The sequence below is a fragment of the Ranitomeya imitator genome, chromosome 4 (genome assembly GCF_032444005.1).
Source record: "Ranitomeya imitator isolate aRanImi1 chromosome 4, aRanImi1.pri, whole genome shotgun sequence".
NCBI lineage: Eukaryota > Metazoa > Chordata > Amphibia > Anura > Dendrobatidae > Ranitomeya > Ranitomeya imitator.
Window position 1 is genome coordinate 411,187,755 of NC_091285.1, and position 288,358 is coordinate 411,476,112.

The 288,358-nt window shown below is 45.2% G+C and overlaps 6 protein-coding genes across 11 annotated transcripts in view; 1 reads left to right on the plus strand and 5 right to left on the minus strand.

The window, feature by feature from the left end:
- The window catches only part of NRF1 (nuclear respiratory factor 1), a 135,501-nt gene extending 124,868 nt beyond the window's left edge, over nucleotides 1-10,633 (minus strand). The window contains exon 1 of one of the 2 annotated variants that reach the window (XM_069765397.1): nucleotides 10,537-10,633. The gene's annotated coding sequence lies outside the window, so the exon portion shown is untranslated. The remainder of the gene's footprint in view (nucleotides 1-10,536) is intronic. The other variant, XM_069765396.1, reaches the window with a different exon arrangement.
- A 23,061-nt stretch (nucleotides 10,634-33,694) lies between these two features.
- Nucleotides 33,695-44,448, minus strand: SMKR1 (small lysine rich protein 1). Of its 3 annotated transcripts, none has more exons than XM_069765400.1 (3): nucleotides 44,364-44,448; nucleotides 41,346-41,391; nucleotides 33,695-35,519 (listed from the first exon to the last, which is right to left on the minus strand). In XM_069765400.1, the coding sequence occupies exons 2-3, from the start codon at nucleotides 41,346-41,348 to the stop codon at nucleotides 35,283-35,285; spliced, it is 240 nt and encodes a 79-aa protein (XP_069621501.1). In that variant the 5' UTR covers nucleotides 41,349-41,391; nucleotides 44,364-44,448; the 3' UTR covers nucleotides 33,695-35,282. The 3 variants fall into 3 exon arrangements, with proteins under 3 accessions (XP_069621501.1, XP_069621499.1, XP_069621500.1); XM_069765398.1 differs by having other exon boundaries at nucleotides 44,285-44,415; XM_069765399.1 differs by lacking the exon at nucleotides 44,364-44,448 and adding an exon at nucleotides 44,267-44,355.
- Nucleotides 44,449-49,541: 5,093 nt separating this feature from the next.
- Nucleotides 49,542-54,266, minus strand: LOC138676271 (uncharacterized). 2 transcript variants are annotated; one of them, XM_069765402.1, is made up of 3 exons: nucleotides 53,897-54,266; nucleotides 50,972-51,129; nucleotides 49,542-50,856 (listed from the first exon to the last, which is right to left on the minus strand). In XM_069765402.1, the coding sequence occupies exons 1-3, from the start codon at nucleotides 54,009-54,011 to the stop codon at nucleotides 50,770-50,772; spliced, it is 360 nt and encodes a 119-aa protein (XP_069621503.1). In that variant the 5' UTR covers nucleotides 54,012-54,266; the 3' UTR covers nucleotides 49,542-50,769. The 2 variants fall into 2 exon arrangements, with proteins under 2 accessions (XP_069621503.1, XP_069621502.1); XM_069765401.1 differs by having other exon boundaries at nucleotides 50,972-54,266.
- Nucleotides 54,267-65,732: 11,466 nt separating this feature from the next.
- On the minus strand, nucleotides 65,733-231,745 carry STRIP2 (striatin interacting protein 2). 2 transcript variants are annotated; one of them, XM_069765403.1, is made up of 21 exons: nucleotides 231,651-231,745; nucleotides 216,326-216,395; nucleotides 211,899-211,973; nucleotides 211,526-211,660; nucleotides 204,288-204,408; nucleotides 172,905-172,973; nucleotides 158,055-158,161; nucleotides 157,704-157,831; nucleotides 157,443-157,622; nucleotides 157,053-157,264; nucleotides 136,484-136,549; nucleotides 134,392-134,455; nucleotides 131,794-131,865; nucleotides 123,094-123,168; nucleotides 122,033-122,130; nucleotides 120,868-120,994; nucleotides 118,284-118,384; nucleotides 79,764-79,830; nucleotides 77,937-78,041; nucleotides 72,046-72,250; nucleotides 65,733-67,621 (listed from the first exon to the last, which is right to left on the minus strand). In XM_069765403.1, the coding sequence occupies exons 1-21, from the start codon at nucleotides 231,687-231,689 to the stop codon at nucleotides 67,371-67,373; spliced, it is 2,367 nt and encodes a 788-aa protein (XP_069621504.1). In that variant the 5' UTR covers nucleotides 231,690-231,745; the 3' UTR covers nucleotides 65,733-67,370. The 2 variants fall into 2 exon arrangements, with proteins under 2 accessions (XP_069621504.1, XP_069621505.1); XM_069765404.1 differs by lacking the exon at nucleotides 123,094-123,168 and having other exon boundaries at nucleotides 67,237-67,621.
- Nucleotides 188,515-190,026, minus strand: LOC138676273 (uncharacterized). The gene is made up of 2 exons (XM_069765406.1): nucleotides 189,639-190,026; nucleotides 188,515-189,477 (listed from the first exon to the last, which is right to left on the minus strand). The coding sequence occupies exons 1-2, from the start codon at nucleotides 189,986-189,988 to the stop codon at nucleotides 188,601-188,603; spliced, it is 1,227 nt and encodes a 408-aa protein (XP_069621507.1). The 5' UTR covers nucleotides 189,989-190,026; the 3' UTR covers nucleotides 188,515-188,600.
- A 49,018-nt stretch (nucleotides 231,746-280,763) lies between the features above and the next one.
- Nucleotides 280,764-285,597, plus strand: LOC138674531 (uncharacterized). Its single transcript, XM_069762356.1, has 3 exons — nucleotides 280,764-280,915; nucleotides 281,012-281,367; nucleotides 284,666-285,597. Exons 1-3 carry the CDS (start codon nucleotides 280,764-280,766, stop codon nucleotides 285,244-285,246), a joined length of 1,089 nt encoding a protein of 362 aa, XP_069618457.1. The 3' UTR covers nucleotides 285,247-285,597.
- Nucleotides 285,598-288,358: the final 2,761 nt, after the last annotated feature.

A 288,358-nucleotide genomic window follows, 5' to 3' on the forward strand; every position in this document is an offset into this window, starting at 1 on the left:
AGAAGGGAGCCACTATTATGGGCTCCTACTACGCAGAACAAATAAGAAGATTGCGGGAGGCTATTAAGGAGAAAAGGCGCGGCAAACTGCGGGCTGGAGTGCTGTTTCACTAAGATAACGTGCCGGCTCACAAAGCTGCAGTTGCCATGGCTACCATTCAAGAAGCGGGCTTTGAACTGGTGGAACACCCCCCCCCCTATTCACCAGATCTAGCCCCCAGTGACTTTTCTTTTTCCTCGGCTCAAGGAACACCTATGGGGCAAGAAATTTGACGACAATAGCGACGTGATAACCGCTGTTGGGGATTTTTTTGAGGGTCAAGATCAAGAATTTTTTTCGAAGGGAATTCTAAGTTTAGAAAAGAGATGGATTAAATGTATAGACTTGTTAGGAGACCATGTAGAAAAATAAATTTATTTTTTGACTATATTCATTGTGTTTAGTATTGATTATCATTACTTTTGGATCGCCACTCGTATGTTCAAAGAAAAAGATATTCTCACATTTATTGGGAGACTAAATGAAAACTAAATTTACCTTAGTGAACCGGATAAACCGGCACTTTTCATACACTACTTATATTTATCATGGAATTCATGAAAATGGGCTATATACCTATATCGCAAAAACGTGATGTGATAGAGAAATTAAAAGATCAGATTTGAATTCAGCACCCTCAAATTAGTCTAAAACTGTTCTTAAAGTCCATGCCAGAATTTTTTTTTTTGTAGACCAGTGTTATATATTGAACTAGCTATTGAACCCGTTCTATGCCTGGGTGGCGAGCATCTATATTGGTATATGGTCTCCATCCTGGTATGTGCTGCTCGATCCTGCGTCCCCATCCTGTCATGAGCTGCTCCATCCTGCGTCCCCATCCTGTCATGTGCTGCACCCATCCTGCACCCCATTCTGACATGTGCTACTCCCATCCTGCACCCCCATTCTGACATGTGCTGCTCCATCCTGCGTCCCCATCCTGTCATGAGCTGCTCCATCCTGCGTCCCCATCCTGTCATGTGCTGCACCCATCCTGCACCCCATTCTGACATGTGCTACTCCCATCCTGCACCCCCATTCTGACATGTGCTGCTCCATCCTGCGTCCCCATCCTGTCATGTGCTGCACCCATCCTGCGCCCCCATCCTGCCATGTGTTGCACCCATCCTGCGCCCCCATTCTGTCATGTGCTGCTCCCATCCTGCGCCCCCATTCTGACATGTGCTTCACCCATCCTGCGCCTGCATTCTGTCATGTGCTGCTCCCATCCTGCGCTCCCTTTGTGACATGTGCTGCTCCCATCCTGCGCCCCCATTCTGACATGTGCTGCACCCATCCTGCGCCTCCATTCTGTCATTTGCTGCTCCCATCCTGTGCCCCCGTTCTGTCATGTGCTGCTCCCATCCTGCGCCCCTGTTCTGTCATGTGGTGCTCCCATTGTGTGCCCCTGTTCTGTCATGTGCTGCTCCCATCCTGTGCCCCTGTTCTGTCATGTGCTGCTTCCATCCTGCGCCCCCGTTCTGTCATGTGCTGCTCCCATCCTGCGCCACCATTCTTTAATTTGCTTCTCCCATCCATATGCCCCATACGCTGCTCCATTATGGTTGATGGCCCCATAAGATGCTCCATAGTATATGCCCCCGTACACTGCTCCATTATGGTTTATGGCCCCCATAAGTTGCTCCATAGTGTATGCCCCCCGTACACTGCTCCATAAAGGTTTATGGCCCCCATAAGATGCTCCATAGTGTATGCCCCCGTACACTGCTCCATAAAGGTTTATGGCCCCCATAAGACGCTCCAGTGTGTATGCCCCCCCCATACACTGCTCCATAAAGGTTTATGGCCCCCATAAGATGCTCCATAATATATGCCCCCGTACACTGCTCCATTATGGTTGATGGCCCCATAAGATGCTCCACTGTATTATATGCCCCCCATAAGATGCTCCATTATGGTTGATGGCCCCATAAGATGCTCCAGTCAGAGGGTGGCGCCGGCGCGCATTAAGCGCGTCATCGCGCCCTCTGAACTGTGAACGTCACAGCAGAGGACCCGGGAGACGGAGCCGCACGCAGCGCTGGAACGGGGGACAAGTGAATATACTTACCCTTCTGGCGGTCCCTGACTCTCCGGTGGAGATCGCGGTGTGCGTTCAGTGTTTATGCATACCGCGATCTCCTGGGAGCGTCACTCTGTGGGGGCCAGACTGCGCCGGCGCTTGCGCAGTCTATAATGGCTTCGGACAGAGTGACGCTCCCAGCGTTATATTATAGATGAGTAGGAGTAAGCCCATTTTATAATGCCTCCAACTCCACTGCCCTGGTGACAATTCACACCCTTGAAGTCTCTGGTGAGAAGTGACGAGCCAACAAGAGAGCACACTGTCCGTGCGCATTGTAAGGTTGGAAGCACACCAGCGTATGGCATCGGATGTGAGAGCATCGGATGCGATATGCTAATGACCCTCGGCTCCTGCTCCGCTGTGAGCATCAGCCAAGTGTCAGTGCTCTGATCCTCCTGCACAGAGAGCATCGGAGAACAGCTGCCAGCGTATATCGCACTGCACTCGGAAGATATTAGAATGCTGTGCGTTGTGTCACTGGCCCCCATAGACTAATATGGGTGTGAGTGAGCCGAGACTCGTCCGAGTCTCCGTGCCAATCGCAGCATGCTGCCATTGATCTCTTATGCCAATCCGGCATGAGAAAATAATCGCAGATGTGAGCTGCCCTGTTGTGAGTTCTGTTTTTGGGCTCCCTCTGGTGGTTACTGATGGTACTGGGTGACTTGTGTTCTCTGCGGTCTCTGGTGTCCACCTGTTCCATCAGGTTATGGGAGTTTCCTATTTAACCTGGCTTTTTTGTCATTTCCTCGCCGGCTATCAATGTAATCAGCGTGTCTTTTTACCTCTGCTCCCTGCGTTTGTTATCTTCAGGACAAGCTAAGTTTTGATTTTCCTGTTCCACGTTTTGCTTAATTTTTGTCTTAGTCCAGCTTGCAGATATGTGATTCCTTGCTGCTGGTTGCTCTAGTGGGCTGAAATTACTCCTCATGTTCCATGAGTTGGCACATGAGTTCAAGTAATTTCAGGATGGTTTTTTGAAGGGTTTTTCGCTGACCGCGCAGTTCACTTTTGTATCCTCTGCTATCTAGCTTTAGCGGGCCTCATTTTTGCTGATTCTATTTTCATAACTACGTATGTGCTTTCCTCTCATTTCACCGTTATTACATGTGGGGGGCTGCTATTTCTGTGGGGTGTTTCTCTGGAGGCAAGTGAGGTCTGTGTTTCTTCTTATAGGGGAAGTTAATCCTTCGGCTGGCGCGAGACGTCTAGGAATCATCGTAGGCACGTTCCCCGGCTACTGCTAGTTGTGTGTTTAGGTTCAGGATCGCGGTCAGCTCAGGTTCCATCACCCTAGAGCTTGTTTTGTTTTTGTGCTTGTCCTTTTGTGATCCCCTGCCATTGGGATCATGACACTGCCCACAGAGTAACACTGGGCCGAGTGCTATGCCAGGTTTGATCAAATTGCACTCAGCCGTATTGTACGATAGTGTAAGATGAAAACTCGGCGAGCAGGAAAAGCAGAAAACAGTCCTGTAACTGGAAGAGAGGTAACCTTTTGTGAAGTCAGATTGTTTTAAGTGTTTATTTGTTGTTTTGGAGTGTTAGGGAACAAATGCAATATTGTATTTGACTCAATGACTTTTCTTTGTTTAGTGATGTATACTATATTCTGAAAATCAATAAATCTTTAATTTGAAAGACAAATCAATACTTTCAAGTAAGAAGTTTTATGACTTATTCGTATGAGCAAAATGTGAGCTGCATTTTACAAAATAACTGATCTTTAATCACTTTGGCTACTTTCACACTAGCGTCGGAATCTCCCCGTCGCAATGCGTCGGGCAGAGATTCCGACGCTAGCGTTTAACGTACTGCACAACGGAGGCAGCGGATGCATTTCTCCAGCGCATCCGCTGCCCCATTGTGAGGTGCGGGGAGGTGGGGGCGGAAAAAGCGGTCCGTCAGGAGCAAAAAACGTTACATGTAGCGTTTTTTGCTCCCGACGGTCCGCCAAAGCACGACGGATGCGACGTGTGGCAATCCGTCTCAATGCGTCGTCAATACAAGTCTATGGGGAAAAAACGCATCCTGGGTCAGAATGGAAGTCTGGCTGTCATGTTCCTAACACCAGACAGAACTTTGTTTCCTCACAAATAGACACAGATCATACTAGATTAAGGGTACGTTGCCACGATCGGGAACTGCTGCAGGTTGGACGCTGCCTATTTATGCATCGCTGAACCCACAACGGCCAGATGTTACAGAATAGTGGATGGGATATCAAGAAATCCCATCTCCACTATGCGGGCACCGGCACCTGCGGAGACGGACATGCAGCGTGTCTTTCCAGACCACAGCGTGTCCTATTTATCTTGTGCAGATGCTAGCCTCTGCAAGATAAAGTTCACCCAGCCAATGTAGAGGGCAATGTCAGTGAACAGTGAGAGGATCCTGTGGATGCACACTGTATTTCAGCCTTCACAATGCAGCAATTGATGAAAACATTTGTAGTGAAAACATCCCATGTGGAATCTAAAGTTTTCTGCATATTCTACAGAGGTGCAGGGACCCTCGCTGTACATTTGTGTGTAAATGGTATACAGAGGTGCAGGGACCCTCGCTGTATATTTATGTGTAAATGGTATACAGAGGTGCAGGGCCCCTCGCTGTACATTTATGTGTAAATGGTATACAGAGGTGCAGGGACCCTCGCTGTATATTTATGTGTAAATGGTATACAGAGGTGCAGGGCCCCTCGCTGTACATTTATGTGTAAATGGTATACAGAGGTGCAGGGCCCCTCGCTGTACATTTATGTGTAAATGGTATACAGAGGTGCAGGGCCCCTCGCTGTACATTTATGTGTAAATGGTATACAGAGGTGCAGGGCCCCTCGCTGTACATTTATGTGTAAATGGTATACAGAGGTGCAGGGCCCCTCGCTGTACATTTATATGTAAATGGTATACAGAGGTGCAGGGACCCTCGTTGTATATTTATGTGTAAATGGTATACAGAGGTGCAGGACCCCTCGCTGTACATTTATGTGTAAATGGTATACAGAGGTGCAGGGCCCCTCGCTGTACATTTATGTGTAAATGGTATACAGAGGTGCAGGGCCCCTCGCTGTACATTTATGTGTAAATGGTATACAGAGGTGCAGGGACCCTCGTTGTATATTTATGTGTAAATGGTATACAGAGGTGCAGGACCCCTCGCTGTACATTTATGTGTAAATGGTATACAGAGGTGCAGGGCCCCTCGCTGTACATTTATGTGTAAATGGTATACAGAGGTGCAGGGACCCTCGTTGTATATTTATGTGTAAATGGTATACAGAGGTGCAGGGCCCCTCGCTGTACATTTATGTGTAAATGGTATACAGAGGTGCAGGGACCCTCGTATATTTATGTGTAAATGGTATACAGAGGTGCAGGGCCCCTCGCTGTACATTTATGTGTAAATGGTATACAGAGGTGCAGGGCCCCTCGCTGTACATTTATGTGTAAATGGTATACAGAGGTGCAGGGCCCCTCGCTGTACATTTATGTGTAAATGGTATACAGAGGTGCAGGGCCCCTCGCTGTACATTTATGTGTAAATGGTATACAGAGGTGCAGGGCCCCTCGCTGTACATTTATGTGTAAATGGTATACAGAGGTGCAGGGGCCCTCGCTGTACATTAATGTGTACATGGAATACAGAGGTGCAGGGACCCTCGCTGTACATTTATGTGTACATGGAATACAGAGGTGCAGGGCCCCTCGCTGTACATTTATGTGTAAATGGTATACAGAGGTGCAGGGCCCCTCGCTGTACATTTATGTGTAAATGGTATACAGAGGTGCAGGGCCCCTCGCTGTACATTTATGTGTAAATGGTATACAGAGGTGCAGGGGCCCTCGCTGTACATTAATGTGTACATGGTATACAGAGGTGCAGGGACCCTCGCTGTACATTTATGTGTACATGGAATACAGAGGTGCAGGGACCCTCGCTGTACATTAATGTGTACATGGTATACAGAGGTGCAGGGACCCTCGCTGTACATTTATGTGTACATGGTATACAGAGGTGCAGGGACCCTTGCTATACAGTGTTGTACAAGAATGTCCAGACCTCAATGACAAAGATCAGATCTTTTGAATACTACCTTTATGTGGTTTATGTGCTCCGAGTTCATTTGTTATGTCTAGAGGGAGCACCACAGGGCTACAGCCCATATTGGTCTGGGTATACCACCTTAAGACCATTTATTAATTATAGATGAATCTTTTAAATACTACTTTTATGAGGTTTATGTGCTCCAAGTTGCTTTGTTTATCTCAATGACAAAGACGTCTGATGATGGTGCAGCCCAGCACTCAGCCAGACCAAACTTTACACTTCTGTCAACTGACTGGAACAGACAATACAAAGGTGACATCAAACCCACAAATATGAACCCCACTTGTCACCGCCACAGGGTAATTGGAAAGAGCCAAGCAAAGCGCCACAAATTGGCGCATCTAATAGATGTGCCTTTTCTGGGTGGCTGTAGACTGCTATTTTTAGGCTGGGGGTCCAATATCCATGGCCCCTCTTACCAGACTGAGAACACCAGCCCCTAGCTGTCTGCTTTTGCAAGCCTAGTTGTTAAAGGGAACCTGTCACCCCCGTTTTTTCAGATTGAGATAAAAATACTGTTAAATAGGGCCTGCGCTGTGCGTTACAATAGTGTATGTAGTGTACCCTGATTCCCCACCTATGCTGCGAAATACATTACCAAAGTCGCCGTTTTCGCCTGTCAATCAGGCTGGTCAGGTCAGGTGGGCGTGGTGACATCGCTGTTTCTTCCCCAGCTTTCCGTTGGTGGCGTACGCATGTCCAAGTGCCAAATCCACTGCGCGCAGGTGAAGAAAAAGCGCGCGATCTGCGCTATTACCCTTGTCATCGGTGGGGGCGGCCATCTTCCTGAGGCCGCGCGTGCGCAGATGGAGTGCTCTGCTGCACGGGGCTTCAGGAAAATGGCCGCGGGATGCCACGTGTGCGCAGATGGAGATCGCGGTGGCCATTTTCCCAAAGCCGAGTTTGCATCTTGGCTTCAGGAAAATGGCCGCCGCGATCTCCATCTGCGCACACGCGGCGTCCCGCGGCCATTTTCCTGAAGCCCCGTGCAGCAGAGCACTCCATCTGCGCACGCGCGGCCTCAGGAAGATGGCCGCCCCCACCGATGACAAGGGTAATAGCGCAGATCGCGCGCTTTTTCTTCACCTGCGCACAGAGGATTCGGCACTTGGACATGCGCACACCACTACGCCACCAACGGAAAGCTGGGGAAGAAAAGAGCGATGTCACCACGCCCACCTGACCTGACCAGCCTGATTGACAGGCGAAAACGGCGACTTTGGTAATGTATTTCGCAGCATAGGTGGGGAATCAGGGTACACTACATACACTATTGTAACGCACAGCGCAGGCCATATTTAACAGTATTTTTATCTCAATCTGAAAAAACGGGGTGACAGGTTCCCTTTAAAATTGGGGGGGGGGACCCCACGCCGTTTTTTTTAATTATTTCATTAAAACATACAGAGTAAGGACCCCTCTATTCTTGATAACTAGCCTTGCTAAAGCTAACAGTTGAGGGCTGCAGTCCGCAGCTGTCAGTTTTGCCTGACTGGTTATCAAAAACATAAGGGAGCCCACGGCAGCTTATTTATTGCGCAGGCAGTTGATGAATACTCCAGCCACCTGCTCTCGCTGTTATCACTTGAATATAACTCTCAACCTTATCCCTTGCTAGGGCTGATCACAGCGCGAGCAGGGGAGAATGATAGTGGTCTTCAGCACCTGGCGATGGGGAACAGCGCAAACAGCACTGCTGCTTCTCAGGCGCCGGTAAGTGTCAAACTGATGTCATCCATGTGTCATCAGTGTGCATGTGTGAAGGACATTTTGCGGCCCGTCCTGCTGTTAAAAAACAAACATGTCAGTGTATTTTGCCGATGGACACAGGGTCCGTGGAAGCATGCTGACATGTTCACAAACCCATGCACTTGAATTGGTCTACGTAAGTGTCTTCGGTATGTGTGAAAACTGTCACCAAACGTATTGGACACACGGATGTCTGAAAGAGCCCCAATGATGAGGCATAGATGTTATCTGTTAGAAAGCCTTTTATAAAATGTCAGCACCAGGATAAAGGCTATTACATGTATTTCTATTACAACTCTCCCACACCATACACAATTGTGTCAGTCAAGCATTTGCATGTGGGGAGATTCAGAAGACACTTGTAAACTATTAGATGGTTGGTAAACCTTGTCAATTTAAGGCTGGGGCTAAAAGATGTCGTTGGCAACGGCACGGATCATACAGAAAAGGATTACTCTGTGCTGCAGCATAATGCAGGTGAATGGGGTCACAATGCAACCCCTAGAGTACCACGACACGCAGGTCGTACACAGTCAGAACTAGACTGCAGTAACCTAGAGATTACAATACAATCCCCTTCCCCGGCATTATGCTGCAAAGTAGCAGAGGCGCATAGCGATAGTGTCGCTGTCAGGGTCGTCATGTAACCATTGGTTTACTTTATGTGCGGCGGAGACTTTAATGCGTGTGTCACACAAAGCAAAACTTATCCCCTACACATAAAATAGGTCAGAAGTTGCTCATCTCCGGATAAGCCACCTAAATGGATCAGTGGATGAGGATGCGCACCACCGCTCCATGCAAAGTCTTGTAGTGACATAATGGAGTACAACGTTCAGCTATCTTTATCAGTCCCGTAGACAATGACTGGAGTGGTAGCATGCATGTACACCCACCACTCCATTAAAGCATGGGCTACAGGATACTCCCAAGAAATTAGTAACAGGTCATTTTGGATAGATGATCCTAATTGTGCAACAGCCCTTAAAAATGACTGATTATGATAATAGAGGAAAACAATCATCCTGCATGAGCAGTTCATTTCTTTGTGGTCAGCAGTTTTCTATGAATTAGAGTCAGCAATGTGGATGCTGATATCTAAGCGTTTTCCTTCTTCCCATATTTGTGTGGGATTCCAATGGACACTGCCAGAAAAGCAGATTTATGGCTTAAATAATCTTTATTTTTATATAGCGCTAACATATTCCGCAGCGCTTTACAGTTTGCACACATTATTATCGATGTCTCACAATCAACATTCCCTAGCATTATGTTTTTGGAATCTGGCATCATATTTGACCTAAACTATTAATATAGGCATAAAGGATATAGACTGCGGAGGAGAGTCCTCCCTGTATGCCTCGGATCAGATGTGGTGTTGTTGCCAAGTCATCTTTTATCACTTTATATAAATCAGCTCCTCCAGGATATGGGGAGGATGTTGTCTGAAGAGAACTCTGCCTCCAGAGCTTATTTTACATGAAGGGGAGTTACTAGTGTCAGACATGTAACCAGCACCGAAAAGAAGAACTCTAGGCCCATATTAATAGTTTAGATGGTCACCATATTTGACCTGGTTCCCTTTAGGAAGAATTTACGCTGCAAGATAATTGTAAAAAAAGCGTTGCAAAAAATGCTCAATTCACGATTATCTTGCTACATAAACAGCAAAATGCTCATCAATCGGGTGAAATAGTCTTTTGTGCTGCACAGAATATCGCTGGCGGTGTATCGTCCTGTGTACGCAGGATTCACGCTACGGAGAACCATGGCAGCCTATGTGCGCCGCGCAATCTACCATAGATCACACCGCGCTTTATTCTGATCTGCATCCAAACGACAATCAGCGGCCATATTGTGTCGCCATGGATCCGTGTAAACAAGCCTCCCATCAAACGTCCCTCATTTGTCTGCGATAGTGAGGTCAGATTGTGCGCTCCACCGGGGACCGGACCAGGAGTGTCCAGTGATGAGATCTGTACAGCGCAGCAGCATATGTTGGCGCCCTGCAGTGCACAGATTGCTAATATTGCAGTCACACATCAGTAGACACGGTCCATACACAATACAGCTGCCCAATGAGAGGCACTGGACTGTGCCAATGGGGCAGATTTCATAGGGCTGATAACCACAAACTATTGATGCTCGTGGTACAGTGAATGGGCTCTAGCTGCGACTTGTGGTGCCACACACAAAAGAGCACGACTGAGATATAGCAGGATACCCTGCTGGCTGGAGAGAGTTGTGGAGCCTGATAAAGGGTTAATACGATGTGCTGAGCCGCCATTCACACAATGCGGTACCAGCAGTGTGCAGCAGCCAGGTCACACCGGCCTTCTATGTCACATCCGCAGGGGCCTAGTCAGGCCTGCAGCCTCCTCCCCGCCTTTTCCTAGCTCGCTAGCCGTTTCCCAGCACCCAACTTCCCGCAGTTATCCCCGGCTAGCGCAGCGCGGGGCGGAGCTGCCGGCTGAGCCCCGGAGCCCGAGCTCCGTGTTGCGGCTGCGCCAGCAGGGCTGAGATAGCTGGAGATTGCGCGGTAGGGCACTCACCTCAGAGCGGCTGCGCTACAGCGAGCCTGCGCCGTGACACTCAAGCGAGGACCTCTCTGAGCTGCAATGGCTGCGGGAGCCCACGCTACACACGGCCAGAGCTGGTGCTGCGTCACCGGCGTCATGACGTCACGGCCCAGCTGAGTGGACGCAGCGGCCTGTTCAGACGGCCATTGAGAGAAGGTCGCATGCTGCATGGAGGAATTTACACGAGAGGATTGGGCTTGTGCTCCCATTGGAACCTCTGCTCTTTATGGCTTTATTAGAGCAGTTACCGGCAGGCGGAGGGCACTGCAGGCTGCAAACGGCGACCGACAACCGCTACTATTACTGCACAGCTTACTGGCAGTGGCCAGTCTCTAAGGCTGTGTGCACACGTAGCGGATTGGGGTGCACACTTTTCCGCACAAAATCTGCATCTCCTGGCAGAAAACGCAGGTGCGTTTTTGTAGTGGATTTTCTGCGTTTTTTACCCCTGCGGATTTCTATAATGGAAGGGGTGAGAAACGCTGCAGCTCCGCACAAAAGAAGTAGCATGCTGCTTCTTTTGATCCGCAGGGGATTCCATGCGGAATTTTCCGCACCATTAGCACAGCTTTTTTTTTTCTGTTGATTTACATTGTACTGTAAATCACTTTGCGGAACTGCGTTTCTGCATGGAAAAATCTGCTGCGGATCCGCACTAATTCCGCATCGTGCACACAGCCTTAGGGTACCTTCACATTTAGCGACGCTGCAGCGATCCAGACAACGATCCCGATCGCTGCAGCATCGCTGTTTGGTCGCTGGAGAGCTGTCACACAGACAGCTCTCCAGCGACCAACGATGCCGGTAACCAGGGTAAAGATCGGGTTACTAAGCGCAGGGCCGCGCTTAGTAACCCGATGTTTACCCTGCTTACCAGCGTAAAAGTAAAAAAAAAAAAACACTACATACTTACCTTCCGCTGTCTGTCCTCCGGCGCTCTGCTTCTCTGCACTGTGTAAGCACAGCGGCCACGTCACCGCTGTGCTCTGCTTTCTGGCCGCTGTGCTTACACAGTGCAGAGAAGCACAGCGGAGGACAGACAGCGGAAGGTAAGTATCTAGTGTTTTTTTTTTTTTACTTTTGCGCTTAGTAACCCAATGTTTACCCTGGTTACCAGTGAAGACATCGCTGAATCGGCGTCACACACGCCGATTCAGCGATGTCTACGGGAGTCCAGCGACGAAATAAAGTTCTGGACTTTCTGCACCGACCAACGATGGCACAGCAGGATCCTGATCGCTGCTGCGTGTCAAACTGAACGATATCGCTAGCCAGGACGCTGCAACGTCACGGATCGCTAGCGATATCGTTCAGTGTGAAGGTACCTTTAGTGCAGGAGCATGTGGCCAGACCAGTCCTTCAGCCTTCAAGAGAACAGCTGTCTCATATGCTACACAGGGTTAAAAATCATCGGGGTCTATTACATCCCACCTTTCTCCACCAATTCTACATGCTGAGGAAATCGTCCAGCCCTTGTATAAAAGCTGTTCTAGTATCTGCCATTGCTACCTCTGGTGCTAGGGCCTACCACAGTCTGACTGCTCTAACTGTAAAGAACCCTTTCGTGTTTAGCTGCTGGAATCGCCTTTCTTCCACCCATAATGAATGCCCCTGGTCCTTAGTGGACCTCTGAACTGACCGCACATATATTTATACATATGAATGAGATCCCCTCTGAGGCGTCATTTTTCTAAGCCAAACAAGCCTAACTTTTCCAACCTCTCCTCATACGAGAGGCCTTCCATCCCTTGTAATAATCTAGCTGCCCACCATTGAACGACTCTAACTTCTGAATGTCCTTTTTAAAATGTGGAGGCCAGAACTGGATCCCATATTCTAGATGTGGCCTCACCAGTGATTTATAAAGGGGTAATAATATGCTGGGATATAAGTATTTTATCTCTTTTTATACACCCTAAAGTCTTGTTTGCTTTTGCAGCTGTATTTTACAATTGGAGGAGACTGATGGAACGGTCTGGTCACATGTTCCTTGGAGCCATTGTATGGGCAGAAGAGCTGGGCAGTTTGTGAGGAAAGCTTCACTAACAAGAGAAAGCTGCCTGCCTTATTTTTCCGACCCCAGGGACCATTACTGACTGCTCAATCACCTCCTCACACCCCACAAACATAGACATCGGTGGTAGACAACGGCACTCGGCATTTTTCATCTTGTGCCCTCTGAAGTGCTAGCGCTAGCAACCATCTGTAAACTCAAGGACTGTCTGTACAAATAGGAACTTATGTCCTGTGCCAAAAAAAGTGTATGAATGTGGAGAAACGTGCTTGACATTCTAGATATCACCGTAGTTTACATGGTTATTATATTATTCCAAGCTATAGACATACCATCAGCCATAATAGTAACACTACCCAATAGAATTAGGCCCCTTCGTGCCCCTGACCATGCATGTACTCCACAAGACCCCTGAAGATGTCCTGTAGTATCGTCCAGCAGGATGTTAGCAGCAGATCCTCTGAAGGCATTTCCTACTTTCAGGAAGGTAGACCCTAAATGTTCTAAAATACCTGAAATAAGAAACAGATCAGGTACTCACCCTCGCCTGGACCAGCGCTGGCTCCTCAATGTAGACAGCTTGAGAAGATGAGCTCAGAGATTGACTACAGCAATGACACGCTGCCAATGTGAGGTCACTCCTGCAGTCAAAACAACGGGGAGACAACACTGGACCCAGGGAGGGCAAGTACCTGATCTGTTACTTTAGAGTGTTTGGGATCCACTTTTATGAAAGTAGATAACTCTTTTAAGTCCAGTAATGTATCAAGAGGAGGTCCTTTGATTGGGCTTGTTGTTTCAACCCCCTATGTCATGTCCTTCAATTCAGTATGGTAGGATGCGTTATTCTGCTGAAGAAGTCACTGTTGCTATGAAGACATGTACTTGGTCTGCAAACAAAAAGTAAATGACTGACAGCACATCTGACAAAAAAAAGCAGGAAAAGGCGGATGCCCGTCCTATATCCACTGGACCCAAGTGGAAGAGTCCATACCATAGGTTGAAGTGAAGGACAGCATCCAATCAAGGTGAAGGTGAAAAAATTCTTCTTTATTGTGCCATAAATGCGACGTTTCAACCTCAAGGGTCTTTCTCAAGCATACCAAACAGTCAAACGGACGGCCTTAAATAGGAAGTTGGTCATCACCAACCAATCAACCCATTCAAGACCGCCCACATCATTTACATAACAAAGTTCAGTAATCTCAATATCAGTTTAAAACTTACATTCTATAAAACCTATATACTTAAAAACCGTGCATCTTATTTTATACAACCCATAAAACACATAATACAGCCCAAAATAGAAATAATTAGCACATGTAGGGAACCAAACATATTTAAACAATGCTGCCTACCAATCACCAGAACCGTAAAGGCAAGTTTGTGTATAATCCACCAATGTGACAGCTTGGTTCTCACATCACAGCGACCGCAAATCAGTGTTTGCATAGAGGGCCCAATCATCGAGGACAAAATATATCAGCCTGCTTAATCAGAACCAATCCAGGTTCACCATATAGAACCACATACCAAACACTCGCACGTAGTATCACCTGACCAAAGTCACGCTAGCCTCCATTCAAAGAGCTCACTCACTCCATAGCCTGCTGTCTCGTCTGTTCACCAATGAGCATATCCCCCAATCCCACATGACAGTCACAAGACCAAGCCTGCGACGACGCCATGGTTACCGGGAGGACACGCCCACCAATCCCCAAACGCCGTCACATGCAACCAAACAACGCAATTTCCACAATAGTGGCGCGGCACCAATAATGCACAATGCGGGTGTCTACGGCTGTAACCCGACTCATATCATACATACGAGATCCCTGTTCTCCGTGCGCCTGTCCCCCGGCCCCATAACACAATGACACAAGACACAGCATGCAGCGCCGTCATGGTGACCGAGAATACACGCCCACCTGTCACAGGGGGCGTCACTTATGATGCAGGACAACGCCTACCATTGCGGTCCGGTACCTTAAACTCAAGCACACACTACGCATGTCAGCAGCTGCAGCCAGGCTCGCACTGTCCAAATACAAGTGTCGATCACCTCCACCATCAGTGCCACAATAAATGCAGCACCAATAAGGGGGCAAAGGTTACAAAACCCAAAATACTGCAGACGTACATCCTCTAAGAGAGACCCACAACCTCATTTGTCACATAGGAGGGTATCCGCAAAATCCATAACACATCCAGTGCCATATCCATGGCTACTGTTGTCATTATGCTAAACAGGTTATACGGGCTGAATTGATTCCACATACAAAGGATCAAGAAAAATCCATATATCTGGAAACTTAGTCCATATACTTGGCTCAATGCCAAGATTTTTCACAAACCGTATTATGTGCAAAAAAATTCCCCACTGAATAAGTGAAAAGAATACCAAACCCCCATTAAAAACACTTTAACACGAAGAGCTCCTCACAGAAATATAGCGCGATCTATCAGCGCGCACATAACTGTAAATTATAGTCAACATTTAGACCCCCAGGGTGATGAGAGCCCAGCTTTGAGATCCACCTAAGTTCCTTCTGTTTTTACAATTTAACCCTGTCTCCACCCCTACGTGGGGGGGGGGGGGGGAGGGGTACACCATCAATGACCCTGAACCTTAGTTGACTAATTGCATGTCCACTCTCAATAAAGTGCTTAGGTATCGGTAAATCCATCATTTTTGTCCTACTAGTACTTTTGTGTTTACTGATGCGTGCCTTAATTTGCATCGTGGTTTCACCCACATACGTCAATCCACATGGACATACAATCAGGTATATCACATAACTCGAGGTACACGTGTACCTTCCCTTGATATAAATCTTTTTACCTGTGTGAGGATGATTGAAGAATTCCTCTTTAACCAAATTACCGCAGCACGCACAACCTAAACAGGGAAAATTCCCAAATTTCAGGGGACACAAGGTACACTCATCAGGAGGGCGTTAAACTAGAAGAAGAGGGGACGGGAAGAAAAACATTAGACTTGAACAAAGAAGATCCAGGAAAACATACTCAGAAGGGAGGTAAGAACATTTCTAAAACAATCCACAGCGAGGAGATTGGAACAAAACAAAATCCTCTAAACTGCATGCTCGCAAACGCCAGAAGCCTGACAAACAAGATGGAAGAACTAGAAGCAGAAATATCTACAGGTAACTTTGACATAGTGGGAATAACCGAGACATGGTTAGATGAAAGCTATGACTGGGCAGTTAACTTACAGGGTTACAGTCTGTTTAGAAAGGATCGTAAAAATCGGAGAGGAGGAGGGGTTTGTCTCTATGTAAAGTCTTGTCTAAAGTCCACTTTAAGGGAGGATATTAGCGAAGGAAATGAGGATGTCGAGTCCATATGGGTCGAAATTCATGGAGGGAAAAATGGTAACAAAATTCTCATTGGGGTCTGTTACAAACCCCCAAATATAACAGAAACCATGGAAAGTCTACTTCTAAAGCAGATAGATGAAGCTGCAACCCATAATGAGGTCCTGGTTATGGGGGACTTTAACTACCCGGATATTAACTGGGAAACAGAAACCTGTGAAACCCATAAAGGCAACAGGTTTCTGCTAATAACCAAGAAAAATTATCTTTCACAATTGGTGCAGAATCCAACCAGAGGAGCAGCACTTTTAGACCTAATACTATCTAATAGACCTGACAGAATAACAAATCTGCAGGTGGTCGGGCATCTAGGAAATAGCGACCACAATATTGTACAGTTTCACCTGTCTTTCACTAGAGGGACTTGTCAGGGAGTCACAAAAACACTGAACTTTAGGAAGGCAAAGTTTGACCAGCTTAGAGATGCCCTTAATCTGGTAGACTGGGACAATATCCTCAGAAATAAGAATACAGATAATAAATGGGAAATGTTTAAGAACATCCTAAATAGGCAGTGTAAACGGTTTATACCTTGTGGGAATAAAAGGACTAGAAATAGGAAAAACCCAATGTGGCTAAACAAAGAAGTAAGACAGGCAATTAACAGTAAAAAGAAAGCATTTGCACTACTAAAGCAGGATGGCACCATTGAAGCTCTAAAAAACTATAGGGAGAAAAATACTTTATCTAAAAAACTAATTAAAGCTGCCAAAAAGGAAACAGAGAAGCACATTGCTAAGGAGAGTAAAACTAATCCCAAACTGTTCTTCAACTATATCAATAGTAAAAGAATAAAAACTGAAAATGTAGGCCCCTTAAAAAATAGTGAGGAAAGAATGGTTGTAGATGACGAGGAAAAAGCTAACATATTAAACACCTTCTTCTCCACGGTATTCACGGTGGAAAATGAAATGCTAGGTGAAATCCCAAGAAACAATGAAAACCCTATATTAAGGGTCACCAATCTAACCCAAGAAGAGGTGCGAAACCAGCTAAATAAGATTAAAATAGATAAATCTCCGGGTCCGGATGGCATACACCCACGAGTACTAAGAGAACTAAGTAATGTAATAGATAAACCATTATTTCTTATTTTTAGGGACTCTATAGCGACAGGGTCTGTTCCGCAGGATTGGCGCATAGCAAATGTGGTGCCAATATTCAAAAAGGGCTCTAAAAGTGAACCTGGAAATTATAAGCCAGTAAGTCTAACCTCTATTGTTGGTAAAATATTTGAAGGGTTTCTGAGGGATGTTATTCTGGATTATCTCAATGAGAATAACTGTTTAACTCCATATCAGCATGGGTTTATGAGAAATCGCTCCTGTCAAACCAATCTAATCAGTTTTTATGAAGAGGTAAGCTATAGGCTGGACCACGGTGAGTCATTGGACGTGGTATATCTCGATTTTTCCAAAGCGTTTGATACCGTGCCGCACAAGAGATCAAAATAAAAAAAATAGTAAATGACCTCCCCCCTTTGTCACCCCCATAGGTAGGGACAATAAAAAAAATAAAGAATTTTTTTTTTTTTCACTAAGGTTGGAGTTAGAACTAGGGGTAGGGTTAGGGGTAGGGTTAGGGTTAGTGGTAGGGTTAGGGTTAGGGGTAGGGTTAGGGGTAGGGTTAGGGGTAGGGTTAGGGTTCGGGATATTCACACGTATTCTGGTCCTCTGCGGATTTTTCCGCAGAGGATTTGATAAATCCGCAGTGCTAAACCGCTGTGGATTTACCGCGGTTTTTCTGCGCATTTCACTGCGGTTTTACAACTGCGATTCTCTATTGGAGCAGTTGTAAAACCGCTGCGGAATCCGCAGAAAGAAGTGACATGCTGCAGAATGTAAACCGCTGCGTTTCCGTGCTGTTTTTCTGCAGCATGTGTACAGCGATTTTTGTTTCCCATAGGTTTACATTGAACTGTAAACTCATGGGAAACTGCTGCGGATCCGCAGCGTTTTCCGCAGCGTGTGCACATACCTTTAGAATTAGGCTATGTGCACATGGTGCGGATTTGGCTGAGGATTCACAGCGGATTGGCCGCTGCGGATTCGCAGCAGTGTTCCATCAGGTTTACAGTACCATGTAAACATATGGAAAACCAAATCCGCTGTGCCCATGGTGCGGAAAATACCACGCGAAAACGCTGCGTTGTATTTTCCGCAGCATGTCAATTCTTTGTGCGGATTCCGCAGCGTTTTACACCTGTTCCTCAATAGGAATCCACAGGTGAAATCCGCACAAAAAACACTGGAAATCCGCGGTAAATCCGCAGGTAAAACGCAGTGCCTTTTACCCGCGCATTTTTCAAAAATGGTGCTGAAAAATCTCATACGAATCCGCAACGTTGGCACATAGCCTTAGGGTTGGGTTGGAATTAGGGTTGTGGTTAGGGGTGTGTTGGGGTTAGGGTTGTGATTAGGGTTACGGCTACAGTTGGGATAAGGTTTAGGGGTGTGTTGGAGTTAGAATTGAGGGGTTTCCACTGTTTAGGCACATCAGGGGGTCTCCAAACGCAACATGGCGCCACCATTGATTCCAGCCAATCTTGTATTCAAAAAGTCAAATGGTGCTCCCTCACTTCCGAGCCCCGACGTGTGCCCAAACAGTGGTTTACCCACACATATGGGGTACCAGCATACTCAGGACAAACTGCGCAACAATTACTGGGGTCCAATTTCTCCTGTTACCCTTGAGAAAATAAAAAATTGCTTGCTAAAACATAATTTTTGAGGAAAGAAAAATGATTTTTTATTTTCACGGCTCTGCGTTGTAAACGTCTGTGAAGCACTTGGGGGTTCAAAGTGCTCAGCACATATCTAGATAAGTTCCTTGGGGGGTCTAGTTTCCAAAATGGGGTCACTTGTCACTTTGGGTTTCTACTGTTTAGGCACACCAGGGGCTCTGCAAACGCAACGTGACGTCCGCAGACCATTCCATCAAAGTCTGCATTTCAAAAGTCACTACTTCCCTTCTGAGCCCCGACGTGTGCCCAAACAGTGGTTTACCCCCACACAAGGGGTATCGGCGTACTCAGGAGAAACTGGACAACAACTTTTGTGGTCCAATTTCTCCTGTAACCCTTGGGAAAATAAAAAATTCTGGGCTAAAAAATTATTTTTGAGGAGAGAAAACGTATTTATTATTTTCACGGCTCTGTGTTATGAACTTCTGTGAAGCACTTGGGGGTTGAAAGTGCTCACCACATATCTAGATAATTTCATTTCGGGGTCTAGTTTCCGAAATGGGGTGACTTGTGGGGGGTTTCTACTGTTTAGTCACATCAGGGGCTCTGCAAACGCAACGTGACGCCCGTAGAGCATTCCATCAAAGTCTGTATTTCAAAACGTCACTACTTCACTTCCAAGCCCCGGCAAGTGCCCAAATAGTAGTTTACCCCCACATGTGGGGTATCACCGTACTCAGGAGAAACTGGACAACAAATATTGGGGTCAAATTTCTCCTGTTACCCTTGGGAAAATTAAAAAATTCTGGGCTAAAAAATTATTTTTGAGGAAAGAAAACGTATTTATTATTTTCACTGCTCTGTGTTATGAACTTCTGTGAAGCACTTGGGGGTTCAAAGTGCTCACCTCACATCTAGATAAGTTCCTTTCGGGGTCTAGTTTCCAAAATGGGGTCACTTGTGGGGGGTTTCTACTGTTTAGCCACATCAGGGGCTCTGCAAACGCAACGTGACGCCCGCAGAGCATTCCATCAAAGTCTGCATTTCAAAACGTCACTACTTCACTTCCGAGCCCCAGCATGTGCCTAAACAGTGGTTTACCCCCACATATGGGGTATCAGCGTACTCAGGAGAAACTGGACAACAACTTTTGGGGTCAAATTTCTCCTGTTACGCTTGGGAAAATAAAAAATTGCGGGCTAAAAAATTATTTTTGAGAAAAGAATTTTTTTTTATTTTTATTTTCATGGCTCTGCGTTATAAACTTCTGTGAAGCACTTGAGGGTTCAAAGTGCTCACCACACATATAGATTAGTTCCTTTGGGGGTCTAGTATCCAAAATGGGGTCATTTGTGGGGGATCTCCAATGTTTAGGCACATAGGGGCTCTCCAAACGCGACATGGTGTCCGCTAATGATTGGAGCTAAATTTCCATTTAAAAAGCCAAATGGCGTGCCTTCCCTTCTGAGCCCTGCCGTGCGCCCAAACAGTGGTTTACCCCCACATATGGGGTGTCTGCGTACTCAGGACAAACTGGACAACAACATTTGTGGTCCAATTTCTCCTATTACCATTGGCAAAATAGGAAATTCCAGGCTAAAAAATCATTTTTGAGAAAAGAAAAATTATTTTTTATTTTCATGGCTCTGCATTATAAACTTCTGTGAAGCACCTGGGGGTTCAAAGTGCTCAGTATGCATCTAGATAAGTTCCTTGGGGGGTCTAGTTTCCAAAATGGGGTCACGTGTGGGGGAGCTTCAATGCATAGGCACACAGGGGCTCTCCAAATGCGACATGGTGTCCGCTAACAATTGGAGCTAATTTTCCATTCAAAAAGTCAAAAGGGGCGCCTTCCCTTCCGAGCCCTGGCGTGTGCCCAAACAGTGGTTTACCCCCACATATGAGGTATCGGCGTACTCGGGAGAAATTGCTCAACAAATTTTAGGATCCATTTTATCCTATTGCCCATGTGAAAATAAAAAAATTGAGGCGAAAAGAAATTTTTTGTGAAAAAAAAGTACTTTTTCATTTTTACGGATCAATTTGTGAAGCACCTGAGGGTTTAAAGTGCTCACTAGGCATCTAGATAAGTTCCTTGGGGGGTCCAGTTTCCAAAATGGGGTCACTTGTGGGGGAGCTCCAATGTTTAGGCACACAGGGTCTCTCCAAACGCGACATGGTGTCCGCTAACGATGGAGATAATTTTTCATTCAAAAAGTCAAATGGCGCTCCTTCCCCTCCGAGCCTTACCATGTGCCCAAACAGTGGTTTACCCCCACATGTGAGGTATAGGTGTACTCAGGAGAAATTGCCCAACAAATTTTAGGATCCATTTTATCCTGTTGTCCATCTGAAAATGAAAAAATTGAGGCGAAAATAATTTTTTTGTGAAAAAAAAGTACTTTTTCATTTTTACAGATCAATTTGTGAAGCACCTGGGGGTTTAAAGGGCTCACTATGCATCTAGATAAGTTCTTTGGGGCGTCTAGTTTCCAAAATGGGGTCACTTGTGGGGGAGCTCCAATTTTTAGGCACACGGGGGCTCTCCAAACGTGACATGGTGTCCGCTAAAGAGTGCAGCCAATTTTTCATTCAAAAAGTCAAATGGCGCTCCTTCCCTTCCAAGCCCTGCCGTGCGCCCAAACAGTGGTTTACCCCCACATATGAGGTATCAGCGTACTCAGGACAAATTGGACAACAACTTTCGTTGTTCAATTTCTCCTTTTACCATTGGGAAAATAAAAAAATTGTTGCTGAAAAATCATTTTTGTGACTAAAAAGTTAAATGTTAATTTTTTCCTTCCATGTTGCTTCTGCTGCTGTGAAGCACCTGAAGGGTTAATAAACTTCTTGAATGTGGTTTTGTGCACCTTGAGGGGTGCAGTTTTTAGAATGGTGTCACTTTTGGGTATTTTCAGCCATATAGACCCCTCAAACTGACTTCAAATGTGAGGTGGTCCCTAAAAAATTTTGTTGTAAAAATGAGAAATCGCTGGTCAAATTTTAACCCTTATAACTTCCTAGCAAAAAAAAATTTTGTTTCCAAAATTGTGCTGATGTAAAGTGGACGTGTGGGAAATGTTATTTATTAACTATTTTGTGTCACATAACTCTCTGGTTTAACAGAATAAAATTTCAAAGTGTGAAAATTGCGAAATTTTCAAAATTTTTGCCAAATTTCCGTTTTTATCACAAATAAACGCAGAATTTATTGACCTAAATTTACCACTAACATGAAGCCCAATATGTCATGAAAAAACAGTCTCAGAACCGCTAGGATCCATTGAAGCGTTCCTGAGTTATTACCTCATAAAGGGACACTGGTCAGAATTGCAAAAAACGGCAAGGTCTTTAAGGTCAAAATAGGCTGGGTCATGAAGGGGTTAAAAGAGGTCTGGATACACATGATGAGAGCATTATACTGCCTCTGTACAAATCCCTAGTTAGACCGCACATGGAGTACTGTGTCCAGTTTTGTGCACCGGTGCTCAGGAAGGATATAATAGAACTAGAGAGAGTACAAAGGAGGGCAACAAAATTAATAAAGGGGATGGGAGAACTACAATACCCAGATAGATTAGCGAAATTAGGATTATTTAGTCTAGAAAAAAGATGATTGAGGGGCGATCTAATAACCATGTATAAGTATATAAGGGGACAATACAAATATCTCGCTGAGGATCTGTTTATACCAAGGAAGGTGACGGGCACAAGGGGGCATTCTTTGCGTCTGGAGGAAAGAAGGTTTTTCCACCAACATAGAAGAGGATTCTTTACTGTTAGGGCAGTGAGAATCTGGAATTGCTTGCCTGAGGAGGTGGTGATGGCGAACTCAGTCGAGGGGTTCAAGAGAGGCCTGGATGTCTTCCTGGAGCAGAACAATATTGTATCATACAATTAGGTTCTGTAGAAGGACGTAGATCTGGGGATTTATTATGATGGAATATAGGCTGAACTGGATGGACAAATGTCTTTTTTCGGCCTTACTATGTTACTATGAGTATTCTCATTTGTTGGACCAACATCTGATTTAACCAATTTGTCCTTCAAGTTACATCCTCTTTTGTAGGACAAAAGCAGAGGACGGGTAAACTCATCAATACCAGGCAATCCTTGCTGTAAAATATGCCAATGCTTTAATATAATATTTCTCATCAATCCACTAGCCGTATTATAGGTGGACACAAAAGGGATATGTTTTTCTCTTATCCTAATATTCTTTCTTCTCACATCAAGTCTCGATGTCTCCCTTGCCCTTTCTTCTGTTCCTTGACGCTAGCATAAGGATAGCCTCTATCAAGAAATTTATTGCACATCTCTTGAAAGTCTAGTGTCTAAGAGTGAGTAAATCATCCGTGATGATCTTACGCACTCTGAGCATCTGGCTCCAGGGCAAAGATTCAACCATCTTTTTTGGATGGTGACTGTTAAATTGAAGCAGGCTATTCCTATCCATGCTTTTCACAAAAAGGTCAGTTTTCAAAGTAGACCCATCCTTATATACCATCGTGTCCAAAAATTGGACACGTTCACTAGAGTATACCACTGTGATGTCAAGTTCTGGATAAATATTGTTCAATTCATGATGGAACTCTAAAAGCTCCCCAAGCTGTCCCTCCCACACTACAAATATATCGTCAATGTAGTGCCACCAAGCCCGGACATTTGGCCAGAACCGGGAGACATACACGTGCTGGTTCTCGAGTACCGCCATGTAGATGTTAGCATAAGTGCGGGCCACATTGGACCCCATAGCGGTACCCCTCAGCTGCAGGTAGTAATAATTCCTTCTGAGGATGAACTCCAACAGTTGGAGGACCAGACGTGCATACCCCGGACCCACATCCGAGCTCGATAGCACCACATCAACAGCCGCCAATACCTTCTCATGTTCTATAGAAGTATACAGGGAGACTATGTCGAAGGACACCAAAACAGTATCAGCCGTTACCTTTAAATTCTCAATTTTGTCCAAAAAATTATCAGTGTCACGGACATATGACCTAGCCCTAGAGGCGAACTGGGACAACACTTTGTCCAAAAAAATCGCTGCCTGGCTAAAGATAGAGCCCCTGCCCGAAACAATCGGGCGGCCCGGAGGATTCAAATAGTCCTTGTGTACTTTGGGCAAGACATATATCAATGGCTTAACAGGGCAATCTGTCACCAAATAATCAGACAGCTTAGAGTCAATCAGGCCCTCAGTCAAGGCCTCACTGACTATAAGCTGTAGTTCCTTCAGGAAACGCACAGTAGGGTCCCCAGTCAACTTACAATAGACACCATTATCCGCCAGCTGGCGTGATATCTCGGCTTTATATTTTACTGTGTCCATCACAACCACCGCCCCACCTTTATCGGCGGCTTTTATTGTAATTGATGTATTGTTGGACAAATTAATCAAAGCTCTTTTTTGTCAATAGTGAGGTTATGTTGACTACGATTCCTGTATGTCTTCCAAAGCATATCAAACTCTCTTTCCACCAACTGAATATATGCTTCAACAATATGATTTTTAATTGGGGGCTGGAAATCACTTTTACCGTACAGTCCGACACCCTGTAAAGAAAACACCTCATCGTCCACATCCCCAGTCTGTCTCATAGCTTCTTGTCTTTTATCTGAAAAAAAAAGTAGTTAGACGACATCTCCTGAAAAACGAAAATAAATCAGTCTCAAGTTCGAACCAATCAGGTAAGTTTGTAGGGCAAAAAGACAGGCCTCTCTCTAAAATGTTCAATTCAATTGCAGACAACTCGACTGAAGAGATGTTAACTACCAAGGTCTTCTCACTCAGTTGTTGGCCCTCCGTTTCTCCTCTCCATTCCTCAGTTTCGTTACAGTATTGCGTGTTATCCTCTGTCCTTGTGTTGTTTTTGTTCCTCTTGTGCTTCCTGCCACCCCTCCGATATTTCCTCCTGAAGCAATATCCACCGTCGTTTCCTTCTCTAAAAAATGTGTAGAGGTTGAGGCTCCCATGTTGGAATCATCCGTAGAGTCGGAGTCACTAGTGGTGAAACCAAACTGTTGTTTACCATCTGGGGCTCTTTTTCGTCTACGTGTTTGAAAAGTCTTGTTACTTCTATTAAAGGAGGATTGTTTCCCCATATGCCATGGGAAAACACGACCGTTCTTATAGTCCTCATTATCATGGAACCACTTGGTTCGCTTCGTGTTCGAAAGATTCACATTCAACCGAGTCATGTATGTACTCATGTCAGGTGCTGTCAATTGTGTGGTAAGCTGTTGTTCACATTCACCAATATTCTTTTTGAGAGTCTCAATTTCTCTACTTAGAAACTCAATGTTCAAAAGCATCAGATCAAAACAGTATTTGTTCGTTATACATTCAAATTTCGCACAAAATAAGGTATTCTCTGCCATTAACGTGGGCCGGAGGTGAGGACGAAGCCCTCATGGTATCCTATGCACCTTATAATACTCTGTCAGGGTGGAAACATGTAGCTCCAACGAAATCAACCTCCTTTTTTTGTTCTCATATTTCCTTTTCAACATGTCACTTGAGGGAACACTCAGGACAGTGTGAGGCAGTGACCGGTGTCATATGCGAGGGTCGCTATGTGTCCCCCAGGATGTGCTTAGAAGCATATTAGATCCGCTGGAGTGCCCTGTGCTCACAGCAGGTTGCCTGTGAGACACAGGGAAGAATAAAAGTAAGTGTGAACTGGGTCAAGTTATTTATCCGAATTTATTCAGGAAAACCTGGTATGGGCTTTTATTTTGAAACGGACTGCAGGATGGTAGTGGGGCCGGTCTGTTTCCTCCAGCCCAGATCTTATAGTGGCCCATGGCCATAGAATCTGGAGGATAGAAAAAAAAACCCCAGCAAGAGAGTTTGGGTGTGTCAGTCTGATCTGGGAGTCAGACCTTGCAGGAGGCTTGTGCAAAGCTCCTTCCGTGTGGAGAAACACGGGCCAGGCAGAGCCTGAAAAGCCAGACACCCCAGCGTACACGGGGGTGTAATACGCTCACGGCAGCGGACTATGGACTGTTGTTATTTTTTTTCCCGGCTGCATACTGAAGGACTTGTTTGCTTTCTTTTCCGGTTTGTGAGTATGCTGTGTAATAAACAAGACTTTGTTTGAACTTTATATGGGTCACTGCCTATTCACTGCACAGCAAGGACATCGCTACATCACATTTGGTGGAGAATGCGGGCAGTGTGAATTAAGGCATACCCCAACGCCATTTGCATGTCTGTTATTAAGCCTGCTACATTGCAACTCAGGCCTACAGACAAAATGGAGGCGATCCTGAGGCAGCTAGTCCTCACACAGCAACAACGGCAACAAACTAATAATCTGTTGCTGCAGCAAATTACAGCCCTGCGAGAGGCACCTCCAGCACCGACCCCGGAACGTCGCGATGCCCGTGACAAGGTCCGCTCTGCTTTGAGGAAATTGAGTCCGGAAGATGACATGGAAGCTTTCCTCACCATCTATGAGCGCACGGCAGAACGGGAGAATCTGCCAGCAGCACAGTGGGCTGAAGTTGTGGCTCCGTTCTTGAGGGGTGATGCGCTAAAGGCCTACTTTGACCTCAGTCGGGAGGATGCCCAGGACTATTCCAAGTTAAAAGGTGAGATCCTTGCCCGACTGGGGGTTAATACTTATGTGAGAGCTCAACGGGTGTTTTCTTGGACTTTTGTGGAAGCCCAGCCTGCCCGGTCTCAGATTTTTGACTTATTGCAGCTTGTGAAATGGTGGCTCCAACCTGAGACTTTATCCACAAGTCAGATAGTGGAGAGGGTGGTGGTCGACCGACTGGTGAGGGCTCTGCCAGCGGCCATTCAGCGTTGGGTGGGTCAAGGGGACCCGGGTACCCTAGACCAGGTTGTAGGCCTGGTAGAGCGATATAAGGCCACCCAGGACTTTATACGGGACACTGCTCCGCTTCGGCTGTCACGTAAGGCTCCGCCAGCTCAGGAGTCTGAGAAAAGTCCACGGCCCTCCACTGTGACAAGACTGGACCGAGTCCGTGCTGAGGGGTTGTCTCGGAAAGAGAGTGACCACAGACCTGTGTCCCCTAAACTGGCTCCAAGGTTACCTCATGCCACAGTCGTTACGTGTTGGCGGTGCCAAGAACCTGGACATGTGGTTGCTAATTGTCCCCTAACAACAGAACCCATGGACTGCGGGTATACCCGCCGCGTGTTTATGTATGCCCAGCCAGTCTGCATTGCCACTACAGACCCTGCCGGTACCGAACCTCAGCTGTGCAGAGTGCTCGTTAATGGGTACCAGACGGATGCTCTCTTGGACTCGGGGAGCTTGGTGACCCTGGTACACGGGTTCTTGGTTGCTGGGGACAGTCCTATTGGACGGAAAGTGGGGGTAGTGTGCATACATGGGGACCTCCGAGAGTACCCGACTGCGGAGGTCACGTTCTCCACCCCATGTGGAGAGATAAAACATGTGGTGGGAGTGGTAAAAACTCTTCCGTATGGGACTGTGATGGGTAGAGACTTACCGTTGTTCTGGTCCCTCTGGGAGACCAGAGTTAACCCTCTCAGGGTAAAAAGCATTCCGGGTGCAGAACCCGAAGATCCCGAGTCAGGGATACCTGCCATAGGGGTCGCCACGATAGGGACAGTGTGTAATCCCGATAGGTTTCCCCTAGAGGTATTGGCAGGGGAAGTGGAAGAGAATCCACCAATTCATGAGCTGCAGGTGTCACCTGGTAAGTTTGGGACTGCCCAGCTCCAGGATCCCACTCTGACCCGGGCAAGGGAAAGAGTAATCGAGGTAAATGGGGTGGCACAACAACCTGGTGCAGAAAAGGAGTTTCCCCGGATGGCGGTCATCCAGGAGTTACTGTACAGGGTTGATAAAATCCGGGATGAGGTGGTAGAACAACTGGTAGTGCCCCAACCCTATCGTCGGGCGGTGCTCGACATGGCTCACACTAACATGTTGGGGGGGCACTTGGGGGCCAAAAAGACGTTAGAGCGCATATTACAGAGGTTCTTTTGGCCTGGTGTCTACGCTGAGGTTACAAAGTACTGTGACACATGTCCTGAGTGTCAACTAACCTCACCCACCACGAACTACCGGAGTCCGTTAGTACCTCTGCCCATCATAGAAGTACCCTTTGAGCGGATAGCGATGGATCTGGTGGGACCAATAGTAAAATCCGCCCGGGGCCATCAGCACATATTAGTAGTCGTAGACTACGCCACCCGGTATCCAGAGGCGATACCGCTTCGGCACACTTCGGCTAAACTAATAGCCCGTGAACTGTTTGCCATGTTTTGTCATCTTGGGCTTCCCAAGGAGATCCTTACAGATCAGGGAACCCCTTTTATGTCTAAAGTGACTAGGGAGCTATGTAAATTGCTCCAAATTAAACAGTTGCGTACGTCAGTGTACCATCCACAAACCGATGGGTTGGTCGAGAGGTTTAATAAGACCCTCAAGGCCATGCTCAAAAAGGTGGTCGCCAAGGATGGGAAGGATTGGGATATGTTGTTGCCATATTTAATGTTCGCCATACGCGAGGTATCGCAGGCGTCCACGGGGTTCTCCCCATTTGAGCTATTGTATGGCAGGCACCCGAGGGGGCTGCTGGATGTAGCCAAAGAGACGTGGGAACAGGAGCCCACTCCACATAAGAGTGTTATCGAGTATGTGGCAAGTATGCAGGATCGGATTGCAGTCGTGCAACCCATCGTAAAGGAGCATCTGTTGGATGCCCAGGCCGCTCAGAGCCGTACCTATAATAAAAGGGCCACGGTCAGGTCCTTTAAAGAAGGAGACCGGGTGTTGGTACTAGTGCCCACCCCAGAGAGTAAACTCATGGCCAAGTGGCAAGAGCCGTATGAGATACGGGGAAAGGTGGGGGAAGTGAATTACAAAGTGTACCAACCCGGGAAAAGAAAACCCGAGCAGTTGTACCATGTAAACCTGCTAAAGGCCTGGAAGGACCGAGAATGTTTGGTCACAGATGCAACTACGGTCATACAATCGGAGGTCCCTCTGGCCCTGGCCAAGGACACAGCCAGGTGTGAGGTAAAGGTCAATGATGCCCTCACAAAACAGCAGCGGCGGGAGGCTCGAGCTTTGGTACAGCAGAATATGGATGTATTCTCAGAGCTGCCGGGGCGAACCTCAGTGATTCAGCATGACATTGTCACTGAGCCCCGGGTAAAGGTGCGGATGAAACCGTACCGAGTGCCAGAAGCCCGAAGGCAAGCCATCGCGGCCGAGGTAAAGCAGATGCTTCAGTTGGGAGTCATTGAGGAGTCCCGAAGTGAGTGGGCTAGCCCCATTGTGCTAATACCAAAACCTGATGGGTCATTACGCTTCTGTTTCACCGATCTCTCCCCACCGGAAAGACTGATGCGCCTCAGCGACATGGCGCCTGGCCCGAGAGCCCCCAAGGAGGAGGAAGCGGACCCGTCCCCAGGATCAGCGCTACACTGGGGCTGGCTGAGGGACCCCCCATCACAGGTATCGACCGCAAACTTCTTGCGGCGGGAAGGGAAAGGCTGGGCCCCTCAATCCTCACCATCTGCACAGCACCGTCCGAGGACATGCTCGCCGTTCCTATCTCCAGTGGGACAGGAAAAACACTAGTGGGTGGTAAGGGGAGGGTCTTTTTAACCGCTCGTTGTTCCTGTCCCACTGAGGGTAAGAAGGACGTCCTTTATGGTGCTGTCAGGTGGTGAACTGGAAAATGGTCCTATATTGGTTGGACGAACAGTTGTTTGTCACTGAGTAAAAACCCATCTCTGACTATATTGGCCGCACTGGATTTTTCTGGCCAATGATATAGCTGATGCTTATGGCTAGTTTCACATTTGCGTTAAAAATGCAGCATTTAAAACGCATCCGCAGGTGGTAAAAAAAAAACGCATGTAAACGCGTTAAAACACTGCGTTTTTTAGACGCATGCATTTTCGTATGCGGTAAAAAAATGCCGCGTTTTACGTGCTAACATGCGTTTTTCCTGCGTTTGCGTTTTTGATACGCATGATGAGAAATTTCACAAGAGAAAAATCAAGATCCAGACACCGCCAATGGGACTACAGAGGGCGTGTGACATGACTCTGTGGACCAAAATATGGACAAATTGTAGCTCTCAAAATGTGGTAACGCAAAAAATATTTTTTGGAATAAAAAGCGTCTTTAGTGTGTGACAGCTGCCAATCATAAAAATCAACTAGAAAACCCACTATAAATAGAAATGTCTAGGGTTAGGGTTTGGATCCCTAGGGTTAGGGTTAGGATCCCTAGGGTTAGGGTTTGGATCTCTAGGGTTAGGGTTAGGATCCCTAGGGTTAGGGGTTAGGGCTAGGGTTTGGATCCCTAGGGTTAGGGTTTGGATCCCTAGAGTTAGGGTTTGGATTAGGGTTTGGATCCCTTTATCACCATGATGGTGGGGGGTGGCTTATCAGTGTGTAGACTTGTTTTTTTCTATTGAAACGCATGCGTTTAAAAACGCAACCAAACGCATGTGCTTAAAAACGCATGTGTTTACATAGACAGCAATACGTTTTTTTGCGGCAAAAAAACACCTCTAGAAATTACTACATGTTGCATTTCCGCAAAAAAATGCAAGCATATAGACGACGCATGCGTCGTCAAACGCGGCCAAACAGATACAAAAAAAACCGCATGCATTTTTAATGTTAAATATAGGAAAAAAAAACGCATGCGTTTATATGCGTTTAAACGCAGCGGCAAAAAACGCAAATGTGAAACCAGCCTATGATCGGCCAAAAATGATCTAACATGCCAGCTCTGTTTTTTGAACTATAACAAACATTAGTCAGTAGGCCAGGGGTGAGGAACCTTTCTTCTGCCAAGGGCCACTTTGATATTTATAACATCAGTGTAAGGGAAGGCATAAAACATTTGTTTACGTCTGCCATCCATATAACTCATACAACACAAAGGGCATAAAATCTATCCTTCTATAACATTTCAAAACACTCTTTTTCAGTGATTACTTTGTATTTCCGTTCATACTGCACCCACACACAAATGATACACCATTTGAAAGGTAAATTTGCCCCCTTCAGCAAGAAAATAGCCAAACAAACCACACATCCACGATGTGATCACAAAATACACTTAAAACATTAATTTTCATAAACCTGCAATAAGGAAAAATGACCTGTAGATGGCTCCACACTACCCCAAAGCACACTACCCCAAAGATGAAACAAATCCTAACATTTGTCTTGGGGGCTTTCCAGCTTGCCGAACTCCTTGCCCAGCCGATTTCAGGCAGGTACATATAAAATATTTGCTACATATGTGGAAGTAGAATAAAAGTAAAACTTTACCCTAAGACTTCTGATTTAAAACTGAAGATATAAATGAATGCAGCCTAAAAGGGACCTGACAGGTTCTGAACCATCAGATTTTCCGTATTATTGGACAGTCATATAAAAGTCTCTCTTCCTTCTAAGGTTGCAGCTTATTGGTGACCTGGAGTCACCTCTGGTTCCAAGTAAAAAACTGCAGCTTGACATAATTCAGACTGTACATTGTTTCCTGATGGGAGAGATTGGTGGAAACAACCTTGCAAAAAGTGGAAAAAAAAATCCAACCGTAGTGAAAAAAAAGGTAAAATAATCTGCAGATATTACTTTTCTTTTTAAAGAGATAGTCCCAATTATTATATAATGGTGTAAATACACTCAGTCATGGGGTCAATTCTCCTTTATCATTTTTACTGTCAAAGTGGCACTGCTGTACAGGGAGCTGCTCTGTTCACATACAAAGGGCTGTGTTGCACTTCTCTACACTGCAGATAGATGGCAGTGCTGCTGTGGAGGGGAAAAGATGCTGCTGCCCCTGTTCTTTTGCAAGGTCCTGGCAATCAGACCCCTTCTGATCAGTAAGTAAAATACCATTATGTTTAATGTTGGGGGATCTCCTTTAGGCTGACGTCACACACAACTTATAAAATATTGGTCCGTTTTACAAGGACGAGAATCGCAGAAATGTTCTCTGAACAGTGATCCGTATGTCATCAGTGTGCTATGCGAATATTCGATTTTCTCGCATGTAAGCATCCGTGTGACATCCGTATGGCCAGATTTTCTCAGCGGCTTGCAAAATGGACATATAATGGATCCAGGGGCTTAAATATTCATGAAAACATACATATATATATATATGTGTCAGTGAGACACATACAGTACCTCTCTGTGTTCATCATCTCATTAACTACATTTACATTTGACCAGCTTAATTTTCCTGAAATTGCATGCGCCCCCGACAACTAATGTGCAAAAATTTTGCATGGGCCAACTAGTTTACTCTTATTTCAGGAACTCAGAACCAGGGGGGCGTTCCTTGAGACTAGGGTGTCATTTGTGATGCCTCATCTGGTGAGTGCGAGCTTCAAAGCTGGGCAAATGGTCTAGTGTGGCCAGGCTGGACATTCCGTATCTACTATAGAGAGTGGGTGGTTGGAAGAAACAAAGTGTTTAATATACAAGTGGCTCACACCTAATAAGTCCACGGTCCAGTTACAGGACAGATTTTAATGTGACAATCTAGGCTGACCTGGAAACCAGGCATATAAAAGAAGGAAAGGTGTTTGCATGTGGGGGTCAGCTTCAGCCGGATGTGAGCCATAATCCCTTTCTCCTACCCTCAAGGAAACAGAAGAATAACTTTAGGCGTAAATGTTTCTGTTATTTCTCCATTTTTATTTTATACTTGTTTTGCATATTTGTGTGTCACTATTTTTTTACCTTTTCTTGTAAACACTGTACTTTTTATATTGAAGCTTAAAACTTTAATATGTTTTGTGCTTGTTTGCTGTAAAGAATCCATAGCCTTTCAGAGAGTGTGAGGTCTTTTGACTGTTGGACAGTAATATTTATTTTGGGGACTCATCACTCCATGTGTTTGATGAGTGGTAGCAGCGTGCTGTGTATCTTGGGTGTGTTGCTTGTGTTGGAGTGTGATTTATGCTCAATATACAGCTTATAACAGAAGTTGAGTGCAAGATTGAGTGAGAGGAGAAATTAATCATTGTAGTCGCACCCCACTTCACATGCTTAGAAGTGTGTAGATGACATTCAGTTGTGGACCGCACAAAATTTTCAACTTGAAAATTATTTATTGTGGTCCAACCACAATAAAGTGCTGTTTTTTTCACTTACCAGTGGTGAGTGACGCCCTTAGGCCGGGGTCACACTAGCGTATTGCATCGGATGCGAGATCATCGGATGCGATATGCTAATGACACTCGGCTCCTGCTCGCAGCAGAGCAGGAGCCGAGTGTCATGCGTCTGTGCTCCGATTCTCTCGCTCAGGGAGGATCGGAGCACAGCTGCGGAGGAGGCGGAGAAATGAATTTCTCCATCTCCTCCATTGCTGGGGTCCGCTTAGGCTACGTTCACATTAGCGTTGCGCCGCCCTGCGTCGGCGACGCAACGCGCGACGCACGGAAAAACGCGCGCAAACGCGTGCAAAAACGCGCGCGTTTTGCGACGCGTGCGTCGTTTTTGACGAAAATCGGACGCACAGAAAATGCAACTTGTTGCATTTTCTTGCGTCCGACGCTAGCGTCGGAAACGACGCACGTGGCGAAAAACGCCACCCAAAAAACGCACGCGTCCCCTATGTTAAACATAGGGGCGCGTCGCCGCTGCGTCGCCGCTGCGTCGCCGACGCAACAGCGGCGCAACGCTAATGTGAACGTAGCCTTATAGCGCACATCACTCGGATGTTATCCGAGTGGTGTACGCTGTCTCACTCGCACCCATAGGCTTATATGGGTGCGAGTGAGCCGAGAGTTTTCCTCAGTCCGAGACAATGCAGCATGCTGAGATTGTCTCTGACCGAGGAAAACGGCCGACAAAAAGTCGGCTGGTGGGAGCTGCCCCATATGGTAACATTGGTCCGAGTGCAATGCGATTTTTTATCGCATTGCACTCGGCCGTATTACGGTCTAGTGTGACCCCGGCCTTATTCACATCTTCATGCTTTTGCTCAGAATTTGCTAAGGCTTTATCTTAAAGCAAGCACCACTACGTCTGGTAATCCACGATTAATGTTTGCCAATATTTCTGCCTTTTATTTAGCATATATATTACATAGTTGACACTGGGGCTGGAACATATACATCACGGAGGAGATACTGGGCTGGAGCATACACATCACATAAGAGACACTGGGACTGGTGTATATACAACACATAGGAGACACTGAAACAGATGTACATAGTGGGATTAGAACCCAGGATCCCAGCGCTGCAAGGCTGCAGTGCTATCCACTGAGCCACCATGCTCAGGATGTTCATTCAGTTGTTTAATTTTATACAAAAAAAGCAGATCACAGATATGGCACACAACTAAAATCATTTCAAATGGCAACTTTCTGGCTTTAAGAAACACTAAAAGAAATCACGAACAAAAAATGTGGTAGTCAGTAATGGTTACTTTTTGTAACTTTTGTGTCTGTGATCTGCTTTTTTTCTACAAAATTAAACAACTGAATGAATATCTTCCAAGGACGGTGATTCCATAATTTTTGCCAGGGGTTGTACAACACATAGGAAACACAGGGACAGATGTATATACATCACATAGGAGACACTGGGGCTGGAACATATAAATCACATACCAGACACTGTGACTGCTGCCTGGAAAGGGACAGAAGTGCAGAGCGCAATAACTCTGCCTGCAAAAAAAGGTCCTGAAACTGGCTCTGGCCAGCATCAAGACGTCATCCTTGATTACATGAGCTACAGTGTTCTGATGACTGGAAACGAGTGGCCGCAGAGAGAGTAAACCTTCATTTTCTCACTGTGAATGATGCTCCAGTACACCAGCCAGCTTTAATTGAAATGCTATTTACCGGCAAATTACCACTATGGCTCGAGGTGGACAGAGTTTCTGTTGCTGACAAATTCCCTTTTATTCATCTCACTATTTCACTACTATTTGTATTGTTAATTCATCGTTTTAAATGCATAAAAAATCCAGAAAAGGTGAAAAGAAACCAAGAGTCCTCAGGTAGTACAATTTGTTGTTTGCAGTGTAATTTCTGGGCTGGGCAAATCAATACAGAATAAAAATACAAAAGGGACGATTTGAGGTGTCAAATTTACAGTTGGTTCCTGTTAAAATCTCAGATGCGTGGCATCATAAAAGATTAGGAAAAAAGGGTAGGAGGATAATAATGCCATTGAAACATCAAGTATTTTACCACTCTGTCATCGTTCCATGTTTAACTTTAATGCTGATGTCAAGACCGGGTGGTTGCCTACGTTTTACTTATGGACTGAAAGTCTATATTTTATGCTACCTCGTTTTATTCCCAATTTACCCAAACAATACATTTTTAGTCTCTGTGTGGTAGATTGCCTTTAGGAGATTTTACGATGTCATTACAGCAATGCTAGGTTATACATTTTGAGCTATTCACATTTTTGGCAATTCTTCACAATGTACTCAAGGAGATCCAGTTACAACCAAAGAAATGCATATTCTATTCCTAAAAAATACCTTTAAATTCAATTGTTTCCAATGTTTCTGATCTAACTTACAACATAAAATATGCATTAATATTAACAGTTCATTTCTAGAACATTTTAGTATATGGCACCAAGTGATCATTGTAGATTTTGGTTGAAATTATTTCTTTTTCTTTCCTTTTCCCTTCTTCCCTTTCTTTTTTGGAGCCGCAGACCAACTAAATCCACGAAATTCCAAGCAGTCCACCGCATTATGGGAGATGTAGTAAGCATTCAGCATGGCGGCTGGACTAAGGATGTCCACTTCAGGTTTAGGTTGCTTACTCTTCTTTGACTTTTTTGACTTCTTTCCTTTGCGGGACTTTGCTGAGCCCTTGGATTTGGCACTTTTTGTCGGCTGAAAGCATAAAATTAATTCAGTATAATATGAACGCTAACATTACCTACAGTACTGTAGCATTTTGGGAAATGACAGGACACACAGCTTATCTCCACTTATAACATAGGGGCAGATGTTAAGATTTAACATGCTGATCCTCTCCCACCCCCGAAAGACTAATGTGTACGGAAGTAGCGTAGCTACCAGGGGGGCAGAGGGTGCGGTCGCCCCGGGCCCGGAGCTCAGAGGGGGCCCACCTGGAGCTACGCTACCCTCAACTATATTAGCCTGCTGTGCACGCCACATAGTTAAGCTCTGCGGTAAAGCAGGGACATAATCTGCCTGCACTGCCGCGGTCTGTTCTGTAGAGGAGCATGTGCCGGGGGATGCTGGGTGCCGGCACTGTAACTGCTGCCTCCAGCATACTGCAGACCACATTGCTGGCTGTGTGGTGTCTGCTGAAGAGACTTCAGGAAGCTGCTTCTTCCCTGAGCCCTGCATAGAGGAGCAGGACAGGAGACCGGACGGAGTAGGAGCTCAGGCTGCAGGTGGCTGTATCCGGGCCGGGGGTGACTGCACTGTGCAGTGAGGAGGAGGCAGGACACTGTTCCCCTCCGGACGAGTCCTAGGATTCTTGCATCCGTTTTGCTCTCTCAGTCTCTCTCTCTGTCTCTCAGTCTCTCTGTCAGTCTCGCTCTCTCTCTCTCTCTGTATCTCTCAGTTTCTCAGTCTCTGTCAGTCTCAGTCTCTCTCTATCTCTCTCAGTCTCTCTCTGTCTCTCTCTCTCAGTCTGTCTGTCTCTGTCAGTCTCTGTCACTCTCTCTGTCTATCTCAGTCTCTCTCTCTCTGTCTCGCTCTCTCTGTCTCGCTCTCTCTCAGTCTTTCTCTCGCTCTCTCTCAGTCTCTGTCTCTGTCAGTCTCTGTCACTCTCTCTGTCTATCTCAGTCTCTCTCTGTCTTGCTCTCTCTGTCTCGCTCTCTCTCAGTCTCGCTCTCTCTCAGTCTCGCTCTCTCTCAGTCTTTCTCTCGCTCTCTCTCAGTCTCTGTCTCTGTCAGTCTCTGTCACTCTCTCTGTCTATCTCAGTCTCTCTCTCTGTCTTGCTCTCTCTGTCTCGCTCTCTCTCAGTCTCGCTCTCTCTCAGTCTCTGTCTCTGTCAGTCTCTGTCACTCTCTCTGTCTATCTCAGTCTCTCTCAGTCTCTCTCTCTCTCTTGTAATGTGGTCCTGTAGCCGGGGTCCGGGTCCTATCAGTCCAGTGTCTGTGTCATCACATATCAGTAAATACAAGATGACAAGCATGAAAATGCCATTTATATAAACAATAAAAATTACCATAAAGTTAAGGATAAACATAAATATGATAAAGAGCCAAATAGAGTAAAAATGGGAGCAGCGAGTAGGTGAATATAGGCAATCAGGTAAAGATGCCTATGTATACTCAGTCTGAATAACATGGCCCGCAAAGGGGGAGAAGGGAAAAAAGAAGAAATGACGTACAGGGGGGCGCACTTTCTTCTTTACATGTGTAATATTTTACCTCCCCCTCTTTCTTCTGCTTCCCTCTTTCTTTCCATTCCCCTCTTTAGGGTCTTGTCCAGACAAGAGTATTCCTTTTAGGCCATGTTCATTCACACCAGCAGTATTTGGTCAGTATTTTACCTCAGTATTTGTAGCCAAAACCAGGAGTGAGTGATAAATGCAGAAGTGGTGCATATGTTTCTCTTATACTTTTCCTCTAATTGTTCCACTCCTCATTTTGGCTACAAATACGGATGTAAAATACTGACCAAATACTGATAGTGTGATCGTAGCCTTAGGGTTACCTGGATGCATTCAGGGACCTATTCCCATATGATGGACTCCATACGCATTTACTGGTTGTTTTTATTTTCTGCAATTTGCAGCCCACAGAAAGGGACAGAGACAACAATCCAAGGGAGATAAAGTGGATGCCATTACACAACTTGGGAGCTAATTCGGGGCCCATTATACAACGTGGGGGCTAATGCAGGGGCCATTATACATTTTCGATTACAGCAGGATCATCTGCTGAGGTTCCCCTATACCCATGATTAAAGTGTGCCACCATAGTTGTAATCAAGGATTAGGGGCCCACTTAGATGGTTTGCCCCCCATGAGCTGAACCCCTAGCTACGCCTCTGGTGTACGGGGTCCTCAAGGCTTAATTCACATGTCCAAAAATCATCCGTTAGAACAGATCCATCAGCAATCTGATGACAAAAAACTTGTACAGACACAACTTTTTTGTCCGGGTGAAAAAAATTGATTTCAACTGGATCAGTTTTTTAAAAAAAAACATTCAAATCTATGGAAAACGGATCCGTGAAATAGCCATCCATTGTTCTTTCATTTGAAAAGGATCTGTTTTTTGCTTACTGGATGAGTTCAAGTAGATGATTACTTGAAAGTTCACATGCCCAGTAGCATATGTTAAATGTTTATTTTCTAATATGGTGTCATCTGGGGGGTTTCCGCTGATCTGTCATCTCAGGGGCTCAGCTAATGGAGCCCACAATCTATTAAAACGAATTCTACATTCTATGAGCCAAATAGCGCTCCTTCCCATCCGATCCCTGCCATGTACTCAAACAGTAGTGTACAACCACATATGGGGTATTGCCACATTCAGGAGAAATTACATAAATTGTTGGGTCCAATTTCTCCTATTACCCCTCTTGTAAAATATAAATTTGGCGCTAAAACAGTATTTTAGTGGAAAAAAATATTTTTTTCGTTCTCACATCTAAATGTTATAAAGGTTGGTGAATCACCTGTAGGTTAATATTGCACAGTACATCCTTAGATGAATTCATTGAGGGGGTCTAGTGTCCAAAATGGGTTCACTTGTAGGGGGTTTCTGCTATTTTCACCTGTCAGGGGCTCTCCAAATGCGACATGGCATTCACAATCTATTCCAGGCAAATAGCACTCTTTCCTTTCAAAGCCCTACATATGCCCAAACAGAAGTTTTTGACCAAATATGGGGTATCATTGCATTTGGGAAAAAGTGCGTAACAAATTATGACGTACGTTTTCTCCTGTTATCCATCGTAAAAAGTACAAATTTGGGGCTAAAACAAAATTTTTGTGTAAAAAAAAATGAAAATGTTCAATATGACGACCTAATGTTCTCAAATTCTGTGTAGTACCTGTGGGTTCAAAATGCTCATTAAACCCGCTGGATAAAATCCTTGAGGGATGGAGTTTCCAAAATGCCACTTGTGGGGGATTTCCTCTGTTTAGGCATATCAGAGGCTCTCCTAACGCAACGTGGGGCCTGCAGACCATTCCGTCAAAAGGTCCCCGTCATGCGCCCAAATAATGGTTTTCCTCCACATATGGGGTAGCGGAATAGTCAGGAGAAATGGCACAACAAATCTTGAGGTCCATTTTCTCCTGCTACCCTTGCTAAAATAAAAAAATGAGGCCTAAAAGTACATTTTTTGTGGGACTTTTTTATTTTTTATTTTGAAGTTTCTATGTTAAAACTTCTGTGGAGCCCCTGGGGGAGGGGGGTTAAGGTGCTCACCACACATCTAGATACAGTCCTTGATGGGTCTAGTTTCCAAAATGGGGTCACTTGTGTTTTTTTTTTTTCACTCTTTAAGCACAACAGGGGTTCTCAAAAAGTGACTTTGCATATGCTCTCGATTCCATCCATTTTTGCATTCAAAAAGTCAAACGGTGCTCCTTCCCTTCCAAGCCCTGTCGTGCGCCCAAACAGTAGTTTTCCCCCCACATATGTGGTATTGGCGTACTCGGGAGAAATCACACAACAAATTTTAGAGTCCAATTTTTCATGTTACCCTTGTGAAAATAAAACATTTGGGGCTAAAGTAAAGTTTTTGTGAAAAAAAAAGTTAAATGCTGTGTTTTTTTCTTGTGAAGCACTTGAAGGGTTAATACACTTCTTGAATGTGGTTTTGAGGGCATTGAGGGGTGCAAGTTTTAAGAAAGGTGTCACTTTTGGATATTTTCTGTCATATAAGCCCCCAAAAGGCACTTCTAATGTGATATGGTCTCTAATACTATAAAAAATGGTTTTGAAAATGTTGTTTAAAAATTAGAAATTATTGATTAACTTTTAACTTTTCTAACTTCCTAAAAAAAAAATTATGTTTGAAAAATAACACAGATGTAAAGTAGACGTGTGGGAAATGTTATTTATTAACTATTTTGTGTGACATAACTCTCTGGTTTAAAGGGACTCTGTCACCTGAATTTGGAGCGAACAATCTTCAGCCATTGGGGGGGGGGGGGGTTTCGGGTGTTTGATTCTCCCTTTCCTTACCCGCTGGCTGCAATATTGGATTGAAGTTCATTCTCTGTCCTCCGTAGTACATGCCTGCGCCGGCTGAAGATTACCTTGTGCAGGCATGTACTACGGAGGACAGAGAATGAACTTCAATCCAATATTGCAGCCAGCATGCAGCCAGCGGGTAAGGAAAGGGTGAATCAAACATCCGAAAACCCCGCCCCTATGGCTGAAGATTGTTCCCTCCAAATTCAGGTGACAGAGTCCCTTTAAGGGCATAAGAATTAAAAGTTTGAAAATTGCGACATTTTCACCAAATTCCTTATGTTTTTCACAAATAATCCCAAGTCATATTGGACAGATTTTACCATTATTATGCAGTACAATATGTCAAGTTCAGAATCAGTGGGATATGTTGAAGTGTTCCAGAGTTATTACTACATAAAGTGACACTGGTCAGATTTAAAAAATTTGGCCTGGTCACTAAGGGGTAAAAGGAGTTATCCACTACTGGTAAACTTTTTGAAAATAGGCCTCTTGTGGATCTGATATAGACAATGGTACCTGCCGTACCCCTGCTGATCCTTCATACCGCTGCAGGTGTCCACTACCAATTTCCAGGTTACCGCTCTGGTGAAAGCTGTCAGACGTCTACTGTGGCCAATCAATGGCCGCTGTTTAGCTGCAGATGTCATGTTCCATCCAAGCTGAGAAAGACAGCTAGGAGACTGTTTCTTCTGGCACAGACAGAACATGACCGATGTCAGCTGATTTTTTTAACACAATTATGGGCCAATTTTTTAGATGTTTAATAAAAGTGGACAACCCCAATAAAATAAAATATCTTAAAAGAGCTATCTGGCACTTTAAATTAAATTGACGGTCTGTCAGTGGGAAGTCTGGCTCTGGTGACCCCCTGCAATCAGCTCTTGAAGAGCCACATTTACTAGGCACAGCTCTGTACTTTTAGTACTTGCTGTGCCCAATATTACAACTCGCTACAGCACTATGCCATTTAAAGGGAATCCATCAGCAGGTTTTTGCTACCTCGTATGAGAGCAGCTTAATGTTGGGAAAGAAAAACTGAATTCAACAATGTATCACTTGGTTTACTGGGTGCAGCAGTTATGACACCATCAGAGATTTTAGATTTAGGATGAAGCAGAGCTGAGGAAGCTAACCACGCCCACACCACAGATAACCCCGCCCACACCAGGCTCTCTGTGTACAAAGTCCATAGATAGTGAGGTGCTTGTCACAAGAGGGGGTGCCTCCGGACTAATATAGTACGGCAATGTTAGTCTCTTAGTGATAAATCCTTCATAGTTAGTAAACAGCAGCGTGCACTTTGACAAGTGTCAAAGTGTCAATCCCCTGCTGTCCTCAGATTACATAGCAAAAAATCTGCTGACAGATTCCCTATAAGTAACCAGGTGTCACTGCTGCTTCAAACAGTTGATTGGCGGGAGTACTGGAAGTTGTACCCCCACAGAGGTGGCACTGGTGAGCTCTCGTAAGGAGCAACTTGGTATGGGGACATTAGTAAATAAGGAAAAACTTGTCTTATTACCATTCTTCTTAGTCCAGAGGTGGCTATCTTTCCATAATATCACCACCTATAAAAAATGCAGAAAAAACAAACAAACTGTTGTAAAACTGTTCCAAGACACGAGTAATTCTATATTAAAGAGGACCTGTCACTTCCCATAAATGTGTATATATGTAAATATGCTTATATATTTATACTTGGTGTACATGCTGCTGATGTCCTGGTCCTAAGACATTGTCCCCTATTCCTTGTACATAAATCTAGTCTTGTTAGCCAAGTGGGTGTGGTTCCACCTTTTGTGTATCTACAGGAGGACCACGCATTTTTGGCTAGAAAGTCTAGATTTATTGGCAGAAACTAGAGGGTCAGATCTCAGGAACAGAGCGGCACAGAAACAAATAATGACCAGCTCCAGATTCAGGAGAACTGCCGCATTTACACCGGGTAAAACACCAGGGATTTATGGCAAGTGGGTAACAGAAGCAGGGATATTGGGCATGGAAATCTCCTGAGCCCTGCGCTGTAGAGACAAATGACGAGTGCGGCATGGTCAGTAGGGTCACAATCCTACAGCGAATCACACAGGGGAGTGAGAGAAGGCGATTTTCTGTACTTGAATCCACCTCTTCCATATGTACATGGACAGAGACACCATCTTTTCAATTTTTTTTTAATAAAAAAATATGTACTCCCTGGGAATGTTGCCTAGTAACAGCCCATGTGACAGCCCCATAATCCCCATGTCTATACTTAGATGGAATTACAGGCACATTTTTTCTCCCAGTCTGACAACCTATGCTCCTGCTATTTGTAGAATGGTGACATTGGCGCTACATGACATTAGCAGATTAGCTGCTCCTCCGTCACTGGCCCTCCTAGTGACACAGCATCCGTGGCAGCGGCCTCATGTGACTATGGCGACCACCAAGTCATGATCGGCTATCACGTCACACTATCGTGGGCGTTAGGTCACACTATCGTGGGCGTTAGGTCACACTATCGTGGGCGTTAGGTCACACTATCGTGGGCGTTAGGTCACACTATCGTGGGCGTGGTGCAGGGCTGGACTGAGCATCGGGTGCTTCTGGCAAATGTCAGAAGGGCCCGTGCCTGTAGTGGGCCGCTCGATCCGCGCATGCTGGCAAGTACCAGCGTCAGAGACTGGAGAGAGCCAGCAGCACGCAAGATGAAAGGTAAGGCTAGTTTCACACTAGCGTTTTCAGGAGCTGCGGAGGGCTGCAGACTTTCTCCGTGAAGCCCTGCCCTCGGCCGCTCCTCTGCCGCTAGCTCCGCCTATTTCTGCATGAGACCTGCGTACCCATCTTTAACATTAGTTACGCAGGTCGTGCGGCTGTATGCGGATGCTTCCGCCACGTCGTTTTGTTGATGATGCGGAGAAAAAAAGAAATTGCTACCAGCTGCGTCCTATGCTGGTCGCCGCATACAGAGGCAAGACCTGCGTACCTAATGTTAAAGATAGGTACGCAGGCCGCATGCAGAAGTAGGTGGAGCTAGCGGTGGAGGTGCGTACAAGGGCGGGGCTTCACAGAGGAAGTCCGCAGCCCTCCAGGGAACTGCTGCCCTAGCTCTCCCTGGAAGCACAGTCAGCGCGGTGACATTATCAAATGCTCTGATCTGCTTTTATTCCCTTTCCCGGCAAAGAAAGAGAGACCGGGGGAGGTGGCGGGACAGAGCTGCTGTGAGCAGGAGAACCTGAAGAGCTGAACGTGGACATCAGCCTCCCCTGCACCACAGAAGTGTGTGTGTGTGTAGTCTGTGAGTGTGTAATACATGAGCATATGGTATCTGTAGTGTGTGTGTGTGTAATATGTGTGTGTTATCTGTAGTCTGAGTGTAATCCATGTGTGTATGGTGTGTGTAATACTTGTGTGTGAAGTATCTGTAGTGTGTGTGTGCAATTTGTGTGCGGTATCTGTAGTGTGTGTTACTTGTGTGTGCGGTATCTGTAGTGTGTTATCTGTATTCTGAGTGTAATCCATGTGTGTATGGTGTGTATAATACTTGTGTGTGCGATATCTGTAGTGTAATACTTGTGTATGAGGTATCTGTAGAGTGTAATGTGCATGCGGTATCTGTAGTGTGTGTGTGTGTAATGTGTGTGCGGTATCTGTAGTGTGTGTAATACTTGTGTGTGTTATCTGTAGTGTGTGTAATTTTTGTGTATGCAGTATCTGTAGTATGTGAGTGTGTAATGTGTGTGTAGTATCTGTAGTGTGTGTGTGTAATGTGTGTGCGGTATTTGTAGTGTTTCCGTGTGTGTAATACTTGTGTGTGTGTGTAAGGCCGGAGTCACACATGCGAGAAACACGTCCGTGTCTCGCATGTGAAATCCAAGCTCTGGCGCCGGCACTTGGGAGCGGAGCATGCAGCTCCATGTGTTGCTATGCGGCCGCACGCTCCGCTCTGGAGTGCGGGCGCCAGAGCTTGGGTTTCACATGTGAGACACGGACGTGTTTCTCGCATGTGTGACTCCGGCCTAATAACGAGTAATGTGTACGTAACGAGCCTGTGTTGTCCACCATGTGTGCGGTGTACATGTATGATGTGTGTGACTATATGACGTGTATGTAATTCATTGTATGTGGGCTGGTGAATTTTTTTTTGTGCCAGGGCTGCTTTTTGGTCCCATTCCGGCCCTGGCGTGGTGTCACAATATCATCACGTTATAACAGAAAGATTTTGTCTTTTCCTATAAACTAGTAATAGACAGTCACTTCCATCTTGGACGCTTATGGGAGCCCCAATAACATGTCCCCTACTAATCCCTGCAGTCACCATCAGCCATTACCGAGGCTTCTGCGGGGTTGTATCTAATGGGAATAGTGCAGGCGCTGCCGATCAACATGTCCCTGCCAGGAGGCTCCGGGCTCCGCACTGCCGGCGGGCACACACGGATACCCAGCCGGCTGCCTGTAACGTACTGTGTGCGATGTGCTCACCAGGCGGCGCCGTCCCCGGGGCTCGGGCTCTCCGGTGGTTTGATGACTGCACGGTCTGCTTATACTATAGCATCGTTACCTTGACTACGAAGGGTGCTCAGCGTGGAGCGGTTGCCGTGGTGACGAGTGTTCCCGCCCACACGTCATGCATTAGCCGGATACAGGCATCACGTGTTAGTGGCCGTCGGGTGGGCGGGGCTTTTATAGTAGGCGGGCTCAGGCTGTGCTGGATGAAGGAAGGAGCAGTGATCGGGCGCATGCTCCACACACGGACGATGGCAGCAGCCGCTCCTGTTGTGTGGATGGAGCCACCGCCCGATGATTTAGGTTTCGCTCACACTGAGGCTTTCAAGGAATTGTCCACTTTTTAAGTCAATTTAATTTTTTTTTTCTTAGCTGCATTTGTAGTAGTTTAAAAAATCATTACTAGGTTTAGGTTTTATTAGAACCGTTGTGGTTTTCCAGGCTCATTGTTTCCCTGCACCGTCAGCTTTGTTGTCCTAAATTCAGAAAAGACCAAAAAAAAAAAAGGAGTCCACATCCTGTCCCTATCAAACCACCACAGTGAGCTGCCAGACGTGTCCTCGGATAACTCACGCCGTGTGCCTAAAACAATAAGTGCCCACTTCACATTTAATAATGGCCCGAGTCTCCCCCAGTATGAATCTCTTCTATACACAGCATACTGACCCCTTAGTAGCCCCCAAACTGGTGGCCCCAACACTACAAAGGCCACATCATCTCCCACACTGCATGATGGCCCCCTAAATATTCTCCATATAGTATAATGCCCTCCCCATAGGCCTCAATCAGTAGAGTAGCTACCGAGAGGGTGGTGGCCCCAGGCTCTGCGGGGGCCCACCCGGAGCTATGCTACTGTAACTGTATCAGCGTGCACATCGCGCTGATAGTTACATTCGGCGACAGAGCAGGGAGAATTGATCTCCCTGCACTGCCGTTATGCGGCCTCTGAGCAGCAGTGGGCCCCCCACCCGTCATCGCAAGGTCCGCTGTGTGGGAAGGATGCTGATACAGCTGACCGCAGTGATGAGAGGAGCTTTACGCTCCCTCTCCCATCATCCCCGTCAGCGTCTGACATCACTGACACGGACAGCGGGTGCAATGGCATCAGTACTTGGCCCCTGCAGTCGGAGATGAGCGGGAGCAGCACGGGAACCAGGAGGAGGTGCATACTAAAACCCTATGTGCCAAATTAACCTATACCTATGGTAGATATTTTAGTCGTATTAATCTATACCTATTTTAGATTTTTTTTTTACCGTTTCATTTTCTTAATTTAGTTTTCCTTTCCACTTCACTCCATTTGAAGCAGAGTAACCAATTCATTTACTTATGTATTTATTTGACATAAAGTTGCAATACATGAATGTAGGGATTACATTTTTTGGAAACGGAATAAGGTTTTGAGCTCTGTTTTTTTTTATTGGAATATGTTCATATTAGTACAACAACGTTATCTTCCAAGTTTCATTAGGATCTTTTTAGGGATTCAGTCTTTATGCGCCATATTCTGCCATACCTATGCCTAGTGTGTTATCATGGTTGGAAACGGAAAAACGGTTTTAAGCTCCGTTTTTTTTTATTGGAATTAGTTCATATTAGTACAACAACGTTATCTTCCAAGTTTCATTAGGATCTTTTTAGGGATTCAGTCTTTATGCGCCATATTCTGCCATACCTATGCCTAGTGTGCTATCATGGTTGGAAACGGAAAAACGGTTTTGATCTCCATTTTTTTTATTGGAATAAGTTCATATTAGTACAGCAACGTTATCTTCCAAGTTTCATTAGGATCTTTTTAGGGATTCAGTCTTTATGCGCCATATTCTGCCATACCTATGCCTAGTGTGCTATCATGGTTGGAAACGGAAAAACGGTTTTGATCTCCATTTTTTTTATTGGAATAAGTTCATATTAGTACAACAACGTTATCTTCCAAGTTTCATTAGGATCTTTTTAGGGATTCAGTCTTTATGCGCCATATTCTGCCATACCTATGCCTAGTGTGCTATCATGGTTGGAAACGGAAAAACGGTTTTGAGCTCCGTTTTTTTTATTGGAATAAGTTCATATTAGTACAACAACGTTATCTTCCAAGTTTCATTAAGATCTTTTTAGGGATTTAGTCTTTATGCGCCATATTCTTCCATACCTATGCCTAGTGTGTTATCACGGTTGGAAACGGAATAAAGGTTTTGAGCTCCGTTTTTTTAATTGGAATTAGTTCATATTAGTACAACAACGTTATCTTCCAAGTTTCATTAGGATCTTTTTAGGGATTCAGTCTTTATGCGCCATATTCTGCCATACCTATGCCTAGTGTGGTATCATGGTTGGAAACGGAAAAACGGTTTTGAGCTCCGTTTTTTTTATTGGAATAAGTTCATATTAGTACAACAACGTTATCTTCCAAGTTTCATTAGGATCTTTTTAGGGATTCAGTCTTTATGCGCCATATTCTGCCATACCTATGCCTACAGTGTTATCATGGTTGGAAACGGAAAAACGGTTTTGAGCTCCGTTTTTTTTATTGGAATAAGTTCATATTAGTACAACAACGTTATCTTCCAAGTTTCATTAGGATCTTTTTTGGGATTCAGTCTTTATGCGCCATATTCTGCCATACCTATGCCTATGGTAGTTTTTTTTTCTAAAGTTGAATTTTTTGAATCTATTTTTCCTTTCCACTTCACTCTATTTAAAAATAAATTAGCGGAGGTTAAACTTTAATTGCGTTTTCAACAAGGCAAACCCATACATTTCTATAGAGTAACTTTAAATTTGAAATAAACACTGAATCCCTAAGAAGATCTTGATGAAACTTTGAAAATAATTTTGTCGTTAATATGAACTTTTTCCAGCAAGAAAAACAGAGCTTTAGGCTGGTGTCACACTCAGCTTAAGATAATACGGTCCGTATATTACGGCCGTAATACGCTGAAAAGTCCCCAAAATAGTGGTCCGTAGCTCCTCCGTAGGCAGGGTGTTTCAGGTGTTTTTTGCGCATGGCATCCTCCGTTTGTAATCCGTATGGCATCCGTACTGCATGTTTTTCTCGCAGGCTTGCAAGACCAACATACGGCTATACAAGGTATCCATGTGTAAAAAAAAAAAAAAAAAATATATACTGTGTATATATGTCAGTAGACACATATATGTATATTTATTAATCTTTCATACAGCGCGAGATAGCTTTAAAGCCGGTAATTCAATTACCGGCTTTTGCTATCTCCTTCCTAAACCCGACATGATATGAGACATGGTTTACATACAGTAAACCATCTCATATCCCCATTTTTTTTGCATATTCCACACTACTAATGTTAGTAGTGTGTATATGCAAAATTTGGGTGTTCTAGCTATTAAAGGGTTAAGTGGCGGAAAAAATTGGCGTGGGCTCCCGCGCAATTTTCTCCGCCTGAGTAGTAAAGCCAGTGACTGAGGGCAGATATTAATAGCCTGGAGAGGGTCCATGGTTATTGGCCCCTCCCCCTGGCTAAAAACACCTGCCCCCAGCCACCCCAGAAAAGGGGTGAGGGCGCCCTCTGCTGGTTGTTCTCATATGAACTCGAGCCTGGGAGCTTTCTAGGAAAGTTCCCACGCTCGAGGAACAACCAGCAGAGGGCGCCTCACCGCAGAACAACGTGGATTTCATCACAGAGGCGAATCGATTAAAAGCTATTGTGATTGAGAAAGAGGAAGATAGACAGCGTGTCATGCGTCTGCGACGATGCCGTTTGTGGATCCACCCCATCACGGCACAGAGAATGACCCGGGGAGTCTTTTCAACGTTGTATATGGAGCTTCGAGGTGACCCTGAAAAGTTTTTCAGCTATGTTCGGATGAAAGCGGAGAACTTTGATATATTGGTGGAGCGGGTTCAACATCTGATAAGAAGGAGTGATACCTATTGCCGATTCTCCATTACCCCGGCTGAGCGTCTGATGGTCACTCTTCGGTAAGCATTCTTTTGAATCAACTTTTGTTGTGGACTCTTTATTTGATATTTTGAATTTGTAGTAATTTCAGTCTTCCTTTTCTTCACAGATTCCTAGCAACTGGTGAATCCCTGTCTTCCCTACATTTTCAATTTAGACTGAGCATTTCCACAATATCAGGAATAGTGAGGCACACTTGCCGTGCACTGTGGGACTGTCTGCATGAAGAATACATTCCACATCCCACAATGCAGACATGGTTGGAAGTAGCTGACAGATTCCTGGAAGTGTGCCAGTTTCCCAATTGCTTGGGTGCCGTGGACGGGAAACACATCTGTATCGTGAAACCGGCTGGATCTGGATCTCCGTATTTCAACTACAAGAAGTACTTTTCCATCGTGCTGATGGCCATCGCCGATGCAGATTACAAATTAGTAGCTGTGGACATTGGGGCGTATGGCCGTTCTAATGATTCGCAAGTTTTCAAACTGTCTTCTATGGGGCGGCATTTATATGGACAAACCTTTCAATTCCCCCCCCCCCCCAAGACCACTGCCTCAAACCTCTGTGCCACCAATGCCATTTGTATGTGTTGGGGATGAAGCTTTTCAGCTTTCAGAGCATCTTTTGAAACCCTACTCCAGCCGTGGTTTAACCAATACTAAAAGAATTTTCAACTACAGACTCACACGTGCAAGGAGAATGGTGGAGTGTGCGCTTGGGATCCTAACCGCCAAATGGAGAGTTCTCTTGACATCCATAAACTTGAAGACAGACACTGTGGATGAGGTAGTGAAAGCGTGTGTTGTCCTACACAGTTATGTTATATCCAAGGAACAGCTTTCCATTGAGGACCACTCTGCCGAAACCACCTTGATGGATTATAGCAACCAGACATACAGAAGTTCTGCCACAGTTTCCAGAATACGGGATCACTTTGCAGAATATTTTATTTCACCCCAAGGAAGAATACACTGGCAGGATGATAGAGTTTAAACACTTTGTATGTACATAGTAATAACTTTAACCTTTACCCATGTTGTGTACCTGTTGTTTTTACCTTACCCATGTTGTGTACCAGTTTGGTTTTTACCCTCATGTTGCGTACCTGTTTGGGTTTACCTTTTACCCATGTTGCGTACCTGTTTGGGTTTACCTTTTATCAATGTTGGGTACCTGTTTGAGTTTATTTTTAAACCAAGATGTGCATCTGTTTGGGTTTTACCCAAAGTACTACTGTTACCAATAAACCTTGTTTAACAAAAGTGTTATTTGTCCCTAATGAATAAATACAAGAGTTTTCAACCAAAAAGTTTTATTAACATAATTAAACAACACGCTAAAAAAAGGGGTAACTAAATGTTTTCATACGTCGGGGTGGAGATACTATCGGAGGCACTGTCTGATAGGGACACTTCGACACTGGACGTGTGGAGAGAGGAATGTGATGGTGGTGGAGAATGTTCAACGGTTAGGGGTGAAGGAGTGGAGAAAGCTATTGAGCAGGTGGACAAGAAAGTGGGATTGGGGTTAGAAATTTGGTAGGATGGAGGGGTGTAGGAAATGTTTTGTGAGGATTGGGTGGCAGAATGAGTGATGTGTGTAGAAGATGTTTGGGAAGAGGGTGATAGAGTCTGTTGGAAGTGGGCAAGGAGAGGAGGCGAGGATGAAGTAGATGTGAAGTTGTATGGGTCGGGATCATCATATGGGTGGGAAGTGGCACGGGCGGGAGGCTGGTAGTGTGGATGGTGGGAAGGGGCACGGGGCTGGTGGTGTGGCTGGTGGGAAGGGGCACGGGAACACTGAAAGTGTTGTGGCTGTTGGGATGGGGCACGATGTGGATGATGGCGAGTTGGGCGGGATGGGGCAAGGTCAGTTTGGCGATACGGGTCAGGAGGATGGTACTGGCTGTAGTGGTGGACAGTGGAGGAAGGGGGGCCAGTTGGAGGATGGTTGGAAAGACTATCTGCTCTAGACGCAATTAGCGCTAGAGTAGACTGGCAGGATTCCATTACTTGCATCTGCTGAGAAGTAGATAGCGTCTCCATTTGCCCAAGCACCGACTGAAAAAAAGTGTTGTTCGGTGACTGTTTTGCCTCTGAACGCATCGTTACCAGAAGTGTATGCATCTCGAGCGTACTTTTATTTATGAAATTGAATCCTGCAGCCATTTGCTCAGACAAAACTTTCAGACAGTTCTGGAACGATGCGTTCAGGTGCAAGAACTCGGGAGCATAACTATGTACCTGACCCCTCTGGCGAAACCGCCCCGATGCTACATGTGTACTAGAGGTGGCTGCAGCAGAGGGGTGGGGTACAGGAAACGCTATGTTCTCACCAGCATCTACATGCAATGGAACCGGCCAGTATGCTCCAGCGCTCGTGGATGGGAAAGAGGGATCAGTAGAGTGGGAAGGTGCAGAGTGGGAAGGTGCAGAGTGGGAAGGTGCAGAGTGGGAAGGTGCAGAGTGGGAAGGTGCAGAGTGGGAAGGTGCAGAGTGGGAAGGTGCAGAGGGTTCCTCACTGTCAAAGTGTCCCTCGGTGGCGGCCTCCTGAGGGATCGCCCCAGAAGTGTTCAATTGTGCTGCAGGCTCCCGAGTGCTCCCAACGGTACTGTGGAAAAAGAGAGAAACAAACAATTAATATACTGTTATTGCATGGCCCTGGCTGAAAGAGCAAAAGAGGTTAGACATGTAAAACATTAGTGCATGTGGTGGGTAATATTTACCTTCGGGTGACCATCGTTGACCTGAGGAATGACAGGGCCCTTGCGTATTTGTACGTGCTCCTGCGTCCTCCAGATCCAGTCGGGGGCCCGCATCTCTTTATTGAACTCCTTCTTAAAGCGATCCCTGATCGACCGCCACCTTTTCACAATCCGCTCACCTGTTAAAAAAGGAGAAAGACAACTTGGTTAGAAACAGCATTTTAGAAATCGCTGTTTGGCGAACTAATATGGGGGGGGGAAAAACCCAAGGTTTAAACAAGAAACTTTGCAGAGGCCAAAGGCGGAAGGGGACTTGGCGCTCCCTAACCCTTGGGTATATTTTTTATCAGCACAATGCCAGCATATTGGAGGATGGGGGGAGGAGATGGGAAAGGGGCAATCGCCCAGTAGTTTGAGTTATTTGATGGGAAAATGGCCTCTGGGTGAGAGTTTGGAAGGGGGGCAATTTTTGAAACTGGGTTCTCGGTTTCCTACTGTTCTCCTAATTCATAAGGTATGGGAAAAAGTTAAACAGATTAGGGGTGTCACAGGCCTTACCAAATACTCACCTATATGGGATAATATAAACTTACAAGAATTTAAGCAAATGGAAGGATATGTGCCATGGAGAGAGGCAGGAATTAGAAGGATGGATCAGCTAATGGGTCAAGGGAGACTTAAGTCATTCGTGGAGTTACAAACAGAATTCCAGTTATCACATTTAAATTTATATCATTATAAAAGAATTCAGCATGCGTATCGGTCGCAATGTCGGAGAAAACTTATTGAGATCCAGATTGATATCACGCTGGCTTCCATTTTGGAGAACAGCGGGACAAGGGGGGCAATTTCAGAAGTGTATAGAGATTTATTATTCACCTTTCTAGCCAAACATCCCATCAAGTCTAGAGTGAAATGGGAAGCTGAATTGGGAGAGATAAATGATGATAGATGGGAATCTATTTTAGAATATGTGACTAAGATCTCTATGAGCGAACCTGGTAGGATGTCTCAATTATCTGTGATTCATAGAGCTTACAGAACTCCCGATAGACTGTTCAAGATGGGTTTGAGGTCTGATTCCGAGTGTCCACGATGTTCGCAGGAACAGGCAGACATGTTACACATGCTGTGGCATTGCCCTAGATTGTCTGCCTTCTGGACAGTTGTATTGAATCGGATTGAATTGATATATAGGTGCGTTATTCCCAGAGACCCTTTGGTCTGTATATTAGGCTATGTGGAAGAAATAACAGTGGTATCTATGGTTAAACTGGCGATTGCTAGACTGTTATTCATAGCAAGGAAATTGATAGCTCGGTTCTGGATCAGGGAGGAGCCTCCGACTAGACGAGACTTTCTTACGCAGGCGGACCATATAATTTTATTGGAAAAAAGTATCTATACTAAGAGAAATAAAGAAAACCATATAGAGGAAATGCGTATTAAGAACAAATTCTTTATTTGAAATAAATATAAACAGAATATATACTGAAGACCATAGAAAAGCATAAAAAATTAAAAAAGTCTGGTAGCCAACAAAGTGCTCAAAATATGAGCCAAGTAAATATATGCGGCACCCCTCCTGGACAAACAGCATTACTAGTACCTGATAATCCACATAACAATGTGTTCGTACCCCTGGCACACATCCATATAGTAATTTTAAAGAGCAATCCTTAGAGTAACCTATCGGCCAAAATGGCACATCTAAATGCTCCTACTCAATAATGTCCATAATTATAAGGGTAGTATATGCCAGTATACTCACACGGAGATGTTAGTTCTTGCTGATGTCCAGGAGATGGTGCCACAGCCCCTACGCGCGTTTCGGCGGCGTGCCTTCGTCAGGGGAAGTCAAGAGAAATAAACTAGATGTATTTCAAAAGATTTGGCAGCCATGGATAGAATGGAATTAGAATTGTGGGGAGGATGCATAATGGTATAGATGATGTTCATACTATACAATTGTATTTGAATTGGGGAAGGAATATCGGATGGGAATTTGGGAAAGCATTTAAGGGGTCTCGAAGGGGGGGGGATAGGGAGGCAAAAGGGTGGGGGAGTTATGTTCATAATGAAACGGAAACACACCGGCGCTCCCAGGGGGGTATACTAGAAAGCCGCAGGTGCCTAGACAGCTACTGTGCTGACTCTGTCATATAGCAAAAAGAATAGTAAATAGATTAGGACACCGCGCTAACTAGATGAAAAAGCACACAATGAGTATAAAAAGAACAAGTAAATGTCTAGCTAAACAAGACCTATAACACAATGAGAGTATAGCTGATATTAGTGGACAGCTGACCGAGTGTTAAGGCAAAATGAAAGGCAAGTGAAAGTCTGCAGAGAATGCCTGCACTATCACATAAAAAACTAGGAGGTGTGTGGCAAATGTATATATAAATAAAGAACGCACACTTACTACATGTAGCTGCTAAGGAGGTGCTGGCGTATGCCCAACACAAGCTGGCGCCGTCCCAGAGGGTATAGGAGCGGGATCACCAGTGGTCCGGGTGTCTCGTAGTGCAGAATCCAAAGCGGCAGCGGGGGGCGGCAAAAAACACCTGGTGGTATGGGGAGCGTCCTCCCTGGTGAGTGTGTGGCCGCCGCGCGCCAGGAGCGCCGCTGGCCGGCACACGTGGGCCAGAAAGATGCCGCTGCAAGGAGCGGTGAGAAAAGAGGGGCGTGGTTTGGGTGACGTCACCAAAACAAAGGAATAAGGAGCAGAGGACGGGTGCCGCACGGGACCACAATTGCCTACGCGTTTCGAAGGTCACCGGACCTTCTTCGTCAGGGAGTTATGTTCATAAAATATATGATTATCTGTGAATAACAGCTTGATGTCATTTGTTATCATTGATTTTCCTTAATAAAAATTTATCTGATTAAAAAAAGAAACAGCATTTTAGAATGCATCACCAAAACTGAACTGAGGATACTTACGTTCTTGAATCTGGGCCTGAACATCTAGGTCCTCCCACCTCGGTATCAGTTCACAGCAGATTTGCTCCCAGAGTCGACGGGTCACTGAGAGATCAGCATGGCGGCGGTCACCCATATTCCACAACGGCTCCCTGTCTCTGACAAGATCGATGAGGAGGTCAATATCAAGGCCGACCTCCTCACCGTCCGAATCTGGAGCACGCTGTGAAACCTGTTTGAAAAGGTGGAAAAAATTTAACACCAAATTTGAAACATTGCTAACCTCCACCCAAAAAATAACAAAAAACCTACACGACGACGGCCGCCACGTGAATGTCGCCGACGATCCTGGGAGCCACTGGAAGGACCTATTGCTTGGGCACCAGATTCCGAACTCTAGAAGAAAAAAAAAAAAATTATGTGCTTGTTGGTAGCCATTCTATGTGTTGTGTGCCATGTGATATATATGTTTTGTATGTGTTGTGTGAGGTTTGAAAGTATCAGTTTCTATGTATTTTGTTGTAAGAATCTAGTGTTATGTTTTGTGTGTAGTGTAGGGTGTGTTTCCGCAATACATCACAGATACATACCAATTGTGAGCCCTATCCGTGTGTTTCTCCACTCCTTCCCTCATCTTCGGGGACCACCTCTTCTCCTGGGGAGTCAGCCTCATCAGCTTCCTACGATGAAAGATAAAGAAATACATGATACACACACACGCACACACACCTTAGGTTCATACTAACCTCTGTGCATTGACGGCGAGGAGGAGGAGGGCTCCCCGAAGACATGGCTGCAAGCTCTCGGCTCTGTGACAGGCTCTGGGCTCTGTGGCAGGCTCGCGGCTCTGTGGCAGGCTCGCGGCTCTGTGGCAGGCTCTGGGCTCTGTGGCAGGCTCGCGGCTCTGTGGCAGGCTCGCGGCTCTGTGGCAGGCTCTCTGGCAGGTTTCTGGCTCCTTCCGTCGTGGCAGGGTGTTGGCTCTTCTGCTTTTGGGCTGGAAATGGCTGAAGGCCTCATGGCCCTGCTTTATATATAGTCCAGGGGGCTGATCAAAGTTTTTTGAGCATGCTCAGTGTAAAAAGCCGGATCCGGCTGCCGGATCCAACGCTTTCCGGCGTCCATAGACATGCATTGTTGTAAAAAGCCGGAAAGGCCGGATCCGGCCTTTCCGGCTTTTTCGCCGGAGACAAAAAACGTTACAGTAGACGTTTTTTCCAGACGCCGGAATAGACTTGACGCCGGATCCGGCATCAGACCGGAAGGAACGCTGGCCGGATCCGGTTTCTCCGGTTTTCTATTCCGTTTATCGGAAGAGCCGGAATTCGCCTGAAACAAAAAACCTGATGTGTGAAAGCAGCCTTATACTGATCAGTAAAATATGGCAGATAGGAGCTGGGGCATAGAGAATAATTGGGACGTTTGTTAGGCGTGTTTTACGGACGTATTTTATGCGCTCATACGTCCGTAAAACTCGCTAGTGTGACGCCGGCCTTACACCGCTGCGTATTTCTCGCAAGTCACACTGTTGGTCCGTGTGTAATCCGTATTTTTCTGGCCCCCATAGACTTTCATTGGCGTATTTTTTGCGCAATACGGTGACAAACGCAGCATGCTGCGATTTTCTACGGCCGTAGAAGACCGTATAATACGGATCAGTAAAATACGGCAGATAGGAGCTGGGCCACAGAGAATCATTGTACCGTATGCAATCCGTATTTTCTGCACCGCTCATACGTCCGTAAAAACACGCTAGTGTGACGCCGGCCTAAGGCAAAAATTTTCGATAAACATAAACTTAGGGATTCACTGTTTATTTGAAATGTAAAGTTATTATATAGGAATGTATGAATTAACATTGTTGAAAACAGAATTACATTTTTAGGCTTTGTTTTTCTTGCTGGAAAAAGTTCATATTAATGACAAACTTATTTTCAAAGTTGAATCAAGTTCTTCTTAGGGATTCAGTGTTTATTTCAAATTTAAAGTTACTATATAGAAATTTTACAACTAAGACACAGAATGAACAGTGGACGGCATTAGAGAAGCACAAATCAGTATGGACCTTGACTCTTTGAAGGATATCCGAAAAACACACAGGTGGCACGACTGCTCTGGGTGTGCGGTGCTCTGCACTGATAAGCAATCTACAGTAAATTAAATGAAACAAGAAAAGAACACAGTGCGGCACTCACCCTTTTGAAGCTGTGTAATCGTGCTCTTTATTGGAGAAAAATATATAAAACATCCGTTAGGACATCAGGTCTGCAGGAGGGTGCGGAGGTGGAGTGTGGACGACGGCCGTTTCGCACGGTATGTGCTTCAACGGGTCCAGTATGTATATAGAAATGTATGGGTTTGCCTTGTTGAAAACGCAATTAAAGTTTAACCTCCGCTAATTTATTTTTAAATAGAGTGAAGTGGAAAGGAAAAATAGATTAAAAAAACTCAACTTTAGAAAAAAAAACTACCATATGCATAGGTATGGCAGATTATGGCGCATAAAGACTCAATCCCTAAAAAGATCCTAATGAAACTTGGAAGATAACGTTGTTGTACTAATATGAACATATTCCAATAAAAAAAACGGAGCTCAAAACAGTTATTCCGTTTCCAACCATGATAACACTGTAGGCATAGGTATGGCAGAAAATGGCGCATAAAGACTCAATCCCTAAAAAGATCCTAATGAAACTTGGAAGATAACGTTGTTGTACTAATATGAACATATTCCAATAAAAAACACGCTCAAAACCGTTATTCCGTTTCCAACCATGATAACACTGTAGGCATAGGTATGGCAGAATATGGCGCATAAAGACTGAATCCCTAAAAAGATCCTAATGAAACTTGGAAGATAACGTTGTTGTACTAATATGAACATATTCCAATAAAAAAAACGGAGCTCAAAACCGTTATTCGTAATACTTACCAAAGTGATGATGGGAGAGCCTGGTGTTGCAGCTTGACTTCAGATATGCCCCAGCTAGCATGTCCACTTACTCTGCATTCTGTGGTTGCTAGGGTACTGGATGTGTGAGAGGAGGGTTTATAAACTATATCAAGGTAGACAATATTAGGCTAGGTTCTCATTGCGTTACGGCAATCCGTTTAGCGCTAAGCGCTAGCGGATTGCGCTAATGCAATGTCTTTTTAGGGGTCGTGTTAAACGTCCCCGCTAGCGCTAGCTGCAAGCAGCGTCCGACGCGCGCCACAAAAGAACGGCACATCGCTAGCGCGTGCCGAAAATGGCACGCGCTAGCAATGCGCTTTAACATTGCTGGCAATGGGAGCGCTAACGGACGCGTTGCACGGCGTTAATTTCGCCGTGCAACGCTGTCTGTTAGCGCTCACCCGAAAACGAAATGAGAACCTAGCCTTAATATTGTCTCATTCAAAACATCCCCCTCCCTCTCTCAGTTCAGGTACACAGAGAAGGGAGTTGTAAGGCTATGTGCACACGTTCAGTAAAAACGTGAAAAAAACGCTTACATATGGTTCCCAATCATTTCAATGTAAATCCGCAAAACTTGTGCAAATGTTGCGATTTTTTTCCGCAAAAAAAACCATGTTCATTAATTTTGTGGAATCGCTGATTTCCCGCACACTGTAAAAAATCTACCATTGGTATAGACAAATATGACTAAAAAAATCTACCATAGGTGTAGACAAATACATAGGCATAGTTACAGACAAATATGACTAAAAAAATCTACCATAGGCATAGGTACAATCTACCATAGGCATAGGTATAGACAAATATGTCACATAGGGTTTTAGTATTTTCCCCAGGGGGAAGAGAGGTATTTAGTTTATGGGGCTACATTATACTACAGAAGGTGGCTATGGGGAAGCATTATACTAGAGGGTGGCTATGGGGATGCATTACATTATAGAGGCTGCCTATAGGGGCGCATTACGCTATAGTCTGCCTATGGGGAGTTCAGTATACTATATGGATGCCTATAGGGAGTTCAGTATACTATATGGAGCCCTATGGGGAATGCATTATACTTTATATATATATATATATATATATATATATATATATATATATATATATATATATATATATATATATATATAGAGTCTGCCTATGGGGAGTGCATTATACTATATGGATGCCTATGGGGAGTGCATCATACTTTAGAATCTGCCTATGGGGAGTGCATTATACTATATGGATGCCTATGGGGAGTGCATCATACTATATGGATGCCTATGGGGAGTGCATCATACTTTAGAATCTGCCTATGGGGAGTGCATTATACTATATGGATGCCTATGGGAGTGCATCATACTTTAGAATCTGCCTATGGGGAGTGCATCATACTATATGGATGCCTATGGGGAGTGCATCATACTTTAGAATCTGCCTATGGGGAGTGCATTATACTATATGGATGCCTATAGGGAGTTCAGTATACTATATGGAGCCCTATGGGGGTGCATTATACTTTAGAATCTGCCTATGGGGAGTGCATTATACTATATGGATGCCTATGGGGAGTGCATTATACTATATTGAGGACTATCTAGTGTATTATGCTATATGGAGGCTATCTAGAGGCCATCATACAGTGTGGGGATTACAGTGAAGGGGCCATCATACAGCATTGGAGCAATTAAACAGTTTGGGGGATATTAAGGGGTCAGTATATATACAGCGAGGGGGCATTATACTGTGTATATGAGAGCATCATATTGTGTATAGGGGAGCTGTACAGGGGGGGAGACTCAGAACATTATTAACCCCTTAACGACCGCCGATACGCGTTTTAACGGCGGCCGCTAAGGGTACTTAAACCACAGCGCCGTTAATTAATGGCGCTGTGGAAAAAGTAAATAGCGCCCCCCAGAGTCGGATTTTCTCCGGGGTCTTGGCTGCCGGGGGTAGCCGAGACCCCAGAGAACATGATTCTGGGGGTTTTTTTTTTAACCAACCCCGAATTTGCAATCGCCGATAATTAACCGTTTACCCGCGATCGCAAAAAAAAAAAAACGCGATTTCTTTTTAATTTCTCTGTCCTCCGATGTGATCGCACATCAGAGGACAGAGAAATGGGGTCCCAGGTAGCCCCCCAATACTTTCCTGTCTCCCCCGGTGCTCCTCGTGGCTCCCGATGGGCGCCGCCATCTTCAAAATGGCGGGCGCATGCGCAGTGCGCCCGCCGGCCGGCACCGGGAGAATCTTTGGGGTCTCGGCTGCCGCGGGTAGCCGAGACCCCAAAGAACATGATCGGGGTCAGTTTTACCGACCCCTGTTTTGCGATCGCCGGTAATTAACTGTTTACCGGCGACCGCAAAAAAAAAAAAAGCGAAGTGTAATTCTCTGTCCTCTGATGTGATCGCACATCAGAGGACAGAGAAATAGGGGGATTCGGGGACCCTATTATACTTACCGGTGTCCCTGGGTCCTCCTGCTGCTCCTCCTGGCCGCCGGCATCTTCTTGGCAAAAGAAAATGGCGGGCGCATGCGCAGTGCGCCCGCCATCTGTCGGCTGGCAGGAGAAGAGCAGTTGGGGCTAAAATTAGGGTTAGGGTTCAAGCTAAATTTAGGGTTGGGGCTAAATTCAGGGTTAGGGTTTGGGCTAAGTTTAGGGTTAGGCTTCTTTCACACTTACGTCGGTACGGGGCCGTCGCAATGCGTCGGCCCGACATACCGACACGTGAAAATTGTGCACAACGTGGGCAGCGGATGTAGTTTTTCAACGCATCCGCTGCCCAATCAATGTCCTGGGGAGGAGGGGGCGGAGTTACGGCCACGCATGCGCGGTCAGAAATGGCGGACGCGACGTACAAAAAAAGTTACATTGAACGTTTTTTGTGCCGATGGTCCGCCAAAAGACAACTGATCCAGTGCACGACGGATGCGACGTGTGGCCATCCGTCACGATCCGTCGGCAATACAAGTCTATGGGCAAAAAACACATCCTGCGGGCACATTTGCAGGATCCGTTTTTTGTCCAAAACAACGGATTGCAACGGATACTAAACGACGCAAGTGTGAAAGTAGCCTTAGGGCTAGGGTTAGGGCTAAAGTTGGGGCTAAAGTTAGGGTTAGAGTTGGGATTAGGGTTAGGGTTTGGATTAGGGTTGGTATTAGGGTTAGGGTTGGGATTAGGGTTAAGGTTAGGGTTGTGATTAGGGGTGTATTGGGATTAGGGTTAGGTTTGAGGTTAGGGTTGAGATTAGGATTAGGGGTGTGTTGGATTTAGGGTTTTGATTAGGGTTATGGTTAGGGTTGACAGGGTTGTTTTGGGGTAAAGGTTGTGATTATCGTTAGGGTTAGTGATTAGGATTATGGATCGGGTTGGGATTAGGGTTAGGGGTGTGTTGGGGTAAGGGTTGGAGCTAGAATTGGGGGGTTTCCACTGTTTAGGTACATCAGGGGGTCTCCAAACACGACAGCCAATTTTGCGCTCAAAAAGTCAAATGGTGCTCCCTCCCTTCTGAGCTCTGCCGTGCGCCCAAACAGTGGGTTACCCCCACATATGGGGCATCAGCATACTCAGGAGAAATTGGACCCCAAAAGTTGTCCAATTTATCCCGTTACCCTTGTGAAAATAAAAACTTGGGGCTACAAAATCTTTTTTGTGGAAAAACAAAATATTTTTTATTTTCACGACTCTGCATTCTAAACTTCTGTGAAGCACTTGGGCATTCAAAGTTCTCACCACACATCTAGATAAGTTCCTTGGGGGGTCTAGTTTCCAAAATGGGGTCACTTGTCGGGGGTTACTACTGTTTAGGTACATCAGGGGCTCTGCAATCGCAACATAACGCCCGCAGACCATTCTATCAAAGTCTGCATTCCAAAACGGCGCTCCTTCCTTCCGAGCTCTGCCGTGCGCCCAAACAGTGGTTTACCCCCACATATGGGGTACCAGCATACTCAGGACAAATTGGACAACAACTTTTGAGGTCCGATTTCTCTTGTTACACTTGTGAAAATAAAAACTTGGGGCTAAAAAATCTTTTTTGTGGAAAAAATTTTTTATTTTATTTTCACGACTCTTCATTCTAAACTTCTGTGAAGCACTTGGGGATTCAAAGTTCTCACCACACATCTAGATAAGTTCCATGGGGGGTCTAGTTTCCAAAATGGGGTCACTTGTGGAGGGTTTCTACTGTTTAGGCACATCAGGGGCTCTCCAAACGCGACATGGCGTCTGATCTCAATTCCAGACAATTCTACATTGAAAAAGTAAAACGGCACTCCTTCTCTTCCAAGCTCTGCGGTGCGCCCAAACAGTGGTTTACCCCCACATATTGGGTATCGACGTACTCAGGAGAAATTGCACTACAACTTTTGTGGTCTAATTTCTCCTGTTACCCTTGTGAAAATAAACATTTGTGGGCGAAAAGATCATTTTTGTGTAAACAAATGCGATTTTTTATTTTCACGGCTCTACGTTATAAACTTCTGTGAAGCTCTTGGGGGTTCAAAGTGCTCACCACACATTTAGATAAGTCTCTTAAGGGGTCTAGTTTACAAAATGGTGTCACTTGTGGGGGGTTTCCACTGTTTAGGCACATCAGGGGCTCTCTAAACGTGACATGGCGTCCAATCTCAATTCCAGCCAAATCTGCATTGAAAAAGTCAAACGGCGCTCCTTCACTTCCAAGCTCTGCGGTGCGCCCAAACAGTGGTTTACCCCCACATATGGGGTATTGGCGTATTCAGGAGAAATTGCATAACAAAATTTATGGTTACATTTCTGTTTTTACACTTGTGAAAATAAAAAAAAAAATGGTTCTGAATTAAAATGTTTGCAAAAAAAAGTTAAATGTTAATTTTTTCCTTCCACATTGTTTCAGTTCCTGTGAAGCACATAAAGGGTTAATAAACTTCTTGAATGTGGTTTTGAGAACCTTGAGGGGTGTAGTTTTTAGAATGGTGTCACACTTCATTATTTTCTATCATATAGACCCCTCAAAATGACTTCAAATGTGATGTGGTCCCTAAAAAAAAAAAGGTGTTGTAAAAATGAGAAATTGCTGGCCAACTTTTAACCCTTGTAACACAAAAAAAAAATGGTTTCCAAAATTGTGCTGATGTAAAGTAGACATGTGGGAAATGTTATTTATTAACTATTTTTCGTGACATATCTCTCTGATTTAAGGGCATAAAAATACAAAGTTTGAAAATTGCAAAATTTTACAAATTTGCCATATTTCCGTTTTTTTCATAAATAATTGCAGGTAATATCGAAGAAATGTTACCACTAACATGAAGTACAATATGTCACGAAAAAACAATCTCAGAATCAGCGGGATCCGTTGAAGCGTTCCAGAGTTATAACCTCATAAAGTGACAGTGGTCAGAATTGCAAAAATTGGCTCGGTCATTAAGTACCAAATTGGCACTGTCACTAAGGTGTTAAATGTAAAGTGGGCACTTATTGTTATAGGGGAATTCAGGTAACTGTGACTATCAAAGGGGCACACAAGGCAATATTACTTTTTAGGGGACAAAATGTGGGCTCTGTTTTCTAGGGCACTTGCACCCGGCATTACTATATTATAGAGGGGTGCTTTATAATTTAGAGGGCACAGAGAACCACACAGTAGGTGCAGTAATATGGACACATACGGCAGCAGCGGCTCAGTATTGGGGTATCAGGTGCAGTAATATGGACACATACGGCAGCAGCGGCTCAGTATTGGGGTATCAGGGGAAGTAATAGGGACACATACGGCAGCAGCGGCTCAGTATTGGGGTATCGGCAGGATGAGGAGTTTGTACAGGTTGGGAATAGATGGTGATGGGGCTGGAATATTAGAAGTGAATCGTGTCTTTGTTGTGATCTCTACAGCCGAGTCCTGGCTGGAAGAAGTTGTTATGTCGTTTTGGGTCAGATGGAAAAGACAAGAAAACAAATGACTCCATCAGAAAGAACGTCAGCGGTAAGTCATTATCTGTAACTGTGCTGTGATCTCTTATATGTTCTGTAGGGCTGGTATTTACCACTGACCATATGGCGGTAATATCAATGTTGGTCTTTGTATAGAGATTATCTTCAGTAACAGCGCGGTCATCTGCTGAGGTTCTCCTCCACTATTGGGGTGCGTCACCCAGTTATAATCAAGCTTACCTGGTTAGGGGCCCACTCAGAAGTCCCCCCCCTGTTCTGCTAGCTGCTTGTAAGGGTACCGTCACACAGTGCAATTTTCATCGCTACGACGGCACGATTCGTTACGCTCCAGCATCGTAACAATATCGCTCCAGCGTCGTAGACTGCTGTCACACTTTGCAATGTACGACGCTGGAGCGATAATTTTATGACGTATGTGCGATGTAGAAGCCGTTGGTTACTATGCGCACATCGTATACAATATCTGTTACACCATGCGATCATGCCGCCACAGCGGGACACTAGACGACGAAAGTTTCAAACGATCTGCTACGACGTACGATTCTCAGCGGGGTCCCTGATCGCAGGAGCGTGTCAGACACTGCGATATCGTAACTATATCGTTCGAACGTCACGAATCGTGCCGTTGTAGCGATGAAAATTGCACTGTGTGACGGTACCCTAAGAAAGCTGCTTCTACAGCTTGTAAAACAAGATATCTTTCCCAATAATAATCACAATCCAAGAACCGGATGTAAAGCAATCGCATTAATTTAATATATTTTGTTATAAAAATCTCCACCAACATGTAAAATAGAGAAGCAGCAGATATTTGGGGTCTCCAGTGTATAAGTTGTATGTAAAACTTGAAATATTGTCTGGTGAAGAGAGACACGTTACCCCAGAGCTCCTTCACCACTCTCACACTGCACTAATGCCTTATGGATCAATTCTGACACGTTTTTCAACAATCTTATAAAAAGAGGCAATTTGTTCTACTAAAATACATGTATCTTGAGCTAAACATTATTTTTGTAAGTGGGTTTCATTAAAAATGTAGCACATTTTGCCTTCTATAGCCTCTGGGGCTGCAGAATGAGTTATCGGAGAATCCATCAGTAAGCTTACTCGGATGGTCTAACAGGGAGTCTAAGGGTATGTGCACACGTTGCGGATTCGCAGCAGTTTTCCCTGAGTTTACAGTACTATGTAAACCTATGGAAAACAAAATCCGCAGTGCACATGCTGTGGAAAAAAACGCACGGAAACACAGCATTGTTTATTCTGAAGAATGTCAATTGTTTGTGCGGATTCTGCAGCGTTTTACACCTGCTCCATAATAGGAATCCGCAGGTGTAAAACCGCAGGTGGAATCCGCACAAAAATCGCAGTATATCAGCGGTAATTCCGCAGTGCGGTTTACCTGCGGCTTTACCAAAATCAGTCCAGAAAATCCGCAAAACTTTCCGCAACTTGTGCACATACCCTAAGGGTATGTTCACACGTTCCTGATTTCCATCCTTTTTTTTTTCAGGACTGTTTTTTAAAAAACTGCAGCTCTTGGCAGAAAACGCAGGTCCTTTTTTTTGTCCTTTTTTGATGCGTTTTTTTAATCCTTTTTTTGATCCTTTTTTTTATGCAGTTTTCTATGCAGTTAAAATGGCTGAAAATACCCTACCCCTAACCCTAACCGTACCCCTACCCCTATTCTAACCTTAGTGGGAAAAAAAAAAAAAAAATTTCTTAATTTTTTTTTATTGTCCCTACCTATGGGGGTGACAAAGGGGGGGGGGGTCTCATTTATTATTTTTTTTTATTTTGATCACTGAGATATATATCTCAGTGATCAAAATGTACTTTGGAACGAATCTGCCGGCCGGCAGATTCGGCGGGCGCACTGCATTTTGCAAGATGGCGGCGCCCATGGAGAAGACGGCCGGACAGACACCGGGACGCCGGGTAAGTATAAGGGGGGGAGATTAGGGCACGGGGGGGGCATCGGAGCACTGGGGGGGGCATCGGAGCACGGGGCGGTGGGATTGGAGCACGGGGGAGCGGGATCGGAGCACGGGGGGGCGGCCACACTCCGCCCACGCACTTCCGCCCGCTTCCCCGCACTTCCTGCTGCAGCGGTTCGGCACCACAAACCGCAGTAAAACCCGCAGATATTTTTTTCATCTGCGGGTTTTACTGCGGGTTTGACCTCACAATGGAGGTCAATGGGTGCAGAACCGCTGCGGCTCCGAAAAAAGAAGTGACATGGTACTTCTTTTTTCCCGCAGCTATTCAGCGCGGTTTTTTTTTTTGATTTTCCGCATTGTGGGCACAGCAGTTCCTGTTTTCCATAGGGTACAATGTAATGTACCCTGCATGGAAAACAGCTGCGGACCCGCAGCGGGAAAATCGCGGCAAATCCGCATGAAAAAAAGGATCGTGTGAACATGGCCTAACTCTTCAGCCCCTTTCACACATCAGCTTTTTGCCATCAGTCGTAATCCGTCGAATTTTGAAAAAAACGGATCCGGCGACTGATGCCGTCAGATCTGTTTTTTTTCTAATAGACTTGTATTAGCGATGGATGGCCTCATGTTTCATCCGTCGTTCGCCGGATCCATCGAAAATTGTTTGTCCGGCAGCCGAAGACAACGGGCAAAGTAAATTTTTGTGTACGTCGAAAAAACAGACAGCGACAGATCTATCGCCGTCCGTCGTTTGCTAGAATGGAAGCCTATGGGTGCCGGATCCATTAAATGATGGAATCCGGCGACGGATTCCACTTTTTTTTTTAACTGAGCATGCTCCGATCCAATTGGCCAAAACCGCTAGTCAGATCCGTCCAAAAAATGGATCCGTCCCATCAGTTTTTCACAATCTGCAACGGATGCGTCGAACCAGCAGATTGTGACGGACAGCAAAAACTGATGTGTGAAAGGGGCCTAAGTGTCTCTCAATTTTGATTTGATCTTTAGTCCTAAATCAACTGAATGTACAGGAAAATAAAGTCTGTAGAAATAAAAGATTTTTATTAAAACCCAATTGGAGAAATAATTTTTAGTCCCCAATACTTGTATTAAGAAAAACAAAAAACAAAAGCACAAACAAAAATTGTCCACCGAGAGGTTGCATAGCCGTAAATTGGCCATATATTCTCATCTGTATTAATCCTAATCCAACCACAGATTTTGTGATCTTAATTAATAGTGTAATGAGAATATTTTATGTGGTTAGTTTGGGTCACAAGATCTGAGGTTGAGCGCAGTCAGACAGCCGTATAACCTGGACTATGATTTCACTGCAGTGCCCGGACTGGCCATCGGCCAAGTATGACACCTGCACAGCAATAAAAGCTGTCACGCATGAGTCTGGAGAGCCGACAGCCAGTCCGGGCACTGTGGTACGATCATCGATCAGGTTATATGGCCGTCTGACTGCATCCTTATAAGAATCCACAGATGTCCTGTGGCGTGTGAATTAGCCCTTTCTAGACCTAAGGCATATGGTTCAGGATTAGTGATGAGCGATTGCACTCGTTGCTTGGGTTTTCCCGAGCACGCTCGGGTGGTCTCCGAGTATTTGTGAGTGCTCGGAGTTTTTGTTTTTATTGATGCAGCTGCATGATTTACGGCTGCTAGCCAGCCTGAGTACATGTGGGGGTTGCCAGGTTGCTAGGGAATCCCCACATGCATACAAGCTGTCTATCAGCTGTAAATCATGCAGCTGAGGCAACGAAAACTAAATCTCCGAGCACTCACAAATACTCGGAGACCACCCGAGCGTGCTCAGGAAAACCCGAGGAACGAGTACACTCACTCATCACTATTCAGGATCCATCACTATGTTCCAGACAGGAGAGCAGATTTCTGGAGGACCCAGCCCATCTGTGCAATATTGATTTTATTGAATGCTTCATTTATACATTGCTTTCCCTGCAAACTAAAGCTGATGGCAAGATGGGGGTTGCCGCAATGAGTGTAATGTATTTGAAGGGGTTTTCCAGTTTAAACATTTTAACTTATTCACTTGATAAGTTTCTTGGCCACTTTGAGTATCAATTCTCTACAGGTTTTAGCCAATTTTGAACATTCATGAGGTTTTCATTCTACGAATAGAAACCTGTTGTGGCCACATGACGTACACACAGATGCAGTGCACAGCACCGGAAACACTCATCTGTATACTGTGACAGGCCGGACTGTTAGGTGACCATCACAAGACCCAGACAGAATGATAACCCTATTGGATCGCTTCCTGAAGCCATCATTCACTGACTACATGTAAGAGATCTTGAATATAGTAACAAATTGCTACTCAACATAGATCCCTAGATCACCATTTACAACAAATCAGCTTTACTTGCCATTATTGGGAAACTTCTGATATATGTCAGGATTATGTTAGTGATTGCTTGATGTGTAGAGGACGCAGCCTGAATAATGGGTAGACAAACCAATGTAGGCAGCTAGGTGTAGGATTACAGGAAAAAGCCATCTCAGCGTGGCTTCCAATTGAATCCTTGTAAAGTTGGGGGAAAGGGATAGGGTTACATTTATAGCTGCTTGGATCCATCATGGGCCATTTCGACAAGTGGTCCAAGACAGTGGACTAAAAAGAGGATGGACAGCAGGTGCTACATTCATCAGTCAGGAATGTTGGAGAAGTTCTTCCCACTGAATTGGATTGGAGAACACCTCCCTTTCCAGCCAGAGCTCATAAGTATAATGAAAATCTTCAGGGAGTTCAAGATTTTGTCCCACAACACTCTGTAAACAGTTATCCACTGGGGCAAACTCCCAGTTTGCATTCTTCTCATATCTCCGACTGTTGAAACTCTCGATGTTTCCCCGCAAGGTGCACTCTTCAGCCTGGAAGTCCCAGGGTCTGGCATCTATGTCTAATAAAATAAATAGGAAAAACATGTCAGCAAAAGGATATGCAACTACGCCATTACTAAGAAACATGTACTGTCATGGCCAAAAGTATTGACACCCCTGCAATTCTGTCAGATAATACTCAGTTTCTTCCTGAAAATGATTGCAAACACAAATTCTTTGTTATTAGTATCTTCATTTAATTTGTCCTAAATGAAAAAACACAAGAGAATGAAGCAAAAAGCAAAACATTGATCATTTCACACAAAACTCCAAAAATGGGCCAGACAAAAGTATTGGCACCCTCAGCCTAATACTTGGTTGCACAACCTTTAGCCAAAATAACTGCGACCAACCGCTTCCGGTAACCATCAATGAGTTTCTTACAATGCTCTGCTGGAATTTTAGACCATTCTTCTTTGGCAAACTGCTCCAGGTCCCTGATATTTGAAGGGTGCCTTCTCCAAACTGCCATTTTTAGATCTCTCCACAGGTGTTTATGGGATTCAGGTCTGGACTCATTGCTGGCCACCTTAGAAGTCTCCAGTGCTTTCTCTCAAACCATTTTCTAGTGCTTTTTGAAGTGTGTTTTGGGTCATTGTCCTGCTGAAAGGCCCATGACCTCTGAGGGAGACCCAGCTTTCTCACACTGGGCCCTACATAATGCTGCAAAATTTGTTGGTAGTCTTCAGACTTCATAATGCCATGCACATGGTCAAGCAGTCTAGTGCCAGAGGCAGCAAAGCAACCCCAAAACATCAGGGAACCTCCGCCATGTTTGACTGTAGGGACAGAGTTCTTTTCTTTGAATGCCTCTTTTTTTTTCTCCTGTAAACTCTATGTTGATGCCTTTGCCCAAAAAGCTCTTTATACTTTTGGCCATGACTGTATGGGTGTAAAAGGACCTCTGTATTCAGCTTAGTTATGTGTTGGCAGCCTGGGAAGTCCTGATGTTTGACCCAAAGTCTCACTTCATGTGTTCCCTATCACAAATTGTTCTGTGTGCTACAAGTTTTAGCGCCATCTTACAGCCAGCTATTCCCCCAAATGCTTAAATGATACTTCCACGCAGGACGGGTTTACTGAAGAAAATTTCCCCAGAAGGCAACAGGGGAGTCAGCACAAAGTCATGCTGATTTGGTGGAAACCTTACTCGAGCATTTGCTGCAATGAATCAACTAAAATAAAAAGAAAAGCGATAATTGACTAATTCCAAGTAAGGGTTAAAGCATAACAGTCATTTTAATTTTTCTTTCATAAATCACACAAGATATATTACAAAGTTGCTTACTTTCATATCAGACAAAGTAGATTATTTCTCTTACAGAAATGATCAGTCATTATCCAAATTCTCAACTCTGAGGTAATTTTTATTTACCGTATATACTCGAGTATAAGCCGACCCGAGTATAAGCCGACCCCCCTAATTTTGCCACAAAAAACTGGGAAAACTTATTGACTCGAGTATAAGCCTAGGGTGGAAATGCAGCATTTACCGGTGAATTTCAAAAATAAAAATAGATCATTATTTCCCCATAGCTGTGCCACATAGTGCTCTGCACCGTTCATATTGCCCCATAGATGCTGCACAGATGCCCCATATAGTGCTGTGTGCCGTTCATATTGCCCCATAGATGCTGCACAGATGCCCCATATAGTGCTGTGTGCCGTTCATACTGCCCCATAGATGCTGCACAGATGCCCCATATAGTGCTGTGTGCCGTTCATACTGCCCCATAGATGCTGCACAGATGCCCCATATAGTGCTGTGTGCCGTTCATACTGCCCCATAGATGCTGCACAGATGCCCCATATAGTGCTGTGTGCCGTTCATACTGCCCCATAGATGCTGCACAGATGCCCCATATAGTGCTGTGTGCCGTTCATACTGCCCCATAGATGCTGCACAGATGCCCCATATAGTGCTGTGTGCCGTTCATACTGCCCCATAGATGCTGCACAGATGCCCCATATAGTGCTGTGTGCCGTTCATACTGCCCCATAGATGCTGCACAGATGCCCCATATAGTGCTGTGTGCCGTTCATACTGCCCCATAGATGCTGCACAGATGCCCCATATAGTGCTGTGTGCCGTTCATACTGCCCCATAGATGCTGCACAGATGCCCCATATAGTGCTGTGTGCCGTTCATACTGCCCCATAGATGCTGCACAGATGCCCCATATAGTGCTGTGTGCCGTTCATACTGCCCCATAGATGCTGCACAGATGCCCCATATAGTGCTGTGTGCCGTTCATACTGCCCCATAGATGCTGCACAGATGCCCCATATAGTGCTGTGTGCCGTTCATACTGCCCCATAGATGCTGCACATCTGTGCTGCCGCTGCTGCTGCTGCAATAAAAAAAAACAAAACACACACTCACCTCTCTTGATTGCAGCTCCCAGCGTCCGGTCCCGGCGCCTCCATCTTCCCGGCGTCTCTGCTCTGACTGATCAGGCAGAGGGCGCCGCGCACACTATACGCGTCATCGTGCCCTCTGCCTGAACAGTCAGAGCGCAGACGCCGGGAAGATGGAGGCGCCGGGGAGATGGAGCGGCGCCCGGCGGCTGGAACGTGGACAGGTAAATATAACATACTCACCTAGTCCCAGCGATCCTCGCGCTGTCCCTGCCTTCCTCCCCGTCTTCTGTGCTGCAGCCTCTTCCTGTCAGCGGTCACCGACACCGCTGATTAGAGAAATGAATAGGCGGCTCCACCCCTATGGGAGGTGGAGCCGCCTATTCATTTCTGTAATGAGCGGTCCCACGTGACCGCTGAAGAGGGGAAGAAGCTGCAGCACAGAAGACGGGGAGGAAGGCAGGGACAGCGCGAGGATCGCTGGGACTAGGTAAGTATACCTCAGCGCCCTCACCCCCTCACCTGCCGACCCCACCGCTACCGTGACTCGAATATAAGCCGAGAGGGGCACTTTCAGCCCAAAAATTTGGGCTGAAAATCTCAGCTTATACTCGAGTATATACGGTAATCGTATGAACATATATTTTAACATCATACAAGAATGAATAAGGCTGGGTTCCCATTGCGTTATGGGAACGCGCTTAACGGACAGCGTTGCACGGCGAAATTAACGCCGTGCAACGCGTCCGTTAGCACGCCCATTCACGGCAATGGGAACGCGCAGCACTAGCGCGTGCCATGTTCAGCACGCGCTAGCGACGTGCCGGTGTTTCCTGGCACGCCGTGGACGCTGCTCGCAGCGTCCGAGGCGCGCCCGCGGTCCGTTCCCCGCTCTCGCAGATCTGCGAGAGCGGGGACGTTACCGCGACCCCAGGACGCGGCCCCATTAAAAACATTGCGTTAGCGCAACCCGCTAGCGCTAAACGGGTTGCACTAACGCAATGTGACCCTAGCCTTACAAACAATAAACAGCGGTTGAAAAGGAACAGAAATCAGAGTCGAATATTGAGATTTTCTATATATACAATAACATTGCCATTTCCAGTGTAGAAATCATTCTCGTCATCCGTGTAAGATCTGAGGGGACATTCCTCAACAGTGTGCTGAATTGTTTGACGGTCAGCTCCACAGTCACAGGCAGGAGAGTCACATTTTCCCCACTTATGCATAAGATCTGCACAGACATTAATGTTTGTTCTGATACGATTCAGAGTGACCCAGGTTTTCCTTGGTAGATTGAAGCCTCGTGGTGGATATTGTAAGTGAGGAAACGTTTGAAGCTCACCGTCTACTGCACTGACCCAAAGTTCTCGCTATTTCTCTTCTAAATTAAAGTCTGAGGTAAAATCTGTATTCAGTGAAGACATTTTCCCATTACTGAGATAGGAGATGGCGGCTGCTAGGAGGAGCTGGAGACAGAGCTTGTCCCCCTGCTATCTACATAGGAGATAGAATCTCATCAATAGTAACTGCTATCTCCTATGTAGATAGCAGGGGGATGAGCTCTGTCTCCAGCTCCTCCTAGCAGCCGCCATCTCCTATCTAAGTAATGGGAAAAGATACTGTAAAGAGAAAGAAGCAAAATTTGTCTGATAAGATATATTCCAAAGTTGCTTATTTTCATATTTATTTATGAAAGAAAAATTTAAAATGACGATTATTCTAAATGGTAAACGCTAAACTTCCATATTAACCCATGACCTCCATGTATCACTTTTAGCAGTACATTATTTTTTTCATACAAAAGCACCAGAAGCATGGAGTATTAAATTCGGTCACTAACCACACCACCAACCAGAGTACAAATCTATGATGTAATTTGTGCCGAATAATTGGGTTATTTTGCTGTTTTTGTAGGAGACACCAACACACTGAGAAAACGTATTTTAGAAATCCTGAGCTTGCGCCTGGGGTTATAGTACTGAATGGAAAAGACGGTCATGTGTGCTTTGCCTACAGAAACCAAGAATCTGAAAGGAATTAAATGAATGCTCAAGGGAAGTTTACACTGTTGCTAGTTCCTTACCATTGCCGTAAGCCCAGTCATCATTCATCCTGTGGCGCACCATTTGGTAGATAGCAGACATGGTTTTCATGTTGCTTTTTCTCCACTGTCGTCCGAGGTATTTTGTCTGGAGCTTCAGAAGTTTTAGCACATATAACTGCATCATTGCCTGCTTAACCTTCAGTGCACGTTTTAGAATGGGGGCAGATTTAAATACCACCAACATCTGACAACAGAAGATGACAAATGGTAAAGAGCATATAACCACCACTAATAATTACCGCATCTTTAATTACCAAGAAACTATTATTTCCACAGTGGAGGAGATCTTCCCTACATCTGTGTCCTAAAACACAATATCAAGAATACATCAAAATGGCTTAAATGTAGTTAAAACAGCTGTCCGGAATCTAAAGCGCCCCATACACAAGATTGCTGTTGGCTCAACGATTGTCTCTTAGATTTTGATCGCTACGACGGCACGATTCGTGACGTTCCAGCGATATACTTACGATCTCGCAGTGTCTGACACGCTCCTGCGATCAGGGACCCCGCTGAGAATCGTACGTCGTAGTAGATCGTTTGAAACTTTCTTTCGTCGTCTAGTGTCCCGCTGTGGCGGCATGATCGCATGGTGTAACAAAGGTGTGCACGATATTGTATACGATGTGCGCATAGTAACCAACAGCTTCTACATCGCAAATACGTCGTGAAGTTATCGCTCCAGCGTCGTGCATTGCAAAGTGTGACAGCAGTCTACGACGCTGGAGCGATATTGTTACGATGCTGGAGCGTCACGGATCGTGCCGTCGTAGTGATCAAAATGCCACTGTGTGACGGTACCCTTAATATATACTTACCTTGTAATGTCTTCACATCCTGTTCCGTCCAGATGTGTCTGGATCCCAGAATTCCAACAGGGGGAAGTTCACCGACCTCCAAATTGGGACACCCAAGTGATGGGTGTCTCAATATGGAAACTGCTGGTGGTACCAGCCTCTTGCACGGTACCACCAGAGGAACACCTTCGTACCACACACACACACACACTGTATAAGCCCTACGCGGCAACTTACGCGGTACCACCAGCAGATCACCGTCACGAGCACGCCGCAATCAGCCGAATGATTCACTGACAGCTGCCATCTTTGTACAGGAGGAGCGAATGCGCAGTTTTAATGTGACCACCGCTATCTGTCTGCACAAAGATGGTGGCGGTCTGATTTACTGCGCCTGCTCCTCAATAGGAATCCGTATAAAGACCGCAGGTAAAACGCAGTGCATTTTACCGGAGGATTTTGCAAAAAAACGGTGCGGAAAATCCTCACACGAATCCACGTGTGCACATAGCCTTAAGCTACTTTCACACTAGCGTCGGATTCGGCCCGTCGCATTGCGTCGGGCCGAGATTCCGACGCTAGCGTTTGATGCGCCGCACAACGGGTGCAGCGGATGCATTTCTCCGGCGCATCCGCTGCCCCATTGTGAGGTGCGGGGAGATGGGGGCGGAGTTCCGGCCGCGCATGCGCGGTCGGAAAAAGCGGTCCGTCGGTAGCAAAAAACGTTACATTTAACGTTTTTTGCTCCCGGCGGTCCGCCACAACACGGCGCAACCGTCGCACGGTGTGTCAATACGTCGCAATGCGTCGGTAATGTTACTCTATGGGGCAAAAACGCATCCTGCAAACAACTTTGCAGGAAGCGTTTTTTCCCCTAAACGACGCATTGTGACGTATTAAAAAAAACGCCAGTGTGAAAGTAGCCTTATATAGACAGATGTGTGCCTTTCCAAATCAAGTCCTATCAGTTTAGTTAAACACAGCTGGACTTCAATGAAGGAGTAGAACCATCTCAAGGAGGATCACAAGGAAATGGACAGCATGTAACAAATATGAGTGTCTGAGCAAAGGGTCTGAATACTTATGACCATGTGTTATCTCAGTTTTTCTTTTTTTATTAAAATTTGCAAACATTTCTACATTTGTTTTTTTTTTCAGTCAAGATTAGGTGCAGAGTGTACATTAATGTGAAAAAATAGCTTTTTTGAATTTACCAAATGACTGCAATGAAACAGAGTGAAAAGTTTAAAGGGGTCTGAATACTTTCTGTATATATATACATACAAAGAAAAAAAGAGGCAGCACTCCATAATAAAGTGAAAAAAAGTGGAAGGTTTTAATCGACCCACATAGCCGGGCGACGTGAGAAAGGCTCAGATGGAGCTGAAACGTCGCCCGGCTATGTGGGTCGATTAAAACCTTCCACTTTTTTTCACTTTATTATGGAGTGCTGCCTCTTTTTTTCTTTGTGAATTTGGTGCAATCGTTGGACTGGTTGCCTGGGGCCTTGCACCCGAAGATAAGTACTTAAGTTGTGCTGTTCCCTATATATATATATATTATATATATATATATATATATATATATATATACACACACACACAGTACAGACCAAAGTTTGGACACCTTGTCATTTAAAGATCTTTCTGTATTTTCATGACTATGAAAATTGTACAATATACAAAAAAGGTTGCACTCTATCTTGCTAAAGCATGTCTAATATGAATAGCAAAAATGGCTTTTGAACATTAGGAAAATATTTGAGAGACGCTTTGCACAGAATTAGATCAAAAAGTGTGAGCCCATCAACTATCGTCAAGGTGGTCAGGGACCCATCAGTTTAATGAGACCACCTTGATGATGGTTGATAGGCTCACACTATTTGATCAAATTCTGTGCAAAGCGTCTCTCAAATATTTTCCTAATGTTCAAAGCCATTTTGCTATTCATATTTCATATTAAGACATGCTTTGGCACGATAGAGTGCAACCTTTTTTGTATATGGTGTATGGAGGTAGCTGCTCCTGGTATGCACCTATTCACACTAATTTGGATGTGCCAGTCGCTTTTCTGTCATTCATATGAAAATTGTACATTTACACTGAAGGCATCAAAACTATGAATTAACACATGTGGAATTATATACTTAACAAAAAAGTGTGAAACAACTGAAATTATGTCTTATATTCCAGGTTCTTCTATGTAGCCACCTTTTGCTTTGATGACTGCTTTGCACACTCTTGGCATTCTCTTGATGAGCTTCAAGAGGTAGTCACCGGAAATGGTTTTCACTTCACAGGTGCGCCCTGTCAGGTTTAATAAGTGGGATTTCTTGCCTTATAAATGGGGTTGGGAACATCAGTTGTGTTGAGCAGAAGTCTGGTGGATACACAGCTGATAGTCCTACTGAATAGACTGTTAGCTGCTTTTTTTCTTGCCATAATACAAATTCTAAGTAAAGAAAAAAAAAAAAAAAGAGTGGCCATCATTACTTTAAGAAATGAAGGTCAGTCAGTCCTAAAAATTGGGAAAACTTTGAAAGTGTCCCCAAACCATCAAGCGCTACAAAGAAACTGGCTCACATGAGGACCGCCCCTGGAAAGGAAGACCAAGAGTCACCTCTGCTTCTGAGGATAAATTTATACTAGTCACCAGCCTCAGAAATCTCAGGTTAACAGCAGCTCAGATTAGAGACCAGGTCAATGTCACACAGAGTTCTAGCAGCAGACACATCTCTACAACAACTGTTAAGAGGAGACTTTGTGCAGCAGGCCTTCATGGTAAAATAGCTGCTAGGAAACCACTGCTAAGTTCAGGCAACAAGCAGAAGAGACTTGTTTGGGCTAAAGAACACAAGGAATGGACATTAGACCAGTGGAAATCTGTGCTTTGGTCTGATGAGTCCAAATTTGAGATCTTTGGTTCCAACCACCGGGTCTTTGTGCGACGCAGAAAAGGTGAACGGATGGACTCTACATGCCTGGTTCCCACCGTGAAGCATGGAGGAGGCGGTGTAATGGTGTGGGGGTGCTTTTCTGGTGACACGGTTGGGGATTTATTCAAAATTGAAGGCATACTGAACCAGCATGGCTACAACAGCATATTGCAGCAGCATGCTATTCCATCCTGTTTGCGTTTAGTTGGACCATCATTTATTTTTCAACAGGACAATGACCCCAAACACACCTCCAGCCTGTGTAAGGGCTATTTGACCAAGAAGGAGAGTGATGGGGTGCTACGCCAGATGACCTGGCCTCCACAGTCACCAGACCTGAACCCAATCGAGATGGTTTGGGGTGAGCTGGACCGCAGAGTGAAGGCAAAAGGGCCAACAAGTGCTAAGCATCTCTGGGAACTCCTTCAAGATTGTTGAAAGACCATTTCCGGTGACTACCTATTGAAGCTCATCAAGAGAATGCCAAGAGTGTGCAAAGCAGTCATCAAAGCAAAAGGTGGCTACTTTGAAGAACCTAGAATATAAGACATATTTTCAGTTGTTTCACACTTTTTTGTTAAGTATATAATTCCACATGTGTTAATTCATAGTTTTGATGCCTTCAATGTGAATTTACAATTTTCATAGTCATGAAAATACAGAAAAATCGTTAAATGAGAAGGTGTGTCCAAACTTTTGGTCTGAACTGTACACATAGAATAGATATAAAGATGTTAGTCACATATATGATTAGTGCAGTGAGTGTGCAGCTTACTGTACATGTATTTAATTAATAAATGATTATTTTGTGAAAAAAATAGCGTGGGCTCCTGTGTAATTTTACAAACCAGCAGAAGGAAACCCTAAGGCTGTGGAGGTGATGTTTATAGCCTGGGAAGGGGTTAATACTTATTTAGCTTCCCAGGCTTTTAATATCAACTCACAGCTGTATAAATAGCCATTAATGGCTATTAAAATGGGGGATCCCCCCCAAAAAAGCCATAGGGTCCCTCTATAATAACCAGCAAATGCAAGACAGACAGCTGCGGGCTGATATTATTAACCTAGGAAGGGGCCATGGATATTGCCCCCCAGGTAAAAAAACATCAGCTCTCAGCCGCCCCAGATATCCAAGATGTGCCAAGTCTGGCACGTAGCCTCAGTCTTCCGACTCTCCCTGATGTGATGGCAAATGCGGTAATAGTCGGGGGATTGATGTCACCTTTGTATTGTCAGGTGACATCAAGCCAACAGGTCAGTAATAGAGAGGCATCTATAAGACGCCCCCATTACTAACTCCATAGTCATATTGTATAAAAACACAGACATCCAGAATAAAGTCCTTTAGTTGAAAGAATGACACAGGCTCCTTTAATAAATCTTAATTATACCATACTTAATGCATCACCCATTCCAGTGACACCATTGTCTTCTACAAGGGAATTAAAATAACAAACCTTTCCGCTGAAAAGAAAATCCATTTGTCCCACAACAGGTCTAGCTCTGCTACACCTAGATGGCAGACTGTGTGGTTGCATGATGCGACTATACTGCCTGTCATCCAGCAGAGACACTGAGCAGCGTCTGCTACCGCTGCTCAGTGTCTGCTGGTGAACTCCTATGACGTCAACGCAAGCGTGGACATGTTCTGAAGCCCGCAGTGCCGTCAGAATGGTTCTAGAAGTTTACAGGTAATGAACTCACTTCACCTAACTGTTGTCAGCGCGAGTGTGGTGGGGGAAATTTCTAATGGAACTCGCGCTGTCGTCCCATCAAAAATACAATGGAACGTGGCGTTTATGGTGTACAAAAAAAAATTAACATATGAAACAACCCTTAGACTGATGGGAGGAGTGCTCAACCTACCAAGGATAAAGTCAATAGGTTTTTGAGGCAAGAGACGTATATTTGGCAGAGTAGGGTCCCAGCAAAGAAAGGGACGACTTGTCTTGGCTGGTGGGCACATGCAAATTGCCCAATTTATAAGCCAAGTAGCAGCAATGTGGATTAAAATTAATATATTCAATGTTTTCTTGTTATGTTATGCAACGTTTGCTGCTGCACTCTTCAGTGTGTATATAATGCACAGATTGCAGACAAGGGGCCGTGTGAACCTCCTGTGTCTGCAGTTCACTCACCATAGTACGGGAATGCTTCCATTTAGTGAGCTTGTTTAGGACCCTCAGCAAATTAATGCAGGAAAATAGATTTCTCCAGCAAAACTGATTATTGTCTCCAGACTCCTGTATGATGGAAACAAAGCAGAATACATTATTCTTATGTCCTTGTCACAGTTCTGCAATATTTTTTTTTTACTAGTACATAAAAAGTAAGTAACAACTAAGGTCTTTTTACATTTGCTTTTATTTTGGAGACTGAAAAGTAATTGTAATATCACAAACATTGCTTGCCCAAGCTACTAACAGTCTATATTTCTTAATATATCAAGTACAAAGAAACAATTAGACATTTTCTACAATTACAAATTATATATGCAATGGAGATTCTATCATAAAATGTGGCCCCATCACAGTGCATAAAAACAAAGGACACACCTAAACCAAATACACTGGCGTATTCCTAATGCATCCATTGCACCATCAGCAAATGGCCACTTGGTGGCAGCAAATTATCTTTTTTCTCGAAAGATATTTATATGCAGAGACAGAGATATCTCTATCTATACACAGCTTCTTAGGCTACGTTCACATTAGCGTTGCGTCGGGCGCAGCCGCGGCGACGCATGCATCATGCGCCCCTATATTTAACATGGGGGCGCATGGACATGCGTTGTCTTGCGTTTTGTGACGCATGCATCATTTTTGACTCAAGCGTCAGGGCGCAGAGGACGCAGCAAGTTGCTTTTTTTTTTTTTTTTTTTTTTTACATCCAAAAGCAAGCCAAAAATGGACGCATGCGTCACAAAACCATGCGTTTTTGCATGCGTTGCGTCACCGACGCAACACACAACAACGCAAATGTGCAACACACAACAACGCAAATGTGAACGTACCCTTAGTAAAGTAAATAGGAGGCCATCATCACAGAATGACTTATTGTTTCAAATTTTAAAATCTGTTTTTTTATTGCACATGTATTCTTTAATTTTGATGTTCTTTTCATTTCATGATCTTTATTTTAAAAAAAATAATAATGTATAGCAATCTTTTAATTTATGCAGTAGCCAATGGGGCTTTTTTAGATTACTAATTCCTGTAATTTCAAAATAACTTTTCAGCAGGATCCTTATTTTCAGGTGCAGGATTGTAATGACAGGTGACACCTCTATACACAGCTGATAATAGTTGATATCACAGCTGACCCTGCTCTCTCCCCCTTCACAATGACCTTTGCAAACGCTCATTATATGTTTCAATAGAAAAGATAGCAGCAATGGTCAAACCCTAACTATCCTATGTACATGTGTTGTTTCCTGAAAGAACAGGAAGTTAAAGTCTTAAAAAAGCCCCAGTGGCCAATGCAAATATTGCAAGATTACTTTTTTTTTTCTTACTAAAGATTGCGATATGAAAAAAAATTGGCACCCATAAAATAAAATACAATTTTCTTAGGACAGCTTTCCTTTAAGTAAGAAAACCATCAGACCAAGAGGGATAGAGGATACTGCCATTACAATTAGCAGAGGTTTAATTAAGCCATCATAGGCTAGGGCTATATTGCAACTTTGGTTGCTTGACTTTTAGTCCAAGCCAAATCACAGACAGATCGCAGTGAGACTGCAGTCACATTCAACCTGAATTTTGCGACCCTCAGGTCATTGTTGCATTAGGTGAAATGCGACCCCATTTACAGTCAGATGCAATGCTGCAGCGAATCATTGTGATCACCATGTAGCCCTAGCCTTACCCATAAAACATCAGAAAAATAAGTACAAAAGACAGTGCTCATCTTGCATAAGAAAATGGCTCTGGATATAAAGTTGCTGTCATCTACAGATCTCTTACCAGGCTTTCTGCTGTTAGTTCAGGCAACTCATGGACAACACATGATGGGAACTCCAAGATAGAAATACTAAGAAACCAAGGAAAAAACACAAAAAATAACATGTATTGTAATATTTGGGGATTACTACCGTATATAGATCTAGGACTGCTCACAGCTTTAATTTAATAATCTTTGAAAGAAAAGTGGTGCCGGCTTAATCACTGCTCACATTCACAGTTCTGCATTTCTGCTGCCTGCAAACACTAACAGCGCTCAAGTGTAAATGGTAGCTTTCCTGAATTAATAGGTCTACACATATAAGTACAGAATCTGCAGAGCTTAAGTATGAGAGATTAGGGCCTTAAGTAAAATCTAACTGATAGAAATGTAACCCATGTTCTCTGTGGTAAGGGTTGGGTGCATGTTTTGGTTTTCGGACCACCAATAATGGTCCAACCACAGATCCCCATAATCCGGTTAGGTCGGGTCCTTAGACCTGCAGTCAGTCCATGAATTGCATCTGTATTATGATCGTGTCAAACTAGTACAAGGCAAAGCACGACAATTTCATGCCAACTTTGCCCACACAAAAGCTTAAATCAAGTGAAACTTAAAAGGGAATCAGGCGCCATGTTTGTGCAATCTGATCTAATAGTATGGGCATAAAGGTTATCGACTGCTGAGGCGGGTCCTACCTGTATGTCTCATATCAGATGCCCTGTTGTGGAGACATCTTTTACCACTTTATATAAATGACCTCTTCCAGGCTCCGGGGAGGACGCGGTCCAGAAGAGAATGCTGCCGTCTCGCTTCATAAGCATAGATTTCTCCTCCCATCTCATCACTGGGTCTCTGACATCAGGTCTGCGTCCGGAAATGCCACCCCTGTGCATTCTGACTGCTGTCACTCCTCTTCAGTATTCTGCCCTTCCATGCGCAGGCGCCAGAGAGTCACTAACTTCCGCTCCCAGTGTTCTCCAGCACCCTACACAGTAAGTGTGTCATGTGCACCTCTTCTGTGTGCCGGAGAACACTGGGAGTAGAAGTTACAGGGACTCTCCGGTGTCTGCGCATGGAAGGGCGGAACACTGAAGAGGAGTGACCGCAGTCAGAATGCGCAGGGGCGGCATTTCCGGCCGCTCACCTGATGTCACAGATGAGAGGGGAGGAGACATCGAGGATAATGAAGCGAGGCAGCACCGTTACCTTCAGGGCAGCGTACGACCCATAGCCTGGAAGAGGTCATTTACATAGCGATAAAAGAGGATTTCTCCACAACAACACATCTGATATGAAACACACAGGGAGGACTTTTTTCAACCTATATTAAAAAGGTCAGATCGCTCAAATGTGACAAATCCAGTCAGCACATTATTACATATGAAAGTAATGATATGAATGTACAGACACTTTTACCACAATAAGAAGGATATCTCTCTTTATAGAGATCAGATATGCCAGTCACAAGAAATTTATGGTACAAGCCATCTGTAAAATCAGGCCAGAAGTGCACTGGTTAATGTACTTATGCCCAATAAAAAGAAGGTACATCACTACTTCCATAATGTAAAAGCCTTCTGACCGGTGGCCTTTCATAGTTTCTTTATATAGTTCCGTTTTGACAGCAGCTTCTCCCCAGGGAACACGATGTATGGTGAAAAGTAACACGATCTTTAAATAACACTTTGTAAAAGAAGAGGTAATGGACCATCCACAACGTGCTTTGTATTGGACCAAAAGAACAACACCATTTCATTTAGCTACATAAGTAACAGCAATCTAGTGGAGAGTTTATAATGAGAAGACAGAAGTACATCATGTACTGTACAGCGTCCCCAGGGATCACATCCGCCTACAATGGACTATTGCAACCGGAGATCTCATCCATTTACTGCCACACTGCGCCAGATACAACTGTCTGAAGGGCTCCATCTATCATAATCTGCAATCAGCAGGTGACCGTGACCAACAAACCAGTGCAAGCCAATAATGGGCTCTGTATTATGACTGGCAGGCTAGTAGCGCTATATGTCCTGTGCTGCCCTCTATCCATGTCTGGCAAGCTATTCTTTGGCTACGAAATGAGGATGGCTTTGTCATTTGTCACTGAGCTCTAAATATGTTTCTATATTGAGGATCCTGTACAATGCATAGTTTCCAGCAGCTATTTCTGATTTTAACCCCTTATCATGAAAGCCTATTTTTCAGTCGCTTCTTTGGGGAACACAGATTTCTATGCTGCCACCAAGAATACATCTTCGATATATACAAAAAAAAAAAAAAAAAGCTGACTCCTCACCAATAGGTTGTTCCCTGGGCAGCCAACACTCAGCTATTCAGTTGAGACTAGTGTCACTGCCCGAGTGGAGTGTGCTCTGATCCCAGCCGGAACGACCATGCCCTTGACGCAGTAGGCTTCCTGAATAGCCGATCGTATCCACCTGGCTATGGTCGATCTTGACGCAGCTAATCCCTTCCTGCGACCCTCAGGGAGGACGAACAGCGCATCCGTCTGCCGAAAAGGTGCCGTCCGTGAAATGTACCTTCTAAGCGCTCTCACTAGGTCTAGCGTAAGGAGAGCTTTTTCCACACGATGTGTTGGCGCCGGGCAAAAGGAACGCAAGAATGTCCTCGTTAATGTGAAACGAGGAGACCACCTTTGGCAAAAAAGAAGGAGCTGGCCTAAGCACCACCTTATCCTGATGGAACTGTAAATACGGAGCCTGGCATGATAGAGCCGCCAGTTCTGAGACCCGCCTAATGGAAGTTATGGCCACCAAGAACACGACTTTCCAGGAAAGGTAAGTTAAAGAGACATCCTGAAGAGGTTCAAAAGGAATTCCCTGCAAGGCACTTAAGACCATGTTAAGGTCCCAAGCATCCAGGGGGGCCTTGTAAGGTGGTACCATGTGAGCGACTCCCTGTAAGAAAGTCTTCACCTGTAGATTGGTAGCGATCTTGTGCTGAAAAAGAACTGACAAGGCAGATATTTGTCTTCTGAGGGTACTTGGTGCAAGCCCTGAATCCAGGCCAGCTTGGAGAAAAGCTAGAATGTTAGGGATAGAGAAACGTAGTGGGGGAAGCTCATGCTTTCTGCACCAAGAAAGGAAAACCTTCTAGGTGTGATGATAAATACGAGCGGAGACGGATTTCCGGGCACTAATCATAGCAGCGGCTACCTTCTGGGAAAACTCGGCCTGAGTTAGAATCCAAGATTCAATGGCCAGGCTGTTAAACACAGGGCCCGTAAGTTCTGGTGGTAGATCGGGCCCTGAGACAGGTGATCCGGGCGCTCTGGAAGCCGCCAGGGAATTTCGGCGAGCAGCTGCACTAGGTCTGCGTACCATGACCGACGAGGCCAATCTGGGGCGACCAGGATTACTGGGACTCCATCTGTCTTGACCTTCCTGACTACCTTCGGGAGAAGTGCCAGAGGGGGAAACCGATATGGGAGACAAACTGGTTCCAAGGTAGAACCAAAGCGTCCACGGCAATTGCCTGTGGGTCTCAATACAGGGCGACAAACCTGGGTACTTTGGCATTCATCCCGGAGAGCCATCAGTTCCACATCCGGGGTCACCCAGCGCTGATATATTTGCCGAAAAACCTTGGGATGGAGAGACCACTCCCTGGACGCAAGGCTCTGATGACTGAGAAAATCCGCAGCCCAGTTTTCCTCGCCCGAGATGTGGACTGCCGAAATCACCGAGTGATTCTTCCCGGCCCAGTAGAGGACCTGGTTTACCTCGTGCATGGCCGCTCTGCTACAGGTACCCCCTTGATGATTTATGTATGCCACCGCTGTGTTGTCTGACTGAATTCGGACAGGACGGCCTACCAGAAGATGATGAAAGTGCTGCACAGCCAGCCGAACCGCCCGAATCTCCAAAAGATTGATCGGGAGTGTAGACTCCCGCAAAGACCAGCATCCCTGGCCTGTGTGGTGGGAAAATACTGCTCCCCAACCGAGAAGACTGGCATCTGTCGTGACTACTAGCCAATGGGCTGGGGGAAAAGGCTTCCCCTGCTGCAGAGAAGGACTCATTGTCCACCATGCGAGAGCCTGTCTGACCTGAGGAGACAGACGGCACTGGAGGTTGAGGGACAACGGATTTTTGTCCCATGATGCCAAAAGTGCATGTTGGAGAGGACGAAGATGGAGTTGCGCAAACGGCACTGTTTCAATTGCCGCCATCATCCTTCCTAAGACCCTCATGCAAAACCGGATCGTATGAGACAGGCCGGCGAAGGACCCTCACTTCTTGCCAGAGGGTCAGGACTTTGTCCCGGGGAAGGACTGTCAAACCTTGTGAGGTGTCGAAGATCATCCCTAGATAAGAGATCTTCCGGGATGGTACTAGGGACGACTTTTTTAGATTCACCAGCCGCCCTAGACGAGAAAGAGTATCTAGAGTAATGCTGACATTTTCCTCGCAGGCCCCTTGATAAGGAGGTCGTCTAGATATAGCAAGACAAGTATGCCCCGGGAATGCAGGATGGCCACAACGGCTGCCATGACCTTTGTGAACACTCTGGGGGCGGAGGCCAGCTCGAAAGGTAAGGCCGTGAACTGGAAATGTAGGCTGCCTACGGCAAAACGTAGAAATTTTTTGATGCTAAGGAAATATGGGGATGTGAAGATAGGCGTCCTGAATTTCTATTTACGCTATGAATTTTCCCTTTTCCATTGCCACAATGACTGATCGGAGAGATTCCATTCGAAAGCGACGAATGTTGACAAACTTGTTTAAACCTTTCAGATCCAAAATGGGCCTTACAGCTCCGTCTTTTTTGGGAACTATGAACAGGTTGGAATAGAACCCCTGAAATCTCTCATCCTTTGGAGTCATCACTCCAGTTCCGCGGAGCCAAAGGGATTCAACAGTTTTGAACAGGGCTTGAAGCCGGGACTCTGAACTGGGAAGGCGGGAGGGAAAGAACCGGCTTGGGGGTTGGCTGATGAACTCTATCTTGTACCCTGAGGACACCAGTTCTCTTACCCACCTGTCGTGAACTATAGTGAGCCAGGACTGATTAAACAAGAGTGGACGGCCGCCTACTCTGTCGGTGGCGAACACAGGCCGCCTCCAGTCATTTGGCCAAAAACCTATGGGATCTAGATCCCCTTGATCTTGGCAGCTAGGACTGCATTCTTCGCAACGGGTTGGCCCTGTAGGAGATCTGATGATCTCTGTCCTGATTAGGTCGACCTGTGCCAACTGGGTTTGACGCTGAGGTCCACCTGGTATTACGAAAGGGCTTAAACCGAGCCTGAAACTGGCGACGAAAAGGCTGTTTAATCTTTTGCTGTGGGAGAAAATTGCTTTTCCCTCCTGTGGTATCAGCAATGAGCTGATCGAGTTTTTCTCCAAATAATCGACCACCCTGATATGGGAGAGTAGTAAGGGATTTTTTCGAGGTAGAATCCGCCCGCCATGTTCTCAACCAAAGAGCCCTTCTAAAGGCAATTGCCGCACAGTTCGCTGCATCCAAAGATGCATTAATCAGGTAGCTTCCAGCTAGAGCTATCTGATTTAACATCTCTGTCAACTCTGCTGGTATGTCTCTTCTGTAAAGCCTTGGTCAAAGATTCTGACCAAGATATCATAACCTTGGCTACCCAAGTCGCCGCAAAAGAGGGCGAGAGGGCTAAACGTGAAGCCTCAAAAACTGAACGAGCCAAACTCTCTATGAGTCGATCAGTTGGATCCCTAATAGAGGAACTGTTGGGAAAGGATAATAGCGTGTTAGAGGCCAAATGAGACACCGGGGGATCTACCGAAGGGGATTCTGCCCACTTCTCGCGCAGCTCAGGGGTGAAAGGGTATCTCGCATTTAGGGCCTTCTGTCCCGAGAAAGGCCTGTCCAGACGCTCCGTGTGACAATAGACTAAGTCCTCAAACTCAGGGTGAGTGGAAAACACCCTATGAGGCTGCTTGATCCTCTTAAACAATACCCTATGACCAGAGGTCAAGGTGGATTCGTCCTCTACTCCCAGGGTTTGGTTGACGGCCTCAATTAGGCTGTTTACGGACTCCTGGTAATCAGGCGTACTCCGAACCATGTTCACTCATCTCCGCAGGTGAGGGAGAACGAGAGGCAGAACTCAAAAGATGCAGATGTACCTGATGGCCCGGGAGACGCGGTGTGGGTTCGTTTCCCCCGCGTCTGCCTAGAGGGAGAGCAGCCCCTGCAGGCCGGAGGTTCCTGTGAGTCCGAGGACCTTTCCAAGGCAGGAGAACCACTGTCCCTGACCCCAGCTGGGGTCTGAAGGGACTCACTTTTCTCCTGAGTACAAAGATACCCTATATGTGGTTGAAAACTACTTTTGGGGCACACTGCAAAGCTCAGAAGAGAAGAAGTGTAGTTCAGATTTTGCTGGAATGGTTTGAGGGTGCCATGTCACATTGGCAGAGCCCCTGAGGAGCCAGAACTGCAGAAAACCCCCATAAGTGACGTCATTTCATTTTACAAATTACACCTCTCAATGAATTCATCTAGGGGTGCAATGATCATATTGATACATGTGCCTCACAGAAATTTATACCATTGGGTGGTGAAGAAAGAATAATTACATTTTTACAGCTAAAATGTGGTTTTAGACCCATTTTTTTATTTTTATGAGGGCTAATTGGAAAAAAACGGACCTCGGTTTGTTGTACAATTTCTCCTGAGTGCGCCAATACTCTACATGTAATCAGGAACTACTTTTGAGGCACAGTGCAAAATTCAGAAGAGAAGGAGCATCATAATTTATTGAAGATTTTACTGTTATCTTTTGCGGGTGCCATGACCCACTGGCAGTGGACTTTAAGGGGCAGATATACTGGAAACTTCACAAAAGAGATACCATTTTAAAAAACGCACACGTCAAATACTTCTTTAACCCCTTAATCCCATATGACGTATGGAAAAGGTCAGTGGCCCGGTGCCTGCGCACTGCATTACTTTGCTCTGCCCTAAACAGGGCAGACAAAGTACGCCTGCGCCAGAGCCTGAAGACAATAAGAGGAGGTCATCTGATGACATCTGGGGTCCAATTTCTCCGGTTACCCTTGGGAAAATACAAAACTGGGGGCTAAAATATAATTTGTGTGAAAAAAAAATAATTTTTATTTTCACGGCTCTGCGTTATAAACTGTAGTGAAACACTCGGGGGTTCAAAGCTCCCACAACACATCTAGATAAGTTCCTTAGGGGGTCTACTTTCCAAAATGGTGTCACTTGTGGGGTTTTAATGTTTAGGCACATCAGGGGCTCTCCAAACGCAACATGGTGTCCCATCTCAATTCCAGTCAGTTTTGCATTAAAAAGTCAAACTGACTCCTTTCCTTCCGAGCTCTGCCATGCGCCCAAACAGTGGTTTACCCCCACATACGGGGTATCAGCATACTCCGGGCAAATTGAACAACAACTTTTGGGGTCCAATTTCTTCTCTAACCCTTGGGAAAATAAAAAATTGGGGGCGAAAAAATAATTTGTGAAAAAATATGATTTTTAATTTTTACGGCTCTGCATTATAACCTTCTGTGATGCACTGAGTGGGTCAAAGTGCTCACCACACATTTAGATAAGTTCCTTAGGGGGTCTACTATCCAAAATGGTGTCACTTGAGGGGGTTTCAATGTTTAGGCACATCAGGGGCTCTCCAAATGCAACATGGCATCCAATCTCAATTCCAGTCAATTTTGCATTGAAGAGTCAAACGGACTCCTTTCCTTCCGAGCTCTCCCATGCGCCCAAACAGTGGTTTACCCCACATGTGGGGTATCGGCGTACTCAGGACAAATTGTACAACATTTGGGGTCCATTGTCTCCTGCTACCCTTGGTAAAATAAAAAAAAAATCATTTTTTTTTTCTTTAAACATTCCAAAAATTCCTGTGAAACACCTGAAGGGTTAATAAACTTCTTGAATGTGGTTTTGAGCACCTTGAGGGGTGCAGTGTTTAGAATGGTGTCACACTTGGTTATTTTCTATCATATAGACCCCTAAAAAATGACTTCAAATGTGATGTGGTCCCTAAAAAGAAAAAAAAAATGGTGTTGTAAAAACTGCTGGTCAACTTTTAACCCTTATAACTCCCCAACAAAAAAAAAAAAATGGGTTCCAAAATTGTGCTGATGTAAAGCAGACATGTGGGAAATGTTACTTATTAAGTATTTTGTGTGACATATCTCTGTGATTTAAGGGCATAAAAATTCAAATTTGGAAAATTGCTAAATTTTCGCCAAATTTCAGTTTTTTTCCAAATAAACGCAGGTTATATCAAAGCAATTTTACCAACATGAAGTACAATATGTCACGAGAAAACAATGTCAGAATCATCAGGATCCATTGAAGCGTTCCAGAGTTTGTAACCTCATAAAGGGACAGTGGTCAGAATTGTAAAAATTGGCCCGGTCATTAACGTGCAAACCCCTTTGGGGCTTAAGAGGTTAAATCAGTTCAATTAATGCAAAGTGGAATGAAAATTGTAAAAAAAAAAAAAAAAAAAAAAAGTAAATTTTTTTTTTTTACTCAAATCTTGCTTTAGCCCCAAATTTCTCTCTTTTGAAAGGGATAACATGAAAAAGTGGACCCCACAGTTTGTTACCCACTTTTTTTTTACAAGTGCGGTGATACCCCACATGTAGTCAAAAAGTTCTGTTGGGAGAAACAGCAGGGCACAGAACGGAAGGAGTAATTTTTTAATTTTGGAACACAAATGGGCTCAAATAGATTGCAGGCGACAGGTCACACTTGCAGGGCCCCTAAGGTACCAAAATAGCAGAAACCCCCCACAACGGTCCCCATTTTGGAAACTACATCCCTCCAGGATTTTATCCAGGGGTATAGTGAGGATTTTAAAGCCAAAAGGTACTACAGTCATGGCCAACATTTTTGAGAATAACACCAAAATTATATTTTCACATGATCCGCTGCCCTCTGGTTTTTATTAGTGTTTGTCTGATGTTTATATCACATGCAGAAATATAATTGCAATCATATTATGAGTACCAATAGGTTATATTGACAGTTAGAATGAGTTAATGAAGCAAGTCAATATTTGCAGTGTTGACCCTTCTACAAGACCTCTGTAATTCTCCCTGGCATGCTCTCAATCAACTTCTGGACCAAATCCTGACTGATAGCAGTCCATTCTTGCATAATCAATGCTTGCATTTTGCCAGAATTTGTTGGTTTTTGTTTGTCCACCCGTCTCTTGATGATTGACCACAAGTTCTCAATGTGATTAAGATCTGGGGAGTTTCCAGGCCATGGACCCAAAATCTCTGTGTTTTGTTCCATGAGCCATTTAGTTATCACCTTTGCTTTATGGCAAGGTGCTCCAACATGCTGGAAAAGGCATTGTTGGGCGCCAAACTGCTCTTGGACGGTTGGGAGAAGTTGGTCTTGGAGGACATTCTGGTACCATTCTTTATTCATGGCTGTGTTTTTAGGCAAGACTGAGTGATCCGATTCCCTTGGCTGAGAAGCAACCCCACACATGAACGGTTTCAGGATGCTTTACAGCTGGCATGAGACAAGACTGGTGGTAGCGCTCACCTCTTCTTCTCCGAATAAGCTGTTTTCCAGATGTCCCAAACAATCGAAAAGGGGATTCAACAGAGAAAATTACTTTGCCGCAGTCCTCAGCAGTCCACTCCCTGTACCTTTTGCAGAATATCAGTCGGTCCCTGATGTTTTTTCTGGAGAGAAGTGGCTTCTTTGCTGCCCTCCTTGAAACCAGGCCTTGCTCAAAGAGTCTCCGCCTCACAGTGTGTGCAGAAGCACTCACACCAGCCTGCTGCCATTCCTGAGCAAGCTCGGCACTGCTGGTAGTCCGATCCCGCAGCTGAAACCGTTTTAAGATACGGTCCTGGCGCTTGCTGGTCTTTCTTGGGCGCCCTGGAGCCTTTTTTACAACAATGGAAGCCCTCTCCTTGAAGTTCTTGATGATGCGATAGATTGTTGACTGAGGTGCAATCTTTGTAGCTGCGATACTCTTCCCTGTTAGGCCATTTTTGTGCAGTGCAATGATGGCTACACGTGTTTCTTTAGAGATAACCATGGTTAACTGAAGAGAAACAATGATACCAAGCACCAGCCTCCTTTTAAAGTGTCCAGTGATGTCATTCTTACTTAATCGTGACTGATCGCCAGCCCTGTCCTCATCAACACCCACACCTGTGTTAATGGATCAATCACTAAAACGATGTTAGCTGCTCCTTTTAAAGGCAGGACTCTCATTCTCAAAATTTTTGTCCATGACACTACACATAAAATTTGATAACATTAGGTCGTCATAATGAATATGTCATCAGTGTTGAGAGAAATTGTTTGCATACCCAAGCACCCAATGCAAACTCGAGTAGCAGAGTATCGCGGGTGCCTGAGTGACATGCTAGAGTCTCCGACCCGCATGTTTCGCGGGTGTTAGCCAAAAAACCCATGTGGGGATTGCCTGTCATACATGGGCAATTCCAACATGTTCTTTTTGGGTGTCTGTCTCACAGCTGAAAAACATGGAGAGGTGACTGAAGCATGTCACTCGAACACCCGCGATATTCGGTGCATACCAGAGTCACCAGATGCAAACTCGAGTAGTGAGGACTTGCGCTCAACTCTAGTAGTCATTTTTTTCTTCTTTTTTTTTTTTTTTTTTTTTTAACTTTTGAAAAAACCCTAACCCCAATGACAAAGAATGAAGGAAATAAAAATTATAAAATAAATGGCTTTTGATTAGAGTTGAGCGACTTTGACCTTTTTAGAGTCGAGCCGGGTTTCGCGAAACCCGACTATCTCAAAAGTCGGGTCGAGTGAAATCGGCCGATTATGACGTAAAGTCGGGATCGACCCAAACACGAAACCCAATGCAAGTCAATGGGGCAGCATAGTCGGCAGTGAGTGGGGGCCAGGAAAACACCTAGAGTGCCCATTTTAATGTCAAAACCATCCATTCTTCTTAATGAAGCTTGTCAAGCGTAATTTACCTTATAATAATTGGAAGGCATTTGAAATTGGGGTTCATTTGGCTAAAGTTGTGGTGGGTAGGGCTGGTTCAAGTAATTAGTGGGCCCAGGAAATCTGGACCACGTCACGGCAGTGGAGCAGGGAGAGGTAAGTATTTCAACTTTGCAAGTGCTGTGAACCTGAGCAAGCAGGGGGGGCCCACTCGTTGGCATTGGCACTGGCACAGGGCCCCTCAAAGTACAGCGGTGTGTTTGCACGGCGGGGGCGCCTCCCACCGGCAGCAACACTTTTGCGTACTATGAGAGGCCCTGTGCCAGTGACGTCGCCAACTAGTATTCCTCCCCCCACCTGATGAAGGAACCTGCACTTTCATCTGCACCTTCCTGTTTGTCCCCGTGTAAGGTGGTATGGTATGCGGGAAGGGGGACCTGACTTTCAGCAGGGTCACAATCTTGCAGTGTAGCGTGCACGGGAAATGTTGCGTTATGGGTCAATGTACCAGCAGACTCATCTATCACTGGCTGGGCAATGGGCAGGATGAGGAGGAAACACAGATATAGGCCCAAAGAATAAAGTGGGCTAAATGCAGTTCAAAATTGGTAACACAGGACTAATCAGGGGGCATTGCAGTGGAGGACAACTGGAATGAGAGGCTGACACAGAGAGTAGGCCCAAATCAGTAAGTAGTCGAAATGCAGTTCAAAATTGGCAACAGTAGTAAACAGGCGGCACAGCTTTGTTCAGTGGAGGAGAACAGCAAGGAGTGGCAGACACCGATAGTAGGCCCCAACCCAACTAGTAGGCCAAATGCAGTCTAACATTAACAACTACTTAACGAGCGCCTGAAAACGGAATTTCAGGACAGGAAACCAGCAGAACAGCAAGGAGTGGCAGACACCGATAGTAGGCCCCAAACCAACTAGTACGCCAAATGCAGTTGTTCCGTTTAACCACAATTTAATGAGAGCCTGAAGATAGAAGTTCAGGAAAGGCAACCTGGAGAACACCTTGGAGTGGAACACACCATCGCTCTACACCCCATACCCAATTTGTAGGTCTAATGCAGCGTAGTTTCCAACAACTACTAAACGAGAGCCGGAAGATCGAAGCTCAGGAAAGGCAACCTGGAGAACACCTTGGAGTGGAACACACCATCTCTCTACACCCCATACCCAATTTGTAGGCCTAATGCAGCGTAGTTTCCAAGAACTACTAAACGAGAGCCGGAAGATCGAAGCTCAGGAAAGGCAACCTGGAGAACACCTTGGAGTGGAACACACCATCTCTCTACACCCCATACCCAATTTGTAGGCCCAATGCAGCGTAGTTTCCAACAACTACTAAACGAGAGCATGATGATCGAAGCATTGGCGAGGAAACCTGGGGAACACCTTGGAGTGGAACACACCATCTCTCTACACCCCATACCCAATTTGTAGGCCTAATGCAGCGTAGTTTCCAACAACTACTAAACGAGAGCCGGAAGATCGAAGCTCAGGAAAGGCAACCTGGGGAACACCTTGGAGTGGAACACACCATCTCTCTACACCCCATACCCAATTTGTAGGCCTAATGCAGCGTAGTTTCCAACAACTACTAAATGAGAGCATGATGATCGAAGCATTGGTGAGGAAACCTGGGGAAACCTTGGAGTGGAACACACCATCTCTCTACACCCCATACCCAATTTGTAGGCCTAATGCAGCGTAGTTTCCAACAACTACTAAACGAGAGCCGGAAGATCGAAGCTCAGGAAAGGCAACCTGGGGAACACCTTGGAGTGGAACACACCATCTCTCTACACCCCATACCCAATTTGTAGGCCTAATGCAGCGTAGTTTCCAACAACTACTAAACGAGAGCCGGAAGATCGAAGCTCAGGAAAGGCAACCTGGAGAACACCTTGGAGTGGAACACATCATCTCTCTACACCCCATACCCAATTTGTAGGCCTAATGCAGCGTAGTTTCCAACAACTACTAAACGAGAGCATGATGATCGAAGCATTGGCGAGGCAACCTGGGGAACACCTTGGAGTGGAACACACCATCTCTCTACAGTGGAACACACCATCTCTCTACACCCCATACCCAATTTGCAGGCCCAATGCAGCGTAGTTTCCAACAACTACTAAACGAGAGCATGATGATCGAAGCATTGGCGAGGAAACCTGGGGAACACCTTGGAGTGGAACACACCATCTCTCTACACCCTATACCCAATTTGTAGGCCCAATGCAGCGTAGTTTCCAACAACTACTAAACGAGAGCATGATGATCGAAGCATTGGCGAGGAAACCTGGGGAACACCTTGGAGTGGAACACACCATCTCTCTACACCCCATACCCAATTTGTAGGCCCAATGCAGCGTAGTTTCCAACAACTACTAAACGAGAGCATGATGATCGAAGCATTGGCGAGGAAACCTGGGGAACACCTTGGAGTGTAACAAACCCTCTCTCTACACCACGGAAGGGCTGATTCTTAGGAAGGAAGGCTGTCGGAAAGAAGCAGGGCGCGTCCGAGGGTGATTATATTCTTATTAGGTATATACTCACCCTCGGACGCGCCCTGCTTCTTTATTTGTAATGAATGTTTATTTGCAATGTGGTTTTGACTTACTCTATTTTTTTGGTAAATAATGATTTTATTATTTTCATTGTTTTGCATCTTCTTGGCAATAATATAAAGAAGACGCGACAGGACAACACTCGGTGGATGCCATATCTGTGTTTAAAATTGAAAAAACCTTTCAGTTAACTACTTGCAGGAGAAAGTTATTGTAGCTGGTGGCCATTTTTAGTACTGTACCAGATTTTTGTTGTATGTGTTTGTTTTTAATGTTAAAATGTCTGCATTTGATATCTCTCCAGTATTTTCTTTTTTATAAGCAAAATACTTATTTTTATATTTTCTGATGTTGGTTTCAGGGGTACACGGGCAGCAGTGGTGTGGTCAGTGGAGGCCTAGTGGAAGGAGTGACCGCAGACAGGCATCGAAGGCCTAAAATAATAACACATGGCTGTAGGCAATTTTAAATTGGTTCCAGGGGTACACGGGCAGCAGTGGTGTGGTCAGTGGAGGCCTAGTGGAAGGAGTGACCGCAGACAGGCATCGAAGGCCTAAAATAATAACACATGGCTGTAGGCAATTTTAAATTGGTTCCAGGGGTACACGGACAGCAGTGGTGTGGTCAGTGGAGGCCTAGTGGAAGGAGTGACCACAGACAGGCATCGAAGGCCTAACATAACAAAAATGTCAATACAATGGTATTGTCAGTGGCAGGCATTGAAGGATGTCAGCGCATAGACTAAACATTGGTGGAGCTGTGAGATAATTTTGCAAGTGATAGAGCACTGTTTGAGCTGGGGGGGGGGGGGGGGGAACTGTCTTGTGGCCGGCGGTACAGGCCCAGGGCCCCTCATATTACAACGGTGTGTCTGACGTTGGGTGCGCACCACCACCGCCAGAGACACTTTATTGTACTAGGAGGGACCCAGTGGCAGTGCCGTCGACCAAAAGCGGGCACACCCACCTCTTCAGACAAACTGCACTCTCACGGGTGCTGTCGCCAAGTGTCGATACCACGGCCCCGTGTGGGGAGTTTGGCCATTTAGTGAGGTGTAAACATGTCGTATGCTGGACAATCAGGTGCAGAAAATTACGAGATTGGAAAAGGCATTCAGAATAGTCCACAGGCAAGACCTTTTCATAGGAAAGCTAGGTGTCAGCCGGGCAAGGTGGGGCAAAAGATTTCGAAATCCAGTTGTGGTTCATTTTAATGAAGGTTAGATCATCTACATTTTGGGTAGCCAGACGAGTCCTTCTTTCTGTTAGTATTGAACCTGCAGCACTGAATACTCTTTCTGATAGGACACTAGCTGCCGGGCAAGCAAGCTCCTGCAATGCATATTCTGCCAATTCTGGCCAGGTGTCTAATTTGGATGCCCAGTAATCAAATGGGAATGACGGTTGAGGGAGAACATCGATAAGGGATGAAAAATAGTTAGTAACCATACTGGACAAATGTTGTCTCCTGTCACTTTGAATTGATGCTGCAGTACCTGTCCTGTCTGCGGTCATAGCAAAATCACTCCACAACCTGGTCAGAAAACCCCTCTGGCCAACGCCACTTCTGATTTCTGCCCCTCTAACTCCTCTGGTCTGCTGGCCCCTGCAGCTCGTGTGAGAACGATCACGGGCGCTGTGTGCAGGGAATGCCAGAAGCAAACGGTCAACAAGAGTTGATTGTTTGGTTGCTAATATTAGTTCCAAGTTCTCATGTGGCATTATATTTTGCAATTTGCCTTCATAGCGAGGATCAAGGAGGCAGGCCAACCAGTAATCGTCATCATTCATCATTTTAGTTATGCGTGTGTCCCTTTTGAGGATACGTAAGGCATAATCCGCCATGTGGGCCAAAGTTCCAGTTCTCAAATCTGCGGTTGTGCTTGGTTGAGGGGCAGTTTCAGGCAAATCCACGTCACTTGTGTCCCTCCAAAAACCAGAACCCGGCCTTGCCGCGCCACCAATTTCCAGTGGCCCCGGAAAAGCTTCCTCATTAAAAATATAAACATCCCCATCATCCTCCTCCTCCTCTTCGCCCGCTAACTCGTCCTGTACACTGCCCTGGCCAGACAATGGCTGACTGTCATCAAGGCTTTCCTCTTCCTCAGCTGCAGACGCCTGATCCTTTATGTGCGTCAAACTTTGCATCAGCAGACGCATTAGGGGGATGCTCATGCTTATTATGGCATTGTCTGCACTAACCAGCCGTGTGCATTCCTCAAAACACTGAAGGACTTGACACGTCTTGAATCTTCGACCACTGCACACCTGACAACTCCATGTCTGCCTTCCTACTGCCTGCCCGTGTATGTGTATCCTCCCACAAAAACATAACAGCCCGCCTCTGTTCGCACAGTCTCTGAAGCATGTGCAGTGTTGAGTTCCACCTTGTTGCAACGTCTATGATTAGGCGATGCTGGGGAAGGTTCAAAGAACGCTGATAGGTCTGCATACGGCTGGAGTGTACGGGCGAACGGCGGATATGTGAGCAAAGTCCACGCACTTTGAGGAGCAGGTCGGATAACCCCGGATAACTTTTCCGGAAGCACTGCACCACCAGGTTTAAGGTGTGAGCCAGGCAAGGAATGTGTTTCAGTTGGGAAAGGGAGATGGCAGCCATGAAATTCCTTCCGTTATCGCTCACTACTTTGCCTGCCTCAAGATCTACAGTGCCCAGCCACGACTGCGTTTCTTTCTGCAAGAACTCGGACAGAACTTCCGCGGTGTGTCTGTTGTCGCCCAAACACTTCATAGCCAATACAGCCTGCTGACGTTTGCCAGTAGATGCCCCATAATGGGAGACCTGGTGTGCAACAGTGGCAGCTGCGGATGGAGTGGTTGTGCGACTGCGGTCTGTGGACGAGCTCTCGCTTCTGCAGGAGGACGAAGAGGAGGAGGAGGGGGTGCGAACGGCTACAGCCAATTGTTTCCTAGACCGTGGGCTAGGCAGAACTGTCCCAAACTTGCTGTCCCCTGTGGACCCTGCATCCACCACATTTACCCAGTGTGCCGTGATGGACACGTAACGTCCCTGGCCATGCCTACTGGTCCATGCATCTGTTGTCAGGTGCACCTTTGTGCTCACAGATAGCCTGAGTGCATGGACGATGCGCTCTTTAACATGCTGGTGGAGGGCTGGGATGGCTTTTCTGGAAAAAAAGTGTCGACTGGGTAGCTCGTAGCGTGGTACAGCGTAGTCCATCAGGGCTTTGAAAGCTTCGCTTTCAACTAACCGGTAGGGCATCATCTCTAACGAGATTAGTCTAGCTATGTGTGCGTTCAAACCCTGTGTACGCGGATGCGAGGCTAAGTACTTCCTTTTTCTAACCATAGTCTCATGTAGGGTGAGCTGGACTGGAGAGCTGGAGATCGTGGAACTAGCGGGGGTGCCGGTGGACATGGCAGACTGAGAGACGGTGGGAGATGGTATTGTTGCCGCCGGTGCCCTAGATGCAGTGTTTCCTACTACGAAACTGGTGATTCCCTGACCCTGACTGCTTTGGCCTGGCAAAGAAACCTGCACAGATACTGCAGGTGGTGCGGAAAATGGTGGCCCTACACTGCCGGAAGGGATGTTGCGTTGCTGACTAGCTTCATTGGCCGAGGGTGCTACAACCTTAAGGGACGTTTGGTAGTTAGTCCAGGCTTGCAAATGCATGGTGGTTAAATGTCTATGCATGCAACTTGTATTGAGACTTTTCAGATTCTGTCCTCTGCTTAAGGTAGTTGAACATTTTTGACAGATGACTTTGCGCTGATCAATTGGATGTTGTTTAAAAAAATGCCAGACTGCACTCTTTCTAGCATCGGATACCTTTTCAGGCATTGCAGACTGAGCTTTAACCGGATGGCCATGCTGTCCTCCAACAGGTTTTGGCTTTGCCACGCGTTTTGGGCAAGATACGGGCCCGGCAGATGGAACCTGTTGCGATGTTGATGCCTGCTGCGGCCCCTCCTCCTCCGCTTCAGAACTGCTGCCGCCTGCACCCTGTTCCCCCAATGGCTGCCAATCGGGGTCAAGAACTGGGTCATCTATTACCTCTTCTTGTAGCTCGTGTGCAACTTCGTCTGTGTCACCGTGTCGGTCGGTGGTATAGCGTTCGTGATGGGGCAACATAGTCTCATCAGGGTCTGATTCTTGATCATTACCCTGCGAGGGCAATGTTGTGGTCTGAGTCAAAGGACCAGCATAGTAGTCTGGCTGTGGCTGTGCATCAGTGCACTCCATGTCAGATTCAACTTGTAATGGGCATGGACTGTTAACTGCTTCACTTTCTAAGCCAGGGACGGTATGTGTAAAGAGCTCCATGGAGTAACCCGTTGTGTCGCCTGCTGCATTCTTCTCTGTTGTTGTTTTTGCTGAAGAGGACAAGGAAGCGACTTGTCCCTGACCGTGAACATCCACTAACGACACGCTGCTTTGACATTTACCAGTTTCACGAGAGGAGGCAAAAGAGCTAGAGGCTGAGTCAGCAAGATAAGCCAAAACTTGCTCTTGCTGCTCCGGCTTTAAAAGCGGTTTTCCTACTCCCAGAAAAGGGAGCGTTCGAGGCCTTGTGTAGCCTGACGACGAACCTGGCTCCACAGCTCCAGACTTAGGTGCAATATTTTTTTTCCCACGACCAGCTGATGCTCCACCACTACCACTACCCTCATTACCAGCTGACAATGAACGCCCCCGGCCACGACCTCTTCCACCATACTTCCTCATTGTTTTAAAAACGTAAACAAACTAACGGTATTTGTTGCTGTCACACAAATTACACGGTGAGCTATAACTTCAGTATGATTTAGCTACCCCTTTACAGGTGAGTGAGACCACAACGAAAATCAGGCACAATGTTACACACTCTGTTGTTGGTGGCAACAAATGAGAGAGATGCCACACACGCAGGACTGTCACTGAAGCACAAATGTAAATATTAATCTCCCACTGATTTGATTTTTTTTTTTTTTTTCAGGGAGACTTTAGGAAAAAAAAAATAATAGAATAAAATGATTTTTTCAGGAAGAATTTAGAAACCAAATAAAACAAAAAAAGGCTTTCTATGGCCCACTGAGTGAGAGATGACGCACACAGGAGTCAGGAGTGGCACACAAGCCCAGAGGCCAATATTTTTCTCCCACTGATTGATGTAGTGATTTCTTCAGGTAGATTTTAGAACCAAAATCAAGCAAAAAAATAAATAGGCTTTCTATGGCCCACTGACTGAGAGATGACACAGACAGGGATGGCACTCTAGCAGAAATGTCAATCTTAATCTCCCACAAAAAAAAAAAAAAAAAACAGGGAGTGTCCTTCAATTACTATCTCCCTGCAGTAATCTCAGCCAGGTATGGCAGGCAGCAATAAGGAGTGGACTGATGCACAAATTAAATAAAAAGTGTGTACAAACAAAAAAGATAGCTGTGCAGAAAGGAAGGAACAAGAGGATTTGTGCTTTGAAAAAAGCAGTTGGTTTGCACAGCGGCGTACACACAGCAATGCAGCTATCAGGGAGCCTTCTAGGGCAGCCCAATGAGCTACAGCGCTGAGGGGGAAAAAAAAAAAAATGTAGCTTCCACTGTCCCTGCACACCGAAGGTGGTGTTGGGCAGTGGAAATCGCTACAGCACAAGCGGTTTGGTGGTTAATGGACCCTGCCTAACGCTATCCCTGCTTCTGACGAAGCGGCAGCAACCTCTCCCTAAGCTCAGATCAGCAGCAGTAACATGGCGGTCGGCGGGAACTCCCCTTTATAGCCCCTGTGACGCCACAGACAGCAAGCCAATCACTGCAATGCCCTTCTCTAAGATGGTGGGGACCAGGACCTATGTCATCACGCTGCCCACACTCTGCGTTTACCTTTATTGGCTGAGAAATGGCGCTTTTCGCGTCATTGAAACGCGACTTTGGCGCGAAAGTCGCGTACCGCATGGCCGACCCCGCACAGGGGTCGGATCGGGTTTCATGAAACCCGACTTTGCCAAAAGTCGGCGACTTTTGAAAATGAACGACCCGTTTCGCTCAACCCTACTTTTGATCACTGTGATAGGGTCTATCACAGTGATCAAAAGGAACAAATAGGAAAAATACCTGCTGTTGCAAAGTGTCAGCTGGCAGATCTTGGCAGGCATTCTGCGCACATGCCAGCCATTTTTGTTTTCATGAAGAAGAGGTGAAGGGCCGGAGCAGGAGGGCTGGGGAATAGCGGAGGTACTGGGAACATAAGTTTCTCTTTCCTCTGCCATGTATACCATGTCAGAAGAGAGAGAGAAAAGTTTTTAATAGCAGGCAGACCGCTAAGTCATCTGGGTAATTTCGCAATGCATCGCTGGGAAAGGAAGATGGCGGCAGCCGCGGGCCTATCGCCGGAGCTTCGTGGATCCCAGGGGTGAGTATCTATTTTTTATTATAATTATTATTTATTTATTTTATTTTTTTTAACAGGGATATGGTGCCCACACTGCTGTATACTACAAGCGCTGTGTTAGCTACCGCGTGGCTCTGTGCTGTATACTACTGTACATAGGCAGTGTTATATACTATGTGGGCTGTTAGATATTACGTGGCCACTGTTATATACTGTGTGGGCAGTGTTATATACTACGTGGCTCTGTGCTGTATACTACGTCGCTGGGCAATATACTACGTGACTGGGCAATATACTACGTGGCTGGGCAATATACTACGTGGGCTGGGCAATATACTACGTGGGCTGGGCAATATACTACGTGGGCTGGGCAATATACTACGTGGGCTGGGCAATATACTACGTGGGCTGGGCAATATACTACGTTAACTGTGCAATATACTACGTGGGCTGTGCAGTATACTACCTGCGCCCCCACTCTGACATGTTCTGCACCCATCCTGCTCCTCCATTCTGACATGTTCTGCACCCATCTTGCGCCCCCATTCTGTCATGTGTTGCACCCATCCTGCGCCCCCATTCTGTCATGTGCTGCTCCCATCCTGCGCCCCTGTTCTGTCATGTGCTGCTCCCATCCTGCGCCCCTGTTCTGTCATGTGCTGCTGCCATCCTGCGCCCCTGTTCTGTCATGTGCTGCTGCCATCCTGCGCCCCTGTTCTGTCATGTGCTGCTGCCATCCTGCGCCCGTTCTGTCATGTGCTGCTGCTATCCTGCGCCCATTCTGTCATGTGCTGATGCCATCCTGCGCCCGTTCTGTCATGTGCTGCTGCCATCCTGCGCCCGTTCTGTCATGTGCTGCTGCAATCCTGCGCCACCATTGTATTATATGCCCCCCATAAGATGCTCCATTATATATGCCCCGTATGCTGCTGCCATATATATATATATAAAAAAAAAATACCACACTCACCTAACGTCGCGGGGCGCCGAGTGCTGGGGGCCTGAGCAGGCGGGGACACCGGCGCGCTGTGGGAGTCAGGTGCCGGAGTCACCGCTAGCTCAGACCCCCAGCACTTGCTATACTCACCTGTCTGTCCCGTTCCAGCGCTGCACGCCGCCATCTTCCGGCTCCTCTGGCTGTGACTGTTCAGTCAGAGGGCAGCGCCGGCGTGCATTAAGCGCGTCATCGCGCCCCCTGAACTGGGAATGTCACAGCAGAGGACCCGGGAGACGGAGCTGCACGCAGCGCTGGAACGGGGGACAGGTGAATATACTTACCCTCCTGGCGGTCCCTGACTCTCCGGTGGAGATCGCAGTGTGCGTTCAGTGTTTACACATACCGCGATCTCCTGGGAGCGTCACTGTGAGGCCCAGACTGCGCCGGCGCTTGCGCAGTCTATAAAGGCTTCGGACAGAGTGACGCTCCCAGCGTTATATTATAGATGTGTAATATATATACACTTTTGCGTACTATGAGGGGCCCTGTGCCAGTGACGTCGCCAACGAGTATTCCCCCCCCCCCCCCCCCCCCCACGTGATGAAGGAACCTACACTTTCATCTGCACCTTCCTCTTTGTCCCTGTGTAAGGTGGTATAGTATGCGGGAAGGGGAACCTCACTTTCAGCAGGGTCAGAATCTGACTGTGTAGCGTGCAAGGGGAATGTAGCGGTCTGGGTCAATGTACCAGCAGAGTCATCTAGCATTGGCTGGGCAATGGGCAGGATGAGGATGAAACACAGATATAGTCCCAAATACAAAAGTAGGCTAAAAGCAGTTCAAAATTAGTAACAGGACTAAACAGGCGGCATTGCTTTGTTCAGCGGAGGACAACTGTAATGAGGGGCTGACACAGTTAATAGGCTCAAATAAGAAAGTAGGCTAAATGCAGTTCAAAATTGGTAACAATAGCAAACAGGCGGCACTGCTTTGTTCAGTGGAGGAGAACAGCAAGGAGCGGCAGACACCGATAGTAGGCCCCAACCAAACTAATAGGCCAAATGCAGTGTAATATTAACAACTACTTAATGAGAGCCTGAAGATCGAAGTTCAGGACAGGAAACCAGGAGAACAGCAAGGAGCGGCAGACACCGTGAGTAGGCCCCAACCAAACTAGTAGCCCCACTGCATTTGTTCCATTTAACTATTTAACAAGAGCCTGAAGATAGAAGGTCAGGAAAGGCAACCTGGAGAACACCTTGGAGCGGCAGACACTGTTAGTAGGCCCCAACCAAACTAGTAGCCCCACTGCAGTTTTAAAATTCCGATAGGCTGAAAACCTGACAATTGCAGGTCATTTTTTTTTTTTTTTTTTTAAGAGGACAGCTGTATTGAGTGGCACAGACAGACACTGCTAGTAGGCCTTACACCACAAAGTTGGCTCGATGCAGGTTTAAAAAAGGTTACATGGGTACACAGGCAGCATTGGTGTGGTCAGTGGAGGACTATTGGAAGGAGGGTACGCAGACATACTTAGTAGGCCTAAAATAAAAAAAAGGAGGCTCTATGCAGTTTCAATTATCTTGCAGGGGTACACAGGTAGCATTGGTGTGGTCAGCGGAGGACCTAAAATAACAAAAAAGGAGGCTCTATGCACTTTTAATTAGGTTCTGGAGGGTGGGGGGTGGGGTTCACTCTCTCGTGCCTGGCGGTACTGGCCCAAGGCCCCTCATGTTACAACGGTGTGTCTGACGTTGGGTGCGCGCCACCACCAGCAGAGACACTTCATTGTACTATGAGGGACCCGGTGCCAGTGCCGTCGACCAAAAGTGGGCACACCCACCACTTCAGACAAACGGCACTCTCACGGGTCCTTTCGCCAAGTGGCGAGACCACGGCCCCGTGGGGGAAGTCAGCCCATTTAGGGAGGTGTAAACATGTCGTATGCTGGACATACAGCAGCTGCAAATGGAGAAATTGGAAGACTCAGTAAGACCAGTCCACAAGCAAGACCTTTTTATAGGAAAGCTAGGTGTCAGCCGGGAAAGGTGGGGCAAAATAATTAGAAATCCATGAGTAGTTCATTTTGATGAAGGTTAGATCATCAACATTTTGGGTAGCCAGACTAGTCCTTTTTTCGGTCAGTATTGAACCAGCAGCACTGAATACTCTTTCTGATGGCACACTAGCTGCTGGTTAAGCGAGCTCCTGCAATGTATATTCGGACAATTCAGGCAAGGTGTCTATTTTCGATGCCCAATAATCAAATGGGAATGACGGGTGAGGGAGAACATCGATAGAGGAGGAAAAATAGTTAGTAACCATACTGGACAAATGTTGTCTCCTGTCACTTTGAATTGATGCTGCAGTACCTGTCCTGTCTGCGGTCATTGCGAAATCACTCCACAACCTGGTCAGAAAACCTCTCTGTCCAACGCCACTTCTGATTTGTGCACCTCTAACACCTCTGCCCTGTTGCCCCCTACAGCTCGTGTGAGAACCATCACCGCCGCTGTGTGCTGGGAATGCCTGAACCAAACGGTCTACAAGAGTTGCATGTTTGGTTGCCAATATTTGTTCAAGGTTCTCATGTGGCATGATGTTTTGCAGTTTCCCCTTATAGCGTGGATCCAGGAGGCAGGCCAACCAGTAATCGTCATCGGTCATCATTTTTATAATGCGGGAGGTCCCTTTTTAGGATACGCAAGGCATATTCCGCCATGTGGGCCAATGTTCCAGTTGTCAATTCACCGCTTGTGCTGGGTTGAGGAGCACTTTCGGGCAAATCAACGTCACTAGCCTCCCTCAAAAACCCTGAACCTGGCCTTGCAATGCCACCAGTTTCTATTGCCCCCTGAGAAGCTTCCTCATCCAAAAAATACTCATCCCCATCATACTCCTCCTCTTCGCCCGCCACCTCGTCCAGTAGACTTCCCTGACCAGACAATGGCTGACTGTCATCATGGCTTCCCTCGTTCTCGGCTGCAGACGCCTGCTCCTTTATGTGCGTCAAACTTTGCATCGGCAGATGCATTAGGGGGATGCTCATGCTTATTATGGCGTTGTCTGCACTAACCAGCCGTGTGCATTCCTCAAAACACTGAAGGACTTGACAGAGGTCTTGTAGCTTCGACCACTGCACACCTGACAACTCCATGTCTGCCATCCAACTGCCTGCCCGTGTAGGTGTATCCTCCCACAAATACATAACAGCACGCCTCTGTTCGCACAGCCTCTGAAGCATGTGCAGTGTGGAGTTCCACCTTGTTGCTATCTCGGTGATTAGGCGGTGCTGGGGAAGGTTCAAAGATCGCTGATGGTTCTGCATACGGCTGGAGTGTACGGGCGAACGGCGGATGTGCGAGCAAAGTCTGAGCACCTTCAGGAGCAGGTCGGGTAACCCCGGATAACTTTTCAGGAAGCACTGCACCACCAAGTTTAAGGTGTGAGCCAGGCAAGGAATGTGTTTCAGTTGTGAAAGGGCTATGGCAGCCATAAAATTCCTTCCGTTATCACTCACTACCTTCCCTGCCTCAAGATGTACACTGCTCAGCCATGACTGAGTTTCTTGCTGCAAGAACTCGGACAGAACTTCTGCAGTGTGTCTGTTGTCGCCCAAACACTTCATTGCCATTACAGCCTGCTGACGCTTGCCAATAGCTGTTCCATAATGGGACACCTCGTGTGCAACAGTGGCAGCTGCGGATGGAGTGGTCGTGCGACTGCGGTCTGTGGACGAGCTCTCGCTTCTGCTGGAGGACGAGGAGGAGGAGGAGGGGGGGCAAACGCCAACAGCCAACTGTTTCCTAGACCGTGGGCTAGGCAGGACTGTCCCAACATTGCTGTCCCCTGTGGACCGTGCATCCACCACATTAACCCAGTGTGCCGTGATGGACACGTAACGCCCCTGGCCATGCCTACTGGTTCATGCATCTGTTGTCAGGTGCACCTTTCTACTCACAGATTGCCTGAGTGCATGGACAATGCGGTCTTTTACATGCTGGTGGAGGGCTGGGATGGCTTTTCTCGAAAAGAAGTGTCGACTGGGTAGCTTGTAGCGTGGTACAGCGTAGTCCATCAGGGCTTTGAAAGCTTCGCTTTCAACTAACCAGTAGGGCATCATCTCTAACGAGATTAGTCTAGCAATGTGGGCGTTCAAACCCTGTGTACGCAGATAAGAGGATGAGTACTTCCTTTTCCTAACGAGAGTCTCTTGTAGGGTGAGCTGGACTGGAGAGCTGCATATGGTGGAACTAGCGGGGGTGCCGGAGGACATGGCAGACAGAGCGGGTTGGTGATGATGGTATTCTTGCAGTTGGCCTACATACAGTGTTTCCTACCAAGAACCTGGTGATTCCCTGACTGCTTTGGCCTTGCGACGAAACCTCCACATTTGCTGCAGGTGGTGTGGTAAACGGTGGGCTTACAGTGAGGGAAGGGATGTAGTGTTGCTGAGTAGCTTCATTGTGAGAGGGTGCAACAACGTTAAGGGACGTTTGGTAGTTAGTCCAGGCTTGCAAGTGCATGGTGGTTAAATGTCTATGCATGCAACTTGTACTTAGATTTTTAACATTCTGACCTCTGCTGAAGGTCCTTGTGCATTTCTTACACATGACTTTGCGCTGATCATTTGGATATTAGATAAAAAAAATGCCAGACTGCACTCTTCCTACTATCGGATACCTTTTCAGGCATTGCACACTGAGCTACTTTAACCGGATGGCCACGCTGTCCTACAACTGGTATTGCCACACGTTTTTGGCCAGATACGGGCCTGCCAGATGGAACCTGTTGCGATGTTGATGCCTGCTGCAGCTCCTCCTCCGCTTCAGAGCTACTGCCGGCTGCACCCTGTTCCCCCAATGGCTGCCAATCGGGGTCAACAACTGGGTCATCTATGACCTCCTCTTCTATGTCCTGTGCACCTTCCTCTGTGTCACCGTGTAAGACGGTGCTATAGCGTTCGTGACGGGGCTCCATAGTCTCATCATGGTCAGATTCTGGATCAGTACACTGCGAGGGCAATGTTGTGATCTGAGTCAAAGGAACAGCATAATAATCTGGCTGTGGCTGTGCATTCCATGTCCAATTCATGTTGTACTAGGCATGGCCTGTTAACAATTTCCCTTTCTAACCCAGGAACGGTATGTGTAAAGAGCTCCATGGAGTAACCCGTTTTGTCACCTCACGCATCGTTCTCTGTTGTTCTTGGTGAAGAACGCAAGGAAGCGACTTGTCCCTGACCGGGAACATCCACTGACGACGCGCTGCTTTTACATTTTGCAGTTTCCGAAGAGGAGGCAAAAGAGCTAGAGGCAGAGTCAGCAAGGAAAGCCAAAACTTGTTCCTGCTGCTCCAGCTTTAAAAGCGGTTTTCCTACTCCCAGAAAAGGGAGCGTTCGAGGCCTTGTGATGCCAGACGATGACTGTGGCTGAACAACTCGAGACTTAGGTGCTATATTGCTTTTCCCACGACCACCTGATGCTCCACCACCACTACCATCATTACCAGCTGGCAATGACCGCCCACGGCCACGACCTCTTCCACCAGACTTCCCCCATTCTTGGAAATGTGTAACCAAACTAACAAACGGTATTTGGTACTGTAAAACCAGTTACAAGGTGGACGCAAAATTGTTGTGAATTTAAATCACCTTTAAAGGTATGTGAGACTGCAGGGAAAATCAGGCCCACTGTATTACAGTACACAGTTTCAGTGGCAGACAGTGGCTGACATATGCCACTAACAGGAATGACGCAGATGCACAGATTTGCCAATATTAATCTCCCCTTTTTGTTTTTATATGGAAGACTAGTGAATAAATCTGGCCCGCTGTTTTAAAGTATTGTTTCTGTGGCAAAAAATGACTGACAGACAGATACCACAGACTGGACTGGCATAGATGCACTGATTGGCAATATAAATCTCCCTTTTTAGGTGTGGGACAGTGCAGAAAAATACAGGCCCACTGTTTCACGCTACACAGTTTCAGGGGCAGAAAGTGGTTTGAAGATAGATATATATATATATATATATATATATATATATATATATATATATATATATATATATATATATATATATATATATATATATATATATATATATATATATATATATATAAAAGGGACTGTACTACAATTACCATCTCCCTAAAGTAATCTCAGAAAAGTATGGCAGGCAGCAATAAAAAGGACTGCTGCACACAAAAGTGTGGACAAAAACAAGATAGCTGTGCAGAAAGGTAGGCGCAACAGGATTTGTGCTTTGAAAAAAATCAGTTGGTTTGCACAGCGGCGTACACACAGCAATGCAGCTATCAGGGAGCCTTATAAGCTACAGAGCTGATGCACAGAAATCTAGCCTCCGCTGTCCCTGCAAGGAAAAGGTGGTGTTGGACAGTGGAAATTGCTACAGCACAAGCGGTTTGGGGGTTTATATTCCCTGCCTAACGCTATCCCTGCTTCTGACGAAGCGGCAGCAACTTCTCCCTATACTCAGATCAGCAGCAGTAAGATGGCGGTCGGCGTGCACGCCCCTTTATAGACCCTGTGACGCCGCAGAAAGCAAGCCAATCACTGCCATGCCCTTCTCTAAGATGGTGGGGACCGAGAACTATGTCATCACGCTGCGTCCTTCTTCATTGGCTGAGAAATGGCGCTGACCGCGTCATATGAAACGCGACTTTGGCGCGAAGGTCGCGTACCGCATGGCCGATCACACGCTGGGATCAGATCGGGTTTCACGAAACCCGATTTTGCCAAAAGTCAGCGACTTATGAAAATGACCGATCCGTTTCGCTCAACCCTAGTCGCGGCCTCTGTCTGTCATGGAATCCAAATCGCTGATTGGTCTCGCCAGCTGCCTGTCATGGCTGCCGCGACCAATCAGCGACGGCCACAGTCCAATTAGTCAAGTAAAGTTAGGGGTCAAGTTATTTGGCTGTTGGAGGTTAAATTTGTCTGAAATAGTTTGCTGGTGTTACCTGCAGTGCTCTCGAGGTGCCAGGACAGCAAAAAACTTACAAAGTGATGCCATTCTGGAAACTACACTGCTCAGAGAATTCATCTAGAGGTGTTTTGGACTTATTGGACCCTCAGGTCCCTAGAAGAATTTTATAACACTGAATGGCGTAAATGAAAAATTATGTTTGCTCCACTGTTTTAGCCTCAAATTTAGCATTTTAACAAAGGGTAATAGAAGAAAACGGAAGCCACTCCCTTCCGAATGCGGAATATCCCATATGTGGTCAGACACTACTGTTTGTTCATGCGGCGGAGTTTGAATGGGAAGAACCTACTTTAAGAGCCCCCTGAGGTGCCAGAGCAGGAAAAAAACAAAGTGACTTTATTTAGGGAATTCATCTAGGTGTGTACTTAGCATTTTTTACCATAAAGACGTTTGTCTCCGCAGAACAGGACAGAGATTGGACAGACCCATGTGTTTTATGCAACTAGTACTTTAGTAACCTTATGCCTGAATACACAGTTGTGGCCAAAAGTATTGACACCCCTGCAATTCTGTCAGATTGCAACCATTTTCAGGAAGAAAATGAGTATTAACACATTCTTTGGTATTATTATCTTCATTGTCTTAAATGAAAAAAACACACAAGAGAATTTTAGCAAAAAGCAAAACATTGATCATTTCACACAAAACTCCAAAACATGGGCCAGACAAAAGTATTGGCACCCTCAGCCTAATACTTGGTTGCACAACCTTTAGCCAAAATAACTGCGACCAACCACTTCCGGTAACCATCAATGAGTTTCTTACAATGCTCTGCTGGAATTTTAGACCATTCTTCTTTGGCAAACTGCTCCAGGTCCCTGATATTTGAAGGGTGCCCTCTCCAAACTGCCATTTTTAGATCTCTCCACAGGTGTTCTATGGGATTCAGGTCTGGAATAATTGCTGGCCACCTTAGAAGTCTCTAGTGCTTTCTCTCAAACCATTTTCTAGTGCTTTTTGAAGCGTGTTTTGGGTCATTTTCCTGCTGGAAGAACCATGACCTCTGAGGGAGACCCAGCTTTCTCACACTGGGCCCTACATTATGCTGCAAAATTTGTTGGTAGTCTTCAGACTTCATAACGCCATGCACACGGTCAAGCAGTCCAGTACCAGAGGCAGCAAAGCAACCCCAAAACATCAGGGAACCTCCGCCATGTTTGACTGTAGGGACCGTGTTCTTTTCCTTGAATCACCCTTTTTTTCTCCTGTAAACTCTATGTTGATGCCTTTGCCCAAAAAACTCTACTTTTGTCTCATCTGACCAGAGAACATTCTTCCAAAACGTTTTAGGCTTTTTCAGGTAAGTTTTGGCGAACTCCTTGCCCCGAGACATGAAAAAGCCAGGCTGAAGTGGGGTCTTCCTGGGTCTCCTACCATACAGTCCCTTTTCATTCAGACGCCGACGGATAGTACGGGTTGACACTGTTGTACCCTCGGACTGCAGGGCAGCTTGAACTTGTTTGGATGTTAGTCGAGGTTCTTTATCCAACATCCGCACAATCTTGCGTTGAAATCTCTTGTCACTTTTTCTTTTCCGTCCACATCTAGGGAGGTTAGCCACAATGCCATGGGCTTTAAACTTCTTGATGACACTGCGCACGGTAGGCACAGGAACATTCAGGTCTTTGGAGATGGACTTGTAGCCTTGAGATTGCTCATGCTTCCTCACAATTTGGCTTCTCAAGTCCTCAGACAGTTCTTTGGTCTTCTTTCTTTTCTCCATGCTCAATGTGGTACACACAAGGACACAGGACAGAGGTTGAGTTAACTTTAATCCATGTCAACTGGCTGCAAGTGTGATTTAGTTATTGCCAATACCTGTTAGGTGCCACAGGTAAGTTACAGGTGCTGTTAATTACACAAATTAGAGAAGCATCACAATGATTTTTCGAACAGTGCCAATACTTTTGTCCACCCCTTTTTTATGTTTGGTGTGGAATTATATCCAATTTGGCTTTAGGACAATTCTTTTTGTGTTTTTTCATCTAAGACAAATTAAATTAAGATAATAATAGCAAAGAATTTGTGTTTGCAATCATTTTCAGGAAGAAAATGAGTATTATCTGACAGAATTGCAGGGGTGTCAATACTTTTTGCCACAACTGTAAGTTAGCCCCCTGAGGAGTCGCTTGGACGAAACACGTCTGGCCATCCAAGGGAGAATGCAGGGCCTCCACTACAGGGCCAGTTGTAGACTACCCTGTCAGGGTGCGACTATTTGTGGTTAGATCCAATTGGAGCCATTATAGTGACCTAAAGGGTTAATCTTCGCCCCATGAATTTGTTGCCCGGAGGACCAAACAAGGCACACCGTTTATCCCAACCTGAAAAAAGGACTTCAGAATGGGTAAGCCATTTCCAGTTTAGACTCATTTGTTCCATTCTGTGTCTCGATTCACACCATATATGACCAATATGCATGATAGATATTTGATGTACATGTCCTTTTCTTAGTAAGGTGGCCTGATTCAGACCACTGTCAGTACACTATAATAGATAGACCACCTTCAAATTAACAGGATTTGCTAGACATTGTCCTATGAATTCATCACAAAGGGATATTTGCGGTGTCCATTGATTTTGATTCCCACATTGCAGGGTTAATCTAATCAGTTACACTTGAACCTTTTATTAATAGGGAGGACAGACATTCAGACCCAGAGAAAAGAGACTATATCCTGGACTAAACAACTTGCCTTTCCTTTTTAATGGTGGCATTATATTTCATTGTAGAATTATTAAAAAAGTTATGTTTTATTTATCTTTACTATGTGGCTGCAGACTTGTGAATCCTCACATCACACACCGTTAGAATTCTCCAGTGCCGGCAGTGTTGTGACCACAAGTAAGAGGATATGCATATTTCCCACCACATTCCGACTAGACATGTGCGGACTCGCTCAATTAACTTGTATTGAGTGAGGCTGTGCACATCTAGTCGGAATGTGGCTGGGAGTATACATATCACATACTTGAGGTAACATGACCGCCCACCAAGGGCAGACATAAAGCCAGTGCAGCGGGGCCAGAGGTGGAGGGGGCCCTTGCAGGGCTGTTAATGAGGGGAGTCTGGCAAGACACTCAGAGCTTGAGGCTCCGAGAGGCTCATGGCCATATTGCCCTCATAAAAGGCAGGTGAGTAGAGAGCGATCCTGCAGCTCCTGTGTTTGTAGTAGGAAATGGCAGCACCTGTCCTCAGATTCCTGCCCGGCGCTTTCTCTGTGACAGTCGTGCACGTCTTGAGGACGTCAGCATGTAGCGCTATTGAGAAAACCATGTATATGTGTCTTTTTATATAGTGTATGTACGTTTCTGGTTTCAACTGTATATATATTTATGCATCTGTTGCTGTGTCACCACAAAAGGAAGGGGGCCAGACCTATTTATCGCACAGGGGCCCCAAGCTGTCAGTGTCCGCCCCTGCCGCCCGCACCTGGCATTGGCAATTGAGAATCCTGACAGTGTGCACTGTGAGAATTCACAAGTGTATGGCAAACAAAGAAGAAAGTATATGCAGAAATCAGGGATCACCAAAAAATAAATATATGAACAAATCTTTATTGTTGAACAATATACAGTTTAAAAACACTTCAAATAGTCCCAAACCAGGACCAAAAGCAACACGATCCAAAATATAAAGTGTACTGCCTCGGAGTAACCTTTGACTCTGCCCTGTCCTTCAAACTGCACATCCAAACTCTCTCCACCTCCTGTCGCTTCCAGCTCAAAAATATCTCCAGAATCAGTCCTTTCCTCAACCATGAATCTACTAAAATGCTTGTGCATGCCCTCGTCATCTCCCACCTTGACTACTGCAACATGCTTTTCTGTGGCCTCCCTGGTACACCCTTTCACCTCTCCAGTCCATCCTTAACTCTGCTGCCTGACTAATTCATCTCTCTCCTTGCTACTCCTCCGCTTCCCCCCTCTGCAAATCTCTTCACTGGCTCCCATTCCCTCAGCGTATCCAGTTCAAATTACTAATACTGACCTACAAAGCCATCCACAACCTGTCTCCTCCATATACAGTTAGGTCCATGTATATTTGGACAGAGACAACATTTTTCTAATTTTGGTTATAGACATTACCACAATGAATTTTAAGCAAAACAATTCAGATGCAGTTGAAGTTCAGACTTTCAGCTTTCATTTGAGGGTATCCACATTAAAATTGGATGAAGGGTTTAGGAGTTTCAGCTCCTTAACATGTGCCACCCTGTTTTTAAAGGGACCAAAAGTAATTGGACAGATTCAATAATTTTAAATAAAATGTTCATTTTTAGTACTTCGTTGAAATCCCTTTGTGGGCAATGACAGCTTGAAGTCTTGGACTCATGGACATCACCAGACGCTGTGTTTCCTCCTTTTTGATGCTCTGCCAGGCCTTCAATGCTGTGGTTTTCAGTTGCTGTTTGTTTGTGGGCCTTTCTGTCTGAAGTTTAGTCTTTAACAAGTGAAATGCATGCTCAATTGGGTTAAGATCCAGTGACTGACTTGGCCATTCAAGAATATTCCACTTATTTGCTTTAATAAACTCCTGGGTTGCTTTGACTTTATGTTTTGGGTCATGGTACATCTGTAGTATGAAACGACGACCAATCAGTTTGGCTGCATTTGGCTGGATCTGAGCACACAGTATGTCTCTGAATACCTCAGAATTCATTCGGCTGCTTCTGTCCTGTGTCACATCATCAATAAACACTAGTGACCCAGTGCCACTGGCAGCCATGCATGCCTAAGCCATCACACTGCCTCCGCCGTGTTTTACAGATGATGTGGTATGCTTTGTGATCATGAGGTGTACCACGCCTTCGCCATACTTTTCTCTTTCCATCATTCTGGTAGAGGTTGATCTTGGCTTCATCTGTCCAAAAAATGTTCTTCCAGAACTTTGCTGGCTTTTTTAGATGTTTTTTAGCAAAGTCCAGTCTAGCCTTTTTATTCTTGATGCTTATGAGTGGCTTGCACCATGCAGTGAACCCTCTGTATTTACTTTCATGCAGTCTTCTCTTTATGGTAGATTTGGATATTGATACGCCGACCTCCTGGAGAGTGTTGGTCACTTGGTTGGCTGTTGTGAAGGGGTTTCTCTTCACCATGGAGATTATTCTGCGATCATCCACCACTGTTGTCTTCCGTGGGCACCCAGGTCTTTTTGCATTGATGAGTTCACCAGGCTTTCTTTCTTTCTCAGGATGTACCAAACTGTAGATTTTGCCACTCCTAATATTGTAGCAATTTCTCGGATGGGTTTTTTCTGTTTTCGCAGCTTTAGGATGGCTTGTTTCACCTGCATGGAGAGCTCCTTTGACCGCATGTTTAGTTCACAGCAAAAGCTTCCAAATGCAAGCACCACACCTCAAATCAACTCCAGGCCTTTTATCTGCTTAATTGAGAATGACGTAATGAAGGGATTGCCCACACCTGTCCATGAAATAGCCTTGGAGTCAATTGTCCAATTACTTTTGGTCCCTTTAAAAACAGGGTGGCACATGTTAAGGAGCTGAAACTCCTAAACCCTTCATCCAATTTTAATGTGGATACCCTCAAATGAAAGCTGAAAGTCTGAACTTCAACTGCATCTGAATTGTTTTGTTTAAAATTCATTGTGGTAAGGTCTATAACCAAAATTAGAAAAATGTTGTCTCTGTCCAAATATATATGGACCTAACTGTATCTCTGAACTAATCTCCCGTTATCTTCCCTCATGTGATCTCCCGTCCTCCCAAAACCTCCTTCTCTCCTCCACACTTAAGGTACCGTCACACATAGCGACGCTGCAGCGATACCGACAACGATCCGGATCACTGCAGCGTCGCTGTTTGGTCGCTGGAGAGCTGTCACACAGACCGCTCTCCAGCGACCAACGATCCCGAGGTCCCCGGTAACCAGGGTAAACATCGGGTAACTAAGCGCAGGGCCGCGCTTAGTAACCCGATGTTTACCCTGGTTACCATCCTAAAAAGTAAAAAAACAAACACTACATACTTACCTACCGCTGTCTGTCCTCGGCGCTGTGGTTCTCTGGTCTGGCTGTGAGCGCCAGGCAGCCAGAAAGCAGAGCGGTGACGTCACCGCTCTGCTTTCCGGCTGACCGACGCTCACAGCCAGAGCAGGAGGAGTGCAGAGCACAGCGCTGGAGGACAGACGGCTGTAGGTAAGTATGTAGTGTTTGTTATTTTACTTTTAGGATGGTAACCAGGGTAAACATCGGGTTACTAAGCGCGGCCCTGCGCTTAGTTACCCGATGTTTACCCTGGTTACCAGCGAAGACATCGCTGAATCGGTGTCACACACGCCGATTCAGCGATGTCTACGGGGAGTCCAGCGACGAAATAAAGTTCTGGACTTTCTTCCCCGACCAGCGATCTCCCAGCAGGGGCCTGATCGCTGCTGCCTGTCACACTGGACGATATCGCTAGCGAGGACGCTGCAACGTCACGGATCGCTAGCGATATCGTCTAGTGTGACAGTACCTTTATTCGCTCCTCATCCAACAGCCTCCAAGACGTCTCCAGAATATCCCCCATCCTCTGGAATTCTTTGCCCCAACACGTCCGGCTATCAACCACATTCGGATCCTTCAGACGGAACCTGAAAACCCATCTCTTCAGGAAAGCCTACAGCCTGCACTGACCCTGCTGCCGCCTCATTACTACAGAAGCTACCGCCTCACCAACACCGGAGCTCCTGCAACCCTCAACCTATTGTCTCCTTCCCCACCATCCTGTAGAATGTAAGCCCGCAAGGGCAGGGTCCTCGCCCCTCTGTATCAGTCTGTCATTGTTCGTTTGCTTACTGTAAGTGATATCTGTAACTTGTATGTAACCCCTTCTCATGTACAGCACCATGGAATCAATGGTGCTATATAAATAATAATAAATAATAAAATACTCTCTAGCCCATTAGCCTGATGATACAAGAAGGTCAGTGCATCCAGAAAAATCCCTTAAATACATAGCATGAGTATACATCCTGATATACAAGGAAATATAACCTATTTCTACACCTATATGCTGTCAGCACAATAGCCGTGCCCGCTCAACTCTCTATAAAATTGAGAATTCACAAGTCTGCAGTCATCTAGAGTGACTGTAGACTTTCATGCCAAACCTGGACAACCTCTGTAATTGGGTTGCTCAGGACTCAAAAGTGGTTTCAGTAAATTAATGTCCTCAGTTGCAGGTTCTTATAAAAGAAACAAACCGAGCTGTACTCACCCGCAGGGGGTCCACCGGTAAGTCTTTGCCGCTGCTCCACTGTGACATTGGCTGATGTAACATCGACAGCGCAGCAGCCAATCAGTACTCTGAATGGCTCTGCCAGTGTAAACTGAACACCTCCTTCAGAGCGGTGGAGCACTCAGATTGGCTTCCCCATTGTCAACATGACGTCCGTGCCGCAGCCAATGTTAGACACTAGGAGCTGCTGCAGACACTTGCCAGTGGACCTGGGGAAGGAGAGTACAGCACGGTCTGTTCCTCTACAACAATCTGCAGCAGGGGACATTCATTTATTGAAATGGAACAGCCTTTTTAACCACTGATGACCTATCAATATGAGATCAGTTGAAAACTGACAGCGGTGTGAACGGAGCGATGTATGAGCCGAATACAGCTGCCCGGGACATTGCTCAGTGGCTGATGATGGGCACTGGAGTGCTTTTACTTCAGCACCAGATAACACATTCATTTAGAGTTGTGATCTCAATTGTCAATGGTCACCCGGAAACAAACACTGACCATCAGATGTGACTATGCTGCAAAGGGCAATACCCAACCACTGCGCCGGTCACATGCCGACATGGGAGACAAATCCTGTGCAAAGCAGCGACAAACCAGAAGACAAGCTGCCCGAATGCAGAATGGAGCTGCTCCCAGTGGATCAGTGCTCCTGGCCACAGAAATGTATTAGTAAGGGACAGAACTATGTATAAGTCATAACATAGTAACATAGTAACATAGTTAGTAAGGCCGAAAAAAGACATTTGTCCATCCAGTTCAGCCTATATTCCATCATAATAAATACCCAGATCTACGTCCTTCTACAGAACCTAATAATTGTATGATACAATATTGTTCTGCTCCAGGAAGACATCCAGGCCTCTCTTGAACCCCTCGACTGAGTTCGCCATCACCACCTCCTCAGGCAAGCAATTCCAGATTCTCACTGCCCTAACAGTAAAGAATCCTCTTCTATGTTGGTGGAAAAACCTTCTCTCCTCCAGACGCAAAGAATGCCCCCTTGTGCCCGTCACCTTCCTTGGTATAAACAGATCCTCAGCGAGATATTTGTATTGTCCCCTTATATACTTATACATGGTTATTAGATCGCCCCTCAGTCGTCTTTTTTCTAGACTAAATAATCCTAATTTCGCTAATCTATCTGGGTATTGTAGTTCTCCCATCCCCTTTATTAATTTTGTTGCCCTCCTTTGTACTCTCTCTAGTTCCATTATATCCTTCCTGAGCACCGGTGCCCAAAACTGGACACAGTACTCCATGTGCGGTCTAACAAGGGATTTGTACAGAGGCAGTATAATGCTCTCATCATGTGTATCCAGACCTCTTTTAATGCACCCCATGATCCTGTTTGCCTTGGCAGCTGCTGCCTGGCACTGGCTGCTCCAGGTAAGTTTATCATTAACTAGGATCCCCAAGTCCTTCTCCCTGTCAGATTTACCCAGTGGTTTCCCGTTCAGTGTGTAATGGTGATATTGATTCCCTCTTCCCATGTGTATAACCTTACATTTATCATTGTTAAACCTCATCTGCCACCTTTCAGCCCAAGTTTCCAACTTATCCAGATCCATCTGTAGCAGAATACTATCTTCTCTTGTATTAACTGCTTTACATAGTTTTGTATCATCTGCAAATATCGATATTTTACTGTGTAAACCTTCTACCAGATCATTAATGAATATGTTGAAGAGAACAGGTCCCAATACTGACCCCTGCGGTACCCCACTGGTCACAGCGACCCAGTTAGAGACTATACCATTTATAACCACCCTCTGCTTTCTATCGCTAAGCCAGTTACTAACCCATTTACACACATTTTCCCCCAGACCAAGCATTCTCATTTTGTGTACCAACCTCTTGTGCGGCACGGTATCAAACGCTTTGGAAAAATCGAGATATACCACGTCCAATGACTCACCGTGGTCCAGCCTATAGCTTACCTCTTCATAAAAACTGATTAGATTGGTTTGACAGGAGCGATTTCTCATAAACCCATGCTGATATGGAGTTAAACAGTTATTCTCATTGAGATAATCCAGAATAACATCCCTCAGAAACCCTTCAAATATTTTACCAACAATAGAGGTTAGACTTACTGGCCTATAATTTCCAGGTTCACTTTTAGAGCCCTTTTTGAATATTGGCACCACATTTGCTATGCGCCAGTCCTGCGGAACAGACCCTGTCGCTATAGAGTCACTAAAAATAAGAAATAATGGTTTATCTATTACATTACTTAGTTCTCTTAGTACTCGTGGGTGTATGCCATCCGGACCCGGAGATTTATCTATTTTAATCTTATTTAGCCGGTTTCGCACCTCTTCTTGGGTTAGATTGGTGACCCTTAATATAGGGTTTTCATTGTTTCTTGGGATTTCACCTAGCATTTCATTTTCCACCGTGAATACCGTGGAGAAGAAGGTGTTTAATATGTTAGCTTTTTCCTCGTCATCTACAACCATTCTTTCCTCACTATTTTTTAAGGGGCCTACATTTTCAGTTTTTATTCTTTTACTATTGATATAGTTGAAGAACAGTTTGGGATTAGTTTTACTCTCCTTAGCAATGTGCTTCTCTGTTTCCTTTTTGGCAGCTTTAATTAGTTTTTTAGATAAAGTATTTTTCTCCCTATAGTTTTTTAGAGCTTCAATGGTGCCATCCTGCTTTAGTAGTGCAAATGCTTTCTTTTTACTGTTAATTGCCTGTCTTACTTCTTTGTTTAGCCACATTGGGTTTTTCCTATTTCTAGTCCTTTTATTCCCACAAGGTATAAACCGCTTACACTGCCTATTTAGGATGTTCTTAAACATTTCCCATTTATTATCTGTATTCTCATTTCTGAGGATATTGTCCCAGTCTACCAGATTAAGGGCATCTCTAAGCTGTTCAAACTTTGCCTTCCTAAAGTTCAATGTTTTTGTGACTCCCTGACAAGTCCCCCTAGTGAAAGACAGGTGAAACTGCACAATATTGTGGTCGCTATTTCCTAAATGCCCAACCACCTGCAGATTTGTTATTCTGTCAGGTCTATTAGATAGTATTAGGTCTAAAAGTGCTGCTCCTCTGGTTGGATTCTGCACCAATTGTGAAAGATAATTTTTCTTGGTTATTAGCAGAAACCTGTTGCCTTTATGGGTTTCACAGGTTTCTGTTTCCCAGTTAATATCCGGGTAGTTAAAGTCCCCCATAACCAGGACCTCATTATGGGTTGCAGCTTCATCTATCTGCTTTAGAAGTAGACTTTCCATGCTTTCTGTTATATTTGGGGGTTTGTAACAGACCCCAATGAGAATTTTGTTACCATTTTTCCCTCCATGAAAGTCATTTATGAACATGTTTTCCTGGAAACATCCTGTACAATAACCCAAACAATACTCACACTAACCCATGTACCATTACCCCTTATAGGCAAAACACTTGTTACTTCAATTTTGTTGTGTGAGAAAATAAAATATCATGCGGCCACCGCTCCCACCTGTTCTTGGCACAGATAAAGGACATAATGTTCTGGTTGAAGAATTTCAGGATCAGAGGGATGCAGTTAGCGAACACCAGGTGCTGGGCGACGTATTCGAACTGCAAAGCAAGAATGAGAAAATTGGGTCAATGTGTATATATGTGTATATATAACTATATAATTGTCTAAGGGTCACTTCTGTCTTTCTGTCTGTCCTTCTGTCACAGATATTCATTGGTCGCGGTATCTGTCTGTCATGGAATCCAAGTCGCTGATTAGTCTCGCCAGCTGCCTGTCTTGGCTGCCGCAACCAATCAGCGACGGCCACAGTCCGATTAGTCCCTCCCTACTCCCCTGCAGTCAGTGCCCGGCGCCAGTTCCATACTCCCCGCAGACACCGCTCACACAGGGTTAATGCCAGCGGTAACGGACCGCGTTATTCCGCGGGTAACTCACTCCGTTACCGCCGCTATTAACCCTGTGTGACCAAGTTTTTACTATTGATGCTGCCTATGCAGCGTCAATAGTAAAAAGATCTAATGTTAAAAATAATTTAAAAAAAAAAAAAAAAAAATCATATGCTCACCCTCCGGCGCCTTTCCCGCTCCTCGTGACGCTCCGGTGACCGCTCCATGCAAGCGGCAAGTTCCGGTGCTAAGGATGGTATGCGACAAGGACCTTCCATGACGTCACGGTCATGTGACTGCGACGTCATCACAGGTCCTGCGCGAGAAGGACCTGTCATGACGTCTCGGTCATGTGACCGCGACGTCATCACACCCTGGGACCGAAAGCTGCAGCGGTGCAACAGAACTACAAGGGGCCCTCGGATCGGAAGGTGAGTATGTTTATTTTTTAACCTGTGACATACGTGGCTAGGCAATATACTACGTCGCTATGCAATATACGTGGCTCTGTGCTGTATACTACGTCACTGGGCTGTGCAATATACTACGTGTCTGGGCAATATACGTGGACATGCATATTCTAGAATACCAGATGCGTTAGAATCGTGTGTGTGTATATATATGTATATATATATATATATATCTGGACATTTCCCGCTCCGTGGGTGGCACCATAATAACACCGCGGCAGCAGCCGCGCTGTCTGGGTGTTATGTTTGACTCCGATCTCTCCTTCACCTCCCATATACAATCTCTTGCCTGCTCGTGCCGCTTACCTTACACCTAAAGAACATCTCTAGGATCCACCCTTTTCTCACCATTGAGACAACAAAAACCCTCACTGTCGCCCTAATCCACTCCCGCCTGGACTACTGTAATGCTCTATTAATTGGCCTCCCCCTCGACTTTCCCCTCTCCAGTCCATCCTTAATGCAGCAGCCAGGGTCGTCCATCTGGCTAATCGTTACTCGGACTCGTCCGCTCTTCGCAAGTCGTTACACTGGCTACCCATTCATTACAGGATACAATTCAAAGTACTTGTTCTCACCCACAAAGCTCTCCACAGTGCAGCACCCCTTTACATCTCCTCCCTCATTTCGGTCTATCGGCCTAGCCGACCGCTGCGCTCTGCAAATGACTTTCGACTAACCTCTGCCCTAATCCGTACCTACAACTCCCGACTCCAAGACTTCTCCCGTGCTGCACCAATCCTCTGGAATGCTCTACCCCAAGATATTAGGACCATCCACAACTTGCATAGTTTTAGGCGCTCGCTCAAAACCCATTTGTTCAGAGCGGCCTGTCACATTCAGTAATCAAAGTCATGTTATGTTTGTGTGTGTGTAGCCCATTCACTATCCCCATCTATCCCCCACCCCCTGAAGATGGCTGGACCATCATTGTAAATACATCATTGTAAATACACACCTGTACTTTGTATCTCCCCCCTCCTCATTGTAGATTGTAAACTCTCACGAGCAGGGTCGTTTTAGTTCGCTTTAATTATTGTATTGTTAACGTTGTTACGGTTTGTGTTTGAAACTGTTAAACTGTAAAGCGCTGCGGAATATGTTGGCGCTATATATATATATATATATATATATATATATATATATATATATATATATATATATATATATATATATATATATATATATATATATATATTTTTTTTTTTTTTTCACAATGTTTTGTATCTTGTTCACTTCTTCCATTGTAATTTTAGCACTACAGTGGAAGATTAGTATTTAACATGTATTAACCAATTTGCATGCAGATTTTGCAGTAAACTGAGCTCCAAAAAGTTGCACAAATATTTGCAGAACGTTTCAGACAGCACAAAGTGTGACAACCCATTTCATGTACTGCAGCTAGCTTGCCTGGGGCTTTAAAGAATGGCGCGGTTTTGTGAGCAGGAACATAGCCAACAGCTAATAAACAGATACACTAAGCCTACAGCAAAGCATTATACCGGACAGATTTGCAATAAATGTGCAGTTTTCATTCCCTGACTTCAGCACAGCCCAATTTGCACAACATGTATTAGCAGACACGCATCTGTTACTAAATGTCATGCAATTTACCCAACATTTCTTTTGTAGATTGATGTATAAAATATCACTCCTAATAAATCTACCAGAATTTGGGGGTAATTTATTTCCAGAATAAGTCTAGTATGTAGTAAAACGGCTAACCTGGTAAATGTGGTTCAGCTTGAAGTGTTTGAGCAGCAGCAGCAGCAGGGCGGACACACTCTTCACAATGATCTCTTTGTGCCGATTCACATCTATTCCCAGCTTCATGCTTTGCAGTACAGTGACCCTGAAGACACAATGGGTGACAACTTCAAATTCCAAGATAAAGTGGGAGTACTCGTACAGTTTTACTCTCTTCCCAAAAACTCCACGTTAGGCCATGTTCATATGTCCAGTAGTGATCAGTTAGAACGGATCCACCAGAAATCCGTTGGCAAGAGAAGTTGTGAAGATATAACTTAGTCCATTTTTAAATAATTGATCTCAGCTGGATCTATTTGTTAACATTGAAGTCCATGGAAAAGAGATCAGATAATTAGCCATCCATTTTTCTTTCATTTGTAACATACATTTGCTTACTTATTTCTAAAGAGGTCTATGGACTTTAAATTGAATCGGACAGCAGGTTTTTGCCATGTACTACATTATGCTGCTCTCTGAAGAGGTAGCAAAAACCTGCTGACAGATTCCCTTTAAACAGATTTCAGATGATCCTTTCCAAATTCCTCAACTATATACAGATGGCTGAGTGTTCATGTGTTCTCTATGGACACCTCTGACCACGGCTTCTCTATCTAGAGAGAATGATGGAGCGGACTTTAGATTCCAACCACTGATCCTCAGCTACTCTATATCACCTGTCAGGGGACTCCGCCATGCACATTAGCAATCAGATGTTTTATTTGTATTATCAGTGTTTTTCAAAAATGAAATGCGCAGCCATCATAGTCTGGGGCTAGTCATTTTTTTTTTAGCAAACACTCCGCAAGGAAATAAAAAACCCGAATGTCTGTTTTTGAGCTGAATCAAAGATATAAATTATCAATATAAATCCATACATGTGCAATACGTGTGCTGTTCGTCATCAACATTGTATTGGGTAGAATAAACTTTGCAATTCTTTATATATACAATTTTTTTGTAAGAATATGAGAAAATTACCAATGTAACATTAACGGTAAGAACAGACATACGGGGTGAACGCTGATCTAAATCGGACTGCCTACTGGGTACGGGAAAGATCAGCGACATTGGACCGAGGCCTCAGACAGATGCCGGATGGATAGTGGGACCTTTATGTGGAGATATCTGCAGTGCTACTCACGGCATTTCCTCAGGCAGGATATCAGCCAGAATATTAATGGAATCGGTCTTGGCTTTGGAAGTGGGTGCAGCTGCCAGGAGTATCTTCAATAGGGCAATCTGCCAAGAACAGCACATTCAGCGGCCATGTATATACATTATATACACACACAATGCTTCCATGATTTATAAAGGTCTTTATTTTGCATATAGTGCGTTGGGTCACAGATTTCAAGGCAGCCACTCAGAGGAAGAGTACTTGCTACCTTTGCATCTGGGAAAAGGTAAATGTAAGGGCAGCATTCTGCGGATGGTGCTTTCCCCATTACCCAAATTGTTCCCACTTGTAAAATCAGAAATTTGGATAAAAGGGTAGATAATGTGGGGTCACCATATTAAAGGTTAAACCTTTTTTTTAATAAAATCGTTTTTCTGCTGTAGATCTACCAGTTCTCTGGCCCTGTATAACCCCGTCCACACCACTGATTAACACTTTCTGTGTACACTGTGCATAGGCAGGAAGCTGCCAATCTGTGGTGTGGGCGGGGCTATACAGAGCTCATGAATACGGAGGACTACATGGCAGCAGGTTTACCATCTTCGAGTATAATCTGAGGGTAAAACATTAAATTTTATTAAACCTGCACCGATCAGTTCAACAATTGCTGGAATCAGGTCATATCCCCATAAAGCAGTTGTAGCTCAAAATTGAACTTAAAAAGGGAAGGTTGTCATGGGGCAGAACTGCAGAGAGATTTCAGATCCAAATAGTGCTAATAGAAAATCTGCTACATTTTACGATACCAGCATTCTACATGGGAATATTAGAAATCTCATGCAGGTGCTACAGAAAATATCGGCACAGTACATTGACCAGCACTGCAGATTAAAAGTCTGCAACATGTTACCAAGGCTTAAATAGCACCATTTTCACAATGCTGTGGAATTTATCACCCCAACAGTGCGTGTGTGACGATATCCTAAATATTGCATTTCGTAAACTTAACAAAACTTTATGGAAAGTACCGTAATACAGAAGGACAAGGATTGTGCCAGGGACTGAATGGCTTGGGTACAGCTTACCATGTACTGGGGTATGTTGACCAGCATGGCCTTGTACAGACACTCGGCCGCAGTCTCCTCCACGTCCTCTTCTCCCTACAAGGACGACGCACTGGCGTTGGTCTTTATAGGATATGGGGCAAAATCACTAAATAAATTTATCCATCTCATAAGTTTCACAGGGTACTAGCTGAAGCAGAGATGACACACGCCTCGAAAATGTGCAAAATTAGACTGAAATTTACAAGTGAGTTTTAGAAATAAAAATTAGAGGACAACCCATCATCATTGCCTAAATGTGGCGAGCTAATTGGTACCCTGCAGTATTAATGTCCATTTGTGCCAATAGAATAAGGGATGAAGAGGAACGGAGTCTAATCAGCACACAATACTAATGAGGCCTCTACCCCACAGGAAAGCATTGAAAACATTGAATTCATTCAAGACGACCATACAATGGCCACATTTCATCAAGACAACTGGAGTGTTGCGCTGCCATAAAATTTGCTAAATACATTAGGGTGTAAATTATGATGAATTTGTTGACCACGTCCCTCTATGACAAGCTTCACACGCTTTCCATATAGTAAGGGGAACTGACCGGTATTAGCTTAAAAATGCAAAAAGTTGCAAAATTAGTTTTACACCAGAATTCTATCAAAAAACTGCGTGATGAATTGAGGCCCTTGTCTTTTCACAACTTTCATATTCAATGAATGCTACAATTTAACCCCTTAAAGGGAACCTGTCACCCCCAAAATCGAAGATGAGCTAAGCCCACCAGCATAAGGGGCTTATCTACAGCATTCTGTAATGCTGTAGATAAGCCGCCGATGTTTCCTGAAAGATAAGAAAAAGAGGTTAGATTATACTCACCCAGGGTCGGTCCCGCTGCGGTCCGATGGGTGTCGCGGTCCGGTCCAGCGCCTCCCATTTTCTTACGATTACGTCCTCTTCTGGTCTTCAAGCTGCAGCTCCGACGTAGGCGTACGGATTTGCCCTGTTGAGGGCAGAGCAAAGTATTGCAATGCGCAGGCGCCGGGAAAGGTCAGAGAGGCCCGGCGCCTGCGCACTGCAGTACTTCGCCCTGCCCTCAACAGGGCAGATAAAGTACGCCTGCGCCAGAGCCGCTGCGTGAAGACAAGAAGAGGACGTCATCCTATGAAGATGGGAGGCCCCGGACTGGACCGCGACACCCATCAGACCAGACTGCCCCTGGGCGAGTATAATCTAACCTCTTTTTCTCATCTTTCAGGTTACATCCCATTCTATACTGGCCATATGTAGGCTGTGTTACACAGCAAACATCTGCTTCTAACAGCAGCAACTGAAGCATGCTCCAATCGCTGCGGTTTAACCTTTTAAATGCAGCTGTCAATCACTGACACCAGATCCATTCAGTATTGCAGCAACACGATCAAGCAGTCAGGTTACCATGGCAGCCGTGAGCCTGCAGAAGGTTTCCATGTCTGACATCTTAGTCCTCCTGTGAAGAGCAGCTTTGGACTAAGCTTCACAGGATAAAAATCAGCTATACTATATACTGAAATGCTATAATATTTCTATCCTGAAAAAGAACAACAACAAAAAAATGTATTAAAAAAGTTTAACTCCTTCACAATATTGGGGATTTTTCATTTTTTTGTGTTTTCGTATTTTGCTCCCCTTCTTCCCAGAGCCATAAACTAATTTTTTTTGTCAATATGGCCATGTGAGAGCTTATTTTATGTGGTATTTTACCATATCGTGTACTGGAAAACGGGGGAAAAAAAATCCAAGTGAGGTGAAATTGCAAAAAAAAGTGCAATTCCACAACTGTTTTCAGTTTTTGGTTTTTTTATTTTACCATGTTCACTAAATACTAAAAATGACTTGCCATTAGGATTCTCCAGGTCATTACGAGTTTGCAGATACCAAACATGTCTAGGTTCTTTTTCATTTAAGTGGTGAAAACAAAATTCCAAAGTCTGTAATAAAAAAAATAGAAATAAAGCACCATTTTCCGAGACCCGTAGCATCTCCATTTTTCATCTGGGGCAGGGTGGGTGAAAGTTTATTCTTTGTGCACCAAGTTGACGTTTTTATTGATACTATTTGGGGGTAGATACGATGTTTTCATTGCCTGTCATTGCTTTTTATTGCAATGTGACCAAAAAAACCCGCAATTCAGGGGTTTTGATTATTTTTCTCATAGCGCCATTTACCAATCAGATTAATTTAGTTTATATTTTGATAAATCGGGCATTTCTGGATGCAGCGATACTAAATGTGTGTATTTTTTGGTTTATATTAAATGGGGCAGATTTGAACTTTTATATATTTTTTTAAGATTTAAAACTTTCTACTTTTTACCTGCTTAAATAGTGCCCTTAGGAGACATGAAGCTGCGATCATCCGATTGTCTGTGCTACACATAGCAGGGCCTTGGCTAGATCTGCGATGACATGCACACGGGTCTTCTGCATACCCCAGGCTGTCATGCCAGCTCATTGGCTCAGGGGTGTTGATTGTGACATGCTTCCGAGTTAACAGCCGCGGGTGGATCGTAATTCCACCTGCGGCTGTTCGGGGCACTTGACAGCTGATTTGATCAAATCAGTTGTCATTTGCCTGAAAAGAGGGTTCAGCGCTGAAGTCCGCACCAAATGCCAGGACATGACCTATGACATACTTATACGTCATAGGTCATGACGTATAGGGGGTTGAATCATCCTTCCCCCTCCCCAGTTAAAAAAAAAAAAAAAAAAAAACATCAATAAATAAAAAAAAACAGTAATTAGACCTACTGGTAATTGTATTTTCAGGAATCCATCCTGACAGCACACTGGAAGACGTCCTTCTTTAATAATAATGTTTATTTTTAGATTATCCTTGATGGGACAGGAAACACGAGAGGTTAAAAGGACCCTCCCCCTACCACCCTTCAGTGCTTTTTCCAAAGTAACACATCTGGATGGATGCAAAAACAAAGGTTTATTCCAACAAAATAATCAATCATACAAATGTTACATCACATGAGTATAAAGATCATACATTAGGGAGGGAACTAATAGTGCTGTCAGGATGGATTCCTGGAAATACAATTACCAGTAGGTCTAATTACTGTTTTCCAGGTCACCACCTGACAGCACACTGGAGAAATACCAAAGGAGACTGGTATTTTGGGAGGGACCACTGCTTGAAGTACCTTTCTACCGAAAGCCAACTGAGGTGACACTATATCTAACTTATAGTGTTTAGAAGAGGTACTAGGGCTAGACCATGATGCAGCCCTGAAGATCTGATCTGCCCCCCCTTTCTCTACCCATGACGTGGCCATGGCCCTAGATGAATGGGCTTTGATGTTGACCGGGGAATTTTGCCCTCTAGCTTTATAAGCTAAACTGATTGTGGATTTTATCCACCGTGCGATAGTCGCTTTAGACGCTTTTCTCCCTTTATTTGGACCCCTGAACTGGACGAACAAATTGTTGTCCCGTCTCCAGGGTCTAGATAAATCAAGGTACCTAAGTACCGTGTCTCTTACGTCTAAGTTGTGGTAAAATCTTTCCTTTTGATTTTTAGGGAACTGGCAAAACGACGGTAAAACAAATCTCCTGATTCATATTAGTATCTGAAACGACCTTAGGGAGAAAAGCTGGATCGAGTCTAAGTACTAATTTATCCTCGAAGATCTGCAAATATGGATTCTGCACCGATAGAGCCTGTAGTTCCCCCAATCTTTGCCGACGTAATCGCAACTAAAAATGCGGTTTTAAGGGAGAGTTTGTTGATTTCTATATCCCCTGTTACATCCCACGCCTGTTCACATAGGAAATTTAGAACCAAGTTCAGATCCCACGGCGGGACTGATCTTCTAATCAATGGCTTTAATCTCTGGACTGCTCTAGAGAATGGACCAATCCAGGGATGGGCAGATAGGGAAGAATCAAAGAATACACTCAGGGCCGCTATTTGGACCCTTAATGTACTCGGTCTAAGACCTTTTTGAAACCCTGACTGCAAAAAGTCAAGAATTTTGGGGATATTTGGATGGTCAGTATCAACTGTCATCTCTCCGCAAAACCCACAGAATCGCTTCCATATTTTTGTATAGATAGCCGATGTCACCGGCTTCCTGCTGGCTTGAAGGGTAGAAATGACGTCATCTGAAAGCCCTTTTGCCCTCAAGACCTTCCGTTCAGGATCCAGGCCGCCAGCTGAAGTGCTCTTGGATTCTGGTGTAGAACTGGAGGGGTTTTTCCACTGACCGTTTTCTTAACAAAGGAAACCAACTTCGTTTCGGCCAGTGAGGAGCTATGAGGAGGACTTTGGCCTCGTCCTCGCAGATCTTCCTGAGTGTCCTCGGGATCATTGCTAGAGGAGGGAATGCATACAGAAAACCACGGTTCCAGGGTTGTGAGAAGGCATCGATCGCGGCTGGATTTTCCCAGGGGTTTAGGGAGTAGAAGATCTTGACCGTTGCATTTTCTTTTGTAGCAAATAGGTCCACCGTTGGCTTCCCCCAACGTTGACACAGATCTCTGAATACCTCGTTGTTCAGTTCCCACTCAGTAGGGGATACTTTTTTTCCTGCCGAGGAAATCTGCCAACTGGTTCTTGGAACCCTCCAGGTGGACCGCCGAGATTGACAGAACCGACCTTTCTGCCCACCTGAAGATCTGTTCCGCCAGGTCATGTAATGCCAGATGTCTTTGGCCCCCTCGATGCCGCAGGAAGGCTACCGTTGTCGTGTTGTCTGAGAAGACCTTCACATGTTTGTTCTGCAGCAGATGTTGCGCCGCCGTTAACACCTTCCAAACCGCATGTAGTTCTCTGTGGTTCGATGACTGGTTGCTGTCTTTCCTTTCCCAGCAACCTTGAAAATATCTTCCTTGGACATGACCTCCCCAACCGAGCTGACTTGCATCTGTCGTAACTGATACGCTCGGTGTTTGAAGCCATGGCACCCCCAGTCGGAGGTTTCTGGAGAGAGTCCACCACACCAGAGATCTTTTGACCTGAGAAGTAAGGTTCAGAGTCCGGTTCAGTGAGTTCTGTCTTCTGTTCCAGCTCCTCAGAACGCCCTGCTGAAGCTGTCGAGAGTGAAATTGGCTCCATCTTACGCAAGGGATACAGGCCGTCATCAGACCTAGTACTTTCATCCCGTCTCTTATCGTATTTCGGCCTTGAGAAAGGTGACGGATCTTCTTTATTATGCCCTTTAGCCTGTCTTCTGGAAGAAAGGACATTCTTGCTTGCGAATCGAGCATGACTCCCAAGAATTTTATTCTCGGTTTCAAAATTAGATCTGATTTTTCTCAATTTATAATCCATCCCAGATTCTCTAGTGTTGAGATGAGGGACTGACAGTTGATCCTGAGCTGGACTTCTGAGTCTGCCGCTACTAAAAAGTCGTCTAGGTAGGGAATCACCATTATATCCTGATTCCTCAGATAAGCGACCACTTCCACCATAAGTTTTGTAAAAACCCTGATAGCGGAAGCTAGGCCGAAGGGGAGACAGCGGAATTGGAAATGGTAGATCTTTCCTTCCATGTTTACCGCAAACCGCAGGAACCTCTGATGACTTAGGTAAATGGGTACATGGTAATATGTACTCTTTAAATCTAGAGTGCACATTACCATGTTTCTTCCCAAGAGAGGGATGGTAGACCGAATTGACTCCATTTTGAACCTTTTGTAAAGGACCCAATTGTTCAGATGTTTCAAATTTATAATTGTCCTTGATTCTCCCGACGGTTTTGTTATCGAGAAGAGATTGGAGTAGTGACCCCTGCACTCTTCCCGAGAGGGTACCGGAACAATAGCCGCCATTTTTAAGAGGTCCTGTATATCTGACCACATGGGGGATGATGATTTTAGATGGGAGCTGGACACCAGGAATCTTTCGGGAGGAAGGGATGTAAATTCTATTTTGTACCCCTGGGATACTATCTGTAAGACCCATGGACTTGTTGTAATCTCCCTCCATCCTCCCAGGAATCCGGCCAGACGACCCCCTACTCTGATGGCATCATTTCCTGCGGTAGCTAGACCCTGATCCTGAGTAGCTCGCGTCTTTGTTTTTAGGCCTGTTATCCCCTCCTTTCTGGTAGCTCCATCTACCCCTTTTTCCCTTACCCCTGTAATCGGGTTTTTGATTATAGCGGGGTCTCCGAAAGGGCTGGAATTTTTTAGGTTTTTCTTCCGGAAACCCTTTCTTTACGTCTGCGGCTTTTTCTAAAATATCGTCGAGGACCGGTCCGAAGACCCTGCCCCCGGAAAAGGGTATAGAACACAATTTGTTTTTAGAATGCATGTCACCCGACCAGCTTTTGAGCCAAATAGCTCTTCGGGCTGCATTAGATAGGGATTGACCCCTAGCCGCAAACCTAACAGACTCTGCAGACGCGTCTGCCAAAAAGGCGGTTGCTAACTTTAGCAAAGGTAGGGATTTCAGGATAGTTTCCCTGGGAGTTTTGGCTATCAGTTGATCTCGAAGATCATCTAACCAAAGGTCCATGGAGCGAGCCACTGATGTCGCTGCAATATTAGCCCCAATAATCCCCGAAGAACTTTCCCAGGCCCTTTTTAAAAGGCCGTCTGCCTTCCTGTCCATGGGCTCTTTTAGATTGGAAGAGTCCTCAAAAGGAATTGCAGTCCTTTTGGATACTTTAGCCAAAGGTATGTCTATCTTCGGTATATCGACCGACTCTTTGACTTCGTCTGGATCAAATGGCAAGCGAAGTCTAAAGTCCTTAGGGATAGTCAGTCTTTTCTCGGCTTCCTCCCATTCCTCCAGAATCATGGATCTGATATGGGAGTTTACAGGGAAGACTTTAGAGGTCTGCGAGCGCAAGCCCCCGAACATCTCATCCTGAACAGAACAAGACGGCTGAGGCTTCTCGATCTGCATGGTATGCCGCACTGCCTCCAACAGTTCTCCTGTGTCTGCGGCGGAGAACAAATATCTTCTCCCTTTCTCCGGAGGATCTCTACTCTCATCTTCCTCCTCTACCTCCGACCCAAAGGATGATGAGTCTTCAGAAGACTAATCGACCCTCGGCCTTTTCCTTGGCCTCTCAGAAGGTGAAGGTGAGACTTGAGGGAGTACCAGACTTGAAACTGAAATCTCAAACACTAGCGTCCCCTTTTTTTTTTCTTTTTTTTTTTTTAAATCCAGGGCTTCCCTACTTACTAGCGCTGCCGACTCCTGCCCCTCTGCTCTAGCTGCGTCCTCCATGATGCTCTAGAGATCGCTACTGCCCCTGCACCATACCTTTTTATTCTGTTCCTCTGTTCAATTCAGCGCTCCCGCACTCTCCACCGCTCTCCCTCTGCACTTCCTGTTGCAGAGACGCCGTCCGTCCCCCTCAGCCGCAAACCGGAAGTGACGCGCGGCCGGAAAGAGAGGAAGGTGCGGCGAGGATCTGGTTCCCCCAGCGGCCGCATGGAGACGCCGGCATCTGCAAAGGCCGCCGCTGGGATCGCTCGCAGCAGGGGACGCGATGGAAGGATCGAGAGCCCCCGCCAGGGAGAAGCGATCCCCATACCAGCGCTACACTGGTAGGCCGAGGGACCCTCGGGCGGGTGTCAGCCAGCGAGTGTCTCATGGAGGGAAGGGTGAGGCAGAGCCCCCCCGATCCACATCCCCCCCGCACAGAATGGTAGATCCTCTCGTCCGTTCCGATCGATGATGGGACAGGAAAAACACTGAAGGGTGGTAGGGGGGAGGGTCCTTTTAACCTCTCGTGTTTCCTGTCCCATCAAGGATAAGAAGGACGTCCTCCAGTGTGCTGTCAGGTGGTGACCTGGAAAATAGACTTTTGCATCACAACAATGCCAAATGTTTATCAAAATGTAAAATTAAACTATATATTAAATGCAGGGAAAAAAAAAAAAAAAAAAAAAAAAAATTAAAATGCCAGAATGTCTGTTTTTCGGTCACTGCACCTCACCAAAAATTTGCAACAAAAAGTGATCAGAACATCACTTCATACATTGTATACACCTTAAAATAATACAAGGAAAGTGTAGAGCTCAGTGCGCACAAGCCCTCACACGGGTCCATTGACAGAAAAATGTAAAGGTTACAGTTCTCAATATATGGCAACACAATTTTTTTTATTTTTTTTAACAAAAGTATCAATATATATATTTTTTTTAACTACTAGAATACAGGAAAAAAAAAAAACTTGCAAGTTTGGAATCACCAGAAGTATACTAGAGTTTCATTTTTACAACATAATGAAAGATGCAAAAACAAAACCCAAGGAACCATGGTGGAATATCATTTCTTATTTTATTCACCATTTCACCGCACTTGTAATTGTACTGAAAAAATTTGAAAATTCCAATACATGGTAAAATGAATGGCGTCATTCAAAACTATAAACACGTCCTGAAAATATAAGAAGCAAGACTTCATATGGGTAAGTCAACAGAAAAATGGAAAAAAATTATGGCTCTTGATAGAACGGGAGGAGAGAATAAAACCACAAAAAAGAAAAAAAAAAAAAAACTGTCCTATAAGCGTTAAAGGATTGTCCGATTTTGAAAATCTCTTTTTGGTGTCGATTGTGGTAGGTGGAACGAGGATGGCGCTTGCTCAACACTCTCTTAATTTTCATGACCCTGATGAGTAAGGTCATAGAAAAACGATGGCTAGAATTTATACATACCAGAACACTACAAAGGACAAAGTACATCTTGTCCATGGCGATCTGTACACTGCTCTTACCAGAGACATGGGACAATTCTCCATTTCCTCTTCCTTTTTTATCTGGATATCAGCGACTGAGACATATTTATGCTGCACAAATAAACATGAACATTTCACAATTAAAAGCAGAAATCTAAAACGGAAAAGAACTCTGATTATGGTTAGTCAAGTTCCTATTAATAAATCGCTGACCTACATTGACTCACATACTCAGCTCTTTTTAGAGGTGGTTTTGACTTCTGATTACAGTTGCAGTTATACTTGTGACCTAATTCTAACATTTATTCTTCTAGACTTCTGATTCTAGCATTTACCTATAAAGTCTTAAAAAATAACATGGTAATGCATTTATTTGTAAACTGTCAATTCTAATTTGCCAACACAACACAATGAAGACTAGAAGGTTCCAACTACTGTACATTATGCCACCTCACATGATAACGCTTACCCTACTCCTGGGGTTAATGTTCTCTCGAAGGCCTCTTTGTGGTGTTGCCCACGTGGTCTCCAGATAGAGACCAGAGGCCGCAATAGAGCAATGGGGGCCCAGAATAGAGGTATACCCCTACTCAGCGATGAATCTTGCTTTTTCTTTGGATGCATTGATAGCCAAAGATTGGTACCGATACCATGTAGTGTAACACCATGAAGAGGCCTTCAAGAGGGATCGTAACACCACCTCTACTCCCAGGATTATGGTGTGGTGTTGCATAGTGTACAGTAGCCAAACTCTTCTAGGTTTCATTCCAGGTACACTAATAGTTACATTGATTTGTGGAACTAGTGGTACGGCCACTTTTCCAAATGTGTCCTAGCAGACTTTTTTTCAACACGACAATGCCAGGTTACATGTTGCTTGTGCTACAGTGTGAAGCCTGCATGCCCTAAATGTGCTACCATGGCCTACCGCATCTCAGGGATGCCTTTAGTCGTCAACTGCAAAGGAAGCTGCCAGCAGCAGAGGTTGATAATTTGCTTGTCCAGACAACCATTAAAACTTCACTGAACATACAGCGACGTTTGCAGAGAGCTGGTGATGACGCTGACTCTTGCAAATCATGTTATCAGTCTCACACAGGTGTCATAACATGCAAAGAGGGCCGACTGCACCTTGGGAAACTAACCCCCCTCAAGACTAGTCAAATGCCTAATTATCATAAGTAAAACGGGGGTTATAAATACTTTTGATTGATTCAAGTGAATAACATTACACAGGGCTGACTAGGCAGGGAATTTAGTAATACATTTGTGAATGTTGCTGGGTTGGAGAGCAAGGGGACCTAACAGGTTCCCTTTAAGAATAAAGTATGTCTCAAAAGATACTCAATATAAAGATAAGTTTAGGGAAACACCTGTTGATCACTGAATCCAGGTTTTCATTCAGTCTCATTACAAGTAAATAAAATCCAGCACCTGGCATTGTAGTTTGTCTTTAGCATAACCCATTTTTTCACAAATGTGTGTAAAGAGCTTACTGAAGTCAAGTGTGATCCTGTAATAGGACGTCACTGTTGTAACAAGTCTGGTTGTGAAAGTTCTTCTTTGCCAAATATTTTGCTGTGATTGAAATGATTAAAAAGTGGGCGGCATTTAGGAATTCACCAATGAAGTGGCAGACCTTGTAAAGTTACAGACCGAGGTTGCAGAGTACTGAGGCGTATAGTGCATCAAAGTCACCAACGTTCTGCTGACTCAATAATTACAGAGTTCAAACTTTCTCTGCCATTAGCACAAAAACTGTGGTACGGAGCTTCATGGCATGGTTCTCCATACCAGCAACTCCATGCAAGTCTTAAACCAACAAGTGTCAAACAGAATGGTGTAAAACAAGTCACCACTGGACTCTGGATCAGTGGAAACATGTCCTGTGGTGTGATGAATCACGCTTCTCTAGCCATCAATACGATCTAGGAGTCTGAGTTTGAAGAAGGTCAGGAGAACATTTCCTGCCTGACTGCATTATGCTAACAATTAGGTTTGGGTCACGAGTAGGCCTAGCCTTCTTACTTCCAGTGAAGGGAACTCTTAAAGCTTCAGCACATAAATATATATTTTGGACAATTGTAGCCGATAACTGTGGGGGACAGTTAGGGGAAGGATATTTTCTGTTCCAGCGTGACTAATGCCCCAATGCACAAAGTAAGGTCCATAAAGGTATTGTTGGGGAATTTTATGTGGGAAGAACTTGCCTTCTTGCACAGAGCCCTGACCTCAACCCCATCAAACACCAGAGGATAAACTAAAAAAAGATATTGTGAGCCAGGCCCTCTTGTCCAACATCAGTGTCTGACCTCACAAATGCTATTCTGGATAAATGGTCAAAAATACCACAGACAACCTCCAAAATCTCGTAGAATGTAGAAGTTTTTTGTCGTTCCAACTCTACATTATGGTCTATGGATTTACAATGGAAAGTAATATTTTTGCCAATAGATTCCTAGAAGTACAGTATAAGACAATATAGATTTATGAAACCTGCAAAAACCTGACAGGAGGATGAATTAAAAGTATTCTATTTTTTATTTAGAATTGCAGTGGTTTGGTTGTAACTAGATACCAATAACATCTTCACCTAGGTAAGGCAGGTTTTTCTGCATAAAAAGTGATTTTCATTACCTGCTTTAAGATTTTCACACTCTCATGGATAGGACGAGGCAGTCCCACTAATGTGTCAGTGTCACTGATCCAAAATGTGATGGGGGAAAAAAAGAAAAAAAAAAAAAAAAGTTAATTCATCTCCATGTATCTAAATAAAAAAATAGGTCTGATCATACTATGTTTTTCTATGTGTAATAGCCATATGAAATGGTTTTCATTTTCCCACAGAACTATTTTATGTCATAGTACCAAGATATGCCATATACGTGTGTTCTGTGGCAGAAGGGGTCTCATTCATTATAAAGGATGAATATATTGTTTTTTTCCTGCTAGAAACAGAAGCACATACTCCAATTTTTGCCATTTTTCAACCCTTTTGGCATATCTTGTGCTATAAAAAACGGTATGTACCGAAATCTATACATACAGTGCCTACAAGTAGTATTCAACCCCCTGCAGATTTAGCAGGTTTACACATTTGGAATTAACTTGGCATTGTGACATTTGGACTGTAGATCAGCCTGGAAGTGTGAAATGCACTGCAGCAAAAAAGAATGTTATTTCTTTGTTTATTTTTTTTCTTTAAATTGTGAAAAGTCTTTTCAGAGGGTCATTTATTATTCAACCCCTCAACCCACCAGAATTCTGTTTGGTTCCCCTAAAGTATTAAGAAGTAGTTCAGGCACAAAGAACAATGAGCTTCACATGTTTGGATTAATTATCTCTTTTTCCAGCCTTTTCTGACTATTTAAGACCCTCCCCAAACTTGTGAACAGCACTCATACATGGTCAACATGGGAAAGACAAAGGAGCATTCCAAGGCCATCAGAGACAAGATCGTGGAGGGTCACAAGGCTGGCAAGGGGTACAAAACCCTTTCCAAGGAGTTGGGCCTACCTGTCTCCACTGTTGGGAGCATCATCCGGAAGTGGAAGGCTTATGGAACTACTGTTAGCCTTCCACGGCCTGGACAGCCTTTGAAAGTTTCCTCCCGTGCCGAGGCCAGGCTTGTCCGAAGAGTCAAGGCTAACCCAAGGACAACAAGGAAGGAGCTCCGGGAAGATCTCATGGCAGTGGGGACATTGGTTTCAGTCAATACCATAAGTAACGTACTCCACCGCAATGGTCTCTGTTTCAGACGAGCCCGTAAGGTACCTTTACTTTCAAAGCGTCATGTCAAGGCTCGTCTACAGTTTGCTCATGATCACTTGGAGGACTCTGAGACTGACTGGTTCAAGGTTCTCTGGTCTGATGAGACCAAGATCGAGATCTTTGGTGCCAACCACACACGTGACGTTTGGAGACTGGATGGCACTGCATACGACCCCAAGAATACCATCCCTACAGTCAAGCATGGTGGTGGCAGCATCATGCTGTGGGGCTGTTTCTCAGCCAAGGGGCCTGGCCATCTGGTCCGCATCCATGGGAAGATGGATAGCACGGCCTACCTGGAGATTTTGGCGAAGAACCTCCGCTCCTCCATCAAGGATCTTAAGATGGGTCGTCATTTCATCTTCCAACAAGACAACGACCCAAAGCGCACAGCCAAGAAAACCAAGGCCTGGTTCAAGAGGCAAAAAATCAAGGTATTGCAATGGCCTAGTCAGTCTCCTGACCTTAACCCAATTGAAAACTTGTGGAAGGAGCTCAAGATTAAAGTCCACATGAGACACCCAAAGAACCTAGATAACTTGGAGAAGATCTGCATGGAGGAGTGGGCCAAGATAACTCCAGAGACCTGTGCCGGCCTGATCAGGTCTTATAAAAGACGATTATTAGCTGTAATTGCAAACAAAGGTTATTCCACAAAATATTAAACCTAGGGGTTGAATAATAATTGACCCACACTTTTATGTTTAAAATTTATAAAAATTTAACTGAGCAACAAAACTTTTTGGTTTGTAAGATTTATGCATCTGTTAATAAATCCTGCTCTTGTTTGAAGTTTGAAGGCTCTAACTTATTTGCATCTTATTAAACCTGCTAAATCTGCAGGGGGTTGAATACTACTTGTAGGCACTGTACGATAAAACAGCAGACAAAGCAACACAGATTTGCAGAAAGAATATAAATAGCAAACAAAGTGCACTTGATTTGTACGGATACGCACTGTCCCAGGGTGAAGCCAATAAACTTGTTCCGACTCATCTCCAGGAAATCTTCAATGTCTTTCTGTCTGAATGACAATAAGAGATAAAATGGGAAGTATAGATCTAAAGCTAAAACATAAGATCAGCGTGCCTATCATTTATTTTTTATATTTTAACCCCTTCATGACCCAGCCTATTTTGACCTTAAAGACCTTGCCGTTTTTTGCAATTCTGACCAGTGTCCCTTTATGAGGTAATAACTCAGGAACGCTTCAACGGATGCTAGCGGTTCTGAGATTGTTCTTTCGTGACATATTGGGCTTCATGTTAGTGGTAAATTTAGGTCAATAAATTCTGTGTTTATTTGTGATAAAAACGGAAATTTGGCGAAAATTTTGAAAATTTCGCAATTTTCACATTTTGAATTTTTATTCTGTTAAACCAGAGAGTTATGTGACACAAAATAGTTAATAAATAACATTTCCCACATGTATACTTTACATCAGCACAATTTTGGAAACAAAATTTTTTTTTGCTAGGAAGTTATAAGGGTTAAAATTTGACCAGCGATTTCTCATTTTTACAACGAAATTTACAAAACCATTTTTTTTAGGGACCACCTCACATTTGAAGTCAGTTTGAGGGGTCTATATGGCTGAAAATACCCAAAAGTGACACCATTCTAAAAAATGCACCCCTCAAGGTACTCAAAACCACATTCAAGAAGTTTATTAACCCTTCAGGTGCTTCACAGCAGCAGAAGCAACATGGAAGGAAAAACATTTAACTTTTTAGTCACAAAAATTATCTTTTAGCAACAATTTTTTTATTTTCCCAATGGTAAAAGGAGAAACTGAACCACGAAAGTTGTTGTCCAATTTGTCCTGAGTACACTGATACCTCAAATGTTGGGGTAAACCACTGTTTGGGCGCACGGCAGGGCTTGGAAGGGAAGGAGCGCCATTTGACTTTTTGAATGAAAAATTGGCTCCACTCTTTAGCGGACACCATGTCACGTTTGGAGAGCCCCGTGTGCCTAAAAATTGGAGCTCCCCCACAAGTGACCCCATTTTGGAAACTAGACGCCCAAAGGAACTTATCTAGATGCATAGTGAGCACTTTAAACCCCCAGGTGCTTCACAGAAGTTTATAACGCAGAGCCATGAAAATAAAAAATAATTTTTCTTTCCTCAAAAATGATTTTTTAGCCTGGAATTTCCTATTTTGCCAAGGGTAATAGGAGAAATTGGACCCCAAATGTTCTTGTCCGGTTTGTCCTGAGTATGCGGATACCCCATATGTGGGGGTAAACCACTGTTTAGGCGCACGGCAGGGCTCGGAAGGGAAGGCACGCCATTTGGCTTTTTAAATGGAAAATTAGCTCCAATCATTAGCGGACACCATGTCACGTTTGGAGAGCCCCTGTATGCCTAAACATTGGAGATCCCCCACAAATGACCCCATTTTGGAAACTAGACCCCCAAAGGAACTAATCTAGATGTGTGGTGAGGACTTTAAACCTCCAAGTGCTTCACAGAAGTTTATAACGCAGAGCCATGAAAATAAAAAATAAAAATTATTTTCTCAAAAATGATCTTTTAGCCTGCAATTTTTTATTTTCCCAAGGGTAACAGGAGAAATTTCACCCCAAAAGTTGTTGTCTAGTTTCTCCTGAGTACACTGATACCCCATGTGTGGGGGTAAACCACTGTTTGGGCACACACCGAGGCTCAGAAGTGAAGTAGTGACGTTTTGAAATGCAGACTTTGATGGAATGCTCTGCGGGCGTCACGTTGCGTTTGCAGAGCCCCTGGTGTGCCTAAACAGTAGAAACCCCCCACAAGTGACCCCATTTTGGAAACTAGACCCCGAAAGGAACTGAGCACTTTGAACCCCCAAGTGCTTCACAGAAGTTTACAACGCAGAGCCGTGAAAATAATAAATACGTTTTCTTTCCTCAAAAATAATTATTTAGCCCAGAATTTTTTATTTTCCCAAGGGTTACAGGAGAAATTGGACCCCAAAAATTGTTGTCCAGTTTCTCCTGAGTACGCTGATACCCCATGTGTGGGGGTAAACCACTGTTTGGGCACACGTCGGGGCTCAGAAGGGAAGTAGTGACTTTTGAAATGCAGACTTTGATGGAATGGTCTGCGGGCGTCACGTTGCGTTTGCAGAGCCCCTGGTGTGCCTAAACAGTAGAAACCCCCCACAAGTGACCCCATTTTGGAAACTAGACCCCCCAAGGAACTTATCTAGATATGTGGTGAGCACTTTGAACCCCCAAGTGCTTCACAGACGTTTACAACGCAGAGCCGTGAAAATAAAAAATCATTTTTCTTTCCTCAAAAATGATGTTTTAGCAAGCATTTTTTTATTTTCACAAGGGTAACAGGAGAAATTGGACCCCAGTAATTGTTGCGCAGTTTGTCCTGAGTATGCTGGTACCCCATATGTGGGGGTAAACCACTGTTTGGGCACACGTCGGGGCTCGGAATTGAGGGAGCACCATTTGACTTTTTGAATACAAGATTGGCTGGAATCAATGGTGGCGCCATGTTGCGTTTGGAGACCCCTGATGTGCCTAAACAGTGGAAACCCCTCAATTCTAACTCCAACACTAACCCCAACACACCCCTAACCCTAATCCCAACTGTAGCCATAACCCTAATCACACCCATAACCCCAACACACCCCAAACCACAACCCTAATTCCAACCCTAACCCTAAGGCTATGTGCCCACGTTTCGGATTCACGTGAGATTTTTCAGCATCATTTTTGAAAAATCCGCGGGTAAAAGGCACTGCGGATTTCCAGTGTTTTTTGTGCGGATTTCATCTGCGGATTCCGCACGGTATTTTCCGCACCATGGGCACAGCGGATTTGGTTTTCTATAGGTTTACTTGGTACTGTAAACCTGATGGAACACTGCTGCGAATCCGCAGCGGCCAATCCGCTGCGGATCCGCAGCCAAATCCGCACCGTGTGCACATGGCCTAATTCTAAAGGTATGTGCACACGCTGCGGAAAACGCTGCGGATCCGCAGCAGTTTCCCATGAGTTTACAGTTCAATGTAAACCTATGGGAAACAAAAATTGCTGTACACATGCTGCAGAAAAACTGCACGGAAACGCAGTGGTTTACATTCCGCAGCAAGTCACTTCTTTCTGCGGATTCCGCAGCGGTTTTACAACTGCTCCAATAGAAAACCGCAGTTGTAAAACCGCAGTGAAATGGGCAGAAAAAATATGGTAAATCTGCCATAAATCCGCAGCAGTTTAGCACTGCGGATTTATCAAATCCGCAGCGGAAAAATCCGCAGAGGACCAGAATACGTGTGCACATACCAAAACCCTAACCCTAGCCCTAACCCTAACCCTATTCTAACATTAGTGAAAAAAAAAAAATTCTATATTTTTTTATTGTCCCTACCTATGGGGGTGACAAAGGGGGGGGGGTCATTTATCATTTTTTTATTTTGATCACTGGGATAGATTATATCTCAGTGATCAAAATGCACTTTGAACGAATCTGCCGGCCGGCAGATTCGGCGGGCGCACTGCGCATGCGCCCGCCATTTTGGAAGATGGCGGCGCCCAGGGAGAAGACGGACGGACCCCGGCAGGATCGGTAAGTATGATGGGGGGGGGGGGGGGGGGGGAAATCGGAGCATGGGGGGGGGGGGGGGGTGGAACGGAGCACGGGGGGGTGGAACGGAGTGCGGGGGGTGGATCGGAGTGCGGGGGGGTGATTGGAGCACGGGGGTGAGCGGACAAGAGCACGGGGGGGAGCGGAGCACAGGACGGAGGGGAGCGGGGCAGTGTACCGGGCAGATCGGAGGGCTGGGGGGGCGATCGGTGGGGTGGGGGCACATTAGTATTTCCAGCCATGGCCGATGATATTGCAGCATCGGCCATGGCTGGATTGTAATATTTCACCCGTTATAATAGGTGAAATATTACAAATCGCTCTGATTGGTTGTTGAAAGTGAAACTGCCAATCAGAGCGATCGTAGCCACGGGGGGGGGGGGTGAAGCCACCCCCCCTGGGCTAAACTACCACTCCCCCTGTCCCTGCAGATCGGGTGAAATGGGAGTTAATGACAGGAGAAGCAAAGGTGTGTAGAAATCACACCATAAATCTACCCTCTGGCTCAAGACAAAATCGGCTGTGGAGGATATCCACTAATAAAACATAACTTTTAATAGTAAACACTAAAAAATGCACACCCAATAGGACACAAACAATAAACATATACATACAAAGTGCTCAGGTGAACCAGTGCTCTATATAAAAAATGGTTTGATCTCACCCAAGCTGTCGGACACTGTGTAATTCCGTATGACACAATAAGGATCCACGTAGATGAAAGGAGGCAGGGCTAAAATAATATATCTACCCTGTAGCCCCCATGTAACTCCTGTCCTAACAAGGACAGGCCCCAAGTGGACCTAACTCAGAGGGACCAATCCACCCAATATGTATGGAGGCAAAGTCCCAAATCCTCTTGAAATATAAATTCTTCCTCCCTACGCGTTTCAACTCCGGTCATGGAGAATCATCAGGGGAGTCTTTATGGAGAAAAATGCCAACAGGCAGAGAGATTGAGGTCAATATAATGTCTGGTGCCTGCAGTGGCTAGGCATTCCAGACTGGAAGTGTCCGTCTGTGTCCACAGTCTCTGATGGAATGAACCCATCCCAGTGAAGCCTCTTTATATACCCAAAGCCCCTCCCCCTATTACCTGAGGTTTTGGGATCTAGAGAAGATGTGGAGTGGATCAAGCCGCCTGATAAACAATGTGCCCTAAACATAGGTGTGCGGTATACAATCCAGACTAATAGATACAAGAGGTGTTCTCTAAACATGAGCTGTGCAGTATGCACGTCCCCCTATATGCATGGAAAAACAGAGCTGCCAAAAAAGGGAAATGACAAATAAGCAATAAATAAAGTGTATAGGGTATCTGTGAAGATGTAATCAAGGAGTTACCCCCCATGCCACGCATCTTTATAGACGTAATCAATATGCTAGCCCCCATGTTGCTGGAAACACTACATAGCCACACAAAATAGTAATATTGAGGGGTACATGCAGATCGTAGTAGCGCATAGTTGGGGCGGCAGATTATGTACCTATATTATTCCCCCGGACGTAGATAGAGCATAATTATACACAGCCGCGCACATCCGGGACTTACCAAGCGAATCTATATGACGATTCAATTGTAAACAATAGCGCGTGGTAAGCGCGATAACAGGAAGTGGCGGCGCCATCATGTGCGCGTCACTTCCTGTCCGACGCCTGCATCTGATGTTGGTGAGTGCGTCTCAGGAATGAAGCACAAGCGGAGTCCCTCCCATGACAACGAAGTCCCCGCTGGCGTAAACATACAAGGGGCGTGACAGAAGGTGTTGTAGAATTTGCACAAACCCCGAGCTAAGCATTATTATAAGGGGGGTAGGCAAGAGGCATAATAAATACCAGTATATCTACCGCAGATATAGAAGAGGCATTAATATAAGTGGCCACATAGTATTAGTCACATTAGCGACCTGCAAAGTAGCGCATGGTGAATATAAATGCCGCCTAATAAACGCAACCGCCAAAATAGCGGCACCACACATGTGTATTGCGGCAAACATCCCCGAGCTGAACATCATTATCAGGGGATCGGCAAGAGGCATAATAAATACCAGTATATCTCCCGCAGTCATAGAAGAGGCATTGATATAGGTGGCCACACAATATTAGTGACACTAGCGACCTGCAAAGTAGCGCATGGTAAATAAAAATGCCGCATGGTAAACGCAACCGCCAAAATAGCGGCAACATACATGTGTATTGCGGCAAATCCAAACCCAAATAGCGCCCTAACGAATACGTCTCAGCAATGGAACGCAGGCCGACCCCCTGTAAAATAACAGAGAGGTCCCGGCCAACGTCCATATAGATAACCCAATTCACATAAAAAACAGGGCAAATATATAAATAGGCAGATTTTGAATATAAATGCATATATGGGGGAGGGATAGAGGCTAACACAATAAACATAGATGGATAAGGAGACAATTTGGCTAAGGTAGAGGTTGTAAAACTATACCATATGACAATTATGTGAAGTGTAAATAAAATTGGGTGCACATGAAAAAAGATAAAACACACATTCTAAATGCAGCGGTGTAGGTAACTAGAATCGAAATGACGCCCACTGCATAATAACCTAGATGGTTATAAAAGGGATAGCTATGGCTAGTTCCCAAAATGGATCCACATGGATCATAGAACATCTTGCTTTCTTTGGCAGAGTACCCTAGCTAGAGCCCCATCAAACAGAATGGCATATGTAGGTATTAGGGAACTGGAGGGAGAAAAGCAACGGATGGCAAAGGAGAAATAAAATGAGGGGGAAGAGAGGGGGAAAAACCTAAAGGAAACAACTATAATTAAGTTGTTCGTTCAGGCCGCGGGGTTGGCATGTGTCCAGGAGAAAGATCCATCTCGCTTCCCTCTGTAGAAGCATCTTATCCAGGTCACCCCCCCCCCCCCTAGGTGGCGGATGCACCTTATCAATCCCCATAAATCGTAAGACCTTGGGATCACCTCCATGTATATCATGAACATGTTTTGCAATCGGGGTGTCCCTCCTATTGCGTATATCCCCCAAATGCTCTCCCACTCGTCGTCTGAATTCCCTGATCGTTTTGCCAATATAGGTGATTCCGCAAGCACAGCTTGCCCTATATACAATACCTGTTGTTCTACAATTAATAAAGTCCCTGATGGTATAAGACTGTTGTGTATTCTCATTATGGAATTCCTTCCCGGTAAGAATGAAGTCACATGCTACACAAGTTCCACACTTGAAGCACCCTGCTGGTCTATGGGGAAGCCATGTCTCCTTTTTGGGTGTGGTAAAGTGGCTCTGCATGAGTCTATCACCTAGAGTCCTGCCTCTCCGATAGGTGATCTTTGGTTCATCTCCAATGATATCTTTCACATCCTCATCCATCCCCAAAATTCCCCAATGTTTTTTAGAATGTCCCTGACGGGTCCTGCCCCATTATTATAGGTGCAAATAACCCTAGTCTCTTTGCGGGTCTCTTCCTCTCTACTCTGGGGGATTAACAGAGTCCCCCTATCACGTGTATTCGCATGACGAAACGCTTCCCTAAGAATCCAATCCGGGTACCCCCTAGCCTGAAACCTCAGCCGGAGATCATCTGCTTGCATTTTGAAGTCCTTTTGGCTGGAGCAATTGCGACGCAGCCTAAGGTACTGGCCCTTAGGGATTCCCTTTTTCAGAGAGAAGGGATGATGACTATCCCACCTTAACAAGGAATTGGTTGCAGTCGGCTTCCTGTATATATTGGTTTCAAGGCATTCTCCATCCTTAGACTTAGAGACAAGGACGTCCAGAAATGGACATGGGGGCTACAGGGTAGATATATTATTTTAGCCCTGCCTCCTTTCATCTACGTGGATCCTTATTGTGTCATACGGAATTACAGTGTCCGGCAGCTTGGGTGAGATCAAACCATTTTTTATATAGAGCACTGGTTCACCTGAGCACTTTGTATGTATATGTTTCTTGTTTGTGTCCTATTGGGTGTGCATTTTTTAGTGTTTACTATTAAAAGTTATGTTTTATTAGTGGATATCCTCCACAGCCGATTTTGTCTTGAGCCAGAGGGTAGATTTATGGTGTGATTTCTACACACCTTTGCTTCTCCTGTCATTAATATTTTTTTCTTGCTATGGCTGGGTTCTTGGCGGCAGGCCCGGATACAGAACTATGGCTCACTGAGGCTAGAGACATTTTTTCAGAGAAAACGTTCTCTCAAAAAAAATATACACCCACATATGCCTCTGCCTTTAAAGATTTGAACAGGGTATACAGGGAACAAATAGTCTCTTGGTGGGAACTTCAAAGCCTTGAGAACTATATAAAAAATGGTATAGTCCCAAGAGGACTACGTATCTCCCTCACCCCAGCAGCACGGTGTAGAAACCCCCAGCTGATGAGCCTTTGGGAGAAAGAAGCAACCTGCAGTTCCCTGAGATTTATGCAGATTCTAGTCAACGAGGAAAAAGTCAATCTGGAAAGATTGAATACTAAACTTAAAGAGCAAATAGAGATTACAAAGAAATTTGAGTCTGAGAAAGATTTTGTTTTGAAAGAGACTGAGTTACAAAACTCCATTGAGAAATTTCAGTATAACTTAAAAGAAAGAAAACATAAACAATATCTCAGGGACCTGCAGGACTTCAAAGACAACAAGATATATCAACTAGTGGCTGATAGATCTGACAGAGGGGACAGGGAGACAGACCGGTCCTCGACTGAGACAGACCTGTCAGATACAGAGAGTCGAAGACCTACTACCAAGGGCCGGCAGAGGGGGAGGGGTAACAACTATCGTAGAGGCGATAGATTTCAGTCCTCTATACCCAGAACGGGTTTTTTAGACCGACTGTACCAACTCCGCAGTCACAGGTTTTGAATCTATCGGATAGACAACTCACGGAGGTCGAAATGTCGGTTTTATCAAAGGGATTATCATTTATACCCAGCTCTGACTTTGTTCCTTTTGATATGATTAAGGACCTGAATTTGTTTATCAGAAAGCTTAAGTGGCATAAGTTCTTTAAACAAAAGGATAAAAAAACCTGTCATGAATTGGGCATTTCTCTTGATATGCTACCTGATATACATCTGCTGGCAGGTCTGGATGCCATATCAGTGACAGATGATGGTTCTGGCCCTTTCACCCAACTTAAAAATCCTAGTAAGAAGCTAGCACCGGCTGGTGGAGATCTCTCTGCGATTGATGTCTTCCTGAACTTAAGCACTCGTGATATCAAGAATTTAGCACACTGTCAATCTCGTCACAACCTCAGCAGAGTACAGATGGAGGCCCTTCGAGGTTTGGAAAATGACAAATCTCTTATTTTTAAACCATCTGATAAAGGTGGCAATGTGGTGGTTATGGGGATTGACAGATATAGGAATATGTGTCTGTCTTTACTTAATGACCAGACCACCTACACCCGGGTAACAACAAACCCAACGGCCAAATGTATTTCGGACCTCAGGGCCATTCTGCTTAAAGCCAAGGCAGAACGGCTGATTAAAGAGGATGAGTTTTCCTTCCTGTTGCCCCTCCACCCGGTCATGCCCACGTTCTATGCCCTTCCAAAGATCCACAAGGGCCTTGATCCACTGAAGGGCAGACCCATTGTCTCCGGGATAGGAGGTGTCGGACAAAATGTGGGCATTTATATTGATAATGTCCTAAGACCATTCGTTACCTCACTCCCTTCCTATGTGAGGGACACCATGGATTTGCTTTGGAGACTTGAAGGCATTTCCCTTGAACCTGGCACTCTCTTGGCCAGCATAGATGTTGAGGCATTGTACTCCTCAATCCCACATCATTGCGGGGTTCAGGGGGTGCAATACTTTTTGAATACAAGGGGATGCCAGTTTAGGGCTCATAATGCACTTATTATCTCCCTTCTCGAATTTGTGCTCAATAACAATTTCTTCTGCTTTGATGGGAAGATCCTCCACCAGCTCAGGGGCACCGCCATGGGCAGCCCATGTGCGCCCACGTACGCAAATTTGTTCCTGGGCTGGTGGGAGGACAGCATTGCTTTCTCTGAGACACATGAGAATTTTCTGGCCCTTGTGGATCTTTGGGTCAGATATATAGATGACATTTTTATATTGTGGAGGGGCACCAGGGAGGCTTTTGGACAGTTTGTGGCATCCCTTAATGATAATGAAGTTGGTCTTAGCTTCACTCTTGATATACAGGAAGAGAGACTTCCATTTCTGGACGTCCTTATCTCTAAGTCTAAGGATGGAGAATGCCTTGAAACCAATATATACAGGAAGCCGACTGCAACCAATTCCTTGTTAAGGTGGGATAGTCATCATCCCTTCTCTCTGAAAAAGGGAATCCCTAAGGGCCAGTACCTTAGGCTGCGTCGCAATTGCTCCAGCCAAAAGGACTTCAAAATGCAAGCAGATGATCTCCGGCTGAGGTTTCAGGCTAGGGGGTACCCGGATTGGATTCTTAGGGAAGCGTTTCGTCATGCGAATACACGTGATAGGGGGACTCTGTTAATCCCCCAGAGTAGAGAGGAAGAGACCCGCAAAGAGACTAGGGTTATTTGCACCTATAATAATGGGGCAGGACCCGTCAGGGACATTCTAAAAAACATTGGGGAATTTTGGGGATGGATGAGGATGTGAAAGATATCATTGGAGATGAACCAAAGATCACCTATCGGAGAGGCAGGACTCTAGGTGATAGACTCATGCAGAGCCACTTTACCACACCCAAAACGGAGACATGGCTTCCCCATAGACCAGCAGGGTGCTTCAAGTGTGGAACTTGTGTAGCATGTGACTTCATTCTTACCGGGAAGGAATTCCATAATGAGAATACACAACAGTCTTATACCATCAGGGACTTTATTAATTGTAGAACAACAGGTATTGTATATAGGGCAAGCTGTGCTTGCGGAATCACCTATATTGGCAAAACGATCAGGGAATTCAGACGACGAGTGGGAGAGCATTTGGGGGATATACGCAATAGGAGGGACACCCCGATTGCAAAACATGTTCATGATATACATGGAGGTGATCCCAAGGTCTTACGATTTATGGGGATTGATAAGGTGCATCCGCCACCTAGGGGGGGTGACCTGGATAAGATGCTTCTACAGAGAGAAGCGAGATGGATCTTTCTCCTGGACACATGCCAACCCCGCGGCCTGAACGAACAACTTAATTATAGTTGTTTCCTTTAGGTTTTTCCCCCTCTCTTCCCCCTCATTTTATTTCTCCTTTGCCATCCGTTGCTTTTCTCCCTCCAGTTCCCTAATACCTACATATGCCATTCTGTTTGATGGGGCTCTAGCTAGGATACTCTGCCAAAGAAAGCAAGATGTTCTATGATCCATGTGGATCCATTTTGGGAACTAGCCATAGCTATCCCTTTTATAACCATCTAGGTTATTATGCAGTGGGCGTCATTTCGATTCTAGTTACCTACACCGCTGCATTTAGAATGTGTGTTTTATCTTTTTTCATGTGCACCCAATTTTATTTACACTTCACATAATTGTCATATGGTATAGTTTTACAACCTCTACCTTAGCCAAATTGTCTCCTTATCCATCTATGTTTATTGTGTTAGCCTCTATCCCTCCCCCATATATGCATTTATATTCAAAATCTGCCTATTTATATATTTGCCCTGTTTTTTATGTGAATTGGGTTATCTATATGGACGTTGGCCGGGACCTCTCTGTTATTTTACAGGGGGTCGGCCTGCGTTCCATTGCTGAGACGTATTCGTTAGGGCGCTATTTGGGTTTGGATTTGCCGCAATACACATGTATGTTGCCGCTATTTTGGCGGTTGCGTTTACCATGCGGCATTTTTATTTACCATGCGCTACTTTTTTTTTTTTAAATTCGTTTATTAATTTCAGAATAGACAAACATTGCACATATTACATTTATCATTATTAAACATACCATCAGATACAAATGATTACAAACATCATCGCATCCAAAGTTCAGAGGCAATAGACTGTGCATGTTGAATCACTAGTACCTACAAAATACCTACTATACAACTTAAACAACTTTAACCTTTAGTAATAAGTCGCCAAAAGAAAACAGATTCAAGTTTGCTCTGCAACGATGTCCCCAAACCCCATGCCCTCCTCCCCGTGCATATATCTAATCCACGCAGACTACAGAGTATGATGAGATGAGTTCCATCTACCCCAAATTTTTTCGAATTTACCTGGACATCCTCTATTATGGTACAGTGTTCTTTCATATGGGATAACCGAGTTCACCAGGTCAATCCAAGCTCTGAGAGACGGGGAGGAGCCACCCATCCACCTTAATGCCAGTACCTTTCGTGCTAAGAAGAGCGTTTCTCGAAGGAAGATCCCAGTATGGTGATCCCAGGTCTCTGTATCCCACACCCCAAATAGGCAAGTCAATGGTTCAAGTGGGACAGGGATTAACAATAAAGACGTTAACAATGTCGTGACTTCTTTCCAATAATGAAGGATTACCGGGCACCGCCATATCATGTGGGTAAAATCCGCATCATGTGCGTGACACCGTAAGCAGTCTGACGTCTGAAGGCGGCCCATTTTAAAAAGTCGTGTCGGAGTCAGATAAGTCTGATACGTAATATATAGCTGGGTCATCCTATTGTTAACTGAGGGAGAAACTTTAGTTGGAGATTCCAAAATATCTTCCCACTCCTCTCCCAGTGTATCGGGAAGGAGTCCCTCCCATTTCTTTTTTAAGGTGTTAATAGTGAGCCCATCTCCCACGGATAATAGGTATGTGTATAAAGAGGAGATGAGCCCCTGAGGACCCTGTGATTTGAGAATGCCTATAAGGGGTAAAGATGAAATTGCTCGACTTGCACCTGCATTTCGCATATGTGACTGGAAAGCTGACCTCAGCTGTAAATAACGGAAGAATTGAGATCTTGGGATATTGCAGGTATCCCGCAATTGCTCAAAGGACACAAAAACATCCTGGTTATACAAATTACCTACCGAGAGAACACCACATGAGATCCAGAACTCAGTAGACGGGTGATTTAGTAATTCTGGAAAATAACTATTATACCACAGTGGCATTTCGGCTATTATATCTGTATATTTAATAACTTTTTTAATTTGTCTCCATATTAATCTCGCTTGTCGAAGCAATGGCAGCAAACGGGGAGCACTGACTTTCTCCATTTCCAAAAAACCCAGTGGACAGTCAATACGGGCAGAATGGATTATATGGCTTTCTGAATTAGGTAGGGAGTTGCTAGGCATCCATTTGCTTATCGCCCTAGCCTGCCCAGCAAGATAATATAGATAAAAGTCTGGTAAGGCTGCCCCTCCCCCCCTTGTCGGTCTCTGTAGAGTAGATAGCTTGAGTTTGGGTCTAGTCTTCCCCCATATAAAGGACGTGGTCAGGGAGTTTAAGTTTGCAAAGAAAGATTTGGGTATTGGCACAGCACTATGTTGTAGACAATAATTAAATTTGGGGAGCAATATCATCTTAACTAAATTAATGCGACCTGCAACGGAGAGAGGGAGTTTGCTCCAAGCTATGAATTTAGATTTGGCCAGGTCCAATAGTGGATAAATATTAAGTCGTAGGTCCAGCTGACTATATTGAGACATATGTATTCCTAGATATTTGAAATTGGAGACTACAGGTAGTGACGAGAGATTTTCGAGACGGGGCATCGGCGCATGAGACAGAGGCATCAGAGCAGACTTATCCCAATTGATATAGAGACCAGAGAATTTGCTAAAATTATCTATAGTCGTTATTACTCGCGGTAGTGTTTCTTCTGTTTTATCCATAAATATGATCATATCATCAGCATATAGACCGATGGTATCTACACGATCCGCAATACTTATTCCCTTGATATCTGTGGAAGACCTTATGCGTATTGCCAATGCTTCTATCGCGAGGGCAAAGAGGGCCGGGGACAGAGGACATCCCTGGCGGGTTCCCCTATGTAAAGTAAAGGAATCAGAGATAGAATTATTCACAATTACCCGTGCCCTAGGATTCCTATATAGTGTATCTATCCCTCTAATAAATTTATCTCCAAAACCGTATTTCTGCAGACATGCAGAAAGAAAAGGCCATTCAAGGGAGTCAAACGCTTTAGCTGTGTCTAGGGATGCCAGAGCCCAGTTATTATCCAATTCTAGGGAGCTATATTGAATCACTGATTGGACCCGCCGAATATTAATAGAGGTATTTTTCCCAGGCATAAAGCCTGTTTGATCTGGGTGTATAAGATCTAATATGATTGTATTTAGTCTAGTGGCCAATATTTTAGTGAAGATTTTATAATCTACGTTTACCAATGATATGGGGCGATATGATCCACATTCCAAGGGGTCCTTTCCCTCCTTCTTAAGTACAATGATATTTGCATCATAAAATGTTTCAGGCATAATTTCTCCCTCCCATATATTCTGAAGCACCTTCAATAAGAGTGGTGCCAGGTGGTCCCGATATTTTTTATAGAACTCAACGGGAAACCCGTCAGGTCCAGGGGCCTTCCCGGTGGCCATATCCATTATAGCCTGTTCCACCTCCTCCAGAGTAAACTCGGCTTCCATAAAAGCTTGCTGGGTTGGGCTCAGTAAGGGGAATGTCATGTCTGATAGATAGTCTATACATTCAGGGACCCCAAGACCACTACCCGATTTGTACAGTGACTTATAGTAATTGCAAAAACTTTGAAGAATTTCCTCGGTGGAGGATACCAACGAACCATCGAGTGTCCGAATCTGTAGTACCGTGTTGGAGGTGTTATGCTGACGTACCAAAAAAGCTAGGAGTTTACTGGCCTGATTCCCCATTTCAAAATAAGACTGACGGGTAAAAAATAATTTACGTTTTGATTTAGTGTCTATATTTTGGGTGTATAATCTTTGGGAAGTGAGCCACTCCACCCTGTTGCCGTTAGTTTGATTGGCCACATAGGCGGCTTCCGAGTCCTTCAGCCGTCGCTCAATCTCGTCATCTTCCCCCGCCGTCACCCTCTTTATATAGGAGATTGTAGAGGACAGACATCCCCTCAAGTATGCCTTTAGAGTGTCCCAGAACAGATTGAGATTCGAGGGGTCTGGGTGAGTAGAGACAAAGCAGTTTAACTGATCAACCGTTCTATCACTAGCATCTATTAGTTTCAGCCAGAAGGGATTCAATTTCCAAGGTATATTATTATTTGACTGACCGTATTTAAGTTTGAGAACAATTGGGCTGTGATCTGATATCCCCCTGTTACCATGTTCGACACTATTCACCCACAGCGCTAGGTCGCTAGATCCAAATATGTAATCTATACGGGATAGAGACTGTCTAGTTGAAGAATGACAAGTATATTCCTTTATCTCAGGGTGACGTGTTCTCCATAGGTCTAACCATCCGCTACCGTTCATAAATGATGCCAATTGAGAGTGAGATTGAGAAAGGGGCCCCCTTGACATCTCGCCGTCTAGTCTCAGTCTGTCTTTAAGATTATCCATGACTAAATTAAAGTCTCCCATACAGATAACACTAGCATTAGGATAATTTAGGGAGAAACCCAGTGCCATGCGGAGAACCGATATGCCGGCCGGGGGTGGGTTATAAACACATAATATCACATATTCCTTCATATTAATAAAGGCATGAACAAAAACAAAGCGACCTTCGGGATCGCGTCGTGACTCTCTAGCCTCCCACCTGACATTCCTATGTACCAACAGGGAGACCCCTCTGGAGTAACTGGTGTGAAATGCGTGAAGGGACCATTGCACCCACGGCTTTTGAGTACACTTAGCTGTGTCTCTGGTCAAATGCGTCTCCACAAGTGCTACAATATGTGGATGATACCTTTTAATTTGTGAAAATACCTTAATTTTCTTTCGAGGAGTCTTAATACCCCGTATGTTCCACGTCATACATACAATCTCAGATCCCATATCTACGTTCGGGAAAAGGCATAATATACACCACAGCCTGGGCGGGAATCAGGAACATCATACAGAGCATAAGGTTATCACTGGCGACTAATAAACATAACAAACAATTGAAACTGGTGTAAAATACCAAACCAAACAACATTTGAACAGTGGAGGAGTGTAATCCTACACTCCTATAGTTGAGTAGAATAGGGGATACCCTCACTAGAATCAGCGTCCGGTATAGTTGACAAACTCAGCACCCACATAGAGAGCTCTAGATTGTGTTGCCATCAGATAGAAAGAGCTACTCAAGAGTCCGGGGTACTAGGCCCCTTGTATGACCGTAACCATTCGACCGCCTCCGCCGGGTCAGTGAAGAACAGGGAGGAGCCTTCATGAACAATACGGAGTCGAGCTGGATAAAGCATGGAGTAAATGATGTTTTTATCCCTGAGCTGCTTTTTGACTTCCATAAATCGAACTCGCTGCTTTTGAAGTTCCATAGAGAAGTCCGGGAAGATTGATATAGTGGCATTATTGAATTTAATAGGGGCCTTCTGCCTTGCCAAGCGAAGAATTGCATCCCTGTCTCTGCAGTTAAGGAGACGTGCCAGAAAGGGTCGGGGCGGAGTTCCAGGAGGAAGAGGTCTCGTTGGGACCCTATGGGCCCTTTCCACAGAAAATGTTGAGGAGAATCCGTCTCCCAGGGAGGTTTTAAGCCAGTCCTCTAGAAATTGTTCAGGTTGCTGACCCTCCGAGCGTTCTGGTAGGCCAATAATTCGGATATTATTACGGCGCAGCCTGTTTTCCAGGTCATCTGCCTTTTGCTTCCAGGCATTCACAGAGCCAGTGGCCTTTGATAACTTAGCCTCCATTGGGGCAATGGTGTCCTCTATCTGAGACACCCTTGTTTCAACCTCTGAAATACGCCCTCTCATAGTTTGTATATCTTGTCGCAGACGGCCCACTTCAGTATGCACGTCTTCTATTTTCTCAGTGAGAGAGGACCTGGTGAGAGATATGGCCTGCATCAACTGCTCAGATGCTTGTTTAAGAGTCAGTTCGTCTTGTTCTCCCTCCTCATTGCTGTCAGAAAGACGATTTTTGCGTTGACTCTGCGTGGGATTATTTCTGAGAGAGCGTGTATTATCTGGGGCATCTTCTCTGGCATATTTCCTCAACTTGTCAGCAGCCCCCGCTCCTTTAGGATGATGCATAGTGATTGGCAGAAGATCCCCACCAAAGGACCAGAGTTATTATTATGGCAGTCTATTCTCCACTAGCAGACCGGACAGGGCCAAACACCGGGATGCACCCCCGAGAGGCAGCAAACCAAGCAAAAAGTCTCAGATATCTGCAAATGTATCAACTTAGGGGTTTGCCCAGGCACCGTGTCCCAGAGCAGCCACAGTTCCCCAGGAAGAACAGCAGGGAGGGGGAACGATCCCTCCAAAGTAATGGTGCAAGCAGGGGTTTTGATAAGGGGAGTGCAGGGCCCAATTTTCCAGGGCGCACACCGCTCTGCCCCTTTTAGTGTTTCAGGCCGGTAGCTCACCTCCTGAATGCACCGCAGTCTTGCTATATAGCGCCTCTCTCCTTGCTGCTGGAGAGTGCGCTATGGTAATGGCCGCCGTCTCCCAGGGCCCGCCCGCCGCTCCAGACCCGGCACCTGTCTCCTGCTCCTCGATGTTCCACAGCGTCCCCGCTGTATGTAAGTGCCTGCCGTGCTCCCCGGGGGATCCACCCGGCTTCAGCCGCCGCCGGCACTGCGTCCCGCCCGTCGGAGCCGCGCTCAAAGATGGCCGCCGCAGCTCAGGGACTCTGCCGCTCTTCCAGGCCGCCACAAATACCGGCTCTCCAGCGTTCCACCGCCGCCGCCCGAGGAGTCGCCGGTCTCCCGAGCTCTCAAAGCACCGTCTCAGCCGGTGCAGGCTGCAGTTCAGGGGAATTAGTGGCCGGATTCAGGTCAGGATAATGGGAGCCTCCAAAAGGTGCGTCTTCTCTCTTGGCTTACATAGCCACGCCCCCCACCATGCGCTACTTTGCAGGTCGCTAGTGTCACTAATATTGTGTGGCCACCTATATCAATGCCTCTTCTATGTCTGCGGGAGATATACTGGTATTTATTATGCCTCTTGCCGATCCCCTGATAATGATGTTCAGCTCGGGGATGTTTGCCGCAATACACGTGTGGTGCCGCTATTTTGGCGGTTGCGTTTATTAGGCGGCATTTATATTCACCATGCGCTACTTTGCAGGTCGCTAATGTGACTAATACTATGTGGCCACTTATATTAATGCCTCTTCTATATCTGCGGTAGATATACTGGTATTTATTATGCCTCTTGCCTACCCCCCTTATAATAATGCTTAGCTCGGGGTTTGTGCAAATTCTACAACACCTTCTGTCACGCCCCTTGTATGTTTACGCCAGCGGGGACTTCGTTGTCATGGGAGGGACTCCGCTTGTGCTTCATTCCTGAGACGAACTCACCAACATCAGATGCAGGCGTCGGACAGGAAGTGACGCGCACATGATGGCGCCGCCACTTCCTGTTATCGCGCTTACCACGCGCTATTGTTTACAATTGAATCGTCATATAGATTCGCTTGGTAAGTCCCGGATGTGCGCGGCTGTGTATAATTATGCTCTATCTACGTCCGGGGGAATAATATAGGTACATAATCTGCCGCCCCAACTATGCGCTACTACGATCTGCATGTACCCCTCAATATTACTATTTTGTGTGGCTATGTAGTGTTTCCAGCAACATGGGGGCTAGCATATTGATTACGTCTATAAAGATGCGTGGCATGGGGGGGTAACTCCTTGATTACATCTTCACAGATACCCTATACACTTTATTTATTGCTTATTTGTCATTTCCCTTTTTTGGCAGCTCTGTTTTTCCATGCATATAGGGGGACGTGCATACTGCACAGCTCATGTTTAGGGAACACCTCTTGTATCTATTAGTCTGGATTGTATACCGCACACCTATGTTTAGGGCACATTGTTTATCAGGCGGCTTGATCCACTCCACATCTTCTCTAGATCCCAAAACCTCAGGTAATAGGGGGAGGGGCATTGGGTATATAAAGAGGCTTCACTGGGATGGGTTCATTCCATCAGAGACTGTGGACACAGACGGACACTTCCAGTCTGGAATGCCTAGCCACTGCAGGCACCAGACATTATATTGACATCAATCTCTCTGCCTGTTGGCATTTTTCTCCATAAAGACTCCCCTGATGATTCTCCATGACCGGAGTTGAAACGCGTAGGGAGGAAGAATTTATATTTCAAGAGGATTTGGGACTTTGCCTCCATACATATTGGGTGGATTGGTCCCTCTGAGTTAGGTCCACTTGGGGCCTGTCCTTGTTAGGACAGGAGTTACATGGGGGCTACAGGGTAGATATATTATTTTAGCCCTGCCTCCTTTCATCTACGTGGATCCTTATTGTGTCATACGGAATTACACAGTGTCCGGCAGCTTGGGTGAGATCAAACCATTTTTTATATAGAGCACTGGTTCACCTGAGCACTTTGTATGTATATGTTTATTGTTTGTGTCCTATTGGGTGTGCATTTTTTAGTGTTTACTATTAAAAGTTATGTTTTATTAGTGGATATCACCCGATCTGCAGGGACGCGGTCTTTCCATGACGCCACATAGGCGTCATGGGTCGGATTGGCACCGACTTTCATGACGCCTACGTGGCGTCATGGGTCGGGAAGGGGTAAATAATTCAGTGCTGAAATGTCCAATGACTTCACTTTCACCTTATTATAACCTAGCAAACCTTATAAGGGCCATCAGCTTCTGCTTTCTAACTTTTTAAAAGGCAATCCATCAGAATCTCCAAGCGATTCATGTGCACATATAGCGCTTTCAGCGACAAGTTAAGCAATACCTTTACATGGCCAGCCCGTTCCGCTGTTACTAAAAAATTAGCATTTGAATTGATATGCAAATGAGGTTAAAACACTCTGTAGATCGGAAGCCTCAGTCACTCCAGCTCTATTTCCCCATCTCCTCCTGCTTAATTGATGGCTCCTTTACCTTAAATCACCCAGCATAGAGGCGGTCAGTCAAATAGGAGGTGGAGGTGCTGGGCATGGATTAGAGCTGGAGTCAGAGACTTCAGATCTGCCATATGTCTTCAGCCTCATTTGCATATCAATTAAAAAGCTGATTTCTCAGTAACAGACTGGCCATGTAAAGGTATTGCTAGATTAGCCCTTGAAAGAGCTACATGAGCATATACATAGTTTGGGGTATGAAAACCTGCTGACAGATTCTTTTTCAACTAAATTTGCACATAGATACACAGAGAAAAAACATTAGCTTTTTAAAAAAAAAAAGAAAAAAAAAAAGAGGGGGTTGCCTCACCACACCACGTATATACCCACACAGGGCATACCAACATTGCAAAGTTGGATTTCTACTGGCCTGATTGGAAATGCATTAGTCTATCAGAATCAGCCCAGTCATGTATTACGGTACATGGTTGTCCATTTACTTACAATGTTCAATATGTAACACTACAATATCACTGCAGTGACAACTAAGAAATGAGAAAAATGTGGATTCCCCCAGCCATGACAGGCTACATCAAGGCTTTCATTAAGTGGGGCGAACTTTCTTCACCTTCAAATAATACTGCTCTAAGCGCTCCTTCAGAAGAGCACTTTCTGTCCATATGGGCAATGGACCACACGTGGACCAGTTGAAGCCCACTTGCTTGTGCATGTGGCTTTTTTCCCCATATGGATTGGTCTGCATGATAAAATAATAAAAATTGCAGCATGCACCAATCATACAGAGCCATTATTGTACTAAAAGCACATATTCAGCTTCAGCTCTGGCACATTCACGAGTTACATGGACGGCCATTCATTTCATTGATGTATATGACTAGACTTCACCCTGTTATACAAACAGAACGTTAAAGATTTAGGATGAAGTGCCCTTTAAATGACTGTCCCTACCAAATCACTGATACATTTTCTCTGATGGAAACATGTAACCATAGTTATACAGAAGTTTCCCCACCTCACTTTGGGTGCCCAAGGCAGGCCCTTCGGAAAGCACACCCTCTCCATGTGATTCCTTAAGGCAGACAAAGGTTGGGAAATAAAATCCCTTTCCTGCACATCTAACTCTGAGTCCATCATGTTTTCTGGCTCCTCGTTCTCTTCCTCATCTGCTCCTGTAGATTCTTCGCTCTTGAAAGGATCTTTTTCATTGTAAAGATCCAGGCTGTCCTGTATAAAACCAATAAAGGTGCAGTTATTACTGATGGAAAAGCAAATCCACTTCTAGTCAGCCCCTTAACCATGTGAACAGTCATAATTTAACTATGGATCTGCCTTTACATTTAGTTTCACTTCCACAGCCCGAAACCCTAAAACCAAAAGAGATGTAAACTAACTGTAGTCATACCCTCCGGCTACGTCGCCCACGTTTCTGCTGTTCCCCAAGTTCAATGCCATAGGATGGTGGAGCTGTGGCCTTCATGTTCCTCATGACTTGGATACAGTCTTCAGATAGTGGCAGAAGACCCAATTCAGTTCTCTTCCGTTCCTTATTTATCTGTAGCTCAGAGAATCCTCCTAGCGTGAACTGATACAACAGTTACATTAGAATCACAAATTAAACTGTAAAACATGTCAGACACCACAAGTGATGTTCAGAGGAACCTACCAGTAGCACTTTCCAAAGCAGCAAAAGCACCTTTTTCATAGGAAAATGCGGAGAGTGGCCGCTGCAGAACTTGGTTACCATTGTGAAAAGGAGATGAGAAAATGGTTCTTCCCCATTAGATGGAAGAGCTTGGATTAAAAACAGACAAAAGACCCAGTACAACAAATGTAACAATAACCAATTATGAGATTGGAATACTTGTGTTAGGAAACCTACAAAAGGAGGACTATGCAGTTAAAGGATAAGAAAATTAAATCAGCTTACTTGTATGGGAATATTGGATCCAGACCTTTTCATGGTCAGGTACTATTACTGCATTCTTGTGTACAACATTGTGACTTCAGTACTCACCAAGTTCTAGGCGGAAGGTCTCCCTCTGCGCAGTCCACTCTGCGTCATCTTCTGGTGACACATGCCTTATGGTCTCCACCAGTAGATACATAACGCTCAAGAACACCCTAAATGAAGCAAACATCCAACATATCAGTAAAGCCTCACGTGCAGGGAGTTACAGTACTACAAAATAAATATAATTAAAATTGTTAAATCCACAGTTAAAATAGAAAATAAATCACCACTTCAACCCAAAAGCCTGTTTTCACCTTAGTAACCAGGACAAATTTTCCCATTCTGACCAGTGTCACTTTATGACGCAAGAACTCTGAAACGCTTCAATACGCCCCAGTGAATGAGACTGGTTTTTCGTGACACATTACACTTTATGGTAGTGTTACATTTTAGGTCAATAATTTTTGTGTTTATTTGTGAAGAATAGAAAATTAACAAAGAATATTTTGCAATTTTCAAACTTTTAATTTTATACCCTTAAAACTGAAAATTCACACCCAGATTAGTTACTAAACATTTGCACATGTATACTTTACATTACCATCATGTTTCGAACAGAATTTTTTTTCCGTGAGAAGGGTTAAGGGTTTATCAGCAATTTCTCATTTTTCCAATAAAATTTACAAAACAGTTTTTAAAAACTGCACCCCTCAAAGTGCTCAAAACCACATTCAATAAGCGTATTAACCCTTCAGGTGCTTCACAGGAATTCCACCATGAAAATTTTGCTTTAGACCCAAATTTGTCATTTTCACAAGGGTAACAGGAGAAAATAGACAACTCCCTAGAGTATGCCAATACTCCATATGTGGTGGAAATCTACTTTTGTTCAAGGCGGGGCACAGAAGGGAAGGAGCACCATTTGAAGAGCAAAACTGGCTTGAACAAAACAGCAGACACCATGTCGCGTTTGCAGAGCCCCGGATGTGCCCCACAAGTGACCCCATTTTGGATACTACACCCTTGAAGGAATTTATCTAGAAGTGTGGCGAGCACCTTGAAACAGTAGATTTCCACCACATATGGGGTATTGGACTACTCTGGAGAGTTGTCTATTTTCTCCTGTAACCCTTATGAAAATGAAATTTGGGGCTAAAGCCAAATTGTAGTCATAAAATTCCTGTGAAGCACCTGTAGGGTTTTACTCTCTGGTAGGCATTATGATTTAGGTAGCATTCACACATGCAATGCAGTTTTGGTCCAAACACACAGTTTTTATTGCTTTCCACAACACCAAAACAGACAAACATAAATCCACATCCTTTTCCAGGCGCTAAGGCTACTTTCACACATCAGGTTTTCGCCGTCAGGCTCAATTCGGCTAATTTTCAAAAAACTGATCCGGCAAATGTTGCCACCGGATGCGTTTTTTTTTCCTCATAGACTTGTATTCGTGCCGGATGACCTTGCGTTTTGTCCGGTTTTCGCCAGATCCGGCAAATCTGCGGTTTCCAGAAAAAAATTCCATAGCAACGTTTTTTCTCTCCGGCGAAAAAGCTGGAAGCGCAGGGTCCGGAGCTTCCGGTCGTTGCTAGAATGGAAGCCGCCGGATCCGGAAAATGCCGGATTCCAATGCCGGATTCCGTTTTGTTTTTTTTAACTGAGCATGCTCAGTTTTTTATCCAATTATCTGGATATGCTAGTTGGATCCGTCGAAAAAATGGATCCGTCGCGTCAGTTTTTTCACAACCTGCCGCGGATCCGTTTTTTACAACATTTGCCGGATTGTGCCTGATGCAAAAAACCTGGTGTATGAAAGTAGCCTAACTAAACAGAACAGACCCTGGCTACTCACACAAAACAGGTATTGTCCATCGCAACTGCTTATACTTGTGGTTCTCTGCACACGGCCTCTGCGGAGTCTTCTCAGAGATGGATTCTGGACTGTTTCGGTTTCACTTTTCAGCTTCAAAACTCATTCAGTGTGGACAGCTTCCCTGAACTGACTGCCTTAGATGAACACCTAGCCTGTTTATTATCAGAGCTAACAAGGTGCATGCATCACAGCCTTAAGAGATAGCATTTAACCCCAGGCTGCCTGGCATTGCTAAGCCCCCAAACGTGACACCATTTTGGAAACCACACCAGTTAAGGGATTTATCTATTGCTGTGGTGAGCACCTTGAACCCACAGGTGTTTCACAAACTGTGAGAAATGTTGGGATATGAAACTTAAAAATAAAACAAACAAAAAACAAAAAAACAAAACAACCTACTGTTTGGACATACCGAGCTCCGAAAGGAAGGAGTAACGTTTTTGAGTGCAGATTTTGATGGAATGGTCTATGGGCACCATGTTGCGTTTGGAGAGCCCTGACAAGTGACCCCATTTTGTTAACTTCACACGGCAAGACTCGGAAGGGAAGGAGCACTATTTGCCTCTTGGAATGCAGATTTTTCTAGAATAGTATGCAGACTCCACATACAGAGACACTAAATGCCAGAAGAGCAGAATCTCCCTCAAATTACCCTATTTTGGAAATTACACCCCTCTGGGAATTTACCTGCAAGGGTAGTGATGATTTTGACTCCATGGGCGTTTTCCAGGAACAAACAGAAATTGACATCGCAGAGTGAAAATTGAAAATTTGCCATTATAGTGCCCAGTACATTTTAGTGTCCAGCTCATGCTTCTGGAGACATGCACAAGTAAATTAGGCGGGCTCTCATAGCATAGCAGTACTAACAAACATGTGGACGCTAAAAGTGGTTTAGGAATGCTGAGGATCAAAAGGGAGGGGGCCATTTGGATTTGGGAGTGCAGAATTTCACTTTGGGTTACCAGTAATGTGGAAGCCCCCTATATTTCCATTGACAGACGAGGGGCCCGAGTGGGGACTTGCTTTTTTGTGTGGATTGAGTTAAAGCATTTACTGGGAACATTTTGGATCACAATTATCCTGTGCATTTACATCTGGGTTTTGTTCAAAATCTCCTAATGATGTGATTCAGATTAAACCCCCGACTCCATCTTGCCTTTGTTCAGGGATGTCCTTTTCAGAGATGCAACAAACTGGGTCCGGCAGTGCTTTTACGCACTCTTAAAAAGACGGACACCGCCGGATCATAGGCCAGACAGCGTCCACAGTGCCTCCATTTGCCTCATTATAAGGAATCTTCTGTTGGGGATTCCGTCTGAGTCACGTATTTCATAGATTTACACGGAAAACCGATGTAAGTGCTCAGCGTAGAGCGCAAAATAAATGTGAGCTGAGCCTTACTCCAATCTTTGGGAGGCAGAATGAACAAAATCAACAGCGGGTGAAGAATTGGCTGTATTTATTTTTTTACGCAGTTTCTAGTGCAGTATAAGCGATTAGACAACTTTGTTCTTCGGGGCAGTAGGATTACAGGAAAGCCGGGAAAGGTCAGAGAGGCCTGGCGCCTGCGCACTGCAGTACTTTGCTCTGCCCTCAACAGGGCAGACAAAGTACGCCTGCGCCGGAGCCGCAGCCTGAAGTCAAGAAGAGGACGTCATCGTAAGAAGATAGGAGGCCCAGGACCGGACCGTGACGCCCATCGGACCAGAACAGAACTGGGACCGGCCCTGGGTTAGTATAATCAAACCTTTTTTTTCTCACCTTTCAGGATAAATCGGGGGTTTATCTACAGCATTACAGAATGCTGTAGATAAGCCTCTGATGCCGGTGGGCTTAGCTCACCTTTAAATGAGAGTCATATCGCACAAAATAGTTAATAAATAACATTTCTCACTTGTCTACTTTACATCAGCACAATTTTGGACACAATTTTTTTTTTTGTTAGGACGATAAGGGTTAAAAGTTGACCAGCAATTTCTCATTTTTCCAACAAAACATAAAAATGGTTTTGTATTTTTAGAATCTTCTCACATTTGAAGTGAATTTGGGGGGTGACAATAACAGAAAATACCCAAAAGTGACACCATTCAAAAAGGCACCCCTCAAGGTGTGCAAAACCACATTTCAAGAAGTTTATTAACCCTTCAGGTGCTTCACGAGAACAAAAGCAATGGGGAAGGGAAAAAAAAAAAAATTAACATTTTACTTTTTTCACAGAAAATTTACTTTGGAACTAAACTTTAATTTTCACAAGAGTATCAGGAGAAAATGGACCATAAGATCTGGTGTGCAATTTCTCCCGAGTACGCTAGTACACCGTACGTAGGGGAAAGCCACTGCTTGGGCGAATGGCAGGGTTCAGAAGGGAGGGAGCACCATTTGACTTTTTGAATGTAAAATTGGCTGGAATCAATGGCGGACCATGTCGCGTTTGGAGAACCCCTGATGTACCCAAGAACAGTGATAACCCCCCAATTCAAACTCCAACCCTAACACAGCCCTAACTCCAATCCTATCCCTAGCCCCAACCCTAGCTCCAACCCCAAGCGAAAAAAAAACAAAAAAAAAAAACACATTTATTTTATTATTTTTACCTAACTAAGGGGGTTATAAAGTGGGGTTTGATTTATTACATTTTTATTTTGATCACTGTGATAGATCCTATCACAGTGATCAAAATGAACCAATATGAAAAATCTCCTATTGTTGCTGGGTGCCGGCCGTCAGATCTTGCAGGGCCCACTACGCACGTGACGGCCATTTTCTTCCCGGAAGAACATACCGTGGGTCGGGGGACAGAGCTGGAGGGACCAGCGGACACGGGAAGTACCCGGGGAGCTAGGGGGGACCCCATTTCTCTCTCCTCTGATGTGCTAGATCAGGGGTCCCCAACTCCAGTCCTCAAGGCCCACCAACAGGTCATGTTTTCAGGATTTCCTTTGCATTGCACAGGTGATGCAATGATTACCTGGGCAAGACTAAGGAAATCCTGAAAACATGACATGTTGGTGGGCCTTGAGGACTGGAGTTGGGGACTCCTGTGCTAGATCATAGAGGAGAGAAATAGGCCTTTTTTTTGTTGTTGGGACAGTAAAAGCCGACCCGAATCATGTTCTCCGGGGTCTCTGCCATTGAAGAACTGAAATAAATAAACTTTTTGATGATATTCTAATTTTGTGAGAAGCACCTGTAGATAGATATCCCACCCTTCCCTGTATGTGGCAATATCTCCACGGAGGTCCTGATCAGTCGCCCATTGTATTGAACTTGAAATGACATTTTCAAAAACTACCCCTGCCTTTTAAAATCTCTCAAAGTGGTGCAGCATTATTTGGACCTACTACCATGCCATCCCACGCCATGCACCACGAATAAAGCCACCCCAAGTATCGCCAACGTGGGCAAACACGGGTATTACATACCTGGTAATGTGTTTTTTCATGAGACATGACGGCACCACGAGAGAGGGGATCCACCCATCAAGGACAGGAAACCTTCAAGATAAAAGGGGCGGCTCCTCTCTCCACATCAGTTGTTTTACAGAGTACGAGAGGAACTCCGCTGGTTAGTGTACACATAAATAATACATCCTAAACGGTTCTATTCACCGATACCCCAGGGAGTGTATAATACAAATAATACTAATAATGCACCCAACTAATGACGTGATCAAAAGGGTGGGAATATAAGGGTGCCGTCTTGTCTCATGAAAAAACACATTACCAGGTATGTAATACCCGTGTTTTTCCATCATACATGACGGCACCACGAGAGAGTTACAGAGATTTGTATTCTCTTCTAGGGAGGGATCACTGCTTGTAACACTCTTCTCCCAAAAGTGAGATCAGAGGTAGCAGATAGGTCTAGTCTATAATGTTTAAAGAAAGTAGACGGAGAGGACCAAGTGGCCGCCTTACAGATTTGGTCGATGGTAGCATCTGCTCTCTCCGCCCACGACGTCACCATGGCCCTCGTGGAGTGGGCTTTCAGACCCTGTGGAACAACCCTGCCTGCACTACTATATGCTAGAATAATGGCCTCTCTCACCCATCTAGCTATAGTCTGTATTGAGGCTTTAAGGCCCTTCCTTGACCCCTGGAACGAAACAAATAAAGCCCTCTGTTTCCTCCAGGATTTTGTACTCTCTAGATACTGTAGGATACATCTCCTAACGTCTAGGCAATGGAGTCTCTCCTCTTTTTTGTTACTAGGGTTGGGACAAAAAGAGGGTAGGGTTATATCCTGAGCTCTATGGAATCTCGATACCACTTTGGGGAGATACGCCGGATCTAATTTTAATACAACCCTATCGTCCATAATTTGTGTGTAAGGGGGGTCAGCTGACAACGCGTGTAAATCCCCCACCCTACGGGCCGACGTAAGTGCCACAAAACAAAGCTGTTTTTAATGTTAGTATTTTATCAGAAGTTGTATTTAACGGCTCAAAGGGGCTTTCCATCAGGGCAGTTAACACTAGATTTAGATCCCATGGTGGAGGAGTAGGAGATGGGACAGAGTCAGCTCTACTACAGGCTCGGATAAACCTCACCACCCACCTATTACTTGCCAGGTCACAGTTGAATAGGGCTGCTAAGGCTGAAATGTGTACTTTAAGGGTACTAACAGCTAACCCCAGATCTAAGCCCTTCTGCAGGAACTCTAGTATTGCCACTATCGGGACCTCCCCTTCCCGTATTGGCCCTGAGCTGGACAGGAATTTCTTCCATATCCTCCCATAGATCTTGGTCGTTACTGGTTTTCTGCTGCTGAGCAAGGTGGATATTAACCCAGCTGAGAACCCCTCTTTCTCTAGTAACGACCGCTCAAATGCCAGGCTGTCAAATGAAGCCCGGAGTTCTGCGGGTGGTTGAAGGGACCCTGAGTTAGAAGGTCCTGGTCTTCCGGGAGAACCCACGGGTCCGTCACTGACATCACTCTCAGCCAGTAAAACCACGGTCTTTTCGGCCAGAAGGGCACTATCACGATCACTCTGGCCTTGTCTTCCCTGATCTTCCTCAGAACCACTGGGATTAGACATATCGGTGGGAAGGCATACAGGAGTCCAGACGTCCATTTTATGCTGAAGGCGTCTACTGCCAACGGCCTGTCTGTAGGGTTCAGGGAGCAGAATTTTTGGACTTTCTTGTTGACTTTTGAGGCAAAGAGGTCCACCCTGGGCTTTCCCCACATGTGCACTATCCGTTGAAAAACGGACTTTTTTAGGGACCATTCCCCTTGCCTCAAGTGGTTCCTGCTTAGAAAGTCTGCCTTTATGTTGTCCACACCTCGGATATGCAGGGCCGATAATGACAGGAAGTGCCTTTCGGCTAGAGACAGGAGTCTTGTGGTTATGTGCATCAGTGCCCGAGAGCGGGTGCCTCCCTGGTGGTTCACGTATGCGACCGCTGTTCGGTTGTCAGATAGGACTCTCACATGATGCCCTGCCAAGTGTGGAAGTAATCTCTCTAGCGCCCTTTCTATTGCTAGGAGCTCCCACTCGTTTGAGGATAGATCCTTCTCCTCTTGAGCCCAGGGGTCTTGGACCCATAGTGTGTCTGAGTGAGCTCCCCATCCCCATGGACTGGCGTCCGTTGTGATTACCATGGAGGCTGTGAATGTCCAGGGAACTCCTCTGGGGGATGACTATCTGTAACCACCATCTGAGAGATTGGAGCACAGAGAGTGGGAGAGTGAGCTTCTGCTCTAACTGTCCCTGAAGTTCCAGGTCGTTCTGCAGCACACACCATTGCAGTTCTCTTGCATGGAACTGGGCCCATTTTACTGCCGGTATGCAGGAGGTTAGGGACCCTAACACCGACATGGCTCTTCTTAAAGTCATTTCCGTTTTTTTTAATGTGGCCATAATCATCTGTTTGATTTTTTTCTTCTTTTTCTACTGGGAGGCGACACTCCTGTGCCACAGAGTCTACCGTTATCCCCAGGAAATTCTGGATCATTGCCGGCTCTAGCTTGGACTTCTTGAGATTTAGTTGCCATCCCAGTGTCTGAAGAGTGTCCATCACTATCCTGACCTGCTCCTGACAGTGAGAAAAGTTCTTTCCCACCATCAGGAAGTCGTCCAAGTAGGGAATTATTAGAGTGTCTTTTTCCCTGAGATGTGCTGTGACCTCTGCAATCAGCTTCGTAAATACGCGTGGGGCGGTTGCTATCCCAAAGGGCAGAGCCCTGTACTGGAAGTGACGCAGCTGGGACCCCATCTGAACTGCCACTCTGAGGAACTGACGATCTTGTTGTCTGATTGGGACGTGATAATAAGCGTCCTTGAGGTCGAGGACGGACATGTAGCACTGGGGATAGAGAAGTTTCACCGCCGATTTTATGGTTTCCATCTTGAATGATGGTACTACAAGAAATTTGTTGAGGCCTTTTAGATTTATAATTGTCCTCCAAGAGTTGTCCGGTTTTTTTATGAGAAAAAGAGGGGAATAAAATCCTTTCGTCTATAGGAACTTCTTCCAAGACGTGCTTGTCTAGGAGTGATGTTACTTCCCCCGCCAGACTGTCTTGCTTTTCTTGGGAGGACTGTACCGGGGTCTGCATATACAGTTAGGGCCAGAAATATTTGGACAGTGACACAATTTTCACGAGTTGGGCTCTGCATGCCACCACATTGGATTTGAAATGAAACCTCTACAACAGAATTCAAGTGCAGATTGTAACGTTTAATTTGAAGGGTTGAACAAAAATATCTGATAGAAAATGTAGGAATTGTACACATTTCTTTACAAACACTCCACATTTTAGGAGGTCAAAAGTAATTGGACAAATAAACATAACCCAAACAAAATATTTTTATTTTCAATATTTTGTTGCAAATCCTTTGGAGGCAATCACTGCCTTAAGTCTGGAACCCATGGACATCACCAAACGCTGGGTTTCCTCCTTCTTAATGCTTTGCCAGGCCTTTACAGCCGCAGCCTTCAGGTCTTGCTTGTTTGTGGGTCTTTCCGTCTTAAGTCTGGATTTGAGCAAGTGAAATGCATGCTCAATTGGGTTTAGATCTGGAGATTGACTTGGCCATTGCAGAATGTTCCACTTTTTGGCACTCATGAACTCCTGGGTAGCTTTGGCTGTATGCTTGGGGTCATTGTCCATCTGTACTATGAAGCGCCGTCCAATCAACTTTACAGCATTTGGCTGAATCTGGGCTGAAAGTATATCCCGGTACACTTCAGAATTCATCCGGCTACTCTTGTCTGCTCTTATGTCATCAATAAACACAAGTGACTCAGTGCCATTGAAAGCCATGCATGCCCATGCCATCACGTTGCCTCCACCATGTTTTACAGAGGATGTGGTGTGCCTTGGATCATGTGCCGTTCCCTTTCTTCTCCAAACTTTTTTCTTCCCATCATTCTGGTACAGGTTGATCTTTGTCTCATCTGTCCATAGAATACTTTTCCAGAACTGAGCTGGCTTCTTGAGGTGTTTTTCTGCAAATTTAACTCTGGCCTGTCTATTTTTGGTATTGATGAATGGTTTGCATCTAGATGTGAACCCTTTGTATTTACGGTCATGGAGTCTTCTCTTTACTGTTGACTTAGAGACAGATACACCTACTTCACTGAGAGTGTTCTGGACTTCAGTTGATGTTGTGAACGGGTTCTTCTTCACCAAATTAAGTATGCGGCGATCATCCACCACTGTTGTCATCCGTGGACGCCCAGGCCTTTTTGAGTTCCCAAGCTCACCAGTCAATTCCTTTTTTCTCAGAATGTACCCAACTGTTGATTTTGCTACTCCAAGCATGTCTGCTATCTCTCTGATGGATTTTTTCTTTTTTTTCAGCCTCAGGATGTTCTGCTTCACCTCACTTGAGAGTTCCTTTGACCGCATGTTGTCTGCTCACAGCAACAGCTTCCAAATGCAAAACCACACACCTGGAATCCACCCCTGACCTTTTAACTACTTCATTGATTACAGGTTAACGAGGGAGACGCCTTCAGAGTTAATTGCAGCCCTTAGAGTCCATTGTCCAATTACTTTTGGTCCCTTGAAAAAGAGGACGCTATGCATTACAGAGCTATGATTCCTAAACCCTTTCTCCGATTTGGATGTGGAAACTATCATATTGCAGCTGGGAGTGTGCACTTTCAGCCCATATTATATATATAATTGTATTTCTGAACATGTTTTTGTAAACAGCTAAAATAACAAAACTTGTGTCACTGTCCAAATATTTCTGGCCCTAACTGTACCTTCTTGGAGGCCAGTGGTGAAATTTTAGTTTTAGGCCTGATCCTACGATCTGCCGGATCCATATGCTGGAGGAGATCCTCTCCCAGGCTGGAAGGAAGTGAGAGAGCCTCCCTCCCACCTGAGAAGGACCGTCACTGGGAGGGTTTTTTGGTGTCTCTGGGGGACTTGCCGAAATAGAAGCCCTTTCCTCCCCTGGGTCGCTTGTCCAGGTTGCTTCTGTCTCGGTCCCTGTACTGCTGTCTTCGGAATCTTTGGCCTCTCCGAAAGGAGCGACGAAAGGGCTAAAACGGCTGTCTTGGAAAGTTCTTCTTTTTTATCGCCGGCCTTCTCCAGTACCTCATCTAATGCCGGTCCGAACAGGAAGTTTCCCTCACAAGGCAAAGAACAAAGCTTCATTTTGGCCTGAGTGTCCCCTGGCCAGCATTTAAGCGATACGGCACGGCGTCCAGTGTTGGCTAACGCTGCTGATTTTGCTGCCAGCCTAGCAGAGTCTGCTGATGCTTCAGCCAGAAACATAGCCGCTGCCCTCATAGTTGGAAGTGACTCTAGAATAGCTTCCCTGGGAGCTTTTTGCTCCACCTGTTCCTCCAGGTTGTCTATCCAGATCTTAAGGGATCTGGCGACACAAGTGGCCGCGATAGCTGGCCTTAGTGCTCCCGCTGAGGCTTCCCAAGCTGTCTTCAGGGAACTGTCCACCTTCCTGTCCAGAGATTCTTTTAGAGAACCTAGGTCCTCGAACGGCAGGGAGGATTTCCTGGCCACTTTTGAGACCGCCACATCGATTTTTGGGGCTCTGTCCCAAGATGAGGATGCTTCCTCTTCAAAGGGATACCTTCTTTTTAGGGAGGTAGTTATCAGGGACCTTTTTTCTGGCTTTTGCCATTCCCTTTTGATCAGTTCTTGTATTTGATCGTTAACAGGGAATGATCTCCGTTTCTTCTTTTGCAGGCCACTGAACATGAGTTCTTGGGCTGTCATTTTGGCCTTCTCCTCTACCAGCCCCATGGTACAGCGAACAGCTTTAATAAGTTTATCTGTAGCCTCTGCTGGAAAGGTGTCTTCCTCCTCAGAGCTACTATCAGAAGAGCGGGCCGTATCAGAATCCTGCTCTGACCCCGAGAAATCCCTTTGGGATGCTATAGAGGGGCTGGATCTGTCCCTAGATCTGGCATCTGTGTCAGGTGTCTGTAATGCTCTTACGGACTTAGAGACTTCGGACTGAATCAGAGATCTTAGGCTGTCCGTAAAGGAGGGTGTTTCCTCCGCCACAGTCTGGTTAATACAGTCCTGACACAGTCTTTTACCCCAAGATGACATTAAAGGCTTTTTACATAAGGGACATTCTCTATTTTTAGTCTTCGCCTTATACTTTTTGGGGACCTCCTATACTCCACCCCGCAATGTATGTAAGAAAAGAGGGGAGAGACGGAGATAAGAGAAGAGAAAAGAACAGACATTAGCGTGCTGGACTTACTCGTAGTTCACTCACCACTCGGACGTTTTCAAAGTACGGGTACCGGATCCGGAGGTTGGCTGGTTTTCTCCGTGTCTCCCAATGAGACTAGGGACCCCTCCTTGTTACGCCGATCCGTCCGTATACTGTCCGAGCGGCTTTTGCTGCTGACATGGCGGGTCTGGCTCTTTTCGCTTGAGCGAGACCGCCTCTCCTGCACCTCCTGCTGTGGCATCAAATGCTCTGGCGAGAAACTCTCCATTATACACACCAGCACACAACAAGAGTAGTCACCTTCAACCTGACCTGGTTTTAGTGACACAGGGCAGCACTTCTAGCTCGTTTAAATAGATTCACTTTTTTTTTTTTAATGAATCACCTGGTTGATCCTGCCTTTATTGGCTGCTCAGCACCAGGTGTATTTAATCCAATTAACTACCTGGCTGATCGTGCCTGCACCACCTCCGTGCATGTAATCAATCAAACACCTGGTTGATCCTGTATCTGCCACCGCTAGCGCAATGCTGCTGTATAAACAAAGCGTGCCCCTGGCACCACTTCCGGGGCGCGCTCTTAATCATTCACCTGGTTGATCCTGCCTCTGACCCAAGTGCCACCGCTGGGTTCTGCGCGCGCACCCTGCACTTACTTCCGGTGCGCGCTGCTCTGTCGCCCCCCAGCGTCCATGCACTCACCTTCCAGGCGCGCATCCGGCCCTTACTTCCGGTGCGCGCCGAAGATTCCTGTCCTCCTGCCCCAGTGCCCTGCACAAACATTCCGAGCGCTGCTGCCCAGCGATGTGCGCACGCGCGGCCGCCTCCTGGAATCATGGCGCCGGCCAGGCAGGAAACTCTGCAGTGTCCCCTCCGTCCGACACGCCACGCTCACCTCCAGATCCATGCTGTCAGATACCGCTCCACACCTCTCCGCTTGTCTCAGGTACCGATCCAGGAAGGAAGGAGAGGGGGGAAGGAGAGGGGGGAAGGTGGGCTGGGGGGACCATCTGCAGTGCTCAACAGGGATGGCATAAAACCTCCAAGGAGCCTTACCTAGCCTGGGCACCGATGTGTCTCACAGGCTGCATGGCCACCATAGTCAACAGGGAGGGAGCACCTTTGTGACCTCCGAGGACAATTGGCAGGTGGATTTTTTTTTTTTTGGTAAAAGGGAAGGCCTCCGAGGCTCCAACTTCACCCGGGCATTCGCCTCGCGGGCTATGGCCATGCTTCGCTCAGGGGGGGCATGGTATACATTGAGCCCCGAGGCGACTACGGGTACCTGGTGACGGGTGCAGCAGACAGCGCCTGCCCAAATCCACCCGACCCAGATCCCGGCATCCTCTTCAATCTTCATCAGATGTCTTCCATCTTGAGGGTTCCCCGTCAAGGACAGGAAACCAACTGATGTGGAGAGAGGAGCCGCCCCTTTTATCTTGAAGGTTTCCTGTCCTTGATGGGCGGATCCCCTCTCTCGTGGTGCCGTCATGTATGATGGAAAAAAATTTCTGCCTTTAAAAAGGAGATGGCTTTGGGGGGGGAGGGGGAGGAAGGGGTTACTGCCTTACCAAAAAGGCGAGGATCAGTATTTGGACTGCATTTTTCAATAGGAATTTGTAACTATCACAATGTCCAAACACTGAGGTTAATGACACTTCACAAAATACTGTATATAAAAAACATGTTCGGGCTAAGAGAGAGTAAAGATGAGAGCCATTATACTAAAAATCAATAAATCTTTATTGGAGAAAACATATAAAACACATTATAAGAAACCAGATTGCCTTGTATGGGGGACACCACTGTATCCGTTGATAGGGGTGTGATAATCAAAATATAGTATATTTTATAGATAGTCAATAGGATTGATCGAATAGTTTTGAATAAGGGTTACAGCACTTATCCGAATAGCTGCATTGGGAACCCGGATACCTGGAGCGCTCCCGATAATCAGGTGTTCGGCGCTGTATCTGCATGTGTCACGGCTGAGAGAGCCCAACACACAGGATCTCCATACATGTGTAGTGACTGTCAGACAGCCATGACACATGGAGCTGCGGAGCCGAACAGCTGATTATCGGGAGCGCTCCAGGTATCCAGGTTCCCGATGCAGCTATTCGGGAAGCGCTAAAGCGATTTGGATGAGCACTTATCCAAAGCTATTCGCTCAACCCTAGTAGTCAAGTGACTCCCCATATGATAGAACTCAACAATCCCTAAAATAACAAATCATCAACTGGTGTAATCACCAACGTATATCTGAGGGAACCCAATTCAGGGAGCGTAAACTGACACCTGAATCCTATCTAAGGTAAAATAGGAAACACAAGGTAAGGCCACCAGCAAATGAGTACAACAATCAAGGTAGAAAACAATGTATACAGGCATGTAAATACAACGGCAGCCATATAGGAAAACCCAAAATGCTACATATGGCCTAGTGAAAGCCTTACCAATAAGTGCATAGAAGAAGGTGCTGGAGAGAACCCACAAAGAGTAGAAGGAAAAAGCCCTCAAAATAAATAATACTTGTGTAGTGGGCAAGGTAGAGATGATGGGTACAGACAGGTGGAGTCAGGAGTAGTCAGCATGGCTAGGGACTCCACCTGTCTGTACCCATCACCATTACCTTTCCCACCACACAAGTATTATTTTGAGGGCTTCTCCCCTCTACTGGATGTGGGTTCCTCCAGGAACTCTTCTGTATACTTATGGTCTAGTGATAACCTTACCAATACGTAGCACTTTTGCAGTCATATAGAAAGACCCAAAGTGCTATGTATTGGTAAGGCTATCACTAGACCATAAGTATACAGAAGGTGCTGGAGAGAACCCACATCGAGTAGAGGGGAGAAGCCCTCAAAATAATACTTGTGTGGTGGGCAAGGTAATGGTGATGGGTACAGACAGGTGGAGTCCCTAGCCGTGCTGACTACTCCTGACTCCACCTGTCTGAACCCATCACTTTTACCTTGCCCACCACACAAGTATTATTTTGAGGGCTTCTCCCCTCTATTCGATGTGGCTACTCGATGGCTGCAATTGTATTTACATTACCAGTGCATCATCCTTTTTTCTCTAGGTATCCACACACCTGATAGGGCCCTTACTCTGCTGCATCAACTTGCACCCTAACCTGGTGCCCTGTCTTTGCCCCCTACTTATGGCACTTCAGGTAAAGGTTACCTTTAAATAGAAGACTTATGCGACATGGTGAACTTTAATAGCTTGCCTCACGAGATAGGGTTCTCCTGCACCCTCGTTCCTTTAGGGGACACTGATCTATCAGACACTTATGGCATGCCATTGGGATATACAGTAATGTCTCAGGATATAATCCCAGTAACTGAAGGAGTATATTGTACCTGAGCTCAGTGCTGTCCGCTAATGACAGAGCCGGTTTTCTCAAAGCCTTACTGCAGGCCTGGCTGTTCCTGAAACCAAAAGGAAAATGATACGGTATTAATGAGAGTAAGAAAACCAGATGGAAATAAGCTATAAAGGAAAAAAAAAAAAAAGTACTGTAATGCCAATAATGACAAATCCAATTACAATGTTTTCTAATTGCAGACTACACAAGCAGTGACATCAATAGTTGCTATAGCTAAAATGAGTATTTATATTATAGCAGCATTAGCTCTCAAGGTGCTGAATACTGCAGATGAGCCTCAATAAAGGGCTGTTCCCGTATTCTTATACAGGAAAAGACAGAAAGTCCTTGTAAAAACAAACAATTCTCTTTTCAACTTGCCTAAGAGTAATTTTATTTATTTCTTTGTCTACTCCTTGTTTTCTAGGCTTCCAACCACCGCTGAAGACGGCAGTTCTGTTTTAACCCCCGAAGCTTTTTTCATTTTTGCATTTGTTTCTTGCTCCCCTTCTCAGAGCCATAACTTTTTTTATTTTTTCTGTCTATATTGCCATGTGAGGGATTGTTTTTTGCAGGACGAGTTTTACTTTTGAACGACACCATTGGGTTTACCATGTTGTGTACTAGAAAACGAGAAAAAATTTCCAAGTGCGGTGAAATTGCAAAAAAAGGGGAATCCCACACTTGTTTTTTGTTGGCTTTTTTTTTTACTAGGTTCACTAAAACTGACCTGCCATTATGATTCTCAAGGTCATTACAAGTTCATAGACACCAAACATGTCTAGGTTCTTTTTTATCTAAGTGGTGGAAAAAAATTCCAAATTTTGTTAAATAAAAACAAAAAAAAATTTAAAAAAATTGCGTCATTTTCCGATACCCGTAGCGTCTCTATTTTTCGTGATCTCGGGTTGGGTGAGGGCTTATTTTTTGTGAGCCGAGCTGGCGTTTTTAATGATACCATTGTGGTGCTGATATGTTCTTTTGATCGTCTGTTATTGCATTTTAATGCAATGTCGCAGTGACCAGAAAAAAAAAAACAAAAGAAAAAAAAAACAAAAAACAATTCTGGCGCTTTGACTTTTTCTTGCTACGCTTATTTTTTATTTATTTTTTTTATGGATAGGGTGATTCTGAACGCGACGATACCAAATGTGCATGTTTGATTTCTATTTTTATATTGAATTGGGCGAAAGGGGGTGGCGATTTGAACTTTTATATTTTTGTTTTATATTTTTTACTTTTGGCATGCTTTAACCCCTTTACCCCCAAGGGTGGTTTGCACGTTATGGACCGGGCCAATTTTTACAATTCTGACCACTGTCCCTTTATGAGGTTATAACTCTGGAACGCTTCAACGGATCCCGGTGATTCTGACATGGTTTTCTCGTGACATATTGTACTTCATGATAGTGGTAAAATTTCTTTGGTATTACCTGCGTTTGTGAAAAAAACGGAAATTTGGCGAAAATTTTGAAAATTTCGCAATTTTCCAACTTTGAATTTTTATGCAATTAAATCACAGAGATATGTCACACAAAATATTTAATAAATAACATTTCCCACATGTCTACTTTACTTCAGCACAATTTTGGAACCAAATTTTTTTTTTTGTTAGAGAGTTATAAGGGTTAAAAGTTGACCAGCAATTTCTCATTTTTACAACACCATTTTTTTTTTTTAGGGACCACATCTCATTTGAAGTCATTTTGAGGGGTCTATATGATAGAAAATCCCCAAGTGTGACACCATTCTAAAAACTGCACCCCTCAAGGTGCTCTAAACCACATTCAAGAAGTTTATTAACCCTTCTGGTGCTTCACAGGAATTTTTGGAATGTTTACATAAAAATGAACATTTTAACTTTTTTTCAGAAAAAATTTACTTCAGCTCCAATTTGTTTTATTTTACCAAGGGTAACAGGAGAAAAATGGACCCCAAACGTTGTTGTACCATTTGTCCCGAGTACGCAGATACCCCACATGTGGGGGTAAACCACTGTTTGGGTGCATGGCAGAGCTCGGAAGCGAATGAGCGCCATTTGACTTTTCAATGCAAAATTTACTGGAATTGAGATGGGACGCCATGCTGCGTTTGGAGAGCCACTGATGTGCCTAAACATTGAAACCCCCCACAAGTGACACCATTTTGGAAAGTAGACCTCCTAAGGAACTTATCTAGAGGTGTGGTGAGCACTTTCAGGGCCGCCATCAGGGCATGACAGCCATGACTGGCGTATGGGGCCCGGTGGGCAGAGGGGGCCCGCATCGGGCCCCGTCTCATCTGCTCACCGGGCCCCCCTGCAGGCGCTGCGGCACACTATTGACGTGTGGGCCCGTGCCCACACGTCAATAGTTAACAGTCCCCGCCAGCCAGTCGGAGGCTGGCAGCTGACTTGAGCGGCCGCAGTGCGCAGGGGGGGGCAGAGATGCTGTTCACGCTGGGGCAGAGATGCTGGACACGCTGGGGCAGAATGGAGATACGTGGTATGATGAAAGACATGGGGGCATGACTGGAGACAGATGGGGGAAGGATTGGAGACAGATGGGGCAGAATGGAGACACAGGAGGCATGATTGGAGACAAGTGGCAGGATTGCAGACATGGGGGCATGATTGGAGATACTGGGGGCAGAATTGGAGACAGATCGTGCAGAATCATGGGGCAGGATGGATATGATGGAGACAAATGGGTCAGGATGGGGAGATCATATGGGGCAGGATGGATATGATGGAGACAAATGGGTCAGGATGGGGAGATCATATGGGGCAGAATGGATACTCATGAGGGCAGGATGGGAGAACATATGGCTGACGCCAGGAATGAGACACACACATTGGCCAGGATGGGGAATATTATTACAATAGGGACTAATTTAGGGATATTATTACTGCAGTGATGTATTTATTTTATTTTTTGAGGATACTGTTTTAACTGAGGGGGCGGTCCTGTTACTGTGTAGAGTGACACTATGTCGCCTCTTTTTCTTCATGTTGCGTAATGTAGAAGTTGGGAAAATTAAGTAATGTGTTCTACAAGCAGAGCTCGAGATAACTTATTTCCTGCAGAAACGAGTCCTGGCTGGATGAAATGATGGCGGTCTGTGCTGGATGAAAGATGAAGGACTTCACCTAGAGACGTCACTGGTGAGTCAGTGTGTTACCTATACACTGACACTACACACTGTATACAGAGCTCCTGTGTATAATTTCACTAGTGATCACTGTATTATCTGTACACAGACACTGCATACTAAGTACAGATCTCCTGTGTATAATGGCACTTATGGTGATAGTATGGTGCTTTTTTTTTTTTATTACTGATCAAAATTGTAGTATTCAGTCACTATATGGTGGTAATATGCGGTCTGGTCATGGTGTAGCGGTATGTGTTCTTTGTATGTGATATTCGATCACTGTGGTGGTAATATGTCATCTGGTCATAGTGCTGTGGTATTTGTTCTTTGTATGGGATATTATTGGTCATTTAAAAAATTGAAAAATAAATAAAAATATACCTAAATTGTATTGCATATTTTAACAAATATTTAATAGGTTACAGTAGAGTAGGGCCCGTCCAAAAGTGTCTACCGTGTTATGGTGGCGGCTTAAAAAAAATCTTTTGGCCAAAACAAAAGCTGCAGGTTATATGTGTGATCTGGTGATGGGAACGGTTAATGTGTGATAGGTGAGAAGTGGAGTTTTTCCAAGAGAGAGAGGTGGGACTGTGGTGTTGTGAATTCTGTGGCTGAGTTCACTTCTGTGGTCACAAGTGGTATTGCAGTCTCTGGGCTTCCTCCCTCAGGTGTTTTGGTGAGCTCGTTGGCTGCCTTGCTATTTAGCTCCACCTGAGTCTGTCTTCCTTGCTCCTTGTCAATGTTCCAGTGTTGGATCTGAGCTACTGCATCTTTCCTTGGGCCTGCTGCTCTGCTAGATAAGTGCTTCTAGTTTGTTTTCTGTTTTTTCTGTCCAGCTTGTTATTATCTTTTGCTGGAAGCTCTGAGAAGCAAAGGGGTGCACCGCCGTGCTGTTAGTTCGGCACGGTGGGTCTTTTTGCCCCTTTGCGTGGTTTTCGTTTTAGGGTTTTTTGTAGACTGCATAGTTCTCTTTGCTATCCTCGCTCTGTCTAGAATATCGGGCCTCACTTTGCTGAATCTATTTCATTCCTACGTTTGTCTTTTCATCTTGCTAACAGTCATTATATGTGGGGGGCTGCCTATTCCTTTGGGGTATTTCTCTGAGGTAAGTCAGGCTTGTATTTCTATCTTCAGGCTAGTCAGCTCCTCAGGCAGTGCCGAGTTGCATAGGTAGTGACAGGCGCAATCCACTGCTGCTTACAGTTGTGTGAGGATAGTTCAGGTACTGCAGTCTACAGAGATTCCACGTCTCAGAGCTCGTCCTATTGTTTTTGGTTATTGTCAGATCTCTGTATGTGCGCTGATTACTGCACGCTGTGTTGCCTGATTGCCAGCCATAACAGTACAAGGAGCCCTCAATGATTTCCAATAGAGGGAAAAAAGAAATCCTGACATCATTTTTTTTTCTTAGCTCTGTCTTTCAGTCTTTTTTTTCCCCTAGACATTAGAGTGCTTCAGGACACAGCTGTGGACATGGATATTCAGGCTCTGTGCTCCTCAATGGATAATCTCGTTGTAAATGTACAAAAGATTCAAGATACTATTGATCAGAAATCGATGCTAGAACCAAGAATTCCGATTCCTGATTTGTTTTTTGGTGACAGAACTAAGTTCCTGAGCTTCAGAAATAATTGTAAGCTATTTTTGGCCTTGAAACCTCATTCTTCTGGTAATCCTATTCAACAGGTTTTGATTATTATTTCTTTTTTGCGCGGCGACCCACAGGACTGGGCGTTTTCTCTTGCACCAGGAGATTCTGCATTGAGTAATGTTGATGCATTTTTCCAGGCGCTGGGATTGCTTTACGATGAGCCTAATTCAGTGGATCAAGCTGAGAAAAATCTGCTGGCTTTATGCCAGGGTCAGGATGATGTAGAAGTATATTGTCAGAAATTTAGAAAATGGTCAGTACTCACTCTGTGGAATGAATCTGCACTAGCGGCTTTGTTCAGAAAGGGTCTCTCTGAAGCTCTTAAGGATGTAATGGTGGGATTTCCTATGCCTGCTGGTTTGAATGAGTCTATGTCCTTGGCCATTCAGATCGGTCGTCGCTTGCGCGAGCGTAAATCTGTGCACCATCTGGCGGTATTGTCTGAGAGTAAGCCTGAGCCTATGCAGTGCGACAGGACTATGACTAAAGTAGAACGGCACGAACACAGACGTCTGAACAGACTGTGTTTCTATTGTGGTGATTCTACTCATGCTATTTCTAATTGTCCTAAACGCACTAGGCGGTTCGATAGCTCTGCCGTTATTGGTACTGTACAGTCCAAATTCCTTTTGTCCATTACCTTAATGTGCTCTTTGTCATCATATTCTGTCATGGCGTTTGTGGATTCAGGCGCTGCCCTGAATCTGATGGATTTGGATTATGCTAAACGTTGTGGATTTTTCTTGGAGCCTTTGCGGTGTCCTATTCCGTTGAGAGGAATTGATGCTACACCTCTGGCCAAGAATAAGCCTCAGTACTGGGCCCAGCTGACCATGTGCATGGCTCCTGCACATCAGGAAGTTATTCGCTTTTTGGTACTGCATAATTTGCATGATGTGGTCGTGTTGGGGTTGCCATGGCTACAAACCCATAATCCAGTATTGGATTGGAACTCTATGTCGGTAACCAGCTGGGGTTGTCAGGGAGTACATGGTGATGTTCCATTTTTGTCTATTTCGTCATCCATTCCTTCTGACATCCCAGAGTTCTTGTCGGACTTTCAGGATGTATTTGAAGAGTCCAAGTCTGATGCCCTTCCTCTGCATAGGAATTGTGATTGTGCTATCGATTTGATTCCTGGTAGTAAATTCCCTAAGGGTCGTTTATTTAATTTGTCCGTACCTGAACACACCGCTATGCGCAGTTATGTGAAGGAGTCCCTGGAGAAGGGACATATTCGCCCATCGTCGTCACCATTGGGAGCAGGGTTCTTTTTTGTAGCCAAGAAGGATGGTTCGCTAAGACCGTGTATTGATTACCGCCTTCTTAATAAGATCACTGTTAAGTTTCAGTATCCCTTGCCATTGATTTCTGACTTGTTTGCTCGGATTAAGGGGGCTAGTTGGTTTACTAAGATTGATCTTCGTGGTGCGTATAATCTGGTGAGAATCAGGCAGGGAGATGAATGGAAAACGGCATTTAATACGCCCGAGGGTCATTTTGAGTATCTGGTGATGCCGTTCGGACTTGCCAATGCTCCATCTGTTTTTCAGTCTTTTATGCATGACATTTTCCGTGAGTATCTGGATAAATTCTTGATTGTTTACTTGGATGACATTTTGATCTTCTCAGATGATTGGGAGTCTCATGTGAAGCAAGTCAGAATGGTTTTCCAGGTACTGCGTGCTAATTCCTTGTTCGTGAAGGGATCAAAGTGTCTCTTCGGTGTGCAGAAAGTTTCATTTTTGGGGTTCATCTTTTCCCCTTCTACTATCGAGATGGATCCGGTTAAGGTTCAGGCCATCCAGGATTGGACTCAGCCGACATCTCTAAAAAGTTTGCAGAAATTCCTGGGCTTTGCTAATTTTTATCGTCGCTTCATCTGTAATTTTTCTAGCATTGCCAGACCATTGACCGATTTGACCAAGAAGGGTGCTGATTTGGCAAATTGGTCTTCTGCTGCCGTGGAAGCTTTTCAGGAGTTGAAGCGTCGTTTTTGCTGTGCCCCTGTGTTGTGTCAACCTGATGTTTCTCTTCCGTTCCAGGTCGAGGTTGATGCTTCTGAGATTGGTGCAGGGGCGGTTTTGTCACAGAGAGGTTCTGGTTGCTCAGTGTTCAAACCATGTGCTTTCTTTTCCAGGAAATTTTCTGCTGCTGAGCGTAATTATGATGTGGGCAACCGAGAGTTGCTGGCCATGAAGTGGGCATTGGAGGAGTGGCGTCATTGGCTTGAGGGTGCTAAGCATCGCGTGGTGGTTTTGACTGATCATAAGAACCTTACTTATCTTGAGTCTGCCAAGCGCTTGAATCCTAGACAGGCCCGTTGGTCGTTATTTTTTGCTCGTTTTGATTTTGTGATTTCATACCTTCCGGGCTCTAAAAATGTGAAGGCGGATGCTCTGTCTAGGAGTTTTGTGCCCGACTCTCCGGGGTTATCTGAGCCGGCGAGTATCCTCAAGGAAGGAGTCATTGTGTCTGCCATCTCCCCTGATTTGCGGAGAGTGTTGCAGAAATTTCAGGCTAATAAACCTGATCGTTGTCCGGCCGAGAAACTGTTCGTCCCTGATAGGTGGACTAGTAAAGTTATCTCTGAACTTCATTGTTCGGTGCTGGCCGGTCATCCAGGAATCTTTGGTACCAGGGAGTTGGTTGCTAGATCCTTCTGGTGGCCATCTCTGTCACGGGATGTGCGTGCTTTTGTGCAGTCCTGTGGAATTTGTGCTAGGGCTAAGCCCTGCTGTTCACGTGCCAGTGGGTTGCTTTTGCCCTTGCCGGTCCCGAAGAGGCCTTGGACACATATTTCGATGGATTTCATTTCTGACCTTCCCGTTTCTCAAAAGATGTCTGTCATTTGGGTGGTCTGTGATCGCTTTTCTAAAATGGTCCATCTGGTGCCCTTGGTTAAATTGCCTTCCTCCTCTGATTTGGTGCCTTTGTTCTTCCAGCATGTGGTTCGTTTACATGGCATTCCTGAGAATATTGTTTCTGACAGAGGTTCCCAGTTTGTCTCGAGGTTCTGGCGAGCCTTTTGTGGTAGGATGGGCATTGACCTATCTTTTTCCTCGGCCTTCCATCCTCAGACTAATGGCCAGACCGAACGAACCAATCAGACCTTGGAAACATATCTGAGATGTTTTGTTTCCGCTGACCAGGATGATTGGGTGTCATTTTTGCCGTTGGCTGAGTTCGCCCTTAATAATCGGGCCAGCTCGGCTACCTTGGTCTCTCCATTTTTCTGCAATTCTGGGTTCCATCCTCGTTTCTCTTCAGGACAGGTTGAGTCTTCGGACTGTCCTGGTGTGGATTATGTGGTGGACAGGTTGCAGCAGATCTGGACTCAGGTAGTGGACAATTTGACCTTGTCCCAGGAGAAGGCTCAGCTTTTCGCTAATCGCAGACGCCGTGTGGGACCCCGACTTCGTGTTGGGGATCTGGTTTGGTTATCTTCTCGTCATATACCTATGAAGGTTTCCTCTCCTAAATTTAAACCTCGTTTTATTGGTCCGTATAGGATTTCTGAGATTCTCAATCCGGTGTCTTTTCGTCTGACCCTCCCAGACTCCTTTTCCATACATAATGTATTCCATAGGTCGTTGTTGAGGAGATACGTGGCACCTATGGTTCCATCTGTGGAGCCTCCTGCCCCTGTTTTGGTGGAGGGGGAATTGGAGTATATTGTGGAGAAGATTTTGGATTCTCGTGTCTCTAGACGGAAACTCCAGTATCTGGTCAAATGGAAGGGTTATGCTCAGGAAGATAATTCCTGGGTTTTTGCCTCTGATGTCCATGCCCCAGATCTTGTTCGTGCCTTTTATGTGGCTCATCCTGGTCGGCCTGGGGGTTCTGGTGAGGGTTCGGTGACCCCTCCTCAAGGGGGGGGTACTGTTGTGAATTCTGTGGCTGAGTTCACTTCTGTGGTCACAAGTGGTATTGCAGTCTCTGGGCTTCCTCCCTCAGGTGTTTTGGTGAGCTCGTTGGCTGCCTTGCTATTTAGCTCCACCTGAGTCTGTCTTCCTTGCTCCTTGTCAATGTTCCAGTGTTGGATCTGAGCTACTGCATCTTTCCTTGGGCCTGCTGCTCTGCTAGATAAGTGCTTCTAGTTTGTTTTCTGTTTTTTCTGTCCAGCTTGTTATTATCTTTTGCTGGAAGCTCTGAGAAGCAAAGGGGTGCACCGCCGTGCTGTTAGTTCGGCACGGTGGGTCTTTTTGCCCCTTTGCGTGGTTTTCGTTTTAGGGTTTTTTGTAGACTGCATAGTTCTCTTTGCTATCCTCGCTCTGTCTAGAATATCGGGCCTCACTTTGCTGAATCTATTTCATTCCTACGTTTGTCTTTTCATCTTGCTAACAGTCATTATATGTGGGGGGCTGCCTATTCCTTTGGGGTATTTCTCTGAGGTAAGTCAGGCTTGTATTTCTATCTTCAGGCTAGTCAGCTCCTCAGGCAGTGCCGAGTTGCATAGGTAGTGACAGGCGCAATCCACTGCTGCTTACAGTTGTGTGAGGATAGTTCAGGTACTGCAGTCTACAGAGATTCCACGTCTCAGAGCTCGTCCTATTGTTTTTGGTTATTGTCAGATCTCTGTATGTGCGCTGATTACTGCACGCTGTGTTGCCTGATTGCCAGCCATAACACTGTGGACAGTTCGAGGGGTGGAGGCGGGGCTGGGGTGGAGCCTGGGCGGAGTCTCAAGGGGGCCCCGAAAATTTTGCCAGTATGGGGCCCCGAAATTTCTAGTGGCAGCCTGAGCACTTTGACCCACCAAGTGCTTCACAGAACTTTATAATGCAGAACCGTAAAAATAAAAAATCATTTATTTTTTTTCACAAAAATTATCTTTTCGCCCCCAATTTTTATTTTCCCAAGGGTAAGAGAAGAAATTGGACCCCAAAAGTTGTTGTACAATTTGTCCTGAGTACGCCGATACCCCATATGTGGGGGGGGGAACCACCGTTTGGGCGCATGGGAGGGCTCAGAAGGGAAGGAGCACCATTTAGAATGCAGACTTAGATGGATTGGTCTGCAGGCGTCACATTGCGTTTGCAGAGCCCTAAAGTACCTAAACAGTAGAAACCCCCCACAAGTGACCCCATATTGGAAATTAGACCCCACAAGGAACTTATCTAGATATGTTGTGAGAACTTTGAACCCCCAAGTGTTTCACTACAGTTTATAACGCAGAGCCGTGAAAAAAAAAAAAAATCTTTTTTTCCCCCCACAAAAATTATTTTTTAGCCCCCAGTTTCGTATTTTCCCAAGGGTAACAGGAGAAATTGGACCCCAAAAGTTGTTGTCCAATTTGTCCTGAGTACGCCGATACCCCATATGTTGGGGTAAACCCGTTTGGGCACACGGGACAGCTCGGAAGGGAAGGAGCACTGTTTTACTTTTTCAACGCAGAATTGGCTGGAATTGAGATCGGACGCCATGTCGCGTTTGGAGAGCCCCTGATGTGCCTAATCAGTGGAAACCCCCCAATTAAAACTGAAACTCTAATCCAAACACACCCCTAACCCTAATCCCAACGGTAACCCTAACCACACCTCTAACCCAGGCACACCCGTAACCCTAATCCCAACCCTATTCCCAACCGTAAATGTAATCCAAACCCTAACCCTAACTTTAGCCCCAACCCTAACTGTAGCCTTAACCCTAGCCCCAACCCTAACCCTAGCCCTAATGGGAAAATGGAAATAAATACATTTTTTTAATTTTTTAATTTTTCCCTAACTAAGGGGGTGATGAAGGGGGGTTTGATTTACTTTTATAGCGGGTTTAGCGGACTTTTATGATTGGCAGCCGTCACACACTAAAAGACGCTTTTTATTGCAAAAAATATTTTTTGCATTACCACATTTTGAGAGCTATAATTTTTCCATATTTTGGTCCACAGAGTCATGTGAGGTCTTGTTTTTTGCGGGACGAGTTGACGTTTTTATTGGTAACATTTTCGGGCACGTGACTTTTTTTGATCGCTTTTTATTACGATTTTTGTGAGGCAGAATGACCAAAAACCAGCTATTCATGAATTTCTTTATGGGGAGGCGTTTATACCGTTCCGCGTTTGGTAAAATTGATAAAGCAGTTTTATTCTTCGGGTCAGTACGATTACAGAGATATCTCATTTATATCTTTTTTTATGTTTTGGCGCTATTATACGATAAAAACTATTTTATAGAAAAAGTAATTATTTTTGCATCGCTTTATTCTGAGGACTATAACTTTATTTTTTTGCTGATGATGCTTTATGGCAGCTCGTTTTTTGCGGGACAAGATGACGCTTTCAGTGGTACCATGATTATTTATATCTGTCTTTTTGATCGCGTGTTATTCCACTTTTTGTTCGGCGGCATGATAATAAAGCGTTTTTTGCCTCTTTTTTTTTTCTTCTTACGGTGTTTACTGAAGGGGTTAACTAGTGGGACAGTTTTATAGGTGGGGTTGTTACGGACGCGACGATACTAAATATGTGTACTTTTATTGTTTGTTTTTTTTTATTTAGATAAAGAAATGTATTTATGGGAATAAATTTTTTTTTTCTTCATTATTTAGGGTTTTTTTGTTTTTTTTTTTTTTTTACGTGTGGAAATTTTTTTTTTTTTACTTTGTCCCGGGGGGGGGGGAAGCATCACAGATCGGTGATCTGACAGTTTGCACAGCACTGTCAGATCACCGATCTGACTTACAGTGTTGCAGGCTTACCAAGCCCTGCTCTGAGCAGGCACTTGGTAAGCCACCTTCCTCCCTGCAGGACCCGGATGCCACAGCCATCTTGGATCCAGGCCTGCTGCAGGGAGGGAGGTAAGGGGACCCTCGCAGCAATGCGATCACATCGCGTTGCGGCGGGGGTCTCAGGGAAGCCCGCAGGGAGCCCACTCCCTGCGCGATGCTTCCCTGTACCGCCGGCACACCGCGATTATGTTTGATCGCGGTGTGCCGGGGGTTAATGTGCCGAGGGCGGTCCGTGACCGCTCCTGGCACATAGCGCCGGATGTCAGCTGCGATAGGCAGCTGACACCCGGCCGTGATAGAGAGATATATATATATATATAATTTTTTTCTGCAGTCTAAGGGTAAGTGGGGCGTTTTTGCTGTTTTGCTGCGTTATATACTAATTTTCAGCTGCCTTTTACAGTACCAACAAAGTCTATGAGATTTCAGAAATTTCATGCACACACATTGGTTTTTTGTGTGATCAGTATGTTGTGCTTTGCTGCGTTTTCTGGACATAGAGCATGTCACTTCTTTCAGCGTTTTTCACCCATTGACTTGAATGGATGTAGAAAAAAAACACAGCAAACATGCAGGTGTCATTATTTGCTGCGTTTTTGCTGCTGAAAATTCAAGGGGGGGAAAAAAAAAAACGCACCAAAAGTGCAAAAACGCACCAGAAACGCCCCCAAAACCTGCATTTTTGATGCAGCTTCTTTCCTGCCAAGAAGATTAGGTTTTGCTGCAGGAAAAAAAAAAAAAAAAAAAAAAAAAAACAGCCAAAATGCCCTGTGTGGACTTACCCTGAATGTGGTGGCTGAAGATACTCTGTACATAGTGACTTACAAAAATATTCACCTCCTTGAATTTTTATCTATTTTGTTACATTACTACGGCTGTTTAAATATTTTTTGCAATATGATTTGTGTGATGCATCAGCACTAAATAGTGCAAGTTGGTGAAGCGGCAAAATACAGGCATAAATTAAATTTATGGGATCAAAACTAAAAATTGTCATGTGCATATGTAGTCACCTATTTTGCTACGATTTCTCCAAAATTTCTGGTGCAAACAATTACTTTCGTAAGTCACGTTTAGTGAAAGGAAGTCCAACGCATGCGTTTTTTTTCTATATTTAACATTGAAAACGCATGCGTTTTTTTTGTGTACGCCTTTGGTCGCGTTTTCAATCGCATGCGTTTTTTTACTGCATGCGTTCATTTTCAGAAATGCAACTTGTAGTATTTTTGAGAGGCGTTTTTTGGACACAAAAACGCATGCGTTTTCATGCGTTTTTTGGGGGTCAAAAAATACCCTGGAGTCAATGGGGACGCATGCGGTTTTTTGTGCATGCGTTTTTTTGACGCATGCGTTTTTTTAGCTAAGGTTAACTAGACTGTAGATAAGATTGTCTAGACACTGATAAGCCTCCCCCATAGCAGCAGGGTGTTAAAAGGAAGGTTGGGGGAAGTTTCTGGTCACTTCTCATCAGACTCCAAAGAAGACAAGACACTGCCCGGACGCACTGGTGGACAAGACCCAGAGCAATGTGAGTATATCCTAGCCAATGCATTTATTTTCAATTTTTTGGATCTACATGTCCTAATTTCTTCCTTTTTTTTCTTTCAACATGCATCAGAATGTCTTCTGCGGAGTCTTCATCTGATGAGGAGTTTGAGCCACGTCAGTCAGAAGTGGATCATGTCAGTGAGGTTAGTTTTTTGTCCTTCATCTTGGTAAGTATTGACTGTCACATCGACACATGAGACAATTTGATTTTTTTTTTTTTATAGAGCACTTCTACTGAGGGACAGAGAGGGACGGAGCAGCGGAGTCAAGGTCCGGTGGGAAGACGGCAGCGGGTATGTATAGAAGGCAGACTGTCCTCATTGTAATATTCTTGAATCTTCCTTTCTGTACCCTTGATTTTCTTTTAATTTTTCTGGTATGATCCTTTTCTGAAAGTTGACTTTCATATTCCTGCCATTTCTCATCTTCTGGTATTTTTTTTCCCCAATGTGATTGAGTAAAGTTATATGATTTTCTTTTAATTTTAGGTTTCACAACGGGACGATGACCGGATCGATAATGACCTCCTGATCACCCTGGTCCAGGAGCGAGTCCCGTTGTGGGACAGCCGGGATCCACAGCACGCAGTCAACAGTACGCTCCGTCGGTTGTGGAGTGAGGTGGCCCAAGCGTTGTGGGATGGCTGGGAGAATGCCCCGCCACGGGTCCGTAATGCACTTGGTAAGTATTGCACTGCAGTGTGAAGCAGCAGAGACCTTGGCCGGGCTCTCTTGACCGTGTGTGATGAAAGTAACTTTTCGGAGTTTCTGTCATCACACACAGTCAAGAGAGCACGGCCAAAAGTACATTTTCTGACCATTATATTTTATTGTTATTTCACAGTGGACAAAATAAGAACACGTTGGCGTTCCATGAAGGACCGCTTCAACAATGACCTTCGCACAGAGAATCGTGCTGCAAGTGGTTCCGGAGCAAGGCACCGGCTGTACAAATACCACCGTGTGCTGGCCTTTTTAAGACCGGTCCTTCTCATGAGAACGTAAGTATTTCTCACATGCTTCCGCTTGTATTGCATTGACATAATATGTAATTTTAAATTCCACAGGAAGCAGCAGGTGGGCCTTCCACAATCACTGGAGACCAGGGAGCTGGTCCATCAGGTCTTCCCCTTTCGCAGTCCTCTTTCACTGCACCCATTTTTGCAGGCTCATCCCGGCAGCGACAGAGGGCTTCGGATAGGTCACTCATGCCCGAGTTTTTGCACTTGAGCTCGGTTTTACACGAAGCAATCAAGGCTTTAGGTGACAGAATGGATGTGTCCCATAACCTCTTAGATTGTCGGATCCAGGATGTCGCCAAAAGCCTTGATCAAGTTAAAGCCAACCTCCAGAGGCCAGCTCATCATTTTTTTTTAACCAAATACAGCAGGGCATGTCGGAGCACCTTGACATGTCTCCCGCCAACACTCAACATCCTATTAGCCCAAGAAGACATCCCCCTACCAGGAAAACCCAAAGAAAAACGCAAAAAACACATAAAAAACAAAAAACTCTGAGTATTCCTCCCTCATCACCTACCGATGTGTCTGTATTGTCTGTTGTGTCTCACCCTTCCAGTGTGTCTCAAGCCTCTCATGTGTTAAGCCCCATCCCGAACTTCCAGACCCTTCTCCTGCCACCTCCACGGTGAGCCAGGCTTCTGTTCTTAATACCCCCCGGTTACGTCACTCTACCCCAAGCCGTCGCGGTACAAAAAAATAAATTTTTAAATTTCTTTGTTGACTCAAAAAAAAATGTAATTTGCAACTATTATGTTTGGTTTATTGTGTCTTTCACCGCTGTCAATACACACCAATAAACTTCGCCACACACTTATTCTTTTGGCCAAAACATATCTCCAGTAGTATAAAATACAAGACTACATCTATATGTGTTTCTTCAGTATACAGATATGAGTTGGCCAAAAAAATATTAGTTATTTCCATACTCTCTTTTTTGTACCTAGTGTGACTGTACAAAGAGAAAATGGTGGAAATCAAGTTCAGTACTCAACTGAACCGGTCAGATGTCCAAAAACTCATAAGTTAAGACACCTGACCTATTGAGTTGATTACTGCCTTGTATATTCACCATATTCTCTTATTTATATAACAAATTATGTGACAATGGTTGTCACACGCTACATATCTATGCTCACCTGGCCAGGTGTAAGAAATTGTGAATTCATGAGCATGTATATGTTTATCATGAAATCATTATTTCTTACACTTGACTTGATGGGTATAGAGAGCGTGACAGTCTTGACGCAATGACGTCAACAAGATTACCAATAAATCAACATGGTTACCAATAAATCAACATTGTTTCCATTATTATAAGTATGTGGCCAGTGTTTTATATCATTATTTGTAAACCAAAATAGGGAGTGCAACAATATAAGAGGTCAATTATGATATTAAAATAATAACTATTACCTCATCATCTATCACCCACTCCTGGTTTTGGATTACAAAATATGATATACATATCTACTGCCCATCTTTGGTCAACCTTTGTTTAGAGAGGAAAAAGATAGGAGACACGGTCAACACAACCAACACTAAAGTTTATTAATTTGAAAAATTTGTATCAGTATTTAATAATTCGTAAAGATAAACATACAACAGGACATTTACACAACATTGTCCTGCCATGACACCCGTCCAATATCGGAAACAAAATAGGCCGCAAATTGGTCCCGCATAAGACCAACGACTGCAGTTGACCGCATCGGGTGATGCTGAAAATCAGGCAGTGGGTGTGAAACTGGTTCATCAAGTTCAATGTGGGGTCGCTCCTTAGCAATGAGGTAATTGTGTAGAACCACACAGGCTTTGACCACCTTGTCCACTGTTTCCACTTTTAGATTTATGGCTGTTGCAAGAATGCGCCATTTAGCAACCAGAATGCCAAAGGTGCACTCTACTGTTCTTCTGGCCCTGGTCAGTCTGTAGTTGAAGATCCTTCTAGTGTGGTCCAAGTCCCTACTAGAATATGGCTTCAGGAGATTTTCACACATCTGGAAGGCCTCATCCCCAACCATAACAAATGGCAGCGGTGGGCCTTGAGTGTTGGGGAGAGGCTGTGGAGTGGGAAAATTAAAATTGTTGCCATACACACGACGGCCCATATCCGAGCTCTTAAAAGTCTGGGAATCATTGCCACGGCCAAAAGCTCCAATGTCCACGGCGATGAAGCGACACTCCGCATCCGCTATTGCCATGAGAACTATCGAAAAATATTTTTTGTAGTTAAAAAAACTCAGATCAGGTTTGATAATGCGGATGTGCTTTCCATCCACCGCCCCTAAACAGTTGGGGAAATCACACACGTTCAAAAATTTATCAGAAATTTCACGCCACATGTCCACGGTGGGTACTGGTATAAACTCTTCACGGAGTACATTCCATAACGCACGACAGGTGTCCACAACGATTCCGGACAGGGTTGATATTCCAAGGTGGTATTGGAAGTGGAGGGAAGATAAACTCTCTCCTGTGGCAAGAAATCTAGAAGAAAAAGAAACAAAAAAAAAAAAAAACATTTAAAATCTACTCTTTTTATGGTGTGTTTATAAATAACGAAAAGAAAATAGCAAAAAAAACAAAAAACATAAAATACATGTCATAACTAAAATTTGGAGTGTCATTGGTTTAGTTTTGGAACGTACCGTAATGTCACTAGCAGACGTTCCTCGGGTGGAATCGCTCTACGGAGCCGTGTGTCCTGTCGCCGTATGGATCCTTCGACACGAGACAGCAAATCCCGGAACAATTCTTGTGACATTCTCGTGTAATCCTGGAATTTCTCCGGGTTGGCATTCAGCTCCGCATAGAGCGTGTGATAGGCTCCACAGCTCTCACGCACTTCAATGATGGGGTGCCTCCAAAAACGCCTACGCTGTCTCCTTCTCCATCTTTGGCGGTTTCGGTCTTGCTCCCAAGCAAAAGCACAGGGCAGGAAAATCTTGAAGCTGAAATCCAGGTTAAAATAAAAGCTCTCCATGGAAAGATCCATCATGACACCGGAAACAGTAGCAAGCTGTGAAAATTTCTGTACCCCTAGGGTCAATATATTGAGAGACAATCATATACACCCTCTCAATTCCCATTGGTTGTGTCTGATTACCTTTTTTTTTTTTTTTTTTTGCTTTTTTTTGGGGGGGAAAATGCTAAAAAAACGCAAACGCATGCAAAAACGCATGTAAACGCTGCTTTTTTTGACGCATGCGTTAAACGCATGCGTCAAAAAAACGCTGCGTTTACACGCATTTTTGCACCATGCGTTTTTTTTTTACAAATGCATGCGTTCAAAAACGCAAGTGTGAAACCAGCCTAAGTGTCACATGTCTTTCAGTATACACACACACCCCTTTTATGTAAGGCCACAGAGGTTGCACCACCATTAATCAAGAGACATCACTAACCAAACACCACGAAGACCAAGGAGATCTCCAAACAAGTCAGGGACAAAGTTGTTGAGAAGTACAAGTCAGCAGGGGTGGATTATAACAGGGTCAATCTGGGAGGTAGCCGAGGGCCCAGTGGTGTGGGGGGGCCCTGGGCTACCGCCCAGATTGCCCGCTGCCATCAGGGCATTACTGCCCTGACTGGCGTATGGGCCTGGTGGGCAGAGGGGGCCCGCATCGGGCCCCGTCTCATTTGCCGCCAGCCAATCGGAGGCTGGCAGCTGACATAGGCCACAGCGCGCATGTCGCCGGCGTCTGACGTCATTGTCAGTCGCCGGCGAGTGCGCGCTGCTGGAGGGAGCTTCGCCACTGGAGCACGGACAGGTGAGGAGAACTTTTTTATTTTTCTATTGCAAACGGCAATCCGGGGGGCCCGGGCCAGAATGCTGGACACACTGGGGCCAGGACTGAAGACAGATCATACAGGATCATGGGGCAGGATGGATATGATGGAGACTGATGGGGCAGAATGGATACTCATGAGGGAAGGATGGGAGAACATATGGCTGAAGCCAGGAATGAGATACACTGGGCCAGGATGGGGGATATTATTATTACTATAGGGGCTAATTAAGGGATATTATTACTGCAGTGATGTATTTATTTTATTTTTTGAGGACACTATTTTAAATGGGGGGGCGGTCCTGTTACTGTGTAGAGTGACACTGTCGCCATTTTTTCTTCTTCATGTGGTGTAATGTAGAAGTTGGGAAAAAATAAGTAAATGTGTTCTGCAAGCGGAGCTCGAGAAGTTTTTTTTCAGCTAACCCCAGCTTACCCTGTGATATTTATGACCTTGTTTACTTCGGCCTGATTGTATGCATCTGGTCCACTCTTAATTCTCTGACCAAGATGAGCAGAGACCACTCCTCTCTGCTTCACACCTGAACGCACTTAGTTTGCCATATATTGCATAGCAAAAGTCTGCAATGACTTCAGTCTGCAGTGTGATCCCTTAGAAGTGTGGATTACAGTAGAATTAAAACCTGAATTGAACCTGAAGGTAACTGGCCACTGTCATTGTAAACAATGTTTCTGTTTGTTTTCACTTTCACCCCTATAATCCTTCACTTTCTGCTACCTCCCCCAATCCCCACACCAAGTAAGGAACTGTTCATCTCCTCTTCAATCCTCCCCATCCACCTCACCTCCTCCTCAGAACTGATCCTTAACATACAATCTTCTGTCTCCAAGCACAGACAGCCCCCTCATGCCCTCTCCTGCTCCCACCTGCTAACACTTTCTCTGCTCCTTCTCACTGCTGGTGATATCTCTCCAAATCCTGGTCCTCCTCACCATATTCCCACAATCATTTCTACCTCCCATCCACGCTCTATCACAAACTTCCGTAACCTCTCTAACCTTATACCCATTCGCCCAGCCCCCGTCCCACTAACAGGAGCTCTGTGGAACGCTCGCTCTGTCTGCAACAAGCTCTCCTACATCCATGATCTCTTTGTTACTACCAAACTTTCCTTCCTCGCCATCACCCCTTCTGACACAGTCTCCCCTGCTGCACTCTCTTACGGTGGCTTCCACCTTTCCCACACACCCCGCCCCAGCAGCAAACATGGCGGAGGAGTTGGTTTTCTCCTGTCAGATAACTGCTCCTTCACCCCAATCCCACTGCCACCCTCTGTTACCCTCCCTTCCTTTGAGGTGCACTCTATGCGCATCTACTCCCCCACCAACCTTCAACTGGCTGTCATTTACCGCCCCCCAGGGCCAGCCACCACCTTCTTTGACCACTTCACCACCTGGCTACTTCATTTCCTTTCTGCGGACATCCCCACTATCATCATGGGCGACTTCAACATACCCATTGACACTTCCCTCTCAGCTGCCACTAAACTTCCAACTCTCACTTCCTCCTTCGGCCTCACTCAATGGTCTTCTGCAGCCACTCACAAAGACGGTCACACACTGGACCTCATCTTCACCCGCCTCTGCTCTCTATCTAACCTCTCTAACTCACCTCTTCCACTCTCTGACCACAACTTTCTCACATTCATCTCTCTCCACTCCATGTCTACAATCCCCACCCCACAAACTTTCACACCCTCGCAGAAATCTTAAACATCTTGACCTAATAATATAATAATAATTTTTATTTATATAGCGCCAACATATTCCGCAGCGCTTTACAAATTATAGAGGGGACTTGTACAGACAATAGACATTACAGCATAACAGAAATACAGTTCAAAACAGATACCAGGAGGAATGAGGGCCCTGCTCGCAAGCTTACAAACTATGAGGAAAAGGGGAGACACGAGAGGTGGATGGTAACAATTGCTTTAGTTATTCGGACCGGCCATAGTGTAAGGCTCAGGTGTTCATGTAAAGCTGCATGAACCAGTTAATTGCCCAAGTATGTAGCAGTAACGACACAGAGGGCTATTAACTGCATAAAGTGAATGAGAACATAATGCGAGGAACCTGATTTTTTTTTTTTTTTTTAAATAGGCCACACAGGGATCGTTAGGTTAATGCATTGAGGCGGTAGGCCAGTCTGAACAAATGAGTTTTTAGGGTACGCTTAAAACTGTGGGGATTGGGGATTAATCGTATTAACCTAGGTAGTGCATTCCAAAGAATCGGCGCAGCACATCTAAAGTCTTGGAGACGGGAGTGGGAGGTTCTGATTGAGGATGCTAACCTGAGGTCATTAGCGGAGCGGAGGGCACGGGTAGGGGGGTAGACTGAGACCAGAGAGGAGATGTAGGGTGGTGCTGAGCCATGGAGTGCTTTGTGGATGAGGGTAGTAGTTTTGTACTGGATTCTGGAGTGGATGGGTAGCCAGTGTAATGACTGGCACAAGGTAGAGGCATCGGTGTAACGGTTGGTGAGGAATATGATCCTGGCAGCAGCATTCAGGACAGATTGGAGCAGGGAAAGTTTGGTAAGAGGGAGGCCGATTAGAGAGTTACAATAGTCCAGACGAGAATGAATAAGTGAAACAGTAAGAGTTTTTGCAGAGTCGAAAGTAAGAAAAAGGCGAATTCTAGAAATGTTTTTGAGATGCAGGTAAGAAGAGCGAGCCAGTGATCGGATGTGGGGGGTGAATGAAAGGTCAGAATCAAGGATGACCCCAAGGCAGCGGGCATGTTGCTTTGGAGTAATGGTGGAACCGCACACGGAGATGGCAATGTCAGGCAAAGGTAGGTTAGAGGGAGAGAACACGAGGAGTTCAGTTTTTGACAGGTTAAGTTTCAGATAGAGGGAGGACATGATGTTAGAGACAGCGGTAAGACAATCACTGGTGTTTTCTAAAAAGGTCGGTGTGATATCAGGAGAAGAAGTGTATAATTGGGTGTCGTCAGCATAGAGATGGTACTGGAAACCAAATCTACTGATTGTTTGTCCAATAGGAGCAGTATACAAAGAAGAGGAGGGGGCCTAGGACTGATCCTTGAGGAACCCCAACAGTAAGGGGAAGGTGAGAGGAGGAGGAACCAGCAAAACATACAGTGAAGAATCGGTCAGAGAGATAGGAGGAGAACCAGGAGAGAACGGTGTCCTTGAGGCCGATGGAGCGGAGCATAGTGAGGAGGAGCTGATGATCCACAGTATCGAATGCTGCAGAGAGATCCAAGAGAATTAGCATGGAGTAGTGACCATTAGATTTAGCTGTTAGTAGGTCATTAGAGACTTTAGTGAGGGCAGTTTCAGTAGAGTGTAAAGAGCGGAAGCCAGATTGAAGAGGGTCGAGAAGAGAGTTATCTGAGAGATAGCGCGTAAGACGGGAGTGGACCAGGCGTTCGAGGAGTTTAGAGATGAGGGGAAGATTAGAGACAGGTCTATAATTAGCGGCACAGTTTTGATCGAGGGATGGTTTTACATACATTCCTACATTCATTCTCTGATACCTACATTCATTCTCTGAATCCCTCCTACCCCTCACAGGCATAAGTTCCATACACAATGCGGATGACGCTGCCGCTCTATATAACACCACAATAGCTGTAGCTTTAGAATCTGCTGCCCCACTTACACATACCAAAGCTCGCAAAATCAACAGACAGCCCTGGCACACCAGCCTGACCAAAGAACTGAGGCGAGCTTCCAGGGCTGCTGAGCGCAGATGGAAACGATCCCACTCTAACGAGCACTTCATCGCATTCAAACAGTCCCTCACTACTTTCAAGACCACACTCGCCACAGCTAAACAAACCTACTTCTCATCGCTCATATCCTCTCTCTCTCACAACCCTAAACAGTTATTCAACACCTTCAATTCTCTCCTCCGTCCCCCAGCACCTCCTCCCTCCCCACTTATCTCCGCTGAAGACTTTGCCTCATTTTTCAAGCAGAAGATTGATAGCATTAGAGACAGTTTTGGTCAACAACCCCCAGAGCCCTTCCTCCTGATTTCCCAGCCTTCCACCTCCAAAACCAACTTCTCCACCATTACAGAAGATCAACTCTCCACTCTACTCTCAAGATCGCATCTCACCACCTGTGCACTTGACCCGCTCCCATCCCACCTCATCCCAAACCTCACCACAATCTTCATCCCAACCCTAACCCATCTCTTCAACCTATCACTAACAACTGGTGTTTTCCCCTCAAGCTTTAAACATGCCTCCATCACACCTTTCCTCAAAAAGCCCTCTCTTGACCCATCCTCTGTATCTAGCTATCGCCCTATATCACTTCTCCCATATGCCTCCAAACTACTGGAACAACACGTTTACCTTGAACTGTCCTCCCATCTCTCTTCTTGCTCCCTCTTTGACCGCCTACAATCTGGCTTCCGGTCACACCATTCCACCGAAACTGCCCTAACTAAAGTCACCAATGACCTCTTAACCGCCAAGAGCAAGCGACACTACTCTGTCCTCCTCCTCCTCGACCTGTCGGCTGCCTTTGACACAGTGGACCATTCCCTATTATGACAGACCCCCTCATCCCTTGGCATCGCAGACTTGGCCCTATCCTGGATCTCATCATACCTAACAGACCGGACATTCAGCATCTCCCACTCACACACCACCTCCTCACCTCGCCCCCTCTCTGTCGGAGTCCAACAAGGTTCAGTCCTTGGGCCCTTGCTCTTCTCCATTTACACCCTTTGCCTGGGACAGCTCATAGAATCTCATGGCTTTCAGTATCACCTCTATGCTGACGACACACAGATCTACATCTCTGGACCAGATATCACCTCCCTTCTAATCAGAATCCCTCAATGTCTGTCCACCATTTCATCCTTCTTCTCCGCTAGATTTCTGAAACTTAACATGGACAAAACAGAATTCATCATCTTTCCCCATCTCACGTGACCCACCCAACGAATCTATCCATTACAGTAAACGGCTGCCCACTCTCCCCAGTCCCACAAGCTCGCTGCCTCGGGGTAATCCTTGATGCTGATCTCTCCTTCAAACCACATATCCAAGCCCTTTCCACTTCCTGCCGACTTCAACTCAAAAATATTTCACGAATCCGTTCATTCCTCAACCATGAATCTGCAAAAACCCTAGTCCATGCCCTCATCATCTCTCGCCTTGACTACTGCAACCTCCTGCTCTGTGGCCTCCCCTCTAACACTCTCGCACCCCTCCAATCTATTCTAAACTCTGCTGCCCGACTAATCCACCTGTCCCCCCGCTATTCCCCGGCCTCTCCCCTCTGTCAATCCCTTCACTGGCTCCCCATTGCCCAGAGACTCCACTACAAAACCCTAACCATGACGTACAAAGCCATCCACAACCTGTCTCCTCCATACATCTGTGACCTCGTCTCCCGGTACTTACCTACACGCAACCTCCGATCCTCACAAGATCTCCTACTCTACTCCCCTCTTATCTCCTCTTCCCACAATCGTATACAAGATTTCTCTCGCGTATCACCCCTACTCTGGAACCCTCTACCACAACACATCAGACTCTCGCCTACCATCGAAACCTTCAAAAAGAACCTGAAGACCCACCTCTTCAGACAAGCCTACAACCTGCAGTAACCACCGATCGACCAAACCGCTGCATGACCATCTCTACCCTCACCTACTGTATTCTCACCCATCCCTTGTAGATTGTGAGCCTTCGCGGGCAGGGTCCTCATTCCTCCTGTACCAGTTATGACTTGTATTGTTTAAGATTATTGTACTTGTTTTTATTATGCATACCCCTCATCACATGTAAAGCGCCATGGAATAAATGGCGCTATAAACAATAAATAATAATAATAATAATAAGTTATCTCCTGCAGAGACAAGTCCTGGCTGGATGAAGTGATGGAGGTCTGTGCTGGATGAAAGATGAAGAACTTCACCTAGAGACGTCACTGATGAGTCAGTGTTACAATAAATAATAGTGTGATATGATCACCACTATTAATGTACCCTCAGGGTTAACAATATTAAACTAGGTTGGAGGAAACCCCTATAGTAAAACAACTTTTAATAAAATACATAAAATCTAAACAACTCAACTAACAAACAACCAACCAAAAAGTGCTCATGTGAACCAGTGCTCAAGAGATAAAAATTGGTTGGATCTCACCAATGATAGAGCGGTGTGCCTTTCCAGAAGTAGTGGACGTATGGTCACCATAGAGTGCCTCCCAGTATCCTTGACTGGAGGTCCGTAGTCCACCCATAGGGATAGGGGCTGGGGTGATATCTTTCCTTCCCTGTTATACCCATTCGAACTCCTGTCCTAACAAGGACAGGTCCCAAGTGATCCCTAACTATGGACACCACCAATACATGGACATTCACAAATTCTCCCAACACGTTTCATATCCAATAGCGGAGACTCATCAGGGGAGCAGGCAAAATATACATGCCAGTAATGCGTTCCGCACGAGTGAAGTCCTTCATCTTTCATCCAGCACAGGCCGCCATCACTTCATCCAGCCAGGACTTGTCACATGCCCACAGTGTCTGAACAGCCCAGGGTCCTGGCTACCCTTAATCCACCCCTGCAAGTCAGGGTTGAGTTACCGTATATACTCGAGTATAAGCCGAGACCCCCAATTTTGCAACTAAAAAAAAAAAAAAAATTATACAGGTCCTTCTCAAAAAATTAGCATATAGTGTTAAATTTCATTATTTACCATAATGTAATGATTACAATTAAACTTTCATATATTATAGATTCATTATCCACCAACTGAAATTTGTCAGGTCTTTTATTGTTTTAATACTGATGATTTTGGCATACAACTCCTGATAGGTTTTTTGGGTTATCAGGAGTTGTATGCCAAAATCATCAGTATTAAAACAATAAAAGACCTGACAAATTTCAGTTGGTGGATAATGAATCTATAATATATGAAAGTTTAATTGTAATCATTACATTATGGTAAATAATGAAATTTAACACTATATGCTAATTTTTTGAGAAGGACATATATATATATATATATATATATATATATATATATATATATATATATATATATATATATATATATATATATATATATATATATATACACACACACACATATACATACATACATACATACATACATATACAGTGAGGCAAAAAAGTATTTAGTCAGTCAGCAATAGTGCAAGTTCCACCACTTAAAAAGATGAGAGGCATCTGTAATTTACATCATAGGTAGACCTCAACTATGGGAGACAAACTGAGAAAAAAAATCCAGAAAATCACATTGTCTGTTTTTTTAACAATTTATTTGCATATTATGGTGGAAAATAAGTATTTGGTCAGAAACAAAATTTCATCTCAATACTTTGTAATATATCCTTTGTTGGCAATGACAGAGGTCAAACGTTTTCTGTAAGTCTTCACAAGGTTGCCACACACTGTTGTTGGTATGTTGGCCCATTCCTCCATGCAGATCTCCTCTAGAGCAGTGATGTTTTTGGCTTTTCGCTTGACAACACGGACTTTCAACTCCCTCCAAAGGTTTTCTATAGGGTTGAGATCTGGAGACTGGCTAGGCCACTCCAGGACCTTGAAATGCTTCTTACGAAGCCACTCCTTCGTTGCCCTGGCGGTGTGCTTTGGATCATTGTCATGTTGAAAGACCCAGCCACATTTCATCTTCAATGCCCTTGCTGATGGAAGGAGGTTTGCACTCAAAATCTCACGATACATGGCCCCATTCATTCTTTCATGTACCCGGATCAGTCGTGCTGGCCCCTTTGCAGAGAAACAGCCCCAAAGCATGATGTTTCCACCACCATGCTTTACAGTAGGTATGGTGTTTGATGGATGCAACTCAGTATTCTTTTTCCTCCAAACACGACAAGTTGTGTTTCTACCAAACAGTTCCAGTTTGGTTTCATCAGACCATAGGACATTCTCCCAAAACTCCTCTGGATCTGTTGTGAATTCTGTGGCTGAGTTCACTTCTGTGGTCACAAGTGGTATTGCAGTCTCTGGGCTTCCTCCCTCAGGTGTTTTGGTGAGCTCGTTGGCTGCCTTGCTATTTAGCTCCACCTGAGTCTGTCTTCCTTGCTCCTTGTCAATGTTCCAGTGTTGGATCTGAGCTACTGCATCTTTCCTTGGGCCTGCTGCTCTGCTAGATAAGTGCTTCTAGTTTGTTTTCTGTTTTTTCTGTCCAGCTTGTTATTATCTTTTGCTGGAAGCTCTGAGAAGCAAAGGGGTGCACCGCCGTGCTGTTAGTTCGGCACGGTGGGTCTTTTTGCCCCTTTGCGTGGTTTTCGTTTTAGGGTTTTTTGTAGACTGCATAGTTCTCTTTGCTATCCTCGCTCTGTCTAGAATATCGGGCCTCACTTTGCTGAATCTATTTCATTCCTACGTTTGTCTTTTCATCTTGCTAACAGTCATTATATGTGGGGGCTGCCTATTCCTTTGGGGTATTTCTCTGAGGTAAGTCAGGCTTGTATTTCTATCTTCAGGATAGTCAGCTCCTCAGGCAGTGCCGAGTTGCATAGGTAGTTGATAGGCGCAATCCACTGCTGCTTCCAGTTGTGTGAGGATAGATCAGGTACTGCAGTCTACAGAGATTCCACGTCTCAGAGCTCGTCCTATTGTTTTGGGTTATTGCCAGATCTCTGTATGTGCGCTGATTACTGCACGCTGTGTTGCCTGATTGCCAGCCATAACATGGATCATCCAAATGCTCTCTAGCAAACTTCAGACGGGCCCGGACATGTACTGGCTTAAGCAGTGGGACAGGTCTGGCACTGCAGGATCTGAGTCCATGGTGGCGTAGTGTGTTACTTATGGTAGGCCTTGTTACATTGGTCCCAGCTCTCTGCAGTTCATTCACTAGGTCCCCCTGCGTGGTTCTGGGATTTTTGCTCACCGTTCTTGTGATCATTCTGACCCCACGGGGTGGGATTTTGCGTGGAGCCCCAGATCGAGGGAGATTATCAGTGGTCTTGTATGTCTTCCATTTTCTAATTATTGCTCCCACTGTTGATTTCTTCACTCCAAGCTGGTTGGCTATTGCAGATTCAGTCTTCCCAGCCTGGTGCAGTGCTACAATTTTGTTTCTGGTGTCCTTTAACAGCTCTTTGGCCTTCACCATAGTGGAGTTTGGAGTCAGACTGTTTGAGGGTGTGTACAGGTGTCTTTTTATACTGATAACAAGTTTAAACAGGTGCCATTACTACAGGTAATGAGTGGAGGAAAGAGGAGACTCTTAAAGAAGAAGTTACAGGTCTGTGAGAGCCAGAAATCTTGATTGTTTGTTTCTGACCAAATACTTATTTTCCACCATAATATGCAAATAAATTATTAAAAAAACAGACAATGTGATTTTCTGGATTTTTTTTTCTCAGTTTGTCTCCCATAGTTGAGGTCTACCTATGATGTAAATTACAGACGCCTCTCATCTTATTAAGTGGTGGAACTTGCACTATTGCTGACTGACTAAATACTTTTTTGCCCCACTGTATATATATATATATATATCTGGGAAAACTTAGTGACTCGAGTATAAGCCTAGGGAGGAAAATGCAGCAGCTACCAGTAAATGTCAAAAATAAAAATTAGATACCAATAAAAGTAAAATTAATTGAGACATCAGTAGGTTAAGTGTTTTTGAATATCCATATTGCATCAGGAGCCCCATATAATGCTCCATAAAATTTATGATGGGCTCCATAAGATGCTCCATATTACAATATGCCCCATATAATGCTGCACAAATGTTTATTATGGCCCCGCAAGATGCTCCATAGACTATTATGCCCCATATAATGCTGCACAAATGCCGAGTATGGCCCCATAAGATGCTCCATACAGATACTTGGCCCATATAATGCTGCACAAATGCTGATTATGGCCCCATAAGATGCTCCATATAAAAATGTGCCACATATAATGCTCCATACAATTCATTATGGCCCCATAAGATGCTCCATATAACAATGTGCCACATGTCATGCTGCTGCAATAAAATATAAAAAAAAAAAAAAAAAAAAAAATGTACATACTCCCCTCTAGTTGCTGCCCGCGTCTCCTCAGCGTCCCGTCTCTCCGCAGTGACTGTTCAGGCAGAGGGCAGCACGCACACTAATAAGTCATCGTGCCCTCTGACCTCAACAGTCAGTGCAGAGGACGCAGAAGACGGGGCGGCGGCGGAACGAGGAAAGGTGAATATGAAATACTCACCTGCTCCCGGCACAGTCCCTGGCAGCTTCTGCCGAACACATAGTCTCCGGGCGCTGACAGCTTCTTCCTCTGTTTAGCAGTCACTGGTACTGCTCATTACAGTAATGAATATGCGGCTCCACCCTTATGGGTACCACGTGACCGCAGAATAGGGGAAGAAGCTGCCAGCGTGTGCAGATTCAGTACTCTGCTTCCCAGGGCTTCAGGAAAATGGCCATGTGAAGACACGAGTGTGCAGATGGAGATCGCGGCGGCCATTTTCCTGAAGCCGAGATCTCAATCTGCGAACTCGGCTTCAGGAAAATGGCCGCCGCGATCTCAATCTGCGCACGCGCGGCCTCCCGCGGCCATTTTCCTGAAGCCCCAGAAAACGGGAAAACTCAATCTGCGCATGCGCAGCCTCAGGAAGATGGCCGGTGCCACCGGGAAAGCCGTGACTCACCCAGCTCTGCTGCTCTCCTTCAATACTGGGCCGCGACGTCACCTCAAATGTGGAAGAGACCCTGCTCATGCCATACCGCTCACCGCGCCACATCATCCCGGCATTTCTGTCACCGCCACAATGCCGGTAAGCCTGCACTCCAACTATAAGACGCACCCCCCATTTTCCCCCTCACTATTTTTTGACTCATTTATTGTTTTCTTCACAATAAAAAAAATAATATGTTTATAGCTGTAGTTATGTTCTTTACATGAACTGATGTAAAAGCCTCAAAAAAAAAAAAAAAAAAAAAAAAAAGTGAAATTCCAGGTTGTGCTAGGAAAACACAGAAAATGTCAAAGGAGGTGGAATACTTTTGCAAGCCACTATGCAAGCTCTTTCCAACCAACCTTGCAACCACTGCTCTGAAGCTGGCACAGAAACACACTGTTACTTTCCAATCCTGGATAGCTTCAGTACCACCAATCTTCTTCGAGACTGCAGAGGCAAAGCTGCCTCTGTTAGCACCCTCGAACAGTGAAGGGGCTCAGCCATGATTCTCGCCAGAACTGTCAAGTCATCAGGAGCACAATGCACCACAGCAAGCAGGAAGCCTAGAGGCTGGACAAAGGTGCACTCCTCTGGAAGAAGGTGAGGATAACACTAACTTGGACAAGTGAAGTGATGTTTTTAGAAAAGAATAGGTAAAGATGACTTCAAGCAACCAGAAGACATGCTTATAAGGGAGGTCAAAAGGAAACCTATATAGAATAAGCTTCCCCTAGCGGTGTGTTATGATCTGGTGGCCTAGGAGCAGCATGAGACGGACTCTGGAGAAGGTGGTCCCTGTACTGACCGCAAACCCTGAACCTAGCAGTGCAACTAGAAGTAGCCGTGGGGGGGTACCTAACACTCCCTAGACCCCTTGGCACAGCCTAAGATCTAACTACCCCTAGACAGAAACAAGAAACCTATCTTGCCTCAGAGAAAATCCCCAAAGGATAGATAGCCCCCCACAAATATTGACTGTGAGAGGAGAGGGAAATAACATACGCAGATATGAAATCAGATTTTAGCATAGGAGGCCATACTAGCTAAAAAGAAAGAATAGAACAGAGTACTATGCGGTCAGTATAAAACACTAGAAAATATCCACCGCAGAAAATACGGATCACCACATCTGACTAAAGACATGAGGGGTATATCTGCATCTCCAGAGAAATAGCTAGGCTGCAAAAAATCCTTCACAGACTAAGCTGGACAAGACAAAACCATGAAAATGCACAGAACTATAAGGTCCACAGCAGGTGGACAGCAAAAACAAAGCCAGGACTTATTTTTGTAGAAAAGCACAGCAAACTGGAGAGACCAGCAGGGAAGTGAATCCTTCAAGAACAATGAACAACTGGCACTGACTAAAAGGATCCTGCAAAGCTATATACCCCAGTCAGTTTTGCAATTAGTAGATACACCTGTCCACTCCTGCAGTCCAGGCACAACTGCATTACCCTCTACAACCACCGGAGGGAGCCCAAAAGCTGAATTCACAACAGCGGTGGCTGCAGACTGGTAACTTTACCATTTAACCCTATGGAATAGTGAAGGGATGTAACTGGAGCTCTATATCAGAAAAATAGCTCAAACTCCTATAAAAGATTTCTATCTATATATTATGAGGCAGTGACTGGTGTTAAATGTCAGGGTTACTGTGTGTTCCCCCAAGATGCACACGGAGGCGTATTGAGGCCATGAGAGTGCATTGCAGTCACAGGCGTAGCTGTGGTTGCAATGCAGACTAAGGCGGGTATATGTCTTGGACATGCTGGTTGTCCAAGGTAGATTCAGGGAAAACCTGCTTTGGGCTTTGGTGTTGAAAGACTGCAGATGCCAGTGTTGCAGTCCGTTTCATTCCTGGCCGGGATTTCCATGTGGCCGAAGGCCACAGGTTGCTAGTTAAAAACCCTGCAGTATAGGGTTTCGGTGTGTCAGGGTCAAAGTCAGTGTCAGTCTGGGGTATGCTAGACGGCAGAGCAGTCGGCTCTGCAGTGCTCCTGTGTGAGGAAACACAGGCAAGCAAAGCCAAGCAGCCAGGGGAGCTGAGACACTTGGCACCTACAGTGTGCACAGCAATGCAGTCACCCACGGTAACTGTTCAGAGGTGGACTGGTGTGTTTAGTGACTGTAAACTGGAGGATATGGTTCCCGGATGCGATTCGGAGGGTATCGTGTATTGTGTAATGCTGTGAGTAGAACATTAACACGGTGGTGCAGTCGCCTACGGCAACTGGTCTCAAGAGGAGCAGTGGAGTGTTTAGTGACTGGCTGCGATCCGGATATGTGACTGGCTGCGATCCAGAGGTGGACTGTCCTAGTTCCCAGCTGCAATCCGGAAAATATCATGTGCAGTATTTTTTGGAGTTGAACATTAAAGAGACGTTTTGCTTTGAACTTTGCTGGGTCACTGCCTCATCACAGCATCGGGTGCTACTGCTGCACTACGATATTCATATACACACACACACACACACACACACACACACACAAAATACTAGATGTTAATATAACTCAGAGGTCCCCAACTCCAGGCCTCGAGGGCCGCCAACAGTGCAGGTTTTCAGGATTTCTTTAGTATTGCATCGGTGGTAATGTGATCATCTGCACAGGTGATTATTCCAACCCTGTGCAATACTAAGGAAATCCTGAAAACCTGCACTGTTGGCGGCCCTCGAGGCCTGGAGTTGGGGACCACTGATTTAACTGGTCATCTAGAAGCCAGGCATTACATTGATGGCCACGGTCATGAATTATTCATACAATTCAGGTCTTTTCAATAGTACACGTTTTATAAAAGATCTCCAATAAACATACGCAATCTCCATGTTCAGCAGTTCCAGGAAGACAGCGAATGTTCCCATCTGGTAGAGAAGGAAGCAGTTGTAGCGCGACCAGCGGAGAACATCCGATTCACTTTCACACTCTCCGTAGACACCTGGCCAGGAAACAAATTATAGATATCAGCCACTGAGCTTACTACTTCATCAGGAATGAGATCCCTGGGGAAGAAAGATGCCCTGCAAAGGGTAAACCAACTTACATAATTAAGGAATTACTTTTAAATAAAGCTCATTTTGCATGTACAAAAGGAGCCACATTGCAAACATACGAAAAGGTAACGTTTTGATCAATACAAAAGAGAAGACAAGGTTTAGAACACATAGGAGGGTCACCAGAATACAAAAATACTCTATTCAACAGAATGAAGAATCCCAGGGCTTCATCCATGACAGATTTATACAGCCTAGCATACATTATACACCTTCGTATTTCAAATGTCAGACATGCATTGGTGAAGTGGAGCAAGCCTCTAGATAATCTCACGCTTGCTTTTACAATAGTTCTCATTACAAGGTGAACCATGTAGGAGCTTTGAGCAGTGGATAGCCTGTGCAACTTGCTGCTGTGCGACAATTTTAGATTTTATTATACAGCAAACTCACAGAAGACTCTTTATGTATTGTTCCTAGGGTATCAATTATTGGGGAGGAATCATGTAGAAACCCTAATTTCAAAAGATACAATCTTTATTAATATTATCTTAAAATCCATCAGGTGGTATGTACACCCCACGAAAGAAACACACCATGAGAAATATCGTAGTTACTTACCGATAACGGTATTTCTCTGATCCCATGACGGCACTAACGAGAGAGGGATCCGCCCTCAGGGACAGGAAACCCACAGGCTAAAAAGGCGGGACCTCTCCTCCACCTCAGTTGGTTTACAGAGCCTTGCAGGGAATTTCTGCTGTAACTTAATTGGTTATTTTTACACAACAAAATATAACTGTATAACTTATATAAGCTTCTCTCTCTCTCTCTCTCTCTCTATACATACATATATATATATATACACATACATACATACATATACACACACACATATACACACTTTTTTTTTTTTTTTTTTATGCACACCTCGTGACTTAATTTATAAGTAGTGTGGACACCCATACGTGAAGGGAGGGAATATACAGGTGCCGTCATGGGATCAGAGAAATACCGTTATCGGTAAGTAACTACGATATTCTCTTACCCCATGACGGCACTAACGAGAGAATTTCAAAGAATGAAAATTTTAGGGTGGGACCACTGCCTCAAGAACTCTCCTACCAAAAGTTAAGTCTGAGGGAGAAGATAGATTAAGCGGATAGTGCTTGAAGAATGTAGAGGGGGAAGACCAAGTGGCTGCTCTACATATTTGATCTATTGATGCTCCACCACGTTCAGCCCAAGAGGTTGCCACCGACCTGGTTGAATGAGCCTTAATTGTGTCCGGAGCTTGTTCTCCGGAAGAGATATATGACATCTTGATGGCATCTCTTACCCACCTCGCCAACGTGGCTTTCGATGCCTTGTGACCCTTATTTGGTCCCTGAAAGCAGACAAACAGAGCCCTCCCTTTTCTACACTCCCTTGTGGCTGATAGATAGTGTGTTAGACATCTCTTTACATCTAGAGTGTGTAGAGCCTCCTCTTTTTTGTTTTTTGGATTGGGGCAAAAAGATGGTAACGCTATCTCTTGAGATCTGTGGAATTTTGACGCCACTTTGGGAAGGTAAGAAGGGTCAGTTTTGAGGATTACTCTGTCATCTAATATTTGTGTTAGAGGTGGGTAGGCTGATAAGGCCTGCAGATCACTAATCCTGCGAGTTGAGGTTAGGGCCACCAATAAACAGGTTTTCCAAGATATTATTTTTAGTGAAGCCTGAGATAAAGGTTCGAACGGCGCCTTAGTTAGTGCTGAAAGGACTAAGTTCAGGTCCCAGGGAGGAGCGGTGAGATGTATAACTGGTCTGGACCTAGTAGATGCTCTAATAAATCTTTTTACCCAGTGATTCCCCGCCAAATCCTGATTATAAAGGGCACCCAATGCTGCAATCTGAACTTTCAGGGTGTTTGTTGCCAGGCCTTTCTCTAATCCTTTTCGCAGAAATTCTAGAATTTCCTGGATTGGCATCTGATCTGATAGAGTAACTGCTGATGTGGATAGGAACTTTTTCCAGACCTTGCCGTATGCTTTGGTAGTTACAGGTTTTCTACTAGCCAGCAGGGTAGAAATTAGATTTGAAGAAAACCCCCTTTTTGTTAACAGTTCCCTTTCAAAAGCCAGGCCGTCATATGTAAACTTTTTATTTGTGGGTGATTCACTGGCCCTTGATGCAGAAGGTCTGGGATATCTGGGAGTACCCATGGATCCGCTATGGACATTAGGCGTAGCCATGGGAACCATACTCTTTTCGGCCAGAACGGGGCTATCAATATCACTTTGGCTCTGTCCTCCCTGATTTTCTTCAAGACTAAGGGAATTAGAGCTATCGGAGGAAACACATAAGCTAGATGGAATTTCCATGGAATTAACAACGCGTCTATAGCCACTGGACTCCCCCGAGGATCTATCGAGCAGAAGGCCTCCGTTTTCCGATTTTGATTGTTTGCAAATAGATCTATATCCGGGGCCCCCCAAAGATCCACTATGCGTTTGAATATTCTTGTATTTAGCTCCCATTCCCCCTGTTTTAATTGGGTTCTGCTTAGAAAATCTGCAGTTTGATTTTCTGACCCTTTTATGTGAAGGGCTGTCAGGGAGGACAAGTTGGCTTCTGCTTGTGACATGATGAAATTTGTCACTTTCATTAGGGATTGAGACCTCGTCCCTCCCTGATGGTTTAAATATGCTACTACCACCCTGTTGTCCGTCAGTACTCTCACGTGGTGGGAACGGAGGGATGTTAAAAAATGATTGATGGCGTACTGAACTGCTAAAAGCTCCTTCATGCTTGAAGTAAGGTCTTTTTCTTCTACTGACCAAGGACCTTGGGCAATTTGCCTGTTTAGGTGGGCCCCCCACCCCCAAGGACTTGCGTCTGTGGTCAGGATTATCGAGACCGGCCATACCCATGGAACCCCCCTCCTGAGATTGGACGGGTCTGTCCACCAAGCTAAGGAAGTTTTTGTCCGAGAGGATATTTTTAATTGCTTTTCTAAATTTCCTCCTGCGTGGGATACCGCCTCTAGTATTTCCCACTGGAGATCTCTCGAGTGGCTCTGAGCCCACTGTACCGCTGGGATACAGGATGTCATTGACCCCAGTATGGACATGGCTCTCCTTAGAGAGATCAGAGGAGAGATACTCAACTGATTCACTAGATGTATCATGTTGGATACTTTTTCTTCCGGCAGACGACACTCTTGCTTTGTTGAGTCTATTACTATCCCCAAGTACAACTGTACTTGAGATGGGATAAGCCTGGATTTTTCCAGGTTCAAAAACCATCCTAGATTCGATAGGGCTACCATCACTCTGTTTAGTTGCTGGCTGCAATGTAGAGAGGAACTGCCCATCACTAGGAGGTAGTCCAGATAAGGCACAATCAATATGTTTTGTTCCCTTATATGGGCCATTACTTCCGCCATTAATTTTGTGAATACTCTCGGGGCAATGGCTAGACCAAACGGAAGAGCCCTGTATTGGTAATGTTTCAGTTCCCCTTGTATCATTACTGCAACCCTGAGATATTTCCGGAAATCCGGATGGATTGGCACATGATAGTATGCGTCCTTTAAGTCTATAACAGTCATGAAACAAGACGGGATAAGGGATCTGACACATGATTTTATTGTCTCCATTTTGAATTTTTCTATCACCAGGTATCTGTTTAGTTGTTTCAAATTTATAATTACTCTGAAAAGTTCCGTCCGGCTTTGTTCGAAGAAAGAGCGGAGAATAAAACCCCCTCGTCTCTTCCTGTTGCGGAACTTCCTGTAAGACTTTCTTCTCCAGAAGACTGAGAACTTCTCTCTGGATACTCAGCTGCTCGATCTCTGACTTTCTTCGTGGTGTGACCACAAACTGATTGTGTGGCATTGTGTGAAAGATTAGTCTTAGGCCCGTCTTTATGATGTTTAGAGTCCAGGCACTTCCAGAAATTTTTTCCCAGGTTGGAAGAAAGTGGGTCAGTCTCCCTCCTACCTGGGGCACACCCTCATTGTGGCTGTTTTTTATTATCCGGCTTGTTGAACATGAAACCTCCTCTTTTGAATTTTCTGTCTTCCCACCCCTCCTTTTGGTTTTTTGGGGGGCGTCTTTGTGTGAACCTCCTTCCTCGAAAGGGCCGCCTATAAGATTGATTTAGGAATCCCGGAAAGGCTTTCTTTTTATCAACCGCTTTTTCGAGGACATCGTCTAGGGTGGGACCGAACAAATATTCACCTTCACACGGAATGGAACACAACTTAGCTTTAGTTTGCAGGTCCCCCGGCCAGCACTTTAGCCATAGTGCTCTCCTAGCCGCATTTGAGAAGGAAGCCGATCTTGCCGTCAGTCTAACTGAGTCTATTGAGGCATCTGCTAAATACGCAGCGGCACCTCTCATCGCTGACACCGAGTCCAGTATAGACTCTCTCGGGGTTTTATTTTTTAATTGAGTCTCTAAATGATCCAGCCAGACCATTAGTGCTCTAGCTGTACACGTAGCAGCTATACCGGGTTTTAGCCCCCCGCTGGCGGCCTCCCAGGACCCTTTTAGGAAGACATCGGCCTTTTTATCCATATGATCCTTGAGGGTCCCCATATCTTCAAAAGGCAGAGCGAACTTTTTAGAGGCTTTCACGATGGCGACGTCTAATTTTGGCGCTTTTCCCCATGAGGCGCAGGCTGGGTCATCAAATGGGTATTTCCTTTTGGGTGTTAACAGTACTTTTTTGTCTGGTCTTTTCCACTCCTTTTTTATAAGGGCTTGAATTTTTTCATTTAATGGGAACACTCTGTACTTCTTTTGTTCCAGGCCACTAAACATAAGATCTTGTACAGATTTTTTGGAACGAGTGTCTGCCAGACCCATTGTCGCCCTAACCATTTTTACCAACGCATCCGTTTCATCTATTGGGAAACAGTTGCGACCGCTTTCTGAAGATGCGGAGGAGGATGATGAAGCTGTAGAGCTATCAGAATCCTCACTCGAGCTATCTCCCTCGCTGGAGCTGTAATCTGGAGATTTTTCTTTATGTTTTCCTTTACGTTTTTTTACGCTTTTTAATGCGTCCGCTACTTGGGTTTTAATTAAATCTTTTAATTCAGATGTGAAACTTGGTGTCTCCTCATCAATGGTGTTCTTAATACATGGCGCACAGAGTTTTTTAACCCATGATTCCGGCAAATCTGCTGAACAAAGCGGGCATACTCTATGTTTACTTTTCCTCTGGCATTTCTTTCCCTAGGAAACAATAAACCCCTATTAGAATTTCCACTTTCACGGAGGTCACTTACCCTCCTAATGTGAGGAAGATACCGGTTGTGGCTTTGAGGATGCCTCCTCCAGTTAAACCACCGTCTCCCTCCTGGATCCACCAGAGCCTCTGCTACGCTGGGATCCTGAGATGCTGCGCTGCGTGGGTTTTCTTGAAGAATGGCGCTCCTTCGGGTTCTTTGTCACAGGGGCCTGTGAAATTTCTTCCACCGACTGCTCTATTCCACTCATGGTGGTAATCTCTGAGCAGCGGTATGCCCCTTTCCTTCCGGATATATACCGATGGAGCGGCGCCAGGCAACTTCCGGTTTACCCAGAGGTGCCCTGCGCCGCCCCGGAAGTGACCCCCGCGCCTGCGCAGTAAGTCGCCGGACCTCGCGCGCGCTCACTACTTGCCGGCTCACAGGAGGGACGGAGCTTCTGCAGCCGCTGCTGCACCCTGCGTCCTGCCGCTTGTCGGTGACCGGCGTCACCACCCCCTGTGCGCCTCATGGACCGGCGGAGGAAACCTCCAGGTAGCCGCCGCTACCTATTACCGACCACCTCCATTGAAAAGAGAAGAGGCAGGCTCGGTCCTCTTCACTGCCTCCCCTCCGCGCATATCCACGAGGCCCGCCGACCCCGGAATGCGCCTTCAGGGAGGAATCCACCCGTGACCGTGGCAGGGCCCCCCCGCTGCCTGAACTCGGCCCGATGGTCCCTGGACTCCTGGATGGTAAGCTGTGGGTCCCCGTCGGGGACAGGAAACAGAACTGAGGTGGAGGAGAGGTCCCGCCTTTTTAACCTGTGGGTTTCCTGTCCCTGAGGGCGGATCCCTCTCTCGTTAGTGCCGTCATGGGGTAAGAGAAAAGCACACACATTATTAGAAGGCACTGGGAATCCCGGGTCTTTTGCCTATGCTTATTCCTTTCTAACGGCGGAGGTTGGCACCCTAGGGGGTAGCGTTGTGGCGCCCCCGCTCAGCGATAACTACCCTATGATTCCCTAGATGCACCCTATAAACAATCTATTGTCCCCACACAAGATAAAGGAACCACTAATACTAGACATAGGTCACACCTGCAGATAAAGGGTGCCTACACCCCAAGGTAGTTTAAAAACAATCAAGCACACATAGCTCTGGTGGCTTTCCTAGATACAGAAATATAATAGTTATCGCCCATACATTCTTATTGATCCAAAATGATATAATATCATAAATCCAGGTATATGATTCAATATCCTAATCACAGTATATTTATAATTAATTATATATAATGATAGCCACTCATAGCACTGGCTCAATGTATGTGGATCAATTCAGGCTGTCACCTTCACTCAGAGTGTTATAACCGGTCGTTGGATATCAAGGTACTCATCTGAAAAGATATGCCACCCGCCTGCCATTGCCTCAACACGTTTCGCCTTGGCAGCTCATCTGGAGGCCCGATGCCAAACGGTGTGTCTTGATAAGGTATGATGTGCCAAAATCACATAAGGCCAAATCGAAGATAAATCGTCAAACAACCAAATCGCATGAACTTGCATTGAAGACTATGGAAAATGAGAGGTGTTTGACTTGGAACCAGTGACAGAAAATTCAACACATTTGGAAATATTTGTGACTATGTCGCAGTAGGTCAGAGTACAGCATATGTGCGGTAGCAACGCAAAACTGCAATCCGAGTGTGATGCGACGCAATGTTTAACGCTAGTAAATCCCCTTTCATAGCTTGACCCTTATTGTAGTGATCAAGAATGCAGGTAAAGGAATGGTAAGTGCTATTCGCTGATAGGAGTAAAACCAGCTTGTCGCACTCACCTTGTGCCAAGTACAGAACAGCTCTAGCAGCAGAGAGTCGCTTCTCCCTGATCACCACCTCCAATTCTTCAAGGAGGCGCATGACATGAGTGTTGTGCTGTGCTGAACCCAAAGATGTCCATCTGGCCTCCGCTCCTGCAACAAAAATAGTAAGACATATTTTAGTGATCTTTTTATCGATCAAGTCAGGTCCTCCACTTGTAGCTTTGTACTAGCATACAGAGACCGCTGTCCCACTATTCATTCTGGAAGGATAATATTACCTTGCTCAATCATAGGCAGATAGACCCACTCAGACATAGAGAGAAATATAGAAATGGATAGATGGGTGAGAAACCATGAAAGCTCCCAATGACACCTAATCAAAAGTTACCTTGGAGTCTAAACCTTTCTTCAAAGCATCTGCGGTTAAGTACTAGCTCTGGCTCCTCGGTGTAGCTGTATAGTTCTATGAGAGGACAAAGACAGTAATGTTAGTACTGTTATACAATATATAACCCAACATGTAGGGTAACTGCTTTTACTATCCAAAACTGCCAATGAGTAAAAGAAGTTGTTCAGACCACCGGCCTATTAGGGCACCTTGGTGTCCATCGCTAGGGGTCACTGCCCTTATCGGTCACAATGAAAGGCCGCCACTAGGAGTGCCTCTTACTATTAGGTCACTCCACATTCCTGCTAAGGCTACGTACTTTCGATCAATGGCACGGGGAACTTTTAACGGCTAGAGGGAAGAATGGATTAAATAAAATATCAACAAACTGATGCAAACAAACACATCTGTAAAAAAGCTGAAGTTGAAAAGAGGATGGCTTATACAAATGTATTAATGACTAATGATGAGCAAATACAGGTCCTTCTCAAAAAATTAGCATATAGTGTTAAATTTCATTATTTACCATAATGTAATGATTACAATTAAACTTTCATATATTATAGATTCATTATCCACCAACTGAAATTTGTCAGGTCTTTTATTGTTTTAATACTGATGATTTTGGCATACAACTCCTGATAACCCAAAAAACCTGTCTCAATAAATTAGCATATTTCACCCATCCAATCAAATAAAAGTGTTTTTTAATAACAAACAAAAAAACATCAAATAATAATGTTCAGTTATGCACTCAATACTTGGTCGGGAATCCTTTGGCAGAAATGACTGCTTCAATGCGGCGTGGCATGGAGGCAATCAGCCTGTGACACTGCTGAGATGTTATGGAGGCCCAGGATGCTTCAATAGCGGCCTTAAGCTCATCCAGAGTGTTGGGTCTTGCGTCTCTCAACTTTCTCTTCACAATATCCCACAGATTCTCTATGGGGTTCAGGTCAGGAGAGTTGGCAGGCCAATTGAGCACAGTAATACCATGGTCAGTAAACCATTTACCAGTGGTTTTGGCACTGTGAGCAGGTGCCAGGTCGTGCTGAAAAATGAAATCTTCATCTCCATAAAGCATTTCAGCCGATGGAAGCATGAAGTGCTCCAAAATCTCCTGATAGCTAGCTGCATTGACCCTGCCCTTGATGAAACACAGTGGACCAACACCAGCAGCTGACATGGCACCCCACACCATCACTGACTATGGGTACTTGACACTGGACTTCAGGCATTTTGGCATTTCCTTCTCCCCAGTCTTCCTCCAGACTCTGGCACCTTGATTTCCGAATGACATGCAAAATTTGCTTTCATCAGAAAAAAGTACTTGGGACCACTTAGCAACAGTCCAGTGCTGCTTCTCTGTAGCCCAGGTCAGGCGCCTCTGCCGCTGTTTATGGTTCAAAAGTGGCTTTACCTGGGGAATGCGGCACCTGTAGCCCATTTCCTGCACACGCCTGTGCACGGTGGCTCTGGATGTTTCCACACCAGACTCAGTCCACTGCTTCCTCAGGTTCCCCAAGGTCTGGAATCGGTCCTTCTCCACAATCTTCCTCAGGGTCCGGTCTCCTCTTCTCGTTGTACAGCGTTTTCTGCCACATTGTTTCCTTCCAACAGACTTACCATTGAGGTGCCTTGATACAGCACTCTGGGAACAGCCTATTTGTTGAGAAATTTCTTTCTGGGTCTTACCCTCTTGCTTGAGGGTGTCAATGATGGCCTTCTTGACATCTGTCAGGTCGCTAGTCTTACCCATGATGGGGGTTTTGAGTAATGAACCAGGCAGGGAGTTTATAAAAGCCTCAGGTATCTTTTGCATGTGTTTAGAGTTAATTAGTTGATTCAGAAGATTAGGGTAATAGGTCGTTTAGAGAACCTTTTCTTGATATGCTAATTTATTGAGACAGGTTTTTTGGGTTATCAGGAGTTGTATGCCAAAATCATCAGTATTAAAACAATAAAAGACCTGACAAATTTCAGTTGGTGGATAATGAATCTATAATATATGAAAGTTTAATTGTAATCATTACATTATGGTAAATAATGAAATTTAACACTATATGCTAATTTTTTGAGAAGGACCTGTATACTCGTTACTCGAGATTTCCCGAGCGCGCTCGGGTGTCCTCCGAGTATTTGTAAGTGCTCGGAGATTTTGTTTTCAGCGCGCAACTGAATGATTTACATCTGTTAGCCAGCATAAGTACATGTGGGGTTGCCTGGTTTCTAGGGAATCCACACATAACAGATGTAAATCATTCAGCTGCGGCGCTGAAGACTAAATCTCCGAGCACTTACAAATACTCGGAGGACACCCGAGCGTGCTCAGGAAATTTCAAGTACCGAGTATATTCGCTCAACACTAATAATGACCCTAAACACACATCAAAATCCACAATAGTCTACCTCAAAAGGCGCAAGCTGAAGGTTTCACAATGGCCCTCACAGTCCTCTAATCTGAACATCATTGAAAACCTGTGGCTAGACCTCAAAATAGCAGTGCATGCAAAACGGCCCAGGAATATCACAGAACTGGAAGAATTTTCCAAGGAAGAATGAATGAAAATCCCTCAAACAAGAATTCAAAGACTCTTGGCTGGCTATAAAAAGCTTTTACAAGCAAAGGAAATGTGTCATCTTTAGATTTAGGCCTTTTAGAAATCATTTCATCTTCAACTTGCTCAAGTGTTCACAACAGTAATTTTGATCAGGGGTGCCCAAACTTTTACTTGCCACTGTAGTGTCTAAATTTTACTGATACATTGTAATCCTTAACATAGGAAACTGTTTTAGTCTTCTAAATTGTAATTATTGCTCATGTATAAAAACAATGGCCATAGATATAGCATATAGAGGACTTTAAAATTAATACCGTATATACTCCAGTATAAGGAGACCTGAGTATATAAGCCGAGACCCCTAATTTTGCCACAAAAAAAAAACTGGGAAAACTTAAAGACTCGAGTATAAGCCTAGGGCGGAAAATGCAGAGGCTACCGGTAAATGTCAAAAATAAAAATAGATACCAATAAAAGTAAGATTAATTGAGACATCACAAGGTTAAGTGTTTTTGAATATCCATATTGAATCAGGAGCCCCATATAATGCTCCATACAATTCATGATGGGCTCCATATTAAAATATGCCCCATATAATGCTGCACAAATGCTGATTATGGCCCCATAAGATGCTCCATACAGACATTTGCCCCATACAATGCTGCACAAATGCTGATTATGGCCCCATAAAAGGCTCAATAGAGATATTAGTCCCATATAATGCTGCACAAATGCTGATTATGGCCCATAAGATGCTCCATAGAGATATTTGCCCCATATAATGCTGCACAAATGCCGATTATGGCCCCATAAGATGCTCCATAGACTATTATGCCCCATATGCTGTTGCTGCGATTAAAACAAAAACCAAAAATGACATTCACCTCTCGTCGCTCAGGCACCCGGCACTTGCTATAGTCACCTTTCCCCGTTCCACCGCCAGGCACTGCTGTGTCTCCCCAGGCAGAGGGCGCGCACTAACCACGTTAACTCCCTATGGGAGTGGAGTCGCCTCCATACTCATTACTGTAATGAGCGGTACAATGTGACCACTCAAAGCTGGAAGAGCTGACGGCGCCTGGAGACCATCGGAGATGCAGGGACCTCGCCAGGAGCAGGTATGCGACAGCCGCCACTCCCCCGCCGACCCCTGGGACAATGACTCAAGTATAAGGCTACTTTCACACTAGCGTCGGAATCTCCCCGTCGGAATGCGTCGGGGAGAGATTCCGACGCTAGCGTTTAACGTACTGCACAATGGAGGCAGCGGATGCATTTCTCCGGCGCATCCGCTGCCCCATTGTAAGGTGCGGGGAGGTGGGGGCGGAGTTCCGGCTGCGCATGCGCGGTCGGAAAAAGCGGTCCGTCAGGAGCAAAAAACGTTACATGTAGCGTTTTTTGCTCCCGACGGTCCGCAAAAGCACGACGCATCCGTCGCTCGACGGATGCGACGTGTGGCAATCCGTCGCAAATGCGTCGTCAATGCAAGTCTATGGGGAAAAAACGCATCCTGCAAGAAACTTTTGCAGGATGCGTTTTTTCTGCAAAACGACGCATTGTGACGGATTGCAGAAAACGCTAGTGTGAAAGTAGCCTAAGCCAAGAGGGGCACTTTCAGCCTAAAAAAAAAGGGCTGAAAATCTCGGCTTATACAGTAATTGTTGCTTTTTTTTTTTTTTTCACGGATGAAAACTGGACAGTTTTTGTATGCTTGTATGAACATAGGGATGTCTTTTCATGTATGCCCCTTTAACAACTATCGTTTCATAGCAAAATATTCAGGACACTGGTCAGACCTGTATTTGTACTGTCTGTCGCCTGAGTAACCAACTTCCCTTACCTCTGCCTCAATTTACATGAACTTACCTGATAACTCTGCTGAAAAGTGGTCAGAGTCATTGTACTCAAACTCCAGACTTGGACAGTCCAGTGAACCCTGCAAACAAATCAGTAACAGGTTAGGTCCCTTCTCGACTGACAATTAATGAAAACCAAGAACAGAGCCCCAAAAAGAAGTATATGGACAATTAGAAAGTTATATGTGTTCTCACTTTGAGAACTGTTCCAGATTTTGTACAAGAAGAAATCTACCCACAGCTGCAATCAGCAAAATTGAATAAGGAAAGTAGAAAAAGCAGTAAAGGCCCCTTCACATTAAGCGACGCTGCAGCGATACCGACAACGATTCGGATCGCTGCAGCGTCGCTGTTTGGTCGCTGGAGAGCTGTCACACAGACAGCTCTCCAGCGACCAACGATGCCGGTAACCAGGGTAAATATCGGGTAACTAAGCGCAGGGCCGCGCTTAGTAACCCGATGTTTACCCTGGATACCATGCTAAAAGTAAAAAAAAACAAACACTACATACTTACCTAACGCTGTCTGTCCTCCAGCGCTGCGCTCTGCTTCTCTGCTCTCCTCCTGTACTGGCTGTGAGCCGGAAAGCAGAGCGGTGACGTCACCGCTCTGCTTTCCGGCTCACAGACAGTACAGGAGGAGTGCAGAGCACAGCGCTGGAGGACAGACAGCGTTAGGTAAGTATCTAGTGTTTGTTTTTTTTTTACTTTTAGCATGGTATCCAGGGTAAACATCGGGTTACTAAGCGCGGCCCTGCGCTTAGTTACCCGATGTTTACCCTGGTTACCAGTGAAGACATCGCTGGATCGGTGTCACACACGCCGATCCAGCGATGTCAGCAGGAGTCCAGCGACGAAATAAAGTTCTGGACTTTATTCAGCGACCAACGATCTCCCAGCAGGGGCCTGATCGTTGGTCGCTGTCACACAGAACGATTTCATTAACGATATCGTTGCTACGTCACAAATAGCAACGATATCGTTAACAATATCGTTATGTGTGAAGGTACCTTAAGAGTCTAAAAAAAAAAAAAAAAAAAAAAAAGAAACCCTACAGAGAGCTAGACATCATTACATATAATGTCCATACATACATACTTCTCAATGTGTTGTGGTTTTAAAACCTCTAATAACCCCATGTCCTTAACTGGTCAGAATTTCAGGTTGGGGTGTGTGACAGACCGCAGAACAAAAGCTAAAAATAAGCCGAGAGTCACCAGCTGCTCGAAACCTATCCATGTACAGTTACACGGAAGAATGCGCAGATTACTACACTGTGCCAGAAGAGGAGCAACGTACTACTGTACAAAAAAACCCAATTACATAAACTGCATTCTGAGATAAGACCTTGTATATGACCCAGAGAAGAACATCTCCCACTCTGGAGGACCCGGTAAACCTCTTAGACTCAGCCAGAGGCCTCTAACCCAGCCACATCAGACCCCTTGCACTGATGAGAAACACCCCAAAACATAGGTTGGCTTCTTACACTATTTGCAGACCTAAGTCATGTGGCAAATCCCTGGCTTGTGAAATATATGAAAAAAAACACATGAGATTCTTAGCACAAGATTTGGCCAAAAGTTGTGAGCCCATCCACCAAACGTCAAGGTAATCTCAGAACGGATGGGTACCTGAGCTGACTGCCTAGTGTAGTCAACTCAGGTACCCATCCGTTCTGAGATTACCTTGACGATTGGTGGATGGGCTCACAACTTTTGGCCAAATCTTGTGCTAAGAATCTCATGTGTTTTTTTCATATATTTCACAAGCCATTATGCCATTCCCATTTCATGTATCGCACATTTCCTTGCTCTAGCAGATTAATTTCGAGTGCAGCCATTAATCTATTTTGCTTTATCCTAAATATGTTAAGCAAAACATATCAGATGTATTCATGTAAGTTGCTTTGAACAGTTGCAAAGTTTTGTTACTTTTGGCATTTTCTTGCTTGGTTCTCCAAGTTTTGCCAAAATGGGCAGAGCCGAGATGTGACAGCTTGCCTAATTCATGTCAAGCTGTGGAGTTCCCTACTCCAGACTCCTGATCTACTAAAAGGCTTGCAGCTTTAAATGAATCAAGAGCCTCTGACTCCAACACCCCCTCATCATGACCGGCAAGAAATCGAATCCAGGCCTAGATCTGCTTTAAAAGAAAGGGGCTAAATGCTTTTCTCACAATACATGGCATGGAGGGTTATAACTAACCTAACAGAGAATTTATAACTGGTGGAGAACTTTGATGGACCTATGTATTTTTCCAAACCTTTGCAAAATATAATTCATGTCTACAATGGAATATGCCATGATTTGGTTCTTTATAGTATTAGATATCCCAAAAATACAGATGATGCATCTTACGTCTGCCACTCAGAGTTGGAAATATAACCTTGCATCATGCATATCAATCAGGGCAGGCTGGCCAGCAAATTAGGATATTGCATGGGACAATTATATCACACTAGATGGTGGCCCGATTCTAACGCATTGGGTATTCTTCTAGATTATGTATGTAGTTTATGAAGATTTCAGAATAATGCAATGAATACACAGGATTCGGCTGGCCGGGCGTGACCAATTAGCAAAGCGTGGTTCAAATCCCACGCCAATTCGCGGCCGGACTGCGTTTGTCGCTGACCGGTCGCGACCAATCAGTGAAGCCAGGGCAAGCTCCAGGTTTTTGAGGGCCCCGGGCGAAAGAGTCTCACAGCCCAGGTAGCATACAGTTGTGGCCAAAAGTATTGACACCCCTGCAATTCTGTCCGATAACTCATTTTCTTCCTGAAAATGATTGCAAACACAAATTCTGTGTTATTATTATCTTCATTTAATTTGTCTTAAATGAAAAAAAAAAAAAAGAATTGTCCTAAAGCCAAATTGAATATAATTCCACACCAAATATAAAAACGGGGGTGGACAAAAGTATTGGCACTGTTCGAAATATCATGTGATGCTTCTCTAATTTGTGTAATTAACAGCACCTGTAACTTTCCTGTGGCACCTAACAGGTGTTGGCAATAACTAAATCACACTTGCAGCCAGTTGACATGGATTAAAGTTGACTCAACCTCTGTCCTGTGTCCTTGTGTGTACCACATGGAGCATGGAGAAAAGAAAGAAGACCAAAGAACTGTCTGAGGACTTGAGAAATCAAATTGTGAGGAAGCATGAGCAATCTCAAGGCTACAAGTCCATCTCCAAAGACCTGAATGTTCCTGTGTCTACCGTGCGCAGTGTCATCAAGAAGTTTAAAGCCCATGGCACTGTGGCTAACCTCCCTAGATGTGGACGGAAAAGAAAAAGTGACAAGAGATTTCAACGCAAGATTGTGCGGATGTTGGATAAAGAACCTCGACTAACATCCAAACAAGTTCAAGCCCTGCAGTCCGAAGGTACAAAGGTGTCAACCCGTACTATCCGTTGGCATCTGAATGAAAAGGGACTGTATGGTAGGAGGCCCAGGAAGACCCCACTTCTTATCCCGAGACATAAAAAAAGCCAGGCTGGAGTTTGCCAAAACTTACCTAAAAAAGCCTAAAATGTTTTTGGAAGAATGTTCTCTGGTCAGATGAGACAAAAGTAGAGCTTTTTGGGCAAAGGCATCATAGAGTTTACAGGAGAGAAAGAAAAAAAAAAAATATACCGGATTACGTACCGGTAATGCTCTTTTATAGAGCCCACGACAGCACCCACTAGAGAGAGGGGATCCGCCCCTAGGAACAGGAAACCTACAGAGAGATAAAAGGGGCGGCCCCCCCTCGCTCCTCAGTTGTTTTACAGAGAATAGGAGGAACCGCCACCAAGTTTTAGTTAACAGGTCCAAATATATATATATATATATATATATATATATATATATATATATATATATATATATATATATATACACATATATATATACACATATATATATATATATACACACACACACACACACACACATATTTACAACTTCATGCTACCTCTTTCTAATATTTACATCTCACCAAACAAGCACCATGTGCAACTATATACAGAAAAGGGAGGGATGTGAACGGGTGCTGTCGTGGGCTCTATAAAAGAGCATTACCGGTACGTAATCCGGTATTTTCTATTTGCCACAACAGCACCCACTAGAGAGAATTGCAGAGACTATAGACTGGGTGGGTTTACTGAGTCAAGGACCGATACACCAAAAGTTAGATCAGAAGCAGAGGATAGATCTAATCTATAATGCTTATAGAAGGTATTTGGTGAAGACCAAGTTGCAGCCTTACATTTAAGGTCTATTGGCACATTCGCCCTTTCTGCCCAGGAAGTCGACAAGGCTCTTGTAGAGTGTGCTCCCACATGCATTGGAGGATCTTTCCCTCCAGCTTTATACGCCAAGATTATGGCCTCTCTGATCCAGCGAGATAATGTGTTCTTTGTGACTCCGGCACCCTTGGTTTTACCCTGGAAAGACACAAAGAGAGCCCTACTCTTCCTCCAGTCCCTAGTTCTCTCTAAATAGGCTAGGACAGACCTTTTTACATCTAGGGTGTGAAGTCTTCTGGAGTTGAGTGGTTCTCATAAAAGGTGGGTAACAAGATCTCCTGGGATCTATGAAAGATAGAAGCCACCTTAGGGAGATAACAAGGATCTGTTTTTAAAAGTATCCTATCTGATGTTACCGTTAAAAAGGGAGGATCTATAGATAATGCATGGAGATCGCTCACTCTTCTGGCAGAGACTAACGCCACTAACAAAACCGTCTTCAAAGAAATATTCTTTAGTGAGGCTGTATGGAGAGGCTCAAAAGGTGGTTGTGTTAATGCATTTAAAACTATCGAAAGATCCCACTGAGGAACCCGAGGAATGTTAATTGGTTTTGATCTTTCACAAGCGGATATAAACCGGGATATCCATTTATTTCCTGCAATGTTATGATTAAAAAGAGCTCCTAATGCTGAAACCTGCACCTTCAGAGTGCTCACGGAGAGCCCCAATTCCAGCCCTTTTTGTAGAAATTCTAACATTGCAAATATAGGAATCTCAGAGGAAAATTGTGTAGTATGAAATTGAAGGAATTTCCTCCAAATTCTAACATAAATCCTGGTAGTTGAAGGTTTTTTGCTCTTCATAAGAGTATCGATTAACCCATTAGAAAACCCCCTGAGATTTAGTAACCGCCTCTCAAACTCAAGGCAGTTAAGTTCATGCCCTTTGCCTGAGGATGGAGGAATGGACCTTGAGAGAGCAGGTCCTTGGACTGAGGCAGAATCCATGGATCTGACACTGACATCGCCCTCAGCCATGAGAACCATGGCCTCTTGGGCCAAAATGGGGCTATCAACAGAACTTTTGCGCCCTCCTCCCTTATTTTTCTTATTACTATAGGTAATAGATTCCATGGAGGGAAAGCATAGGCCAGATCGAATGTCCATGGCGGCTGGAGGGCATCGAGTATGTCTGGCTTGTCCTCCCTGTTTAGAGAGGCAAACATCTTGACTTGACGGTTGGCTCTTGTGGCAAACAAGTCTATTTGAGGAACACCCCATCGAGCTGTTATTGATTTGAAAATCTTCCTGCTCAGCATCCATTCCCCTTGATGTATGTATGACGGCTCAGGAAATCGGCACGAAAGTTGTCTGTGCCTCTGATGTGTACTGCCGATAGTGATAGTAGATGACCTTCGGCTAACTCCATGATGTCTGATGCCACCTCCCTGAGTTTGTCTGACCTTGTACCTCCCTGATGGTTCAGATAAGCCACCACAGTGGTGTTGTCGGAGAATACTCTTGTATGAGAGCCGCTGAGCTGGGGAAGAAAGTGGAGAAGGGAATAATATACCGCCCTCAACTCCTTGACATTCGAGGAATTATTAAGATCTGAGCTGGACCAAAGATCCTGAACCCATTGATCCTGAAAATGTGCCCCCCAGCCTTCAGGACTAGCATCTGTGGTCACCACACTAGAAGGAGTGATTACCCATAGAACCCCCTTTGAAAGGTTATTCTGATCCAACCACCACCTAAGGGAGTGTAATACTTCCGATGTTAGGAAAACTGTTCTATCCAGACATCCTCTATTCTTAATGTCCTCCTCCAATACAAATTTTTGTAGCTGCCTAGTATGGAACTGTGCCCACTGTACCGCAGGAATGCACGATGTTAGAGAGCCTAGCAACGACATGACCTGTCTTAGTGACATACTACGTCTTTTTATTGCTGAGGACACCTTATCAACTATGGAGAATTTCTTATCCTCAGGCAGTTTACAAATCTGGTCAACCGAATCTAGAAGGAGCCCAAGGAATTTCTGACACGTTACAGGCTGAAGTCTAGATTTTTCCCAATTAACTAGCCAACCCAGGGATTGTAAGGATAACACTACTTCCCGTAATCTCTGCTCACACTGTAGGGGGCTCTTTCCTACAATCAATAGGTCATCTAGATATGGGATGACCAAAGTATCCTTTACCCGTAAAAAAGACATTACTTCTGATAGTAACTTAGTAAAAATCCTTGGGGCCATAGATAACCCGAAGGGCATTGATCTATATTGTAGATGACGAATTTGCCCCTCTATACAAACTGCTACCCGAAGAAATTGTTGGTGTGAATTATGAATGGGAATATGGTAGTAAGCATCTTTAAGATCCAATACTACCATGTAACAATTTGGAAATAGATTTTTTATAGCTGAACGAATGGATTCCATTTTGAATGTTTTAGGTTTTATAAAGGAATTCAGCTTCCGCAAATTGATTATAGTTCTGAAAGAGCCATCCGGCTTATTAATCAGAAACAAGGGAGAGTAAAAGCCTCTCCCTATCTGGGAAGATGGAACCTCTACTAGGACATGTTTGCGTAGGAGGGATTTAACCTCGGTTTCAAGTGCCTCTTGCTGAGGCTTGGATCTTAAGGTGGTAAGAAGGAAAGAATCCGGAGGAGTTCTAATAAAGTCTAGTGTGAGGCCTGAGGATGTTAATTCAATAGCCCATGGATTAGTTGTTATTTCTTTCCATTGATGACTGAATTGTTTTAGTCTTCCACCCACCGGAGAAATATCACTGATGGAATTTATCGGTTGGCTTGAAGGGGCGTTTATTAAACAGATTTCCTTTTTGTTCGAAATCTTTATTATTCCACCTGTCTCTGAAGTATCCCTTTCTTCCGAATGGTGGCTTCCTGAACGCCCTTGTGTAAGACGGAATAAAGGGATTAGGGAATCCTTTCTTCCTCTCGCCCGCCTTAGTGAGAATATCATCAAGGACTGTTCCAAACAGGTACTCACCCTGACAGGGTATGGAACATAATTTGGATCTTGACTGGGCATCCCCCTTCCAATTCTTTAACCATAAAGCCCGCCAAGCCGTATTAGCGAGATTAGCTGTTCTGGCCGCCAGGCGGAGGGAATCAATTGAGGCATCTGATATAAAAGCCGCTGCACCTTTAATCAAAGGGATAGATGCCCGTAATTTTTCTCTGGATACGCCACTTTTAATCTTTTGATCCAGCTGATCCAGCCAGACTAGCATTGATCTGCCCGTACATGTGGCTGAAATAGCCGGCTTGAATGCCGTGACACAGGCTTCCCACGATTTTTTAAGGAGTGCGTCTGATTTCCGGTCCATAGGATCTGATAAGGAACCTGCATCCTCCACTGGTAAGGAGAAACGGCGAGATGTAGACGCAACTGCTGCATCGACTTTTGGTATCTTGGCCCAGGTATTCAAATCTTCATCATCAAAGGGGTAGCGTCTCTTACAGGATATTGGGATCAACCCCTTTTGACCTCTACTCCATTCTTTTTTAACGAGATCTTTTATGGCCTGATTTATTGGAAATACATGGCCTTTCTTCTGAGAAAGACCAGCGAACATAACTTCTTGTGGTGTCTGGGGTTCTTTTGATTCAGATACCCCCATCGTATTTCTCACTGATTTTACTAGGTTGTTTATGCCCTCAGTTGGAAAACAGACGAAGTCCTCTTCCTCTGAGGAATTAGATTGCTGAGAAATATCAGAGTCGACCTCCCCACTCTCCGCTGATGTGTCAGCTCTACGAGAGGATATTTTTCTCCTTCGTTTCTCCATATTTACTGAAGAAGTAGAACCACCTCCCAACGACTGAAGTTCTTCCCGAATTATGAGCCGTATCTCATTCATTTTAACCGATTCCTCCTGCCGTAAGGTGTTGTCTATACATGCCTGACACAGATTTTTAAGATATGAGTCAGGCAGGGGTTCGGTACATATGGCACATTGTTTGTGCTTACTCTTCCCCGTCCTCTTTGCCTAGAAATAATATAAGCAAAGGAATCAATATAAGCTTTAGTGAAGCTATATACGCACTCACCCAGCGTAATATTTATACCGGCTGCGGAGATGTCTTAGCTTGGGGTGTGGAACGGGAGGATATTCTTCCTGATTTTTCAGTGGAGTCACTTATTTTAGAGTGTCCACTATTCCTTTTCCTGGCTTCACCACTAGGGACTAATGGCTCTTCCATAGGGTGCACCCTGACCTCCTCTTGGGACGACATAATGGCACACTGACTGCACTTACTGACTACACTTTATAGTGCAGTAATGTACACACCCCTTGTTTTGTCCCTTTTTTTTTTTTTACTTACAAATCTGGCGTTTAGGGTAATGGCACCGCATGGGGGAATCCAATATGGCGGTTCCCCCGGAAATGATCTCCAACACCGTGCCCCGGAAGTTCCTCTCCATTTCCGGGATGCCGACGCTACTGCGCATGCGCCCGCGTCCTGTATACCGGGAGACGCCGCTGCCTGCTGCATCCCACCATGTCACCTCTTACCTTGGAGGGACAGGAGGGCCTCGGATCGCGGAACCATCACACCGCTGCTCCCGGAGGACGTCCTCTATCACCAGCCGCACCAGGTACCCGCACTGTCGGCGTCTCCACAACGGTGTCCCAGCAGGGAGACCGTTGGATATCTTCAGGCTGCCTGTCAGCCGCACCAGATGAGGGGGGAGCCCGCAGGATCCTTCCCCCGACTGTCTACTTGCTCTGGAACCCCTGTCGCTCAGCAGAGTCGTACAGGCGGTAGTCCAGGCAGGTCTTCCTCTTCCTAAATCCATAGAGTTTTCTCTGTGGGTCTCCATCTAGGAACAGGAAACCAACTGAGGAGCGAGGGGGGGCCGCCCCTTTTATCTCTCTGTAGGTTTCCTGTTCCTAGGGGCGGATCCCCTCTTTCTAGTGGGTGCTGTCGTGGCGAATAGAAAAAAAGAGGCATTCAAAGAAAAGAACACAGTCCCTACAGTCAAACATGGCAGAGGTTCCCTGATGTTTTGGGGTTGCTTTGCTGCCTCTGGCACTGGACTGCTTGACCGTGTGCATGGCATTATGAAGACTGAAGACTACCAACAAATTTTGCAGCAGAATGTAGGGCCCAGTGTGAGAAAGCTGAGTCTCCCTCAGAGGTCATGGGTCTTCCAGCAGGACAATGACCCAAAACACTTCAAAAAGCACTAGAAAATGGTTTGAGAGAAAGCACTGGAGACTTCTAAGGTGGCCAGCAATGAGTCCAGACCTGAATCCCATAGAACACCTGTGGAGAGATCTAAAAATGGCAGTTTGGAGAAGGCACCCTTCTAATATCAGGGATCTGGAGCAGTTTGCCAAAGAAGAATGGTCTAAAATTCAAGCAGAGCATTGTAAGAAACTCATTGATGGTTACCGGAAGCGGTTGGTCGCAGTTATTTTGGCTAAAGGTTGTACAACCAAGTATTAGGCTGAGGGTGCCAATACTTTTGTCTGGCCCATTTTTGGAGTTTTCTGTGAAAGGATCAATGTTTTGCTTTTTGCTTCATTCTCTTTTGTGCTTTTTCATTTAAGGCAAATTAAATGAAGATAATACCAAAGAATTTGTGTTTGCAATCATTTTCAGGTAGAAAATGAGTATTATCTGATAGAATTGCAGGGGTGTCAATACTTTTGGCCACAACTGTATAACACAGCCCACGCAGTATATAGCACAGCCCATGCAGTATAACAGCGAGGCAAAGGCAGCATCAATAGTAAAAAGTTGGTCACACTTACAAGGTTAATGGCAGCGTTAACGGACTGCTAAAATGCTATGTGGGCGCTGACTGGAGGGGAGTATGGAGGGGGCACTGATGGGAGGGGAGTAGAGAGGGGCCAATTCGTGGCCAGACTGTGCCTGTCGCTGATTGGTCGTGGCCGGCTGGGCGCGACCAATCAGGGATGCAGGATTTCTGTGACAGACAAACAGATGGAAATGGACCTTAGACAATTATGTATATATAGAGGTTTTGCATATGCAGGGGGAGTTGTGGGCTTGTATACAACTTGGTGAAATGCGGTACAAGGGGGATTGAAAGTGGTGGCTTTAGTTTATTTAGGGAAAATCCACAAACAGGTTCCCTTTAAGTTCTATGTGTCGGACTCTGCATAAGAATCTGCCTCCAGAGCTTATTTTACATGAACATGGGGCGTTACCAGTGTAAGACATGTAATGACTGGCAGTTGTAATAACACACAGCTCTGCAGTGACATCAGGACAGCAGACTGACACCTCTTCAGCTTCCATCTCACAGGCAGCCACTGTGGAAGGAGGAAAGTGCAGAGGAGCTACAAGAGAAGAGCTGCAACTGAAGATGTTGGCAAGGAGACAAAGCTCAGCTCTTCTGTTCTGTCCCTCTCCCACAGGCTGCCTGTGAGATGGAAATGAAGAAGTGTCATGGTATAACCACACACAGCTCTGCAGTGAGATCAGGAGAGCGGCCATTACACATCACACTGGTAACTCCCCCTTCACGTAAAGTAATCTCTGGAGACAGATTCTCAGGGAATCCGGCCCACACTTAACAGCTCATTCAAATATTATGAAAAACATGGATTTTTCTGGAATAAGACATCATATCGCATATAGCAGGGTATCATTATTCAGCTTCCTATGACCTACATGCCCAAATAGACAGTTTAGGCTATGTGCACACGTTCCCGGATTTTTTGCGCTTTTCAGCGGTTTTCCGCGGCGAAAACGCAAAAAAAAGGCATACATTAAACATCACGTCATTTTTAATGCATACCGCAATTTTTGTGCACATGTTGCGTTTTTTTCCGCGATAAAAACGCATCGCATAAAATTATGCAGCATGTTCATTGATTTTGCGGATTTTCCCACTATTTATTTCATTTTGAAGCTCTCCCCCCCCCCCAAAAAAAAGTGAAAAATCCGTACAAAAAAAAAACAGCGAAAAAAAAAACGCATGCAGATTTCCGCCGAAAAAATCCGTTTTTGTTCAGGAAATTTCTGCTTAAAATTCTGACGTGTGCACATAGCCAAAGAGGGTTGATCCTACTGACAGATTCCCTTTAAGTGTAGAAAAAAAAATAAAATAAAAAAAAAAAAACTTGTATTGCTGTGTTTTGAGGTGAGTAATGTTTTAACTTTTGTTTCGATGGACCTGTGACGGGGCTTGTTTGTTTGTTTTTCCCCTTTGCAGTACCGCGGCAACTGGGAAAAAAAAAAAACACCGCTTTTTAAGTGTTCACAGTGTAAATAAAGAAAGCAGCGGGGGAAATTACTATAAATCCCATTCACGTTGCTGGAATTGTTACTTGCGGCATTTTTTTAGCACAAAAATACACAGCGGTAAAAGAAAGCCTCGGACACGCTTTGTGGGAAATTAGCCCGATACAGTGATCTGCCAGCAACAATGCAGGTTCAACTCCTGAGCCTGCTAGAGAGACAGGGACCTGACAAATGACAACGTAGAACATCGTATGTTGGAAAGAGGAGAACACCGATTTTAGAAGGACGTTAAACATTTACTAAAAATCTGATATAACCTCTGGTTTGGAATTTGACAACGATTTCATAGGAAGTTTACATATTGGTTATATCTGTAGATGGGTGGCACCATGTCCTGGAGTGAAATCTAATCCTTCACACATCAGTTTTTTCATATGAGTGCTATCAATGGATAGCACTCGTACCTATGATAGTCTATATCAAGGGTGGGCAGTTAATTTTCCTGAGGGGCCACATGAGAGTACATGACTGTTGTAGAGGGCCGAACCAATAGGTCGAAATTAATTCTGATCAATATTAACAGTAATTAAAATTATTTTAGATTACATAGTAACATACGGTAGTTAGTAAGGCCGAAAAAAGACATTTGTCCATCCAGTTCAGCCTATATTCCATCATAATAAATCCTCAGATCTACGTCCTTCTACAGAACCTAATAATTGTATGATACAATATTGTTCTGCTCCAGGAAGACATCCAGGACTCTTGAACCCCTCGACTGAGTTCGCCATCACCACCTCCTCAGGCAAGCAATTCCAGATTCTCACTGCCCTAACAGTAAAGAATCCTCTTCTATGTTGGTGGAAAAACCTTCTCTCCTCCAGACGCAAAGAATGTATTTTGTATCACTTAATATTGAGCAGAGGTATGCCGATATCCCCCCTATAGACACGACGAGCCCCCACACAGCCTCTCTATAGACACGATGAGCCCCCACACAGCCCCTCTATAGACACGATGTGCTCCCGCACAGCCTCTCTATAGACACAATGAGCCCCCACACAGATATATATATATATATATATATATATACACACATGAACATACACACATGAAAAAAAAAAAAAAAAACCCACACACACATACATACCTCGATCCTGTGCCCCTGCCTCCGATGCACTGACTCCAAATAAGGCCGGGATCACACATGCGAGAAACACGTCCGTGTCTCGCATGTGAAATCCAAGCTCTGGCGCCGGCACTCCAGAGCAGAGCGTGCGGCCGCATAGGAACACATGGAGCCGCACGCTCCGCTCTGGAGTGCGGGCGCCAGAGCTTGGATTTCACATGCGAGACACGGACGTGTTTCTCGCATGTGTGATCCCGGCCTAACAGATGCAATGTATTGATGTCATCACATCTGCTCTTTCACGTTTATTTCCCTCCACCAATATAATATACTCATCGTCATCTGCATCCTTTTTTTTTTCCCGCTGACTGAGTGGTCCTCACAAAAGCACAGAGACTTGTCGAGTACTGATCTGAATGTCAAATCAAACTTGCCAATGCAAGGCTATGTGTCCCTTAAAGAAGAAAAAAAAACAAACAAAAAAACTCCACACAGCACTCGGATGTCATCCATGTTCTGTCAGTTTTTCATGGACTGTTTGAAACCTTCATCAATTTTTTTTTTATCTGAGAAAAACTAATGACGCTGATAAAAAATACTTTTGAAACACAGAGTAAAAACATTGATGCCTGAAGGAGCACTTAGGGAAGATCTACATGGAGTATAAGTCCATCCTACGGTTACTGGTTTTTCCTACCATACACATATATTGGTTTCCTATAGCATTTGAGAGGCAGCAGCCGGTGAGTCTTTACACTCGGAGCAGGAATAATACCGTCAAGCCCATGTATCCAGCGGGCGCGCCGACAGCCCCGCACTGTAACGCCCCATTACTGATTAGTGCAGCCTTCTCCCCATCAGACTGGGGCTCCATGGCGCCTTCAGTACACAGTATGTGTGGCAACCCAGGAGTCCGGGTACCACAGTAGTGCTGCCTTCCTCTCGGGGAGGGTAGTGCTATGCCTGGAGGCAAGTGAGATTCCCTTTGGCAGGTTAACACACACACACACACACACACACACACACACACAACACCTTCCAAATCCAGGCCAGGAGGGGGAGCTCAAAACCCTGTTTTAGGGCAGCTTCCCTGGATAAAGATCCTGGTTTGGAAGAGGAGCTAGACAGTTGGTCAAACGAGACAAGTGAGTGCAGTTCAGTCTGTACTGATAGTCTGTGAGCGAGGACAGACAGGAAGGGAGCAGAGAGGAGATACAGGACCCAAGGAGGCTACGAGTAGGCCTTCAAGGAGTCAGTGCGCAGAAACCGGGAGCCCGAGGCTTTTGTGGAAATTCTAAGACACAGAACAGAACCAGAGGGCATAGGATTACACGGACATTGCCCATTCACACCTGTGGTACAGCAGCACCCTGGAGTCACCATGCGGAGACCACCAGTAGGTACGGCTCAAGCTGCCTACCATACAGGTGCCTGTCCCAGGACAGGGGAAACTACTAGGACCTTGTTTGGAGCCCATAGTGGCAGCAGGGACCTCAGACACAGCAAGCGCAGAGTGGAAGGCCACAGCAAGCGCAGAGTGGAAGGCCCCCCAACCTGACCTGCCCAGGGGATTCCACTTGTCTCTGGACTGCCTGGACTCCTAATGTACCTGCTGCCGGTGCCCTGGACTGTGGCCTGACACCTGCAGAAAACCAGGTAAAGACTTACAATTTGTCTCCTCCATTTATTCATTGGCACATACCATCATCTTGGCCACACACCATAGGACCCTTGGGGACCCCGCTTCACCTGTGGGAAGTGTAACACCCATGCTGCCGCAACATCCCCCAAGGGACCCCTTCAACGCAGCATCGGTCCCACTACTAACCAAACACCACAGGTGGCGTCAAGACAGACTTTGAAGTTTCCCCTTTAAAAGACTTTCCCCTTTAATGTTGAGCCCCAGGGACACGGACCGGGTTGCAGCCACGGTGACATCCCCCTGCAGACCGGACCCGGTACCCCACAGCCCTGGCTGGGCAACTCATGAATATCGCATTACTGAGTCAATCTGTGGGTCACGAACCACGACCACAGTCACGGTCACCATGAAGCCAAACGGGCGGCATTTCAACACTTTGGCCAGTAGTTACAGATCAGCGATTACTAAAAGACCATGTTCACACGGAACTGCTGCGTTTTATTCCACTACGTCAGTTTGTGCAGAAAACCTGCTGCGTTTAGCTGTCCAGGCAAAGCGGATGTGACTTCAGGACAACTCATGCCCACCAACTAAAGACGCCAACAGGCTTCTATGGGGGCATGAGAACATGGAACATGCAGTCAGACACCATTACAACTCTGCACCAAATAAAGGGGGAAACGGATAAATGAAAACCGCACAGTGAGCAGAGAAGATGAACAGAACCTTAACCCACAGCTGGACAGAACGCGACCAACCGAGAATCTTCCGGGAAGCGCTGCAGGTGCACAGGTCACACCCTGCGACATCCCCGACACACCGCAGCGCCAGCGATCGTCACCCTGATCTGGCCGCAGCGCAGGGAACTTTCAGGACTTCGGCACTTTCGGTTATTTCTTCTGTTGTGGAACTACAAGTTCCAGAACTCCCCCCACACCGCTGGGAATTACTGCCATGTTCTCCTCACCACACTGGTGTATGACCAGCCCCATTCCCTGCGGGTTGCCCCCTCCCCTAGGCCACTGCTGTCAGTCCTGCGGGTCGAGCCTTCCGTGCCCCGAGCCCTCTCCTCACCTCGGGGTCCCTCCTCCTGCCCTTGCTGCTCCCCTCCATGCCGAGGCTACCACTGTCACTCACAGCTCCGTGACACGCACGTGCTGACTAGTGGGGCTGACAGACACCGCCCCCTCTCAGCGCGCACACTGATTGGCTGGAGTAAGGGGGCGGGTAAGAGAACTTGTTGTTCTTTATAGTCATTGGTTAGAAGTTCGGTGTGGGCAGGGCTGTCAGACAGGATGAGCGGGCAGTGCTGCCTGCTATACCTGGGTATGTGGTGGTGGCGCAGGCGCACGTGGGAGGCGCAGCTCCGGGGGCTCCAGGGCTCGTTAGGTGCCCCCCGTAGTACACTGCTTTTTATATATTATGCATTTGCTGTAGGTCGTAGTTCCCTCTGATGTGTCAATCATTAAATACTATTCCTGGAGCAGGGACCACAATCCCTCAAGCAGGTGTCTGGACCCAGACTCTGCCCGCAGCCCCATCTGCCTGTGTATGCCCCTAACCCCAACGATAGGGCTCTGTTCTCTTACACTTGGCATCCAAGGGCACAATTTGATTTCAGCAATGCCCCATTTTAATGGCGGATACTTTGCGGATGGGCTTGGGAGGATTTTCTCTCCTTGGGTGGTGTGTGGATGTGGTGTACCCCTCAGGGATATGTTATCAGTGCAGAGCCTTTATACTTTCATATACTTTTTAAAAATAAAAAAAAATAAGAACCATAATATTTAATTTTTTTTGTCAATGAAACATACATTTTGGGTGCAATAATTTTTTTTTCTTCAGTTTATAGGAAGAGGCCAAGAACAACAATAGTGGAAGTTTATTATTTGTATATATATATATAACTTTGGAGGACAGGAATGCAAAGAATCCTGAATAAACCAAGTGTTCTGTGTTTCCGCCGCCCCCTGTCATGTGTAACCTCCCCAAGTGTCAAGAACAACATTCAAATTCCCATAATTTGCCAGGTTGGAGGTTTGCCAGGTATGAAGAGTCCAATTCTCAGGTGACCGCAACGGTTTACTGAAAAACTACCCCCACCTGAGAGACCTCAGTCTCTCAAGATACAAACAAAGCTTTGTTACTGTGATTACAAGGGTAGTTTAGTACCAGATACGTTCTCCTCAATGTTCAGAACTCCATTGGCGACTTGTGTTTGTATAGCCAAAAAGTTTTCAGACAAGGCCCAGATGTACCCATTGACTTAAAGAGAACCTGTCACCCCGTTTTTTCAGTATGAGATAAAAATACTGTTGAATAGGGCCTGAGCTGTGCGTTACTACTATAGTGTATTTTGTGTACCCTGATTCCCCACCTATGCTGCCGAAATAACTTACCAAAGTCGCCGTTTTCGCCTGTCAATCAGGCTGGTCTGGTCAGATGGGCGTGGTGACATCACTGTTTCTTCCCCCAGATCTTGCATATCTTTCCGTTGGTGGCGTAGTGGTTTGCGCATGCCCAACTTCTGAATCCACTGCCCAGGCGAAGAAAAAACGCGCGATTGGCGCTATTTCCCTGGTGATCGGTGGGGGCGGCCATCTTCCTAAGGCCGCGCGTGCGCATATGGAGTCCTCTGCTGCCCGGGGCTTCAGGAAAATGGCCGCGGGATGCTGCGCGTGCGCAGATGGAGATCGCGGCGGCCATTTTCCTGAAGCCGAGATGCGAACACGCCCATCTGACCAGACCAGCCTGATTGACAGGCGAAAACGGCGACTTTGGTAAGTTATTTTGGCAGCATAGGTGGGGAATCAGGGTACACAAAATACACTATAGTAACGCACAGCTCAGGCCCTATTTAACGGTATTTTTATCTCATACTGAAAAAACGGGATGACAGGTTCCCTTTAAGTGAGGCACATCACAAAATGTGAAGCTTTGGACTTCTTGAGCTCAATAGTGTATCTACCACTTGGTGCCTGATGCCAGCAGTAACCACTACTCAGACCACAGACACTTAGAAAGATGTATTCTCTGTACAACACAGATGATCATGATCCGCGACCTGATATTTTTGGCAATGGCTTTTTTTCTCATGTTAACAGGAGTAGCTAAAAAGAGGACAGCATAGTGGCCTTGCAGCGCTGGGGTCCTAGGTTCAAATCCCACCAAGGACAACATCTGTAAAGAGTTTGTATGTTCTCCTAGTGTTTGCGTTGGTTTCCTCCAACATCCCAAAGTCATACTGATAGGGAATCCAGATTTTGAGCCCCATTAGGGACGGCGACAGTAATGAATGTAAAGCACTGTGGAAGAGAGAGAGAGAGATTGTACTCCGCTTCTCTTCAGGTAGGCACAGGAGGCAGTTGTCATGCAAAGTTATCAGCAGTCCCCATCAGCAGTCATTTTATATCTAACAAGAGAAGGGACTATGTAATAAAAGAGGGTGCTGTAAATAACAAGAATGCACTATGTAAGAGACAGCACTGTACATAACAGCAGAGGAAGCTATGTAATAAGGGATGGCACCATATATAACTAGAGAGGAAGGTAAGTAATAAGAGATGGTGTTATACATAATAAAAGAGGAAACTATGTAACTAAGGATGGTGTTATAAATAAGTGATTATACTATATACTAAGGGACTGTGCTATACACAATAAGTGAGTACATTATATTCTAAGACACTGTGCTAGATGTAATAAGGCTACATTCCTGTATCCGTGTGCAATGTAGATGTGCTGCCCGCTTTTACAGACGCATTGAGCATGTCCTATTCTGATCCTCAAAATCGGATCAGAGCAGAGCATTCTCTGACCCTCACGGATCTCATTCTCAGATCTGTGATTTTCATGTATGTGTGAATGGACCTATAAAACTCTACGAGTCTGTGTACCGTCCAATAAAAAAACCTGGAAGCACACGTACATTTCACACAAATGTGAGAATGTAGAATAAGGGATTTTACAAATAACATTATCACTCCACGTCATAACATGCAGATATAGAATAATATCTACATCCAGGCACTTACCGCTGACATCTTGCCTGCCTAGAGCCGCTTTCTCCTGTTTCTTCTCCATCTGATCAGACCTTCATGTCGACGTCTCCCAGCTGCGACTCGTCTTGTCATGATGATCGTTGCAGCCCTGAAAATAAAAAGGTCACATACATTCTTCTCCCGAATACAGATATGTACCCACCATTAATATACTACTGGCCAAGCACCATTAAAAATAGAAAGTGATAAGCAGCAACTATAATCTCTTGTTCCCAATAATATAAATTATTCAGTCTCTGACTCTCCCCAATTACCTGTAAGGCTATGTGCACAGGGAAAGTACGCAAGGTTTTACAGTACAAGAAAAGTAAATGAATCCTACAATGTCTGTCTGCTATTTCATCATTCTTCTCCGCTAGATTTCTAAAACTTAATATGGACAAAACAGAATTTATCATCTTTCCCCCATCTCACTCAACTCCCCCAACAGACCTATCCATTAAAGTAAACGGCTGCCCACTCTCTTCAGTCCCACAAGCTCGCTGCCTCCAGGTAATCTTTGACACTGACCTCTCCTTCAAACCACATATCCAAGCCCTTTCCACTCCCTGCCGACTTCAACTGAGAAATATTTCCCGGATCCGTACATTCCGAAACCAAGAATCTGAAAAACCCTAGTCCATGCCGTCATCATCTCCCGCGTTAACTACTGCAACCTCCTGCTCTGTGGCCTGCCCTCTAACACTCTCGCACCCTTCCGCTCTATGGGGCAGGTTGAATAGTAAACCATGGCTTTGGTTGTGCATGTGATGGAATGTCTGATATTGCATACATGAGATCCATCCGAATTGGAAAAATTATTTGCACGTGCCATTGGGGCAGACCACACATTTACCACAGGGTTTATATCCTCAAGAGGGTATGAACTGGGAAAGAAAGGTAGTGAGTTCATGGTTGTAATGGTAATTAACTAGGTTGTCATCTAAATTAGAAGATGTGTGATAAGTGATGCTAGGTCTGGGTCCTAGATACTTATGGAGTATAGGGTCAGAAAGTAAAATGGGCCATGATTTCTCCAAAAAGTGTTTCACCAATCTAGACTGTCCATGGTACTGTGTAATAAATCTCACACATTGGTTGGGGCTAGTAGATCTGTGGGAGTAAAGTGCCTGGTGCCTATTAGTGTGTTTAGCCCTATTCAATGCTCTCGTAACCAAACTTTTGCTGTAGCCTCTATCCAACAATCTTAAGGTACCTTCACACTCAGCGACGCTGCAGCGATACCGACAACGATGTCGATCGCTGCAGCGTCGCTGGAGAGCTGTCACGCAGACAGCTCTCCAGCGACCAACGATCCCGAAGTCCCCGGGTAACCAGGGTAAACATCGGGTTACTAAGCGCAGGGCCGCGCTTAGTAACCCGATGTTTACCCTGGTTACCAGCGTAAAAGTAAAAAAAACAAACACTACATACTTACCTACCGCTGTCTGTCCCCGGCGCTCTGCTTCTCTGCACTCCTCCTGCACTGACTGTGAGCACAGTGGCCGGAAAGCAGAGCGGTGACGTCACCGCTCTGCTTTCCGGCTGACCGACGCTCACAGCCAGTGCAGGAGGAGTGCAGAGAAGCAGAGCGCCGGGGACAGACAGCGGTAGGTAAGTATGTAGTGTTTGTTTTTTTTACTTTTACGCTGGTAACCAGGGTAAACATCGGGTTACTAAGCGCGGCCCTGCGCTTAGTAACCCGATGTTTACCCTGGTTACCAGTGAAGACATCGCTGGATCGGTGTCACACACGCCAATCCAGCGATGTCTGCAGGGAGTCCAGCGACGAAATAAAGTTCTGGACTTTCCTCAGCGACCAACGATCTCCCAGCAGGGGCCTGATCGTTGGTCGCTGTCACACAGAACGATTTCCTTAACGATATCGTTGCTACGTCACAAAAAGCAACGATATCGTTAACGATATCGTTATGTGTGAAGGTACCTTTAGTTTCAGGTCCTCTGCTTGTCTCTCAAAATCACTGTTATCCGAGCAGATTCTACGTAATCTTAAAAATTAATCCAACGGAATAGCTTGAATAATGGCAGGGAATGGGAGGAGGAGGCCTGTAAGAGGGCATTAACAGCTGTCGGTTATCTCTGACTAGATGGTGGCCCAATTCTAACGCAACAGGTATTCTAGAATATGTATGTAGTTTATTTATGAAGATTTAAGAATAATGCAATGAATACACAGGATTTTCCGGGTAAATATATACATCATCATTAAAATTTTTTGCTCATAGACCTTAATACAACTGAACGAAATTAATAAACAGATCATCAAAATATATAAACCATTACATGAATATCTAACTGTTTTTAAATAAATAATCGGATGAAAGAAGTACATCGACACTATAATATATTTGTTAACAATATCAACCCGTAATATTTTTGTACACCACAGTGACTGACAGAAGGTGTTCAGTAAACGTGACTGAACCACGTGGCACTGTGACTGACAGAACTTATTCAGTAAACGTGAGTGAACTATGTCGCACTGTGACTGACAGAACTTGTTCAGTAAACGTGACTGAACTATGTGGCACTGTGACTGACAGAACTTGTTCAATAAACGTGACTGAACTACGTGGCACTGTGACTGACAGAACTTGTCCAGTAAATGTGACTGAACTACATCACACTAACTGACAGAACTTGTTCAGTAAACATGACTGAACTACATGGCACTGTGACTGACAGAACTTGTTCAGTAAACGTGAGTGAACTGTGTGGCACTGTGACTGACAGAACTGGTTCAGTAAACATGAGTGAACTATGTGGCGACTAATTCTCACGTCAAGGAAATAAATCATATGTTTGTCAAAGTGGTAAGTGAGATGAATATTTAAATCATTACAGTTGAGATGAGACATGAATTGATGTAATGATTCAATGGAACCCTGCCGGAAGAGGAAGATGTCCTTAATGTGCTGCATCCAAAAAGGGACCCGGTCCATTGACGCATGCTGATCTGACAGGAAGAGGTCCCTCTCCCACAGCCCCAGGAATAAGTGAACGTATTCTGGAGCAAATGCTGCTCCCATTAGCAGTACCCTGGAGCTGTAGGTAGAAGGACCCCTTAAACAGAAATTGTGAGATAAAATGAATTGCAGAAGTTGTAAGGTAAAGTTATCCAATAGCCTTCTGTCTCTGTACTGTTACATATTTAGGCTGTTAACTGGTTCATGCAGCTTTAGATGAACACCCAATCTTTACACTATAGCTGGTCCGAACAACGAACAGCAATTGCTACCATCTACCTCTCGTGTCCTCCCTTTTTCCTCATAGTTTGTAAGCTTGCGAGCAGGGCCCTCATTCCTCTCGGTATCTGTTTTGAACTGTGATTATTGTTATGCTGTAATGTCTTTTAGGGATTGTACTCGCTCAGGTGCAGCGGGTGGCAATCATAAGGCACAGTCCTTCAAAAGTTCATAGGGTATATTGCTCCACAAACCCACATAACAAATAGAAAAACAAATAGCCTTTAGCTCAGGCAAAATAAAATATCAATGTCCAGTACTTTAGGCTTAGTCCTGGAGCCTCAACACACTCTGGAGGCTTTCACTTCCCCACATACAGGTCCTGTGTTAAGCATTAGCCTACATTATATAGGTCTAACCACACCCAGGAACCCATCACATGATTAGTCATGTGGTAGTGACATCACCACAGGTCCTGATAAACATATAGAGGTATGGTGATGCTGCCCTTACCCAGGAGTAAGGTATATGGGTAGCCAGACCCTCCCATCTCTCACAGCTACCCATAACCCGGACCCAGGTGTATTAAATGATCCCTTATTGCTTATGTGCAATAAAGAAAACACTCCGGGTTACATCACAGAGACAAGCCATCGCTGCGACACATACCTTCCGTCGACTATACGATCTTTAGCCACGTTATATACCCCCCCCCTCTGCCTAAAGCCGTGGGGCTTGGCACTTTCCCCCACTAGTCAAGGGATTCTTGAGAGGGCATCAGCATTACTGTGTAGCTTCCCTGCCCTATGTTCTACATGGAAGCTGAAGTCCTGCAGGGCTAAGAACCAATGGGGGACCCTAGCATTTCTACCCTTCGTTTCCCTCATCCATCTGAGTGGGGCATGGTCAGATATAAATCTAAACTTACAGTACAGACCAAAAGTTTGGCACACCTTCTCATTTAAAGATTTTTCTGTATTTTCATGACTATGAAAATTGTACATTCACACTGAAGGCATCAAAACTATGAATTAACACATGTGGAATTATATACTTAGCAAAAAAGTGTGAAACAACTGAAATTATGTCTTATATTCTAGGTTCTTCAAAGTAGCCACCCTTTGCTTTGATGACTACTTTGCACACTCTTGGCATTTTCTTGATGAGCTTCAAGAGGTAGTCACCGGAAATGGTTTTCACTTCACAGGTGTGCCCTGTCAGGTTTAATAAGTGTGATTTCTTGCCTTATAAATGGTTTTGGGACCATCAGTTGTGTTGTGCAGAAGTCTGGTGGATACACAGCTGATAGTCCTACTGAATAGACTGTTAGAATTTGTATTATGGCAAGAAAAAAAGCAGCTAAGTAAAGAAAAACGAGTGGCCATCATTACTTTAAGAAATGGTCAGTCAGTCTGAAAAATTGGGAAAACTTTGAAAGTGTCCCCAAGTGCAGTGGCAAAAACCATCAAGCGCTATAAAGAAACTGGCTCACATGAGGACCGCCCCAGGAAAGGAAGACCAAGAGTCACTTCTGATTCTGAGGATAAGTTTATCTGTGTTACCAGCCTCAGAAATCGCAGGTTAACAGCTGCTCAGATTAGAGACCAGGTCAATGCCACACAGAGTTCTAGCAGCAGACACATCTCTACAACAACTGTTAAGAGGAGACTTTGTGCAGCAGGCCTTCATGGAAAATAGCTGCTAGGAAACCACTGCTAAGGACAGGCAACAAGCAGAAGAGACTTGTTTGGGCTAAAGAACACAAGGAATGGACATTAGACTAGTGGAAATCTGTGGTTTGGTCTGATGAGTCCAAATTTTAGATCTTTGGTTCCAATCACGGTGTCATTTTGCGGCGCAGAAAAGGTGAACGGATGGACTCTACATGCCTGGTTCCCACCGTGAAGCAACGTTGGGGTGATTTGCTGGTGACACTGTTGGGGATTTATTCAAAATTGAAGGCAAACTGAACCAGCATGGCTACCACAGCATCTTGCAACGGCATGCTATTCCATTCAGTTTATATTTAGTTGGACCATCATTTATTTTTCAACAAGACAATGACCCCAAACACACCTCCAGGCTGTGTAAGGGCTCTTTGACCAAGAAGGAGAGTGATAGGGTGCTACGCCAGATGACCTGGCCTCCACAGTCACCAGACCTGAACCCAATCGAGATGGTTTGGGGTGAGCTGGACCGCAGAGTGAAGGCAAAAAGGCCAACAAGTGCTAAGCATCTCTGGGAACCCCTTCAAGATTGTTGGAAGACCATTCCCGGTGACTACCTCTTGAAACGCATCAAGAGAATGCCAAGAGTGTGCAAAGCAGTCATCAATGCAAAAGGTGGCTACTTTGAGGAACCTAGAATATAAGACATAATTTCAGTTGTTTCACACTTTTTTGTTAAGTATATAATTCCACATGTGTTAATTCATAGTTTTGATGCCTTCAGTGTGAATGTACAATTTTCATAGTCATGAAAATACAGAAAAATCTTTAAATGAGAAGGCGTGTCCAAACTTTTGGTCTGTACTGTACGTCCCAGCAGATAGTACCGTAACGTGTCCACGGCCACTTTATGGCCAAGCACTCCTTCTCTACAACTGAGTAATTCCTTTCACATGAAGACAGCTTCCTACTCAGGTAGAGAACAGTATGTTACTCCACATGTATCTCCTGGGAAAGGACTGCTCCTACCCCAACAACCGAGGCATCTATCTGAAGAATAAATTCTTTCTTAAAGCCCGGGGTCATCAGAACAGGTTGCTTACACAGAGCCCCTTTCATTTCTTGGAAGACTGACTGTCATAGTAACATAGTAACATAGTAACATAGTTAGTAAGGCCGAAAAAAGACATTTGTCCATCCAGTTCAGCCTATATTCCATCATAATAAATACCCAGATCTACGTCCTTCTACAGAACCTAATAATTGTATGATACAATATTGTTCTGCTCCAGGAAGACATCCAGGCCTCTCTTGAACCCCTCGACTGAGTTCGCCATCACCACCTCCTCAGGCAAGCAATTCCAGATTCTCACTGCCCTAACAGTAAAGAATCCTCTTCTATGTTGGTGGAAAAACCTTCTCTCCTCCAGACGCAAAGAATGCCCCCTTGTGCCCGTCACCTTCCTTGGTATAAACAGATCCTCAGCGAGATATTTGTATTGTCCCCTTATATACTTATACATGGTTATTAGATCGCCCCTCAGTCGTCTTTTTTCTAGACTAAATAATCCTAATTTCGCTAATCTATCTGGGTATTGTAGTTCTCCCATCCCCTTTATTAATTTTGTTGCCCTCCTTTGTACTCTCTCTAGTTCCATTATATCCTTCCTGAGCACCGGTGCCCAAAACTGGACACAGTACTCCATGTGCGGTCTAACTAGGGATTTGTACAGAGGCAGTATAATGCTCTCATCATGTGTATCCAGACCTCTTTTAATGCACCCCATGATCCTGTTTGCCTTGGCAGCTGCTGCCTGGCACTGGCTGCTCCAGGTAAGTTTATCATTAACTAGGATCCCCAAGTCCTTCTCCCTGTCAGATTTACCCAGTGGTTTCCCGTTCAGTGTGTAATGGTGATATTGATTCCCTCTTCCCATGTGTATAACCTTACATTTATCATTGTTAAACCTCATCTGCCACCTTTCAGCCCAAGTTTCCAACTTATCCAGATCCATCTGTAGCAGAATACTATCTTCTCTTGTATTAACTGCTTTACATAGTTTTGTATCATCTGCAAATATCGATATTTTACTGTGTAAACCTTCTACCAGATCATTAATGAATATGTTGAAGAGAACAGGTCCCAATACTGACCCCTGCGGTACCCCACTGGTCACAGCGACCCAGTTAGAGACTATACCATTTATAACCACCCTCTGCTTTCTATCACTAAGCCAGTTACTAACCCATTTACACACATTTTCCCCCAGACCAAGCATTCTCATTTTGTGTACCAACCTCTTGTGCGGCACGGTATCAAACGCTTTGGAAAAATCGAGATATACCACGTCCAATGACTCACCGTGGTCCAGCCTATAGCTTACCTCTTCATAAAAACTGATTAGATTGGTTTGACAGGAGCGATTTCTCATAAACCCATGCTGATATGGAGTTAAACAGTTATTCTCATTGAGATAATCCAGAATAACATCCCTCAGAAACCCTTCAAATATTTTACCAACAATAGAGGTTAGACTTACTGGCCTATAATTTCCAGGTTCACTTTTAGAGCCCTTTTTGAATATTGGCACCACATTTGCTATGCGCCAGTCCTGCGGAACAGACCCTGTCGCTATAGAGTCACTAAAAATAAGAAATAATGGTTTATCTATTACATTACTTAGTTCTCTTAGTACTCGTGGGTGTATGCCATCCGGACCCGGAGATTTATCTATTTTAATCTTATTTAGCCGGTTTCGCACCTCTTCTTGGGTTAGATTGGTGACCCTTAATATAGGGTTTTCATTGTTTCTTGGGATTTCACCTAGCATTTCATTTTCCACCGTGAATACCGTGGAGAAGAAGGTGTTTAATATGTTAGCTTTTTCCTCGTCATCTACAACCATTCTTTCCTCACTATTTTTTAAGGGGCCTACATTTTCAGTTTTTATTCTTTTACTATTGATATAGTTGAAGAACAGTTTGGGATTAGTTTTACTCTCCTTAGCAATGTGCTTCTCTGTTTCATTTTTGGCAGCTTTAATTAGTTTTTTAGATAAAGTATTTTTCTCCCTATAGTTTTTTAGAGCTTCAATGGTGCCATCCTGCTTTAGTAGTGCAAATGCTTTCTTTTTACTGTTAATTGCCTGTCTTACTTCTTTGTTTAGCCACATTGGGTTTTTCCTATTTCTAGTCCTTTTATTCCCACAAGGTATAAACCGCTTACACTGCCTATTTAGGATGTTCTTAAACATTTCCCATTTATTATCTGTATTCTCATTTCTGAGGATATTGTCCCAGTCTACCAGATTAAGGGCATCTCTAAGCTGTTCAAACTTTGCCTTCCTAAAGTTCAATGTTTTTGTGACTCCCTGACAAGTCCCCCTAGTGAAAGACAGGTGAAACTGCACAATATTGTGGTCGCTATTTCCTAAATGCCCAACCACCTGCAGATTTGTTATTCTGTCAGGTCTATTAGATAGTATTAGGTCTAAAAGTGCTGCTCCTCTGGTTGGATTCTGCACCAATTGTGAAAGATAATTTTTCTTGGTTATTAGCAGAAACCTGTTGCCTTTATGGGTTTCACAGGTTTCTGTTTCCCAGTTAATATCCGGGTAGTTAAAGTCCCCCATAACCAGGACCTCATTATGGGTTGCAGCTTCATCTATCTGCTTGAGAAGTAGACTTTCCATGCTTTCTGTTATATTTGGGGGTTTGTAACAGACCCCAATGAGAATTTTGTTACCATTTTTCCCTCCATGAATTTCAACCCATATGGACTCGACATCCTCATTCCCTTTGCTAATATCCTCCCTTAAAGTGGATTTTAGACAAGACTTTACATAGAGACAAACCCCTCCTCCTCTCCGATTTTTACGATCCTTTCTAAACAGACTGTAACCCTGTAAGTTAACTGCCCAGTCATAGCTTTCATCTAACCATGTCTCGGTTATTCCCACTATGTCAAAGTTACCTGTAGATATTTCTGCTTCTAGTTCTTCCATCTTGTTTGTCAGGCTTCTGGCGTTTGCGAGCATGCAGTTTAGAGGATTTTGTTTTGTTCCAATCTCCTCACTGTGGATTGTTTTAGAAATGTTCTTACCTCCCTTCTGAGTATGTTTCCCTGGGTCGTCTTTGTTCGAGTCTAATGTTTTTCTTCCCGTCCCCTCTTCTTCTAGTTTAACGCCCTCCTGATGAGTGTAGCGAGTCTTCTGGCGAATGTGTGTTTCCCAGGTTTGTTGAGGTGTAGTCCGTCTCTGGCGAGGAGTCCATCATACCAGTAATTCACACCGTGGTCCAGGAATCCAAATCCTTGTTGTCTGCACCATCGTCTTAGCCAGTTGTTTGCATCAAGGATCCTGTTCCATCTCCTGGTGCCATGCCCGTCTACTGGAAGGATAGAAGAAAAAACTACCTGTGCATCCAGTTCCTTTACTTTCTTCCCCAACTCTTCAAAGTCCTTGCAGATTGTCGGTAGGTCCTTCCTTGCCGTGTCATTGGTGCCAACATGTATCAGAAGAAATGGGTGGACGTCCTTGGAGCTGAAGAGCTTTGGTATCCTATCGGTCACATCCTTGATCATCGCACCTGGAAGGCAGCATACTTCTCTTGCAGTTATGTCCGGTCTGCAGATGGCTGCTTCGGTGCCTCTCAGTAGTGAGTCTCCCACCACCACCACTCTTCGTTGCTTCTTGGCTGTACTTTTTGCTGTCACTTGTTGCTGTGTGCCCTTTTCTTTTTTGCTTGCTGGTATTGCTTCATTCTTAGGTGTGCCATCTTCATCCTCTACAAAGATTTGATATCGGTTCTTCAGTTGTGTGGTTGGTGATTTCTCCATGGTCTTCTTGCTTCTTTTGGTCACATGCTTCCACTCATCTGCTTTTGGAGGTTCTCTGACACTTTTTGCACCTTCTGTGACCAGTAGAGATGCTTCTGTTCTGTCTAGAAAGTCTTCATTCTCTTTGATGAGTTTCAAAGTTGCTATTCTTTCTTCCAGACCCCGCACCTTTTCTTCTAAATGGGCCACTAGTCTACACTTCTGACAGGTGAAATTGGATTCTTCTTCTGGTCGATCTGTGAACATGTAGCACATGCTGCAGCTCACCATGTAGGTTGTCACATCTGCCATGTTGCTCCTAGATCCTGCTGACTTGCTGTGTGTTTTCCTTCTTGTGTAATCTACTCAGCCAAGCTCTCTTGCAATAATGTCCTACAGGCAAAAATTTGCGCGCCGTAAGGCGCGCGGTTTGGTGATGCTTTCGAAGCAGCTGGTCCCGGCTGTACCCAACGATCTTCTAGCTTAGGGAGACTTCGCTTCTCCCAGAAGGCACCTGGAATATGCAAATTAGCCTCCTGAAGCTTGAATCCCTGGTTTGGTGATGCTTTCGAAGCAGCTGGTCCCGGCTGTACCCAACGATCTTCTAGCTTAGGGAGACTTCGCTTCTCCCAGAAGGCACCTGGAATATGCAAATTAGCCTCCTGAAGCTTGAATCCCTGGTTTGGTGATGCTTTCGAAGCAGCTGGTCCCGGCTGTACCCAACGATCTTCTAGCTTAGGGAGACTTCGCTTCTCCCAGAAGGCACCTGGAATATGCAAATTAGCCTCCTGAAGCTTGAATCCCTGGTTTGGTGATGCTTTCGAAGCAGCTGGTCCCGGCTGTACCCAACGATCTTCTAGCTTAGGGAGACTTCGCTTCTCCCAGAAGGCACCTGGAATATGCAAATTAGCCTCCTGAAGCTTGAATCCCTGGTTTGGTGATGCTTTCGAAGCAGCTGGTCCCGGCTGTACCCAACGATCTTCTAGCTTAGGGAGACTTCGCTTCTCCCAGAAGGCACCTGGAATATGCAAATTAGCCTCCTGAAGCTTGAATCCCTGGTTTCGGACCATTTAACCATTACTGATTTTGTCCCCTTTAGAAGATCGGTCAGAGGCGCAGCCACCATGGCGAAGTTTGGGATGAACCTCCTGTAATATCCCCCCAGGAAGGCTCTAATTTGCTTTTTGGAGAGTGGTCTTGGCCATGTTTGAATTGCCTCCACTTTACTGATTTGGGGTTTTATTTCGCCACGACCCACTACATGTCCCAGGTACTTGGCTTCTTATTTACCCAAGGCACACTTCTTTGGGTTTATTGTAAACCCCGCTTCTCTTAGAGCATCCAACACTGCTTGGACCTTTTCCAAGTGACTCTCCCAGTCTGGGCTAAAGATGACGATATCATCCAGGTACGCAGAAGCGTATGGCTTATGAGGTGCAAGAATTCTATCCAAAGCCCTCTGGAAGGTCGCTGGAGCTCCCTGCAGGCCAAACAGCATCCGGACGTACTAGAAGCATCCGTCTGGTGTAGAAAATACAGTCTTCTCCTTGGCTTCCTGTGCCATGGGGATCTGCCAATACCCCTTCGTCAAATCCAAGGTGGTTATGTACCTGGCGGGCCCAAGTCTTTCAATGAGCTCATCAACGTGTGGCATGGGATATGCGTCGAACTTGGAGACCTCATTCAACTTTCGATAGTCATTGCAGAACCTCCATTCACTGTCAGGTTTTGGGACCAGGACAATTGGGCTTGACCAACTGCTCTTGGATTCCTCAATGACTCCAAGCTTCAACATACGCTCCACCTCCTTGGAGATTACTTCTCGATGGGCCTCATGAATTCGATAGGGCTTCACATTCACCCGCACATGTGTCTCTGTCAGGACCTCATGCTCTACGACCTTCGTGCACCCTGGCAACTCTGAAAACAGGTCCCTGTTCTTCTGGAGTAACTCCCGTCACTGCTGTTTCTGGGCTTTCGATAGCGTCTCCGCTATAGTAACCCCTCCAATCTCACCTTCTGGGTTGCCCAGCAAACATGGAGTTACCGCCGGCTCTCTATCTTGCCATGGCTTGATGAGGTTGACTGTTGTGAATTCTGCTTTTGGGCTCCCTCCGGTGGTTGTAGGTGGTAATGCAGTTGTCCCAGGGCTGCAGTGATGGTCAGGTGTTTCTGCTGATTGCAATTCTGACTGGGGTATTTAGGTTTGCAGGATTCATTAGTCCTTGCCAGTTGTCAATGGTTCTTGGGAGGTGTTGGACCTCTGTCTGGTTTCTCCTGCTTAGCTGCCAATGCAGCAAAGATAAGTGTCTGTTTTTGTTCTATGGCACACATGCTGTGTGCTGGATTTTTGATTGTATTTCTTTTCTGTGTGTAGGATTCTCTGGAGTTGCAGATATACGTTCCACGTCTTTAGTTAGATGGAGGAATTTTTTGTATAATCTGCTGTGGATATTTTTGGAAGGGTTTTAATACTGACCGCACAGAACTCTGTCCTATCCTTTCCTATTTTAGCTAGAGTGGCCTCTTTTGCTAAATCCTGTTTTCTGCCTACGTGTGTCTTTCCTCTCCTACTCACAGTCAATATTCGTGGGGGGCTGCCTATCCTTTGGGGTTCTGCTCTGAGGCAAGATAGTATCCTATTTCCAAATATAACAGAAACCATGGAAAGTCTACTTCTAAAGCAGATAGATGAAGCTGCAACCCATAATGAGGTCCTGGTTATGGGGGACTTTAACTACCCGGATATTAACTGGGAAACAGAAACCTGTGAAACTCATAAAGGCAACAGGTTTCTGCTAATAACCAAGAAAAATTATCTTTCACAATTGGTGCAGAATCCAACCAGAGGAGCAGCACTTTTAGACCTAATACTATCTAATAGACCTGACAGAATAACAAATCTGCAGGTGGTTGGGCATTTAGGAAATAGCGACCACAATATTGTGCAGTTTCACCTGTCTTTCACTAGGGGGACTTGTCAGGGAGTCACAAAAACATTGAACTTTAGGAAGGCAAAGTTTGAACAGCTTAGAGATGCCCTTAATCTGGTAGACTGGGACAATATCCTCAGAAATGAGAATACAGATAATAAATGGGAAATGTTTAAGAACATCCTAAATAGGCAGTGTAAGCGGTTTATACCTTGTGGGAATAAAAGGACTAGAAATAGGAAAAACCCAATGTGGCTAAACAAAGAAGTAAGACAGGCAATTAACAGTAAAAAGAAAGCATTTGCACTACTAAAGCAGGATGGCACCATTGAAGCTCTAAAAAACTATAGGGAGAAAAATACTTTATCTAAAAAACTAATTAAAGCTGCCAAAAAGGAAACAGAGAAGCACATTGCTAAGGAGAGTAAAACTAATCCCAAACTGTTCTTCAACTATATCAATAGTAAAAGAATAAAAACTGAAAATGTAGGCCCCTTAAAAAATAGTGAGGAAAGAATGGTTGTAGATGACGAGGAAAAAGCTAACATATTAAACACCTTCTTCTCCACGGTATTCACGGTGGAAAATGAAATGCTAGGTGAAATCCCAAGAAACAATGAAAACCCTATATTAAGGGTCACCAATCTAACCCAAGAAGAGGTGCGAAACCGGCTAAATAAGATTAAAATAGATAAATCTCCGGGTCCGGATGGCATACACCCACGAGTACGAAGAGAACTAAGTAATGTAATAGATAAACCATTATTTCTTATTTTTAGTGACTCTATAGCGACAGGGTCTGTTCCGCAGGACTGGCGCATAGCAAATGTGGTGCCAATATTCAAAAAGGGCTCTAAAAGTGAACCTGGAAATTATAGGCCAGTAAGTCTAACCTCTATTGTTGGTAAAATATTTGAAGGGTTTCTGAGGGATGTTATTCTGGATTATCTCAATGAGAATAACTGTTTAACTCCATATCAGCATGGGTTTATGAGAAATCGCTCCTGTCAAACCAATCTAATCAGTTTTTATGAAGAGGTAAGCTATAGACTGGACCACGGTGAGTCATTGGACGTGGTATATCTCGATTTTTCCAAAGCGTTTGATACCGTGCCGCACAAGAGGTTGGTACACAAAATGAGAATGCTTGGTCTGGGGGAAAATGTGTGTAAATGGGTTAGTAACTGGCTTAGTGATAGAAAGCAGAGGGTGGTTATAAATGGTATAGTCTCTAACTGGGTCGAAGTGACCAGTGGGGTACCGCAGGGGTCAGTATTGGGACCTGTTCTCTTCAACATATTCATTAATGATCTGGTAGAAGGTTTACACAGTAAAATATCGATATTTGCAGATGATACAAAACTATGTAAAGCAGTTAATACAAGAGAAGATAGTATTCTGCTACAGATGGATCTGGATAAGTTGGAAACTTGGGCTGAAAGGTGGCAGATGAGGTTTAACAATGATAAATGTAAGGTTATACACATGGGAAGAGGGAATCAATATCACCATTACACACTGAACGGGAAACCACTGGGTAAATCTGACAGGGAGAAGGACTTGGGGATCCTAGTTAATGATAAACTTACCTGGAGCAGCCAGTGCCAGGCAGCAGCTGCCAAGGCAAACAGGATCATGGGGTGCATTAAAAGAGGTCTGGATACACATGATGAGAGCATTATACTGCCTCTGTACAAATCCCTAGTTAGACCGCACATGGAGTACTGTGTCCAATTTTGGGCACCGGTGCTCAGGAAGGATATAATGGAACTAGAGAGAGTAAAAAGGAGGGCAACAAAATTAATAAAGGGGATGGGAGAACTACAATACCCAGATAGATTAGCGAAATTAGGATTATTTAGTCTAGAAAAAAGACGACTGAGGGGCGATCTAATAACCATGTATAAGTATATAAGGGGACAATACAAATATCTCGCTGAGGATCTGTTTATACCAAGGAAGGTGACGGGCACAAGGGGGCATTCTTTGCGTCTGGAGGAGAGAAGGTTTTTCCACCAACATAGAAGAGGATTCTTTACTGTTAGGGCAGTGAGAATCTGGAATTGCTTGCCTGAGGAGGTGGTGATGGCGAACTCAGTCGAGGGGTTCAAGAGAGGCCTGGATGTCTTCCTGGAGCAGAACAATATTGTATCATACAATTATTAGGTTCTGTAGAAGGACGTAGATCTGGGTATTTATTATGATGGAATATAGGCTGAACTGGATGGACAAATGTCTTTTTTCGGCCTTACTAACTATGTTACTATGTTACTATGTTATAGGGGTATTTCGTTCTCCGGCTGTGACGAGGTTTCTAGGGTTTGTTAGGCACACCCCACGGCTACTTCTATTTGCGGTGTCAGATCAGGATTTGTGGTCAGTACAGTTACCACCTACTCCAGTGAAAGTTATTCATGCGGCTCCAAGGTCACCGGATCATAACAGTTGACATGGTAAACTTGGATTGGTTTCCGTCTTCCTGGTTGGTGAATCTTATAGTTTACCTCACCAAGCTTCTCGACCACCTCATATGGCCCTTGCCATTTGGCCAAGAACTTGCTCTCCACCGTCGGAACTAACACAAGAACTCGGTCTCCCGGATTGAACTGCCTATCTCTTGCAGACCGGTTGTAGACCCTGGCCTGAGCTTCTTGTGCCTGGCAGAGGTATTTTTTCACGATAGGCATCACCTTGGCAATCCTCTGCTGTATCAGGGCCACATGCTCTTTAACGCCTCTGTGGGGCGTGACTTCGGCTTCCCAGGTTTCCTTGCCTATATCCAGGAGACCTTGCGGATGTCGGCCATACAGAAGCTCGAATGGTTAGATCCCCGTGGAGGCCTGTGGAACTTCACGAATGGAAAACATCAGATATGGTAAGAGACAGTCCCAGTCTCTACCGTCTTTCTCTATGGCTTTTCTCAGCATGCTCTTCAGTGTCCTGTTAAATCTCTCAACAAGGCCATCTGACTGAGGATGGTATACCGAAGTCCTCAACTGAGAGATTTTCTGGACTTTGCACAACTCCCTCATCACCTTGCTCATAAAAGGTGTCCCCTGGTCGATCAGGATCTCCGTCTGCAAACCTGTCTGGGAAAACACATGGACCAACTCGTGGGCTATACTCCTCGAGGAAGAAATTCTCAGGGGAATTGCCTCAGGATAGCGTGTGACAAAGTCCAGGATGACTAACATATACTGATGACCCCGGGCTGATTTAACTAGGGGACCGACTAAGTCCATGGCAATTCTCTCGAACGGCACCTCAATAATGGGCAATGGCACAAGGGTGCTCCGGAAATGAGGCGTGGGGGCAGTTAACTGACATGTAGGGCAGGACCTGCAATAGTTCACTATTTCCCGGTGACACCCAGGTCATTAGAACCTCTGCACAACCCATTCCTGTGTTTTTTCCACCCCTAGGTGTCCACCCAAGATGTGTGAATGGGCCATGTCCAACACCTTCCGTCTATAGGGACCCGACACTATCAACTGCTCTACCAACTCCTCCCTTACCCGGTACAACAACTCCCCACTCATCATAAAATAGGGAAATCTTGTGTCCGCCCCCGGCTCCTGTGCAACCCCATTAATAACTGTGACATTATTAACCCCTTCACGACCTTTGACGCCACGTAGGCGTCATAAAAGTAGGTGTCACAGGTCGGATTGGCACCGATGTGGCGTCATGGAAAGATCGCATCCCTGCAGATCGGGTGAAAGGGTTAACTCCAATTTCACCCGATCTGCAGGGACAGGGGGAGTGGTACTTTAGCCCAGGGGAGGTGGCTTCACCCCCTCGTGGCTACGATCGCTCTGATTGGCTGTTGAAAGTGAAACTGCCAATCAGAGCGATTTGTAATATTTCACCTAAAAAACTGGTGAAATATTACAATCCAGCCATGGCCGATGCTGCAATATCATCGGTCATGGCTGGAAACACTGATGTACCCCCCCACCACCACCACCACCGATCTCCCCCCGGTCCTCCGTTCTGTAGTCCGCTCCCCTCCGTCACCCTGTCTGCTCCCCCGTCCTGTCCGCTCCCCTGTGCTCCGATCCCACCCCCCATGCTCCGACGCCCCCCCGTGCCCCGATCTTCCCCCCCTTATACGTACAGAGGCTCCCGGTGTCCGCCCGTCTTCTCCCTGGGCGCCGCCATCTTCCAAAATGGCGGGCGCATGCGCAGTGCGCCCTCCGAATCTGCCGGCCGGCAGATTCGTTCCATGTACATTTTGATCACTGTGATAAAACCTATCACAGTGATCAAAATGAAAAAAAAAAAGTAAATAAACCCCCCTTTATCACCCACATAGGTAGGAACAATAATAAAATAAAGAAAATATATATATTTTTTTCCACTACAGTTAGAACTAGGGTTAGGGTTAGGGAATGTGCACACCCAGGAACCCATCACATGATTAGTCATGTGGTAGTGACTTCACCGCTGGTCCTGAAACGCATATAGAGGTATGGTGATGCCCCCTACCCAGGGGTGAGGTATATAGGTAGCCAGACCCTCCCATCTCTCACAGCTAACCGTAACCCGGACCCAAGTGTATTAAAGGGAACCTGTCACCCCCAAAATCGAAGGTGAGCTAAGCCCACCGGCATCAGGGGCTTATCTACAGCATTCTGTAATGCTGTAGATAAGCCTCCGATCTGTCCTGAAAGATTAGAAAAAGAGGTTAGATTATACTCACCCGGGGACGGTCCCGGTTCTGTTCTGGTACAGTGGGCGTCGCGGTCCGGTCCGGGGCCTCCCATCTTCTTACGATGACATCCTCTTCTTGTCTTCAGGCTCTGGCGCAGGCGTACTTTGTCTGCCCTGTTGAGTGCAGAGCAAAGTACTGCAGTGCGCAGGCGTCGGTCCTCTCTGACCTTTCCCGGCGCCTGCGCACTGCAGTACTTTGCTCTGCCCTCAACAGGGCAGACAAAGTACATCTGCACAGGAGCCGCAGCCTGAAGACAAAGAGGATGTCATCGTAAAAAGATGGGAGGCCCCGGACCGGACCGCGACACCCATCGGACCAGAACAGACCCGGGCCCGCCCCTGAGTGAGTATAATCTAACCTCTTTTTCTCATCTTTCAGGATACATCGGTGGCTTATCTACAGCATTACAGAATGCTGTAGATAAGCCCCTGATGCCGGTAGGCTTAGCTCACCTTCGATTTTGGGGGTGACAGGTTCCCTTTGAATGATCCCTTAGTGTTTATGTGCAATAAAGAAAACACTCCGGGTTACATCACAGAGACAAGCCATCTTGGCGACACATACCTTCCGTCAACTATTTGACCTTTAGCCACGCTACAGTCTATAGTATGTACAAATCCCCTCTATAATTGTAAAGCGCTGTGGAATATGTTGGCGCTATATAAATAAAATGATTATTATTATCCAATGTTGGTGACACAGATGAGGACTGTAGAAAAAATTGGGTTACATGTAGTTCATCATTAATCTCAGCTCCCATACCCTCTCACCTATTGAGATTTATTTACTGAATAAAGGTCTTATGTTCTACCCTACGGCCAAATTTGATCGCTTTAATGCCAAAGATCTACACTTCTTTGCCCGTAAATTATTACTTAAATGATACTTTCACGATTAAACAACTCTTGAATGATTCCCTACAGAGATGGAACAGGAGGCGTTAGCAACTCTAGAAGAATTGGCCAAGGAACACAATACTCCACAAGGAGGTTAGGTCCCAGTATTCATAATATCAGGCTCCTGCAAGTTCCCCCCACTTTCTACCTGCCCCATTATAGACATATTTGTCAAAATGGTTAGCTCCCACTGACCGTTTTTCTCTTTGATACAGGGGCGGACATGCCGCATGTGCAGCCCGTGTGGCTGCACTTGGGCCTGGAGGTGGGGGGGGGCCTAACACTGAGGGCAATCTGGCCAGGGCCCCCCCGGAGCCTCGGGGTAGGATAAGCAGGCCCCGGGGGGGCCCTGGCCAGATTGCCCTCATGTGCGGCGGGCAATCTGAGAAGAGAAAGTGGCAGCAGAGCTGCAGGGATCCATCCAGTTTCCTGCCTGCGCTTCTTGTCTGACACAGCAGCGCGGCTGATTGAAGTCATCATTCAGCGCGCAGCTGAGCTGGAGAGGAAGCTGCTGGGGACGATGATGCTGTGGCTGTGGGGAACTTGCGGAGAGGTGAGTGGTGTGTGTGTGTGTATGTATATGTGTGTAAGTGGTGGAGATGTGTGTGTGTGTGTAACGTACAGAGAGGTGAGTGGTGTGCGTGTGTTTGTGTAGGTGGTGGAGAGGGCAATGATGGAGGTGGTGGAGAGGGCAATGATGAAGGTGGTGTAAAGGGCAATGATAGGGAGACGGCAATGATGGTTGTGGTGGAAAGGACAATGATGGTGGTGGTGGTGGAAAGGGGAATGATGGGGGTGGTGGGGGAGGAGACAATGATGGCAATGATGGAGGTGGTGGAATGGGCAATGATGGGGTGGTGGGGATAAAGCAATGTTAGAGGTGGTGGAAAGGGCAATGATGGTGCTATTATTCCATTTATATTTTAGCACCTTAGCACATCTATTGATATCTGTATATTCTCTATTTTACTTGTCTTACACCTGGCAAGACTTGTCCACTTGGACACCATTACATTATAATATTTTCACTTACGTATTGCCAACTTTTACCTTGATGTAATGTTTTACAATGTATTTATACTGTACATGTACTTGTATGTGCAGGCACTCCTGTTAGTTGTGCCAACACTTCACCAAGTGTCCTAAATAAAGGTGTTTTTTTGTTTTCAATCTCTTTCACTCATCCTTCATTTGACTCCTCCCTTGACCTATATTCTGTCTTTTTCTCTGTTGGTTTTACTCTACACAGTGTTCATTATCTTTAAAGGTGGGCACACACGATCGCCCAAGCACTGCAGGAAGCCGGCGACCGTGGCTACTGTGCCCGCTATTAAAGAGAAATGAACATTCACTGCCCATAGTCCCTCCTACCTTTTGGCGCCTGCTTCAGTGCGTAGAGGTGGGAGGGATTATGGGCATGGGGAGCAGTGAATATTAATTTCTCTTTAACAGTGGTCACAGGTGTTAGCCACAGCAGCCGGCTCCTACTGTGACCCGCTACTCCGCCGCTGCCGTTCCTCCTCCTCCCTATTTTCAGCAGGTACATCCGGACTATAAGATGCAACCCCCTTTTCCTCCAAATTTTTGGAGGAAAAAAGTGTGTCTTGTAGTCCGAAAAAGATGGTTTATCTTCTTGCTCTAAGGCTATGTGCACACGTAGAATGGATCACTGCGGATTTTTCCACAGCGGAATGGATAAATCCACAGTGGAAAACAGCTGCGGTTTTTACTGCGGATTTATTGCGGATTCTACTGCGGATTCCACTGCGGTTGTACATCTGCAGTTTTCTATTGGAGCAGGTGTAAAACCGCTGCGGATTCCGCACAAAGAATTGACATGCTGTGGAAAATAATCCGCTGCATTTCTGTGCGGCTTTTTCCGCAGCATGGGCACAGCGTTTTTGGTTTCCCATAAGTTTACATTGTACTGTAAACTCGTGGGAAACTGCTGCGGATCCGCAGCTGCGGAAACGCTGTGGATCCGCAGCAAAATCCGCATCGTGTGCACATAGCCTATTAGTCATTCTACGGAGGCTATTAACTATATATTCCACATGCAGGGCTTGTGATTTGTCCATTCTTATAATAGACAGTATATAAAGTGCAGTGCAGAAGGCAGTGAAGGAGAAGACTAATACCCCCAAATATTAATAACAGTATGTAAAATAATCACAGGCTGCTATTACCTTACATGTTTGTTTGTGTTTTTTTTAAATAATTAAATCAACTCTTTCTTGCGATTGTAAATTTGAAATAACAGTGACAGCTATGATGACATCACAAGGCACAATACACCATAGATATCACATGACATCACAATTGGAGTAGAATGTACAAAGTTCTACACTGGAGCCATCATGTGTCACTAGGACTTGACAGCTGGAAGGGGTTGAATCCAGGTAGGTAGCTCTTTACTTTTAAACTTTGGTATACATATAGCTGTTGTGAATTCTGTTGTCGAGCTCCCTCCTGTGGTCATGAATGGTACTTCGGCTGGTTCTGTCCATGGACTTTCTCTGGTGCCTGTGGGTGTTTCTGAGTTTCCTTCCACAGGTGACGAGGCTAATTCGTTAGTGGGCTGCTCTATTTAACTCCACTTAGATCTTTGCCCCATGCCAGCTGTCAATGTTGTAGCATTGGTCTAGTTCGCTCCTGGATCTTTCTGGTTACCTGTTTCCTCCAGCAGAAACTAAGTTTTGCTTTGCTTTTTTCTTGTTTGCTATTTTTTCTGTCCAGTATGCTTATGTGAATTTTGCCTTGCTTGCTGGAAGCTCTGGGACGCAGAGGGGCGCCTCCGCTCCGTTAGTCGGTGCGGAAGGTATTTTTCCCTGCACTCTCTGTGTGGCTTTTGTAGGGTTTTGTGCTGACTGCAAAGTGACCTTTCCTATCTTCTGTCTGTTTAGTAAGTCGGGCCTCTCTTTGCTAAATCTATTTCATCTCTGTGTTTGTGATTTCATCTTAACTCACAGTCAATATATGTGGGGGGCTTCCTTTTCCTTTGGGGAATTTTCTCTGAGGCAAGATAGGCTTATTTTTCCTATCTCTAGGGCTAGCTAGTTCTGAGGCTGTGACGAGGCGCCTAGGTCATGATAGGAGCGCTCCACGGCTATTTCTAGTGTGCGTGATAGGATTAGGGATTGCGGTCAGCAGAGGTTCCACTTCCCAGAGCTTGTCCTATGTTAACCCCTCTGTGACCTTAGATGTACTATCCCGTCGAGGTGCCCTGGGCTTATCTGACCCTGGACGGGATAGTACGTCATAGCCGATCAGCCGCGCTCACGGGGGGAGCGCGGCCGATCGCGGCCGGGTGTCAGCTGCTTATCGCAGCTGACATCCGGCACTATGTGCCAGGAGCGGTCACGGACCGCCCCCGGCACATTAACCCCTGGCACACCGCGATCAAAGATGATCGCGATGTGCCGGCGGTGCAGGGAAGCACCGCGCAGGGAGGGGGCTCCCTGCGGGCTTCCCTGAGACCCCCGGAGCAACGCGATGTGATCGCGTTGCTGCGAGGGTCTCACCTCCCTCCCTGCTCCCTCCAGCCCCGGATCCAAGATGGCCGCGGATCCGGGTCCTGCAGGGAGGGAGGTGGCTTCACAGAGCCTGCTCAGAGCAGGCACTGTGAAGGCTGCAGCGCTGCATGTCAGATCAGTGATCTGACAGAGTGCTGTGCAAACTGTCAGGTCACTGATCTGTGATGTCCCCCCCTGGGACAAAGTAAAAAAGTAAAAAAAAATTTTCCAAATGTGTAAAAAAAATAAAAAAAAAATATTCCAAAATAATGAAAAAAAAAAAAATATATATTATTCCCATAAATACATTTCTTCATCTAAATAAAAAAAAAACCAATAAAAGTGCACATATTTAGTATCGCCGCGTCCGTAACGACCCGACCTATAAAACTGTCCCACTAGTTAACCCCTTCAGTAAACACCGTTTAGGTTAGGGCTAGGGTTAGGGCTAGGGTTAGGGCTAGGGTTAGGGCTAGGGCTAGGGTTAGGGCTAGGGTTAGGGTTAGGGCTAGGGTTAGGGCTAGGGTTAGGGTTAGGGCTAGGGTTAGGGCTAGGGCTAGGGTTAGGGCTAGGGTTAGGGCTAGGGTTAGGGCTAGGTTTAGGGTTAGGGCTAGGGTTAGGGCTAGGGTTAGGGCTAGGGTTAGGGCTACAGTTAGGGTTGGGGCTAAAGTTAGGGTTACGGTTTAGATTACATTTACAGTTGGGAATAGGGTTGGGATTAGGGTTAGGGGTGTGTCAGGGTTAGAGGTGTGGTTAGGGTTACCGTTGGAATTAGGGTTAGGGGTGTGTTTAGATTAGGGTTTCAGTTATAATTGGGGGGTTTCCACTGTTTCGGCACATCAGGGGCTCTCCAAACACGACATGGCGTCCGATCTCAATTCCAGCCAATTCTGCGTTGAAAAAGTAAAACAGTGCTTCTTCCCTTCCGAGCTCTCCTGTGTGCCCAAACAGGGGTTTACCCTCACATATGGGGTATCAGCGTACTCAGGACAAATTGGACAACAACTTTTGTGGACCAATTTCTCCTGTTACCCTTGGGAAAATACAAAACTGGGGGCTAAAAAATAATTTTTGTGGGAAAACAAAAAGATTTTTTATTTTCACGGCTCTGCGTTATAAACTGTAGTGAAACATTTGGGGGTTCAAAGTTCTCACAACACATCTAGATAAGTTCATTGAGGGGTCTAGTTTCCAATATGGGGTCACTTGTGGGGGGTTTCTACTGTTTAGGTACATTAGGGGCTCTGCAAACGCAATGTGACGCCTGCAGACCAATCCATCTAAGTCTGCATTCCAAATGATGCTTCTTCCCTTCCGAGCCCTCCCATGCGCCCAAACGGTGGTTCCCCCCCACATATCGGGTATCAGCGTACTCAGGACAAATTGGACAGCAACATTTAGGGTCCAATTTCTCCTGCTAACCTTGGAAAAATACAAAACTGGGGGCTAAAATATAATTTTTGTGGAAAAAAAAAAAAATTTTATTTGCACGGCTCTGCGTTATAAACTGTAGTGAAATACTTGGGGGTTCAAAGCTCTCACAACACATCAAGATGAGTTCCTTGGGGGGTCTACTTTCCAAAATGGTGTCACTTGTGGGGGGTTTCTACTGTTTAGGTACATTAGGGGCTCTGCAAACGCAATGTGACGCCTGCAGTCCATTCCATCTAAGTCTGCATTCCAAATGGCGCTCCTTCCCTTCCGAGCCCTCCCATGCGCCCAAACGGTGGTTCCCCCCCACATATGGGGTATCAGCGTACTCAGGACTAATTGGACAACAACTTTTGGGGTCCAATTTCTCCTGTTACCCTAGGAAAAATACAAAACTGGGGGCTAAAAAATAATTTTTGTGGGAAAAAAATTTTGTTTTATTTTTATGGCTCTGCATTATAAACTTCTGTGAAGCCCTTGGTGGGTCAAAGTGCTCACCATACATCCAGATAAGTTCCTTAGGGGGTCTACTTTCCAAAATGGTGTCACTTGTGGGGGGTTTCAATGTTTAGGCACATCAGTGGCTCTCCAAACGCAACATGGCGTCCCATCTCAATTCCTGTCAATTTTGCATTGAAAAGTCAAACGGCGCTCCTTCCCTTCCGAGCTCTCCCATGCGCCCAAACAGTGGTTTACTGCCACATATCGGGTATCAGCGTACTCAGGACAAATTGGACAACAACTTTTGAGGTCCAATTTCTTCTCTTACCCTTGGAAAAATAAAAAATTGGGGGCAAAAATATAATTTTTGTGAAAAAATATGATTTTTTATTTTTACGGTTCTGCATTATAAACTTCTGTGAAGCACTTGGTGGGTCAAAGTGCTCACCACACATCCAGATAAGTTCCTTAGGGGGTCTACTTTCCAAAATGGTGTCACTTGTGGGGGGTTTCAATGTTTAGGCACATCAGTGGCTCTCCAAACGCAACATGGCGTCCCATCTCAATTCCTGTCAATTTTGCATTGAAAAGTCAAACGGCGCTCTTTCCCTTCCGAGCTCTCCCATGCGCCCAAACAGTGGTTTACTGCCACATATGGGGTATCAGCGTACTCAGGACAAATTGGACAACAACTTTTGGGGTCCATTTTCTCCTGTTACCCTTGGTAAAATAAAACAAATTGGAGCTGAAGTAAATTTTTTGTGTAAAAAAGTTAAATGTTCATTTTTATTTAAACATTCCAAAAATTCCTATTAAACACCTGAAGGGTTAATAAACTTCTTGAATGTGGTTTTGAGCACCTTGAGGGGTGCAGTTTTTAGAATGGTGTCACACTTGGGCATTTTCTATCATATAGACCCCTCAAAATGACTTCAAATGAGACGTGGTCCCTAAAAAAAAATGGTGTTGTAAAAATGAGAAATTGCTGGTCAACTTTTAACCCTTATAACTCCCTAACAAAAAAAAAAATTGGTTCCAAAATTATGCTGATGTAAAGGAGACATGTGGGAAATGTTACTTATTAAGTTTTTTGTGTGACATATCTCTGTGATTTAATTGCATAAAAATTCAAAGTTTTAAAATTGCGAAATTTTCAAAATTTTCGCCAAATTTCCGTTTTTTTTTCACAAATAAACACAGGTACTATCAAAGAAATTTTACCACTATCATGAAGTACAATATGTCACGAGAAAACAGTGTCAGAATCACCAGGATCCGTTGAAGCGTTTCGGAGTTATAACCTCATAAAGGGACAGTGGTCAGAATTGTAAAAATTGGCCTGGTCATTGACGTGCAAACCACCCTTGGGGGTAAAGGGGTTAATGTTCTATCAAGTCTTTCCTGGTGCTCTAACTACCAGGTCCACTATTTGTCCTAACCACCAGATCATAATATATAGCATATTCACCGGATTTATTATGGATTGCCAGAAACACTCTGTAATAAGACATTTTTAGGAAAAGTCCTTCCCTAAATGAGGAGTCACTGACGATCAGTTGATATTAGCGGGTATGGAAACTAAATCCCCTATAGTAATTAGCTGCTATGTTGCTGGGGAAGTAGTGACCGCTACAGGACACAAAGTTGTACATGCCTCCCTATAGTAGGATGATGGAAATGTAATAATGCATATTTGTTGGGAGTCTTCCACCTATTTGCACTGGCTCCCAGCTATTGAAGTCTTCCATGGAGCTCGCCCTCTATGCCATCTCTATTCCCTAGTAGGCCATGTAGATACAGGATGGTCAAGTTGGGACACCTTTATGTGACTCCAGTTTTGGGTATTTTTGCCATTTATGTGGACATATTATAGCATTTTGTAACAGAAATCCAGTTGTAGTTGCTATAATTCTACATTGTAAGCTCTTTTGTTCCTGTTGAATTAGGGGGTGACATTAGAGCTGTAATTTACTGCGGTCAGGAATGGCACTGTATAGAGTCCTGTGTTTTCTTTCTGTACATTGGGCAGTAGATAAAAAGGGCCCCTTTAAATGTGCATCTTAGAATAATAAAATGAGGGAGGGGTTTTGTTTTTTAATTAAAGTAATTTTATGTTGATATTGTAAACTGGATCCATAAAAAAGCAGTGACAGTTCAGATGACATCACAGGGCCTATGACATAATCGACATTCCATGACATCACAATTGGAATAGAATGTACCAATTTCTAAACCTGAATTATTTTATGTCTTTAGACCCTGACAACTTGAAGGGGACCAATCCAGGTAAGCATCGCTTTACAATCTTGGGGGTCTATTTAAACATCATGAAACTGGGGGTGTTTGTGGTGAAGTTCAAAACTGCACGATTTACCCCACAAGAAAATGTGAGCTAACATCTCTGTGTGATATGTTCATTGCTGTGATCGTCAAGGTGATGTCTTAGTAGAAAGACATATTAAAGGGAATCTGTCACCCAAAAATGGCCTATAAACTGCGGCCACCGGCATCAGGAGCTTATCTGCAGCATTCTGTAAAGCTGTAGATAAGCCCCCGATGTATCCTGAAAGATGAGAAAAAGAGGTTAGATAAGGGTACCGTCACACTAAGCGACGCTGCAGCGATACCGACAATGATGTCGATCGCTGCAGCGTCGCTGTTTGGTCGCCAACGATGCCGAAGTCCCCGGGTAACCAGGGTAAACATCGGGTTACTAATCGCAGGGCCGCGCTTAGTAACCCGATGTTTACCCTGGTTACCGTTGTAAATGTAAAAAAAAAAACACTACATACTTACATTCCCGGTGTCTGGTCATGTCCCTCGCCTTCAGCTTCCCACACTGACTGAGTGCCGATCGTAAAGCACAGCGGTGATGTCACCGCTGCACAGCGTGCTTTATGGCCGGCCGGCGCTCACCAGTCAGTGCGGGAAGGTGACGGCGGGGGACATGACCAGACACCGGGAATGTAAGTATGTAGTGTTTGTTTTTTTACATTTACAACGGTAACCAGGGTAAACATCGGGTTACTAAACGCGGCCCTGCGCTTAGTAACCCGATGTTTACCCTGGTTACCAGTGAAGACATCGCTGGATCGGTGTCTCACACGCCGATTCAGCGATGTCAGCGGGAGATCCAGCGACAAAATAAAGTGCTGGACTTTCCCCAGCGACCAACGATCTCCCAGCAGGGGCCTGATCGTTGGTCGCTGTCACACATAACGATTTCGTTAACGATATCGTTGCTACGTCACAAAAAGCAACGATATCGTTAACGATATCGTTCAGTGTGACGGTACCTTTATACTCACCCAGGGGCGGTCCCGCTGCGGTCTGGTCCAATGGGTGTCGTGGTCCGGGTCCGGCGCTCTTCATACGATGACGTCCTCTTCTTGTCTTCGTGCCGCGGCTTTGACGCAGGCGTACTTTGTTTGCCCTGTTTAGGGCAGAGCAAAGTACTGCAGTGTGCAGGCGCCGGGCCTCTGTGACCTTTCCCGGCAGGAGCACCGGCAGGAAGACAAGAGGAGGACGTCATCATATGAAAATGGGAGGCGCAGGACCCAGACCGTGACACCCATTGGACCGGACCACAGCGGGACCGCCCCTGGGTGAGTATAATATAATCTGTTTTTCTTATCTTTCAGGATACATCGGGGGCTTGCTGTAGATAAGCCCCTGATGCCGGTGGGCTTAGTTTATAGGCCATTTTTGGGGTGACAGATTTCCTTTAAGAATTGTCTCTTAGGGTACCGTCACACTGAAACGACGCTGCAGCGATACGACAACGATGTCGATCACTGCAGCGTCGCTGTTTGGTCGCTGTAGAGCTGTCACACAGACAGCTCTCCAGCGACCAATGATCCCGAAGTCCCCTGGTAACCAGGGTAAACATCGGGTTACTAAGTGCAGGGCCGTGTCTGTCCTCCGGCGCTGTGCTTTCCTCTGCACTGTCAGCGCCGGTCAGCCGGAAAGCAGAGCAGTGACGTCACCGCTGTGCTTTCCGGCTGGCCGGCGCTGACACAGTATGCAGGAGGAGTGCAGAGAAGCACAGCGCCGGGGACAGACAGCTGAAGGTAAGTATGTAATGTTTGTTTTTTTTACGTTTACGCTGGTAACCAGGGTAAACATCGGGTTACTAAGCGCGGCCCTGCGCTTAGTAACCACTGGTAACCAGGGTAAACATCGGAAGACATCGCTGAATCGGCGTCACACACGCCGATTCAGCGATGTCAGCGGGAGATCCAGCGACGAAATAAAGTTTCAGACATCTGCTACGACGTACGATTCTCAGCGGGGTCCCTGATCGCAGTAGCGTGTCAGACACAGCGAGATCGTAAGGATATCGCCGGAACGTCACGGATCGTGCCGTCCTAGCGATCAAAGTGCCACTGTGTGACGGTACCCTTAGGCCTCATTCACACGGCTTTATTCGCAGGTCTGTTTTTTGCATCCGAGAAAAAAAATTGGACCATACTATTTTTAACCAATTTTGGTCCAAGTCTCTATTCATACCATCAGTCTGAAAACAGTTTTTCTCATATGCAAAAAAAACCCAAAACATTAAAGTCAATGGGAAATGGATATGTTAATGCATCCGTTGTCAGCTAGTTCTAACGGACTGGCAAGAAAAAGACATTGCCCATTGATTCCAATGTTAAAAAAAGGATCTGGCAGAGACCAGTTAGTGAATAATGGACCAAAAACAGCACAACTTTGTTCCTAATGGATTTCTGCTGGGTCCGTTCTAATGGATCATTAATGGACATGTGAACAAAGCCTTAACTGGACTGATGGTGGTTTAATTCAGCCTAGCGCAGCCATGTCTATCTTGCACCTCCAACCAGGAGGGTAAATTGAAATGTAGATGTTTATCCACTTAAATGCTGAGCAGTCCATCTTATGACACCAGACCAGGAGGATCAACTGGACCTAAACTTTTTTTTACAGCTCTGCCATGCCAAATCCCACTAGAAGGATAACTTGGAAACTAAATGTTTAAACCAATTGAAATGCCAACCAATCCAATTTATGACTCTAAATGTTCTAAGGTGGATAATCACCCCCTCCAGCGGACTAGTACAGTGCTGGGCAAATTGCATACCACCAGCAAATCATCCAAATACGGGACAATCAATATATTCTTCTCCCAGAGATGGGTCATTGCCTCAGCAATCACTTTGGTGAAGAAACAGGGAGCAACAGCGAAGCCGAGTGGCAAATGGGAGGGCTCTAAACTGGAAGTGTCTGACAACCCCCCCTCCATCATGGCTACTTCAGCTCTGAGGTACTGTTGGTTTTCTACATTTAGCAAAGAAAGGGAACACAACACAGAAGTACCCAAAGGGGAAGAAGATTATTAACGTATTGTCAATTATTATACCCTGCTGTGAGTTAATGTAAAATACCTCCAGTATAGAATTGGCACTACTGTATAAGGTGGACTAAAAGTTGGACAATCAGAAATTGCTGCTCACAAAAAAACAAGAAAGAATACTGACTGACAGTCCAAAATATAAAATTAAAATTAACTTTATTAGTTCCTCAGGTTAAAAAAATGACAAAGAGAATGATCAAAAATTACATAGAGTAAGCATTCAATAAATTAGCACAATATATTTGTATGCTATAAAAGAGGGCGCTTTTTGCCAGAAAGTATGTGGTAGATGTGGAGTATCTACAAAGTGCAAAGGTGTCGAAATACATAAAATAAAAAAATGTGAAAAAAAAATATATATAAAAAATTATTAAATAGTGTGTGGTTATTGCAGGTAAATATATATATATATATATATATATATATATATATATACAGTGGGGCAAAAAAGTATTTAGTCAGTCAGCAATAGTGCAAGTTCCACCACTTAAAAAGATGAGAGGCGTCTGTAATTTACATCATAGGTAGACCTCAACTATGGGAGACAAACTGAGAAAAAAAAATCCAGAAAATCACATTGTCTGTTTTTTTTAACATTTTATTTGCATATTATGGTGGAAAATAAGTATTTGGTCAGAAACAAAATTTCATCTCAATACTTTGTAATATATCCTTTGTTGGCAATGACAGAGGTCAAACGTTTTCTGTAAGTCTTCACAAGGTTGCCACACACTGTTGTTGGTATGTTGGCCCATTCCTCCATGCAGATCTCCTCTAGAGCAGTGATGTTTTTGGCTTTTCGCTTGGCAACACGGACTTTTAACTCCCTCCAAAGGTTTTCTATAGGGTTGAGATCTGGAGACTGGCTTGGCCACTCCAGGACCTTGAAATGCTTCTTACGAAGCCACTCCTTCGTTGCCCTGGCGGTGTGCTTTGGATCATTGTCATGTTGAAAGACCCAGCCACGTTTTATCTTCAATGCCCTTGCTGATGGAAGGAGGTTTGCACTCAAAATCTCACGATACATGGCCCCATTCATTCTTTCATATACCTGGATCAGTCGTCCTGGCCCCTTTGCAGAGAAACAGCCCCAAAGCATGATGTTTCCACCACCATGCTTTACAGTAGGTATGGTGTTTGATGGATGCAACTCAGTATTCTTTTTCCTCCAAACACGACAAGTTGTGTTTCTACCAAACAGTTCCAGTTTGGTTTCATCAGACCATAGGACATTCTCCCAAAACTCCTCTGGATCATCCAAATGCTCTCTAGCAAACTTCAGACGGGCCCGGACATGTACTGGCTTAAGCAGTGGGACACGTCTGGCACTGCAGGATCTGAGTCCATGGTGGCGTAGTGTGTTACTTATGGTAGGCCTTGTTACATTGGTCCCAGCTCTCTGCAGTTCATTCACTAGGTCCCCCCGCGTGGTTCTGGGATTTTTGCTCACCGTTCTTGTGATCATTCTGACCCCACGGGGTGGGATTTTGCGTGGAGCCCCAGATCGAGGGAGATTATCAGTGGTCTTGTATGTCTTCCATTTTCTAATTATTGCTCCCACTGTTGATTTCTTCACTCCAAGCTGGTTGGCTATTGCAGATTCAGTCTTCCCAGACTGGTGCAGGGCTACAATTTTGTTTCTGGTGTCCTTTGACAGCTCTTTGGTCTTCACCATAGTGGAGTTTGGAGTCAGACTGTTTGAGGGTGTGCACAGGTGTCTTTTTATACTGATAACAAGTTTAAACAGGTGCCATTACTACAGGTAATGAGTGGAGGAAAGAGGAGACTCTTAAAGAAGAAGTTACAGGTCTGTGAGAGCCAGAAATCTTGATTGTTTGTTTCTGACCAAATACTTATTTTCCACCATAATATGCAAAAAAAATGATAAAAAAACCAGACAATGTGATTTTCTGGATTTTTTTTTCTCAGTTTGTCTCCCATAGTTGAGGTCTACCTATGATGTAAATTACAGACGCCTCTCATCTTTTTAAGTGGTGGAACTTGCACTATTGCTGACTGACTAAATACTTTTTTGCCCCACTGTATATATATATATATATATATATATATATAGTGCATAAAATTACAATGTAAAGTGCAGAAGTGCAAAAATCGCACAAATAAGTATGCAATGAAATGACAATGTCACAAAAAAACAAAACACTTAATATATAATGATAAAGTGACAGTGCTAAAATTGCACCACCAGGTGTCAGTATGTCTACATCTTGTGTTGATTGACCAGGGATAAGTATACAAAACCAATATAATATTAATAAGTGAGAAAAATCAGTATACAAATAATAATGAGTAACTTACACTAAGTGTGAGATGCTCCTGGTCTCCTGGACAGACGCCCACACCAACGCATGTTTCGGCACGATGACGATACAATCCTACTTTAAGCTTAAAGGGAACCTGTCACCCACAAAATCGATGGTGAGGTAAGCTCAACGTCATCAGGGGCTTATTTACAGCATTCTGTAATGCTGTAGATAAGCCGCCGATGTAACCTGAAAGAGGAGAAAAAGAGGTTAGATTATACTCACCCAGGGGCGGTCCCGCTGCGGTCCGGCCACATGGGTGTCTCAGGTCCGCTCCGGCGCCTCCTATCTTCATTCCATGACGTCCTCGTCTGGTCTTCATGCCACGGCTCATGCACAGGCGTACTTTGTCTGCCCTGTTGAGAGCAGAGCAAAGTACTGCAGTGCGCAGGCGCCGGGCCTCTCTGACCTTTCCGGCACCTGCGCACTGCAGTACTTTGCTCTGCCCTCAATAGGGCAGACAAAGTACGCCTGCGCCGGAGCCGTGGCGTGAAGACCAGAAGAGGGCGTCATGGAATGAAGATGGGAGGCGCTGTTCCGGACCTGAGACACCCATCGGAGCAGGACCGACCCTGGGTGAGTATAATCTAACCTCTTTTTCTCCTCTTTCAGGTAACATTGGCGGCTTATCTACAGCAAGCCCCTGATGACGGTGAGCTTACCTCACTATCGATTTTGGGGTGACAGGTTCCCTTTAATAACAATGCTGAGACATCGCCCCTAATACTATGGGAGGCACACAAAACTGTGATAACGGAAGAATTTATTTCTATTGCGTCCCACTTAAATAAAATAAAAAAAACAAGAATTGGACTCTCTTCATAGGGAAATAGTACGCTTAGAATCTCACCATAAAAGAACATTACTGTCACAAACTCTTCTAGAGCTCACAGCCAAAAGGCAAAAATTAAAAGATCTTCATAGAGAACAATCTGCTAAGTTTTTCGCTTCGTGGAGAAACCGCATATTTGTTCATGGAGATAAAGCCCCCAAACTAACCATGTCAATAATCAAGATAAGGCAGGCACCCACCTTTAGGCATGCCATTAAAACTGAAGCCGGCCCTAGAACCCAAAACTACTCCTAGATAGAAAAAGAATTTTTGTATTTTTACAAATCTCTATACCAATTACACCCAACTGAAGAGGAACATGAAAAGAGTGAGAGAAGACAGGACATCAAAGCATTTTTAAATAATTTAAACCTCCCAACCTTAACTATTACGCAACAGCAACAACTAGCCAAACCATTTACTCTTGTGGAGCTCCAGTCTGCCCTGTCGAGGTGCCCAAAAGGGAAGGCCCCTGGGCCTGATGGTTTCACTGCACACTACTACAGAACTAACTCTGAAGCTCTTCTCCCCCATCTCCTTAACATGTGTAACCTCTTCAGAGAGGTGAGATAGCCCCGCGCCAATTTCTGGAGGCCAGATTCTCGCTGATTTACAAAGAAGGAAAGATCCAGAACAATGTGGCAGCTACAGGCCTATTTCATTGTTGAATAAGGATCTAAAATTACATGCGAGAATGCTGGCTAACAGAGTTGCTGAGGTGCTGCCTCAATTAATTTCTCCAAACAGGTTCTGTGAAAGGGAGAGAGGGAAAAGATAACACGAGATTTTACACTTAATGCAATATGCAAAGCTACGGGATATTCCGCTAGCATTAATGAGTATAGACGCTGAGAAAGCCTTCGACAGGGTGGACTGGCTCTTCCTTCAGGAAACTCTACTCAAATTTGGCTTCCCCTCATCAACAATTTCTGCAATTCTGGGAATGTATTCAGAACCCACAGCAAGTATCAGAATTAATGGATACCTCACTGATTCGTTCCAAATCTTTAATGGAACGAGGCAGGGCTGCCCACTGCCTCCATTACTTTTCGTCATGGCATTAGAACCGCTCCTGCAGGCAATTCAACAATGTGTTGAAGCAGAAGGCCTTCAAATTCAAGACGCACATTACAAAACGGCGGCGTTTGCAGATAACCTCATGTTAGTCTTGTCTAAACCCCTGAGAAGCATTCCTGCCATGATGAAAATCCTAGAGAGCTATAGTAAATTATCTAACTTTAAAATTAACGAATCCAAAATTGGAGATGCTGAACTTGGGCTTATCTGATAATATAGTAGAGGCGCTAAAATCTCCATTTCCCTTTTCCTGGCAAACTAAAAGCTTAAAGTACTTAGGTATCCAATTGAGTGGGTCTGATAAAGATCTTTATGCACTCAATTTTAACCATCTACTAGAATCAAGGTCTGCTTGTCTTCGCTCTTGGAAAGATGCTTTCTTATCCTGGATAGGAAGGAAAAATATCTTAAAAAGTCTAATTTTACCAAAATGTATTTACTTGTTTAACATGCTGCCAATTCAAATCCCCTCTTCATACTTAACTAAAGTACACTCCTTTTTCTTCAGCTACATCTGACAAAAACATAAACCACGAATTAATTCTCAATCCCTTACCTTACCAAAAGATATGGGCGGGATGGGGGCTCCAGACATTGCAAAATACTACCAAGCCACACTAGAACAGTCAACTGGGTTAGGGTATGTTTCCACCGTCCCTAATGACGGTGCTTTGGACAGAGCGGAAAACTCGCGCCACCCCCTTCTGTACGTGCGGTGATTCATTGCACACATCCGGAATCTCCACACCCCATACATAGGGCCCTGTGATTTACCTTGCGGTGACGTAGCGTCGCCGCAAGGTAAACAGACATGCTGCATTCTAAAAAGACGCACCGCATGTCCGTAAACGCAGGGCCGCCAGATGCGTGTTCGCATGTATACTGGAGACGGGATTTCAAAAAATCCCCTCCACTATGCTGTATCATCTGGACACTGCGGGTTGAATACTGCGGTTGTACGCAGCGTTCAATCCACAGCTATTCCGGATGTAAACCGGCCCGTGGACACATACGCTTATAGACTCAAAAGATAAACAGTGGCTCAATATAGAAAAAGCAATGTCTCCTCTTCCCCTACGCTCCATTTTACTAGGACACAATAAAGATCCGAAGCCAACCGAATATAAAAATATTTACACACTAGCCACTATTAAAATCTGGAAAAAACTAAGTTGTACGCTAGCCCTCCTCTATCACCATTAACTAAAATCACTGACCTCATAGATTCCCTTCCTCTCCGAACCTCACATATTCCGATTAAACACCTATTCGAAGATGGGACGCTCCTCACACTACACGAAATGTGCGAAATCCCTGGGCTATCAGGCCTTACCTTTCTGCAACATGGAAAACTCTCCCATATTCTCAGTCAACAACACCACCCGTTTGATGTCAATAGACCTTTAACCTTCTATCTCTCTCTCTATCTATCTCTCTATCTATCTCTCACTATCTCTCAATGTCTATCTATCTATCTATCTATCTATCTATCTACAGTATCTATCTATCTATCTATCTATCTATCTCTCTCTCTCTCTCTCTCTCTCTCTCTCTCTATCTATCTATCTATCTATCTATCTATCTATCTACAGTATCTATCTATCTATCTATCTATCTATCTATCTATCTATCTATCTATCTATCTATCTATCTATCTATCTATCTAGTACAAATAAAGAGGAACAGCACAATACTATACTTATCTTCAGGTGCAAAGCCCCCAGGCAATCTGTCCACTGATTGTCCAAACTCACATGGATTCAAAAAAGAGGCAGCACTCCATGCTTCTTGCAAATAGTGTGGAAGTTTTAATCAACCCACATGTCTGGGCGACGTTTCGGCTCCAAATGAGCCTTTCTCAAGCAGTGGGTATCTCATTGTAATGCATATTTATACGTGTCTCAACAAGCTTCAATTATCACCAATCATATTATACAGTGCATAAAATCCATTCTATTAAGATACATTACATATACGTGCATTGTTGTCATTTTCTTTTTCCAAAGTGCATAAGTGCTCAGTGCTCTTATAGTATCATAGATGTATTCTTTAAAAATTCTCTCCAGATTGCCTTTCATACCGTCCTATTGATTAGTTATTATTATTATTTTTTCACTCACCATAGGAGAACATGTGTTAACCATGGAGGACGCCATGTATGTTATTCGGCGTTCTATTACACCGACTGCGCATGGCCCAAAGTGTCATAACGCATCATCACTACGGAATGGATTACCGGCCAATGGTTTGCGCTGTGTGGCAATTACTTAACTGCGCATGCGCATAGACACTCCATTCCGCCATATTTGTTGTGGCATTACATTCAAAACCGGACTCTAAACACTTGGAACCGGGCTTTTAATGCTTAATTAATATTATCCAATAATTCTTCTGTTAGACCATCATGCCCACATTCCAATCTACATCTACTAAGTCCAGTCAGGTGCGACATATAAATTATCATTATCATTTATGTCGTTCCTCCAGATGCTGAGATATTCCTCTTTGACTTTGTGTACCATCTTCTGGATTTCACCTTTTGTCAGGCCATGTAGGCTGATGGCTTGGTCAGACTGGCTTTGGGTACTTTTTCTTGGGAGGCTTCCTGGTGTAGGAAGGCTTTGTGATGGTAGGAGCTGGGACTGCTACTTTGTAGATGAGCCTTGAATGACAGTGCCTTCTTCTTTATTGTGATGTGTAGTGGGAATCTGCCCAGCTCTGCTCGGCAGGCGCTATTTGATGTGCTCCGATGGACTTGGAGAAGATGCTTGCAGAACTCTAGGTGGAATATTTCTGTCGGCCCAGCGTCCCACTTTGACCAGTTTGAGTATGAGACTGGGCCCCAGACCTCACTACCGTACAGAAGGATTGGGGCAATGATGGAGTCAAAGATTTTTAGCCATACGGTTACTGGTGCCTTGAGATGGTACAGACGCCTTCTGATGGCATAGAAGGCTTTGGATGCCTTGTCTTTTAGTAACTCTATGGCTTGCTTGAAGCTCCCTGACTGGCTGAGTTCTAGGCCCAGGTAGGTGTACCTGTTGGTTTCTGTAAGTGGACGGTTGTCTATCATAAAGGTAGGATGGCCAGTGGGTTTCTGCTTTCTTTTCTGGAACACCATGATATTATTTTTTTTCTCGTTGATTAGCAGTGCCCATGTGCTACTGAAGGTCTCTAGGATTTTCAGATGATCTTGGAGGCCTTTCTCAGTTGGTGATAACAGCACGAGGTCATCTGCATACAGCAGAAATTTCACCTGGGTGTCATGAAGGGTGAGTCCTGGTGCTGAGGAGGACTCTAGGGCCACTTCCAGCTCATTGATGTAGATGTTAAAGAGCGTTGGACTGAGGCTGCAGCCCTGTCTCACTCCTCGACTCTGTTGGAAATAGGCCGTCCTCCTTCCGTTGACCTTCCCACTGCAACTGTTCTCAGTGTAGGAGCTTCGGATGACGTCATATGTTTTGCCTCCTATTTCGCTTCCCAGCAGTTTTAGGAATAGTCCTGGGTGCCACACTGAGTCGAAGGCCTTCTTGAAGTCCACAAAACAAGCGTATATCTTCCCATTCTTTGTATTGTGGACGTGGCTCTTGATGAGGCTGTGCAGAGTGTAGATGTGGTCAGTGGTGCGGTGGTTTGGCATGAACCCTGCTTGGCTCTTGCTTAGGACGTTGTGCTCGGTGAGGAAGGTGAGGATCCTCTTGTTCAGGATGCAGTTGAAAAGTTTACCCAGGTTGCTGCTGACACATATCCCTCGGTAGTTTGCTGGGTTGTACTTGTCCCCATTTTTGTGTATACCCCTATACACAAAAATGGGGACAAGTACAACCCAGCAAACTACCGAGGGATATGTGTCAGCAGCAACCTGGGTAAACTTTTCAACTGCATCCTATGAGGCCTTGGTACAATATTAAATAGTTTTGTTATCGCAGCCTGGATGTCTGGAGGGCTGTATTTCAGCATTTCTGGGAGGATTCCATCTGGACCGCTGGCTTTTTTTTACCTTTTATCTGTGTGATCCTTTCTGTTAGGCCGGTTTCACACGTCAGTGGCTCCGGTACGTGAGGTGACAGTTTCCTCACGTACCGGAGCCACTGACACACGTACACACATAAAAATCAATGCATCTGTTCAGATGCCATTGATTTTTTGCGGACCGTGTCTCCGTGTGCTAAACACGGAGACATGTCAGTGTTCGTGGGAGCGCACGGATTACACGGACCCATTAAAGTCAATGGGTCCGTGTAAAACACGTACCGCACACGGACATTGTCCGTGTGCAGTCCGTGTGCCGTGCAGGAGACAGCGCTACATTAAGCGCTGTCCCCCCCACTGGTGCTGAAGCCGCGATTCATATCTTCCCTGCAGCAGTGTTTGCTGCAGAGAAGATATGAATAATGATGTTCGTCCTTCGTTTTCGAAGATGACCATGACTTCAGGGTTAGAAGAGAATTAATAGTTATGGGTCCTGAGGTGGCTGATGAGTCCAATCCGGGCCCTGAAGGTTCGCCCACATACTTGACATACGAAAGCAGATGTTGTCAGTACACCAGATTCTGCTTGTGCCTTGCGTACAGCACGCTTTCTTTTTGCGTCACAGATTTTCCTATCTTCAGCAGCACGTGCTCCTGAGGTGATCCTGCCCCGCCAACCTGGACGATCCAGGGCAAGCTCTTCCCATTCATTGGTGTTGACTTCCAGGTTTTTGAGAGACACCTTAAGGCAGTCTTTATAGCGCTTCTTCTGCCCCCCAACTGCTCACTTTCCTTGGCACAGTTCTCCGTACAGCAGTTGTTTCGGTAGTCGGCTGTCCGGCATTCGGACCACGTGTCCAGCCCACCTGGCTTGGACTTTCAGCAGGAGAGTGTAAACGCTGCAGAGCCCAGTTTGTTCCAGAATTGCCGTGTCTGGGACATTGTCTTGCCACCTGATGTGGAGGAGTCTGCGGAGGCAACTCATGTGGAAATGATTAAGCTGTTTAGCATGCCGGCTGTACACTGTCCAGGTCTCGCTAACATAGAGAAGTGTGGTGAGGACCACCGCGCAGTAGACCTTCAGCTTGGTGGTAAGGCTGAGTCCCCTTCGTTCCCAGACGTTCTTACGCAGTCTCCCGAAGGTGGCATTGGCTTTGGCGATTCTGTTGTTAATCTCAGCGTCTATAGTTATTTCACGGGAAAGTGTGCTGCCTAAGTAGGTGAAGTTATCGACTGCTTTGAGGTTTTGCTCCTTCACCGTGATACGTGGCTCCTTGTACAGTTTTCCTGGAGCCGGTTGATACATAACTTCGGTTTTTCTAATGTTGATCTCGACACCAAAACTGTCGCAAGCTTGCGAAAAACTGTCCATTTCATGCTGCATCTGCTGTTCCGTGCTAGCGTTAAGTGCACAGTCATCAGCAAATAGTAATTCACGGATAACAGTCTCATGCACTTTCGTAACCGCCTTCAGGCGTTTTGGGTTGAATAGCTTGCCATCAGTCCTGTACCTAACCTGGATTCCATCTTCACAGTTGTTAAAGGCATCACTTAACATTGCAGAGAACAGCATACTGAACAGGGTTGGAGCCAGCACACAGCCTTGTTTTACGCCATTTGTTACTGGCAAAGCCTCAGATACGTCTCAATCGTTCAGAACCTTCACCATCATGCCATCATGGAACTGCCGGATGACTGAGATGAACTTGCTTGGGCAGCCATATTTTGCCATGATCTTCCACAGGCCATCTCTACTGACTGTGTCAAAAGCCTTGGTCAAATCAACAAAAGTTACATAAAGGTCATGGTGTTGCTCCTGGCACTTTTCCTGAAGTTGACGTGCTGAAAAGACCATATCTACTGTTCCACGTTTAGCACGGAAACCACACTGGCTTTCGGGTAATAGTCCTTGCTCAAGGTGATGTAAAAGGCAGTTGAGCAAGACACGAGCCAATATCTTGCCTGCAGTGGACAGAAGGGAGATGCCTCGATGGTTGTCACAAGATTGGCGATTACCTTTCCTCTTGTATATGTGGATTATGCTGGCATCTTTCATCTGTTGTGGAACCTGTTCCTTTGTCCACATATATTGGAATAGTTTGGTCACCGTTTGCATCAGAACAGGGCTGCCAGATTTATATACCTCAGCAGGTATAGCATCATTTCCGGGTGCTTTTCCACAAGAAAGTTGTTTTACTGCTTTCCTGACTTCATCTCCACTTGGAAGAACATCAAGCTCCTTGTTGATTTCTACCTGGGGCAGGCGAGCAATAGCCTCATCATTGATATTGGCAGGGCGATTAAGAATATTATTAAAATGCTCAGCCCACTGTTCCAGAATTTGTTTCCTTTCTGTCAGCAGCTTAGTTCCATCTGCGTTAAGCAGAGATGAAGAGCTTGATGACTGGGGTCCATATACAGCTTTGAGCGCATCGTAGAAGCGTTTCTGGTCATGGGTATCTGCATAGCCCTGAATTTCGTCGGCCTTCTTGCTAAACCAGATATCCTGCATCTCGCGTAGCTTGATTTGTACCTTTCTTTTTATGTTGGTAAAGGCACCTTTCTTAGCTAACGACGTGGGGTCATTTTGGTACACCTTATACCGCTGATGTTTCTCTTCTAGGAGTGTCTTTATTTCCTCGTCGTTTTCATCGAACCAGTCTTTATTATTTCTGGTTGCTGATCCAAGATGCTCCAGAGCAGTATTATAAACAGCATCTCTCAGAATTGTCCACTGTTCCTCAACGCCAATCTCCTCTGCCTGTAGTATATTTAACAGTCTGCCATCAAGGTCATTGGCAAATTCCCTTGCAATTCTTTTATTTTGCAGCTTATAGATATTCAGCCTCTTTGTCGTTTTCTGCCCCTGGGGTCTCCTCGCAGGCAGGATGCGGAGCCTGCACTTAGATACAATGAGGCGATGGTCAGTCCAGCAGTCTGCACCACACATGGCCTTCGTCACTCTAAAGTCCATCTCATCCCTTTTCCTGGCAATGATGTAATCAATGAGATGCCAATGCCTCGAGCGTGGGTGCATCCATGATGTCTTCTTGCGGGTGGGTAAGCGGAATAAAGTGTTGGTGATGACAAGGTCATGTGTGGCACACATCTTGAGGAGCAGCAGGCCATTACTGTTACACTTGCCAGTGCCGTGTCTCCCAATGACCCCTTCCCAGTTTTGATGGTCTGTTCCCACTCTGGCATTAAAGTCTCCAAGTATAATGAGCTTGTCTGCCTGTGGGATTGCTGAAATAAGTGTGTCAAGTTCATCATAGAACTTATCTTTAATGTCATCCGGATTAGTCATCGTGGGAGCATAGGCACTGATCAGAGTCGCACGTTTCTTGTTTGTAAGTGGGAGCTGAAATGTCATCAGACGGTCGTTGATGCCCTCTGGAAGCCAGGTAAGTTTACGAGCAAGATGAATTTTGATAGCAAATCCCACGCCTTCTTCTCGTTTTTCAGTGCTGCCTCGACCACTCCAGAAGAATGTATATCCACCACTATGCTCTGTCAATTGACCCTTGTCTGCCAGGCGTGTTTCGCTTAGAGCTGCTATATCAACCTTGTAACGAGCTAGCTCCCGAGCAACCAATGCCGTTCTTCTCTCTGGTCTGTCTGCCTTGGTATTATCCAGCAGAGTTCTCACATTCCATGTGCCAAGGTTGAGTACCATCATTTTCTTTTTCTTTATTGTGTGTCGACCGCTGTATGGGAAACCCGCCAGCTGCGGTAGGCTGGCCAGGTGAAATGAAGCAGACTATGTTTGAGGCACCTTTTCTAGCCCCTTCCTCGATTGAGGTGAGCAGAGTGATCCTGAACAGGACTGCTCAGACACCCAGGAGGCTGCCGAACTCCACTGCTGCTTCGGTCCAGTAGAGAGCGACCATATGGCCTGGGCCGCCTGTGTGCAGGTTCGTGACTACAGCTTCCAGTGACTCCACACCTGCTGCTTTGCCACTCTCCCATCGCCACAGGACTTTTTGTTACGCAGTGGTTGAAGTCATGACTTGCGCTTGACTTGGATTAAAGTGAGGAGGAGTTGCGCAGTCATCAACCTCACTCTCTCGCCCGTACCTATCGAGCCCCAGTGGCAAGAGCTAAGTGAGACAACTGGAGATAGGTCAGGGTGCAGTGGATGGCCAGCAGTGTCCTATATGTGCCTTGCTGCGCCCTCTCAGCGCTCCACAACACTGTGCTGGAAATCGCTTGTCTGTCCGTTGAACCTTGGTTTCTTCCGCACAGTCTGCCATATCAAGTCTTCACATGCAAGGGTAGGCAACCCTTGAAAATCACTGTAGGTCTCAAAGAAACCCAACAGCTACCCTCACCTGGTTTGGCCCGCCTGCCGAGGCGGTGTTCCGGGGTGTACCCGCTGCCGCATGCTAGCAGCTACTTGGAGGTACAGGTGAGAGTTGAGCATCAGATGAGGACCAAAGATGGAAGAGCTGTCCAAAGAGGACACGGCAAGCACTCCACCAGAGGTGCTACCTCTATCTAGATACCCCATATATATATATGAATAATAGTGTTTAATAGTGTTTAAAATAAAGATCTATCTGCCCACCGCCCTCCCACCCCCTGTGCGCCCCCCCCGCTGTTCTGAAAATACTCACCTGGCTCGCTCCCTCACTGGCGCTGCTTCCTCTTCTGGCCGCATCTTCTCCTGTATGCGGTCACGTGGGGCCGCCGATTACAGTAATGAATATGCGGCTCCACCTCCCATAGGGGCGGAGCCGCATATTCATGACTGTAATCGGCGGACCCACGTGACCACATACGGGAGAAGCTGCGGCCAGAAGAGGAAGCAGCGCCGGCGAGGGAGCGAGCCGGGTATTTTCAGAACAGGGGGGGGGGTGTTCTGGGCGCACAGGGGGTGGATAGATCTTTATTTTAAACACTATTATTCATATCTTCCCTGCAGCAAACGCTGCTGCAGGGAAGATATGAATGGGGCTTCAGCACGATGCCGGGGACAGCGCTAAACTTTAGCGCTGTCTCCGGCACCGTGCGTGTGGTACCCAGTGGGCACATGGGCGGCACACGTGTACCGCACGTGTGCCACACTGATGTACCACAGAAACGCACCGGCACACGGACAATTCTGGTACCGATTTTTCTGGTACCGGAATTATCTGGACGTGTGAGACTGGCCTTATTTCTGTCAGTGTGATTGGTGTATCCAGAGGATTTTGGAAATCTTTGAACTTTTCCTCCATATCTTTCAGTTTTTTCACCAGCTCTTTTTGTGCCAGGTTCAGGTCTTCACTTGGGATGTCATTGTAGAGGTCCTTGAAGTACTGGAGCCAGATGTTGCTGCTCTGGATGTGGAGGCTGTTGTTTTTCTGGTTGGATCCAAGGTGATTCCACAGTTCCCAAAAGTTGTTGTCTTCAAGGGCATCTTGGAGTTGGAGGAGTTTGGTAGAGATGTTGTTTTGCTTTTTCTTTCTGAGGATGGCTTTGTAATTTCGTTGTACGGTGTGGTAGGCTTCTCTCAGAGTGGGGTTGTTGGGGTCTCTGTGTTTTTTATTTGAGGCCATTGTTAGGGTCTTCCATATGGTATCTATCTATCTATCTATCTCTATATTTATCTATCTATCTCTCTAATAATAATAATCTTTATTTTTATATAGCGCTAACATATTCCGCTTTACAGTTTTGCACACATTATCATCACTGTCCCCGTTGGGGCTCACAATCTAGAATCCCTATCAGTATGTCTTTGGAATGTGGGAGGAAACTGGAGTGCCCGGAGGAAACCCACGCAAACACGGAGAGAACATACAAACTCTTTGCAGATGTCTTGTGTGGGATTGGAACCCAGAACCCCAGCGCTGCAAGGCTGCTGTGCTAACCACTGCGCCACCGTGCTGCCCATCTCTATCAATCTATTTCTATCTCTCTCTCTCTATCTCCATTGTGATGCAGCGATGTTCTTGCTGTGCAGTGAGAAGGCAGTGACCCATATAAAGTTCAAAAATAAAGTCTTGTTTATTTTATTGCATACTGACAAACTGGAAAAAATAAGCAAACAAGTCCTTCGGCATGCAGCCGGGAAAAAAAAGATAGTCCACAATCCGTTGCCGTGAACGTTAACACCACCGTGTACGTTGGGGTGTCCGGCTTTTTAGGCTCTGCCCGGCCCGTGTTGCTCCACACGGAAAGAGCTCCTCATAAGCCTCCTGCTAGGTCTGACTCCCAGACCAGACTGACACACCCCAAACTCTCTTGCAGGGTTTTTTTTTCCTTTCCTCAGGATTCTATGGCCATGGGCCACTATAAGATCTGGGCTGGAGGAAACGGACCGGCCCCACTACCTTCTTGCAGTCCGTTTCAAAAATAAAAGCCCATACCGGGTTATCCTGAATAATTTCTGGGACAAATAACTTGACATAGTTCACACTCACTTTTATTCTTCCCTGTGTCTCACAGGCAACCTCCTGTGAGCACAGGGCACTCCAGCGGATCTTATATGCTTCTAAGCACATCCTGGGGGATACATAGCGACTCTCGCATGACACCGGTCACTACCTCACACTATCTATCTATCTCTTTCTATCTATCTTTATCTGTCTATCTATCTATCTCTATATCTCTAGCTATCACTCTATCTCTATCTTTCTATATCTATCTCTTTTTATCTCTATCTATATCAATCTATCTATATATGTCTATCTCTCTATGTCTATCTATCTCTATCTATCCATGTCTATCTATCTTTCTCTATCTATCTCTCTCTCTGTCTATCTATCTCTATTTCCAAAGTCATTTAACCCCTTAAAAACATCAGTTACTTATTCAAATCAGTGACAATCAAAGTTTGCCCACTTTGATGCCAGTTCTGATGCCCAGAACCCTGGGCCAGGCTGGAGACAACTGGTTTGATGTGAGGCTCCCTGTTCTATATGTCTGCAGTGTAAGATCAGTGGCCAAAAGGCATTTAACCATTTCTTCAACTCTCTATGGTGCGCACTTTGATGGCCCTTTTTTTTGTCCATGTGCGAGTTTTATTGTTTTTATAGCTGTCTTTAAGTGTATTCACATCAGGGCACCTCACTGCATTCTGTTTTATTATTGTCATTCTTATTTTTTGTTGTTAAACCTATAAAAAACAGAAAAATATTGCCGAATAAGAAGCCAACTTCAGCTTCGAACACACACACACACCTCAGAATGTGCTCTCACACACACCTCAGAATATGCTCACAAACACCTCAGAATGTGCACACACACACCTCTGTGCACACACACACCTCAGACTGTGCACACACACACCTCAGACTGTGCTCACACACACCTCAGAATGTGCTCACACACACACCTCAGAATGTGCTCACACCTCAGAATGTGCACACACACACCGCAGAATGTGCACACACACACACCTCAGACTGTGCACACACACACCTCAGACTGTGCACACACACACCTCAGAATGTGCTCACATCTCAGAATGTGCACACACACCTCAGAATGTGCACATCTCAGAATGTGCACACACCTCAGAATGTGCACACACACACCTCAGATTGTGCACACACACACACACACCTCAGAATGTGCTCATACACACACACCTCAGAATGTACACACACACACCTCAGAATGTGCTCACACACACACAACTCAGAATGTACACACACACACACCTCAGAATGTGCTCACAAACACACACACACACCTCAGAATGTGCTCACACCTCAGAATGTGCTCACACACACACACCTCAGAATGTGCTCACACACACACACCTCAGAATGTACACACACTCAGAATGTGCTCACACACACACCTCAGAATATGCTCACAAACACCTCAGAATGTGCACACAGACACCTCAGAATGTGCTCACACACACACCTCAGAATGTGCTTAGGCTACGTTCACATTAGCGTTTCCCGACCCAGCGTCGGGAAACGCTGCGGCGACGCATGCGTCATGCGCCCCTATATTTAACATGGGGGGCGCATGGACATGCGTTGTGCTGCGTTGGGCGACGCATGCGTTTTTTTTGCCGCAAGCGTTGGGCGCAGAAAACGCAACAAGTTGCATTTTTTTTGCGTCCAAATTTTGGCAAAAAAGGACGGATGCGTAGCTAAATGCAGCGTTTTAGCATGCGTTTTTATTTGCGCTGTGCGTTGCGTCGCCGACGCAGCGGCGCACAACGCAAATGTGAACGTAGCCTTACACACACACCTCAGAATGTGCTCACACACACACCTCAGAATGTGCACACACACACACCTCAGATTGTGCACACACACACCTCAGAATGTGCTCACACACACACACACACACATACCCCAGAATGTGCTAACAGACACACCTCAGAATGTGCACACACACACACACACCTGAGAATGTGCTCACACACACACACACACCTCAGAATGTGCACACACACCTCAGAAAGTGCTCACACACACCTCAGAATGTGCTCATACACACCTCAGAATGTGCACACACACCTCAGATTGTGCACACACACCTCAGAATGTGCTCACACACACACATACCCCAGAATGTGCTAACAGACACACCTCAGAATGTGCACACACACACACCTGAGAATGTGCTCACACACACAACCTCAGAATGTGCACACACACCTCAGAAAGTGCTCACACACACCTCAGAATGTGCACACACACCTCAGAATGTAAGCCCCCCCGCTCAGACAGCAGAAATATAGCGGGGGTCCCATGTCCACATAGGCCTGGCACATTCATTTATGCCATGAATATTAGGGGTCAAGTTGAGGTCAGGGTATTTACTGTTACTGTATGTAAAAGCAGCCAGATCTGGTTCTGACTGGCTTTTTGCCCGCCTAAATTTTTGATGGATGATTGGTTGTCAATCAGTTGCTGGGCAGATTTTGTTATGATATATACCTGAGCACCGGCGTTGGATACTCAGTTCGCCGGCGCTTGAAGAAAAGAAGAGACCTCACCGAGCAATGGAGAAGCTCCTGCAGGAACTCCTATCAAGAGCTGGCGGGGAGGACGGGGAGGATTGGCTGAGGAGCTGCTTGGCTATGAAACCTCCATTAGCAGCCTCCGAAGCCGTCGCTCCTCCTCCTGTTCCGGAACCTGTGGTGCCAGCTGCGGGGCAAGAAATGGGAGCTCCGGCTGCTGTGAGCCCTCCGGCGAGGACCAGAAGATAGAAGGCGGCTTCCTCCCCTGCTCCGTCTCCTGCGGCGTCCAGGCCCGGTCTGTCAGAAGCAAGCGGGAAGTCACGCCGCCGCTGCGCGTCGAAGTCTCGCAGCCCTCCGCGAGATTTTGGCGACCATCAGCTGGGTGAGCCGTCCACGTCATCGGGAGCGGCCGGAAGAGCCAGAAAGGGCACCGGCCGTAAAAGCGTTGCGGTGCCCCTCTCTGCTGGCGCCCGGTCAGCTCCTGCAGCTGCTGCACGGGGCTCGAGGTCTGCTCTGCCCCCCCTGTCATCTGATGAAGAGGAGGATCGTGACCCAAGACTTGCCAGGCAGCTGCGCTCGCCCCATTCTGCGGGCTGGAGCGCAGGCTGTGAAGGAGGAAGAAGACCGGACGACCGACCTGCGAGGGGTGAGACTTGTAATATCCCCTTGTCTGTCCCTCAGAGCCAGTTAAGAGACTTAATTAAATCCGTAGTAGCTGAAGCATTAAGCGAGGCTAATAACTCATCTCGGGCAGCAGCTTCTCCTGCTCCTTTTCGCTCAGAAGCTCCTGCCCTTAATATGCCTCCTTTGAATCCTTTCAAGGAGGCTTTAACTTGTGAGCTTTCCCCACTGGGATTCCATTTGAGCCCCTCAGTTAAGGAGCTCATTTGGAATAATCAATTTGTCGATCTGTTTTCATTGTTACCAAGTAGGGATCACCCCCCTAAGTCAGAGAAGAAAGATGACAAATCTGACCATGATGATCCTAAGCGTAGTATTAGGTCCTTTAATAACTGGGTCCAGGCGTTTGCCATCTATGCTGCCGTGTTGGGAGAGAAATCACCTAACCTTTGTAGTAGTCTCTTCCAACACGTCGACATTATTTTGGAGGCTTATAAAAATTTTGGTGGCTCCGCATGGCTCAGTTATGATGAGGCATTTAGACATAAGCTGTCAGTTCATCCCGAAGTAAAATGGGGCTCCAAAGACATTGGTTTATGGATCAATCTCATGCTTCCTATGAGGAATGCTGTTACTAGGCAGCCTTCTGTTTCTGTCAGCAAAAAAGGTGTTCGTTTTGCTTACAATGATTCTTTCTGTAAGTGGAACAATAGTTGCCGTTTTCGGCATGAATGTTCTTTCTGTGGGAATTCCCACTCAATGTCCAAATGCTTTAAAAAGCAGGCTGCCCAGCAATCCTCTAAGGAATCAATTTCAAAGGGCTCAATCGCCAGTGAGGCTGGAAAAAATGGTCCACTGGCTAAGCAAATACCCAGACAGGGAGATCAGTAGTTTACTATATGACGGTTTTTCTCTAGGTTTTCGTGTTCCTCAATTCAAAGGTTCTGGTTGTGTTTTAGTTAAAAATCTCCCGTCCATTACCGACTTTCCTGATGTCGCTAGGGAGAAAATTTTTTCTGAAATTGAGCTAGGCAGAGTCGCCGGCCCTTTTTTGTCCCCCCCATATTTAAATTTTCGCTTATCCCCCCCTGGGTATTGTTCCCAAAAAGGAGCCGGGTTCTTTCCGGATGATTCACCACTTATCTTATCCAGTCGGCCAATCACTGAATGATGAGGTAGACAAGACAATGTGTTCTGTCACCTACTCCTCCTTTGATGGCGCTCTGGATATGCTTAGAAAATTCGGCCCTAATGCCCTTATATCCAAATCAGACATTAAATCTGCCTTCAGACTTCTCCCAGTTCATCCGGAGGGGTTTAATTCATTGGGTTTTCATTTTGATAACTGCTTCTTTTTTGACAAATGCCTTCCTATGGGTTTTTCCCTGTCCTGTTTTTATTTTGAGAATTTTTCCCGCTTTTTGCATTGGGTTTTGGAATCTAGCGGTTGTGAGGCGGGTATTCTACACTATTTAGATGACTTCCTTTTTGTTGGCCCATCCCAATCTATGTCTTGTGAAAATACTCTTTCTAGGTTTCTTGAATTGTGCGCATTTTTTGGAGTCCCAATTGCCCACGAGAAAACAATAGGCCCTTCTTGTCGCATTGAATTTTTGGGCATCATGATCGATTCGGTCAAAATGGAAACCGTCCTGCCCCAGGAAAAAATTGACAAGCTTCGTAGTTCTCTGGAAAACTTACTAGCAAAAGACAAAATCACTCTTAAGGAGCTTCAGTCCCTGCTGGGGCTACTGAACTTTTCCTTAAGGGTCATTCCGATTGGCAGGGTTTTTTCCAGGTCGCTTTACGAAGCTACTAAAGGGCATTCTTCCCCCAATTCTCATATCAGATTGTGTTCCGAGGTGAAAGAGGACGCCAGAATCTGGCTAGCATTTTTAGCGGGTTTTAATGGCAGATCAATAATCCAATCCCCTTTTGTCTCTTCGGATTTTATTCCCCTCGTTTTTTCTGCAGACGCCACTCTAGGAGTAGCTTGTTTGTTTCAATCTCACTGGGTATCCCTGAACTGGCCTGTCAATTGGGTTGCTAGAAAATTAAACAAGAACCCTTTTATTACTGAACTTTTGTCAATCCTTCTATGTATTTGCTTATGGGGCCGTGAATTGCAAAATTCCAGGGTTCTACTACATTCCATGAATCAGGCAGTAATTTTTTCAATCAATACCCTATCATCCAAAAATGCGAATGCAGCAAAAATTTTGAGAAAATTGGTTTTGGAATGTTTGAACTGCAATATTTGGTTAAAAGCAGTCTCGGGAGGTGGTAAAGTTAGTCATTTAACTGATCTTATATTGCACCGTCAGTGGCTTGATTTTTATCTACAGGTCCCAATGGCAGACAAAGAGGCGTACGATTGCCCCCTTTCAATTCAGGACCTGATTCCGATATAATTCCTTATTTTATTCAGAATTCTTTATCAAACAGATCATGGGCTGATTACTCAGCTGCATGGAAGAAATGGGTCGATTTTTCTGTGCTTTTCGGTTTTGACGCCTCTGTTCCTGACCCGACTTCGGCTTTGAAATTCGCTGAGTCTCTGGTCAAACAGGGCTTATCTTACTCCGCAATAGCCAAAAGCTTTGCGGGAGTCTCTTTCTTTTTAAAATTACATGGCGGTACTGCGTTAACGGAATTTTTCTTAGTTAAGCAATTTTTGAAGGGCCTGAAAAGGGAAAGGTTTTTTCCGGATTCAAGGTGCCCTATTGCTATTTCTTTGTTAATTGACATTTGTTCTGCCCTTGCGCACGTTTGTAAGAATTTTGAGGAAGCGCTTTTGTTTAATTCCATATTTTCTATCTCCTTTTTTGGGGCACTGAGGGTCAGTGAGGTAGTATCAGCCAAGAAAGCTGTTTCATCCGGGCTCATGCTTTCGGACGTCAGAATTTTTGAATCGTTTCTTCTCTTGTTTATCAGGAAGTCTAAAACGGATCAGCTGGGGAGAGGATCTGAACTAAGATTGAATTCGTTCCCTGAATCTAAAATTTGTCCTGTGGCTAATCTGTCTAAATGGATTACGTTTAGGCCTCCGGCTGAAGGCTCCCTATTTATTCATAGAGATTCTTCCCCGGTGACGGTTTTTCAATTCAATTTTATTTTGAAGAAGTGTTTGGCATTTTTGGGTAAAAGTCATCTCAAAATTACTTCCCATTCTTTCAGAATAGGTGCGGCTACAGAAGCCTCAAGAGCTGGCCTATCTGACGATAGAATTAAAAGAATGGGAAGATGGGAATCGAAAAGATTCAAAATTTATGTTTGTCCTGATTTATATCCCGATTAATTTTTATTTCTCTTATACCCTGCAGTTATTTGGATCGTTGGGCATTCATTTGTCTTCTGGGCTCAGAAGAGGGCCGGCCTTCGATCATATTCTGAAAATTTGTCGTTCCATTCTTCTAAAGTTCAAGTCTTTTGGCACGGCATTCGCGGCCTGAAATGGCCTTCTTTGGTGTCCGAGGTAAAGAGTTGTTTGGAGAAGTTCCCTTATCCGGATTTAATTGTAGTGCATCTCGCTGGGAATGACTTAGGAAGAATCAACACTTTGAATTTACTGGCCATTATGCGGTCAGATCTTACTTATTTAAGACAGACTTTTCCATTGTCTGGTGTCGTTTTTTCAGAAATCATTCCCAGGCGTGCTTGGCACTGTAATCAACTTTCATTTTTGGATAAGATCCGGAAGAGGGTTAATTTCTCCATGAAGAAGTTTTTACCTCTTATTTCTGGGTTTTCTTTTAGACATACAGACTTAGAAGGCTTTTTACCAGGGATGTTCAGAAATGATTTGGTTCATTTGTCCGATATCGGACTTGATATATTTAATCTTAACATGGGCAATATAATCGAAAAATGGCTGTGTGGTTTGGGGGGGGCCTCGGCTCTTTGAACCTTGGCCTTTTGGGTAAAAATCACTCAACTTTGGGTGGATTTGGTTTCTGGAAGTTTATGGACATTTGGACTTATGAACTTATGGATATTATTTATTGGTTATTTATTTAATTAATTGGATTTTGTAACTCAAAATAAAACCTCACGGCCATTTATTCCAACCATTAAAGGTGTCTTGTGATTATTATAATTATAGTTATAGGCCTTATGGGGACATGTAAGCCCCCCCGCTCAGACAGCAGAAATATAGCGGGGGTCCCATGTCCACATAGGCCTGGCACATTCATTTATGCCATGAATATTAGGGGTCAAGTTGAGGTCAGGGTATTTACTGTTACTGTATGTAAAAGCAGCCAGATCTGGTTCTGACAGGCTTTTTGCCCGCCTAAATTTTTGATGGATGATTGGTTGTCAATCAGTTGCTTGGCAGATTTTGTTATGATATATACCTGAGCACCGGCGTTGGATACTCAGTTCGCCGGCGCTTGAAGAAAAGAAGAGCCCGCCCTCCCTCCCTTTATGTTATCATTCACCTGTCGTTTGGTTTTATTTGTGGGTAAAAATCACTCAACTTTGGGTGGATTTGGTTTCTGGAAGTTTATGGACATTTGGACTTATGAACTTATGGATATTATTTATTGGTTATTTATTTAATTAATTGGATTTTGTAACTCAAAATAAAACCTCACGGCCATTTATTCCAACCATTAAAGGTGTCTTGTGATTATTATAATTATAGTTATAGGCCTTATGGGGACATGTAAGCCCCCCCGCTCAGACAGCAGAAATATAGCGGGGGTCCCATGTCCACATAGGCCTGGCACATTCATTTATGCCATGAATATTAGGGGTCAAGTTGAGGTCAGGGTATTTACTGTTACTGTATGTAAAAGCAGCCAGATCTGGTTCTGACTGGCTTTTTGCCCGCCTAAATTTTTGATGGATGATTGGTTGTCAATCAGTTGCTGGGCAGATTTTGTTATGATATATACCTGAGCACCGGCGTTGGATACTCAGTTCGCCGGCGCTTGAAGAAAAGAAGAGCCCGCCCTCCCTCCCTTTATGTTATCATTCACCTGTCGTTTGGTTTTATTTGTGGGTAAAAATCACTCAACTTTGGGTGGATTTGGTTTCTGGAAGTTTATGGACATTTGGACTTATGGATATTATTTATTGGTTATTTATTTAATTAATTGGATTTTGTAACTCAAAATAAAACCTCACGGCCATTTATTCCAACCATTAAAGGTGTCTTGTGATTATTATAATTATAGGCCTTATGGGGACATGTGCTCACACACACACACACACACACACACACACACACACACACACACACACACACACACACACACACACACACACACACACACACACACACACACACACACACACACACACACACACACACACACACACACCTCAGAATGTGCTCATTCAACTCTCTATGGTGCGCACTTTGATGGCCCATTTTTTTGTCCATGTGCGAGTTTTATTGTTTTTATAGCTGTCTTTAAGTGTATTCACATCAGGGCACCTCACTGCATTGTGTTTTATTATTGTGATTCTTATTTTTTGTTGTTAAACCTATAAAAAACAGAAAAAATTTGCCGAATAAGAAGCCATCTTCAGCTCCGAACACACACACACACCTCAGAATCTGCTCACACACACACACCTCAGAATATGCTCACAAACACCTCAGAATGTGCACACACACCGCAGAATGTGCACACACACACCTCTGTGCACACACACACTTCAGACTGTACACACACCTCAGAATGCACACACACACACCTCAGAATGTGCACACACACAAACACCTCAAATGTGCACACACACACACACACCATGTGCTCTCGTCTCCCTCTCTGAAACAACGGAGAAGATACGGAGGGGCATGGCCTAATCAAGGGGGCGTGTCGGCTGCCTCTGCTGGCTGTGCGGCTGAAGCAGAGTCTATGCGGGACTCACAATCGGGACAGTCCCGCAGCCTGAGCTGACTACACCGGAGGGGACTGTGAGGTCCTCGCTCCTCACCTCCTGTCTCGTGACCTCCGCAGAGCTCCGATCTAGACGCAACCCTCCTATCACGTGTCACAGGGGACACTGCGCGGGGGCAAGCAATGACGTCACCGCGCTGACCGACGTCCGCTGCGTGACAACGGCTCTAACGGCCACAAGTAGCGGTTGTCCTGAGGTAACAGTGTCCCTCATCTTCTGTCCCCCGCGGAGCGGAGAGCAGGGAGGAACCGACAGCCGGGGGCAGAGGGCGTTGTTAGGGAGTCGGGGCGCCTGAGCCCCGGCCGTGACTGTTGGATCCGGAGGAGGAGCCCGGCGGCGGCGACAGTTGGTGATTTCGTTTACTAATTTTTTTCCGTATTGCGCCCTGTACCCTGTATGCGCAGGACATGTAATGTGCGGCTTTCTGCCGCTGCTCCTGTGCTCCCTCTACTGGTGGCTGCAGGTAGTCGTCTTGTCACCTTTTCTACCAGGATAGTTCTAGATTATCATGTGCAGGATAGTAGTGATGATTCTGGGGTCCATCCTGTGTTGGGGAATGTTGGGGGTGGTTGTTCTGTCACAGAAAAGCCTCTAAATAATTATGTATTCCAGATTAATAAAAATGAAGATGTGTTCAAAGCAGTAAAATAATGAATTACTGTCCTCCTCGTGGACTTCTCTTATGACATCATCGCCTTCTCCTCTGTGACATCATCGCCTTCTCCGTGACACAGTTCCATCCGAAACTCGCACCATTGTCGCCAATCACTTGAGCAGAGCAGTCGTCTCACCGCCAGATGTGTCCCCTTAGATGCCAAACAAGAGCAGCGTTTTCTCCAGGCCACAGATGGAAGATTGTGATTTACTAATCTCCGGCACCGCAGGAAAAACTCATCAGGAAGTGACAGATAAGTGTCAATGATCTGTTCCCGTATTCCTCCCCTCCACTGTCTTCCCTGAGGTGTAACGTTCTAGGACCCCGTACAATGGCCACAGTACTGCAGGATACAGGGATTGCAGCAGGTGGCGGACCTTGCCCCTGGTATCATATCTGTTTACTGTGAGAAATCCTAAAAGCACCGTCCCATATTACTGCCCCCATC

Bases quoted from the DNA above. Each gene is read 5' to 3' on its own strand.
- LOC138676273 (XM_069765406.1), bottom strand. From the start codon at position 189,988: ATGATGGATCTTTCCATGGAGAGCTTTTATTTTAACCTGGATTTCAGC. The intron at 189,478-189,638 runs GTACGTTCCAAA...TTTTTCTTCTAG, and splicing joins CGTCTGCTAGTGACATTACG to ATTTCTTGCCACAGGAGAGA.
- STRIP2 (XM_069765403.1), bottom strand. From the start codon at position 231,689: ATGGAGGGGAGCAGCAAGGGCAGGAGGAGGGACCCCGAG. The intron at 204,409-211,525 runs GTGAGTGCGACA...TTTCCTGGCCAG, and splicing joins TGTTCTGTACTTGGCACAAG to GTGTCTACGGAGAGTGTGAA. The intron at 131,866-134,391 runs GTAATGAAAATC...TTATTTGTGCAG, and splicing joins GTGTGAAAATCTTAAAGCAG to CATAAATATGTCTCAGTCGC.
- LOC138674531 (XM_069762356.1), top strand. From the start codon at position 280,764: ATGGAGAAGCTCCTGCAGGAACTCCTATCAAGAGCTGGCGGGGAGGAC. The intron at 280,916-281,011 runs GCAAGAAATGGG...TGCGGCGTCCAG, and splicing joins CCTGTGGTGCCAGCTGCGGG to GCCCGGTCTGTCAGAAGCAA. The intron at 281,368-284,665 runs GTGAGACTTGTA...TATACCCTGCAG, and splicing joins GGACGACCGACCTGCGAGGG to TTATTTGGATCGTTGGGCAT.